The sequence below is a fragment of the Pavona decussata genome, unplaced genomic scaffold (assembly GCF_977016875.1).
Source record: "Pavona decussata unplaced genomic scaffold, jaPavDecu1.1 SCAFFOLD_28, whole genome shotgun sequence".
Taxonomy (NCBI): Eukaryota; Metazoa; Cnidaria; class Anthozoa; order Scleractinia; family Agariciidae; genus Pavona; species Pavona decussata.
In genome coordinates this window covers 3,437,501-3,650,000 of record NW_028145451.1, presented here as the reverse complement: position 1 = coordinate 3,650,000, position 212,500 = coordinate 3,437,501, and the positions used below count along the sequence as shown (strand labels likewise).

The 212,500-nt window shown below is 39.0% G+C and overlaps 11 protein-coding genes and 1 pseudogene across 27 annotated transcripts in view; 7 read left to right on the top strand and 5 right to left on the bottom strand.

Annotated features, from left to right (window-relative positions):
* Window positions 1-2,869: 2,869 nt before the first annotated feature.
* LOC146485160 (BBSome complex member BBS2-like) lies at window positions 2,870-23,180 on the bottom strand. Its single transcript, XM_085104151.1, has 18 exons — window positions 22,948-23,180; window positions 19,212-19,424; window positions 17,459-17,584; window positions 16,701-16,763; window positions 14,256-14,333; window positions 13,740-13,844; window positions 12,934-13,020; window positions 12,285-12,420; window positions 9,922-10,061; window positions 8,576-8,892; window positions 7,829-7,870; window positions 7,610-7,694; window positions 6,512-6,643; window positions 6,004-6,078; window positions 4,963-5,025; window positions 4,727-4,839; window positions 3,765-3,913; window positions 2,870-3,276 (listed from the first exon to the last, which is right to left on the bottom strand). Exons 1-18 carry the CDS (start codon window positions 23,062-23,064, stop codon window positions 3,176-3,178), a joined length of 2,142 nt encoding a protein of 713 aa, XP_084960277.1. The 5' UTR covers window positions 23,065-23,180; the 3' UTR covers window positions 2,870-3,175.
* A 730-nt stretch (window positions 23,181-23,910) lies between these two features.
* Window positions 23,911-48,642, top strand: LOC146485158 (myb-related protein A-like). 3 transcript variants are annotated; one of them, XM_085104149.1, is made up of 15 exons: window positions 23,911-24,068; window positions 25,144-25,234; window positions 28,305-28,457; window positions 29,283-29,386; window positions 30,944-31,072; window positions 31,487-31,583; window positions 31,726-31,771; window positions 32,580-32,969; window positions 34,827-34,875; window positions 35,447-35,531; window positions 36,191-36,529; window positions 37,380-37,610; window positions 43,629-43,829; window positions 45,057-45,128; window positions 45,616-48,642. In XM_085104149.1, the coding sequence occupies exons 1-15, from the start codon at window positions 24,046-24,048 to the stop codon at window positions 45,751-45,753; spliced, it is 2,148 nt and encodes a 715-aa protein (XP_084960275.1). In that variant the 5' UTR covers window positions 23,911-24,045; the 3' UTR covers window positions 45,754-48,642. The 3 variants fall into 3 exon arrangements, with proteins under 3 accessions (XP_084960275.1, XP_084960276.1, XP_084960274.1); XM_085104150.1 differs by lacking the exon at window positions 23,911-24,068 and adding an exon at window positions 24,804-24,963 and having other exon boundaries at window positions 43,629-43,757; XM_085104148.1 differs by lacking the exon at window positions 23,911-24,068 and adding an exon at window positions 24,804-24,963.
* Window positions 40,290-43,566, bottom strand: LOC146485159 (uncharacterized; annotated as a pseudogene).
* Window positions 48,643-51,474: 2,832 nt separating the features above from the next.
* On the top strand, window positions 51,475-61,924 carry LOC146485157 (farnesyl pyrophosphate synthase-like). The gene is made up of 10 exons (XM_085104147.1): window positions 51,475-51,680; window positions 53,217-53,241; window positions 54,389-54,504; window positions 55,539-55,619; window positions 56,322-56,444; window positions 57,426-57,508; window positions 57,955-58,027; window positions 59,073-59,150; window positions 59,864-59,998; window positions 60,511-61,924. Exons 1-10 carry the CDS (start codon window positions 51,549-51,551, stop codon window positions 60,709-60,711), a joined length of 1,047 nt encoding a protein of 348 aa, XP_084960273.1. The 5' UTR covers window positions 51,475-51,548; the 3' UTR covers window positions 60,712-61,924.
* A 140-nt stretch (window positions 61,925-62,064) lies between these two features.
* LOC146485156 (solute carrier family 22 member 15-like) lies at window positions 62,065-101,821 on the top strand. Of its 5 annotated transcripts, none has more exons than XM_085104144.1 (11): window positions 85,140-85,195; window positions 85,306-85,325; window positions 90,993-91,378; window positions 93,000-93,228; window positions 94,365-94,563; window positions 96,038-96,256; window positions 97,595-97,729; window positions 99,911-100,008; window positions 100,369-100,480; window positions 100,598-100,670; window positions 100,873-101,821. In XM_085104144.1, the coding sequence occupies exons 3-11, from the start codon at window positions 91,013-91,015 to the stop codon at window positions 101,095-101,097; spliced, it is 1,656 nt and encodes a 551-aa protein (XP_084960270.1). In that variant the 5' UTR covers window positions 85,140-85,195; window positions 85,306-85,325; window positions 90,993-91,012; the 3' UTR covers window positions 101,098-101,821. The 5 variants fall into 5 exon arrangements, with proteins under 5 accessions (XP_084960271.1, XP_084960272.1, XP_084960270.1 ...); XM_085104142.1 differs by adding an exon at window positions 88,386-89,944 and having other exon boundaries at window positions 85,191-85,325; XM_085104145.1 differs by lacking the exons at window positions 85,140-85,195; window positions 85,306-85,325 and adding an exon at window positions 62,065-62,297.
* Window positions 101,822-104,565: 2,744 nt separating this feature from the next.
* On the top strand, window positions 104,566-105,913 carry LOC146485155 (adenosine receptor A3-like). Its single transcript, XM_085103770.1, has one exon. It carries the CDS (start codon window positions 104,566-104,568, stop codon window positions 105,586-105,588), a length of 1,023 nt encoding a protein of 340 aa, XP_084959896.1. The 3' UTR covers window positions 105,589-105,913.
* Window positions 105,914-108,060: 2,147 nt separating this feature from the next.
* Window positions 108,061-125,138, bottom strand: LOC146485154 (uncharacterized). 7 transcript variants are annotated; one of them, XR_014863509.1, is made up of 8 exons: window positions 124,917-125,121; window positions 123,180-123,511; window positions 122,110-122,232; window positions 120,749-121,152; window positions 120,421-120,520; window positions 119,584-119,674; window positions 117,993-118,297; window positions 117,450-117,722 (listed from the first exon to the last, which is right to left on the bottom strand). XR_014863509.1 is itself a non-coding variant. In XM_085104141.1 (7 exons), exons 1-7 carry the CDS (start codon window positions 125,018-125,020, stop codon window positions 118,219-118,221), a joined length of 1,233 nt encoding a protein of 410 aa, XP_084960267.1. In that variant the 5' UTR covers window positions 125,021-125,121; the 3' UTR covers window positions 117,450-118,218. The 7 variants fall into 7 exon arrangements, 4 of the variants coding, with proteins under 4 accessions (XP_084960265.1, XP_084960263.1, XP_084960267.1 ...); XR_014863508.1 differs by having other exon boundaries at window positions 120,421-121,152; XR_014863507.1 differs by having other exon boundaries at window positions 117,450-117,732; window positions 118,003-118,297; window positions 120,421-121,152.
* A 7,571-nt stretch (window positions 125,139-132,709) lies between these two features.
* LOC146485153 (organic cation transporter protein-like) lies at window positions 132,710-140,619 on the bottom strand. The gene is made up of 9 exons (XM_085103769.1): window positions 140,335-140,619; window positions 139,844-140,072; window positions 138,826-139,024; window positions 137,388-137,600; window positions 136,269-136,403; window positions 135,617-135,714; window positions 134,535-134,646; window positions 133,928-134,000; window positions 132,710-132,883 (listed from the first exon to the last, which is right to left on the bottom strand). The coding sequence occupies exons 1-9, from the start codon at window positions 140,617-140,619 to the stop codon at window positions 132,719-132,721; spliced, it is 1,509 nt and encodes a 502-aa protein (XP_084959895.1). The 3' UTR covers window positions 132,710-132,718.
* Window positions 140,620-148,784: 8,165 nt separating this feature from the next.
* On the top strand, window positions 148,785-169,522 carry LOC146485152 (solute carrier family 22 member 15-like). Of its 4 annotated transcripts, none has more exons than XM_085104128.1 (11): window positions 148,785-149,096; window positions 151,011-151,081; window positions 156,110-156,387; window positions 157,739-157,967; window positions 158,916-159,114; window positions 160,417-160,623; window positions 163,143-163,277; window positions 164,076-164,173; window positions 165,073-165,184; window positions 166,251-166,323; window positions 167,594-169,522. In XM_085104128.1, exons 3-11 carry the CDS (start codon window positions 156,112-156,114, stop codon window positions 167,825-167,827), a joined length of 1,563 nt encoding a protein of 520 aa, XP_084960254.1. In that variant the 5' UTR covers window positions 148,785-149,096; window positions 151,011-151,081; window positions 156,110-156,111; the 3' UTR covers window positions 167,828-169,522. The 4 variants fall into 4 exon arrangements, with proteins under 4 accessions (XP_084960254.1, XP_084960255.1, XP_084960257.1 ...); XM_085104129.1 differs by having other exon boundaries at window positions 150,951-151,081; XM_085104130.1 differs by lacking the exon at window positions 148,785-149,096 and adding an exon at window positions 150,844-150,906.
* A 1,400-nt stretch (window positions 169,523-170,922) lies between these two features.
* LOC146485151 (organic cation transporter protein-like) lies at window positions 170,923-178,115 on the bottom strand. Its single transcript, XM_085104133.1, has 9 exons — window positions 177,333-178,115; window positions 176,658-176,886; window positions 175,588-175,786; window positions 174,792-174,998; window positions 173,812-173,946; window positions 173,341-173,441; window positions 172,860-172,971; window positions 171,995-172,067; window positions 170,923-171,658 (listed from the first exon to the last, which is right to left on the bottom strand). The coding sequence occupies exons 1-9, from the start codon at window positions 177,615-177,617 to the stop codon at window positions 171,470-171,472; spliced, it is 1,530 nt and encodes a 509-aa protein (XP_084960259.1). The 5' UTR covers window positions 177,618-178,115; the 3' UTR covers window positions 170,923-171,469.
* Window positions 178,116-179,298: 1,183 nt separating this feature from the next.
* On the top strand, window positions 179,299-202,642 carry LOC146485150 (uncharacterized). 2 transcript variants are annotated; one of them, XM_085104136.1, is made up of 10 exons: window positions 179,299-180,276; window positions 194,553-194,836; window positions 195,987-196,215; window positions 196,518-196,716; window positions 197,426-197,632; window positions 199,184-199,318; window positions 199,737-199,834; window positions 200,160-200,271; window positions 200,397-200,469; window positions 201,733-202,642. In XM_085104136.1, exons 2-10 carry the CDS (start codon window positions 194,555-194,557, stop codon window positions 201,916-201,918), a joined length of 1,521 nt encoding a protein of 506 aa, XP_084960262.1. In that variant the 5' UTR covers window positions 179,299-180,276; window positions 194,553-194,554; the 3' UTR covers window positions 201,919-202,642. The 2 variants fall into 2 exon arrangements, with proteins under 2 accessions (XP_084960262.1, XP_084960261.1); XM_085104135.1 differs by lacking the exon at window positions 179,299-180,276 and adding an exon at window positions 190,072-190,140.
* Window positions 202,643-205,177: 2,535 nt separating this feature from the next.
* Window positions 205,178-212,500, top strand: part of LOC146485149 (organic cation transporter protein-like) — a 12,943-nt gene continuing 5,620 nt past the window's right edge. Inside the window, exons 1-5 of the mRNA XM_085104134.1 lie at window positions 205,178-205,223; window positions 207,614-207,908; window positions 209,913-210,141; window positions 211,081-211,279; window positions 211,584-211,790. Of these exons, the coding sequence (XP_084960260.1) occupies window positions 207,624-207,908; window positions 209,913-210,141; window positions 211,081-211,279; window positions 211,584-211,790 (920 nt within the window). The 5' untranslated portion in view covers window positions 205,178-205,223; window positions 207,614-207,623. The remainder of the gene's footprint in view (window positions 205,224-207,613; window positions 207,909-209,912; window positions 210,142-211,080; window positions 211,280-211,583; window positions 211,791-212,500) is intronic.

Below are 212,500 nucleotides of genomic sequence, written 5' to 3'. Positions count from 1 at the left end.
TCGTTTTTCAGCAATTTTTTAATCTTAAAATGATTTTAAGGAATATTTTATCGCAATTTTTTATAATTAAATGATTTATTTTAAAGTAACAGTAACTACTTTCTCAACTAATAAGAAGTAAAACCACAACGAATCGTGTCTTCTCCCGCGCTTGACGCCAGTTACAAGTATTTGCTTCGAGTTCTGATTGGCTTGTTGCCGACACCGTTGACATCTGTTGTGATTCATACTTCAGTATCCATCGTCATTTCAAGGGTGTTTACAAATCATATGTTACTAGTAAACGTCCTTGAATTGACGATGGATACTAAAGTATCGAAACATGTCTTCCAAACTCAAACGACGTTGTTTTGAAATGTTTATCTTAATCGTGAATAGCCTCCCACGCAGACGTCCTTTGGGGTTCGTCACGCGTTCCTGCCTCCGTGGAGCAGTTTAAATAACTATAAACTGCAGTAAGATTGCAGATGTTTGTTTACCACGGATATGAATGTCTAATAAAACCGCGTCTTTGCAAAGCTGTTCATTGTTGTTTCTCAGTATCGAGAACTATGGCTTCAGTCAGGATTCAGCTCTCTTGCTTTGTGCCTTCAATGTCACTGTCACGCCATTGGAAAAAAATCAAAGCCACTCCATGAATAAAGTCAAGAAATTGGCATGTTATAGATGATATATAAATAAGGAATCTGTTCAAGTGTCAGGTCTGTGCGGTATTCCGTACTCTAGTTATTTGACAAAATGTTCCACGCAAATTTATAGAAATAAGTATGGTGACGCCATATTGGTGTGAGGGACACCAACATGGCGTTGTGAGGGACACCAATATGGCGGCCGGAAATAGGAAAAAAACATCCTGAGTTCACTTTTACCAGAAAAGAGGTTTAATTTCCCTTTTAAACGTTCGAATGTTTAGATAAATATTTCTCCTTAAATTTAGATTAGAATGCTGAAAATCACCCGAAGAGTCATTTTTAATTGATACGGAACAGCTCTGTCTCGGCCGTCCTCTTGATGTCACGCACGATAAAACTCGGAAATTGAAACTGTTCTATTTTCAAAAGGAAAAACGACATCGAGCTAAGAAACTGTGAAAAGACATCTTTTTAGGTAATCTTTCCTTGAATGAAGGTAAAAATTTAGTAGGCCTCCCGGTTTTGAATTCTGGAATTTGGTGACGTCACTTGAAAACCAAGAATAGATATGGTGTTCTTGGAGTTGGCCCATCTCGCATCCAGAATTTTTTTTAATTCAGAAGTCGGTAGTCGGAAATCGAAAGTCCCTTCTCGGCTTTCGTAGTTTTTAACTCGTGGATACGCGTAGCATAGGAGCGAGTTTTTGGGGACAGTGCAATATGCAAATTTCTCACTCACTCAGGTGTAGCCACTCTTCGTAATAAGTCGCAGATCGATCGTTCTAGAAGGCCCCTGCGCGTTCACCCTGCTAGGCTCGATTTCCAGCCGCTGTTCGGGAAACGAGCCCGCGCTCCTCCCCCGAAAAGGAGGGGAGGAACGAAGACCGGACTTGAGAGAGCGGCGGAAATCGAGCCTATCACCCTGCTGGCTGAACGCTGAGCGTGCCAGAGGGAGGGAGGGAGGGAGGGAGGGAGGGTGGAGGGAGGGAGCCGGGTTCTAAACCAAAGTCTACTGTATTGTGTTGTATTGTGAACGTCTTTTCCCGGTATGTATTTTTCTTGAAAATCTTCCTTTTTCGTAAAAATTTAACCAGACTTCTCTCAAACCTACAATTTGCTTACAATTGTTTCGGCTTTTGACATACATTTGTGTACAATGTCTCTTTGAGATTTCAAAGCCTTTAATAAATAACAACCTAAGCGTTGCCAAATAACTATTTACATACGTGATCCTATACGCAGACACCTGACTGCTAACAAAGTCTTTAACCATATAGATTACCTCGGGTATGAGAAACGAAGAGTAGAGAGCTTGCACAAGATAGATGACGGAAAAGAAATGCGTCTTCAGTTTATCACAAACGCTTCTGTTGATAAACTAACAATACTCCAGATTCAGGTCCTTTCTATCACGATAAAACAATATTTACAATCTCGTTAACTATTCCAATGAATGTCATATTATTTTTACCGTTGTTTCTGACCTTAAATAAATTTTTCTTCCACTTTTAACCGACTCATACATTCAAATAGCCAACTTGATGCTACGTGTCTTTGTGACTATGAGACCGTGGACAACTCCACGACAGAAATGATTTCCTCATACCAAGGTGTCGAATGCAAATTCTCGTGATCGTATGAACAGGCTCCTGAGTGAAGGATGGAGAAAGAAGGAAGCCATTTCCCTACTAACGAGAACCTGCTCACTTTCTAGGGGCGGATCTATGAATACGTAGTCTGTGGAAAAAGTACTCTCTAGACTGCAAAACAGTCAGTATTTTTTGGGTTGGTTCATCGTACAAAGGCGAACGGTATTTTTGAATGAAAAGCATGGAGCGACTGCGAGCGATGATTGAAAAGTAAGACTAGGCTCCCGCGCGAGAATCGGGCGTTTCCCCCTTTTGGCCCGTCACAAGACTAATGCCCCATTCACACCAAGGGTTAAACACGTTTAAAAGCTGTTTAGTTAAACACAGTTTAAAATTGTTTCCTTCATAAAAACTGCTTTCGGATTTTTGTCGACTACAGATTTAGCACAAACGAAACTATAAGTTAAAGTTTACTTGAATCCTATGTCAAAGTCAATGGTTCAGCTTTTTGTTAAAAATTTTCATTTTGTTAAACCTGGTTTAATTAAACATGTTTTGTTGGTGTGGATGGAGCTTAAGAGTAAGCGAAAACGCGAACGCGCGCGAAAATTGCTTCCCGAGAGGAGACGCGACTCGCGTGGGAAAGATGTTATTTTTTTTTTCTTTTTCTATTTCCTCGTGCGTCGCTTCTTCTCGCGGAGGCAATTTTTGCGCGCGTTCGCGTGTTTAGTCTCCCTCGCAGCCGTTCTTGCGTGACGAGACACAGAACGGCTGCGAGGGAGACTATCGCGTTTTTCGCTCGTCTTACAATCACTTAGAAAAATATAAGGGATTAATTGTAGTCTATCAGTCACTGAATTCCGAGTAAAAGAAAAACGACTGTTTTGCAGCACAGGAAGTCTCCAATTTCGAGCGTTAAATCGTGAGGACCCATGCATTCGTAATCAAGTGTATTTTATAGCGACCCTGCTCTGATGATCTTGAACAAGCCGTTGACATTGTTGTTCTTGATCGCTTGTCGGCAACCTGCGATGACTTGAGCCTTTGCCTTGCCAACTAAAAAATATAAAAATCAAGATATTTCATGAGACATCTTAACCCCAAATGTAAAGGCTAACCGCTAACTGCACCTAAGCTAAATTGGGCTAACCGGAGTGCTATTTAGGCTCACCGGAATGCTACTTAGGCTAAAAGGAGATCTATTTAGGCTAACCGGAGTGCTATTTAGGCTAAAAGGAGATCTATTTAGGCTAACCGGAGTGCTGTTTAGGCTAAAAGGAGATCTATTTAGGCTAACCGGAGTGCTATTTAGGCTAAAAGGAGATCTATTTAGGCTAACCGGAGTGCTGTTTAGGCTAAAAGGAGATCTATTTAGGCTAACCGGAGTGCTATTTAGGCTAAAAAGAGATCTATTTAGGCTAACCGGAGTGCTATTTAGGCTAACCCGAGTGCTATTTAGGCTAAAAGGAGATCTATTTAGGCTAACCGGAGTGCTATGTAGGTTATTTTAGTCGAAGCTCCTTAAGCAGGTTTCTGTAACCTACCTCTGAGCTTGCCAGCCCGTTGAATAGCCTGATTGACAAGTTTCAAACAGGATAGCAGTTCATTGTGATTGTTGCATCTGATCTTGTATCCATTGATAAGATCTCTGTTCAGGTCGTACAGTTCCATATAGCCTTTCCTCATATTCTTCCTGCCGAGAGAAAGTCGACCGTTTAGCTCAGTTGGGAGAGCACCGGCTCAAACCCCGGCCGGACCAACACTCAGGGTCTTTAAATAACTGAGGAGAAAGTGCTGCCTTTGTAATGACATCTGCAAACGGTTAGACTTTCTAGTCTTCTCGGATAAGGACGATAAACGGTAGGTCCCGTCTCACAACACTAGTTCCTAATAACCTGTGGGACGTTAAAGAACCCACATACTGTTCAAAAAGAGTAGGGGACGTAGTCCCCGGTGTGGTGGTCTATCGCTATCTCTGGTTTTCGTCTGTCTTTCACATTCATGCGTGGGTTGGATGGGTGGCAGTCTCCTTAGCAGCGGGAGGAGCGTTGCGTGACGGCTGCGAAGGTGCTTACCATTTACGCAAACCACCCGGATGGAAATTTTCAGCATAAATACGAAATGATTTAGCTTGTCTTCAAAGAAGATGGATAACATGCAAAGTGTATGAACATCAGCTGTAAATCCCGAAAGGAGCAATAAAAATGCATCACTTTGACCAGAAGCCCATAATTTTAGAAGAACTCCAAATAGAATGATGCGTACCATTTGATTTTCCAACGGGAATTTCCGAGTTTTCCCTGTAAATGGTACGTAAGAATCCTAGGTGGGTGGGTGAGATCAAAATATGGACTGATAGCGACTGCCAGTGACGTCTTTACACCCCACAGGAGAATTGTAAAGCGCCATGAAACTATGTGATATGTGCGGCATATAAATACATTACCATAGACGTGTTTGTACTCGTGGTCTAGTGTAACTTTGGGAAATTGATTGTTGTACTCACATGTCTCCCATTAGCCTGGCATCCTCCGCTCTTACAACCAGACTTCTGATCAAGTTGGAGTGGTCCGCCATCTCGGCTGTGAGCTTCTGCCTTACAGCGTGCAGCTCATCCACCTAAAATAACAGTAACATTACGGGTGAAATTTTATGGAAGAGGATGTGATCTAAGAAAGAACTGATAATATAAGAAAAAAAGACACATCTGCATCCCCTCAGCATCTGTGACTTTTTTTTTACCTTTAGTAACACTGCACGAAGTTCTTCCAAATGATCGGTAAATTCTGCTGTGGTCTGAAGATCCTGAAATGCAATCATTGAGAACAATCCGTGATTTGCTTCAGATGATGGGTTCAAAACCTGGCCAACTACAATTGCGGACAAAAATGTTAAGAAACATTTAGTCCACCTACAAATTCGCTACAGTGATACATAACCAACTCATCCCTCCCTCCCCCTCATCAATTTTGGTCCGCCGCTGAAAAAAAGGTTGTCGTAGTCCGGCCTTCAAAGCAACATTGAGTGAGGGGGAGGGGGGGGGGGGGGAGTGAAAGTTTGCTACTCCCCTGGCGGTGTTTTCCTTATGGGAGATTGAAATATATACGCAAAATTCACATGTTTCTAAGTTTTGTCCACGATTGTACACTAACCAGCATGCTATGTTTTAACCCGTGCTCGAACGGATTATCATCGTCTTGTGCAGCCTTGTTCCTCCTGAATGGAACGTCAACGTTAAGTCCTGAATGGTGCGATGAGAGGGGAGCACATAGGGGTTTCCTAGTGTGGTGGTCGTTTATGCATTAATAGTTGTTTAGTTGGTCTTGCTGTGGAATTAATTTCAGTTGGTGGAGCACTGCACCGGTATTACAAATGCCATGGGTTCAATTCCCGTCTAATTAAGCCCGAATTTTTGTCAGGCTATCTTTATGAACTACTCTAATTGCGTACATAACTGCAGTTGTTTCCAGTCATTTATTAATTCTTTCATTCGCAGTTCAAACATATGACATTTCATATGCATAATTGCCATTAACCCTTGATCAGACTCCAATGATTTTCGTTTCACTTGGTAAACCATTCCCGCAGGAAACGCGAAAATATTTTGCGAACGACGGAACAAGAAGTCTAGCCTTATAGCGCCTGATCGTACGTTACATTTTCATCGGTCTTGTCGCAGGCTAGTAACCTCAAAATTCTCCTTCACGATACCTAAAAGATACGTACAAAAAAGTGCAGAATTCGTACAAACCACATTTTATGAACGGCAGACTAATGGTTTACCTCAATTCCAAGGAAAGTCGCCATGGCTTGAATGATGTCACCTGCCAAATCCATGTCATCAGTCTTGATAGTCACCTAAATAAATAAAATAAATAAATTTAAGTGTCGGATTGGAATTTGGAAATGTCGGTTGTTAAGGAGAGGGAAAAACCAGAGTACCCGGTGAAAAACCTCTCGGAGCAAGGACGAGAACCAACAACAAACTCAACCCACACATGACGCCGAGTCCGGGAATCGAACCCGGGCCACATTGGTGGGAGGCGAGTACTCTCACCACTGCGCCATCCCTGATCCCTGTTCAGCACTCACACACCAAATAATTTATCATACACTTTCACGTGATGTTGGCCTCATCAGCGCACATTCTTTTGATTCATTGTAAGATCTTCCATTGCAGAAAAATTCACATGTTGAACATTACATAGCATAACATGGCCCCATGCAAATCATTCTTCCATGATCAATAGTGTATCAATCTGCACACGCCTGTATCATCACCATTGCTTACATTTCCACTTGGATCCATTTTGATTGCCAGGGGATTTCCAGTCCTGAGGGATAAAAACATCATGTCCAGCTCTGAGTCTTTGCCTTCTATCTCATCTGGGAGAAGGAAGTTCTGATTAAGCCACATCACAACCTGCAAAGAGAGACAGGGATAAACGAAAGATGCATTTTCATTTTGAAAAGCACTGATAAAGATACAACGCCAGAGGAACGGTCAAGAGCTCAACAGCTTCCTGCTGCAACCAAACAAACAGAACCACATGAAGTCAGACATCAGGACTGCACTCACAGACTAGCATAAAACCCACAACTTTTAAAAGCCGAGTTGGGGAAGGCGGAGGAGCTTTTAAAGAAGGTGACCTCCAGCCAAACAAATTCCTGTTTAAGGACCTCTCGCCTGATCTTTCACTGGACTGTGGCGACGGTAACGACAACGCTGCAAAATAATAGGTTTAACGAGCAAAAACAATCGCTCTGAACGCGCGTTTTAAATTATGGTACATTCCGTTCTCTGCAAAACAACAACGTGAAATGACCACATTCAAGGTTTTGTGAAGAACGTGACCACACGCTGTGAATTTTTCATTTTCTTTCTTAACTTGAACGCCACTCCTACCAATTTGGTTCCTGAGTAGTTCGCCGTTTCTGTATAGGGAGCTTTAGCAACGACGACGGCGACGGCAACGAAAACGTTGCTTGGAAATATTACTTCATTTTATTTGTGCTACTTGGCGATTATTTCAACCCATCTAACTTGTAAAAAAACAGCGAACTACCCAGGAACCAAATACGTTATCCACAAAACCTTGAATTTGGTCATTTCACGTTGTTGCTTTGTAGAGGACGGCAAAGAAATGTACCAAAATTCAAAACTCACGTGCAGAGCGATTGTTTTTGCTCATTAAACCTATTGTTTTGAGGCGTTGTCTTTGCCGCCGTCGTTGCCAAAGCTCCCTGTTTGAGCAACAGAGCCATGAGTACAAGCAGCAAAGCCGGGAGGGGAATGGGATCGAGACAATATCTTTGCATGAATAATACTACCAGCTTTGAAGGTAGGCCAGTAGGTACTGACTAAAGGCTGTGCGTTTGCTGGACTTACCCGGTTGATTCTTTCATTGATGTGGAAGGAGCAGTAAGATTTGGGTTCAGCATAACCTTCAGGGCATGGAATGTACAGAGTGAACCTAGAAAAATTAATCGCATTTTGAATAATATTGTGACAAACATTACTCTTTTTTACATACAGGGCTTTAGGATAAGCAAATGCCTACTTATGTTTAAAAGAAAATAAACTAAACAAACATAAGCTTCTTGTTACCTTGGAAGTTGCCTTGTGAGTTCAAACACGTGGAAGTGAGCACTGAAAAAAAAAAAGGAAATGTAATAATAAGAATGGATAGTCAAATTAAATCGATTGATAACCAAGGCCCTACCAGGGGGCTGAGTTTGTTTTTGATTGAACTGACGAATTTTCACTTGGTTAATCCCACCTCTCTTCCCCACTTTGTTCTGTAGTAGAGGATGTTGCAGTATTATTTTCTGCCAATAAATTGTAACCTTAGAAAACGTAGAAGTTAGAATTTGTTCAACATAAGAGTGTTGATTTTTATTTTCATTGGTGTAAACGTTATAAGCATGTGCACAGTGTGTTTTTCTTTTAAATTATGACAAAATGTAATTAATGCACAAGCACTAAAATTGAAAAACACTTTTTGCATTGAGCAGGTTGATTTGGTACCATTGTAGTTTGGGAGTTACAGTGGAGTTTACTCAGTGGAAAGGCATTGCTACTAAAGAGGACATGTATAAAAACTCCTTGTGCATAAGGGTGTAGCCTGCTTAGCGTAGTCAAAAAGCGCAAAACGTGCCCAACCCCAACAGAAACGCTTGCTACACAGGTTAATGAGGGTGATGTCAGTGGCTTTTTATTTTTTGCATCAAATCCACTAATAGATGCAACTCTTTCTCTAAAAGTGTGTTTCGCTCAATTTTGTGTTGTGATGTCAGTGGCTTTTTATGTTCGTATCATGTACGTTTTATATCTTAGAGCAACACTCAAACCAACCTGGATTTATTACCAACAAAAGCTTTGATGTGAAGGTCCACGGGGATATCTTTGGGGGGAAAGACTGGAACTTGCAGCGATGACTTTAAATTTTGCTGCGAAGGATGAACAACGTGGCTCTCCCCTTCGAATACCCCTTCGGCAAATATCATGACGGTGCGTATGATTGTTTCATTGGTGGTAGAGATGGAGAGCTCGACATGAGGCTGCACCTGTTCACTGCCTGGGTTGACCAAGAGGGACGTCTGCAGCTGGGTGTTGGCTGGTATGATTCCTAACTGGGACTGGTCCGCTTCCTGGCCTCCAACCCTACCAACCTGAAATCATTTAACGAATCAGTCAAACATATGCAGGGGTTTCAATCAGTAACTTTTGAAGTAGAAGTCAGAGCTACTGCCAAACTAAGCGGTGGTTTGAGACTTCTTGTCAGCATTTAAGTGAAAATTGAGACAAATTAGGCAGTGGTGTGAGTTCAAATATACAACTGTACGCTGCCGGTTGATGCCTTCTAATGAAACAACTGCATGTATTACATGAAATGAGAGAAATCTTACAATCCTATTAAAACATTGTATATACTTTGATTTAACTTTGCTATGTCAATTTTCATAGTTAAACAATCTTGGACAGAATAAGAATAGAAATTAACCCCCCCCCCCCCCCCGACAAACCCCACTCCCTCTGCACTCCCCCCAAATCAACGATGAATTCATGTGGAAACCAAAACATAGCATTTTCCAATTACTGAATTAAGGAAAGGGGTGGTCTTCATATTTCATTGGAAGTGTCCAGCATTGCAATATTGGATAGACTTAATCCCCCTCCCCTCAAATGAGCTCCTACACAAACAAAAACATCAAATTGTTTCCTCACTAAAATGAGGGGCAAAGCTATGTGGTGTTAATTTTTCATCTCAAGTGCCCAAGATTGTAGCCTCAAATGAGATCTCAGACTGTAGGAAATGTGAACACAATGACAGTAAAAAATCTTGATCTGGTCTTGGCTTTCTTTGTTCTTGGTGAACAGAATTACTGTATTTTCCTTTCCAAGGCAAGCAAGCCCACAGTCAATTTAAAATAATTTGTAGGTATACAAGTGCATGTAGACTGTACATCTAACATACACTTAAATTTAAACTATTTCCATCACATTTCATGGGTGCTAGACACTATGAAAACAAAGGCTAAACATGGAAACTGGCAACTTTGCTCCTCACAGGTTTTGTATTTTGATTTCATCACTTGGAAGGGAAATGAGAAAGCTGTCAAGAAAATGTCAAAAAATTGGCCAAAAAGCTATGGTATGTCGCACAGCTTACAAACAGAACAGTTTCTTTGAACCCTTACCCTAGCATTTTCTTCATAGTTTTTCAGTTCAAGTAGCAAATTCTGTTTCCTTTGAGCCAAGTCTCTCAGAGCATCTCGCTCGACGTCCACATCCATCAAATTCCCCTTCATCTCCGGAGATGCTGGCAGATATCCACGGACTAAAAAAATATTTAATAAATACCCAAAGTGCCATGATCACTATTAAACCAAATTAATTTACAATCCTCACTCCCTGAAAGTAGTGAATTCTTCCAGAACCAAATCAGTGATACAAAACACTCTCCTGGGCAATAAAAATGACCTTGTTTTCCATTGAAAAATGAAACAAAATGCACAACTACTTTTAAGTAGATCAGAAGTATTGAATGAACCTCAAAATTTTACTTTCAGAACATTTTAGCAGCATTTACAAGTTTATTAATATTCTGTTGTCTCCTTCTGTCTTGAAAGACAATTTGGACTGCGCCAGAAATATCAGTTCATTGTATTGGCGTTGACAGTGACTGTAAAGTACAATTCTTGAGCGGTTATCTCTGTCACAGTTGACATATTATATTATCATTGTTAACATATTGATATTATCATATCAGTTGATATTATATTATCACTGTTAATATACAGGGCTGCAAATAACTAACGGGCAGGTGCCGGTCACGTTGTCCGGTCAAACATGTTTTTGCTCGGACACTACCCGTTTTTGGCCGGTCAAATTTTAACAGTCGTAACTCTTGCGATAGTGAACCCAAATTGCACAATAATCTTTTTATAACTAAAAAACAACTAAATCCAAGTCGGTTTGGAAATAAAAAATTACAAGTTAATAGTTTTACTACTCTTTACTGCAGAAGCAGCCTCGCATTCAATACGTGGAATGGTTACGCAAGATATAACCGCAATTGTCCTTTTTACTTTTAGTATATCTGGCAAAATCACTTATAATTAAATATTACACTTCGGCAATCGCCACAACATTTCTACAACTGAACTTTAAGTAAAATGTGCAGAATATATGAAAGTTGAAGGGTTCAATCGATCTCTTAATTAATTTGAAAAAAGAAGCTAACTGAAATGTAAACATAAACAAGAAACACTTAAGTTTAACTTTAATTCTTAGGATTTCAAAATTTGGCAGCTCTGTATGTAAATTGTATTAAATGCATGACGTCTTATTCCAAGTACAATGGTTGCGCTCGCTGACTTTCTTCCATTTAGAATCCCTTTAGGACAACCTTATTCTCCCACTTTTTGTGTTATTATGCTCCATTTTTGAGTTGCATCGAGTGATGAAATCACCAGAAAGCTTAGTAACCAAGCATGTTTTCCAGGGTGTGCCGGAAGTAACGTATGGTTTGTTCCCTTTTCGCACTCTGCAACAAATGCTACGTGGAGCATTCTCGGTGTAGCGAGATTAGTCTTCGTGAGGGTGGTTTCCGATCATTCAAACAATCAATCACTTTATTTAAGAGTCAATCATGGTATCTAGCCAAAGGTAAAATCCTCTACTAATTGGAAACACTTAAAGTAAATAAAATAACGGAAGACATGATGATTTGCGATCGCGACAGGACTTGATGACATCGTGGAAATTTGCTACTGCCAGGAATTTCTCGACCACTAATTTGTCTAGTTTTATAATCGTTTTGTTTCGGAAACATAAATGTTGTCCCTCGTGATTATCAAATAGTTAAAAATTAAATTTCTCTGAACTAGTCGATAAAGGACCGGACAAGATGTTCGGCAATCCAAGGATTAATCCGGTCAACACCCAATTTTGACCGGACATTGTCCGCTGACCGGCCGTTATTTGATATAATAGGAGATGGTTGTAAATTTGCCAATATTTATCAATGATGTTGTTTACATGACTGTAAAGTGCCTTGAACATAGGATAAGAGCGCTATAGAAATATAGTTATTATTATTATTATTATTAGTTACTGCTTATGTATGCTGTTGGTAGCAAGAGTACTGAAGTTGCTCTTTCTCTTTGTCGTTCTCTTCTGTTATTTATATACATATAATTATGAACTAGTTTCCAAAACTTGAAGCAACTCGTAGCAAGTATAATGTAGTACGTAAATGGCACCAAGTCCAGGAAAATGTGTGTGAGAAACTTTTGATTAGTTATGGTTCAATACTTCTAGCTAATTGGTTAAAAAAGGGGCAGGTTTTTTAACCAGCCAGAGCATGTAGTAAAGCCAAACCGAAGCCAGTGTGATTCAATATTATTTTCAACACTCAAAAAGATGCTGCCAACCAAAGACAATTTCCCCAGGTTAGTGATAAGTTTATTTATTCATTCTTAAATTTCAATCACCACATACACGTAAGAGTGCAAATTAAACAGTCTGAGATTTGATAAAAAGTTTTCTCAACAAGTACCTTCTCCCTCCACTGAGCAACAGATGAGCTCCAGTTTGCCGTCCATACGGTAATCTCCTTCTAAGATACCAGCAACAGCCACTGAGAAGTTGTCTTTAAAGATCACCTCACCTGTTCTGTCACTTCGTGCATCAATCTGAAACAGAACAAAATTGCCAGATGACATAAACTAATAATAAATTATTTTATAATTAATTAATGCTTCTAACACACAAATGTCCCTGTGTCCTATGCCCAGTAAAGCAACTTCAAGGTACATCAACTAACATAGTTAGTGGATGCAGCAAGTCGAATGACAATATGACCAGCTCCCAGTTGGCTTGATAGCTCAGTTGGTAGAGCACTGCACCGGCATCGCAGAGGTCATAGGTTCGAATTCTGTTCAAGCCTGAATTTTTTTCAGGCTTTCTTTTCGCAACCACTTAAGTTGCATATTAAATAACGTCTGCGAGCGTCTTTCTTGTATTAATTTTAATCTTTCACCTGCAGTTCAAATACATGTTTCATATATTCATATTCATGTGTAAATTTTACTGACCATCCTCCTTACTTAATTATTTCTCTTTGAACACTAGATGGCTGCTATTAGAGCAAATATTGGATATCAACCAGATAGTTTCAAAGTTTGCAACTGATCAAGTGGAACTACCTTTCCATTGGACCAGCCTGTGATGAGCTCTGGTACTCCATCTGAGTCAAGATCAAAACTGTGAATGGAGATAGCTTGGTTTTTGGACTAAGAAGGAAACAAACAGAAATCACAACTTCATATTAAAGAGCTTTTTTCAAATTTTTAAAATTATTTTAATTCCGTTTCATTTCATATAAGATTATAATACTTACAGTAAATGTGCTAAACTTAATTAACTACAAAGACAAAAGGAAAAAAAAAAGACAAAACAAAACATGCAGAATGTTCACTAGAAGCTGTTAAGTTGTTGGTTTCATTCACACTGACTCCAGTAAGTAGTGTCCTTAAATTTACTTAAAGTAAATTATTAAAAGGTTCCCTCCAAACCTAAATATTAAGTCATCAGATCATGTTAAATGTATTAATATATATTTTTATTTTCCTCCTTCAGTCTTACTGTAGGCATGCATGTGTTTAATAAAGTTTTGTTGATTAAACTTTCTTTGTCCTTAATGATAAGTTTTGGACAGGAACCCATTTATTACTATAAATTATTATTAAGATCATTTAGCTAGCTGTTGCCATCATGATATAATGGATAGCCTCTATTAATTTTTCCAGTTTTTCATTTGTGCTATTTATTTGTTCGTGGCGTACTTGCTCTGGAAATCTGTTAAGGGTGGTTTGATGTAAAATTTTACAGGGTGTCTCTATAATCAGCCACTCAGGTCACCAGTGGCCCACTGTGGACTGCAAATAATTTTTAATACTGCTGAGTTTCTGATGGCATAGACTAACGTGAATTACCCACAGACGATGGTTACCTTTATTCTCCAGTATCTTGCTGTCCTGTCATACACCCCAACAGTTCCATTTGCGAGTGCATAACCAAATCGTGATCCATGGACTGGGCACAGAGAAGTTACAGACTGTTGAGTCAAAGAAAAATCATGTCTATATGGACTACTTTAAGTGAGTACTGTAGCCCACTTGTACAAGAAGTACACTTTATCCAGTTAACAAAGTTATTGATAGTGGCACTCGAGTGCCAATGAAAATAGTCAGAACACTTCACATTTACAACCAAAATTCCCTTAATAAACAAGTCTTGTGTGGTCTGATAAAATGTTAACTGCTGCTGGGCAAAATGTCTGTATGAGAGAGCAATTTTCATGATTGAGTATCATTTAAATTTGTGGGGTCAATAAAAGCACCCAAGTCTTTAATGGGAAGCTCTTTAATTTTAAATAATTATCAATTAACACAAAAAACATTTCATTACTGTTACACCAAACAACATCACATAGAAAATAGCCCAACTAATGTCCAGACAAACTCACTTCAGTTTCTGTCATCTCTGCAATAATTTCATCTTCTCTGAATACTCTGATGTCAAAATCTTCAGATCCAACCAGTAGCTATACATGTAAAGATTGAAACATTTTCTATTGAGTTAATCAGAATGAAAATTGATTTTGTTGGCATACTTGGTTTTGGACCACTTAATAAATTTTAGTAATAAGCACAGGCTACACTACAAATAAATAAAACCACAACATTGTGTGATAAGAATTAATGAACAGTGTGTACTGACTGTGCACAGAAGGGGGGTATATCACTTTTAATTTTTGGGGCCAAAAAACTGAGTCCTGACAATAAAAAAAATAAAATAAAACTAGAAATACGTGACTCGCAAAACCTCGCGAAGCTGGGGCTGGGTGGAGAGCCCTCTTTACTCGTATTGTAGCATCAAATGAGGAGATTAAAAGGGGCATAGGATTTTTTTTTATGAGCATGGTCTTTTCGTAGTTCCACAGGCTAGATTGCGGTTGAAAATCTATTTCTGACGCGACGCAATAGACAACGGGCGTGCAGCGCTGTCGTGTTCGATGAATTTATTTCCCACGGAAAATTATTTTACCGCGGCCACAAAATGTGTAATTTCTTCAATGCAATCTTTTACAAAAAAGATTTCTAAAAGAAAGGGAAAAGATTCTGGAGAGATAGTTCTGTATCCAGTGAATATTGATGAACATTGCAGTTGAAATTTGATCATGCACGCATATTTTTTCCGATGTATGCAAATTTTGCACCAGACGTCGCTAGACAGTCTGACGTCATTCACACTTTGTTTTTCACTGTTGCTAGGCAACAGTGCAGACACCTTCGAAGATATAAACATATATACACACATATATATATATATAAATATATTTTTCGCTCGAATTCGCGTGGCTTAGCTCCGCTCGGGCCGGCTGGGCCTGACAAATTTATTAACCTCGCTTCGCGAGGAATAAATTAAAAAATTATAAATAAAATGATAATAATAATAATAATAATAATAATAATAATAATAATAATAATAATAACTAAATGCTCCAAAGTTGCCCAGTGTTTGCATGCACTGCAGACGAGTTACTACATTTTTTTGTTTGTTCTCAGGCTAAATTGCTTAGAACTTTATGGGCGACCAATGACGGTGATTGTAAATCTACAGTTTTAATGTACTGGCTGTTTGGTGTGATGACCCCACTGTGTCCAGGGAGTAATAAAAGATAACCACTGTGATATTCTTAAGCCACTGTTACACGTTGAAACTTTTAGCTGAAACTTGTGTGCAATGGCGCTTCGAAACAAGTTTCACAAAGTGGTGTTACACGGTGAAACTTTTGTTTTTTCACCACTGCGACCGTTGCGAGCCGTTGCAGAAGTAGAAAGTGGTTCTACTTTTCATGAAACTTGTCTCGCAACGGAAGTTTGAAAAAGTTTCGCGAAACCGATCATGTTACACGGTGCAACGCCTGCTGAAACTTGTTTCACAGCGCCGTTGCACACAAGTTTCAGCTAAAAGTTTCAACGTGTAACGGCCACTTTAGTCTGTAAATGTTTGTTTATAAGCAAAGTTGTTGTAGTTATAAAAACTATAAATTTAATTTTTTAATTATGTTTTCTTTTACACAAAGACATCAACCAGTTCTATATTGCTATAGCGGTAATTGCTTGAGTTGCCAGTTAATTATTATTAAATAGTAACATAGCCATTAAAATTCTTAATGGCTATGTTGTAGTTCAAAAAAATTTTTGGTTTAAAAATTTTCAAACCCGTTTGATTTTTAATTCCCTTTGTCTCAGATTATGGTAGTGAATACTGCACAAAGGAAATTAACCTGGTTTGAAAAAATTTTAAACCAAAAAAAAAAAAAAAATTATACCAGAATAGCTATATGTACAGGTGGTTGAAATTACAGGCTAATGGTCACTTCCTAAATGGAGATATGCTCAGAAATGCACGCTAATGAGATGCACAAACTGTATGATAGACATCGCAAAGTGTCCCCTACCCTAAATTCTTACTAAGACACAAATAACTCTGGCAAACATGAAGTCATATGAAAATGACAAAAAGGTCTGTCTTATAATAAAATACCCAAATTCAGGGTTAGCTGCATTTCTGGACATAAGTGTTCCGACCTTTGTCCCTCTTTTTTCTGTTATAATTTTGAAATTTAGTTTCAAATTTAGGGTTGGTCGGTCAGTCAGTCAGTAAAAGAAACATAAATACAACAAAAACAAATAAACAATGATAGAAAAGAACAAAACTAAAGAAAACAACATACAGTGTAGAACAAAACAAGTTGAAAAACAGGAGGTGCAGAACTCAGCACCATGAGATTCTGGATACAAGACAACAGTTCTAAGGTCACAATTTAATGATGAATGATAGATCTGCGTAAACACAAGTGTACAAATGTTAACTGACAGTTCTAAAATACACAGGATTGTACCTCAAGTGATCCATCCCCGCTGAAATCACACATTGCTAAGGAGCACACATTGTCTCCTGTTACCTAAAAGGACAAAAAGATATCAACTGTAGTTAAAAAGGAATGAAGGAAGTGAGTGTATTTAAGCTGTTAAAAATAAAATTATTAATAAAAAATATGAGTTGTCTTGAGCCTCGAACTAATGCTGCAAGGTGAACTTATAATTTATTCAGATTACTTGAAAGGCATTATTTTACAAACAATTTTCAGAAACTAACCTAAAACCTTAGTTTATTCCATTTGGAAATTTCTGATCCATAACAATAACTGATGGTTATTTGTTGATTCATTTTTAACCCACATATTTTTCCAAATTGTTTAATTAATAAATTTCAAACATTTGAAGGTCTTGGGGTCCACGGAAGAAGCATATCATTCAGTGACGATGAAAATTTTGGCCTTAAAATCCAAAGTATTGTTGTTATTAGCTCTATTTTGACTTGCAAACTTAAGATAAAAGGTACCCAACCACGATACTGCTTCACATCCAGTCCATATTTTGTGCCAAAAAATGTTTATTTGGAGTAAACTGGATTTTAAGTTGCTCAAACAATCACTTATGCCTACTACTCACCCCTAATCATAGCCTTGGGGAATGATTAAAATTACGGTATATTAAACGATAACTAGAATATTGTGTCTCCTCTGATTGGTCACAGAACAATAAACATTCCAGAAATAATTCACAGTTTTCCTATTTTGACAGTAAAATGACTTACTGTCCAAAATTCATCATTTCCTTCAAAGTCAAATCCTTGAATTGAGCAGTTTCCTCCAACTATTGCCAGTGGATTCTCAAATGATCCAAGCTTGCCTGTTACTATTGCATTTGCTCCATCTGCAATCTATTGAAAAAATTGTGAATAAAAGGTGAAATTTTGTTGAAATTCCAAATAACCCCAACGTACATGTACATGTAATATCTACACACTGTGAAACTCTTCAGTAACAACTGTTCTTGATTGTAAATGCATCATCTTCAAATCAAATTAACAACTCCTATTGTACAGTCAAAATAATAATAATTTTCATTATAGTAACAAATATCCTGAGTTTGGCATTACTGGAAGTGTTTTTTCAGGCAGTTCTGAGATATACAAGTATAAAACCAAATAATAAATTATTTGAAAATGTTAAAATTGAAGAACAGCTCCCCAACAAATCTGCCAGCCAGCTGTCAATAGTAATAATTGCATGTTTGCATTGGTTTTGCTTTACTTCCCTCTGTAATTGCTTAACAAAACTTGCACCTGGCACTCTCAACCAGTGAGAAACAAAACCAAAACCAACTGATTTGGTTGCATGCGTTTTTTTGCTCTTGGTACTGGTTACATGAATTAATTTTGCTTCGAGTTCCGATTGGTTTTTTAATTGCGCTGTTTGCGTCTGTTGTGACTGGCCAGAGTTATATTTTACTTTGGTCTTGGTTTTATGACTCTCATTAATTTTGAAAACCACTCTATATATCAAAGTACCACTTTTTTTGAAATTTTACCCAACTTGATAAAGGCTGAGAAGTAAAATGGGTCCAAATTTCCCTACAAAGCATTGCAAACCTCATCAGGTCCTGTGCCTCTAATGTAATCATGACATGGCCAACAGTATTCTTCTGATGGATCTTCTTTATAATAATAATAATAATAATAATAATAATAATAATAATAATAATAATAATAATAATAATAACCTTTTCACAAAATTCCATTTGGGGATTTCATTGATGACTGCCGCTTAAACGCTAGCCAAGCGTGTCTCCGCTAATTTTAGAAAGTGAATGATGGCGTGACGTTGTAAATTAGTATTTTAGGATCTTTTTAACAACTTTTTTATTTCATCAAAATTTTAGTCTTACTATTGTTAAAAAATTGTGCTTGAAAAATAGCTCTGTTGTACTTGGAAATAGTCGCTTTTTTTTTAATCGAAATGAATTTTGAATATTGAATTGTAAATAGGTTTTAATAGCTCTTTTTTTCTACTTTTAACTTGTAAATATCAATTTTGCTTGGAATATTATAATAAAGAAAGATTTTATTTTTTTTTTATAATAATAATAATAATAATAATAATAATAATAATAATAATAATAATAATAATAATAATAATAATAATAATAATAATAATAATATTTAAACAGGAAAGCTCTCTCCCGTGGGTGATCTACAGAGAGGTCCTGAATCATCCAAAATAACATTACAGTACAGTACACAAATGACAAATATTAAAAAATACAATAGTAAACTATATAGATTAAAAGATTTAAAAAGTTTTTTTCTAAATAAATAAAACTGACATATGGTGTCAGAGTTCTTCAAGTCACTGGCCAAGGCAGGTTCCCTATTATCACCTGTTCATTTATATCATATTTTTCCCTGTTTAGAACACACAGAAGAAAACAAATAAGTTTGAATTAACTGACGTCTAATAAAATGCAATCACTATAATTCTTTGATGATTATCAGCAGAGCCACTTACATCCTTGTAGAAGAGATCAGAGTTGTTCTCCACATCATAAGCCAGGAAGTTTGTGGGTGTCCCAATGAGAAGTGTATCACACCCTGAGCTATTCAGCTGACCAGCAGCGACAGCAGACACTTGCTGGTTGATGTTCAAAATGCTGATATCATTGTGGCTTGAAATTGCTCGGCCACCCTGCAGTGCACTGGTGTGGGGGTTGTGGATGAAAACCTACATGTAGTAAACAACAGCAATCATACAGAACTTTACAGTCAAAAAATAAAGCCATACATGTCATGTACATGGCTACAAAGACCACTGATCCTTGACAAATACCATGCAACATGGCAAGCCTACTGATGGGTAGGAGGGGGGGGGGGGGGGTGACACTAAATACTGACCTTATTTCAGACTAAAGTATGCAATTTTCCATGCCTGCTTTAACAACTTTGCTTATCTTATAAGGTCAAAATAGCCACCTTAATTTATAATATAGATCTACAACCGCTTAACTCCACCATGCTTGGAGCACATAATCCAAAGGAAAGAGTCTAAGTACGACCTCCGTCATCAACATCGTGTTAGCGTACAACGTTTTGAAACTTATTACTGTACATGAAAAACTCTATTTCTCACAGAGGATGATCATTGAATGGAATCTTTTAGAACCATCCGCTGTCAGCGCCAGGGATTATGCCAAAAGGGCAAAAAAGTCTCATGCCCTCAGAAACCTGAAATTTAATGAAGGGTGACCACAAACGGCAGGGCAAAAAACTTCCGCTCGTCCGCCCGTCCGAGACGAGTACTCTCGTATCTTGGACGAGTGGATTTCCAAAAGCACTTGTCCTATGGGACGAGTAGAGTTTGCCTATAAAAAGATGTTCTTTTCTACTGAGGTCTGAGTTCCCAAGCATTTTGGACTTTGTAAACTGGCCTGAGTTTCGCGAAGTTTGGTTTCTTTTCACGGCAACTTACCCGTTTTGGCTTATGTTTTCCGAGAATATCTGGTTCTGTTGTTTCAGTAAAGACTGGGATCCACATACCATATATGGAAATGACGACCTCGTTTGGAGTAATAAAACCTTTTAATGTCTTTGCTGTCAGTCTAATAGTGTAATTTAAAAGACGTGAAACGCTCCAAGCCATTCTGCTATATAAAAGGCGCTGATGCTTTGAAAATGTCACATAACCCACCTAAAAAACGCGCGAAATAAAATCAGATCACATGCTACGTTTTCATTGTCAGTGTACAAGATGTCGGCTAATCTGCTTGACCTATGGAAAAATCGAGAGTAAGAGAAAACCTGACTCCAGCAAAGAGGAACATCCTAAGAGTGAGAAAGTGAAAAAACATGAAGAAAGTCGAATTCGAAAATTCCAACCAACATGGAAAAAAGAATTTCCCTGAGTTAAATTTGACGCGGAGAAGAATGAAATGTTCTGCATTGTGTGCCGTAAGTATCCGACAGTAGCCGATAAAGCGAGCCGGCTTTATGTCGGCATCAGTGGATCGTCCGCCACTGGTTTTCGCCGTGATTCTCTTGTGAGTCACGAGGAGAGCCATTCTCATTACTTTTGTTTTCAACGAGCTAAAAACGAAGAAAAACCAAAGCAGGCGCTGCTACAGCGAATAGGCCGTAAAATCGACGAGGAGTCAAAGGAGTCATCTTAGATCGCAGTGTTAATGCCTCGTAGATGTGCTACATTTTCTCAAGTCGTGTATAAAGAATGTGAGTGATCCCCGATGTGTCTGTATGAAATGGTGTTGTATTAAAAAGTGCAAAGAACAACATAAATTGAAATAACTGTTAAAATAAATACTCGAGATTTGGTACAAAACAGATTATACAATTTCTACGTTTTTTTATGATATTTTGTTATTCACTTTAATAATTATTTCGGACTAGTAAATTTAACTTTCGGACAACCAGAATCTGAACGTAACTCGTCCAATGGACAAGTGGAATAAAAAAAAAGTTTTTTGCCCTGAACGGGATGTCCCTGAATTGCCAGCGATTTCGTTTTTTATTAATTATTAATTAATTCTGTTTATTTCTTTTATTGTACATATTTCATCTTTTACTGACCACACTCAATTTTAATAATTTTTCAATTTCTTATTGCAAGGCCCCATAAACTATATTAGCTTTAAAACTCACCATGTTTTGACTAAAAGTTGTTGTTGTTGTTTGTACTATATCCCAGATCTTTTATACTTTACAGTTTACACCTGGGTTGATACTATGCAATACAATATCACTGCCACACAATATCACTGTAGCTGTCAAATTTGGTGCAAATTTGTAGATTGACAAAAATAATTAATGTTTCTTAACAGTTTTGTCCATGATTCTAGGTTTTATTAACATTGCTGTTACAGTCTAGTAAATTAAAGTGCTTATACACTACAGCTCCTAGAGCATGAAAACAAGCATGAAAATCAAGCATTTTCTTAGTTCTTTAATGCTACACGTGTGGACAAAACTTATTAAGAAAACTTCAAATTTACCTTAAAGAAAACACCACCTGGAGAGTACCAAACCTTCACCTCCCTTTCCTCCCTCCCTCACTCAATGTTGCTTTGAAGGCCGGATGATGCGCTAGCCTTTTATCCAAAGGCAGAGCAACATTGATGAGGGGAAGGGGAGGCTGTGCTGTTGACGTATCATTGTAGCAGTTGAATTTGGAGATTGACTAAAAGTTTCTTAATGGTTTTGTCCATGATTGTAGATCACCTTATTAATTAAGATGTAATGAACCACGATGCAAAAATTCAAACAAATTTTATTATAGCTTCTTTTCCAATGGAATCGCTTTAGGTATTGTGGATAATTTACATGAGCTAATTTGATCAATGGTTGTGTTTAGGATGATGCATCCTTTTGCTACTCAGTGCATACGTTCTGTGCAGCTCAGGATGGCCTGAGAAACACAAGTTTCTTAGGCCCTGTTTACATGGAGAAAAGTTGTCCCGAGAAAGAGGGTCACCCTCCTAGCCGAGTCAACTTCAGCAAGTGTTTATATGAGAAAAAAGTTGACCCCTTTGCCCAAGCCAACAGCGCTTGTCTCGCTTTGACAGAGTTGAACCGGCTAGGCGAGCCTAAGTGTTTACACGGAGAAATGTTGGCCCGGCTAAGAGGGTGACCCTACCATTGAAAAAGGGTGACCTGGCTAGGCAGGTCACCCTTCCAGCCGAGCCAACTTTTTATTTCTCATGTAAACGGTTCACCAAGTTTTGTAAGGAAATGTAGGAAAAGTTGGCTCGCCCTGAGGGTAGCTTGGGTAGGCGAGTGACCCTTCTACCCGGGACAACTTTTCTCCATGGATGTAAACGGGGCCTTAATGGTGGAGCCTACTAACACAGATATTTTTGCAAGGTTTTTGTCCATACAGAAAAAACAGACCTTACAAAGGATTATTAGAATCCAAAAGGCCAGGGTAACCATACATTTTTCAGAGATAATCAAGCTTCCATTTTGGAAAAAAATGGCATACATTGTTTTGTACTTTAACGGTTTTTAGAATTATTGTTGCTTAATTACCTCTGAAAATTGCGAAGTTACCCCTAATTTTCTTTTAATTTGGATTTCAATAGCCCTCGCTTAGATCTACTGGTCCCGCATATAAATTCCTCTGTATTAGGAGTCACCGTCCTTAATTCATATATATCAAAGCGAGGAACAGACTTCCAAATAAAGTAGTAAATAGCTAAAAATTAAGACTTCAATAAAGAAAAAGAGAACTTGTAACAAACCTTTCCCGCCGTCGTCCCGCCTGTCAAGCAAGGATGTTTTCCATCATACCTTCCCAACGCCACAGTTCGAGCATGTATTTTGTGGTTCAACTTGAGCGTAAAGATCGGAACGAGCATGGCGGAAAACAAGTAGTTCAAAAGAAGTAAAGGAAAGTTAGCAGATCACATTATGAAACGGCGAAAATGGAACCAGCTTTCTTTGCCTTGGAAACTAGAAATTTATTATTGCGCAGAAGACCTATTGCGCATTATTTTTATCATTCTACGCTGAGACTCGGATCTAGTGTATTATGGGCGCATAAATGTCGCGCTGTTGCGATGTAATATTATTTTTGTTTTGAATTTTATTTGGGTGTTGTTACGGCTGTGTTCTTAAAATTCGAAAGTTTTTCGCTTTAAACTTAAAATTTTGTCGTCAAAATCTTTAATTCCTATGTGGTGCCTTGTCTTGTTGTATTTTTTTGACCACATTTTCAGAAAAAGTGGCATCGGGTGCAACTTCCAAATAAATAATATTTTGATAATTCTTATTTTAATTTAATATCATGTTATCCTTCCCCGCGAATGGAAAAAAACAATTACAACCAGACTAGCTCATTATTTTGCAAATAATCTTCATATTTCTATAGCTGCACGTGTCCAATAATTGAAAGAATATACATATGAAAATCAATTAGGATTTTTTCCCCTTCTTTTTACACGGCTATGCTAGGCTGTGTTGTGCTATTTTTGAACGACAAGCTATCGCCGAAAAGTAGATTGATTATTTTAGAAATTTCCTGCAAAAGAAATAACAGATTTAAAACTTTTTTCCGTAAAAAAGAGACGAATACATTTCTCATACTTTCCGCACTGCAGTGTTGCAAATTTGCGGAGCGAAGAAGCCCCAAAGGAATTGACGTACATTTGAACTTCTCTTGACCAATCAGAACAAGGCAAGCTGTCAGTCTGAACCAATCAGAGTAGAGCAGTCGTGGCGGTCTATTTGAAGCGTGAAACACTCAAACCGCATCTCGGTTTACAACAATAAAGAAGGCCTGCGAATTTTGGTGTTCTTGCAAGGTTTTTTGCTCAGGATTTCCACGGATTTCCTCGAGAATGGCTAACGCCTTCTTCATTCGGTAAGTATATGCTGCTTTTCTTGATGTGTGCTCTTGAACTTACCTTTACTACTCTTTTGAGGTCAAAATACTGACGATCAATCACGTCGTAGTTTCCGCGCCATTTCTGAACGCAAAGAAAAAATCGAGATACGAAGACAAATGAATACACTTGTTTACTTCCAAGCAAAAATTAGCTTTCAGATTTCGTGTTGCTTTGTTGACGCACTAATTTTTTACCACCGAGCCTACGTAGACCGTTCTGATAAACAAATTCTCCGTCTTGATTGCCCTCCGATCTCAGTGTTTACTCGAGGCTCCGGCTTCTCAACTAAGTTATATCGTCTCGACTGTGGCGATTTAAGCCAAATCCGGGCAAAATAACCTTCTAATATCATTTCATTTATCTTTTTTTAAAGGAACTCTGATTCTGAGCTAAAGTTCAATGTTTTTTGCCAGCAAGGATAAAATCGTAAATTATACCAATTCAGCGAAGGGCACGAAAGTCCGATCGATTTGCTTGCGCGATCGATGTGGCCTCGCTTCGAATGTGCTCTCGCAAAGGAATTTTTGCTTAGACTAATTAAGTGTTTTAATCCTTTTTCCAAGCTTTTTCCTTCATTTTAGTTTCTGTTAGATGCATTTTCACACTTTTGTGTTGAAAGTGCGTGGAAAGGTGAAAAATAAGTTTTATATTTTATGTCTTGAAGTGAACATCCGGGCTTTACGCGTGCTGTAACACGTGCATATTCTTTTTGATTCGCGGTGCGTCTGTATAGCGTCTGAGCCTTTCTCCGGAGCGGCTTGTCTTTCTGCGCTAAATTTGACAAATTCTGATCGAGAGGCTCGGAGAATGCCTAGAAGCTCCATATGCAAGAATGTTGCTTCTTCTTAAGGCAGCGGAATCAGTAGCGCGGTACGTAAAGGTCCAAAAGAAACCTTTGCGTGTATTTGGATATTTCTTGCGGTGCGCAAATTGCGATACCCCCGATCAGGGGTCATTTTGGATGTGCAATCGCTAACCGCTTTTTGCGATGAAAACGTTGTAATTTTGGGGATTATGTAACTCATTTTTGTTCGTCTTGTTCTAATACAGCGGCTACAGTGTTCCAGTGGACGAAGAACCGTCGCAGAGGACTCATCGGCGAAAGAAGAAAGTCAACAAGGGACGCTGGACGAAAGACGAGGTTTGTATACGTAAGATTGCAAACATCGTGTAGAAAACTCGCAGATATTCTGTTTCCGGAACTTCCTCGTTTCAGAAGTATGAACCAATGCCTTTGAAAACCTTGAATTTCACATCATAAGCAGGAGAGAATTGTTTTCTTTCTCGAGTCGCTCAATTTGTTATTGCCCTAGCGCTGAATGGAAGTTGTCAGGGGTTCTTCATGCATAGCACGAATAGGCCAACGTTCGCTAATTCATTCATAACAGTTTTGTTTTGGTGACGATTGTTTTTCGTCAAATTTCTTCGTATTTGGTTGTGTCAAGAAGTTAATGTAGCGATTACTGGTTTGTTAAACAATCTAGACACGATAAAGGCGTGTTTGATGTGTTCTTATCGCTCAAAGTTCTGAACAAAGCTTCGGCTTTTGTGTAACCAAGCGTGTTGTGAGCTTCATTTTAAATCTCGAATGTCCGTTGAAAAGGATCGTATTACTGCATAAAATGTGGCTCGCTTATTCTTTGCTTTTCTTTGCGGTTATTTTTTGGCGATTGCGTTGCAGTTTTTGAACTTTATTCAGTAAACGGACGTCGAGGACTTTGCTAAGGATTTGTCGTTCTCGAAGGAAAGGCCAAATGGAGAAAATGAAAGACGTACACAATTCGTAATGAAGGCAAATTTATGTGTATGAAACGGAATAAAGCAAATGAGCTTTATGCCGAAAGCTTAACGGAGGGTGTGTTTATACTCGAATTGCTTTGCTCTTGCAGCCGAAATTAATATTTCTCTACGAACTTTGAATTTAAGCTTTTAATCGTTTCCAAGATGCACTTTCCGAAGGTGGCATCCAGTAAAGCTTCCCAACTATGTCAGGCGGAGCGGCTATTTTGCATGTGTATGCCAATATTTCTCTTTTTGTGCAATTTAAATAACCGTTGTGTCTTTGCAGCGGCGTCCATTTTGATTGCGTAGTTATGTTGAGTCGATTTCGGAGCCGTGAAGTTAAAATTTCAGTTTGCATTCAACTGATAATAGAGTTGCTAGTTGTTGTTTTGAAATACTTTTTTAGACCAAGATGTTTCGGCCAGTTGTACATATTTTTGTACTTTAGGATCTTGCAGTTAGGTACATAAATTAGCACAGAAGCTAGTGATAAAGGCATTGTGTGTTTTATTGCAAACTGATCACAATCAAATTTAATCTTGTCAATAATGTTATCCTGAAGTTTTAAGTTAGATAAAGTTGATTAACTCTTAAGTTTCATTTTTGAGTCATGTTATTAAATTTTTATACATGTTATAAAATTAGTGTTAATTTTTTCTTGGCCGTCTTAAGCATGCCTTTTCTTTTTTCCGCTTATTTACTCCTCATTTGCAAATATACATAAATAGAGCAACTGGAGGTTAAGTACAGTAATATTATTGTTATTGTCATCATCAATAAGATAGTTTGTCACCCACCTCCCCCTCCCCCGCCCCCAACCAAAAGCATCAGTCGCTATCAAGCAGATGTGGCAGTTTGTACCCGTATCAGCCATTGTGGATACTGATGCATTCCTGTTACGTTACTTTCCATATAAAGAAGAGTTAAGAAGTTTTTGGAGAACTTGACAAAATTTTTGTTACATCTGAACATTGTTGTTTTTATCCATTGTACATGCAGGGCAGGCAATTTTTTATAATAGCGTTGAATCTGTGTACATGTCAAAACTCATTCACATAGGACTGACTGGTGCAGAGGAGAAGTAACAAACGATCACTTTCCTTGGGTCTCCGACAGTCTTCTCTATTGATATTCAGCTTCTAAGATTAATATGCTATTATCTCTATGAACTCTCATCTACCAAGCTCTTACTAGTAAAAAATTAAAATTTTAAATTTGTATAGTGCATAATTCCATGTCGAGATGATCAATTACGCTTTACAGTATGGGAACACTCTCCAGATCAAATTGGAATTTGGAAATGATGGTTTTTGAGGAGAGGGGAAAACCTTATAACTATCCAGGGCAAAACCTCTCGGAGCAAGGACGAAAACCAACAACAAATTCAACCCACATTTGTTGTTGAGTCTGGGAATTGAACCTCGGCCACATTGGTGGGAGGCAATAACCCCACTATACCATCCCTGCTCCCTCTTTTTTGCTCTCTGAAGTCTACTTCACTGCAACTTCAGTGATTGTCATTATATTGCATCTATCTACTGTAAGCCTTAAGTGCAGGGAATACTACATGTACATGCAGTGTACAATCACAGGATTTTGCCCTGAGCCACTCTATTACAAGGAGTCCATGTATCAACTAGGCTTGAAAAACAGCTGATTTTGGGGAAATTTAGCCTTCACTTAGGATTTCACTAAGTGCTGGTAAACAGGGAAATTGACCAGCTGTCGACCTCGCTGTGTTTCTCAACCAAGTGTTTTTTTGTTGTAAAAAAGGTGAAGTCAGCCCCCCCTTTGTCAGTGAAGACCATTTTCCTTCTTACATGTACTTTAAATCTTAATGAAAGCCCAGTTCGCTCCTCCTCTGAATAGAGAGCTTGGCTGCATAGACTTTGTAAATTGTTAGTTTCTGTATGCAAGAGTTACATGTAAATGTGGTCTATGAATAAATAGTGGAGAGGAAATGGAGTTAAACTCAAAATCATCCATTGTTGCTTTGAAAGCCATTGGCAGAAAGCCTCTCCGCGTATTATAGAAGAGAAAAAATGAGCAGCATGGTTACAAAAGTGAAACTGTAAAACCACATATAAAGCCTCAAGCAAACTAGCTATGGCAACCTAAAAACGATGGAAGTATTGACCTCTGGAAACATGTATTCAATAGACAAGCAAACAAACTCACTAATACAACAAAAAACAAATCAATGACAAAAACATAGTATTGACTGAGAAGCAGACTTCAGTTGTCAATTACACATTGTATAGCTACAGCTCTTTTAACCTCTTTGTCAGTGAAAGGATCAAAAGATTCACAAAAAACACAAAACTTTGCCTTGGCATTCCAAAACAAAACAATGATGGTGATGATGACATGCAGTGTGTGTAAAGGACATACATGAAGATATGGTAACAAACACATCAATGTGATTGCAGGATGAAAAATTGAAAGAGCTAGTGGATGAAATTGGAACAGACAGTTGGAAGGAAGTAGCAAGTCATTTTCCTGATCGCACTGATGTTCAGTGTCTTCACAGATGGCAAAAGGTTCTCAATCCAGAGCTTGTAAAAGGGCCGTGGACAAAAGAGGTTAGTGGAACTAATAAAACCTTTTGTTAAAGAACTCTTGCACCGCTGCAAAGTGATCTCAACATTGTAATTATTATTGAAAGGCTGGAAAAGTTAATTGTAACTACCTTTTTTAAATTTTAGTTTGAGTTTGTTTTTTCCTTTTGCTCAGGTTTGCCATGTTTTTTTGTATGATGCCTACAATTTATGCTGGAAATTTAATCTAAACAGTCGAATCTATTGAAAGCAGTTAACCTTGGGACTGATCTAAGTTGTAGGGGTGACCAGCCACCGTATCGTTATTTGTAGAAAGAAGGAGGGTACAATCCAATAATCGCAATGAGTGCTCAGATCTGTACAAGACCATTTTTATGGGGCAAATCTCCTATAAAACTACCAAAATAACAATAAATATAACAACTTAGGCATCATAAGATTATGGTATTATGTGGCAATTGACACTCACCCAAGTGAGTCTTTGTTAGAAATAACAACACAATTAGTTTTTGCATCAATTGGAAACTTGGAAAAAAAAACCAAGCTCCAGATGGGATTTGAACCAACGACCACTGAGCTACAGTGTACTGGAGACTCCATGGGGAGCAAGGGTGAAATGTGGGTCTTTGACTAGAACTGCATCACAGTCACTTGTAGTTAAATCAATACAGGCCCATATGACTCGTAACTGCATCAAGCAGTCACATTAAAGCACATCAGACAGGGTTTAAGGTTAAACTTGAGTTGGTCATGCTCACAGCCCTTCAAACGACGGCTCATTTGCATTTACAGCAAAATCCCTGCTGTGCTCCACTGTAATTAGGTTTTTGAAATAATCATTATTTGCAGGAGGATGACAAAGTGGTTGAACTGGTCAGAAAATATGGTCCAAAGCGCTGGTCACTTATTGCTCAGCATCTAAAAGGAAGGATTGGTAAACAGTGCCGAGAAAGGTACGTTTCCTTTTGCTAAGATTTTACATTCATTTGTATAATCTATTAAGTCATAAGCACTGACTTGCTGAAAGACATGTTTTGTCTAGACAAGGTATGACCTTGCTTTTAAGATAACAACTGACAGAAAAAGTCTTAAAACAAAGTGTGCTTTCAATGCGCCAGAACTGGCCAACCAGACTGGCCAGTCTGTAAATCAGAAGCATCATTTTAAAGGGCAGGGATGGTGCTGCAAAATTTTGAAAAATAATCACTCCAAATTTTTTTGATTTTGTATTTTGTAATTTTTTGCTAAATACATTTAGTAGAATTGACCTACATATTAAATTACAATGGTGTGGTACTGTGTCAACTGGTGCTTTTAAAATGCATAAATCAATTCATGTAGTGATGACATAATAGGTATGATATTCAATTACACTTTTTATATTTGCCCCATTTCATATTATGAATATTAAATTTGTTGCTAGACTTTGCGATTTCAGTTTCTACTTGATAAGTCATTTTCACTCAGATGTTGAAAGCTTTCAAACAGGGTTTTGTATTATTACTCCTACAATGATAGATGTACTGCTTTGCAATGAGAAGGATGTGATTGAGAAAGAAATATTAAATCACTCCAAAAAATGGTACGCGCTATTTTGAAGAAATTTGAAGGACTAGGATGAAACGTATCCTTCTAATATTTTTGGTACACAGGGGTTTCATTAAGTTTTGAAGTGGGGGGGGGGGGGGGGCACCTATAGGAAAGTAGCTGGGCAGAAAATTACACTTGAAGTGAATTTCTTTATGTTCAGTTTGAAAGTAGGCAGGTACTGACTGTTGTGTATCCTGGTACTGGAACCCGGGTCCCACCTTCTAATGAGAACCCTGGGTACATTCCATTTACGAACTGACGGGTCTGGCTAGCTAGTTCTGACAAATGGAGAGCACCTAAAGGTCTTTGTCTTTACAGTTAAATTGGCATGTGTGTCTGTTTAGAGATCTTTGGTGAAGATTGGCATGTGGAAGATAATTTCTAGTAATAATCAAAGATTAGGGAGTGCGCTCGATGATCTCGATCCCAAGGTCTCTCTCCTTTGCCAAGTTGGTGGTGATGTCATCTGCTCCTGCAAAAAACTACTGGGGATGCCAGATGTATGCATTCGTTGATGGTCCCATACAATCTTGACTCCATGGCAGGTTCTTGGTTTGTATTTGGTTTAATAACTGACTTTGTTTCCAGTCAATTCTCAGTTACTTGAAAAGTGGAGGAAATGGAAAACTTAAAGAATGCTCATTCAACAAAATATTCAAGGTTACTAACTAAAGGTTTCAAGATAGCAAGTTGGGATAGCTTCAAGTTGAATCTGTTTCCAGTCAAATACAGTGGCTTACACTACGGGAAAAGTGCTCAAGTCCCCTTGAATTTACATTGTGTTAATTCAACAAATTGTACAAGGTCACAAGGGTTTGAAGGATGAACATTTTGCTAACAAAACATTACATATTAATAAATATTATTTATTGTAAAAGGGCAATGAGTCACTAACAGTGCCTATTTTGTTTGTTCTCCAGATGGCACAATCACTTAAACCCCCACATTAAGAAATCAGCGTGGACAGAAGATGAAGACCGTATAATTTACGAAGCTCATATCAGTATGGGTAATAAATGGGCTGAGATAGCCAAGCTCTTGCCAGGAAGGTGCGTGTGTGTTTTTTTCCTTTGATGGAAATATTATAATTCCTGAAGATCAAACAGACATAGGTGACAGTTTGGCATTGGAATACAAATTTCTCTAAATTGGCTATAATTTGACATGCATACAGACAGGGTATTGTATCAGAAACATACTTCTGTTTTTGCATTGTGTATTAAAGGCTCGAATTTGTCCAGCAAGCGTATGACTTTAGCCAAAAAACTCAGCCAACTGTCAAGTGATACTTGAAATGATTTCCTTTCTTCTCTGTTTAAATGTTCAAAGCTAAGCAAAAAGTTAGACTTATATGATAACAAGTCTGTAGGCCAAAGTTGAACACACCAGAGCTTGGAAGTGCCATCGATTATAGGATACATGGCTTGTGAGACTTGAAAAGTCACAAATCATTTTCTTCGCAGGACTGATAATTCCATCAAGAACCACTGGAACTCAACCATGAGAAGAAAGGTTGAAAGTGCAGGCTATGACCACTACAGAAAAGTCAGATACCACCTGGTAATAATATCTTGAATGCTATACTGTTGTTATTTGAGTTTGAAGCTGTCATTAAACCTTTTTTGTTTTTGGTTTTTTGCAGTCAACACTTCCCTCTTAGAATTTTTGCAATCCATTCCCATGCTTTTTTTTTTCTTTTCAGTCTGATAAACGATATGGCAAAGGAAGTTTGTACCCAGGAAAGAAAGGTACCGGTAATGATAAAAAATCAATGATGTTCAAGTTGCAGTGGCCTCTTTACATGCTCAGCCATTAGAGAACAGACTGTTATAAATTATTGTACATGGTCATCAAAACCACAAGGTGTAGACATTTGCACAATGTCAGTGTAAATGGGGCTCCTAGATCCTCTGTGGTTTAAATCTGCTCTGTGTGTTGCACCAGTGCTAGAAGTACCAGTCATTTATCTCACATTGGTGTACTGAGTGAACAGTTGAAAATGGCCTTGTGTTTTGAGATTTACCTATAATACATTGTAAAATCTGCGATGTTTGCCAATAGATTGTGTCTTGCATAAGTAATCCAAGGTGGCAGGTACCTGGAAATTTTGCAATCTGTCCGATCAAAATGAAAATTATGAAGGATACGGTCCTGCTAAGGAAGAACAATTTCTCATTTCCAGCAGTGCACTTTCTTCTCCTTAGGATTCGAACCTGCAAAGTGTGTTACCCTGCTTTCCAATACTTCACCACAGTATGGCCTTGGTCATTTTTGTCGTCATTGAACTGCTGCTCACATTTAGATCACATTCAATATTGACAGAATAGACAGAATGGCCTCTAGAAAGGAATAGCCTTGTTTTAGGTAAATGTGGGAAAAAGCATCTTTAAACTATTGCTTGTACACGATTTTCAAGACCCATTTTTTGTATTCTGGTTATTCCAAAAACCTCTGGTGAGGGATTTTAGTAATCATTGCATGTACATTAATTATGCATTATTATTCCAAGATATGGCCAACTGAACACACCCTTACACTTTTGCTTGCATTCAACAGATAAGAGACGGAGGGAAGAGACAACAAGTGATGTGTACAGTAGCCTTTATTCTTCATCAGCTGAGGATTTACCTACAATGGTTACTTCAAATCATGAGGACAGTGCTTTTCAAGGTTCCAGTCGACATAGAAGTGGTTCTGATCTGACCAGCATTAAGCCAAAACCTACTAAACAGGACACTCAGCAGTCAGCGACAGGGAAAAGTAAAGGTGATGGAAGGTCATCAGCTAGTCAGGGACTCATGTCGCCCTTTAGAACATTTATTCTCAATGAAGGGGATTCTCTTTTTGATTCTGATCCATCTGCCTGGGGCGATATCAGCTCATTTGATAAGACCTCCACAGGAAAAGCCGTGCCACTTTCAAAGTTGACATCTCCAGGCACAACAGGTGAGTTTTGGTGTATTTTCATAAGACATGTTTTACATGTAATATTGATCTTCTTGAGAGTATTAGCTTAGGTTGTAAGTTGATTTGGTCACTGTGTTTTCTCCTCTTGGCCGTTTTTTTAATATGATAATATTAACCGATTATGCTCCAGCCGTTTCCAGAGGTTTTCCAAAATTCAGCAAAATTGGCAAAGTGGTTATTTCCTACCCCATGTGCAGTAAAAATACATAACTTACAGGGCAAAAAAAACAACACCCCTTTAGTCTAAGATAGTTAAAATTACTAATTATGGAATAAAATACACTAGTTGCCAATTGAAAATTTTCCAAAAAACAAACTTGAAGGTTAAAATTTCCGAAAGTCCGTGGCCTGAATAATGATTTGAGCTCTCCGCTCGCTCGTCGCCTGGATAAAACAACAATTCGTACTCAAAGCGCAATTTATTCGCCATTATTTCTCGGATCTCCGCTGTAGAAACTGTTGAGTATTCCTTAGCAGTTCTTCTTTCGATTTACCATTTCAAAAAGGTGTGTTTTCCTTCGGAAAATGCAAGAATCGGCGACTAAAATTTTAGCCACGGGGCCCACGAGGCAACAAAAATTGAAATATGACACTGCTTTCTATAGACAAATAGCTCTTTTGTCTAGGTCCCCCTAAGACCTAAAAATACATGCGCAGTAAGTGGATTCTGATTGGTCAGTCCTTTCTGAAGACAATGAAAACAATAGGGGACAAAAAATTCCCTTCTAGGGGAGGTAGGCTCCAAAACGAAGAGTGCGTGCGGATGTGCCCAAAATCATAGCCGGTTTTGGCCGGCACAGTGCGTAATGGGTTAAGGATGGCGCCTACTAATACAGAAGTATTTTTGCGTGGTTTATGACTATGCGGGAAAAGCAGATCTTAGCAAGGGCAATGGAAACCCATAAAGGAAATTGGGGGCATTTTTTAGAGATAATTAAGCAACAATTATTCTAAAAAGCAGTAAAGTACAAAGCAATGTATGGCATTTTATTCCAAATTGAAGCTTTATTATCTCTGAAAAATGCGTAGTTACCCCCAATTTTCTTTTTGGATACTAAGAGCACTTGCTAAGTTCTCCTTTCCCCACATAGTTTCAAACCATGCAAAAATATCCCTGTATTAGTAGGCACCACCCATAGGAAACCCGAGTATCTCATGATGCGCAGAACGTATGCGCAGTAACAAAAGTAGGCACCATCCTTAATTAATATATGAGAGTGGTTATCAAGACTAAAAAGGATAGTCATTAAAATCCGGCACACAACAGTATGATGTGAACAACAACAAAAAAAAAAACATGGCATCAGTGATGGCCCTACTGCTGGCTCTGCCCAATCCCCCTCTCCTCCTCCTCCCTAAAGTACCATTGTACCATAAGACATGTATTCCATGTTGCTTCTGGAGATGAAAAGTTTGTACGTGCCGTACCACAGACCCCTGGTACTTTGTGTCACACACAGTAGCACTCTCAGTCCTTGAGTTAAGAGATTGTTGTACCTTATTACCTAATCTGTTGGCTACCCAAATTTGTGCTTCCTGGAAAATCTTAGTTAATCCCTCCACTGCCACTATTCAGGGAAGTGAGAATCTACTGTGATTGCCTTGAGTGGTGTTGCGAGCTGTCTCTCTTTTTGCGTAGTGACAAAAGGTTTATCAGCAGGTTATGCTTATAGCAACGTATTTTTGTGAAGGACTTTGCATTTGACCTCATCAAAAATGAGGTTCTGTGCAGCTCAGAAATGGCCCTCTTACTTTGAGGTCACGGCATGCAATGCACGCATACAGAGTATTGTTGCGTTGATCTGTTAGCTAAATAAATAAATCCTGTTTCCTTAGGTTACAGATTTGATGGGAATTCTATAGCAAGTCTTCAGACTGATGGAGGGTAGGTTATATGAGCCATCCCATGACATTCTATATTAAAGTCCTGGTTACCTTGTGAGATTCCCTACTCCAGAAACTATGGAGAGACTGGTACTTTTAAAGGTTATGCATTGGGATCTTTAAATTTTGGGTAGCTGGGTAGACATTGAACTGATGAATAAGTGCATTTTTTAGCTGTGGAGGAAGAATTTATTGTATTAGATGCAATGTATTTAACAAGAGTTGTGCTACCCCTAGAAAATGCCAGAAGATGCACTTTTTCATTGACCCGTTGTCCATCCAATCTATCCAAACAATCCTATAATCCCTCACTTGTGCCAGAATTCTCACCGTTTCTTGAGTGGGTAATTCTTGCATTTCTTTAGTTTAACTATGCTGGTTCAAATATGATTAATTATTGGTGCTGCGTCATGATCCTCTTCTAGGATAATTTTTCTTTTTCTTCCTTGTTGTTGTTGTTTTTTGTTTGTTTGTTTCTGTGTCTCATGGAAGGTATCAGTGTCAACTAAGGGTATTTTATGAAGCATTCTTTGTCAGTAATTAATTCTTTTCACTGTGTTTGTTCCTTTTAGGTCCCTAATTCCTATTACTTCACCAGCTATACAGACAAGATTTAGCACTCCTCCAACTATTTTAAGAAGAGGAAGAAAGAGAAAAGTATCCTTTTGATACTACGTGTGCTGCTGCTTTCTTAATGGCCATTCTGCTCTAGATATTGACCAGTGAGCTATTGTCATTATCGACCTAAACCCCAAAGAAGTGTTGGTTGCAGTGTACTTTTGATGACAAACAAAATCATCATTTTAGTTTTGCGTAAGGTATCGTTGCCTAGTTACCGGGCAAGTATATTTTACATGAAGGTTGTTTCATTTTGAAGATGTCCAGCTATGCGTTAGTCAGCCATCATGGTGGCACCATGATAATAAATTATTTTATGCGTCTTCTCCAAAAGTGTTTACTCTCTAGTACTTGGTGTCATGTTCATGTGAAGTCTGCGTGAAATGCATCTTTTTTTTTTCTTTTTTTTTTCCGGAACATTTTCACCCAGCCACGTGTTGAGGACAGGAACAAATATTCATTATAATATTGTTCATCAGACTTTGTAAGCCAAGGTTTTCTCTTAGGGCAAATTTCTTTTTGGGCTACAGTATGTGGGATGGAATCACCAGGAAAAAACACTTTTTTCAGAAGAGGTTCATTTTACCTGACTTACATGCAATCTTTGCCTTAAAAGGAAAGCTTTTGGCACTAAGAGGGAAAGCCATACTCTCTGTCATTCTTCATGTGGTTGTTTGGCCTTAACATAGTTATCTCAGTCTGGTGACTTTGACGCCAGCTCCAGTGCCAATCCAGAGACTTCGTTCAGTAGCCCAAAGGGTGCTACACCTATTAAGTCTCTGCCCTTTTCACCCTCGCAGTTTTTGAACTCGCCTGCACATTCCAGCAAACTTCAGACTTCAACACCAGCCGACAGCAAGACTCAAATAAGCATAACAAACACTACACTGAATACACCAGGTTTACTGGAAACCACCTCAACCGAGGATCCCTTCCGCACACCACGCATTAGAAGAACAATTTTGAGTGTGTCGCCACGTACTCCAACGCCATTCAAAAATGCCTTGAAGGTGCTAAACGAGACAAAGATGGCACATGTAAGTTTAGAAAGAGTATTGACTAAGTAAAACATTAGTTTTTATTAAGTGGTGGATCCAAACATTGACTGTGCAGACCTTCTCTGTGGTGCTGATTCATAACAAAAAAGTCCAGGCTAAGTTTATTCTCTGATCATCAGAGTAAATAATAATATTGATTGTAAGGCCAGATATCAAGCACGAGGAAATTAAAGTGTTTCATGTGATTTTGCAACACCAAGACGTGGATCGAAAAAAGTAGTTGCTGGCATGTTTTTTAATTAATCAACTTCAAGGTGTTTGAAAATCAGATGAAATGTTCTTTTGAATGTTTGACTGACGTTTTCAAACCATTAATAATTCTTGAAGAGACAAAATTAGAAGGATTTGTATGGAATCATCAAGGCATATCAGAGCTAATATCTCGCCCCCAAATTGCAATAAGATGCTGATTTTTGGCAAGTAGACATTTTTCATCTTGCTCTTTCTGAATATACTAACAAATGCCATAATTTCAAAAATTCAAATATTTGTGATGTCACTCTTTAGAACTCTATTTATGTGGTATTAATTTTATTATTGAGATTGTTGGTTGACTTGGCCAGAGTGTTGTACCAATGTAATGCTAGCAATTTCTTGAAAACTGCTTTACAGTGTAGCTAGTACCATCCATTTACTGGTAGAGTTGAAGACTTTGTGCATTCTTATCAATATTCTGTGGTAGCATTTTGCATGCCATACTGACAGTGTTCCTGTGTGTCTGTGTTTACACCGTAGTTATTGTTTCAATAGTAAAATGAGAATAATTATACACAATGTCATGTAGTTCAGGTGTGATATATCACTCTCTTTTGAATGATTTTTTTATCAGACCCCAGACAACTTTGAAGCAGATTTTAATGAAATCATTAAGCGGGAGGAGGAAGAAAGTGGGATGCATTTGATGTCAGGCACAGAGAAAACCCCTCGTAGAGTGCGAACTTCTTTAGAGGAAAAGTATGCCAAGTTGAGCAAGCCTGCAACAGCTGTCCCATCAGCATCAACAAACGGGATGGAAGAACAGCAAGATGCAGTTGAGGAGCATTCGCCAGTGGTAACTGTGGTAGGTGCCTTCCTTTATTCACACATCATGTCAGGTCAAGAATCTTTAGTTTCTTTCTCCAACATTTGAGGTGTGGAGGCCTTTGGTAATCCGACTATATCTGATAGCGTCCAGTTTTTCAGGAGTAAACAGACCGATGATCAAAGCTTTTTTACCAAATAATTTGTAGCCTGGTCATTGCCATAATGTGAAGTAGAATTGTGATCACTTGAACCCAAGTAACTGGAATCTCTTACTCACTCTTATTTACTGACTTACTGAACTAAATTTATCCTTGATAACCCAGGCTTTCAATACCTGAAACAGATTTTTAACTCTGTTAAAACTTGGAAAAAGTGTTCCTGACTGTTTGAATTATCCAGACTCTGCTGTATTGCAAAATGTCCTTTGTTTTCATTCCCACCCTCTGCCCATAGAAATGGGGTCACATCAGCGGGGTGATTGGATCAACAGGGTGCTGGCTTTTGTTCAGACTAACAGAAGTGGCCGTAATAACAGGGTAGTAATGTGGAGTTTCACCATTGTCTAATGCAGTTCCAGGGATTTGATTGGCCTAGCAGCCATGGTATATGAGCCATTATACTATGCCAGGGAAATAGCGACCATTAAATTCTCTTCTGATTGTTCTTGCAAAGTGAAATCAGCAAGATTGATATGAGATGATTATAGCCAACTTGGCTCCACGCACCTTGTGGGATTATTGTTGATTATAATTAACAATTATTATTACAAAATGGATGATTTTCCAGTAATCGGATACGTATGTTTTACGCAAAGTATTCTGGGATCGCCAGGGGGCAAACATTGCAAGTCGCTAGAAAGAAATGTATGGCGGAAAGTTGTTTCTTCGTCAAAAATAATGATTTTGGACAAAGAATAAGGCATTTTCGCCGTGATTTTGTGAGAAGCGGAGGTGACTAATGTTGGTGCGTCGAAATTGTAAGTTTTTGCGTGATTAATGCGATAAAATCTATCGATAAACACTCTTTCTTACGTAAGGTTGATTGTGAAATGTACTGAATCAGTGACTGAATTGTACATCAAGTAATGGTCCAGAAATAGTACAAACTTAGGTATAAATTGGAGGGGATTGACTCAATAAAGCCTTTACATTTTGTAATTACGTGTGCTGATATTTACAACGAGTATTAATTTGAACCATGCCCGGCGGTGATCATTGTGCTGTGTGGGGTTGTGACAACGATCGAAGATACCCAGAAAAACAAACAATTCTTCCTCACGTTGGTATATTGAGATTCTACTCACCGAAAAACAAGCAGGATGTTTTGTCATGGTCCAGAACTATAAACCGTGATAAATTCAAGGTGACAATGAGTACTAAGGTCTGCTCCAATCATTTTGTACAAGGATATAGGAACTCTCAGTGTCGCACACCAACCTTGTTTATGAAGGGTTATGACTGTGAGGATAAACCTCAAAGACCTGCTCCTAAGATCAGAACCACAAAAGCATCGGAGAAAAATTCAAGGAAAAGAAAGCACAGTGGCAATGATCAACTGCTTTTTCATGATGATTTATTGGGAGAAAACATTGACTTTGATACAGCCCCATTATCACCAGTTAATGAAGGCCCAGATACTAATGTTTACAAAATAGAAGTTGCTACACAGACAGAGAACAAAAGCCAAGAGGAAGAGAAGAGGGCATATTTCATCAACCAAGCAACATGTCCTAAAAACTGTTATCGATATACTGGTTTAACTAGGCCTAAACTTGATTTGGTATTTGAATTTTTAGAACCAAAGGCCACTGAAATTCATTACTGGAGGGGTAGTAAGAATACCAAAACACCACCCCGAAAAAGAAAAACAAACAAGAGTTCCACATGTGTATACAATGAGGGTGTTTTGACTAAAAGGGAGAAATTTATTCTTACCTTAGTGAGAACGAGAAAAGGTTTTGATGTTAAATTCCTGGCTGATACTTTTGGTATTTCACCAGGCCAAGTTTCTAAAATTTACAATACCTGGATAACATTCTTGTCCCAAGAACTGTCATTTTTAGTTCCTTGGCCTTCTAGATCAGAAGTGAAGAAATCTCTTCCGAAAAGGTTCAAGAGATTTAAGAATGTCAGGATAATAATTGACTGTCTCGAACTGTTTATTCAAAAACTAAAAATCCCTTCAAGCCAAAAGATCACATGGAGTAGTTACAAGCACTGGAACACTGCTAAATTGTTGGTTGGTATAACACCAACTGGTGTTATATCATTTATTCCTCCTCTATGGACAGGATCCATTAGTGACAAAGAAATTGTTAAACAAAGTGGACTGCTGAACTTGCTTGAGGAGGGGGATGCAGTTATGGCTGACAAGGGTTTCCTTATTCGGGACATCCTCGCTTTTAAAAGAGTCCACCTTGTTTCTCCAGCTTACTGTAGAGGACCACGACTGTCAGCTAAAGGAACAACCCATACTCGTCGTGTTGCATCATTGCGCACACATGTTGAAAGAAACATTCTAAAATTGAAACAATTTAGAATCCTTTCTGGGGTTATTCCTCTTTTGTTGAAGCCAATGTTAGACAAAATTGTTTTTATTTGTGCTGGCTTAACTAATTTATGTAAGAGGAGCATAAAGTAGAGATGAATACAGCAGTGTTTTTTCACTATTTGCTTTTATTGATTTTGCTGTCCTTGATCCTGATTTTATATGCCTATTAAAGGCTCTTAAAAGCTTCCAGAAGAATGGAAGGAATTATTTGTTTATAATAAAACTTATAAACTTTGGTCACAACAGTCTCCCAGAAATTAGCATTAAAATTTACTGTAACTACATGTATTCCCTTACTTGTATAAGTGACAAAGTCACAGGTGTTAAAACCTGAAACTGCCATGTAAGTCTGAACTTGAAAATAGTACAAGTGGTTCTCATCAAGGTAGAAGTTTCCATTTTCATCTTTTACCCCACCAACACTAGGTAACAGGAAAGCAGTTTTGGGGTCCAAGTCTTTTCCATTAAAAGGGCATTTGATTTCTACAACAGCAGGATTACAACATGAACATTTTCTAATGCCATCCAAGCTACCTCCGAGCCAAGAGTATTTTGCACTTATAAGAAGGCCAGGTTCTTCAAGTTCAAAAGCACTATGTTGTTTTTCACAAACTTTCGAGTAATAAAATTTTGCATTGCATTCTTCTTTTATGCCATGCTCTATGGCATCAGGATATCTTTGATTTTCATCATATTTTTTTCTTGCTATGAAATTTTTAACAGTAAGGGATACATCAGTCAGAGGATTTTTTTCTATAGTTTTTTGTCTTGTATAAAGTGCTTTAATTGATTTACCTGTTACTAATAGATGCCTCATCTCATGCCATGCTTTGCTTTTGTGCTGCTCGACAGTGGCTTTATTGATCATTTCTCTGTCACTGCTTGAAAATGTCAACACTTTTAGAAATTCCTCAGCACAATCTGTCAAGTTGTTCTCTGAAAGTTTGTCAATATTTGCCCTGATATAATTTTGAGCTTGGGACAATATGGACAGATGTGAAATATCATTTTCAGATTGCTGACAGTCATTTTCAGTGTCATCACTGTTCTTTGGAGCTGGTAAGAAATCAAGAATCCCAGAATAAGGATCAATTTTTTTTAGTTTTTTTGCAAATTCCATTTTTTCATTTTAAGTTGTTTCATCCCTATGTTTCATTGGCCTGGGATCAAAAGAGTCAATCCAAGAATCATCACGTGCAGTTACTTTTCTTTTCTTTGCAGTACGTACACTATGGGATATTTTCATCTCCAAAAGAGGGACTGGCTTGTGCTTGGGTGTGGGCTTGGGGTTCCAGTATGCAGATACAGAGGTGACAGACTTTCTTTGATTGGAAAGAAAATCATCAAGTTCAAATAGTGTTGCACCTAAGTGTCTGCATCCTTGATCAGCTCCACCCTTACATCTGCAGAATGCCGAGTACACAGATCCATTGCGATCAAGCACAAACCAGAGCCTATAATATTTTTCACCCTCTTGTGTTTTTTCTTTCTGTGTTGGTATGACCCCTGCTACAAACACAAAAAAATTGCTGCCATCAAGATCTTGCACAGTCTTAACTCCAAGGCTTTGAACATGGCCATTTAAACAAAGATTATACTCCTCAAATGAACGCCAAGAGGACAGCATAGCTTTGTCATAATCAGTTTTACTCATTATCAAGTGATTGAAAATGTCCATCAGTCCAAATGGAGGCAACTGTGAAAAGTCATTGGAAAAGGATGTCATTTGAAAAGGATCTGGAATTTTAAGTCCTGCTGGTAAAGTAAGGCGTCTAAGCAAACATTCATCAATAGAACAATTTTCAAAGTCAGGATCAGTGGGTAGGTCCATACTAGCTATCGCTTTTGCTAGCTCAATAAGTTGTGGCTTGCGGTAATTTGAAACTTGGACACCTCTAGCTGAAATGAATTCTTTGATGGCTTTTATATCCATGTTTTCAAAGTCAGGAGTGGTATGGGTCTGTTTTGAAGAAGTGGAAGTTGAAGCTGCTTGAGTTGTGGTGGTTTTAGTAGTTGGAGATGGGACTTTTGTGTTTGGAGAAGGTACTTGTGATGCTTCCATTGCAGGAGTAGTTTTAGCAGTTGGAGGTGTTTGCTTTCCATTGTTCATAGATGCTGGGGGTGGTTGTTTAAATGAGGTGTTCGAGGATTGAGATGGCTGTGTCATACAAGTGGCTTTAAAAGTTGCAGATGTTTGCTTTGTTTTGGTCACAGTTGGTGGGGTTGGCTGTTGAAGGTTGGCTTTGGTAGATGTTGGAGATCTTGGTTTGAAATAAGTAGCCTTGGATGGCCGCTGAAAAGAATTGATATTACTGAAAGCTGAAGATGTTTTTTTGGTAGCAGTATCTTTACAAGTTGACATTCCTTCTGTTTTTGTAGTGGGCTGAGTTTGGGGGGACTGTTTGACACCAGCAGCTTTAGTTGTTGATACTTTGACAGAAGGAAATGTTTTTGAACTTTGTTTAACAGCTGACGCATACGATTTTCCAACATCATCCAAATCTATTACCACTGTGGACGATTCATTCTCAGGTGGGGGAGCACTGCAACAGTTTCCTCGGGGAAGAAGGAGATTGAAGTGGTTTGCTTGGGCATAGTCATCATAGTACATCAATGTAATTGGACATTTACATCCCTTCTTTGTGTCCATAGAAGACGAAAAGTTAGTGTTCATGATAGGTTTAAAGGTGAACCATTTTTTTTCTTTAGTCGAAAATGTACAAATGGGTCTCTTCAGCAGCGTTGCACAACTAAAGATGTCCACAGTTTCTGCCCAAGTTCCATCACGTTTGCTTCCTTTCACATGTTCCTCCACTGAACTTGAAGCAAAAAGTAGTGGCTGAAAAACCTGTGGGTGTTGCTCAATAAAATTGCTGGACAACCTTCGGATTTCCCCGTGTTTTCGATCACTGGTTTCATCCCTCCACAGCGCAATAGCTCGGTAGAAACAATTTCCATCCCCTCGCACAACAATTTCTCTTCTTTGTGGGGGTAAAATTCCAGTAGCCATGATAATGTTATAACACACGTAAATAAAAAGAAAACAATCTCGACACACGTTATTACAAATGTTAAGGCTTTATTGAGTCAATCCCCTCCAATTTATACCTAAGTTTGTACTATTTCTAGACCATTACTTGATGTACAATTCAGTCACTGATTCAGTACATTTCACAATCAACCTTACGCAAGAAAGAGTGTTTATCGATAGATTTTATCGCATTAATCACGCAAAAACTTACAATTTCGACGCACCAACATTAGTCACCTCCGCTTCTCACAAAATCACGGCGAAAATGCCTTATTCTTTGTCCAAAATCAATATTTTTGACGAAGAAACAACTTTCCGCCATACATTTCTTTCTAGCGACTTGCAATGTTTGCCCCCTGGCGATCCCAGAATACTTTGCGCAAAACATACGTATCCGATTACTGGAAAATCATCCATTGCTAGGAAACATGGTCTGCACTGCTTTATAATTACTTCTGTTTCTCATTTGTTTAGGAGGACTCTGGCATTGTCCAGACAACAATGGCATCTCCATCTGAGGATTCATCCCTGATCAAACCCTCTGAGATTTTTGGCCAGAACAACCCCTTTGCTACACCCAGTACTGTGCCACCTGAAACTGCAGTAAGTGGAAATAACGTGGCACAATCCACATGCGTTGAACCTTTCGTATGTCCTAGTGCTGTGGACTTGCAGGTGACTTGTGGCTTGAGTGTTTGCTTAATAGACTTTTGTATGTCACTAAGTAACGCTTAAATGCCGTACATACTAAACTTGCTTGCTTAATTCCTTAACCTCCAAAGGGCACAACATTTAACTACGCCCTTGAAGTATTCATGTACTGTTGTTGAAGAGCAACTAAGAGCAACCGGCAGTGAAAAAAGTGACCGGGTTGGGGGAGGGTATTGCCTTGATGCATCACCAAATGCTTCAGTAGGCCCATTTCACTAAGAGGTCACATGACCCAATGAGCTGACATGTTAATGGTAATAGAAACAGAAAGGTGACATCATTGTCTTGCAGTTAAATGTACAGTTCCAGTGATACTATATCAAAATTTTTCCAACCAAAATTAATATTAATAATGTTTGAAAAAGTAACAGATTTTAATGTTTCCACTGAAAATTACTAACATTGTCATAGCTAACTATATGTAATTCCAGCTTTGTGAATTGCAATTCAGTTTTATCCTCCATACCTGCTTACTTCTCTTTCCTGTTTTTTAACCTATGTATACATATTGCCAGTGTTGTTGTTTACTGCTAACTTATCATTTGATAGCAACTTGGAACTGCAAGGTCAAAAGTATTGGCTTAAACTTGAGTATTTGTCTTCAATTATTGAAATTCCAGCAGTCGTGGCTGCTGCTGATACATGTAGACTAGTTGATTGTAAGTAGATTTTCAACTGACATTTGTTTGTTATACAGTTTGCATTCTTTCCGTTCAATGGTGAAGGCAACTGCAAACTATAGATAAGTGTAATTATCGTTTGTGAGCACTTACTGAAAGTTGCAGTAAATGACATTTTGAGAAGGCATGAGAGAGAACCATTTTTTATGCTTGACCTCTGAGTCAGTAGTACACACGATTTCAAGAAAACTACTGGTTATTATTATTATTATTATTATTATTATTATTATTCAACACTGCCCAATTATGGTCACAGTGCACTGAATATTTCAATTTGTCATCCGTAGTCAACAGATATCATGTGATATACGTAATTTTATGTGTCGGGGAGAAAAATTGCAAAATAAAGACCGTTTCCAGCTTTTCTGCAATAAAACTGTGCTTTGTTATCAATGTGTTGAATAATAAAACAATTATCCTCTGAAATACCCCTGAGTTTTGCCAACTCGTCGGCAAAGTATCATGCGATTTCGCAGGATGATTGTTAAATGATCTGCTAATTTGATTTCAGCGACACCGAAGGAAAGGACATCCTATGCGTCTTTTACGGTTTCAAGAAACTCCCCAGAAATCAACACCAAAGGTAATAACACCACCTTAAAACAACCTGAGTCTACATTGCACCCAAAGACCTATGAAAATAAGCTCCCTCAAACTCAAGAGATTACAAACCATTATCCACCCTCTTTGATAAAGGCTAAGCCCCCTACTACCCATATGTTAAAGAAACATAACTTACGTACACAAGCCCATTGGAGAGCCTTGTAATTTTGATGTACCCCTCTCCCTGGTCTCATTTCAGTGAACAGAGGAATATTGGTTTGACCGCTTCAGTGCAATAAGACAAAAATAGCGAATCACGTCATATTGGAAAAGCTGTCCGTTCAAGCCCACAATATTCTAAATTAATTTCACAAATAGAGGATCTATTAGAAACATTGACCACAAGAAACTCGTGATGTTACATAAAGCTAAAATATTGCAAAAAGGGTGCTATTCTTTGTATGCTTGTTGCCATTGCCACAGTTTCTTTTAGCAACCAACCCTCTTTTCTATTTTTATATCAACAGCTGGACTCAGCTTGGGAACAAGTGGCATGTGGAAAGACACCTGATCAACAGTTGCTTACACAGCAAGCACACCAGTTCTTTGCCAACTACAGACCTGCAGCTCGAACGCTGCACTTCAATACAACTACTGTGGCTTGATGACCTATCAAGGGTTGCCTTTATTTGGTCTCTTTGTGAGCTCACGAGCTTTCACATGTACACCTGGATGTTCTTAAAAATTTATAGATAATTTAAAATTTTCTCAATAGCGACAGCAATACAAAATCGAATTGTTGGTTGAACCAAAGCTAGCGATTTATTCTCTCAGGGATGAAGTTGAAAAAGACAGTCAATTAATGAGCAATCCAGCAGTCAAGTTGGTACACAGGGTTTGTTTTCAGTAGCGGGTGACAACTTCTTTCTCATTCTTTAAAATTCACTACTAAGGTACACCCAGAATGTGAAGAAATGAGCAGGTTTGAAGATCTTTAGAGTGATGTCGAATTTATTTCGGTCTCCTAAGTCTGCATTTCAAGCAGCCATTGCTCTAATATACACCTCTTCTTGTTTGTAACAACCTTGAGGCTGAGATTCGCCAAAAATTTAACAACGTGTCAAGAACATAGCTAGGCTGAGATTTGATAAGAAAATCTTTATTTTGTCCAAGGATCTTAAAGGGTGTTAGTTTCTAACGAAACTGTGGTGCTGCGACGGTAGGGAGTGGAAGTTACGAATGTTTGTTTTTATCAAATTTTTGTCCACTCAATATGCAAGGTTACAGTCTAGATAAAAACACATGTATAGTCCAATTTAACCCAAAATGTTCGAATATTTAGCACAAATAGTTACGTGTACCGTGTGGTTTTCTTATTATTGGTTGAAACCACTATCCTAAATGTTTTACTTAGGTAACGTCCGCGTTACTTACTGAAAACTTTGCCATGTAAGTTAAGGATGTTCAGTTCTGGCCCAACCTCAGCCAAAGAAACGGATGGTTCTTATTGTGCTTTGTGGTAAATATTTGTAGGATGACAGCCTTGTGTCAAAATTAACTGTTTGGTGTTGATTGCAAATTACTCCACTTTAATACGTAGTTGTACTAAGTTAAGGGTGTTTGCATTATATGCTTATAAGTACTTGGAGCCCATGACTAGAAGCCTCTATTTGTATTAATTCCTTGACTCAACCCTTTTCCGAGTAGATTTATTTTAAGAACTGCTTTTCCCGCCAAAAAGGTATGACGTATGACAATTGAATTGTCGTTGCTCTTCTTTGATTGGGTATCTAACTGTGAGCGTCCCAAAGGTCCACTAAAATAAATCAACTCGGGAAAGGATTGACTCCAAGGATACGTATGAGAAATAGACGCTCCAGGTCCTGTAAATACTCAATGTTTTGTTTGGTAGTCTTCTAAAAGAATCTAGTTGTTTGTCCTTTCGGTGCTAAGAGGTCTTTATGTGTAGTTCTGTAATTGTACCAAGTTATAGTGGTTTTCACCTGATAAAGGCTGCTGTCAAGATCCCAAGTCTCTCTCTGATCACCTTGTATTTTATACATAACAAGTTGAGAAAATGTGTTAGTTGATTGTGATCTACACTTTTGGGCATTAACGGGCAGTTAGAGACTTGATATGAAAAGGCCTTTACAGGATTAAGTCACTTACTTTGGTAAAATGTTTGGTTCATTGTTTTGAATCTCGTATTCACCCAGTCAGCTTTTTTTCGAAGCTTAATTCGGTTTTTGATTTAACGAACCAAAAGTCGTAAGTATGGATATTTTTAAACTTGCAGGGCAAGGAGGCCTAATATATTAGTTTGTATTAAACGAAAAAAAAGTTAAAAAGCACAATTGAGGAATCAAAGGTTTTGTTTGAAATGTGTTGAATGAAACTAGTTTTTGTTTTTCTATGTCGCGTGCTACTAGTAAATCACAATTTGGCAAGATTGGTTTTAACATTATTATTGTATAATATACTTGAATCAGAAGTACTTAGAAATATAAAATGTCTATTATATATCATAATTAACCTGTTTATTTAGGTAGTGGCCCAATATTTTTATCCCGTCAACGATAAATTTGTTGTTAGAGTAGGTCTCCTTTTTTCCCAAATATGAGTGGACAGCGAGCGGTGAATCATAAAGGTTTGTAGACGCAGGACGCAAGAATTGCCCAGAAAGTGAAAAGTTACAATGGCTCTTTGCAACTCGCAAATTTCAAGCTACTCTACTCATATTTGGGGGTGAAAGGCGAATCTAGTATCGTACCGTGTATGCCTCAAATGTGAAATTCCTGAACATTCCCTTGCAGTGCAGTTGCGCAGACCGTTCTGGGGAAACAGGCTTTTTACTTGTAGTCTTCCGATATTTGTTTTGTTTCTAGTGCAGTACAAACTTAACGTTAGTCGCTTCTGTGAATTTATTTTACCAATTTCTCCCAGACATAAGAATTCTCCTTATTAATCTCAGGTTTCTCTTTATAGTTTGTAAGGAGAATTTGAAAAACATCAAGGCATTTTCGTGTGGTCGTAATTTTCTTGATTTTAGACCTGACGGCCTATTCCAGTAACAAAAGTTAGATCATTCTTGGTAGGGAACATGCAATGGGGTTTTACTGGACAACAAAGTGTGTTTTATATAAAATCGTACATATAATTTGAAAGAGTACAATTGTAAGGAATTAGAAATCATTTAAGAATGTAGATGGTAACACTGTTTCGTATCCGTAGTATAAGTTTTAGTGTGGTGTAAAATTATTTGTCAGGTCTTCCAAGTTTAGTAGCAATAGTGCGATTCTGGAAAAACTAACACCAAGGCAGATGCGTTCAGTGCTTCTACAGACGTACATAAATTTCGTCTGTCTCCATTTCTCCAGAATCGAACTGTTGTGTTGTGTAGCCGACCTTTCAAAGTAACAAGTATTGTTATATTCAATAAATGTTTCTTTTGTTTTGTTTGTTTTTGCGATGTTCACATTGCGTAATTTTTTTACGATCACTATGTAAATAGATTTTTTTTTTTACATTGTACAGAAATAAAGTATTTCCGAGTCGTTTTGTCGTTCTATCTTGTGTAATGAAAGTACTTCTGGGCGAAACGAACGTTTATTTCGAGTGCTGCTAGCCTGCTACCAACACTTTCGAGGTAATCAAGGCCGGAAGGAATCCTTAATAGCGTATTTCCTCGAATAAGCGCCCGGGCACTTATTTAAATTTTGGCTTAATCGAGGGAGGCTCTATTAAGTTTTCCTTTCAACGAATTGTAACTTTATTTTGGCTAAATCAAACTACAACATTATCCACGTAGACATTAAGTCAATATTAAAAGAGATTAAGAATCGCGTTTATGTTTTCTTGAAATAAAGAGTACAAAGATGAGAATAGTGCAAACTAATTCTGGTCTTTGATGCTAACGCAAAACTACTCGATTTGACAGAGAAATTGAAAACAGCAAGCGGCCAAAAAAAAAAAACGCTAAACATGGCCACGTGGTCATATCTCACGTTTGCCGTAGACGTCTTTCTTAACCTCTATTGTCTTTCGTTTGTTAAACAGTTATTGGTAATCAAGTGTACCACAAGTACACACAGGTGTATCTGTATGCATGTTTATAAAATATCGATTATCTCATCCTCGTCAATGATATGCAGATCGTGGCATTCCTCTTGATCTATTAGGCCTTGAAACGGATCCCTCTTTTCTTCCAAGAGAACTTCGTGTAAAGCCTTCACTCGGTCTAATCCTGCTACACAAGGCTGATTGGGTTTTAGACAACGAATAAAATGGTCTTCACTGCCGTCAGTAGCGACCGTCAATCCGCAGTGCTTGAAGGAGTTGATTAAGAAACTATGCTCCTATACTGATTCCGCTGTAGTTGAAGCTTAAAAAGTTATAAAAGTAAAGTGGCAATAGAAACAGGTTTTCCTTGTATCCCTACTATTTAGGAAAGTGACGGTAAGGAGGGTGGGGGGGGGGGGGGGGGCGCTTGTTTGACATTAATGGCCTAGGCCAAGGCGTAGGGGGTGGGCGCTTATTCGGGGGAACTCATAAGAAAGTTGTTTTCCACCCGAAGAAAACAACTTTTGTCTACAGATTGACTAGTACGTCACCAAAACAAATTGGTCGTGAGGGCCTGGGGGAAAGCCGTACCCGCAAGTCTACAAGACAGGTTTAGAGATGATTGGCCCTCGAAATCCTGTTCAAAATTCTGGTATTCGTAAATCAAGATTTAGCAGAAAACCAAGCTTTGATTTTTGACGCAGATCATACCTGTCACGCATTTGTATTTTATGATGAGATTTGTATGTCATGGCTCAAGCCCCGAGTAGACGCGAAAAGAAAGCCTGAAAAAAGTCAGCCTTGAACGGAATTTGAATCTACAGACTTCTGCGCATGCCATACTGGTGTAGTGCTCTGCCAACTAAGCTATTAGCTCAATTTATTTATTTATTCATTTATTATTTATTTATTTATTTATTTATTTATTTATTTATTTATTTATTTATTTATTTATTTATTTATTTATTTATTTATTTGTTTATTTCTTCAGGTACAATTTGTCAGCTTATGCTGTTCTTCCCAAAGGCCTTGAAAGACGCGAGTGAATGAATGAACGCTTTAAACAATTTAATAGTTTAGACTCGAACTTTAATATTGTTATCAGTGAAAGGTGTTATTTTCAAAATGCTACTAAAGGACAACATGCAAAGACGGGGACACTTTGTTTATAACTGCAATAGCCCTTCATTAATTCTTTCACCCGCAGTTCAAATATTTGACTGTCACGTATTTTACTTCTCTTCGCCTCTACGGGTATATCACGAATTCATAAAAAGACCAACTACCAGTTGACTTGATACTTGATAGTCTGAAATGTCAGCCGTCTCCTCCCCCTAACCCACAGGGCGTCCCCTGTGGGTTAGGGGGAGGAGACGGCTGACATTTCAGACTAGATACTTGATAGCTCAATTGGTAGAGCTGTTCTAATCTCGTACCCAGATCTCCCACATTTCGACATTACCGAACCGACGACTGAGATCGGGGTACGAGATTAGAGCTGTTCCGGTTCTGATCGCTGTCTCGGCAGAGCTCATTGGTTGGAATCGCCTTCAAGCCTGGACGTTATCCAGCCTATTTGTTTTCTCTATTCCAATGTCTTCTCTGAGCTTAGCAAGGACCACTCCTACAAATAGGAGAAATTTGTAGCTGGATCCCAAGGGAGGGGACGGGGGTACTTCCTTATATGGGCTATATAGTTATGTGCGGCCCCAAAGGGTATGGTTTCCAGCCGTATTGGTCATACTAGGGTATCGATTTGAGCCATTTTGCCGCCATATTGGTAATAAATAGATTATCGATTTTTGCACTCTAGTCTTGAATTCGTTTTTTAGAAGAAGCTACTTCGTCATCATGATGTTTACGGCAACTGTGTACATGCCGCAACGGCTTGTCACGCCTTTAACATTGGTCTGAACTAGGGAAATAATTTTAAGGCAGGTCTGAAACAGGGTATGGATTTAAGGGTCAGGTCATAAATAGGGTAGGGAAAATCGTAGATTTTGGTCATAAATAGGGTAAGGGTTTTGGAAAGCGGGCCACACACCCCTACCCAATTTTCTTGGGAGTACCCCCCCCCCCCCTCCCCTGGAGCTGGATCAACAATAGTCTAACAATGGACTGAAAGATGCAACTGTTGATCGAACAGCTAGTATTTTAATAAGTTTGCCCAAGAGTTTCGATTAGACAAAACTCACATCTTCATCAGAGGTCAGAAACTGATTAGTTTGTCTAAACTAAAATATTAGGAAATTTTATTAAAATCAGCCTTCAGTCACAATGCAAAAGTCACCTGAAAAGTTGGGAATCAGGGGGAAGACTGGACTCCAGTAAGTAATCCGCAAAATGGCGCTCTCATTCCTTGGGTGAATTGCACATATCAAGTCTCATTTCCTTCGTTCCAATGGCGGAGAACGTCAAGCCATCTAATGATCGTGAGCTCTTTGATGCGTTTTTTCCTGGGCTGGTTGATGACATCGTAAAGAAGGGCGAAAATGACAAAGAAACGGCGGATGCCGTGCGACGGATGCGTGAAGTAAGTTTAAGTGTTTTAGTCTTGTTTTTAATGAAGATACGATAGCCGGGTTTTAGAAATCAAAATTTCCGGGAATTTAAGCTGAATTCCCTTGCAAACCCATAGCTGTAGTTTGATTTTAAACATTTTACTTGTAAAATTTTGAATGGAAATGCTTGGTCTCCTTTAAACATTTTCAAAGATCTGACATCTTTCAAATATCGGAGTTCATGCATGCCTAGACAGACAGCCGGCTGGTGTGACGTTTGGAATTTGAACTTTTATCGCGCGCCCAGTATTGTGTTTTTTGTTCTTGAAAGGCTGCCGACAGATTTATGCACCTACCATAGATCTAATTAAGGAAGGGGGGGTGGGGGGGGAGAGTTCCCTCGTGAAAGTGCTAATTTCCCTCTCTTGGAAGGGAGCATAGAACAATCAAAGTTAAGAAATTGCCCTTAGTAGAGAGTCAGCACTGGAATAAAATAGTGAACTAATAATAGCCTGTGGTCAGCAACATTTTCATTTCACAAGAACTGTGGTACGACACTTGACCCTTAGATCACGATGGATCATTGGCTAGAATTGCATGATAGTACCTGACCTGACAGAATCTGCCATAGTCAAGTTTTTTAGAACAGGCAGCACAAGATGAGCCCAGGAAACTTCATATACAGTGGTCTGTTTCCCCTTCATTTACAACAACAACAACAGGGCTTCTTGTTTTACAGAGGACCCTATTTTTCTCATAGGGTAAGGCAGAAGAAAACAAACCTCTCTCACTTCCTACCTATTGCTAATTATTATCAATCAAATCTTCCTATGAGGTAGTTTCCTACGCAGCCGTTCTTAGTGTCATCACAACTCCCCACAAACAGCTGGTGTAAACCAAACTTTGTGGGGAGAAGCGTTGCGTGACGACACTAAGAATGGCTGCGAGGGAGACTACCTATGAGGCCCCATGAAATGATCTGACTACCTTCCCAGGGTCCCCCCTCAGGGAATAGCCAATGATAGGTGCATTAATTAAGCTAATATGTAAATGAGATAGACCAAAACTTGTGTCTCTATTATGTAGTTGTTCAGAGTAACTTATGACTTGTCATTTGAAATCCTGAAACTGTAACTCCAGGGCAAAGGTAGGGGACGTTTGCATTGTAGGCTCTCCCAATGCTAGAAGATCCTCGGTCGATTAATCAAACAAACACCTGTCATTCCACAAAATCGAAATTCAGTAATTGAACTTGCCCAAAATTAAGTGTTCTGTGTGTTAAGTGTTATTTATTGTTGGCCATGGAACCCCAGTCATTTGTTTGATGAGATACATGAAGGTAGAAACTGTCAAGAACAACTAAAGAAATAAAGTAAAAATAAAAAAAAACCTATATTTGTAATAAATGTACAGTATGTTGATGTTAGACTGTTCTTCAATGTACGTGCACTAGATGCATAATTTAATGCACACAAATTCACCCTTGATTATACATGTACCTAATCGCCCTACAATAAAAATATTGTGTCATTAAATGACTCCATCTTCTTGCTTCTTTAAAATTTCAGGTATTGGAATATAATGTTCCAGGAGGTAGGTGAAATTGATGATTTTTTCCTTAGTTTTTTAATTTTTGAAGCAGTAAATTATTTTTAATTTGCTTTGTTGATACCCATCTGTCCTTTAAACCCTAACAGTGATCAGCATCAAATTTCTCCTTGTAATACCAATCCTTATTCAACCCCTGAGGTCATGATCACTCAAGGTGAATTTCCTTGATATTTTAATAACTTCTCCTCAGTACTTTTATAAGAAAAGTATGGGGACAAGATTTGTTTGTTCTTTGATATTAGGGGTTAAAGGGTTATTAAGGAATTATCTGACACAAAGAAAATAAAACTGGTTTAATTTTCAAACTGAAATTTAAACTCAGCGTCACAAGTCCAAAGCATCTACTCTAATGGTAAATTAAATCTGAGTGTCAGATTCCTGAGATAATTCACTACCTCAAGTTATTAAAAATACTTTAGTATTAAACACCAGAGCTTGAGAGTTTTATTTTTCTAATAATCTTAGCCAGAGACTTGGCACTTGAAACATTTGACCCAAAAAAGTGAAAAAATACTCAGTGAACTTCAATTACAAGACAGACTATCCAAAACTAAAATTATAGCTACAGTACTGGTTAAAACTAAAGTGACAGTCTCAACTCAATCCTCATGAGAATCCAGAATAAAGTCAAGAATCAAAACTTAATTTACTTGATACTCAACTTGATTCTTTTAAAATACTCAATTCTTGCCCGAATCACCAAACCGGAACATGATTGACTACATTCATACAAGCATCCTATTCAAGTTTCAAGAAAACAGCTTAATGTATTTCTGAAGGAAACAAGATTAGCAGCCATTAATGAACAATAATTGTATGCAGGGCATAGTAGACGCTAACCTTGACAAAGGCCGACGTGGGAAATTGAATGTTGTCGAAGGCAAAAGGTATTTTTTTCTGTTGGTGTGGCATGAGGTGAAAATAATTGGATTGGTTCAAAAAAGTAGCAGGTCACCACAGATTATTATAAATTGTGCCGATTTTCATCCAGTCACTCGCTTCCACTTAGCTGTGATTATAATAGTTACTGAATGTTTCATGAAGACCTCCCTAATATTGATCTCTTTACTATTAATATAAATTGAGTAATCCTCTTTTAGTAAATTACTGCTTTTGTTTTGCATATTAGGAAAAAGGAATCGTGGCCTTTCAGTGATTGGGTCATTGAGACAGCTTGTGAGCCCAGATAAATTGACTGAAGAAGATGTGAAAACTGCCATCATACTTGGATGGTGTGTGGAGTGGGTAAGCTTGTACTGAGAAAATGCATGGATTGATACCACCTTTAGGCAAAACAAATTAGGAAACCAGTCATGGTTTGGATTGTTTCTTCTCAGTTTTTTTTAGCTAAGTTAATTATTTGTGTGTACACAGGGAACCCAACAAGAACAAAATAATTTATGTATAATGCGATTTCCTGTGTTTCCAGATAATTTGTTTGACCTTTTTGAAGTGTTGGTGTAAGCGAACAAAGCTTCTTCTACTCAAATTTTTCAAAAGTTCTAAGGGCAGATCCAGGAATCTTCAGTTGGAGTGCGTTGAAATATAGTTCTCCAACTCATTAATAATTCATCAAGGGAAAACAAAGAAAATCACTACTGTGACTGACCATTGTTTGGATATGTGTTCCTAATTACCATAGAATTTAGCTAACTTTAGCCTTGAATTTCTGCAAGAATAATCATTTGAGAAGCCATATCAAACACTTGAAAGTGTGTTTCATCAGATATCTCGAAGTTGTTTAAAAAAACTCAGCTGGACCTCGTTTTTTCACCCTACATGTACTTCTCAGTGTTTGAATATCTGATGAAACACAATTTCTCATGTTTGATATATTACTTCAGATTTGAACGAGGATCCTGACTTCCCGGACTCTCCAGCTGGATCTGCCACTAAACCAAAGAATGTTTAAAGGAAATTATGAAATCTTATTCCCTGAATTGCCACACCTTTGTTGGCTTTCTCAAAATTCTTCCAGGTAACCTAGTTTCATGCTTTAAGATTAAAATAATAATAATAATAATTATGTTTAAAAGTCTTAGACACTTGTCACTTGTCTTCACAGTCATCGTTTTCTCTTCAAAAACTATTTTTTTACTTGATAATACTCCTGTAATAATTGACACTATTGGGACCTTTTTGTCATTACTCAGTCTCCTCAAACAAAACGTCAATAATGCACAAATAGACCTACAATGTACATTGTAGTATCCAAATAGACCTGGTGTTAGGCTGAGTGTAATTGGATGCACCAAATGATTTTTTTTGTTTTGTTTTAGTTACAAGCTTTTTTTCTCGTTGCTGATGACATCATGGATGAATCTTTAACGAGAAGAGGCAAACCTTGCTGGTATCTAAAGGTGAGTGGAACCTTTCCTCATGGTAATTAACAAACTTTTCCACAATGGTATGCTAATTACTGTACAACAAATGTTTTAGTCATTCTGACTTGTATAATAATTTCGAATATTGATATACCATACAGTGTATATAAAATCTGGGTTCAGGGCTTACAAAGTTCTCTTTCCGTCCTTAATTTTCAAGCTCTTTCCTCGCCACTTCGCTTGCTTACTGGCCTGTGATTAAGGTCATTTTCCCTGCTTAATTTTCAAGCTTTTTCCTCGCCACTTCGCTTGCTTACTGGCCTGTGATTACGGTCATTTTCCCTGCTTAATTTTCAAGCTCTTTCCTCGCCACTTCGCTTGCTTACTGGCCTGTGATTAAGGTCATTTTCCCTGCTTAATTTTCAAGCTTTTTTCTCACCACCCTCCATTTGGTAAGTATTTGGTTGGGTAAGTATTCTACTGACTGGGTTCAGTGTGATGGTGGCTTTGGTGGTGGCTGCTCGTAGGGTTGCTATGGACACCTCCTTCCCCGTGCCACCAACCTTTCTAGGCACTAGCTCCCAAGCTCATCTATTGTTGATGAGTTTAATCCCTGTCATCGCAAGGTGGGTCACATACATTGTATTGTACAATAAATGTTAATAATTACAAAAAACAACACATATTTAATAATTTTGTCAATTTATGTTTGCACTATCTTATGTTTAATCTCCGTAGGCAGGAGTTAACAATATTGCTGTGAATGATTTTCTTCTCATAGAAGCCACCATGTACAAACTGCTTCAGAAACATATGCATCAAAAACCATACTACGTTGATGTGCTGCATTTGTTTCATGAGGTGGGTTTTGATAGTTGAAAACTTTTATTGAATCCCCAGTTGCTTCTAATATCCACCGTACTTACTGAAAAAGACGACGGCGGCTGGTACAGTTACCATTAATTCGAAAAATTACGAAAACCACTCATAAAAATGCACAGAAAAGTTGTAAAAACTTCAAAACTAGCATGTAAAATGTCGTTAGTACAGGGACAAACGGCGCAAAAAAATATGACTTTCCATGGGCCTATTGGCTGTGTTAGGTTCACAAGGTATTGTGGTAAAATGTACAGCTGCCCTCTTTTTCTGTTTGGTGAATTGGTCTCAGACACTCTTTAAAACGGTTTGAAAATTAGCCGTCTCACACACTGTCGGATTATTTAAAATAATCAAGACTGAATAAAATTATTGTCATCAATAAAATTTTTATTGATGACAAGAGAACCCAAGATTGGTAATCTTCAACTTGTGGTTAATTGATATTTACCTGCAGCTAATACAAAAACTCTTTTATATGTTCATTATCATCATCATGATTCATCAGTTCCTCTTTGCCCGTTAAGCTGTGCATTTTTTAAGAGTGCTGGAAGTCTTGCAAGGCCTTTCTTTCTCTTGTCCTCAGGTACCTAGGTCAAATACGTGTCACCAGGTGGGGTGATGAGGGGAGCAGGATCGATCCATGGCGTAGTGTTGAAAGCACTCGCCTCCCACTAGTGTGGCTTGGGTTCGATTCCCGCACTCGGTGTCATATGTGGGTTGAGTTTGTTGTTGGTTCTTGTCCTTGCTCCGAGAGGTTTTTGCCCGGGTACTCCAGTTTTCCCCTCACCTTAAAAACCAACACTTTTGAATTCCAATTCAATCTGGAAAGTGTCCCCAATTAGTGCTCTGCTCTAAATACATTATCAATTTAATAGAGTGACTTATTGATCTATTTATTTATTTATTTATTTATTTATTATTACCTTTTTTGTTAATTAATGCTTTGTTATTCCTGTTTTACAGGTTACATATCAAACAGCAACCGGACAAACACTGGACCTTATTACCCATCCTGGAGACAATTTTGAGAATTTTACTTTAGAAAGGTGCATTTTCTTTTTCAGTGTTGTTGAATTCTGTCAGATTTGGGAAAAACTGGTCAAATTGTTTTTCTTATCAGGGATTTAAAAACTGAGAGGGTAATGTGTTAGGTCTGAAATTGGGCACAATAGAAACATGATACTTCATAGCCAGGCCCCAAAATAGTTGTTCTTTTTCTAATCGCGTGAGGGGAACAAGGGGAAAGGAAGCTTACCTTTCCCCTTTTCCCTCGCTCCCCTTGCACGTCGCACGCATTCTGATTTCCCTTCTTCCTTCCCCTTACTAGCGCCTGCCACACAGGCTATGCCTCGTGTTGTACTGTAACCAAACAGAAGCTCACTGCTTCATAAGGAGATCTTGCCAGCCACTGGCTGATACTCTACATGTAATTCCTGTCTGATGGTTCATATCCATCTTGTATTTGAGTGATTTCGTCTTGCTTTTGTTGCAGATACAAGGCGATTGTGAAATTCAAGACAGCATTTTATTCCTTTTACTTGCCAGTAGCCTTGGCAATGCATATGGTGAGATTTTTTTCTCCTCAGTCATTGGCGCTGGTTTTCTTGGAAACTTTGAAATTAAATTTCCTATTGCCCCCAAAGTGAAAGAAGTGTCCCGAGCAGTAAATTGAATCTTCAGGGTAGTCACTGTAAGTCCTGACTGTACATAGCGGGGATCATGTATGGAATTTGGAGTAATGGCTTTAGTTTAGTCATAGCATAGCGGGTAGAGGGGAGTGGTTGTGAAAGCCTGTTCAACAGGAAGACCTTAGATAACAAGGACTGGAACCAGGTTTGTGAGCCCAGCGGTTTTCACGAGAACATGGGTTTAGTGGGGGTGCCCATTCTCGCGGGCTCACAAACCTGGTTCCAGTCCTTGTTATTTAGGGTTTTTCTGTTCAACATCGCTATTGTTTAGCCCCTTTGAAGTTTGCCGAGCTTCACAACCACTCCCCATTACTAACTATAGTTCAGTACATGTTCTTCTTTTTTAACCCTTTCCCGTCCGAGGGAAATGGCGAATTTTTCTAAATCGCTAACTATGAACTGGGAGATCACATGTGATATACCATTTAAAAGGTATTTTCTGGGGTGTGCTATAAATCACACCAACAGAGATGGAGGAGGTCAGATATTAGAGTGAGAAAAGTCCAAAACGAAAGAAGAAAAACATTGAAAATTTTCCTATTTGTTGTACATACTGGGTATCCCCCTAAGCTATAGCTTAATGTACAGCTCTCAGTGCATTGCTTGTTGTAAGATATCAACTGGACCCTTAACGTACAAAGGAAAAAAATGCAAAAGTTTGAGGGGTGGTAAATCAAGTCTTATATAGGAGGGGGGCATGATTTTATGCCTTTAATTTATAGATCTTTCAAAGATCTTTTGGTTGTGCAAATTTCACTCAAATTGACCAAATACTGAGCTCATAATTACATCTTGTGCCATATGGCACTCTTGGGCGGGAAAGGGTTAAGAGTTGTGGGTTCAGCTGTCACCAGGGAGCCGGACTGTCTTGTCTGTATTGTATCTTCTCTGTTAGTGAATTGTTTGGTGTTGTTTATCGTAGGCTGGTATCAAGGACGCCCAGTCTCATGAAAATGCAAAGGAGATTCTGCTCGCTATGGGAGAGTTTTTTCAAATTCAGGTGAAGTAAGTTTGTTGTAGGTGTCCCAAAATGCTTATCAGTTTACTATTTACATCCGACCTCATCTATCATCTGCATATGTTTTCAGATGAACGTCCTCACCCACTCAGTAGGCCTGCACCTATTCTAAGCATTAGCTCTATTTTCACCAGACTCTGATAACTTGCAGCTCCATTGTTTGCTTGCTTGTTTTTTGTGTCTAGGCGCATTGTTTTGTTGTTCGTTCTTTTGTCCTTTCGACCAATAATACGTAGCCTGCAGAACAGGCCTTTTTGTTGTTTGTTTGTTTCGGTTTTTTTTTCTTTTTTTTTTCTTTTTTTGTGTTTTTCAGGCGAGCGCGGCTTGCTTCCGCTCGCCTGAGAAACAAAAAAAATAACCGTACAGTTTGCCCCCACCCACTCCTCTCTGTCACACACGCACACACACACCAACAAAAGGCAACGAAAAAAAAGGCTTACATTTCACATTATTAGTAGAGTTTCTTTTGTCATTGCTGACAGTTGTTTCAATGACCATCAGGATCCTATATTCTTTAGATGCCCCCTCCCCCCTTAAAACCATGTTTTCGTATCCCCCCCCCCCCCCCGCCTCCTCTGCCTCTGAAACAGGGAATGGTCCCTGATGCTAGTCCACAGGGTCTCATAAGGAGTCCTTCGACGGCTCGCGTCCGCATCAATTGTACGATAACATTGCACTTGCTTTGATGATCACAGGACGACTACCTGGACTGCTATGGCGACCCTGCGATCACTGGAAAAGTAGGAACAGACATCGAAGAAAAGAAATGCTCCTGGCTGGTGGTCCAGGCCTTGCAGAGAATATCGGCGGAACAGATGCAAATATTAAAGGTAGGAATTCTGTCATTCACGCGCTTGTGTGGTTTGTGGGGGAAAGGGGGGAGGGAGGGAGGGGGGAGGGGGTGGGAACTGGAGCACACGGTGGTCGTTGAAAAGCCCTTTGAACAGGGACGGTAACTACCACTCAACTCAACTCCAGTGAATCAACTGATCAATCGATCTCTCAATCTATCTAAATTAATCCATACATGATATCGTGTAGCAAACGTTTATTGACAACCGCGTCATTATATCAAAGTTTTCACACGTCGATTCACGAAGTATTTAAGGAGAACCCACAAGGTGACGTCATGGTTGTGAAGTGACGCGGTAGTGACGTCGTGGTTGGGTTGGGCCCCATCTAATTTTCTCCCGCGCTCGAAAATCGGAGGTTTCTGAACGTTCTAACCCTGAAGTGGTATTTTCCAGCTATTTCTCAGTTCATCTTGACGATAGCGGGTGGTAGTTTGGTTGAAACTCTAATTTTTCCCATTTCTTTAATTTTGTTTTTATAATTTATCCAGGACAATTATGGGGTTAAGTGTTCAGAAGCATCAGAGAAAGTCAAGGCATTGTACCGTGAACTGAACCTGAAGAAACTTTACCAAGAGTGTGAAGAGGAGAGTTACAAGAACATTCTCGAACTCATATCGCAGAAATCTGCGAATCTGCCAAAGGAAATGTTCCTAGAATTTGTAAAGAAAATCTACAAGCGAGATAAGTGAGATGAAAAAAAAAATTTATAAGGTGCCCGAACAGGAGGGGACATGTTGTGTGAACATGTCGCCACGACATGCAGCGTCAACAAAAATCTCGTGATGTACACACTGAGGGGATGTCAAGCCACATGTCCACTCGTGCTTAGCCACCTATACACAGCTAATTATCGGGACACAGCTAAATTAGATACATTGGAATGAAAGTCAGTCGCGGAGTTTAGAATTAATTTAAGTTCTCGCGCACGCGGTGCTTGGTAGCTTGATTTTATTGGTAAATTTCTAATTCGCATCAAATTGTTACGATATTGGCTGCCGTCACATCTGGGCTACTAACTATAGTTAAGACGGGGATAACTATAGTTATACCCAAGCAGGGTTCATGGATTAGTCTTAAGTTTCCAAACAAACAACCAATCAGAATGTGACAATTCTTTTCGCACGTGCGAGATGAGCATACAGCTATTTCAATTAACGTTGTCGGATTAAAATCAAGCTAAAAGACAAGACCGCAATGTTTTGTGGGATTATTTTTTATGAATAATTTCATCAAAATCATCCCTGCACTCGCAGGTCATTGTACTGCTAATTACAACCTATTGTTAACTACAGGCATGACTGATTTTGATGAATTTATTCATAAAAATCCCACGTAATCTTTCGGTCTTGTCTTTTAGCTTTATACTTTGAACCGACAACGTTAATTGAAATAGCTGTATATAAAAATGCAACATAAAAACCAAGCGTGAAGCGAGGGGAAAACCAAAAACAACAAACAAAAAATTTACATACAACAAGGTAGCAACACGTGTAGCCTTCAAGCTTTTGTGCAGCCGTCCCTCTATTTGCTGCGATTAATTCTCGACCTTCCTCGCAGGATTCTTTTCCTGAAACTTATTTCGCATTTTTCTCCGACGGTTTGCCGCTCGGAAAAAATAAATAAGAAGAAAAACTAGACACACTACGTCGGTCAACCATGTTGACATTTCACGAATCAACAATAAGGGCCGTCACGAACCTCTTTTAATTCTGACGTCATCCATAGGCCTATTAGAACTAACTGTAGTTAACTGCGTGGTGTGACCGCAAAGCCGACTGAAAGCACTAACTACAGTTAGGTATGACGTCACGTAACTTGACACTAACTTAAGTTAAACTTTAGTTACGTCGTAGATGTGACAGCAGCCATTGTAAGGTAGTCAATAAATCGTTCTTAACCATGTGCAGTGAAACAGCTAGTTTCTACAGTTGTTACATTACTAGCGCATGGTATTCACTTGTTGCAATGAAATAGATGTTATGTAGACGATGAAATTCTCGGATAAAAAAAAAAATTCCGAGCCCGCTCCCAGCAGGAACCAAACCCGCGATCTTCCAGTTAAACCACTGAGCTATGGGTGACTCATGTGCATGGTGAGCAGGTCACAGGCTTGGTGTTTCAAGTCTCAGGACTCGCGTCCCGGTCAAAACTTGTTCAGCGTCATTTCAAAGGTAGTGCGACGGAAGAATTTGGTTGCGACAGCGTTATACTTTGTGCCGTGTCTTGATTTAACAGAAAAGCTGACATTCCGGCGGTGGTTTTACTGCAGTTCAAGGTATGCTTTAATACGTCATTTTCGGTTGTATAGTAAGGGTATAGAACGGTAAATGCGAGACTTTGCGAGTGTGCGAGACCCTTGTTTAAACATCCGAGACCGAGACTGCATTCTTTCCATAATAGCTCATTTTACAGTTGTGTGCTTAGTGATCTGGCCTTGTGACCCGGGTGGGGGATACTCCGGATTTCAAGTGACCGGGATGATCAAATGGGGGCAAAAATCAAAAACAAAAAAAAAATCCCTAGGGCTTCCAACAAAACCCAAAAAAATTCCTGGATCAAAAATTAACCCCAGAAGAATCCCATGCCGAATTTCCGAGCCTTAAAATTTTTTAGAAAGCGTTAAATGATATAACACGAAAAATTAAAACATTACAAATTGAATGTTTGTGTTTTTTTATTCATCATACCATCAGAAGGTATCTTTTCCGCATCTGGTGGTCATTCTAACAACACTCGAGAAACCCAAGAACATCTTCTCTTTCAACAATAACATTATGCAGAATGACAACGCGGCCGGGATACGCGGGCAAAACCACGAATCTTCAGATTGTTTTGAATACCCCCCAAAAAATCCCTACTTAAATCAAGCCGCCCAAAAAATACTTGCCAAATTTTCCTACCCGAAAAAATCCCGGAATCGAAAATTTCAAACGATCATCCCCGTCACTTGAATCCGAGGTCTTTGTCCAATTTTTCATCGTGCAGTTTTGCTTTGCTGCGAAAATGTGCCCTTGTTTGTCCGCTACTCACCAAAACAGGTAGCAAAACTTTGTTCACCAGTCGCTCTGGACTTTAGACTGATCACACGCGCCGGCGCGGTCACACCACTCGACCTGACTTGACCTGTTCGCTTTTCAACTAAGGAGTACCAAACTTGGTCAAATGATTGATCTTAACGTGTTCTTTCATACGGTGGTGTAAAGTTATCAATAAGATTAAATTTGCAAGTTGAATTGATGCAATCCTCTGTTCAACTACGAAATAGCCAATGGAAGGTATATACGAGACATTGAAAGATTGTCTAAGCTCACCCATGCAGGACTGATTTAAAATTTGTTTAAACTGGGGGCTGGTCATATTGTGAGTTCGTAATATACCCGTGAAGGATGAATAAATGAATGTAAATATATGAAACATATTTTTAACTGCGGATTATTACGAACTCACAAAATGACTGTACGTTTTCAGGGTACAGACCCACGGCAAAATGGAATCTTTTTGTTTTATACAATAAACAAAATTTTTACGCGGAATGCCCGTGTCTAGGTTTGGGTCAGGTATCTTTTTTTTTTTTTCTTCGTCGTATCCACAAATCGGCACATTAATTTATGCATTAAAATATGTCCTCCTCTAGTAGGGATGTATGTATTTTTCTGATTGTCTTCAACAGAAGCAGGCCAATCAAAATCTATTATTCGGGCACATATCACGAGAGAGGGGACCCACTCATCCCTTCCTGTGTGACGTCAAATCATTATTTGATTTATTCATTAAACCTTGATTAAATTCTGCCCTCTCCCAGAAGGGATTTATTGTTCTGATTGTCTTGAACAAAAACAGCCCAATCAAAATCTATTGTCGACGCGTATATCACGAGGGAGGGGACCCACTTATCTCTACCTGTGTGACGTCAAAGCAAGTCATCATTTCGAGAAGTTGTTTTTGTCCACAAGTATAAATTTAAGACTCTGATCTGCCGTTTTCAGAGAGAAATTAACACAAACCTTTTTCAAGCGGTAAATCGAAATAACTTCTAGTTAGTACTCGACAGTTGAAACGGTGGAAATTGAGAGAGTTCACAGCGAAGAAATTCCGCTTTCAAAAACAGATCGAATAATCAACGCGAAGGATTAGAGCTAGAGGAGGTCAGACCAGTTCAGCGGGGTCATGACGTTATTGCAGAGTTATTTCTGGTATGATTCCTAGTAACACAACGATAAGTATCACGCAATATGTCTGAATAAAACCATTCAGACAATTATTTTAATTGCCAAGGGAGGATAGTTTTTAAATATCTGCGAAACATACAGTGGGGTATAATTGGGGCCACATTAAGCATTCCGTGTGAATGCCATTTGCCGGGCATCTTGTTGACCCTATTTCGTGAGCGAGCATCACGTAGACTAAGCCGAGTAAAAAACTTTCAAGCAAACTTTTAGACTACTACACACAATTGTGACACTCTAAATTAAAATAAAATCCGAAAGAATTTCACTTGCATTATTTTCAAAACGAACGGCTATTTGTGACCCCAAAATATTACGGCATGTCAGACGCTTCGCTCTGATTTGTGACCGATTACTCGCCATTACCGGATTTTTATCGGCGACATATTTGGACAAATATTTCCTTCCTTTTTACAACACAACAAAGTTCTTGCTTTTGTTTTTTAACCTGGTTGAGGTCACTTACAACGGTCTTTGTCCAATTTTTCATCGTGCAGTTTTGCTTTGCTGCGAAGATGTGCCCTTGTTTGTCCGCTACTCACCAAAACGGGTAGCAAAACTTTGTTCACCAGTCGCTCTGGACTTTAGACTGATCACACGCGCCGGCGCGGTCACACCACTCGACTTGACTTGACTTGTTCGCTTTTCAACTAAAGAGTGCCAAACTTGGTCAAATGATTGATCTTAACGTGTTCTTTCATACGGTGGTGAAAAGGTATCAATAAGATAAAATTTGCAAGTTGAATTGATGCAATCCTCTGCTCAACAACGAAATAGCCACTGGTAGGCACGAGACATTGAAAGATTGTCTAAGCTCACCCATGCAGGACTGATTTAACATTTATTTCACGCGCGTTGGATGTGAGTTGATAGATAACAAACGAGGCTTAGCGCCGAGTTGATTACAATCATCTTATATCCAACAAGCGTGAGTGGGATAATTGTTTTATTAAAAACAATCAAGAAATATTGCCAGATCTTGCTGATTTCGCTTTGCAAGAACAACCAGAAAAAACAATTTAGTGGTCGTTATTTCTCGGGCATGGTATAATGGCTCATATACCATGGCCGCTAAGCCAATCAATTCCCTGGAATTTCATTATACAATGATCCAGTTTCAGTTTAATAACAAGGGATAGACAGTGCCCGATCTTAACGGTAAATGTTCGCAAATGTTCCTTCAAATACATGGTCGAAATACTTAAAATTGACCTCTTTTTCAAATACAAAGTGGAACTCGGAAATGATGCTGCTGATGATTATTCCAAAGGAATAGATCACCATGTGTTCGAGGAATTTGCCATCTTTTTCACAGAAGGTGCATGCAAAGAGGTGAATCTTGAATCGACCACTTCAAATCAGAACAGCTGAAATTCTCGTTTTTTCCACTAAGAGGAAACGGTAAAAAAAATTTATTTTTCTTTGATAATCGTCAAGTTCGGGATACTTATTTTTGTCTGTTTTTAAGTAGTAGAATAAGTTTCCTTTTTGGTTTTAAGTCCCTTTGAAAGTATTTTTAATGTAATCTCAAACAAATCAACTTCGGTTTCATTTTAAAATAACGATGCAATGACTGAATATTTTCAGGGACGATTCTCTCTCCTCCGCAGAGGCTATAAAAAGGAGCGAAAAGTCGGAAACAGTTGTCGTTATTTCACTCTCTACAGCCCCTTATTTGTCTCCGCTCGAGCGCGAAACAGGCCTCAGCGGAGGAGAGAGGTTGTGAGGGTCATGTCAACTATTCACTAGTGGTATATGCCTTATCACGGTTTCCGACGCCATTTTGACGAGTAGCTAGACAAACACGTCTTGAAATAACAGTGTTTGTATGGAAATCCGATGCCAGATAATTTTCATAAAACATCGCTTCTGAAAAATTCATGAATTGAAAACTTTTGGCACTGGGAAAAGGATTGTAAGAAAAAAAATTGGAGGGATGTTACTGTGCCAGAAAGCGTGCAGTCATGTTTTGAACTTTCCATACATTTCCCTGTATTTTTTCCCGCGAACTATTTTTAGTAGCAGTTCATGGCTGGTTCGCTATACAGAGAAATGTGTGGAAAGTTCTACTGTCTAAGGGTGCGTTTTTTGCGACAATGGCCAAGACTCAGGTTCACTCTCCCTTTAGCGCATAAACTGACGTGTCTTAATTCTCTTTATAGGCTTCATGCACACAATAACGCATACGCTGATTCAGACCAAACTGGCTGAAAAACTATACTACGCGGAAAAGGAAGACGTTTCTATGTTGTATTCTGTTTATTTAAGGCGCTTTTTTAGTGTTGGCCATGCTATTAATCAGTTTCGGGCTAACGAGAGCCAGAATTTCTTTCTTCACAACTCACGCGACTGTTAAACCAAAAATGACACATTCGAACTAAACCCACGCAAATGCCATATGGAAAACCAGGAATCCGGAATTTTTCAGAGTCTGTTTTTTCATTTTAGTAATTTTTTTAATACTCCGAATATTTTAAAACTTCCGAAGATTATCCAAAAGTCTGTGTTTATTTTTCCTTCAAATTAAGTGATTTTTTTTATTCGAAGTGATGAAATCGGCACCGATGATACGCCGTATTTTTTGGTTTTGTTTTCATTCAAGCGATTTTTTTTATTCAAAATGATTGGTCGGCACCGAAGAGACTCCGAAGATTTTACGAATATTTCCGAAGATACTACGATGAGTTTACGAACACACTCATTGATAGGCATTCAAACAGGAAATTCCGGTATGAAAAGGGTCCTGGCCTGGTCAATCTCACCTTCAGTTGTCCACCATCAGAACGTTAACAACTTGCCAACGACAAGCGTCAATTCTTTACGACCCTTACAGCTCGCGTAAATTAAGGCATGGGCCCAAAATTGTTCTCTCAAAAAGTGTGGGGGCTGTCTATCTCTTAACACTTTTAATGTAGGCAGATGAAACTTTGACAGATACATACATTATTGATTTGCGGTAATTTGAAACTTTTAAATTATGCAAATTAGGTCACGTGACTTCCATCGGCTGAAAAAGCTTTATCTTAAAATGGCAACACTTTTTCTTGCGTCCTTAATTTTTTTATTATTTTAATAATGTTAAGGGCGTTTTATATATCACTTCTGTGCTTGGCCTTCTGAAGATTTTTCTAAGCAAAGGCCTAACGTAGGGGGATAATTGTCTTGGGGGACTGGGTACCAATCGAAAAATCCGTGTATTTTAAAAATTATTTAAAAATTCAAAAGGGGCCAAGCACAGTTTTGTAGATGCATCTATTGCAAGTTGTCTTGTACCAATCAGGTTAAATATCCCACAACGAAAAGTGTTGTCATTTTTGCTTTCATCATTTTAAGTAAATTGTGGCCGTGCAAAGTCACGTGACAACATTTACATAATTAAAAAACACCAAGTTGACCCAATTTGTCAATATATGTATCTGGCAAAGTTTCAACCTTTTACTGCCAAAGTGTTCTGAGATAGACCACCCCCCTTCACTTTTTAAGTGATTAATTGGGGGCCCATGCCTTAATTTACCTGAGAGATAAAATCGGCTTACTTTTCAGAATAAACCCTGTTAACCGAATTAGAAAGCGAGGTCTTATATTTTTGTGATGTATAATGAAATTTTGAGGCCTACTTTTTCAGACAACGCTTGACTCACCAGCTTACTACAACTGATCGGCCTCTAAATTAGCATTTTACACCCACAAAGGGGTGAAAAGAAGGAGGGACTTGCCGGTTTATAGAGGAACTTCTTGATGCCCGGGCTTCAATTATCTTACAAACGAATGGATTATAATATTATATGTAGTTATTCGGTGACTAGGTGTGTAGTATCGCTATACGTTTTTACAAGCCCTCAGGGCGAGTCGTGATATAAACAGCGAGAGAAATTATACAGCGATACAATACACCAAAACAGAACAATAAGCTATTTATTACCCAACTTTTAAAATTGCTTATTCTAGATTTTAGCTAGTTTTTAATTACTTAAATCAGTTATCACTTTTAATATTTATTTATGTACAGTTTTTTAACTTTTATTTCTTGATTCTGATTGCAAATGGTCACTGAAAAACCCCCATGGGGAGTGTCAATAAAGCATTGTAATGTTAGGTGATTGCCTGTGAGTACCCCCCTAAGTAACTGTTGTAAGTCATGTGACCGATGGTGCAGACAATTTACTCGGTTGAGTTGTCAGAACTGTGTATATCGTAGACCTGTGATTAAAAGGTTTTAACGCCGTGTTTACAGTGGAATTGTGGCGTCAAATTGGTGGCAGCGGTGAAAAAAAAACCGAACTTAAAAGTAATCTGTGGTCAATGGAAAAGTTTTGATGGTTTGTGCGACCGAATTTTTTTTTTTTTCGATTTTTTGCTTGTGTGTTGATTGCAATGACGGACGACTTGTTCGACGCCAACTAAGGCCCTGTTTACAAGCAGGTAGGGTAACCCTAATGCTAGGGTTACTCTAGCGTTCCCACATTTCTTCTCTTTTTCATTGACGTGTTTACAAGGCAGCTAGGGTTCCCCTAGCGCCAGGGTAGCCCTAGCTGCCTTGTAAATGCTCTGCTAGGGATAACTCGCCTACCCGGGACAACTTTTTATTCGTTTCCAGACCCTTTTAACGTTGATAACAAACGGTCATCATGACAGACTGCTTACACCGTGGGGCTAGCCGCGGGGCTAAATGGAAATAAACTTTGCCAGAAACCAAAAATATTTCGAATGCAAGGTCGGCGAGTCCTCTCGTATTTCGTTCTTCCACACCCAAGCATGATGATGAGTCAAATCAAACATCCGGACTAGACAAAACTAATGACTCACAATCTGGCGAAAACTATCAAGTGATCATGATTCAGATTTGATCCAGAAAAAGGGAAAAGAGAAGAAAAAGACAAAATAAGTTTGGTCCGATGACAAGGTAGAAGAGATGCTCAAGTTTGTGTGAGAGTACAAATCGACCTGTGACTTTCATATTCGTGGAATAATTCTCCTTTTTGCATGTCGCATTCGAGCAAGTACTTTATTGTATTCCATAGCCGCGTTTATTAAACATGGCAACCTTCTGTCGCTTTCTAGAACTGAGTAAGTAACACAGCAAAACTCCATGGCACTGATAAGCAGCTATAACTGGCAGCAACGACAGTAGAATCGAAGTAACTGCCAGAACTTTTCGCTTGTCGGCCATTTTTTGTTTTTTTTTTGCAATGCGCGAGGGTTATTAAGTCGTCCCGGGTGGTAGGGTAACCCTACCTGTGAAATTTTGATTGTAAACCCGGGCTATCTTTGACCCGCCTGCTAGGATAACCCTAGCACTAGGGTTACCCTCCCTGCTTGTAAACAGGGCCTAGCCCTTTCAAACAGAGCGAACCCGTTTATACCAGCAACTGATTCATCCCTGGATTCATCAGTAAATTTTAAAAGTCCACCTCGCCGAATTCACTCTACAAACCCGTTCGCCTGATTTATTTAAAGCTCAGTTGGAAATGTTACGTAATGCATTCAAATGCAACAACAACGTCATGAGACTCAGCAAGTCGCTCTCCAACAAATGGTTCAACAGATACAGAAGCTCAGCCAGTCAATGTCTCTGAACACGCCTGGAAGCCAACAACGCTCACCAGCTTCACGGTATTCCAGTCGATGCTGGTACTGCAAAGTCTCTGGAACAAGCCGATTTGGGTTCGGGAAACGCCAGCAGGGTGTCGCCCACGGGCCAGGGGGATGCCAGAATGAGAGTAATGTTGGCCACACATCAAGACCTAATGTGAACAATGCTCTTCCACAGTAATTGTCAGAGCAAGACATGATTTGTCCTGATATGCTCATGGGCAGGTCACAAGTTAACAATAACTTAAGAGGCCTTTATTTGCCAGGCTTTATTGGGGGAACCCTTGTTATGTGGTTGATAGACTGACTGGTGCTGCTTGTTCAATTTTGTCATTTAAGATTTATGATTCCTTACCTGCTAGTGTCAAGTTCAGTTTGAGTTCAGCTAACCGTGCAAATGCTCTTGCTGATGGTCAGTAAGCAAAAACACGTGGTGTGGGTCATGTTGTAGTGCGCCTGGGTACTAAAGATATTCAAATACTGTGGTTGTGGCTGAGACTGAGGGTGAGGGCATTCTGGGTATGGACTTTCTGTCACAAGCTGATTCGCATATTGACATTGTGAAAAACCAAGCGTCGATTAATGAAGAAGTGTTCGATTGTTCTGATTTCAAGAACCAGCCTTTTAGTTCCAGATGTGTGGTGCGACGATCAACAACTATTGAACCTAACACAGGTGATTGTCCCAGTTACTATTCAAAAGCGTTGTACCAACTTCGGCATGCGATTGATGGAGCCTTGTCTCAACTCACATTTGCAGCAAAAGGGCTCTGGTGGATGTTAAAGAGGACAGAGTGGTTCCTTTGCGTGTTTTCAATGTTTCTGACAAAGTTTGCAACTTGGCTGCCGAGACTGTGGTTGCTCTATCTAAGCCGGCTGTTGATGTCACTTCACTGAAGCTTTATGAGGAGAACCATGAGCGTGTTGTGGGCCAAGCTCGAGTAACAAGACAGCATGTATCAGAGAGTCCTTCCAAGAACTTCTTGGAAGGAGCACTGAGTACTTGACTGACAGTGAGACTGAGAGACTGCAGGAGTTACTGTGCAATTACCAACGTGTTCTCTATTTCTGCGGGGACTTGGGCAGCACACATATGGTCTAGCACAGAATTGAAACAGGCATTGCCCCCCCCCCCCCCCCCACCTCTCCATGGAAACGTGATGAATCAAACGAAAAGTAACCGATCTCTTGAAATAGTGGAAGGTGAAAGAAACGTCAAGTCCTTGGCCCTCCCTAGTTGTGCTGGTGACTAACACGTATGGTAGTCAGAGGATGTATGTTGATTATCGCCAATTGAATGAAGCAACAGTGAAGGATGCCTTCCCTTTGTCACGAGTTAACGATTCACTCCCTGCTCTAGGTGGCTCAAGATGGTTTTTCACGTTGGATCTTGCCTGTAGTTACTGGCAAGTAGCAATGGATGCATCTACCCAGAAAAAAGCAGCATTTGTAACTCCAAGCGGCTTGCATGAATGGAATGTAATGCCATTCGGACTTTTTAATATACCAAGTACTTTTGAAAGTTTGATGGAGTTTAAATAATAAATAAGACCGTTTATTAAAATACACTTTGCATTCCGAAGACTGAATTGCGTGTACAAATAATTAAATTGTAGGAAACTGAAGACATAATATATACAAATAAGTAAAAAAATATATAGAAAAAATTCGTAAGTACAGGTAACTTATAATAAAGAAGAAAGCTAACATATCAAATACATAGAACTATGCAAGAGGAAAAAGGATATGAAAAAAACTATATACCACTACAAATGACTAATAATAAAAGAGTTCTTGTAACGATTGGTCTTGCACACTGGATTTATAAAACGATTATTGCTCCTAAGCTTGTGGGATGAAAGCGCAGGTGGAGGCAGCAAATTTGAGAGTTTGTGGTTTCTTGATGAAGATATAGAGTTTAAAAGATTGTTCGAAAGTAAGTCACGTCGGGCGCGTTTGTCTTTAGAGGTCTTCATTGGAAAATCTGCTTGATTTACCATGGTGATGTGATTGTCATGGGACGCACATTCGAGGGAGTTACCTGACTTGAGGGACTTACCTGTGCAGGACTAAAACTTAAGCCGAAGAAGTGTTTTCTCCTCCAGAAACGGGTTTCGTACCTTGTCACAGAAGAAGGCATCACTGCAGATCCTGGAAAGGTAGAACAAGTTCGCGCATGGCCCATTCCAGAAAACAGCACGGAGGTCAAAAGCTTCCTTAGACTTGCTTCTTATTACCGCCGTTTCATCCCCGTTTTTTCAACCATAGTTCAGCCACTGTACAAGCTTACAGAGGGAAAGACAGAGTTTGTTTGAACAGGGCAATGTCAGCTGGCTTTCGACAGCCTGAAGGGTTTACTTATGTCCGGTAGAGTCCTGGCCTATCTAGCCTGAGAGGGGTAGTTTACGCTAGACACCGATGCATCTGACCATGGAGTTGGTGCTGTGTTTTCACAGCTTCAGGACGGGATGGAAAAACCTATTGCGTTTGCAAGTCGAACTTTGTTAAAGTCCGAAAGGAACTATTGCGTCACTCGGCGTGAGCTTCTGGCCATTGTCGAGTTTGTTAAGCAGCACCGGCATTACCTGCAAGGTGCATGATTCTGCATTCGAACTGATCATGCACCCTTGCGCTCCGTCCTTAAGGCAAAGATCCAGAAGGACAGCTAGCGCGTTAGATTGAATTCTTAAGTCATTTGGACTTTGAGATCCAGTATCGTCCAGACCAACGACACCAGAATGCAGATGCACTTTCCCGTCGACCGTGTGATGACCGTCGTAAGTGGTGTAAGGGTTGAAAATCTCAGAAACAAGTGTCGTCTGTGCATGTTGTCAGATGAGATGCAAGTCCCTAATCAGGACAATGAGAAACCTACCAGCCGTGAAGGTCCTGTTGGTGATCGTTGTGCCACGGTGAAGTTAAAACCAATGTGAACTTCCGCCTTCTTGAGGGAACAACAGGAAATAGATTCTGATCTCAAAATCATTATTGCATGGAAGAAAGCCAGGATAGAAAATAGTTGTGGGAGGATGTATCACCTCAGAGCCCTGCTGTAAAGACCTTGTGGTCACGGTTAGAAACGGTTTACTTTGTCGCAAATGGGAAAATCACATGGCAGATCAGTCAATTGACGAGATTCTTCTCCCGAACAGTCTTCGACAGACTGCTTTTCAAGTTCACCATAGTCACACGACTGCAAGCCATCGTGGTGTACGGACGACCTTATGTGCTCTTCCGTCTCGTTATTATTGGCCAGGACTTACATCGGCAGTTTACAGATTGGTCGCCTGTTGCCATGTTTGTGGATCAAAGAAAATGTGGGAAAAGAAACGTCGTGCACCTTTAAGAGTGGCCGACTGAGAATATCGAGAACTCGCGGTCAAAACTGAAATGTCGGATTTCCTCATATTTTGTCAGAAGAATCCCTTTAGAGAACTATTTACGAAAATAACAATAAAACTTTCCAAAGATTTTTCGTTTTCGAGAATTCCGGCATAATGTGAAATGCCGTGATCGCGTCGCGGCCGGCGTTAAATTTTGACGAGATTTGGTGCATTTTCAAATCGCTCGGGAAGGAAGACGGCTTAGCGTATTAAAACGATCTTTTGAAGTTAAGTTAGGCATCCTTCTAAGAATACGGTCTTATGAAAATATTGCTGGAGGATGCTTATTAACATGCAGTTTTCAAAGTCCGAAGAATCCTATTTTCAGCATGTTTGTTGACACTTGAAATTGTGGAAACTTTGCGGACAAAATTTTTTTCCTGGTACATCGAAATTTACAATGAAAGTTACACTAAAGAAAAGCTCTATTCTTGTGCTGCAACATATAAAAAATTCAGCTTGGGTAATTTAAAAGCCAACCCTTGACGGAATAAGACACATAGGGAATTTTTGACATATTTTTTCAAAAAATTCCAGTGGTCACGCAAGGGTAAGATGACGTGTTTCAATAAATTATTGTTTGTGTGTTATTTTTACCGGAGAATTATAAACTTCTTGTTCCAAAACTAAATCTAATGATCTTGTAAGTTTTGTATTGTTTTATATACCTTAAATAAAATAAGTCTAACTAAGGAGTGAGAAGTAACGCCAAATTTGAAAAGGTCAAAGTGTCATGTCACCTTTCTGCTCGTCCAGATCTCAACCAATCTTTTTCATTGCCACATGGTGCATCTAGAACCAAGTATTTATGATATATCTTACTAAATAAGAACTTGTTTCAATAATAAAGCTAATTACAGGTGTTAAAATCACTTTTGGGTTTGTGGAGCACGTTTCCTAGATCACAGCCTGTCAACAACATGCCGACTGTTGAACTCCTCGCATGTGAACAATTGAAAATGAGGAAATATTTCGAGGCAAAATCTTGTCCTGGTACATCGAAACTTACTATTACAGGTATGCTTGAGGTACGATCTGTATTTTACTGCAACATGTAAGAAATCTAGTTTGGGTATAACATTTATAGTCAAGTGTTAACAAATTTAACATAAGGGAATTTTTTTGTGTATTTTCTTCAAAATATTGCAGTGGTCACGCAAGTACAAGTAAATACATTTGAAATGCATTTAGTTTGTATAATATATTTTCCCGAGAGAATGGCAAAGTTATCGCTACAATACAAAATGTAATACTCTAAACTACGGAAGCCGATAACGGTCACGAGTTGTCGCTTCCAAGTTGTCGCTTCCAAATTGTCGCTTCCAAGTTGTCGCTTCTATTCCTGGAGGGATACCCTTCTATTACAATGTGAGAGAGGGGGGTGGGGGTGTCAGAAAAAATTGAGAACTAAAAGAGGTTTGTTACACTTTGTTAGTTTGCTAGTTTTTTTAAATATCCCCCCCCCCCCCCCCGTAATATATTTTTCCAAGTTGTCGCTTCCGAGTTGTCGCTTCCTAGTTGTCGCTTCCTAGTTGTCGCTTCCAAGTTGTCGCTTCCGAGTTGTCGCTTCCGAGTTGTCGCTTCCAAGTTGTCGCTTCCGAGTTGTCGCTTCCGAGTTGTCGCTTCCAAGTTGTCGCTTCCGAGTTGCCAAGGGAGCTTGGGAACCAGTCGGTGGCTGTTGCTTTCGCCGCCGCCATCTCATCCTGGCGGTGTTTTTTGCTTGCAAACTCACATTGCTTGCTAAAAAAGAACAAGCTGTAGAAGAACAAAACCAAATCGCCAACGGTGGACATTGTAAAACTGTCAACTCTAGCAGCCAATTTAGAGCAATAGCTCAACAATCTGGATTTGTTTGACAAGCCTTTCTCGTTCAGACTGCCAATACGGCGAGCCTATGTTTTATCTCTCAGCTGAAGCTTAATTTTTTGTTGTTCAAGGCGGCGTTAGTAAGGCAGAAAGGCTGCGTTAAGGCGGCGGTAAGGCAGAAATAAAACCTTGCTCGGCTTTTTGCTTAACCGCCTGAATGTCTTTTTTAAATTGTTCGTCTGGCAGGATGTTTGCCCGCACGTTGTATTAACCGGAGTGACTTGGGACACGTCTTCTTGTCCAAGTGTTTCTTTAGTTTTCTTACGGATTCCTCCGTTTTTCTGATTATGGCCTCCGTTTAGGATGTGACTTCTGCTTCAGATTTTCGTTTTCGTTTGGCATCGCTCTCTTTTTCTTCTTCTACAGCTTGTTCTTTTTCAGCAAGCAATGTGAGTTTGCAAGCAAAAAACACCGCCAGGATGAGATGGCGGCTGCGAAAGGAACAGCCACCGACTAGTTCCCAAGCTCTCTTGCCAACTCGGAAGCGACAATTTGGAAGCGACAACTTGGAAGCGACAAGTTGGAAGCGACAACTCGGAAGCGACAACTTGGGAGCGCCAACTAGGAAGCGACAACTTGGAAGCGACAACTCGGAAGCGACCACTTTGAAGCGACAAGTTGGAAGCGACAACTCGGAAGCGACAACTTGGAAGCGACAACTAGGAAGCGACAACTAGGAAGCGACAAGTTGGAAAAATATATTACAGGGGGGGGGGGGGGGAATTTTTAAATAAACAAGCAAACTAACAAAGTGTAACAAACCTCTTTTAGATTCTTAAATTTTTCCTGACACCCCCACCCCCATCTCTCACGTTGTAATAGAATGATATCCCTCCAGGAATAGAAGCGACAACTTGGAAGCGACAACTTGGAAGCGACAACTCGGAAGCGACAACTCGTGACCCTTATCGGCTTCTGTACTACAGTTTTTCGTTGCTGAATATTCCTATACAAAGAATTATTAACACTTAGAGTGAGTGATGACTAATGCCACAGCAAAATTCGTAAAGGCCGATTGCCGTGGCATGTTTTCCGATAACGCAACGTCAGAATGATCGGCAAATTTCATTATTGTACTTCACGCAACTAGTACGTTTTTCACTAAACGGAAGAGTGATAATTTGCTCAGTTCTTAAATAAAGCTGTACGAAACAGCGACATTTTCTACCTCACAGTCGATAGCTAGGGTTAATGACATGTTTACGGCGTTTTTATAACTACAGTGTAGTATCCGAGTTGTATTTACCTGCCGCTTCGATACCGCTGATATGAGATAAAATTTTATTTTGCCCAGTGCTTTGGCATATTTTCGAGTAGAGGGTTTCATCTACACGTGGTATTGCTCACTGAAGACGAAACTTCCATCAAAAACGTTGCGGTATTTTCGTGTAGTCTGTTTGTCTGTCTGCCTATCAAATAAACGACCTTTATCGTAGCTGATTAAACGGCATTTTCTGAGTCTTTTTGAATATTTTCTTCCATAGTAAAGAAAATAACATTGATTTAAAGCTGGTTACAACGTATTCAACTTAAACATATGTAAATTTGCTGAAAATAATCCCTAGATCCTAGGCGCTTGCTTTTTCCAACCGGTCCTCAAACAATCTTGAGTGAAAATGACATTTAAAAAATAGGACAATGAATGTAGTTAATGCGGGGAGAAGAGGAAGCGGGGAAACTATTGTTTTATCTAAGAGGCGGATACCATGTGGTATAGAGGCTGCCTCGTCCCCAGGCGCTGAGCAAAAAAATAAAAGGAGCGCAAGGGTTAATAGGAAGGAAGCGAAACGCGGAGCGCGTCTCCCTTCTTCAATGCATCAGTCCCACAACGCCACGCGCACCGCGCTAAATCAATCCCACAACACCACACGAACAGCATGCGATCAAGGAGCGACGCCTGGGGACGAGGCAGGTATAGAGACACAACACCCTGGTCTTAGGGGTGGACCATTAGAAATCAAGGGAGAGGGGGGGGGGGGGGTTAAGAATTTTTCAGTGGATGAACTTTTTTTTGAGTCCGATTAGTCTGCATGAATTTTTTTTTCGACGTGGAAGCTCTGCACGATTTTTTTTTCGACAGAACTTCTTTTAATATTAAAGGCATGCAAAGCTCCGCACAGTTTAGTTACAGTACCGCTCAAGTTAACAGTCTCTTTAATTGGAGTCTCGATTTTCTCGAAATTCGAGTATCGGAATTATCGAGAAAGAAATGAGCTACTAAATGTATCGCACCTCATGACTCGAGAGACGTTTTTTCACTTGTCAAGAAAACTTTGCTTCGTCGTGTTGGTCGATACCGTTCTCTACAGTTGAACGCAAAGGCGAACTTGAAAAGCGTGAGAAGTTCGAAGGCAATATAGTAAAATTGTTTTATATTTCTTCTACATTTGAAATATGGTTCTCCATAAATGAGCAGGAGATCAGATGTAATCTGTTGCATTGTCACTTCTAAAAACATTAATGCATGTAAAATGCGTTAAAATGATAGAAGGGCAGGTTATATTCTTGATATGTACAGTAAAACTACTTGACGTTGTGTTTTGATATCGTACTTTCGTTCAGTTTACTTGCAGAAATTTCTTTTTTGTCAATTTTCTTTGCAGGAATTTTTTTTTGGGAATTGTCCCCCCCCCCCCCCCCCCACCCCCTCCCGTGATTTCTAATGGTCCGCCCCTTAGAGGAAAGGTGACTGATAAAACGTAAACAAAAAAAGAGAAAGTAATATGAAGAAACCGCAATGGTCTCAGCAATCATTCTATCGCTGTGGCTACTTTAATTTGAACGAATTTTGAATCTCCTTCAGTACACACATACCCTTGCACGTAAAAGGTATTCAACAATAATCCAAAGTATTTCCGCACTACAGATGTCATTTAATAGTAACTGCAGGTTTCTCATGCTCACAAAAAAAGCAAAGCAACGTAACATGCCGTACCTCTAAGGCCTTTATTCGATTCACCGATGATGATGATGATGATGATGATGATGATGATGATGATGATGATGATAATGGAGATGGTGATGATGATGATGATGATGATAATGATGATGATGGTTTTAGGGCTTATCCAGGCATATCTGGGTTTCGCGAGCGCGAAGACAAGGAACGCTTGCGGAATGCTGGTCACGCAGATTTTCTCCCTCTCGACCCCTTCCGACTGAACTAGACGTCTAAACTAGATGTCTACGGTCTTCGTTGGCTGTAGCCTCCCACGCAGTCGTTTTGTGGGGACTCGGGGAGGAGGAAATACGAGTCCCCTAAAAACGACTGCGTGAGAGGCTACCGCCAACGAAAACCGTGGACATCTCGACGGCGTGGGCAGATGGTCAGATTGTTATTTGACTCATGCTTTCAGAATATCAAATACCATCAATGTACTAAAGACTTTTGTTCTTGGGTCATCGTAGCTTGATCAGGAATATCACCGCTGTTTGTATTCCATCAATGTAAAGTCAGTAAACTTAACTTCATATGTTCAAGCAACAACATCAGATGATCGATAACTTTACTAACATGTGCGCACGAGGATAAGTTACATTTCACTGTCAGTTTTGTCGTCAGCTAACACCTTCCTGGCTTTGGGACCTGGATGACTGGAGATATCTTTTTGGCATTCACCCAAAGAAACGCAGGCTGCTGTAATAGTACGAACCGTGACCGCAAACGGACTCGTCGTCTATCAGGGACGAAAATGAGCACGGAGCCATAAATGCAACCGAAAATATATAGAAACTGCAAAATATGACATCGCGGAAGAAGAAATACAGTTTCTAGTATCGAGCAAACCACTCCAAACCAAGAACGTACATTGTTATTTATAACCATTTGCGTCATTGTTTATAAATAGCAAGTTTAAAATAGGTATGTACACAGTGATCCGTGAGTGATGGCCATAATATGCAAACAACCTTGGTTATTTTCTGGTGCTCTTCTATCCGGATCTGACTGAGAAGGGTGGGCTATTGCTCGCATCAATGGGAATGGTTCATTAAATGCCTATTTTGCAGGTATTGGAACGGTAAGTGCTCATTCAAATATATTATAGCCGCGTAGCTGTTGAAGATAACTATTATGGCCAGCCTTGTACTAAAGTGAAACCATGATTTTTTCTACCGGCTCTGATATCTCAGTTCTGTTTATGATATATAGTCTAGGACCTGCAAATTGGAAAAACAGATACCTTGTTCTTCAGCTTTTAGAATTCTCGTCTTCTCTTATCCAGCTCAATGTAGTGCCTGTCACGACATTTTATTGACAGTGAAGATGAGATGCATCTTTGACAAACCTAGGATTTATAAAAACTGCAACTTTTGCGCAACTTTTCTGAACCAAAGGCGTTTTTCTCGCAAGTCGATTAGTAATTTAATGAAACATTATCGTCTGTGGTGGGTTTCAGGTACACTTTGATATGAAATATTTATTGATTTTGTTTCGTATCCGTCGCATTCTTGACGCTGGCGTACCGAGGAAAGCGTGACATAACACCTGAACGTTTCATTTTTTCGTTTGCGATCGGTGATCATCTACTAGGAATGAAAATAATGTTTATAGGGATGAACCCATTAATACATGAGATTTTGTTTCCGAATAACAGCTTAGTTTTATTCCACCAGAAATGAAACATAAACAATAAATTTATTTTAAATTTATTAACTTGTCCTTGCGTGACCACTGGCATTTTTGAAAAAAATATAATAAAATTCCCTATGTGTTTACTTCCGTCAACGCTTGGATTTTAAATTCCCCAAGCTGGATTTTTTATATATTGCAGTACATGAATAGAGCTTTCCTGAAGTATAACTGACTTGCTACAAATTTCGATGTACCAGGACACGATATTTGTCTGCAAAGTTTCCACAATTTCCAGTGTTAACGAAAATACTGAAAATAGGAATATTCGGGCTTTGAAAACTGCATGTAAATAAGAATCCTCCAGCAATATTTTCATAAGACCGTATTTTTAGAAGGAATTCTAACTTAACTTCAAAAGATGGTTTACATACGCTAAGCCGTCTTCCTTCCCGAGGGATTTGAAAATGCACCAAATCTCGCCAAAATTTAACGCCGGCCGCGACGCGATCACGGCATTTCACATTATGCCGGAATTTTCGAAAACGAAAAATCTTTGGAAAGTTTTATTGTTATTTTCGTAAATAGTTCTCTAAAGGGATTCTTCTGACAAAATATGAGGAAATCCGAAATTTCAGTTTTGACCGCGAGTTCTCGAGTTGAGCTTGTTGGAACAGAGTCGACAATGAGAGGAGAAGAGGATGATGCTAACCCGAGAACTCAGAATGCTGATGGCATTGGGGTTCAGAACAGTGATCAGCCTGATGATGTGAGGGTACCCGAACCTCACAAAGAGTTGTCTACTTCTGGTGCGGACGACCCAGAGGATGTTGACCATCAAACAGAAGATTTGACTGTGCAAGTCGTACCCGAGGCAGATTCCAGTGCTCACGGGAGACCTTCAAGGCAGTGGAAGCCACCGAGTTGGTACGGAACTTAGGTGGCTGGTTATTCTGATTGCTCCAATGACGTTAACATTAAATGCTCAAGGACTGGTGGAAACTAAGGAAAGGTGTCATAAGAACTGTGGACTTGAAATCTTCGTGGACATTATGGAACAGTCTAGGCAATTAGACAAGTTTATACAATTTTTAAATGTTGTCATTGCCTGAGAACTGCATGTGGGCATTTCTTATGTTAATAAAAAGTCCTTACAGACTGTCACTCTTTTACATGAAATTCAAGATGTTTTCAGATTTCTTACTTGCACTTGGAAGTCATTTGCGTAGTGGACCAGCACTGGGGCAGTGCTCATAAAAGGGGGGAGTAGTGTAGCGTTAGGTGATTGCCTGTGGGTATCCCCCCTAAGTAGCTATTGTAAGTCACGTGACCGATGGTGCAAGAGCCAGTGCTCGGTTGAGTTGTCAGAACTGTGTATCTCGTAGACCTGTGATTAAAAGGTTTTAACGCCGTGTTTACAGTGGAATTATGGCGTTAGAGTATTGTATTGTATTGTATAATAAGGACGACAAATGTGGAACGGTATGGGCGTGCTCCTGGAGGCCCTTCGTTTACTATACAATGAACCCGCCAACCGGTTTTTACGGGACAAATTACTAACTAGCATCCGAACTAATAATCGGAAGGTCTTGGGTTCGACTCCTGATAGGAGCACTCGGATTTCGTTTTTCCCAGTATGCCTGTGTCAGTTTGAATAAAACATCAATCTCAAATCACTACAATGCAAGAAACACTTTTAAGCGCCAACATTTTTTTGCCGTTCCAGCAGCGATCAGATGTAATACATTTTCGTGCACTGTAAATCTAGCAAGTCTTCACAAATGACTATAAAGCCGTCGAAGAAGATGCAGTCTCGATGAAATATGCCGAAAGTTGATCAAAGATTTGTATTCGACCATTGAATACAGTGACAGTTTGTGCGTTATTCATCGGACATTACAAACAGAACTCAAACTTATGCGGCGAGCGACCAGAGAATCATTCTAAAATGGCCTTTGGACCTGTCTTTCACAATATATTATAAAGTAACAACTTCAAAGTTTACCGCTGTGGGTCAAATATTTGCATTTTTAAGGACTTTGGAAAGCTCTCGCGTCACGTTTAATCATTTGCCCAAATAAATTTTCACAGGAAGCTATACACCATCCTTCTAACATTCAACCACCAGAAGCTTAATCTATTTGAAGGTTTCACACATGGTGAAAATTAATTTTATTCACGAAGTACTTTTACTGCAGTGATTTGTATGCCTTCGAAATTAAATTATTTCGTATACACAGAACAACGTAATATTCCCCCAAATCATTCCAACAGATAGTTAGATATTGTTAGAAAAATATTTGAGTGTTTTGAAGGCGGTAGAATGATTTATGGATTTTCGTTATTTGCATTTGTCTTTGAAATGAAAGGATATTTCACCGAAAAAACTATACAAAGATTTTAGTTACATCCAAAGCTATCTGCCAAAAAATGAAAGAAATCGAATTTTCCACCCTTGTCGCGAAATTTACAATTTGCTTTTTTTTTACGGACAGGCGCTCGTAATAACAAGTTGCGGTCCGTTGAAAGGCACACATCAATTTTCTTGCTTTTTTCTGTGGGGAACACTCTGGTCTGATTCATTCCATCGTTCTCATTTTGGTATAATTTGCAAGAGCCCAGCCCACTGCATCGGCTGATTGTCAAAAACACTTTTGGTCGTGAAAATTGGTGAAGTCACTATCGGCAAAGGGCACAAAAATCTTGGTCCTTCATTGGCGGTAAAAGGCGGTACAGGAGCGAATGAAATTAAGCTTGTAAACTGCGTGCCCCAACTGAGGGTGTGGTAGGGGAGGAGGGAGATCTCCTGATCACTGTAGAGTCAGTGTTAAATTCTCCAATTCGAAATGTAGGTCTCTAGTAATTTGAAATTGAGCCATATTCTATTGAGATGTCTTTTTCCAAGGATTAGAAATGTCACTTGTTTTTCACTGGTTTAAAGTGGTCCAAGCGAAAAAAACGAGGCTTCCCTCTATTTTCATTGTCTGGATAGCTACCGTCTTTCTCGGCCTTTCGCCTCGCTTACGTCACCGAAACGAATTGATCGTGAGGGCCTGGGAGAAAGCCGTGCAGGAACAAGGCAAAGTTATACCGTTGCAGTGCTCTACTAACTGAGCTATAAAACCAACTAGGAGCTGGTCATTTTGTGAATTCGTAATATACTCGTAGATATAAATATGTGGATTCAAAAAAATCATGATTTTCTCTTGAAGTGTTTCATACCTGCTTTCTTTTCATATATTCTTTTCTTCTTTTCTTTTTATTTATTTTTTTCCTGCGTTTTGTTTCCTGCCGATGGGTTCTGCTTTTACAGTCTTTACTCGGCAAGAGCGTACCAAATGGATTCTGTGTAGGTGTTATCTAATGATGCTCCATTAACATCTTTATTACTTGGTTGATTATTACAATGATCATTATCATTATAATTACTATTATTCATTATCATTAACATTACTATTATTCATTATTATTATTATTGTTATTATTACGAAGTACGATATTTCTAAGATGACGATGTGTAATTTCGTCCCTTTTGATCTAGGTAGGTAGCTTTTTGTCAAAAGTTTTTTTAGAGTTTTGCATTAAATTGATTGTATTTTAGTGCTTGTAAAATAAGTATTCAATTTTTTAATCAATGTGTTATTATCATTATTATTATTATTATTATATTTTTCTACTCTTAACTTGTAAATAACAATTTGCTTGGAATATATTATTAAAGAGATTATTATTATAAAAGGAATTGTAATAAAATAATAAAAATAATATTAATAATAATAATAATAATAAAAATAGTAATAATAATAATAATAATAATAATAATAATAATAATAATAATAATAGCAATACCAATAAAGGTCTTTATTATATTCATTATTATTATTATTATTATTATTATTATTATTAAAACTTCATGACATTTGGTTTTTTCTTTTTCTTTACAAAAACATTGTTGCTTGAAAATATTATCTTTTTTTAATTGAAGTGAAATGTGAATAGGTTTTTAATAGCTCTTTTTTATATACTTTTAACTTGTAAATAGCACTTTGTGTGGAATATTTTAATAAAGAATTTTTTAATATTTTTTTAATAATAATAATAATAATAATAATAATAATAATAATAATTATTATTATTATTATTATTATCATCATCATCATCATCATCATCATCATCATCATCATTATCATCATCTCATCTGCTCTGTTGAAAACCACCAGACCACCAAGAAGTCTTTTAACTATAGCTTTACCAAAACTTGTATTTAAATTTGTATTTAATTTTGTGAAGAGTTTAATAATATTTTCAATGTTTAAAAAAAATTATTATTATTATTATTATTATTATTATTATTATTATTATTATTATTATTATTATTATGCCAAAAACGATAAAAACAAGGAGAATAGTCATTTCCCAGCTTGAGGTCAAAAGCAGTAAAATAAGGCATGATTTAATGTAAACAATTTATTGTTACCTGGGGAAACTCAATACTTGCTCAGAAGGTTAGTTTCCCAAGAGACAGTCCAAAACAGAACACTTGCTCGTACCAAATTTATACCAGGAGAAAACAACTTGACGTTTGATCAGCGCTAGATCAGTACAAAACATAAGCAGACTGAAAAAACGTTGAACTTTTAAATATTTTTTATGCCATTATATAGAAAATTCACACTAATATTGTATCGCTTCCCAACATCAACGATAAATATTAAAACTTAAGGAAACAATAAAATAACACAAGTGTGTGGCTGCATGAAAGAAAAAGAGGTTTTAATTGCTCGTGTTTTTATAAATTAACAATTTTCACCTTAAAATGTTTCTCGAAATCTTCAGTTATTAGAAATTTCTGAAAGCGTACTATTAAAGAAACACACTTCCAATTTTTCCATATATCTTTATCGTATACGATAGGTGGCTTTCAAATGCAAGAAAGCATTCATTTAAAAAAAAAGTTATATCTCGCATATTTACAAACACCTCGCAAGTTCGGAAACTTGTCGTTAGCTCTCTTTGAGAGATCCTTGACCCGGCTTCCGTACACGATTGCGACTCAATATCAAGGAATGACAACAGCCTTGAGTGTATGCAATAGGCCTTATCACGGTTTTCGACGCCATTTTGACGTGGAGGCAAACGGGCGTGAAATAACAGTGTTTGTATGGAAATGCGATGTCAAATAATTTTGATAAAAAATCGCCTCTGAAAAATTCATGAATTGGAAACTTTTGGCACTAGGAAAAGGATTTTGAGAAAAAAAAATTGAGGGATGTAACTGTGCCAGAAAGCGTCCAGTCTTGTTTTGAACTTTCCATGCATTTGTCTGTATAGCGAACTAGCCTTGAACTGCTCTAAAAATAGCTTGCGGGAAAATTAAACACCCTTTCATATTTTGGTATTGTTTTTTTTTTTTGCCTTTTGTTATATTCCTTTTACGTTTTTAACGTCATATTGTAATCATTTATAATTATTATCACAATATGCTATCTGTTTGTATGCAGTGCAGTGACCTTCATGCTTGGGCAAGCCGAGGGGAGGTAAAAGAATTTCACGAATTTAATTTGAATGCACTCAACCTTAAACCGCGTTGAAATAGTTCTTTGATCTGCAAGAGCACTCATTCATCCTTTGCTTAATCTGCATTTAGGTTCCCTTGCTGTAGATAAGGTGAGTGCTTTGAGGGTTTTTTGTTTTTCATATATCTACTGCCATTTAAGCGACGAGGACGGTCTCATGTGTCGTAGCATACCGTAGCACTCCTTGTTGCTTTCCTTTAAATCATCGCCACCGAGACTTCATTTTGTTATATCTATTCGCACTTAGAAGTGAGTTGTTCGGGCGTTGGCCGCTATGAAATTATCTAAGGTCTTCTCGGAGATGGTTCAATCCTCTCCTTTATAACTGACTACGGCGCGCCCGGCAGTGGTTTGAACGATTTTAACCATGATATAGTTTTCGAGCAAAAAAAAAAAAAAAAAAAAAAGACACACATTGCAAGTTTAAACAAACACCCTTGAACTCATTCTTTATCTCAGTCTCAGAGCTTCTCCGAAAGAACTGCACCGATTACCGGCGTCCCGTGTTGAACAGATGGGTTATTATCTAAAACTATGTCGTCTATTCCTGTTGGAAAACTGCAAAGTGAACAGTTGAAGCGAAGGTTGTGTGGCGATATTGATTGCGCCATTGTAATGTATTCGCTTACTAATTGGTAGTGTAGAACGAGGGAATGTTTAGGTGTTTGTACATTTCATGTATAATAAGTCACAGGGTCATTTATGTGTACAGTGTTGTCAGAGCAGCTGTGCATGTTACGAGAGATTTCGCGGTTCAATTTAGTTTCCGAAATTATATTTAAGAACCAGCCTTGACAGGCGCGCTTCAATGACTTTGCATTTGGACCAGAATACATAATCAGGTAGTTGTTAATAGCTTTGAGGTTTTGAAATGAATATTTAATCAACTCATGCAGCATGTGGCGCAAGAAGTGAACATTCTCCATCGCATTATAAACAACCATAGTGGTTTGTGTTTCATCGCTCGATGTCTTACTTGTTTTTTTCCCTTTCGCCGATTCATATTAAGCTGTTTATCCACAGGTGCCACAAGCTCTATGAGAGATATAGACCGTGACCTTTGCGTGAGAGTTGTAATTTGAGCGTAACGATTCCTACATCAATTTAAAAATGCCAACGAGTTTTCAATTTAAAAAAATCTCTACCTGAACTCCCTTGTCTGTTGTTCTTTCCCCTATGTGGTTTTGGGAGCGATTCAGAACGATTCCAGTGAGTTTTAGTTCCATTGCTTTTTATTGATGGTTTGCACGTAACCGCCCTCTGGGAGTTAACTTCCATTTTTATGCAAACCGTTTGTGAACAAATTTTCTTTTGTTTTGTGCACCAACATGGCGGCAATAGAGAGAAAAGCAATGGAACTAAAACTCACTGTAATCGCGCGAAATCACTCCATGTATAGAGATATGTAGAGGGATATAAAGGGAAATGTAGAAATCGTGCGAAATCGCGCCAAAAACTCGTTGACATTTTTAAATTGACGTAGGAATCGTTTTTTTCCCCCACAGTCTATATCTTTCATAGAGCTTGCGGTACCTGTGGTTTGTCTTATGTAATTTTCGCTTATAGTCGTTCGCTAACATTACAAACCAGTTAGGGTTTTCAAACAAAAGCTCTTTATAAAACGAGAATACGGACGGTACGGTCGGATGCGGACGCCGGGGGGAGCCATGGCGGATGGCGGATTAACGAGTTTGATTAAAAAAAAATAAGATGTTGATACTTATAAATTTATTGGTTAATTGTCACCTTCCAAGAAATATTTTGTCTATTTTTTTTTTTAATTTACCGTAAAAGCTTTATTAAGCTCCCCTCTCCATTTACCCTCCATTCACCCCCCCCCCCCCCTTCCCTTCTCTACTTAGCCCTCCGTTTGAATGTAGATTTCGATAATAAGCTCCCCCCTCTCTAAGAAGCCCCCCTAGCGACATGATATTTTGGAGTTAGTCCCTCTTATTCCCTATTTTCCCTTTTCCAAAATCTTCTTCATGCGGCCCAGTTGGTTTGTTTTTTATCAAATATACACTCAAATATATAAAAATGTTGACTGCACTTTTACAGTTTCGCTGCCGTTTTTCGCGTTTTGTACAAAAACTATAAGACGAGACCGATGTTTTAAGATATAGGAAACACCTCCCCCCCCCCCCCCCACACCCACACCTCTTCTCTTTAATAAGCCCCCATTAAACGCTAGAGAATGTTTCTTCTCGTTTTTCAACCTAATCAGTCTGCAGTTGAACGTCCACCTTCCGTCCATAAAACATGGTCACCTTCATTAACGGGTTGTCAGATTGACGGGAAAAGGTTTTGGTAGGCGACATAGATTAGAAAGCGTGGTTATAGTTCGAACAGATACAAGGTTTAGAGAATTATTTTAAGATATCCAAAGATTTCCCTACGTAGAATTTGCGGACATGTCATTTTAATTTCCTCCCAGGAAATCTGCACACAAGCGACGTTTCCTTTCAAGTTTTGATTTAGAGCAGAGCCGGTCGCTAATTCTTGGTCTTGAACAATCGTGACGAATTAAAGACTTCTTTTTTGCTTGTGGCCTCTCGCTGAAACGAACGTGAACTTCTCGTGCTTCAAAAACGTCACTTTTTTCTCTGGGAAAATTTTATGGGTTCCATATTTGGACGTTTGTGGTCACGAAAAAGTTACGTTACGCAAAGATGTCGAATAACCAAACTTTCTAATCTATAATGCTTATCAAGAGCTCATACAGTACTTTTCGCATTAATCTGATTATCCCGTAAATGTTCATGAATGTGAACATGTTTCTTCCTCGTTTTACAGAGTCACATACATTGTACTTTGTTCAATCACGCAAGTCCTTAACCTTTGTCCTGAAATGTTACGACTCAGCAGTTCTTTCGTTTGATGTACTTTCTTTTCTGCAAGCAAAGTTCAAAACTCTTTGCTATAGATCTAGTCCGGAAAATTACTCTCCTAACAATTAAGCGCACGTAAAAGTAAAATATTCTGGAGTAACGTTTTCTGTTTTGTGCTCGTGGTATTGCGCCATCAAACCTTGCAAAGCAAAAGAAAACTTGTACTTTACTTTTTGTAATCTGTAGCTATATAAGCACAAGCCTTGCAATTGTAAATCGATTATGTTAGTGACGTTCCTGGTTACGTGGTTATGTTCCTGCAGGTTATATTCTCACTGTTAAATAAACCTATGCTGGAGTGAAGACTGTGTATTCCCTGCTGTTCGACGAGCCAGTCCAGTTGGCTAGATTCCGTGTACCTAGGGGTTGTGACGAGCACTGTCCCGTTAGCGAGCAAGTTTCTCTCGAGCTGATTTCCCCCCGCTGCCATTGTAAAGTCGCCAAAAAGTCCGTTGAAGCCTAATTCGTCCCTGTTGTGCGCTCAAGCACGAGAAATCTATCGGCACACAAAGTTCATCTGAAGATGTTTTCGCCAAATAAATTTAAAGTTTAACGTTACATGGTGTCAGAAATGGTTCCACTCGATGGCTTTTCTACACTCTCTGCCGGCACCGCACTCTCTGGAAATCAATGACTCCAAGTTCAGCACGCTCCACGGCGAGGCCAAGTTGCACTTAGCGCGAAGATCAAAGAAACGTTGCGAAACGCCGGGGTCATTGCAATAGTGTCAAGGCCAACGCCCTGGATCTCATCAATGTTAGCCATACCCAAGAAGAATGGAAAGATCAGAATTTGCCTAGACCCGAAGGATCTGAACAAAGCTATTCTCCGGGAGAACTATCATATGCCAACCATAGAGGACATTGCGACCCGTTTCCATGGTGCCAAAGTGTTTTCAGTCCTCGATACAAGAAACGGGTTTTGGCATGTCACATTAGACGAGGAGACATCGTACTGACTACGATGTTCAGAACGCGGTGTCTAGCTAGCAGTGGAGAAACTTCAGCTGTGCTTGGAAAAAATTCCCCAGATTGGTCATTACGCTACAAAGTCTGGTTCGAAAATTCACCCTGAGAGAGTGTGGGCTGTTCTTGAGATGCCACGCCCTAATGATGTAAAGGGTCTACTGCGTTTTAACGGAACTGTTCCGTACCTGGCTGAAGTTCTGCCCTGCGTATCTGACATGGCCCATCCATTTCGTCAGCTGACCAGTAAAGATGTGGATTGGGTCCAGAAGAGAGCATGGTGTGATATAAAGACTGCCATTACACAAGCCCCATTTCTACGTTTTTGTAGCTTACAAGATGAGGGCACCCTCCAGTCCGACGCTTCAAAAGCGGTTTGGGGGGCCGCCTTGCTTCAAATTCAACAGCCAGTGAGTTTCACATCAAGATCCCTTACAGAGGTAGAGTGCAGGGTTTGCACAAATAGAGAAGGAGCTCATAGCCATAGTGTTTGCTTGCGAGAGGTTCGACAAGTACATCTTCGGGCGTGATGTTGTACATGTGGAAACTGATCAAACCTCTGGAAGAAATTTTTAAGAAGAGTCTCCGTGAGGCACCGGCAAGACTTCAGCGAATGCTCTTACGTCTTCAGGGCCACAACCTCGACGTCAGGTGCAAGAAGGGTCCCCCCATGCTCATCGCCGATACGCTGTACCGAGCGCACCTGGAGGAATCGTTGCCTTCTGAGAAGGTGAAGTCCCTGGAACTTGTAGATCATACTGAAAACGTACGTGTGTCCCCTTCTCGTCTGGCCTGCATTGAACAAGAATGCATTCAAGATCCAGTCTGTTCCCGCCTTCGACAAGCTATCCTTCAAGGTTGGCCTTGTGATATTCGCGACTGTGACCCTCTCTTTAGTCGTGTGACTAAAGATCTATGTTAAACAAATCTCAATGACTTTAACATTTGTTCCCTTTTCTTTTTCATGTGTTGTAAGGGTTATAAGTAAAGGTTTAGGCATACACAAGCAAGTGAAAATAAACAATAAAAATGAACAACGTTTCGGTGTCGTCATGACGCCATTATCAAGTTCGGAGTTATTGAAATAAAGTTAATGTCAGAAATAGTTCACCAAAACTGACATAATATCTGAATATGTCATTTCACGCAAATAATTTTACCTGAATTGAGTCCGATTGAACATTGAGAGATGGCGTTAACTCTCTAATTAGCAACATTTCGTAAACTAAACAATCGTTTATTCATGCACTTCTTAAGGACAGAAAAATATCTCTCAAGGTCTTTTTAGCCTGCGTCACAGACGGACTATAACCCCCGGTAATATTACCGGGGGTTATAGTCCGTCTGTGACGCAGGCTAGGTCTTTTGGGATATTACGGTGTTTGTTAAGAAGATGCTTTTAAGGGTTGTAAGGGAAAATGTGTCAATATTCATCATCCACGTATGTGCATTATTGTCCACGTTTGTTTGATTATCTTTTGTTGAAAGGGAAGATGTAGCGATATCTATTGTGCCATTGTAATGTATTCGCTTATTAATTAGTAGTGTAGCACGTACAGATCTTAACTTGCATGTGTATAAGCCACAGAGTAATTTATGTGTACTCCGTCTTGTCAGAGCAACGTTCATCTGAAGATATTTTGCGCCAAATAAATTTAAAGTTTAACGTTACAACTTGGCTTTCAGGTTATGACTGCGGTAGAGTAGAGTAGCCTAGACTATGTAGTGAATTGGAGCTCGAGCGGAGTGAAGTGAAATTGCAATTGGAGTGGAGTGAAGCAATGTAGGAACGAAAAGTAAAATTAATTGCAATTATTAAATTTTGATCTACATAAGTTTTTACAGCCTCAGATCTATCAAACCTCGGAGCCATCAATCAGTGATTCTTTTATTCCATCTTCATAGCTGAGTGGTTTGATATAGAGATGGCTCTGAACGCGGACCAAGTCTTTGAGAAGATCGGTAGCTTTGGGCGTTACCAGCTCATGATCCTGATCATCTTTAACATCCTCGAGTGGTTTTGGTTTGGGTGGCCCGTCTTGCTAATGACGTTTATTGCCGCAGAACCAAAATGGCGTTGTGTCGGTAACCAGGGAAACTACATCAACAGTAGTATCGGTATGAACAGTACTGGCGGTATCAACGGTAGCGTCAGTATTAACAGCAGCAGCAGAATCTTGTGTCTGCTAGATGAAGCCATGGGACCTGGGCACAAAAACTACAGCTTCCGGTGTAATATTCCTAGAGACTCATGGGAATTCGTGGATGACTTCACTTCCGTTGTGACACAGGTAAGTCCCGGAACTGGTGCAGTCAATTGGAGGATAGGCCAGTGGTGGAGGGGGGAGGGGAGGGGGAGAGGCTGTAGGCCTAAGGGGAGTTTCACAGGGCGAAAATAAACAGCAGTAACAATAAACAACCAAACGAATAAAGCGCAGAAATCAGTAGATCTCAATTGTTATTATGTAATAATAGATAAACAAAAATAGGGCTTTTTTTTCCTTGTGGTTACCCGAACTATCCTCCCCATTACGCAAAGAGTTACGGATAATTTAACTTCTGAATTCACTGCACCAAAAAAATTCATAGGGCAGCGCAAAACACACTTGCTACAAATGTACCTTTTTCACATTTCAGCTTCAAAATTCAGTGCAATCCATTGATTCACGTTTAGCGTTCTATACTGACGAATGTAAGACTTTCTCTAGAACCCTCGGAACCTTGTGTCAAAGCTCTCTAAATCACTCAGAGGTCTGGAGACGACAATGGCCGAGACTCAGGTTCACTCTCCCCTTAGTGCATAAACTGACGAGTCCTGACGAGTCTTCTCTTCAGGCTTCATGCGCACAATAACGCATACGTTAATTCAGACCAAACTGGCTAAAAAAACTATACTACGCGGCAAAGGAAGACGTTTCTATGTCATTTGCGGTTACTTTATTTGATGCACTTTTTGAGTTTTGGCCATGCTATTAATTTCGGGGTAACGAGGGTCGTAATTTCTTTCTTCACAACTTTCACGCGACTATTAAACACATTATGACACATTCTAACTAAACCCGCCACGCAAATGCCATTCTTTTTGGGGCAATGCAAAATGGGAATCAAACAAAGGATTAACGCATTCTACCCGGGACCCTCACACACGTTTGGAGGGTCTTAAAAGCGATGGCAATGTTCCAATTGAAAAAAAATGTGATATTGTCTGTTAAGTTGAGGTATTGTTTAAGTCAGTGACACAGGCATACTGAATGATAAAATCCAAGTTCCATCATCAGGGGTCCAACTTATGACCTTCCGATTACTATTTCGGACGCTCTACCACTGAACAACAGGAGACTTGTGGAAACTAAGGCCATTAAACTACAATCATGGACAAAAGTTGTTGAGACACATGTCATTGAGACACACAGTTACCAACCTTTTTTCCTTAGTGTAAATTATCCTCTCTTCCCTCGTTAAGGTAACTTCCCCTTCCACCTTTTTTAATGTTAGAAACAAATAAACACTCAGGAAGCGTTTTCTAACATTGTTTAGGTGGGGGGGGGGGGGGGGGAGGGGTGACTACAGATGAAAAAGGTGTTTTTATTCAAATGCAAAATACCATTGTTAGTTCGAAAGTGTTAGTTTTAGTAAATTGTCTCAACACTTTAATTTGTCCATGATTGTAGGTTCATGTGACAAACATCCTGCACACTGGTAAGCTAAGATTTGAAGTCGATGAGTGGCACATGGTGATGTTGAAAAAGATGTGACGTTACTTTTTTTAGTCTGCCGAATAAATAATAGAAGTGTTTTATTCTGTTAGTGACAAAGACAATCGGAGTTCTCCCTACAGGAGTCGAACCTTTGACGATGGGATGGCAATTGTAGATAGGAACATCACTTTTTGTTTTTATTTTTGTTTCGCAGTTTGACCTGGTGTGCGATAAAGCCATATATGGAACTATTTCCTCTTCTCTTTTATTTGTTGGTTGGATCCTTGGAGCACTCGTTGGTGGAGTACTGGCCGATAAGTTTGGAAGGAAAATCATGGTGTTTTTATTTGGATTCATGATTGCGCTCTTCAGTCTTTTGTCAGCTTTTCCAAACACGTACTGGCTGTTTGCAGTGTTCAGGTTTATTGTCGGGGTTGCTATAGGTATGTATAGTACAGATAGTGTATCGTATGGCATACTGTTTGCATTCAACTGCATGACTGTTATCATTGTCGAGTCCAATCATACCCGGGAGGAGGAGGAGGGGACGGGGCGGGGGGAGAGACATGCCATGAAAGCGAGGCTAAGTGCAAGTTTTTGTGATGAAAATTAGTTTTCATTCATATGACAACAAAACTAATTTTCATATGAAAAGTTCTGCACTTAGCCTCGCTTTTATAGTGAGGTTAACATCAACTTGGGAATGGCCTATTCGAATTCTTTTGAAGCCCGAATACTTGTCAGGCTTTCTTTTCAAAGCTGGATAAGTGGTTTAGATAACTGCGATGATGATGAATCAATCAATCAATCAATCAATCAATCAATCAATCAATCAATCAATCAATCAATCAACCAACCAATCAATCAATCAATCAATCAATCAATCAATCAATCAATCAATCAATCAACAAATCAATCAATCAATCAATCAATCAATCAATCAATGAATCACTCACTCAATCAATCAATCAATCAATCAACAAATCAATCAATCAATCAATCAGTCAGTCAGTCAATCAATCAATCACTCACTCAACCAATCAATCAATCAATCAACCAATCAATCAATCAATCAAATTTGTTTAATGAGGTTAACACTTAACAGTCTGTTACGACTGACAACACTGTGGCCTTCAGATTCCGGATCGAATTGGAATTTGCAGAAGTTGCTTGTGAGAAGAGGGGAAAACCGGAACACCCAGAAGAAAGCCTCTCAAGAATTGAATCTGGGCCAAATTGGTTGGAGGCGAGTGCTCTCACCACTGCGTCGTCCGTCCCTGCGCCCCATGTATGAATTTCATATATTTCACTTTTAAAAGACAAAATAAATACATTAGTTGAAGATAAAAGAAAGCATAACCAAGAAGGACAGAGTACAAATCCACTAGGTTTTACGCAGCTGCAGTGAAGTGTGGTGCTTGAAAATAAAAACATCTTCACAATGTGGAACAACTAATCATATGTAACTGAAGTAAAACTGCCCGTCGAGAATTTCTTGCCAATTCTTTCAGATTCGGCTCTAAAGTTCCATCTTAGCCTCGTATAGTTCCTTTCATCTCAATCCGCTGTTTTGTTTCAGGCAGTGGAGGAATGTCCTGCTTTGTGCTACTCGCTGAACTTGTGGGTCCTAAACACCGAAGCTTTATGGGAACTTCTCTCTGGTACTGCTGGACGTTGTCCCTCATCGCTTTGGCGGGGGTTGCGTATCTTGTCAGGGACTGGAGAACGCTGTGCATAGTAACTGGTGCACCGGCCATTGCAGTGGTTGTTTTCTGGTTGTAAGTATCAAAGCTGTCATTGTATCCATAGTTTATCTTGTACTTAAAGAGACTATGTCAGCTGAGGTACATGCGCAGTAGAGTACGGTTGAGACTTATTTGCATACAACGGGTCGAGGGATTTTTGCTTTATGCCATTGCAAAAGCTTTCAAAAATATCGCAACAAACAGCTTCTGTATACATACGTAATTTCTAAAGAACGTTTGTAAATAAAATATTCAGCTAAACTTTCGAATATGAACTCTCCGACGATACTTGAAACAGGTTAGGCCAACGATTTCGAAGTGTTTCTCATCATCGCGCGCATGCGCCTAGGATGACATAGTCCCTTTAATTAAATTAAAAAACAAAACAAAAACAAAACTAGAAATTTGGTTTAGAGCGATTTTCAGTTGACTGTCGTAAAAACAAAACCAGAGTAACTACTGTGGCCAATCAGAACAGACGCGAACAATACAATAAACTAATCACAATTCCGGCGCAGGTTACATGTATTTTCTTTGGCAAAGAAAATACATGTAACCTGCGCCAACGCGGGAAAACACGTGTGGAAGCACGATTGCCTCTCGTTGGCTGTGAATGTGGCGGGAGTTTTCCTAACCAATCACAGAGCGTGTTCTCAGAAAAACCCAAAGGAAACGCAAATCACTTTACAATGGTTTAGACACTCAGTTGATAACCAATTAAACTGCACTAATTTCACAAACGCTCCAACTTTTTCACAAACCAAAAAGTAATAATTAACAATTATTCACCGAAGTACAGTAGAGGTGAATAGTGATGGATATTTCGCGGCTCGGTAAATATCCAACACTATTCACCGACACTGAGGTGAACAATTGTTTTAGTACATACCACACAAGCTAAATAACTAGCGGACCAAAAAATTCCTTCATTTTTGACGGTATACCGACAAATGGTGGAAAATTTTAAAATCTCGCGCGCCGTGCGGTATGCCCGGGGTAAGCGATTTCTTAATGTAGAAAGTTCCGTCTCGCTTTCTTGCGAACAAATAAAACTTTTAAAGGCACTTGTTTAGAATCTAAGGTTTCATTTCTTCAATTGTTGTGTGAAATTCGTCTTGGTGTTCAGTTGAAACTATGCTGCAAAAACATTAGATGTTTCATTGTTTACATTGTAATTATAGTGCTCGGCAGTTTTCGTAAACAAGGCATTGTATTTTCATTTTTCGCCTTGGAATATCAGGTTGGAAAGATTAAATAATTTACCATTTAATATCATCAAACTACACTTCGTTACCATTTTTGTATTTTTTGTAGCAGCTGCCTCGTTTATCAAAAATAATTTTTTTTAAGCGCCGGAGGCGAAACGGGAAGCCATCTTGTTTCTCTTCGACTGCTCGGAGGTGAATAGTATTTGGCTAATCACCTCCAAGCTACCGAATCAGCGCGCGCAAAAGACACTATTTACTTGTGTGGTATATACTAATTTAAGTAATTTCGCGCCCTACAGTCTCACCCCAGAGTCTCTACGCTGGTTGCTTGTGAAAGGAAAGATGGAGGAGGCAGAGAATCTTTACAGGAAAATTGCTCGAGTGAATCGCAAAGAGTTGCCCGAGGAACCACTGGAGATAGATACTAACACAAACAAGGAAACGAGGCTCGGGGATGTTCGAGATTTGTTCAAAAGTCGAAGCCTGACTAGGACAACGTTGATATCTTGGTTTTGCTGGTAAGTGAATAGTAAGGAGTGTGCTTACTTTTGTTAATGCTCATACGTTCTGCGCTCCTCGAGATACTCGGGTTTCCTTTGGGTGGTGTCTGCTAATAGAGTTATTTTTGCGCGGTTTAAAACTTTGCGGAGAGAGCAAAACTTAGCAAGTGCTCTTGGTATCCAAAAAGAAAAGCTGGGGTAACCATACATTTTTCAGAGATAACAAAGCTTCAATTTGGAGAAAAACGCCATTCATTGCTTTGTATTTTACTGCTTTTTAGAATACTTTTCGCTTAATTATCTCTAAAAAATGCATGGTTACCCTTAACTTTCTCATGGATTTCAATAGCTCTTGGTAAGATCTACTTTTCCCGCATAGTCATAAACCGCGTAAGAATACTTTTGTATTAGTAGGCACCTTCCTTATATGATTGGCTCTAATTCAATATCATTATCTAATATGAATAATTATTGTACTAGTGATTGAGAATTTTAATTTATACTTAATATTGAGCCGGAAGTCACAAAAATGGCCTTTTTACTTTTCTTAAGGTGCTTTTTCCATCTGTATCATTGGTTTTTCGTTACCTAGCTACCGTGACAAAAGGGTTGTTTACCATTTAATCAGAAAAACCGGTTGGTCGACAGGTGTGGTAAATGGAAAGCATCAAAACCCGAATGGGAATTTCCATACGGGATTTGCTGTTCCATATACAGTGGCAGCATTTTGCAGAGTAAAGCCTGGAACTAGTAGCTGTGATGTGATTCAATATGGCGGACGAAATCGTTCTGTTGTACGAAACTGTTGTATAAAAGTCATGTTACTTACCAAACTGGGACGCCGAACCAATAGAGGCACACTCATGACTCACCAGCAACGACATTGCTGAAGCAAGCAATCCACAAACTCCGCACTGAAAGATTTGTGAATCTTGCGAAGCAGCCATGTTTGTTATTTGAGCGGGAAAGCGAGCTGAGTAGCCAAGCGATCCAAACCGAAAGGCCTGGAACTGGTCAGAAAGAGCGAATGGAACGCACAATTTCCGTTCGGAAATTCTGTTTGGGGATTTTGGTCTACCTTTCAAGAAATCCCGTTTTCCCCAGAAAATTTCCTTTGGAAATCCCAAATTAGTCTTCCCATTTACATTCCAACCGAAATTTCCGGTAAACAACCTAGGTGAATTGTGATCAATTTCCAAGTGTTCTAAAGCAAATTGTGTTCACTTCAGAATGACTAATTGACTCAATATAAGTCATATAATAGTAAAGAAAATTATTGATTGATTGAATGACTGGTCAGTTGATCGATTGAGCAATTATGTAATTAATACTGTTTTTCTTTTTTGGTGAATGAAGGTTCGTCAATGCTATGGTGTACTACGGCGTGTCTCTTAGCGCGCCCACCATTGGTGGAAACCTGTACCTCAATTTCTTTCTTTCTAGCCTCGTCGAGCTTCCCGCTATCCCAGTGGGCGTGTGGATCTACAACAGGTAGGAGAAAATATCTGCAAAACTATCTTGAAGGGGAAGTATTATGGGGTTTTTGATATCTTTTTGTTAAAATTATCAAATAAGACCTTCAATCAGCTGCCAAATAGTTCTAGAATGACGAGGGGAAAGAAATCAACTCAATTTTGAAAGGAACAACTCGTGATCTGTTCTAGCGCATTTTGGAAACAAAAATGCGAGAACTTGAAAAACATTAGGCTAACATTTTTCAAGTTTCAATCCATACCAATCTACGCTGTCTCTGGCCAGAGGCACTGATCGACAGTTTTATTGCACTTGGGTGATAATTTATAACAAACTTGACAATTATTTCGTTGTTTCTGCCGACAGACAAACATTTTTGGGTTTTAAAATGACATCAAATTTGCGTGACACTTCCCCTTTAAATCCTGATTTGTAAAGAGAAGAGTTTGATCACCAATCCTAACAGTACGCACGACGTGCATATAGAATACCTTTCAATGAGCTTTCTAAAAAGATTGTTTCTGGTATTAGCGCTATTAAATGCATTAGGTATTCGGTCCCATATAAGACTTTACTTTCCATTTACAATTCATTAGTCCAACCTCATCTCGATTACTGCAGTTCGGTGTGGGGATCCTGTTCTAAGAGTCTTTCTCAAAAGTTGCAAAAATTACAAAATCGCGCAGCACGCGTCTCAGCATTTTCAACTTACGATCGTAGTACCGGATGAATTGTTGCGGATGGTAAACTGGGTTAAACTGGACCGTCAACGCCTTGTCAATAAATCAATAATGATGTACAAGATTGTAAATAATATGGCTCCGGAATATCTTAGTTCACGCTTTGTCTTCCGTTCTGATACTTTAATTTATAACGTAAGAGATAGTGATGGTACGCTTGCTATCCCACAGCCCCGCACTAAGTAATGTAAAAGAAGTCTGTCTTACAGCGGAGTTGTACTGTGGAATAGTCTGCCCTTGAATATTCGACAGTCGCTGTCTCTTAATAAATTTAAATCTATGCTGAAGAATTGTGATTTTGACAGTAGTCTTATATAAATTTTATTTTGTTTTTATACACGGCTTCCACGAAAACAGGTTTTTATCATTTCTCTTCTTGTAGTAGCTATTTACAACATTAATTTAGTTGGGCAGTGTTAGAAAGTCAAAAGGAATTATTTTTATTAGAACGTTTTTTTAGTAGTTTCAATTAAGGGTTTACGTTTAAAGGTATTTCTCGGTTAGAGTGTTCTTTGTTTAAGGTCATTCAAGTTTTATTCAAGTTTGAGCTTGTAGAGGCATTTCCTTAACGTTTGAGTTGTGCTGTCTTCTGAAAGGGTTTGTCGAGTTTAGGTGTGGTATTTTTAAGTAGGCATGCTTGAGGATTTTAGCTGACCTTGGATTTTATTGGCCCTGTGATTCTTGTTTGGGTTTATTGTCTAACTTTGTACTTTTGTTATGGGTTTACATTGGTGGTCCTCCACTTGTTATTGTCAAGCGTGTAGGTATGTTTTCGCACATTGATTTAAGCAGTTGAGTGTGAAACTACAGCTCTCTTGGTCAGCACACCCAAACATGTCTACAATTATAGTATATAGAGAGGTTCGCAAATAACATTAGGTGTCAGTTGAAAGTCAGAGCTGTGCTAAGCTGCCACCAGAGGAATAAAGATTTGTTCAAAGAAGACTCCCGGTTCCTCCGTTGCAGTTGTAAGCGGGTTGCTATTCTACAGTAGTTAGACTTTTAAATTAAATATTGTATAGTCCTGAAGGAAACACCGTGTCTAAATAAAGATTTTACCTTTACCTTTACCTTACGTAAGTCAAATACGGAACTCAGTGGCCTTACCCGCCAGCTCGGTGGTTGGGTCACCCGACTGGTGCACAGGGGCTCTTGGGTTCCAATTTGTCAAGCTGAGCGCATTTTTTTTTTTAATTTAAATGCTCGCGTGGTAAATTCTAATTTGTTTTTGCGGTACCCTTTTAAATGGATAAACCGTTGTCAGTCATCACTGATCCCACTCTGCACATAAAAGTGTCCGTTTTGTTTTTATCGCTCCAAAAGACAATATCTTTCGTATTTGTTTTCACCTTTGATAGGTAAAAACGTACGAATTAGGAATAAATATTACTTCAATTCATAGTGAAATTAGTGTGGAAGATCGTAACAATACCCTTCACTTTTCGATACTTAATGGCAGGTTCGGACGAAAGAAAGGAGTTATTGTTCCCATGCTGTTAGCCGCTGTTGGTGCCGCAGGCTCAGTGTTGTTGACGACTGACGATGAATCGAAGAAAGGTAACAGAAATGTTTTGTGTATTCAACGACTTCCAAATATCTTTTTCAGCCTAAAAATACCAAATGAGCTTTGATGCCCCCGACCACTTTCCAAGGGTTAAATCGACCAATGGATGGTACATTTTCATCCAAATATTGTAAAACCACTTTCTTAAAAGCTAACACATTGCACCTAGCGTAGTGCCATTTAAGTCCCCCGGAATAACGACCTTTTCCGGTCGGAAGGACATTTGTGCTCCAATTGTTGGAACCAAAACATCTTAATTCCACAAGAGCTGAAGGAGCCAAAATAACACTGACTTTAAAATGATGTCAGTGCTGACTACTGTTATATAATTATATTTCGCATTTTGTTTTCAGGATTTCTTGCTGGTAACATCTTCCTGTCGATGGTCTGGGCTAAATTCTGGATCATGATCTCCTTTGATGGAGTGTACATTTATTCATCCGAGTTATTCCCAACAGTAGTCAGGTACAAGCGAATTAAAAAAAATAATAATCTATGCAACATTATGCTACAGACTCTCCTGTCACATTTTATAAACTTATTTTGCTTTTTAAGCTGTCATTTTTCTTACAACTTTTCCAGGAATGTTGGTATGAGCACGTCTACAAGCTGTGCTAGGATTGGTTCGTTTCTCTCTCCTTACATCGTTTTCCTGGTAAGAAACGCCGCACTTTTACCTAATTTTCGCGGCTGCATGACTGTTTGTGAAGTAAACGTTACGCTGTTAGTCATTATATCATGATCCAAATCAGTTTAGGAGCAATTATATCCAAACTAAATAGTCATTTGCGAATTTTGTCTTGGCCTAGCTAACCTTCATAAAGGCTAATACATGTATTGTGATTCTGTTTCCATAGCAACGTGTGCATCCTCTTCTTCCGTATGGAATCTTTGGAATCATGTCCCTGTTTGCCGCGCTCCTTTGTATTTTGCTGCCTGAGACCCGCTTCAAACCGACACTGGAAAATATTGATCAGGCCATGGGTAACAATAACAGTGGAGACGGGGAGAAAGAGGATGACACTGCAGGAAATGAAGAAAAGAAGGCGCTTGTCAACGATGAGGCTGCCTCAAAAGTGTAAAACTAGTTTATGGAAGCAAGTAGCTGGTTTTGTAGTTAGGAATGTCCCTGTAATAGATTAGCATTGATAGGCCTTTAAATAGGAAATTCCGATATAAAAAGGGCCTGGCCTGGCCATCCTCACCTTCAGTTGTCAATCAACCATCAACGTAAACAACGGACAAACAACATCCTTTCTTTTTGTACGACCTTTACTGGTTAAATTGGCTTAGTTTTCATAATAAACCCTGTTAACCGAATTAGAAAACGAGGTCTTATATTTCTGTCATGTATTATGAAATTTTGAGGCATAACTTTTCGGAGGACGCTTGACTCACCAGTTTGCTACAACTGAACGGCTTCTAAATTAGTATTTCACACCCCAAAGGGGTGAAAAGAAGGAGGGACTAGCCCTTTTATAGCGGAATTTCTTGATGGCCGGGGTTTCAATTATTTTACAAACAAATGGATAACATATGTAGTTATTCGATGACTGGGTGTGTAGTATCGCTGTACGTTTTACAAGCCCTTTGGGCCAATCGGGATATAAACAGCGAGTAATCTGCTTGCACTTGTTGCAATGGGAATAAGCAAACTTTTGAGCATTAACATAAAAAATGTAAGCAAGAAAGCAAATCGTATTGCCTTATAAATTCTGAAGTAGACAATTTGCTTCTTTAGTTCTTAGCGAAACTGGAGTTAGTTCGTTGTTTCGTAAGGGAAATAAAGCATTTAGCGAACGGTAATATCTTTCGTCACTCATTTATGTTGCGCCGCCACTGTTATACTTGGCTAATGCTCCATTCACACCAAGGCTTAAACACGTTCAAAAGCTGTTTAGTTGAACGCAGTCTAACATTGTTTCTTTCATAAAAGGTGCTTTCGGATCAGTTTTTGTCGACTGCTGATTTAGCACAAATGAAAGCATAAGTTAGAGTTTACTTGAATCCAATGTGAAAGCCAATGGTTCAGCTTTCTGTTGCCAAATTTCATTTTGTTAAACCTGGTTTAATTAAACAAGTTTTGTTGGTGTGAATGGAGCTTTAAAGTGTTTTTACATTGCAAGTTAACTTGTGCTGTAAAAATGACTTGAAACACCGGTTCAGGCTTTCGAACAACCGTCTCCTGAGCGATAAACCACGTAAAGCCGAAATGTATCCGTTTAAACAACAACCGACAACAGCGAAAGAAAAAACACTGTACGAACAATGCCCTGAGACACTCCCACGTGCTTTTGCACGAAAGGAAATACGATATTTCCAGAAAATCTATATGGAATGAACTGTTCTTCCTTCAATTTCATTCTTGCAGCCACATCATTAGCAATGGCCATGGCACGGTCTTTGCAAAGACAGGTACTAGGGCTTGATGGATTTTGTCACAAACGTTCCAAACCCACCTAATTAATGAATTTGTTGATAATTCTTTTATGACATTTTACAACCAAGATTTTACATCTTTTTCACTTAAATACACGTATATAGAACAGGCGCTGCTAAAATGGGAAAAGAGAAATTGTACAAAAAAAAAAGAAAGAAAGAAAGAAAGACAGACAGACAGAAAGAAAGAAAGAAAGAAAGAAAGAAAGAAAGAAAGAAAGAAAGAAAGAAAGAAAGAAAGAAAGAAAGAAAGAAAGAAAGAAAGAAAGAAAGAAAGAGAGAAAGAAAGAAAGATTTAAAAGAGCAGGGAGGAGCGAAGAGACAGCTTGGGGTCAGATTTGTCAGCAAGCAAAAATAAGCGTATAAAGGGGTAAAGGGGTCCATTTATTCAATTCAAGTTCATTTAGGTTGGCTGTTGTCGCTATTTAAAAATTCTTAGAGTTTTCAAGTGTATTCAGAACACCAATTGGAAATTATTGAAAGACAGTTCAAAATTTTGAAAAATCTCCAGGTCACATTACAGTTGCCATGACAGCAGAGTATCAAATAGAGATGCTCGATAATACCCCCTTCAACAAAACCAGAGTGCTTTAAAGCTGACTTAATTGTTATTTCTGAAAATTCCCTGGTGAGATTTGCTCAAACGGCAAACGATAACCCGCATTAATGACCGATAACATAGACACAGGAGCACATATATTTCGCCAGAATTGAGTAGCTTTAACTTGGTACAGAAGAATTTTCATGTTAGAACTTTCTTTTTTCTCAATGAATTCTTCAAGCAGAGTATCATTACCCCTATCGCTTTGGTGACCCATCGTTGCGTCCTCCTGCAGCGCTTTTGTTGGCCGGGTTTGGAGATGATAGGCCATCTGAACACCGTAGTCCTTGGGCCAACGTCCAACGCAGTTACATCTGAAGCATCGGGTGACATTAAGAGAAAACAAGAGGACAGGAGGGAAACTAGGGGCGTTCGCTGGGATATGTGTATTTCACTTAATTTATTTTTAGACATCGTCTGAACGGAAGTCGGTTTCCCGAGTAGTCCGCAAACGGTCAGTGTAACGTCACCGGAAGTCATCGGATGGTGCCAACGTCGCATTGTGTAATGGCGGCTGTTGAATATTCAGTATGGCTTTCCTAAGTGGCATTTACAGGAGTATAGATATGTTTGCGGACGTCTCGGGAAACAGACCCGTTTTCACGACGTCTTAAAATAGCTCAAGTTGAAATTCACACATCGCAAGGGCTATACTGGTTGTCTCCTTCTCTGTCCCCTTATTTTCTCTTGGTGGCTTTTAAAGACTACAGCCCGGTCTGGGAAAGAAAAAAATAATAATAAAAATAAACAGAAGTAAACATTCAAGCCAACAGAATTCTGCACGGGTGAGTGGGCGGGGTTTCAATAGAATTCACCACATACCAGTAAAAAATGCATTGCATGATGGATTCTGTCACGTGTTTTGGTCTAACAGCAACCTTATGAGTCCAATAATGAATGGGACAGGCGTCCGTTCAAGGTCAAGGCAGGTTGAGGAAGACCTCAATTTGTAAACAAAAAAGTTTATGGTTAGGTCGGTTAGCAACGGTGAAGAAAAAATTATCGGAGAATTCTAACAACAATTATAATAATATTCAGGACAACTAGATCATTAAATTGTTTGATAGAGTCCTTCGGAACTAAGTTTTTGACCGAAACGTTTTCTTGAAGTTAACTGAATCTTGTACGTCGAAAGTAATACTTTATTGCTAATGATAATCCAAAATTATTCACTGAAGGTCGACACGAATCATCTTATTTAATTCTCCCTGCGTCTGTTAATGCGAATTCGCGTCTTTCGAGAGTGTTAACAGGCCAAGTTAAAAAAAAAAGTTAAAAGTTTTTAAAAAAAAGCACGAAATCTTTCCACGTTTCGTTAAAAAATGGTAGCTTTGAGGCTGGAATACCAACAGGAACTTATCGCTGTTGAAAAAATAATTTTTTTCGTGTCTTGTGCAGAGATCATAAATTCGTAATGCAACATATCTTAATAATTGACAGCTTGATACCACGGTAAAGAAGGGTTTCTCCCCGCTCTTTGGATTTTCTTACATCGTTATATAACTTTAAGATGGACAACGATACAAATAACAAGCCTTCGATACAGAATACGTCTTTGTTAATGGCAGCCACAGTTAGCCGGACAGATGGCGTAATTTGGTGCAGTGCATTTGCAGTAGTATCCTCCGTTGTCATTGTTGGAAACGTACTCGCCCTCGTCGTCTTTGCGTTGAACAAAAAGCTCCGCAAGAAGAGCTTTCTCTTAGTTATAAACATGGCTTTCGCGGATTTAATGCTAGGAGCTCTGTCTCTGCCACTTTTTATTTATCAGCTCGGTGGAAACTTTGAGCTTTGGACACTGAACTGGAATTTCTCTTTGGAAATGTTCTACCGCATTGCGGACACCGTTTGCGCTCAATCTTCAATAATCACGGCTGCTTTTATCGCTGGAGAGAGGTTCTACGCAACGGGATGGCCGCTTAAGCATCGATCCGTGGCTAGGAGACGAACTTACTACACTCTAAGTGTTTTGGTCTGGATTTTTTCCGGTGTCGTTTCAGCCGCAATTATTGGCTCCTTTTATACGTCCATTCAAGTCGGTATTTTCATTTGGGTGTCATACGCTTGTACCTTGACGATTATTATAAGTGGCTGCTACATCGGTATTTGGAAGAAGTTTAAGGAAGGAAGAAAACTACTGCGAATTCCGAATGGAGTAATGACGAAGAAAGAGCAATCAACAAAGACCCTGTTGATTATCACTTTTGTTGTTTTAGTGTCGTGGCTCCCGTTAATTGTAACCAACACTATTTTAGTTTACATTCCAGTGAACTCCAACATAGTATTCTTTGTGAATCTGCTAAATTTTAGCAACTCTTTTGCAAATCCTGTTCTCTATTCCTTAAGAATCCCTGAATTTAGAAGAGCATTGTTTTCCACGGCTAGGAAGATAGGATTCAAGCCATCTGTGTCTCGTCTTGCGGCTGCATCCACGGCAGTCCAGCTGCGGGTTATCTTTAAACGTGAACTTGACTTAAGAGCTTTTCTTAAGGCGAAAGAAAACAAGGAAGAAGTGGAAGAGACTGAAAACTGACACAGAAGTAAGAGTCTGATTCAGTGACCAAGGGCACCTAACCTTTTATTTCGGTTTGATATCCTTTTTGAATGTGTTAGTCTCCTCAGAATTTGGATTTGGTCGTTTAGAAAATATACAGTTTTCTTCGGCAAAGTTCGCAACACTGGAAAACTAAGGGTCAGTTATTAAAATTACAGTTTAGACGGTGTTTAACAAAACCACGTTCTAAGTTATTTTCAGTTTTGCCAACAGTCATATCCAAACATTGTCTGCTGCTGACGGTAACAAGAGGGCTGGCATCCACTAGAAAACTATTTATCTATGTAAAATAAACCACTTATAAACAAATTTGGAGGCCCACTGATTGTCTTAAGCCGCAGCCTAGGTTAGACTCTGTTTAAAAATCTGGCCCTAAGCCAGCCTAAGTCTTTAGTTTTACAAGAGGAAACCTTGTTATTTAAATGCGGAAAAAGGTTAGCTAGCATTTTCGTAAAAGCCAACACTGAGCTGAGGGAACTTTCTGCTGCTTAATATTCAGCTAAAGCATCCTAACAGATATAATATTAGCTTACTTTAAAAGAACAAAAGACGATCAAGGAAAACAGGAGGCAACGTTTTAAATATTTTGCTTAATACTTCTCTTTGGGTGCCCGTGAGTAATGCATAATTGAAGTTTTATAACATTCGCAGAGTTCATCGACATCAAACTCTACATTATAGCAATAGCTTATTGGCAAGGGGGCCAACAGGTGACACAAATATACCGGTAGTTTGCGGTTCAACAGCGACTTGATGAACCATTCAGTTCCAAAAGGGGGCAGCAACAAGCTAAACACATCTTTATTACGGGAATTTGATGTGAAATTCAGTTACTAAACTTTTGTAAGGCATGATTTCTGTCTAAAAATTTCAGATTCCTGGTCACACAGTACGGAAATAAATTTTCATAATTCACATGCTAAGCAACGGTGTATAATACACAGGGGAGCATTCATGCAATTGTGCGGTCACCCAACATGCATAGGCATCGTTGGACTCCAAATATCCTGAACAACGATTAGTTGGAGCCGTGGTAAGGAAAAGAAAGAAGAGAAAAAGGAAAAAGAAAACGAACTGTATCCATTCGGACGCCCTTGCTTTTTTTTAATCATTTCAGTTATTAAAAATTAACTGAGACGACACTTTCTCAGCAAAGGAAAAAAATTCTGTTTTTTTTTTCTGAGAACCCCCCCCCCCCCCCCCCAAAAAAAAAAAAAAAATAAAATAAAATAAAATAAACAAAGCCGATTTGGTGGCTCTGACGTCAGGTGGAAGGTTATTCCACAACAATGTCTCTACTGTGGCAGAAACCGCGTTTAAAAAATTCAGCACGAGTTTGAGGGAGTCAGAGCTTATTTGTTCTCCTTGTCCCAGAGACCATACCCTGTGCTGAATGGTTTAAACACGCCCTGCAGGTCATCCTGAGTTTGTTTGTTGTTAGTTTTCTCGACCTTCAAATGCGAGCTTCATTCTCGAATCGCGTTCTTTACTTAGAACATCTAAGGAAACTTATGAACTTCTCACAGCCTAATCATTTAACTTTTTATTAATTTCGATATCCCCAAAGGAGCCTATAGATTTGCTGGCGGAAAATAGTTTTTTTTTTCAACTATAATTGTAATATTTATTTTAGTTTTTGAAATCAAACGAAACGTTATATGTAAGCATTTCTTGTACTATGAATTGGTTGAAAGCCAATGTCAGGATCTTTCTGCTAGCTTTTTTATGGGACAGAAACATTTCCTATTTGAAGGCAAGATTGCAAACTACTTCTGAATAAAAATTACCCACCTAAACTCCTTTACGTAGCTATTTCTATCGTGTTATATTATTCTTTGGAGCCGTAGGCTGTTGCTGTTGTAAAAGCCGAATTGAAAGAAAACCAGCTTGACGAGGCATTGGGTTGTTGAATCCTTTGGATTGGAGACATACTATTTGTTTAATTTTCCTTTCTATTCAAAGGAGCCATATTTTGTTCAGAACAACCTAATCACCTAGATTGCCACTTTTCTGTTTTGTCCGAGCCGATTCGATTCTAAACAATTTCAGTGACCACTAGCTTACACCATTAGTCAAAAGCAAAGGCAGACTGTACTGTCCATAGTACTAAGTCCCGCAGAATCAGCTCGCTTCTGTCCCTTGTTCCAGAACTGATTATTTCTACACTGCGGGAAACAAGAAAAATGTATCAATACAGTGCATCAATTGCAGTATGGATTGCAAGTCAATAGTATACAGTGAATCATGGACCCTAAACTTACTACTGAACGTTTTAAAATAAGGTCGGTAGATTTAAAGGCCGACATGGTCACTATATGTGCGAACGTTTCAGGCATTGCCCTTCTTCAGGGGACTCCGTCAGTTGTGCGTTTGCTCATTGTTTAGTCACGACAATAAATGTTGGTAATTTGAAATGGTCACCAGATAATCCACAAGGCGATAGCTGCATACCTTCGTAATCACAATCGTCTTTACAACTTCAGAGCTTTTCTGGTTGGGGCAAGTAGTCATCCTCATCCTCATCCTCATCCTCATCCTCATTCTCATTCTCATTCTCAATCTCATTCTCATTCTCATCCTCATCCTCATCCCCATCCTCATCCTTGTCCCCGTTAGCAGTAATCGATGATGCCGTGGACTGTGTAAATAATGAGAAGCACCGGTCACAAGGATCAGTAAACAATGCCGCAGAAGGGACTGTGCGTTGTTTGGCAAATGTGACCGCATGAGATAGACGCTTGTTGCTAGACGTCACCGTTTGGGAAGTGAAGTCCCACGAGGAGGTCGCTTCGATTGAAAGGCTTCCCGAAAATTGCATCAGTGTGTCGGTAGGTTCCGAACAAGTAGGCACTACTGTTTCTGTTGTTATCTCTGTTGTAGTGACCGTCTTGGTTGATATGAATGCTGACGCCTGCACTGTCTTGGCAGGTATAACCGTAGAATATACTGTTTTGGTAGACATCTCTGGTGTTAACATGATTGTTTCAGTTGACGTCACTGTAGAGGACAGAGATTTATCGCATACGACTGCACAAGAAACAGAATTTGTGGCTTCAGAAAATATAGTTTTTGTCGTGACCGTTGGAATACAAATAGCCTCAGAAGCTGTGGCAATCGTTGATGATTGCATCGATCCTCTTGTGAAGATTTCTTCTGTCGAGGATGTGGTTATCGGTGTCTCTATTGATGAAGCAATACTTGACGATGGTGAGGCACCTGGAACATTAGGACACTTAAGTACGCCGACATCATTGGTATTATTACATTCAGGATCTGCAACACAAAACGGGAAATCAATCTCGAACGAGCCTCTTCTCGCTATTTTAAATTGAGGTGCGATGTAAAATAACTCCTGTAAGAGCAGTTCGTGTAACCATAACATATAAAATACTTTTGAGATATTAGGTAAGTAGGCCTTCTCCAAACTACCGAGAAGCTTTACTTAACAAAAAAAGTCGTTGAGAATCGGATTCTCTCATTAAATGTAAACTTACAAGGTATAAATTAAAGGGAGCCTGAGATTGGCAATCATCAGACAACTGATCTGATCTTCTTCATTGAACTGTGTGCTCTTATTTCACTCACACTAAAACTACAGGGTTATACTTGCCTGGCTGAGCTAGAGTGGAATCAACCTTAAGAAGACATACCTTGGAAGGCAAAGTTAACAGAAGGAAATTCCTTACCCTAAATGCTCATTAGTTGGGTCTGTTCTTCCAAGTACAACTGGTGCTATAAATTAAATTCAGTCTTGCTTCCAAGCTACTATCGGTAACTACCAACTACTTAAATTTAATACACGATACGCCTAAATTCAGTTTATGCTGTGTTGAAATCATGTTTGTGTTTTAACGTCAGAGAGTACAAGGTGGTACTTTCAAAAGATCCGGAAAGCGAAAACAAATCAACAAGCCAATAGCTAACAAACAACCGGTTTGTTTATATCACTTAAATAAATAAATAAATAAATAAATAAATAAATAAATAAATAAACAAACAAACAAATAAATAATCAATTTCCACCGAATGACATGTCCTCTTTGGCCATTACCTTCATTAGTTGGACCCCTTGGATTGCAGACGTATACTTCAATTTTCATGTAGATCTTATTAACGCTGTCCTCGCAGTGGCCACCGCTTGTGCTGTTGAGGTTCGATTCTGTTCCATCAGAGGTTGCTGTCAATAAATTATACGGATTTTCATCGATTAACATCCACGAAAACTCAACTTGAAATGAAAGGAATGAAGTCCGCTGGGCGCGTGTGAGAGACTGCAGAACCTAAATCTATTTATTTTCTCACAGTTTTCAGAGTTTTATAAAGAGAAAGAAGAACTTATAAACTTAAGGTAAGTTACATGTCTGTATGAGCCTCCTTCACTGCTTCGTTTCAGTCTCTGGATCGTTTACGATTCCTGACTTTGCTTTTAGAACTATTTATTGGAAAACGCAACATACCACACGAAAATACTGGTCAAGAACATTGAATTCATTTGAATGGCTTAGAAGTAATTTCTTTAATTTCTCATTCATGTCTACACAATTAATATAGTTTTAAAGCATGCGTTTCAGTCGCTCTTACCTCATTATAGGAAATTAACAATGCGCGTTGACAACGCGAAGAAAATTTACGTTACACTAAATTAACGCGAATTTTTCGATAAGCATCTTGCTTTATTTACTGCGATTTTCATAATTCTGCAAACTCTGAATGCCAAACTGCGTTTTGGCTTCCGTCAATAAAACCTTCCGAGACAAGTGCACGGATGTTTCTAAGTTCTTTTAAAGCCAAAAATTTGGTTTTGAAGCCTAACTAGACCCTATCAATTCAAAAGATAGTGACTCTGAAGAGCCAATAGAGGAGTCATGAACTAATAAGGTTTTGTAATGAAATAAAGGTACTTTAAAATAACAATGTTGCAAAATAGCGTGCATTAAAGGGGAACTCCGGGGTAAAAATGAAGTTACTTTGGATGTTTGGCCTTGGAACCATGTTTCAATTTTTGATAATTTTATTTACGAACAGTTTCTTGCAGCTCAGATAATTAACCTGAAAGACGACCAAAAATTGCAAATAGAGCGCCGCCATCTTGAAAATAGATTGCATGCTCAGAGGTTGGTCAGCGTACCATTTTGTGACGTCAGATCGTCAAACGTAATTCGATATTTGCGCGTCTTCCACTTTTGTTCAGTATTTTCCATCGCCAAGATTTACAGTTTATCCTTCCAAAATCGCTGCTGTAAAGTCTGTTTCTGGGTCGGACTCTGATAATCTCGACGAGGAACAAGCTTTTCCATAAAGCCTTACCAATATGAACCGGGAGTGAACTCGGAAGATGCGAACAACAACCCTGAAGGCGGTTCAGGCGATGAGTCGATGGGAAGCGACAAAGAAGCAAACCCTCGACTGCAAAATTCATACTGGTATGTAGTGTGTAGGCTCTTGGTTTATTGTAATATCTCCACAGGCATTGACTTGCCGATTCAGGACAGAAATAAAGTTGTATTAACACAACTGTGGCATTCAATCATCTTTGTTTACGCATTTTCTTTTCTGAGCGTCATCGATCCAAATTCAGTTCGACTTCACAAAATAGCAAACACGCGGAATAAATTTGTTTGCAATCAGGTTATAGGGAAATTCGTTCGTGAGGCTGTACAAGCTTCTCTAGCCGCTTGGATGTTCTATCGATTTCACTGCTTTACAGGCCGGTGTAGTTCTGTTTATTTTAAAACTTCCACCAGCACAAAGGAAAATATAAATTTATAAGTCTCTAGCATACGATCAGGATTTTCTTACTCAGTCAGGGCATCAATTCGGACTTTGCTACTGTGGAATACTTTAAAAATAGAAGAAGACTTGTTTTGCAATAGTTGCTATGTTTCGTTGTTATTTCAATTCAATGTCATTACGTTTCTCTGCAATTCAATATAAATCGCTCGTATGTTGTTTACATAAGTTATGTAGTGAGAATGATATTTCAGAGCTTATGTGGTGTGCATGTGAGAATTACCAGATAATGGAAAGAGTGGAGGCTTGCAAATGTTGCCAATAAATCGAGCAAGTAAAAAGTAAACTGACTCACAGAGGCTGTTACTTGTGGCGAATGCAATGAAGAACCCACATGCATTACCCAGCACCCTGGGTTTCATCCAGTATGTAGTAATAGATGGGTTCTGCAGACAGCGTGGTTTCAGTATAAACAGCAAAATAAAGATCCTTATGAAGGGCCAGAACACAAACTTTTCAGACACATTGCTTACAGGCAGTTGGCCAGATGGTGCTGGGGAATTTTAGGAAAAGAAATTAGGGTTGTCCTGCCATCCTGTGCGGTTATGTGTATTAGGAGGTTCTATCCTCCACCTGGGCCATAGGAAGAGTTTGCATTTGAAGGCTTCCGTTATGCGGACGAATGATCAAACACCGAAACGTTTTGAAAATGAAATATATTAGTACATGTTCAGTTAATCTGTTATAAAAAGATTTGGTACTAATTTTCATGTTGCTATTATGACAGATCCTTGAGAAGTTTGGTGTTCAAAACCACCACCTCTAATGCTAAGTGAAATTGAAGTATCGCCATTAAAAATGCAATGTTATTTCGTTACGAACTAGAGTAAACTACAATTGTAATCAGTTAAATACTCAATATTTTATTTTAGTTAATATCAGTAATAGCTGCAAGGAATAAGTACACTTAGACTAGAGAATGATTACAACGTCAGTAATGTTTTCTCCTGGCAAACGCGATAAGCGGTTGCAATGAGCGACGGCTGTTTTCGCAGGCTACGATTTGCTTTGAGGTCGTACGATATTTTTGTAAACAAATAAATATTATATCGGACTGATTCCCGCGCGCGATGGAAAAGTCCGCCTGTAAATCGGAATTGTAAATACTATCTAAATTCGACAGGTATATAAAGTGAAATCAAAGTAAATTATAGCAAAAGCTGAAAGAGTAAAGCGCTCACTTCTTGATGGCGTTCACGTTCAAGGCGACGTTACTCGATAATCGTGGCCTCTTCGTTTGCGGGCCATAACAAAACCGGGACGGTATAGCATCGTCCGTCAAGTCTACCTTTGGCTTTCCCCCCATTAACTGTTACCGGAGGTCGGTAACTAAACAGCTCGGCTCGAAATGGTCGCTGCAAACATAGCTGTGTTCGAGGGGAGGCATATTTTCCGCCTTATTCGTTCCAGCCATGCATTCGTACGGTGGTCCAGTGGGATACTGGGGTAAGTGACCTTGTCTCCGGCCTTCTTTGTATTCTCTGAATGATTCTTACAACCAGGTACACAACAGCTCACCATCTTAGTTGAAATCGATTAGCTTGTCAAAGGGCGAAATTCGAAATAGCGAGAGCAAAACGATTTTTTAACAGTTCTAGCTGCGTATTTATAGATTTCCATAAACCCGCGAAAATGCTTTGACGATTCTACGTCATAACTTACTGCTGACCACTGTAACGCGGCCCATTTTCTCCAAGATGGCGGCGTTCCATTCGCATTTTTTGGTCGTCTTTCAGGTAAAATATCTGAGCTGTAAGAAACTATTAGTGAATAAAATTATCAAAAATTGAAACATGGTTCCAAGGCCAAACATCCAAAATAACTTCATTTTTACCCCGGAGTTCCCCTTTAAATTTACGTCGACATTAATTAAAATACATAAAATTAACGCGAATTTTGTAAAATCGCGTTAATAAAGTGCATTGTTAATTTCCTACAATAAGGTAGTCTTGTATTTAGTGTTTTTGGATTTCAGATCTGCGCTTGCAAAACTTCTCAATTTCGACTTCATCTTTGCTCGCAGCTTTCTCGGCTGGACTCAAATTTGCCAACGTTTGCTCATTCTCTTTACCTGCTTCCACGTTCAGGGCTACTGGTTCTTCCATTTAGTATTATCAACAGGAACAAGCTATTTTTTTCTTTTTTCTTTTTTTGTTTGTAACTTTTTGAGGACAAATGTTACAATAAGATCGGTCTAGGTACCAGTCTAGATGCGAAAATCTAGACTGCGGTCAATATCGATTTTAGCCAATCACGTTCTTGAATTTGATATTTTCCAGTCCTTTTGAGACAGGGCCACATAATAAAGAGATTTAAAGCCAGTGTGAGCATCACCTAGCATGGCTCAAGTTTTAAATCTGGGAGAGAACAGGTAAATCAAGTCATCTTCTGGGTAGTTTTGATGTAATATATCAAAGACGAGGAAGAGTGTTTCATCAGAAATCCAAACACTGAGAAGTAGGTTGAAAAAACGAGGCGCAGCCGAGTTTTTTTAAACGACTTCGAGGTGTTTGGATATCTGATGAAACCCACTTTCGAGTGTTTGATATGGCTTCTCAAATGATCAATAATTCTTGGAGAAATTCAAGGCTAAAGTTGGCAAAATTTTATGGTAATTAGGATCACATATCCAAACCACGGTCACGGTAGCGATTTTCTTTGTTTTCTCTTGATGAATTATTAATGAGTTTGAGAAGAACTAATCAACACTTACCAATAAAGTAATATGATCGTCCCCCTTCAAACATCAGCCCATCGGGGTCTGCTGTAAACCGTGCAAATTGGACACTAATGTAGTTTAACAACGCTGGAGTATTGCAGGTTAACAAACGTTTTCTGTTCGGATCCAGTGATACATCACAGTTGTCAAAGGCTGTCTTGTTATACAACAACCAAAGGTTTTCATACATGTTCGCCGGTTGAATCCCCACTGAACTTTTCTGTAGCACAGTAGCAGTATTTGGACAAACAAAAATCGCCGTTGATTGCAGTTCCACTTTAAGTTTCCTTGGTCCTGATCCGCAAGTCTCTCCGTCGGCAATAAATCTGAGAATTGTAGTGATAATTTGATAATTTGGTTTTGAGTTCCTTCCAAGCACATCACGAAATTAATGATATTAATGATTTTGATATCAATCGCAATTACTCTGGCATTTCTATGCTATCATTCTTGCATTTAAGTATTAGGAGTATCAGAAACAAATTTGGTGCACTCATTGGTTTATTAATTCTCAGTTATTGCTTTAACTGAAACATGGCTTAATGAAAGCGATTGTGATAATTTTTAATTCCCTGGATACAATTTGATCAGGATAAATATGAAGTGCATTTAAAATGCGTTTCCATTGACTATATCAGATCTCATTAAAAACAATATGTTGTCGTTATGTACCTGCAACATTCAATATATACAATCACTAGTGGACAGGTATGTCAATCCTGGAAACTGGAAACGCATTGCGTACATATTTTTATAATGGGAGCCATATTTTTTTCCTTTTAAAATTACTGGGTATACATCTCTGTAGACCTCAGAATGGAAAGACATATCCTTAAGGAATGATCACCGAAATAGAAGATATAGAGGTCTTAATTACAACGTAAATCCATTTCGCATTCGGATTTGAAAGAATCTAAATTCTGCTCAAATATTGAAACCAAACCTAGGACTTCAAAAGTTTTTCTCAAGAATTTCTCAAGACCTGGGAAAACGCCACAGTACGATATCTTTTGATTTGTTTCAAATGTTGATATCCTTTTTAACAGCAGTAAAAGTGACCTGATCATTCTTTAACCTCTGTAATTTGCTTCGCAAAGCTGTCCGATCACTTTGAACAGAGACCAGAAGCGTCTGCAAAAATTATATACGTATTTGCCCGTACATAATAAAATCGTAAGTTTTTTGTTACTTCAAAAAGCATTTTTATTGCTTATTTGAGTAAATGTTTGGCTGGTGAAGCTTTATGATCGATTATTCTGTTTGATGGTAATTTTAGAAAAGCAGTATTCGACGATAGTCTTGCGATAAATCCACTGACAATTTAGCTCGGATATTGGATTACTGAATTAATTAGTCGTCTTGCTATGCTATCGGAGGATCAGAACGAAACTATAGGAAAAAACTGTTACTTACAAAGGATTCTGAGGAAACCAGTGTATAGACGGGTAAATATAGGTGCCAGAGATGACGAAGGAACCAAGTACAAAAACTAAGACAGCCTTGTCAAACATGTTCGTATGTATTCCCTCAATGCAACCAGTATTAGAGAGGCTTAAACCTTCCGTCTGATATGATTTGATAATGAACGTGCATAAGAAAATATCAAGTTTGAAATTTACCAAAAAGAATACGTCATCTACAAATATAGCCATCCGCTCGTATCCAGGGAAGAATGTCATGCGCGGTCATTGCCGGCATATTGAATCAACAGGGCCACCCGATTCTCTAAACAGTTTAAATTTCCAGCTTATATGTCGAATTTTTTAAAATCTCGTCAAGTACTGCAAACGGTAAAATAGGCCAAAAACAAGTTGTCGGATTTAATTATTATGGCCAATCAGAGAAATTTGGCCCAATTCCTCCAGGCTATTTCTGTCAAATTGGTTGGTTTTCGTGGTACTCATTCTAGCCAGCTCATTTGCATTACATGTAAACCTTGATATTTCGTCTAAGACCTTGTAGTCCATTCCTGTTGTGGAAATAAAGGGGCCAAGAGTCAACTAATTGCAACTTAAGATATTTCAACGGCTTTAGACTCAGAAACGTATCCTTAAAAGTTCCAAAACATCCAACCAGGGGAAGTTGCTAAAATAGCGAGAATTACTTTGAAGCTTCGAGACTCGTTTTACAGCATCATGGAAACGAGGCTGAATGAAGGCTCTTATTGTAACAAGCGTTTAGTCGGCCTCTGTAATCATACGTAGCAATCACATACTGTAATTTGAGGGCCCGTCACTGTGACCGTTCTGTAATAGCAACGTTATAACGTTTTGCATGGGAGAAAAAAGTTTCCTATTTGAAGGTAAAATTAGGAATCGAATGATATTTTTAATAAAAATTACCCACGTGACCACCTTTACATAGTTGTTTGTCTCATGTCCTTTTTGATTCAATTCGACGCGATCCAAGGTCCGGAAGTGCCAGGCGAGAGCAGGCGTCATGAAAATCGGAACTTTTGTTCACGACATCGATTTGATTTCAGTAACATCGATCGATTCCTACAATTTAATTGCCACAAAAGAAGACAGGACCAATTATCTAATTTGGTTTTGGCTTCGTCATTCTGTTCCTTTCTTTTCACAGTTAAAAAAAACCTTTTTCAGGTTACTCAGAGCGATTGGTTCTAACAATAATTTTGAAGTAACTAAAAGGGACTATTATTCCAAGATGATAACTACAAAAGCACAGCGACTCAATTGTAAAAAGAAACTCAATTCAATCTGTTAGAACTGACCAGACTTGACACAATTATACTGACTTTTCCACATTCCGTTGAATTTGACCCATGCCTGAAGTTTTTTAAAATTAATGTAAGGTCAGAAATTTAATATTATAAACTAGCACGAAATTACGCAAAATAGGATTCAGTGAAGGTGATAAGTGCACGTTCTGTAAACGTTATCCAGAATCGATGCATCACGTCTTCTTTCACAAATGATTATTCAAAATTATTCTGGAGACAATTTGAATCATATTTATACTGCCTGACGAATTCTTCTATAGAGCGTAGCCTGCAAGATGCTGTAATTGGTGTTATAGCTCTCAATGCCGTTTACAAAACTATTTATTGATTGATGCGAAATTGTAGGTATGGGATTGCAGAAGGAACAAAGTTACTCGAAATATAAATAGCTTTAAATCGAAAGTTAGGATAAAATATCAAATAGAAAAATATCTTTGTTTGAAAAATAACGAGATGGATTTATTTGATGACAAATGGTTGACTGTAGTTTCCCCATTTAAGGTAAATTAAAATGGTCGTCTTTTGTATCAAAGGTTACGTCTCGTTTATTTGTTCGCTCGGCTTATTCTTTCTTGTTTTTCGCTATTGTTTGTTTTTGTTTTTTCATTAGCAGGATTCATTTTTATTTACAAGCGTAAATTCTAGAAATAGATAAAGCTTACTTCTACAACTATTAACCTAGTTACATACATGCTTTATTTTCTCATTTTACATTCGTTTAACATTGTCTTTCAGTTCTAAATGCGCACGGTACACATTTGCGTCGGAATAAACTTGTTTGCACGATAATTGTTGAGGCGGGATAAGCCAAGCGATGAAGGGGACAGAAAACTGGAAGGGAGAGTTTCTCGGTTATATCGTGTAAGAATGACTATTGTTTGGGTAGAAAAATATTTGCTTCTGCTTCTGCTAAGCTATTGTTTGTTATCCTACTTAATATTACATGCTTCATATTTCGATGAAGTCTGTATATTGTTAAAACAAAAAGCGATGCCATTAAGTTTCAGTTCCACTATTTTTGCTCTTAAATATATCATCATACATCATATGGGCTGGTTACGTGCAGACAAGCATTTGTTATATTACAGTATTCCCTGGAGCTGTGGGTTGCTGCTGTTGTAAAAACCGAATTGATAGAAACGTCAGCTTGACGAGACATTGGATTGTTGAATCCCTTTGAGACAAACCATTTGTCTAATACTCCTTTCGATTCAGAGGAGCCACCTCTTTGCTCAGAGCAACCCATCACCTTGATTGGCACTTTTCTGTTTTGTCCGAGCCGATTCTAAACAATTCAATTGAACACTAGCTTATATCATAAGGCCCAAAGAAAGGCTAGATTGGACGCTCCACATTACTAAGTCCCCAAGGATCCGTTCATTTCTGTCTCACTTTGCGGTGCAACTTTGTTCGAATATCGGCCAAGAAAAGTCTTCCTACAAGGAAACAAGAAAAATGTATCAATACCGTGCATTAATTGCAGTATGCATTGCATAATCACTACGGTGAATTATCGACCCTAAACTTACTACTGAACGTTTTAAAATAACATCGTTAAATTTAAATGCCGAAATGTTTAATATGTGTGCGAACGTTTCAGGCATTGCCCTTCTTCAGGGGTCTCCGTCATTTGTGAGTTTGCTTGTTGTTTAGACGACGACAAGAAAAGTTGGTACTTTGAAACACGACGACGCCCGTTAACCTGAGAAAAACATCCATGTCACTCACTTTCTCTCCCTGTTACCGTCGCACAACTTGACTCCGAGAAACTGTTCGTCTCGGGAAAGTACAAGTGTATTCAAGTGCTCTGTGACCTGGACACCAGGTCAGGCCTTCTCAATACTCCCGAAGCGTTCGACAAATCATTCCGACAGAAAGAATATCAAATTTTATCCCATGCCATAGATAATACAACCAATCAGAAAGCTAGAAACCCGGTGCGTATTCTGCGGTACGCAAGGGGTAGTCAGTTTGACGAAAAAAAAAACCGGCGTTCCACGCGGCCTACAAATTTTTCCCGCCAAAAGATCGACCAGTACCTATTTATATTTTTAATTTTTTTTTTTATCAAAATTGTGTTCTTTCAAGAAACGTTGCCAATCCGTTGAATAGTTTTTGCTGTTAAAGCATTAACGAGTGACGTTTTGTGTTAATTTAATGAGTGGCATGGGACAAATTAGTTATGCAATGCTTTCTCATGGAACACCGTGACTGGTGACTTGATATTTCTCTGCGTACACACCCGCCTAAGGGCTCGTGTGTATACAAAGAACAATCAAGTCACTCGTGGGATATTTCACGGTAAACCACCCGAAAGCATTACATGACTAGTATGGAGTTACTGCGGGATTGGCAAATGAAGGCTTCCTTTATACAATAATGAAACATTTGCCAACTAAAAACGTAGAGGCAGAAGAAATGTGCTGACCATTTAATTCACGTTTTTGCATTCTTTCTTTTGAAAAAGAAATCACAGAATAACGAATAATTAAAATGAAGGTCATAAAAATAATTAACTCCTCGCGTGCACAGTTGTAAAACTTCAGGTCATCTGCTCTCATGGTTTTTACCAGTCTCTTCCGCTTTCAAAAAAGAATTAACGAAATCTTTACCAAAAAATGTAGTACTGACTCGACTTTTCACTTCATAGAAATTATAGATTGGAGTATGCTTAAAGAAGTCTGAAATATTATGTAGTTTCATTCTTAACTAATAAACTTACCTGTATTTGATGCGGCAAACTAATCGAAAAATGATTATCAAACTTATACAGAACAGTACAAGCAAGACAACTGCAGCAGTCATCCACATTTCTGAAGAAGTAAAAAGAGTTGACTCTTAAACAAATTATCCTCACTTCCCTCTCATACAAATTTGATTTTCATGACATGTTATTTTCTTCACAATTAATGTAGCTAGAGTAAATGCTATTCACGTGATTAGAGGAGTTTCAAACGCTTCGTAATCAGTAAACTAAAAGACAAAACACTGGCCACGTTATTAGCCAATTATGTCTGACACTTTTAGCTGCGTTTGCACCAGATATATTATGATTTGTTCATTACGTCACGTTTGCTGTGATTGATGAGAGTAATTACTTTGGTTTTGCATTGAAAATCACTCTGATACATGGCAGTTTTCAGTGAGGAGGTATGCATGTTATTGGGGAGGCAATATGAAATTTTCAACTGATTAGGCAAATATACCTTTACAACAGCTAGTCACGTGACTATCGTTCCGCAAACATGAAAATTTTCCATTTTGGAGGAATGATTTTTAATTATTAAGTAGTATACTTAGAATAAGGGAATTAGCTAGCATGTAAATTGTCTGGAATATTTATCATAACTGGGGATTTCTACGGCTGTTTGCTCTTTCTCGTAAATTTTCTAGTTTCCAAACTGCCACGAAATCTCTCCCTTGTGGTTTACTGGTTAATTTATGGTTCATTTTCTAACGTACTCCATTTGCATAAGGCCTTTTGGGAAATGGTGACCAAATAATCCATCAGGTGTTAATTAGCTGCATGGATTAAGTTTTACTTTGATACGTTGCTTACTTTCTTTATTAGAATCTTCTTTATCGTTGGAAAGCTTGTCTTGTTTGGGAGCCTGTTGTGAACCATTGTCTTCGTTAGCATTTACCGATGATGTCGTGGACTGCGGAGACAATGAAAAGCACCGGTCACAAGGATCAGTAAACAATACTGTAGAAGAGACAGTTTTGGAAAATGCGACAGCATCAGACGGACGCCTGTTTGTAGATGTTACCGCAGAAGATACAGTTTGGGAAGAGAAGTCCGACGGGGGCGTCGCTTCAATTGAAAGGCTTCCCGAAAGTGTGTCGGTAGGTACGGTCGCAGTAGGCACTAATGTTTCTGTTGTTACCTCTGTTGTAGTGACCGTCGTGGCTGATATGGATTCCGACGCCTGCACTGTCTTGGCAGGTATAACCGTAGAATATACTGTTTTGGTAGACATCTCTGGTGTTAACATGATTGTTTCAGTTGACGTCACTGTAGAGGACAGAGATTTATCGCATACGTCTGCACAAGAAACAGATTTCGTGACTTCAGAAGATATAGTTTTTGTTGTGACCGTCGGGATACAACTAGCCTCAGAGGCTGTGATTATCGTTGATGATTGTATCGATCCCGTTGTGGAGATTTCTTCCGTCGAGGATGTGGTTATCGGTCTCTCTATTGGTGAAGCAATACTTGACGATGGCGAGGCACCTGGTACATTGGGACACTTAAGTTTGCCCACATCATTTGTATTATTACATTCAGGATCTGCAACACAAACCAAAAATCATTCCCTTGGACTCAGCCTCTTGTCGGTAATTAAAAAAGTGGTTCGTGCAATGAAAAGAACCGCCTCTGAAAGAGCAGGTCATGTGACCATAAAACATAGAATACCACTGGAGATTCTAAGGAAGTAGCCCTTCTCGAAACTACCAAGATCCTACTTCACTTGCACAATATTGTCGAAAATCGAGAAGGATTCTCTCACTAAATGTGTTGAGCACTTGATCTGAGTGTGAACATAGAGGTATAAACGGGAGTCTACGATGAGCAATTGTCAGACAACTGATCCTCTTTATTGTACTGTCATGATCAGCTCGTAGTTCACTAACACTAAAACTCAGGGCAGGGTTAAACTTGTTGATAATGTTGTTAAAACTGCGTGGCGTCTTGTTCAGGTGATACGAAAGGTTTTGGTATTCTTTGACGCTATTAAGTTTGGTTTGTGTCCACCGACGTTTCGGCAGTGCTGCATGTCTTCTTCAGGGTGGCATGCTGACTTTCAACAGCGTTAAAGAATACCAAAACCTTTTGTATCACCTTAACATGCAATGACGGAAGGAATTTCTTACCCTACCATGTTCCTTGCCTCAAGAGTCTGTTCTTCCAAGTACAACTGGAGCTATAAACTCAGCCTTGCTTCGTAATTTCTCTTGAACTACCAACTACTAACTAAATACACGATACATGCACTTAGATTTATGTTGTGCTGTAATCATATTTGTGGTTTAAACTCAGAGAGAACCAGCTGGTCAGACTTTCAAAGCTAAGATTCGGAAAGCGAAAACACATCAACAAGCCAAAAACTAACAAACAACCAATTAGGTTTGTTTATGTCACTAATATGTTTTTAATATTATCTGTTTATTTGAATTGAATGAATAAATAAATAAATAAACGAATCATCAGTTTCTTCTGAATGACAAGTCTTCTTTGGCCAATTACCTTTATAAGTTAGATTTGAATTGCAGACGTATACTTCAATTTTCATGTAGATCTTATTAACGCTGTCCTCGCAGTGGCCTCCCTTTGTGCTGTTGAGGTTCGATTCTGTTCCATCAGAGGTTGCTGTCAATAAATTATACGGATTTTCATCGATTAATATCCACGAAAACACAACTTGAAGTGAAAGGAATGAAGTTCGCTGGGAGCGTGTGAGAGAATACGGAACCTAAATCTATTTACCAATGATTGCGTATTTTTTCCTCCTTTAACCATTATTGTCATTTCTTGGTTCTGGGTGTTCGGTTAGATAAAGAAAGCAATAACAAAAACAACAACAAAACAAATAAGGAAGCGAGGAAGAGTCTTAAATTATGCCAGGTTAACAAACTACATGTGCTGACTGGCTAATTGTGTGTTTGATCGCTGCACAATCAAATGTTAAAGTACTCATGCTGCACGGTTTATTTTCGCACAGTTTTCCGAGTCTTATATAGAGAACGAAGAACTTGTAAACTTCAGGTAAATTAGATAAATGTATGGGCCTTCTTCACTGTTAGTTTCAATCTCTGGATCGTTTATGATTTCTAGCTTTGCTTCGAAAACGATGTATTGGAAAACAGAACAGATCACACGAAAGTACTGGTCAAGAATATTCATTTGAATGGGCCAGAAGTGAGCACCTTCCTATGCAGCCCAGTAAACAGCAGCATAGGTGACTTATGCAAGAACTGTCCGAGACAATTTATTTCAATACTCGCGCTTTTTCGGAATCAATACTCAGAAGTGAGCTCTGCCTTATGCAGCATACAGTACTGCTCACTAGTTTTCGCTTGGGTAGTGACAGCCTAGGATGTCGTCCACCAGCTTAAAAGTCAGGAGTTCAATAAACAGCACCACAACGAAGTACTGCTCGAGAGCATTCAGTATCTGAATGGTCACTTTGAGTTTTAAGGTTTCTTACTGACAGGCTTAATAAGCATCACCTTAAGCACGGCTCAAGTTTTAGCTCTAGGAGAGAACAGGTAAATCAATTCATTTTTCCTCAGTCGGTAGTTTTGATGAACACTTACCAATAAAATAATATGACTGTCCCCCTTTAAACCTCAGCCCATCGGGGTCTGCTGTATGCAGTGCAAATTGGACACTAATGTAGCTTAACAACCGTGGAGTATTGCAGCCTAACAAACGCTTTCTGTTCGGATCATGTGATACATCACAGTTGTCAAAGGCTGTCTTGTTATACAACAACCAAAGGTTTTCATACATGTTCGCCGGTTGAATCCCCACTGACATTTTCTGTAGCACAGTAGCAGTGTTTGGACAAATAAAAATAGCTGTAGATTGCAGTTCTACTTTAAGTTGCCTTGGTCCTGATCCGCAAGTCTCTCCATCGGCAATAAATCTGAAAAGTGTAGTGCAATACCGATTTAATGATAGTAACCCGTCCTTAACGAAAGCAATATAATACAACTTGTATTATTTTGTTTTCTTTGTTTTTAGCGGCAATCGGCTGAAAAACAATATCACAGTCATAAGCAACCTTGAAACTTAAACAAGCCATAACCAAAATTTCATTGAACTTGGCTAGTCGGTAGCTTATTTAGCAAAAATTCTGGCTTTGGTCGTACTCTGTGTTTGCATCATTATGGAGTGCGTGAATAGACAGGTCCCAAAACATGCCCAAGGGAAAATGGCTGGTCAACACATTAACAGGAAATATGATCTGTTTCAATCTTCAGGTTCATGGAAGCGAGTGGCATTCAACTAAGAACCGCACTATTTTAAACTTTGTGCTCGAAACAGATGAAATTAAAGGGGTCTTGTGTTATGTTAAGTCATATGTTTAACATATAGGTAATTCAAATAAATATCTTAACTCTGCTCTATTTATACTTTGCTATTGATTTTGTCTGTGTGTATTGTGAGGAGCTCATTATTTAAAAGCCTTGTGGTTTCTCATGGACTTCCTCGACACATATATTTTATCTTTATTAACTTGTAATTCACATTAACAGCCGAGTGGCAAAATAAACATTAACAATTTCTCCGCGAGACAGTCGACAAACTGCTTGGCTACCCACCTGCTATTTTCAAACGAAAACATCCATTGTTTCAAAAGCCGCGATATCATTTTGCATTTTCATATCTCGTACGCAGGCCAATACAAATTTGCATGTGCAAGATGTCACAGTAAATTATTCTTGAATGAACAACACGCAAAAAAGACCTTTCTTCAATAAAAATTGCCCTTCCTCTGCTCACAAACTACGATGAAAACTGAATACATATTGTACAACTGAACAAATTCAACTTGATAGTTCTCTTAATTACGTTCGTGCCTCCAGGCGCACAAACCGATCTGTAAACTTTCATTTCGCTTTTGAGCAATATCTGCCTCTTGAAATTGACAATTTTCTTACGATTGACGTGTAATTTCAAGCACTGCCGATGGATTTGCTACTCAATTGCATAATATCAAAAACTGAAATTATAAAAACGTGAACTGAGTCAGTTACCAGGGTACAGAACATAACACTTCCTTAGAAACTGCAGCCAAGCAGTTTCGTTTTTGTCTTAGCCCAAACACTAGTTTAGTTTGAAATTAAATCACACAAATAGCTCGTAACCGTCAGTAAACTTCGCTGGAAATAGTATGTTTCAAAAAGGGACTGTTCGATAATGGTCTTGCGATGAATCCACCGACAATTGCAAAATAACTCGAACATCGGATTACTGAATTAGTACGCCATCTTGCTATGATGCTCGGAAGATCTGTACTAAACTCAAAGGAACAAACTGTTACTTACAAAGGATTCTGAGGAAACCATTGTATAGACGGATAAATATAGGTCCCAGTGGTGCAGCCTAAGATGACGAAAAAACCAAGGACAAAAATTAAGACAGCGTTCATTATTAAGGAGCGATATCATTTATCCCATGGCGGTTGTCAAGCACGTCCGTATGTATTTTGTCAATGCAGCGGTCTGATATAGTTTGACAATGCATACGGAAGTGCCATGCGCTTTTGAAATTCACTAAAAGGAATACGTAAGTAATTTACATAGCCATCTGCTCGTGTCCAAGGAACAAGGTTACGCGTGGTCAGTTCCGGCATATTGAATCCCAGGACCACTCCATTCAGTCTGAGCAGCCGTCGAACTTTGGGGACTCGCAGTTACCCGCTTATGGGGGAAAATCTCGTTAAATACGCCAAACGATAAAATAACCAAAAAAAAAAAAAAAAATTTGACGAATTTTCAAAAGGAACCTTTATGGCGAGTAAGATAAATTTTGGCGATTTGGCGCGCAACATTTCATCAAAGTGACCAAAATGGAAGAACCAACGGGTTTATACAAGTTATCTCAAGACATACAAGGCTGGGAGGGCTAAACAGCGGTGTAGGCGGTATCTATTTTGTTGTTCACACTCTATCAGAAACGTGACTTTTATTGTATAACTTATGTATAAATAAGTTTCCCACGTAATCTTGTTTCAAACATCCTGATGAAGTCTGTTAAGTTATCAGACGAAACCCGTCGGAGAATAAACCTTGAGTATAATTTAACAAGATTTCGTTGCTGCAAGATTTGTAGTGCCCACTGATACCTTGTAGAAAAAATTGAACTACGGTGGAAACGGAACATATTCAGCGGGATCGCTCCCGAACGGCACAAAAATCGATCCGAAATCGGCGTTTTGTATGAGAAAGAAAGCCCTATCCGATATGTTTTTGGTGCCGCATAAGAGCTACAATCTTGGACAGATTAAGGGGCTGATTACATGGCGAATTTCAGCCCGGGCTGAAATTTCATCCCGGTAGGCGGGCTGGAATTTTGTTGCAATTACATGGCGAATTTTAGCCCGGGCTGCCAGCCCTAGCCGCCATCTTGTTTCATTGAAAACAAATCATTGCGCATGCTCACGTCACTTTTCTACCCAAGTGACCTCGCTTTTCAGCCCGGGCTGAAAATTTCATTCTGATTACATGAGATTTTTAAGCCCGTTTGCCCGGGCTGAAATTTCCAGCCCGGTTTCAAAAAACGGGCTGGAAATTTCAGCCCGGTCTGAAACTTTCTTCAAGTAATCGCAAACGTCGTTTTAAGAAGATTTGTTAAAGAAACCGAGCTGAAATCTCAGCCCTCCTAATCAGCCCGGGCCGAAATTCGCCATGTAATCGGCCCCTAAAATGAGAAATTAAACCCCCCCCCCCCAGAATCAATGATGAATGCGCGCGCAAAGCAAAACGCGCCATTTTTCCATCATTGAAATGAGGGGGGGGGGGGGGGGTGGGGAAGGGGTGGTCTTAATTTTTCATTTGATCTGACCAAGATTCAATCTTGGGAGACTGGAACGAGCATGGCTGCCGAATAGTCGTGTCTTGCAAGGCTCCGCGGCCTTTTTTTAATTTTTGAGCGTAGCCTTTTAATGGAAAAGACAAATATGTCATCAAAGCGCACTACATCTGAGAGAAGTAGTACGAGTTCCACAGAATCGAGTTCACCGAAAGATAAACGTTCCAAAACTAAGAAAAGCGACCTTGGAAGGAGTGAAATTGAAGTCGCTGAGATTGAAGAAGAAACGGTTCGCGATATAACAAACACACCGGATAACCAGGACATTAAACCAGTACTGGATATGATTCTAAAGAAACTAGAGAAACTGGATGCCATTGGGCTATCTTTGAGGGACATTTCTTCTAGACTTGCCAGGACAGAAACGACTGTGGAGAAATTGGAAAGTGAGACACGCATGATGGATTCGAAGATTGACACAATGGACGCTGGGCTCACTAATTTAAATGACGAAGTATCCGCGCTGCGAGGTAAACTCACGGAAAAGGAAAAGCAGATCAACGAGCTACACATGAAGCATCTCTATCTTGAATCGTACAGTCGGCGTGAAAACCTGAAGTTCTTTGGCATTCCAGAGAAAGAAGTCAACGCTGTAGAAGGCGGTGAAGCACTTGACACAAGGACGGTCCTAAACCATTTTTTGGAAACAGCGCTCGGCTTCCATGACCCAAGTAACACTATAGAGATCCAGCGCGTACACCGAGTCGGTAAGTCCATCAATGGTAAACCCAGGCCAATTCTTGCACGCTTTTTGCGGTTCCAAGATCGAGAAAGAATTCTCAGCCAAGGCTTCAAACTAAAAGACACTGAATATATGATACTTCAAGATTTTCCACAAGAAATAATCGAGAAGAGGCGCAAGAAGATGCCAAAGCTCAAAGAAGCCAAGGAGAAAGGGCTAAGGGTATCCTTTGGTAAATCAGAACCCGACAAGCTAATAATTAACGGAAAGGTTGTTTCATAAACTTTGAACTGTTTATTGTTTGAATATTATGCTATTTAGAATTATTCTTTAGATAAGCTGCGTTTCAGTTTACTCTATTATAATACTATAATAAGGTGCAGTGGAGCCTTTGCCGGCCTTGCTGATTAAGCGGCCAAGACTGGTCAGGCTTTCTTATTCGATACGAGTTCCACTCTCAAGGGCAGCACTCGGGATATTTTTCCTTGTTGCCCTCTTAAATTTAAATTTAAATTTTGTTTCCTTGTGCAATTCTTTACGTATGTATTTGTTTCTGTTTGCGTTTTTCTCTCTTGTTTTCGCAGTGTGTTTTGACAGTGCATGTTAATTGTAATCTTTTAATTTTCCTTGGCTGTACCTATAATACTGTTTGTATGTTTGTTTTACTTTGCATATATACATATGTGTTATCACTCATCAAATATAAATGTAAAAAAATAAATACTTAAATGAAAGGAATGTTAACATGACGTAGAATTGAAATAAAGTTGAGTATTAAAAAAAAAAAAGATTCAATCTTGGAAGATTAAAATGAGAAATTAAACCCCCCTCCCCCCAAAATCAAGTATGAATTTCGCGCGTGAAGCAAAACGCTCCATTTTTCCATCATTGAAATGGGGGGGGGGGGGGAGGGGGGAGGGGTGGTCTTAATTTTTCATTTGATCTGTCCAAGATTGTAGCCTTGGAGAATGTACTGTGAACTGCATGTACCAGGTTTCATGATTTCGTTACACCTTTGGCTGCGCTTTCAGGTCCCAGATTGGCCGCACCAGTCATCTCCGGACCCACAGTTCCCTGTTTTTCAATCTGAAATTGAAGTCATGGTCATCCTCGACTCCGAAGGACGAACATCACCACACACGAATAACTCGCGGATATAATTTTTCCTTTTTTTTCTGCTTTTTGTTCTCTCTTGAAAATACTTTATATTTCACTGGTTTAAACCAAACACCCACACGGCTTCGTGGTTCTCATCATCGTCAGTGTTCATGTGCTATGGAGTAAATTAGAGGCCCACAGGAGCGATTCCCTGGAAGACAAAGGGCTTTACAATTTAGGAACATAGTTCACTCGAAAAAAAAAAAAAACCTTTAAAATCGATTCATCTACGTTGTCAACCAAGTTAATAGTTGATACTTAACAATCAATCAACATGTGCGCGTTGGATACGTTCCTCGTTGGCTATTCATCATCTCATTGCACCTATAGTTGGCTATAATCGTCTCATACCCAACAACTGTGAGTGCAATATTGAAAGATAAGAAAGCCCGAAAGACGATTTAATGGCCAATATTTCTCAGACATGGTATAATGACTGATATCCCAAAACCACTACGCCAATCAAAGCCGTGGAATTGCATTATCCAGTGACCCAGTTTTGATATTATCACATACACTCTTCGTTTCATTAGATGTTGCAACATTCAATTTTTCAGCGATGTAGCTTTTTATTATAACATATAGTAATAACAATTTGTTACTAATATTGCGCAAATGTCCATGTAAAATATGATCGTGCACGGACATAACATCCCTAAAATCTAAAACGTGTATGCTAGTGTAAAAAAGGAAAATCATCTTAACTAAGCAAATCAAAAGCTACTTTGAAATAACATATCTTTAAAAGACCCTTAAAAGTTTTTAGTTTATTCTAGTATAATCTTATCTTATTTAAAATGCCCTTGGCCCGCAGGAACAGGCTCGCGCTGTTCCGGCGTACTTTTCTTTCATTTTCTTTTCTTTCTTTTTTTTCACCTTGTATTCACAGTATTCTCCCTGGCGATACTAATAAAACAAAACTGTCTTCATTCCGAATGGTAGACTTAAAGAGCATGCAATCCCTTTTATATGTTTAAGGATAATAAGGCGAACGAACCGCGCGTCGCGTGGCGTTTAATTCTCGCGGAAGGCAATTTTCGCGCGCTTTACTATATCCTAAGAAAGCTAAAGGACTGCTCTCATAGTCAACGTACGATCTCCGAGTGTCTTTTTTGTTTTACTCTTGCTGTTTAAAACAAACGTTTGTGAGCCACGGACGGCAACAGGAAGTCGGATGTTTCCCTTCAGTTTGGCCTGGTTTTGCTCCTTACCAGTCTCCACTTATGTCCAGAAATGCACCTAACCTTGAATTTGGGTACTTCATATAAAACAGGCCGTTTTGTCGTTTTCATATGACTGCTTACCAAAGCTCTTGTTGATGACTGTGGCTCAAACGTTACAAACGCAATGGCAAGAAAAAGCTTCAAAAAGGGAAAAAAAAAAGAAGTCAATTTCCGGTTGCCGTCCGCCAGCTCAAAAACGTCTGTGCTTACTTTCCCTATAGTCGCATCGTTTACGTTGAACCGTAGACTATAAAAGGATTGTCAATTACAGTAACTGAATTACAGATACCTTGGTGCTGTGTTACTCTTATGACAGACTACACATTCGAGTCTGACCATCTATTCACATTGTATTGAACCATAACTTTTCTGTGTTACTGTTTATTAACCCGTAGGTTGATTTTTGACCAAGTAGGTTAGTTCCTCTTAAAACGGACAAGACAGGTACAAATCGAACTTTTGCTTATGACTTCCGTCCAACTCATTAAGGACGGTGCCTACTTTTGCTACTGCGCATACGTTCTGCGCATCTCGAGATACTCAGGTTTCCTATGGGTAGTGCCATCCTCGTTCCCAGAGCCTACGATCTTTTGGTCAGCGGCTGGATCGTAAGCCCTGGTAACAGCCGTTACCGGATGTCGTGAATTTCACGACATCCGGTAGCGCACGCTCAGTGTGAGAAATTACCACTGCGCTTGTTCAGTATCATTATTATTATTGCTCATTATTGCTCAGTATTATTATTGCTCAGTATTGGGAAGTAAAGACAATTGCGCAGATGCGTAGCATTTTTCACCTCATAGCGCAACAGGTTTTCGACAGCCAATGAAAAAAAAAAAGATATTTTTGGATGGACCCAGAGCCACTTGTTCATTAATTAAAAAAAAATTCGTTGGGGCTCTAGGGACGAGAATGTGGGTAGTGCCTACTAACACAGGGATATTTTTGCGCAGTTTAAAACTATGCGGAGAAAGCAGAACTTAGCAATTGCTCTTGGTATTCAAAAAGAAAATTGGGAGTAACCATGCATTTTTCAGTGATAATAAAGCTTCAACTTGGAAAACAACTCCATACATTGCTTTGTCAGTTGACGGCTTTTTAGAGTAATTGTTCCTTAATTATCTCTAAAAATGCCCCGCTACCTTTAATTTTCTGTCTGGATTCCAGTAGCCCGTACTAAAATCTACTTTTTCCGCATATTCATAAACTGTGAAAAAATACTTCTGTATTAGAAGGCATCATCCTTAATACAACCGGGCAACGGCCTGCTTGATGCAATGGGTTAGAGCGATGTAGAGAGTTACTGAAACAGGATTAATTAAAACAAAACGATAGCGATTTCAAAATACGCTCGATGTTCTGAAGCACTACGGTCAGGCCCCGAAACGGCCACCATAACCCGAAGTTTTCACTTAAAATAAACACATGAGCGGAAGCTCTAAGAAGAAAGCCAGGTACCACCCCTTAGGATTAGAACGAGAGCTTGTTTTCATTTAATATTTTATTTTGGAGAAATTATCTCATGTATTCCGGGTCTAATGTAAATTCCGAGAACCGATTGCCTTCAGTTAATAAATTGATGTTCCGTGGCTCAAGTATTCTATTTTGCAATTTGTTATTTTAATTCACATCGACAATAACTAGATAAAAATGTCCTCTCTTTAGAGTTTTCAGATCTTGTGCTTTGGCAAATTCGTCAGTGCGTACGGCTACGCAATCAAAAAGATGACGTCACCGTCAGATATCACGTAATACCAAAAAATAATCATTAGCGGAATTGAAGGTTTCAAGAAATTTGGGCATTTTGCGGGAAACGAATTTTTTCAAGATGTAGCGAACGCACCGTAACAGTTCCATCAACTGTAATTCACACAACATCGTAACCAATGGTTTCTAGAACAGAAACAAATACTTGCACTGAAGCTAACGATTGATTGCCAGAACAATGAGAGCGAAAGGCAATAAAACAAGAATACGAAAGACAATCGGCGAAAGGACAGCATGAACGTATCTGACAGTATGGATAACAACAAGAGAAACTGATTTGGCGCGAATGAAATATTTAGATAGTTCCACGAGGGGACTGACACTAAGCTCCTACGAGAGTGTACCGCTGAAACATTGCCGCCGATGTTGCAACACAAGAGAAGCTAAAGACATTTTCAATAAATTACAGAACATTTTTTTTGGACTGAGCCTTCGACTGATTATCTAACACCGAGACCGGAACTTGGCGAGGTTGGTTCTGGGCGAACCCGCGACCGAACCCCCATATAAATAATATTTATAATGTTTGTAATATTATTTTACTCTACCAGAAACTCGGTCGAAACCTGAAAAGTATCATTTAAGCTAACGCTAAGCGAAAGCGAAAGATGACATTGATTGCATTAGTTTTATCTCTAGACTTCCACAAAATTGCAAATATAGGAATTGAGCGGAGATGTAACAGTTGAATTGTAAAACTTGGTTCACACTTGTGACATAAGTATAAGCATAAACATAAGCATAAACATAAGAATGTTCACACTTGTGACATAAACATAAGAAAGGCGACATACGCAGGCACATTGGGCTTCAGACTTTGATCGCGGGGGAATGGGGCGAGTTGTAGTTGCAAAATGGCGGACGACGACATCGACATCTTCCCAGGAGACAGACATCTGGCGACATCTTGCCACGCTAGGTTTTTTTTCTTGTTGTCTTTAAAATCAGGTGATGCCTTGTCGTATAAACAAGGATAAATGCGAACAGCTTCGGCTAATTTTTCCGAAAAATCTGTAGAAGACGCCATCTTGGAACTGCAGATCAGCCGGCAGAGATTGGGCACTATTTTCAATTATATTTCTGCTGATATCAAACACTGCTGCCTCGCTATGCTTATGCTTATGCTTATGTCGGACCGGTTCACACTTGTGATAACGTGACATAAGCATAAGCATAAGCATAAGAAAAAGAAAAAGTTTCCTTTTTCTTATGCTTATGCTTATGTCACACCGGTTCACACTACACATTCTTATGCTTATGCTTATGTTTATGCTTATGCTTATGTCACAAGTGTGAATAAAGCTTAAGTTACAATCCTGGACAAAAGAATAACATTCAACACGGGTCCTCCGGAAGCCCTTAGTAGATTACCACCCCCCCCCCCCCCCCCCCCATCTTGAGAAATAACGGGCTTCACTTTAAGTAGTTAAGCACTTGTTGCCTCATACGTCTGAACTAATTCTTCTCCACCCTCGTTGACAGTTTCGAGCGTTGGTTGATTCTTCGTCTCAGGAAGAGTCATGCACAGTATTCCAGCAACCAGTGCATTTATTCCCATGATGGCAAATGGCAGCAAGCGATGAACTCGATTCTGTAATAAAACATCACACGATGCACAACGATAAATAACACTATTGAATAATTGACAAATCATAAGATAAGTGGCTATTCAGTTTCCTCTCAGACTCTCTTTGACCTTGTGTTGTGTTGTATTGTATTGTATTAAACACTGGATCATTGTATAGTGCAATTCTAGGGATTTGATTGGCTTAGCGGCCATGGTATATGAGCCATTACACCTGTATGATGCCCAAGGAAAAGCGACCACTAAGGAGGCCCGAAAGGGTTTTTAGCCGCGTGCGCGCGCATATCCCACCAACGCCACAACTAAGATCAAAATATCTATCAAAAGTCGCAAGCGATGAACACCGGAAGTGGAAATATGGTGTAAAATCGTCCGAACGGAAAATAACAGCTGCTGCAAACATTTGTTTTTATCTCGAAATTTTGCGCGGTGACCTATCTTGATTTTATGCATGCATGCAATATTAAGTATGACACTTCAAATAGAAACGTTTGGAAGAAACTTATCTAGTAGAACTTTCTGTAGGTGAAAAAATGCCTTTTATGAAATAAGTCAAATTCTACCGGATACATTTTCGTCATATTGTCAGAGGAGTTAAATAATGTAGGGTGCTTTCCAACAAAGCAACAAAAAGTCGCCGACTTAGTTTTTTAAACAATTTGCAAACTCTGGAATTTAGGGATCCTTTTGTGGAGGTAACCTGTTCCAATGGTAACTGCGATGACGTCAGAACTAGCATAAAAGTATTGCTTAACAACTGTGTTTATAGTTTGTCCTGCATGATCAGATAACTTTTTTTGTAATTTTTCATCATTTCACAAACACTACAGCAATGAACGAGCCTCCTTAAATTGTCTTCTGGTTGTTCTTGCAAAGCGAAATCAGCAGGATCTAGCAAACACTTCATGATTGTTTTAATAAAACAATTATTCCACTCACGATTGTTGGATATGAGATGATTATAGCCAACTACTATCTGTCATCTCCTGTACAACTCCTGCTCGTGGAATAATCGTTTCGTATCGCATCGTATTGTATATTGTTACTTACTGTATACACTAGGAAAGGAGAACAGAGCGATCCAATACAGGATGCAGCTGTTGATGACCCTACTGCAATGTTTCTGTGATCAAGAGATTGAAGAATCAAGAACATTACTTCCAGCTGTCTAGGAATTGCGAATATTTTGGTTGGTGTGCATTTAGCTACCCCTGACAAGCTCAGACAGTAACTGCCTCTAGTTCGCTGGAAGTTTACACAAATGAAGAATCTAAACAGTTGGCTACTTTAATAGAAATTCATACTAAGTTTTCGAGGTTCAGAAAAACCCTGTACTTAAACATGGGATATGAAATGATTCCAATCATCAATTGATTCAAATTGACTTACTTTTCTCGTTATGGAGTACGCTCCACTTTTGGGAGGGGGTGTAATAATTCCAATTGAAAATGACCCTAACGTCAGGAGTCCTATAAACTCTTTGAACACGGGAACAAACCAGTGAATGTTTGGGGCACTTAAAACATGATTTGTAGTCCCTCCATTCAATATGGTTAAACCAAAATAGTCGTATTTTAGACACGTGGCAGTCATAACAAAATCAAGCCTCGTAAATAACGTCTTCACGTAAGACTTAGGGCATAGAAACATAAATTACCTTATGGTAGTTGGGAATAATTCCGCGGTGTAAAGGTATAATCCGTCAAAGGATATCGTAATAAAGAACTTGGCTAAAATCATGGACATTATTATTTTGCCAGCTAGCACACCTAAACAAACAAAATATAAAACACAAGCCATTGAATAACTGGAATCAGAAGGAAGTTTTGAATATGTGCCAGCATGTAATTTAGAGAATAGGACCTTTGCTTAAGGCACCGTTTCGTGGGATTGAACTGAAAAAGAAAACATTTACGAACTACTATATTACACAGTGTACATTTTTTGTAGAAGTTTTTTCATAAACGTTTTACATTGATGACTCCAGCCTCCAACATTTTTTCCAGTTTCTATAAGCATATATCTCTGAGCTGATTTTTCAGAAGGTGGCTACAGAAATTAAGCGCATTTTGAGACTTTCTACGCTAAAGGAATATGCTAGTTATTAACAAGACTTCAGTTAGGTTCATCACAAGAAAGTAAGGTCAGAGAATACTATGGAAGAGATGGAAGAGAAAAGACGGGATTTTCCTTGGAATTAGACATGACATTGACATCTGCAGAAACGAAACATGACCTGTGATCTGACAAAACAAGTGTGACATTTGGCAATTATTAACGGCGCCAACGCATCTTAAATCTCACCCAAACCCCGGCCTTTTAGCGTTCAAGTCTAGCTTTCTACAACAGAATCGGATTAATCAAAGCAAGACAGCGTTTCAAATTGATTTTTCATCTTCATTCTAGATTCATGCTGCAACGCGAATCACGCCGATCGAACATCTGGAAATTTTTTATGGCACTTTCGAGCGGAAATCCAACGCAAAATGCCACTTCAGGAGTAATCGATTATTACTGAATGAATATCTGAACTAGAAAAGTTAAGAAAACTGTAATTTCTGTAGCCACCTTCTGGAAATCAGCTCAGATATATCTGTCTCTATATGCTACTGTAAATAGGCAGAGGTTTATTGTGGTATTTTATCTTTTGCTGTCGAGCTAATTTTGCGCCCAGTATATATTGAATAATCAGTCACCAATAAACGAAAACATTAGTATCACTGCATTGTGTAGTCCTACCTTTGCTAGTGTTGTCTTCACTTGCAATAAGTACTGATCCAAATGTTGAAAATGCCGCCAAGATTAAGCAGGCAACGATGCCTTTCTTTCGACCAAACCTAGAATAGGTAAAATAGCTGTTCACTTTCTAGTTCAACAGTCTGACTGTGTTTTATTTTCAATACACAGAAAATGTAAAATGCACGGCATTCAACTCTTTGCACCTTATTGAATAAAACTAAAGTATACGGGTTGTTCATGGTTTCTTAATTTCTACAGTTCTAATTCGATCTAGTACCCGAGAGCAATAGTTTTCTTTCTTAAGAAAGAACGTCGTTCTTGTAAAATCGTTAAACAATGGATATTGTCAGGAGCCATGATCAGAAATAACGAGATACCATTTTGACTTAGGACATGGGTTTGCGTGGACCCCACGCTTACGGTCTCCATCCCTGGTTATGGCTCCTGGTATTGTATTATGCTCAATTAAAATTTTTTTGTTCAGAAAGGATTGTTTGATCAGCAGGGATTTGCTAAAGCAGAGGCATATTAAAAACCAGGAAAGATTTATTGCTGCTCGACGTTTCGGGGTAATTGTGACTCCATTATCAATAGACTAGTTAAATAGTATGAAAATAAGGAAAGGTACTCTCTAAGGCATCACTTTACAAACCTGTTAAACACCCAAACGCCTGCAGGTATAGCTGGAATCTCGATCAAGCTTGTAAGGAAAAAGTTTAAATAAAAATTTCCCCCAACAGTGGGTGCGCTTAGGAAAACACTATAATATACCAGCGCATTGACAAACCTGCAAATAAATATTTAAACAAGGTTAAAACTGAAGTTACAACACAGAAAAACGGCTTCAAATTTCTCAGCTTTTCCGGGAGTTACCTCCATTCCGACAGAACTTAGATTCTCTAGTTGCATTCTTATTCATCCTATAATTCTGGCTTTTGTTATGTATTGTATCTTCATTGTCTTTAAGGCCTTTCTATTATTTCCTCCCAATTAGCCATCGGGAAGATGATTTAGCCCTATCTAGATTCCCTGAAAGGTCAGGACTTTTTCAGAATTTAACTGGGAAAAATTTGGTCGCTTGGTGTTGATTGACTTTGATCTTACCTATTTTTCACAGGCAGTTTTTTCAGAAAATAGAAAATCGCTCATTAAAATGAAGAGAAATCACTTTTATTCCCGTTACTTTTACGTTTTTAGCACATATCAGTGTTCCTTTATTGGTTCTGATTACTTTTCGTTCAATTTTGGCATTTTTTGGAAGTTTTAGGAAAATCCAGTAATCCGAGATGGCGGATCCAAAATGGCCGTCAATTAGCAATCATGACCTAATTATCACGTATTTATGACGTCACCGCTTCCAGTTGAGGACCTTAAAGGGACATCCTTGGGTATACTCTCTATCCTTCAAGTCTCAGAGTCATAGCTTTTATACTTGGAATCCCGCTTCCCGCCCAGGGCCCAAAAGACAAAAAAAAGGGTCAACAACTATTTATTTGGGTCTGTATGTCTCGTTCTCAGGGGCGTCTTATTCTCCTTTGTCGAACGTAGAGCGCAGGGTGTTCTGGGACTGTTCTCTGTCCCTTCCACAAAATTCGTTGGCGCCTGGAGACGATTAAGTGATTGGATAAAGCTGAAATCCAAGAGTTTTGAGCTCCCTTGTTTTGCCATTTGTTGGATTGTTTTTTCAATTTTCCATGAGGAAATAATACAATAATTTGTAGATCTATGCTTTGGTAATCTAAGGAAAAGTTAAACAAAAAATATAGCTCACCAAGTATACCAAGATAAAATTGCTTTCTGTACCATCTTGCGTGTTGAAAATAAGTCGCGCACGTCCCCTAATCTTTGATCATCGTCTGGAAGTGTTAGCTCAAGATCCTTCGGCATGGTCTTTTGGTTCACTGATGCCATTCTTCTGAAAATGTCCTTAGCTTGTTCGATTTTTCCTTTGACCATCAACCAACGCACCGACTCAGGTGTCAAACTAAACATAAAATAAATAAATAAATAAATAAATAAATAAATAAATAAATAAATAAATAAATAAATAAATCACTTCCCGAATGAGTATCTTGTATAAGTGAATGACATTGTTACCGTTTCTGCTTTCCACAAAGAAAAGCCCATGACTCTTACACATGTACAACATCATAACCTTAACATTGAGCCTCCTTCTTTTCCCAATTCTATGTTAATGTTTATTTAAGAGGTTCTCTTTAGGGACTGGGTAAAAAGTATAGGGTGGGGTGGGCCCGAGCATTTGGACATGTGGTGGATAAAAGGCACATGGCCCTCCCCCTCCAATGGCACAAAACCGACTGACCCACCCCTAAACGAAGGTTGAAAATTGCATGAGCTACCCCCTATTAAAAGTAGATTTTTTTTATTTGAATGTAATCCAAGGAAACCACATTTTTGTACGACAAAATCATAAACATCCGGCCTCCGGCCTCGCTTTGTGAGGAATTAAGTCTGGCGAAGAACAGTTGACGGTACATCGCTATCACTGTCACTCCATGCCAACTGTTAGAAACCAGTTTGCGAGGGGGATATTGTCATCATAAGAGGTATTACTCCCATCTTCTTCCAGAACATAGTCTTCACTTGCTTCTAAGCTGCTGACGCTCAATTCAGATCTACTTGTATCTTTGCCAGACGATACACTGCCTATAGCTGCTGACAACTAAATGTGAGTTGACACCAAGCCAAGGTTGTTTTCTTTTTGTTAATTTCGTTTCGGTAGTCAGCTTGTGACTTTCGATATACAATTAAATATAGAAACTCTTTGCTTTCTCAGCAAATCCTCATAGAGGAGTTTCCACCACTCAACATCCTTATAAGTCAGTAATACTCTTTCTGCCTGCGTTCTCCCTTCTTCCTCTTTCTCTCTTAGTACATGTATTTCACTATCTTGATCTACCGCATACTTCTCAGAGAAAGCTAGAACGCTTTCTTTTTCAAGTGAAAATTTAACCTGCAGGTTGGCAGATAAATGTCTGCCTATTCCTCTTAAAAATAGAATGTCTCACCCCTGTTGGGTAGCTGAAAACTGCACGACCCACCCTTACCAAGGGCTCAAAAACTGATGACCCACCTCCTCAATGCTCCGGGCCCACCCCACCCTAAACTTTTTTACCAGTCCCTTGCAGAAATAATTGCTTAATTTTCCGTTGTCTTCAGAAGAACATTCCGATGTATTTAACACTTACAACCAGCCAATCAATGCAGGAAATGCAGGAACTGCCGTGGCAATACTCAGCATTCGCCAGTCTCTAATAAGATAACCCAGACCAGCCAGCGCCATTAGGAATATGCTCCAACAGTACCACAAAGACATTCCCATCATACTGCGGTGTCGTACACCCACAAATTCTGACACGATAACAAATATCGCCACGTTTGTTCCACCTGAAAAAAAAAACAAAAAAAAAAACAACAAGAACAAAAATGAAAGCCTCCCGTCTACATCTAAACAGGGCCTAAAGTCATTTAGAAAATGAAATGGAAGCTTGAGCAACGACGACGGCGGGCACAACGAGAACGCTACAGAACCGTTTGAGAAAAACAATCGCTCTACACGTGCGTTTTAAATCAGTCTGGTTCATTTCTTTGCCGCTCTCTGCAAAACAACATCGTGAAATGATAAGATTCAAGCTTTGAGGGAGAACGTGAGCACCAGACGATAATTATTTATTTTATTTCGCAGTTGCTACCATTTTAGTTCCTGGATAGTTCGCATTGTAAAATTTGAACGATTACGAATATTTAGCCAACGTAGATAAAATAGCATGAATTTATATGTCAAAGTTACTCGTTGACGTTTAATCGTCGTCGTTGCTTAGGGACCTTAAGCAGAAGCGACGACGACGCTGACGAAAACGGAACTTAAAACATTACCTTCGCGTCTTCTGAATAAATTCACGATGATTTATACTCTCTCAGTTGTGTAATGCGGCCGAATTATCGAGTGGCTAACGTCGTATGCGTAGGGTAGCCTTTGAAGTTCAGAAAGAGAAAGATAAATTAATCATCATGTGTTCACGTTCTCCATAAAACCTTAAATTTGGTCATTTCACGATCTTGTTCTGCAGAGGACGGCAAAGAAATGTACCAAAGTTTATAATGCACGTGCAGAGCCAGTGTTTTGCTAATTAAAACTATTGTTTTCTGACGTTCTCATTGACGTCGTCGTCGTCGTCTCTGCTTACGGTCCCTAACAAGTCTTACCGACTCCAAGGCCGACGATGACCTTGCAAATAACAAAAAGCCAAAAGACTTTTGAAAACGCTGACACCAAACTAAAGAGAGCGATTACAAATCCGGAGATGAAAATGGTAGGTTTGCGTCCAAACTTGTCTGTGAAGGGACCAATGATTATGGCTCCAACTAAGAAACCACCAAACACAGAGGACATTGGTAGAGTGCCATAAATCGATTTGCTGCATACGAGATCAAACTGCAAAACAAGATTGATCTCACGATTAAAGACGATATTTTGGAGGGAAGGTTATTTTTTATTTATTTATTTTTTTACATGAGAAATGTAAAGACGAACCGCTTGGGCCGGGAGAACCTGCACCATTAAAAACGTTCTATTCTGAATTTCCATCGTTTTTCACCCAAATTGTAATCGTTATACATTTTTTAGATTTACGTCCATCTTCATCAGCTGGCCCAGGGACTGGTGAGAATTAAAACAACCATGTCAGTTTCCTTACCTCTGTAACAATGGTTGTCATGTCATCCACAAAATACCACTCGCTCCGTGAGATATTACATCGGTGATCATAATTATCATCCCCAGGACTGAAGGCTTTGTCAAACGCACATACTGAGCTATTCTGTGCACATTTCCATGGGGGCTCTGCTGTTATGATATTTGTAACCATTACGGCCCATCCAAACAACAGACCCGCCAGCAAGTTAAACAGAATAAGGAGACGCTTCTGGAACAAGCCAAAACTGCCAACTTCCTCCAACACCTCATCAGCGGTAAGAGCCATCTTCTAGAATTATGAAATATTGAGTATACATAGACATTAAGACAATTAAAAACCCCAAAGCCATTTTTTGAGTGTGTAGGCACGGTGGATTCGTTACTTAAAAACATGTCAGACTTTCGTTTGGAATGTAGTTCATTCAAAAGAAGGCTGAATGGTTTCTGGAGGGAAACATTACCTTATTAGTTTACAGTAATTTCAAATAACGTTGTCGGTTCAAAGCATGAAGCTAAAAGACAAGACCGAAAGTTTACGTGGGATTTTTATGAATAAATTTATCAAAATCAGTCATGCCTGGAGAAAACAATAGGTTGTAATTAGCAGTACAATGACCTGCACGTGCAGGGATGATTTTGATGAAATTATTCATAAAAAATAATCCCATAAAACATTGCGGTCTTGTCTTTTAGCTTTATTTGGATCCGACAACGTTAATTGAAATAGCTGTATATCTTCAATCAATTAAGCAAAAGCTGACCAAGTAGCAGAGGCAACTGACAGATAACTCGCCAGCCAAAAAGGTTTGATGCATTAAAAGGAAATGTTTTGTCTGTAGTAGTACTGAAAACTGCACAGAAGACTCACGTTTCGGTGAATACCTTCATCTCAATATTTGTGTTTGTCTCTGGGAACACAAAACTGATGAAATAAATGTCCGACTATGAATGACATCTATTTACGTTGGTCAAAATACCTCGTCAATTCAGCCGAAAAAACGAACTTTTCGATTTACAGTGTAACTCCGCCAGCGATGCAGCAACACCTGTAGTCCCTTTAGAAACTAACCCCATTTTCCATTTATTTTTATACAATGAACAGTGTGAACCTGGTGTGAACCTTGCGTTATGATTGGTGTAGCGTCGTTTAGAGTGGTCAGAGTAGAGACGCACTAATGACGTCATTGAGAGGTGTGACCAGCGCACAGGATCAGAGTCTAGAGTCCAGCAGAGTGGCTGGTCAGCGGACTAGACAGGCACAGTAAAATTTCGCAGGGGAGTAAAACTGTCCGATGAAAAAATCCGACAACGACCGGTGCAAGTGATCTCAACCAGGTTTAAAAAGCTAGACCTTTGTTAATTGCTGTGAAAGGGAAGGGAATAATTGTCCAAATATCTCGCCGATAGAAATCCGGTAATGGCGGGCAGTAGACCACAAATCGCAGGGAAGCGACTGGCACTTTTTTGGGGGTCAGAAATTCCTTCTGGAAAAAAGGTTAGTTTTGAAGATATTGTTTGTAGAATTATTTCGGATTATAGTCTAATTTTGAGGGCGGCAATTCCATGTGTGCAGAAGTCTAGAAATTTGCTTCAACTTGTTTTACTCGGCTCAGTCAACGTGATGCTCGCTTACGAAATGTGGTCAAATATATTGGTTATTGTATGAAACAAATAGATTTCATTTTTGCCGTGGGTATCTACTCTGATAAAACACAGAGAAGTCAAAGCGTCAGCTCGTAGCGTATTTCTTTGTTCTCGCCAAGTTTTGATGTTATCTGTGCCTCAGTCAGGCAAAATGAAATCTATTTATCAATTCTCGCAGTTTTCAATACTATAGACATTAAAATTTTGTTGTTATTGTGACTAATTTTATAAAAACCTCGCATCACATTATATCGGGTTTGAACAAAGCAAATGTTTTGAACTTTGCTTTTTCGGTCGTTGAACTGAACGGTGCTGTCGATCTGCTCAGTTATCAGAATCTTCACGCCTTTATATATACTTAATCAGTAAGAGATGGGCCCTGCCTTCAACAATTGACCAATACTATCGCCAGCAGCAGAAATGAATCGAATATGAACTACGGGCGAGTGAGCCTAAAAATTCGAATTTCAAATAGGGTTTCGAGACATACGCCGTACAATAGACGCAAATGTATAAAATCGAAAGTTACTTTTCCGAAGTAAATCTTCGTTGAAATAGCGCAAAACACTCGATTAAAACAGCCCTACAGACGGTTGTAACTAAAAGCTAGGTTCATTGGGGCGTGGTTTGGGCTAAGTGTACGGTAATGAAAGCGTTTTCATTTCATTTCAATTGACAGCTGTTTTACAGAATTTACAAATGCGTCCGGCCAAATTCATTCCTTTTTAATTCCTGCGGAATTTTCGCGCAGTGTATACCTCTCTAGTAACTAGTAAATAGTAGAAGGTCTACGAAAGCATTTTTGTCTCTGTGAATTCATGCACACGCATTTGGTTATCTAAGATAAATTAAGACTTTCAATATGCTAAATGAATCTCAACGTTCAAAATGTTTAAGTCGCGCCTCACGGCAGCGGGATTTTCGCATACGGTGTATTTAAAAAATACTTTTATTATAGTTAGTAAATGGTAGTATCAAGTAAAAATAAATAGTATACCGTCTTGTAAGTACGTTCTTCTATAATTAAAAACGTTCCAAAAAATTCTTTGCAATACGCGACCAATAATTTTTCTCTGTCAGACCCGTCACGGACTTGGGTTCACTTCTGGTATCGTTCACTACGCCACTTTCCAACCCAATCTCCGGGTTTCAGGGTGAAAGAAAAAAGTTATCTCTCACGTCCCAGATTGTGTTCAACCTCAAAATCAATTTTTCTTCTCCCAGTAACTTTGTTTTTATTCAGGCTGAGTTACGGAGGGGGGGGGGGGGGGGAAGCAGTAGAACTGTGGTTATTAAGTTTGGGAAGGAAACTTCAAATATTCTGTGAACATGATGATTTGCGCGATAAAGAAAAGTTGCTTCGAACGAACCAAGTCCAATTTTAACGAACAAACCACCATAGCCAAATTTGCGCTATGTAAGGTATCGAACGCACTCCTATAATCTGTGATTAATACTAGTACGGGTATCACGCCCTACAGATCCTAATACCGTACAACGGCAAGTGAAACCGTTTCTGAAAGAAACGGAAGCAACACTGATTTTAAACACCTAAATAAATCAGAAATTGAACCACTTTCACTGACATCATAGAAAACTTGCTTCCTGGGACGCGTTAAGATAAAGACTAGATAAGAAAGATGAGAAGCACACCCCAAAAACTTCGCATCACATTATATCGAAACAAAGGAAATGTTTTGAACTTTTCTTTTTCGGTCGTTGAACTGAACGGTGCTGCCGATCTGCTTAGTTATCAAAATCTTTACGCCTTTATATAATTACCTAATCAGTAAGAGATGGACCCCTACCATTAACATTAGGGAGCTCAAGCAACGACGACGACGAAGACAACAGCAACGCCACAAAACAATAGGTTTAAGGAGCAAAAACAATCGCTCTGTACGTGCGTTTTACATTTTGGTACATTTCTTTGCCGTCCTCTGCAAAACAACAACGTGAAATGACCAAATTCTAGGTTTTTTGGAGAACGTGAGCAAACGACGGAGAATTTTCATTTTCTTTCTTAACTTGAACGCTACTCCTACCAATTTGGTTCCTGGATAGCCGGAGTCGCCGTTTCTCTATTAGTTGAGCGAGTTAAAATAATGGAGAAGTAGCACAAATGAAACAAAGTTATATTTTGAGGTGACGTTTTTGTTGCCGTTGCCGTCGTCGCTGCTTAAGCTCCCTAATTGATCAAGGGCATCACCAGCAGCAGAAATTAATCGAATATGAACTGCGGCGAGCCTAAAAATCATGAATTTCAAATAGGGTTAGGTCAGTTTCGAGACATATGCCGTACAATAGACGCAAAATGTATAAAGTTGAAACTTACTTTTCCGAAGTAAATCTACGTTGAAATAGCGCAAAATACTCGATTGAAACAGCGAACTGACACCTAGGTTGGGACGTGATTTGGGCTGTGTAAAGTGTAGGAAAGCGTTTTCATTTCATTTCTAGACTGACAGCTGTCAAGGTGCAATCTTTGTGTGCATCGTTCACTTACCTTGAGTTACCAGAGGCGAGGACGCTTTTATCGAGTTCCTGGCCACAAGTGAACAAAAAAGCACACTGAAAACACGCAAACACTTCTATTTTACCAGCGATCCTGTTACACCTGTGTATTTTTCAAGCCAGGACCCTGCGAACATGACATTCGTCAACCCGAAAACCCGTTTCCGAGCAAGTGCCTTTAGTGTCAAGAATTCACAGCCAGCACTATTTTACATGACGAGTAGATATTTTGCATTTCAGCTTTGTTGAGCACTTCTGAGTGTTTAATATTTACAACCCTTGAGTTTACAAAATTTGAATAGGAAATTTACAATGGCAGAAACAAAGCAACACTTATCCATAAATATGCCTTTTTGCCTTTTTCTGTTAAATAACGTCGATCACCGTTTCTTCAATTCGACACTGTTTGTTTTCGACTTTATTCAGAAAAACTTGCCCCCAAATCACTGAAGTTCACGTTTATTGAGCGATTCAATCCCACTTTTTTTACACACAAAAATTAAGATGTTAATTTATTTAAAAGAAAAGTAAGAATTGCATTATCACCGGTATTTCAGTATTTTGAAAGTTACATATCTGAGCTGATTTTCAAAAAGGTGGCTACAGAAATTGAGCACATTTTGAGACTTTCTAAGCTGAAGGAATATGCTAGTCATTAACAATACTCCAGTTACGGTTCATCACAAGAAAGCCGGTAAGGTCAGGAAATACTATGAAAGAGAAAAGAGGGGCTTTTCTTTGGAATTAGACGTGACATTGACACCTGAGTGAAATGAGACATGACCTGTGATCCGACTAAACAAGTGTGACACTTGGTAATTATTTACGGCGCCAACGCATCTTATATCTCAACCAAAACCCGGTCTTTAAGCGCTCAAGACTAGCCTTCCACAAAAGAATCGGCTTAATCGGGGCAAGACAGCGTTTTAAATTGATTTTCCGTGTTAATTATAAATTCAAGACGTAATGAGAATCACGCCGAACGAACATCTGGAAATTATTTATGACATTGAGTCCGGAAATCCAACCAAAATCGCACTTCTCGACTAATCGATGACTAGCCTAACAACGCTACAGTTATAACGGCGAAAAATAATAGAATAGCTTTTCAAACTTACGCTTCTTGAAGATAAAATCCTTGCCCATTCTTGCTAGTGTTTTCCATATCAGCTTAAGTCCCGGATGTTGAAATCAACATTTGAAAAGGGAAGGGTTAGCGCCCTTTTCCACCACAAAAATATACTAAAATTTCACGTTGCCCGAATAGAACTCATCCCTAACACCTACTTTTTAAAGCCAAAGACTGTCACCTCCTCAAGCAAAGCCCACAATATACAAGCCTTTAATAGTCTAAGCCCGAGTAAATGAAAATTACCCGTTTAGGTTAAAAGAGGACTACTGGTAGCAAGCATCTTAGACGAGGCAGGAACTGCACTCGTAAGGCTTCTTCCCTCACGAGAGAGAGAAATATTTTGTTTTTATAAATATTTGCTAATGACTCTTGTAATCTTTTTACTTACTGATGTGAAATTCAATAGGAAACGCTAAAATAAATAAATAAATAAATAAATAAATATCTTAAGAAAAGTTAACAAAAACGTCAATTTCTGTAGCCACCTTCTGGAAAATCAGCTCAGATATGTTGACAGGGAATAACTTCCAGACAATACCGTACAATCTTTTTAACTCGAACCTCGGTTAAATCGATCGAGTTTCACTGTTTTAACTTACTCAGTCAGTAATTTAATCCAAATAACCCGACCTTCGGCTCACTCGAACCTGTCTGCGTTTTCCCTGAAAGTGTTAATTAACCCAGTTTAACAAACTTCTGTGTAAACTCGCTCAAAAAATGACAACTCCTACCTATGGGAATGAACAATATGCCTGTGCTTTGTTCACATAAGAAGACAAGTATTGCCGTGGCTGATGGATAAATAATTGCTATTCGACTAGAAACAACTGAAGGATTAGCACAATACGTTTGAGCTGTCTTTCCTCTACTAAAATTATAGGCCAGGCTTTTATTGGGAAAGATTTCCGCACATCCCCATACATTAATAAACAATTTAATGTATTGGACTATGCAGCAATCTTTCTTTTTATTGTGTTGAATAAACCAGAAATTCGTTAGCAAAAGTGGAGTTCAGGGAGGGGGTTATCGAGAATTTACCATTTATGGAAATTTGTTGTTACACGATGCAATAAACCAATGTAGCAAAATTCTACATAACAATAGGCTTTAATAACTCAAAATCTTGCATTAGAAGTTCAGTAAATTGATAAGCGAAGTTAAGATGTTATAGCAAAATTTAAATAAACGATAAACTTTCTGAAAAATGGCAACAGCAAACATCTAACGTAACACATACTGTGACAAGTATGTACGCAGAGAGCAGTTGCATCTCCTGTGAAAAGCAGCTAAGTTGACACATCATTCTTCGGTATCGTTGCTGGGGCGAACGGCAGCGTTTGCTTCGTAGAAAACACACCACTACACAGCTTTCTGGTGTTCTGATAAGTAGTTTCAATCATATTTGCTAGCGATTGTTCGAGTAAATCAACACAACTTCACTTGTCTTGGGGAAAGCATCGAGAAAACATCGATGAAATCTGGAAGCACAGTGCACGGGATCAGAGCCCTGAGCCTGCAATCTTTTCACTCCAAAGCATGAGCTAATTACCATACCACAAACGGTCTACACGAGATCGAGGCAATTTGATCCACACCAAGATGGCGTCCAAACCCTGAAATCGCATGGCATACAGAGCGATACCTGAAACGCATGTTTACAAATATTCATGATCATTTCCCTAAGCAAAATGGACTTCCACAAAAGGTGCAAATATTGGAATCGATGTAACACTTGAATTCTAAGTTACATCCTGGAAAAAAGAATAACATTCAAATAAAAGCTATTGGGCCCTACTTATGTCATTCTGAGAGTTATATAAAGTTAGCATCTTCATTTCCTGTCATCTTACCGTCTATGTTGTCTTTGATACCACCCCTGCTTCTCTCTGATTTAACAGATTCTGATGCGCCACTATTTTAAGATTTTTAGTACTTAGTCCCAGTAGGGAACTAAGGAGTTTTTTGAAAATATACCGGCAAATGCTCCACGGCATACATGAAGGGACAAACGAGCTGGGGACAAACGAGCAGGGACAAACGAGCTGTCTAAACGACCCGCGGGACAGTTTCGGCTCGCATTCATCAAGTCTCATGCTGACTGTAAGTCTTATTTCTTAGTACTACACTAGTGACCGTTCATTCTGTGGATTTATGATATCAATTTTGTCCTCCTTCGACGTAACTTATCATTGAAAGGAAGTGACAGTGCTTTGAGGTGGAAATTACGAGGCCACCGAATGCCCCAGGGAGGGGGTAAATATGAAAAAAAAAAAAAAAAAAAAAAAAAAAAAAAAAAAAAAGAATGCCCCACTAATGCCCAAGAGGGGGGGGGGGGGGAGTGGATAGGCACTGCATGCTGGAATTGACTGATGCATAACAGGAAGCTTCACTGAAACAATAGTTTCCAAGGCAACAACAGATGGAATTCTGAATTAGTCAAAATTTATATAAGAATGACATTAATCAGGTTTAACAAAGGTCATGAAATTCTTCTGGAACGTGTCACATCAACGTATAATTGGCAAAATAACAAGTTCCAATGACAATTTGCCTTTCTTTTGGGAAACATGAAATTTCCTGCCAAGGACCAAACAAACAATTAAAAAGCAAAACAATTTTTTTAAAAAGAAAAATAAAGCGGATTAATTGCTCTTTCTTTCTTTCTTTTTTTTTTTCGACTTGCGGTTCTAACCGGATGCCAGCCAGTACTATATGACAAAGAAAAAACAGACACAGAGAGCATCAATCAAGAGTGGATTTCAATGCTGCTATTGGTTACATGAGTGCATATAAAAGCGAAAACCATGTTACGAGAGGCTCCATATTTCATGATGTTACTCTCAAAAGTCATCCATCGCGTTTGGGACTGCTATGAACTGAGAGCACACGAATTAGAAGCGAGACAAAAGCAGTATACAATAGGGTTTTCAAGCTCCTGTCCTGCCATAAAAATCACAAGTATTTTTTCCGTTTCGATTTAGTTGTTAGACCAGTAGAGACTTTATTGTAATTTATTTATATTTTTTTATCCTGATCGCATCGTCATGCAGCGCTCTTTTCAAGTTTATTTAGTTTATTTAGTATAACCTTTGACTTACAAAAAAAGCAAAACGAAGTAAAACAAAACTAAACAATTCATGCCCCAAGGTCAATGCAAGCAAAAATGTCTACTTGATATCAAGTTGCTTAAATAATCTAAACAAAAAGAGGATTTTGGCTTAAAACTGAAAACTTGTAATCGGTCGAATTGGTGCCGATTTCAATATTAGACATGCTTTGTTGTCATAATATATCCAAGTCGTAATACTTTAGGGCATTCCGTTTTGAATCGTGTCCAACTCCTCTCATTCTGTCCAAACACATCTGCTACTTGTCGTTTCAAACTGTTCAAATTAAGTCTAAAACTTAAGGTGCTTGGAATCTCGGTCTGATACATTGCACTGGGAAGTAAGGGTGCGAGAACTACCGTACAGGTATGTGTTAATTAGTCGGTAACTTTAATTACACGTTAACTCAAGGTTGAGACCACACTTAGGCTTTTACTGACGGTTAATGCTTTTACTGTGGTTTGTTTTACGTCTCGAATGTCACCGTTCACGCACAGCGGGTTTCATGGTCGATCTTTTACTGGCTGATCCAAGTCGAATCAAGTCAGGTTCATCTCACACTTTTAGAAGCGATTTACAAAACAAGTAGGGAGGTATTCCAAGTATTAAACGTTAGGATATAGTTATACTGACGAAATATTTGTTAATTGTGCACATTGGCCAGAGTAGCACAGATTTATCTGATATCATCTCAAATGCTGAACGCTTGAGACCGGATTTGACTTGTATCAGTCGCTGTAAAAATCGGGCTACGTGATACTACATTGCTACCGTACGATCACACGATCCTCGAAACCGAGGAACGTGACGCGAACGTGACAAAGTTTGTCGTTCTGATAAATGGTATGGGTGGTTGGTAATATTCACAAACTTCGCCGGTAATATTTTTGTATGTAAGAACGTGTTTTCGAGTGGCGGTGTTTGGTGCGTCAGGAGCTTCTGGGTGCAGTTATCAGTGGACAAAATTAAAAGTCTACGGTGTTGTCTAGCTGGGGGACATGTTACATGCAGCAATGTGTCGATAAAACAGTAGTAAGCAATGATTTGCGACTTGAAACCGTAAGGGGAATAATTTAATCCCTTTGTTTTGGTGGCAAAGATAACCACTTGACTATGTTTGTACTTTATTTGCCTTTCGCTGTGTTCAGTTTCTCAGTACTGTTGCGTTAGCATCAAAGGTGATACTTATTTCGCACTAAATATGTCGGGTTTTGTAACCACGAAGTGCATCTAAAATAATGATGAATTTCGACGACAAAGGGGATTTGTGCGAATACGTTTCCACCCAAATACCCCTATTTAATTTCCTGGGCTTTCTGTGACAGACGTGTCAGCTTTTTCACTGGTAACACGATCTAGGCACACTGATCGCGTGTGAAATCCAACACAATTATTTTTGCTAAAATTAAATTCCCTAGAAGAGATCTCAATTAATTTACGTTTATTTTCACTGAAAAACCATTTTCCTTTTGTAGAATAGGTACAGTAACCTCCATAGGTTTCTCCGACACATCACTACCATCATCAAACACAATTGCAACAGATTTTGCTGATGACGCACAATCGTGAACATTGCACTTGTGAAACGTGCCAAACTACACGATTTTATATAAAAAATGTATAAATTAATGATTTTAAACAATCAGAAAAATCACTACATTTACCACAAGTGGTACGAAAGTGGAGCAACTGTTTCCATTTTGCTTTGTTGACAATCTGTCCATTTGGTATCTTTCCTGAATTTCAATCATGTTATTTACAGCGGTTACCAATAACACGCGACCTGCGGCATTCAAAAGAGTCGGATAAAGTTGCGTTTTGGTGGACGTCAATCAAACAAAAGCCGTTGAAATTATTTTGAATTCTGACAAGACATCAAATATGAACCATACGTTTTATTCCGTTAGACTTAAAAGTATCCATAAATTTCGCCCATATTTGCGAGCAACTCTTTAAAGCAAAGTTTCAAGCTATTTTTCTTGACCAATGTAACGTGAAGAATGTAAAAATAAAGCTTTTAATAAACCTTTATATAAAAGTATCAAGAAATTTAGGGAGCAACTTATTGGATTTTTGGCAATTTTTTTAGGAACTTTTTGGCATTCCAGTGAGCCACTTTCCAGCATTTTACGAGCACAATCGGGACAGACCTATCAGGGCTTATCAGGGCTCAAGGGTAAAGAAAAGCAATTCCGCTTCATTTACATTTACAAATATTAGTCTCATTACAGTAAAGGCGTATTCTTGCAAGTTCTGCTTCGCCGGTTTCTCATTGTGTAGGGCGGTTGATCTTGTGCAAGCAGCAACCAGAGTTTAGAACACGAGCAAGAGGTGGACAAGCAGAGAACAAGGTCAGCATTCTTTCTTTATCGTTATTAGGGCCTCTTCATATGATCCCGGTTACCGGGATGGCTCGGTAAGCGGGATGAATTTTGCAGTCCGTTCATATGGGAAATTTCATCCCGGTTACCGAGATGAAAAGTGGTGACGCGGTCAATCGAGCGTGACATTTACCGAACAAGCCCGGCAAGAATTTTTTATTTTTATCGGTTCTACAAACCTCAAAACTATAATATCTTTATCTCTACTACGAAAAGGAATTATTTTGAACTAGAACATCTCAGAAATGAGCTGTAATAATCAAATTTATCCGTTCTAAGACGCGAATGTTTGGTTATAGACTTCATCCCGGTAACCGGGATACCGTGTTCATATGAGAAAATTTTCGTCCCGGACTCCCGAGATCTCGGTCGCTGAAACCGAGATCTCGGTAACCGGGTTGGCCCGCCTTCTCATATGAACACATCGAATTTTTTACAGAAGAAATAGGAATGAGGTGAGATCTAGGTAAGCGGGCTAGCCCGGTCAACCGGGATCATATGAAGAGCCCCTTACTCAACTTCTTTGCCACGCTTGGTGTGCCAGTTTATAAGCTACTATATATACACACTAAATCAGTGCCTAAACGTCTTGCTGTACATAGCTAGTATGATAGCGGCAATAGGGAGCTTAAGCAACGACGACGGCAACGGCAACGAAAACGTCACCTGAAAATATATCTATATTTCATTTGCGCTACTTCGCGATTATTTCAACCCGCTCAACTTTTACAAAAGTGGCGGACTATCCAGGAACCAAATTGGTAGGAGTGGCGTACAAGTTAAGAAAGAAAATGAAAAATTCACCGTCATGCGTTGACGTTCTCCACAAAACCTTTCAAAATGTGATCATTTCACGTTGTTGTTTTTGCAGAGGACGGCAAAGAAATATACCAAAATGTAAAACGTGCAGAGCGATTGTTTTTGCTCATTAAACCTATTGTTTTGCGGCGTTGTCGTTGCTGTCGCCGTCGTTGTTATAAGTCGACAATATGGATGCTGGAGCTGATTAGTCGACTGATTTAAAAACAGTTCAGCGACCGGTGGTGATACCATTTTGTTTTTAGTTCACTCGTTGATACTCGTGAAAAACTGAAGCGATACATCGATACTAAGCACCAAGTATAGCTGCCCTTGAGTTTCCATAACGGGTTTATTTACTCCGATATGTTGAGAAAAGTAATTTATTTAATGTCAATATCTCTGAGGGTGCTTGCGCAAGACAAAACAAACTCTCCTCTGCTTTTGTGAACACTGATGTGGCGTCCCGAATAACACTTCATGTCATTGCATTGGTTTTATAATTCGAGATTTCATAAACCATGGTTCCCAAAATTTTCAGTTGTAGCCAAAAATTTGCACATGAAAAGCAATATTCAAACAGTCGAAGCGCTTCAGTGGACAAGCAACTGAATTGAATTTCATACTGCTCAAACCTTTCACTGCATTCATTCTCTGCTGCATATTTTAGGCCCCAGTTTGAAAGTTCAACTTATTTTGTAGTTTTGTTGTTGTTTTTTTTCTGTTTTGTGGTCGCATAGTTATTGCACTGCCCCAATCACTGAACGGGTCGTGTGCAGTTCATGCAAGTGGGAGGAATGCTTATAATGTCGAATTTGAATAGCTCCAAACACTGCAGTGACTTAATCAATGACTTTATTAACTAAACAACCAAAATTTTGGAGGTTGGTGGACAAGTAAACGTACGGTAAATTAAATGTGTGATTATAAAAGCGGTGAGGGTAGAAGGCGGAAAGAGTTTGCGGAATGGTATGTGGAATGGCGTGCGGAATGGCATAATTATACGAAATACGATTTACGCAGGGAATAAATTAACTGAAGAGCGCATCCTGTTTTCGCGCCAATTTTATAAGAGCAGCAGTTTTTTCGATGTTGCGGACTATTAAACAACCAAACAATAGATCGAGGATTAGAAAATATACGCCTGGTATAGAACATGTCTGATCGCTGGTTAGGAAGTGACAGTGAAGAAATCGATGAAGTTTCGCATTCAAGGAACTAAGAATAAATTAAATTTCTAGTTGACAAAAAGAACGTGGCAGCGAGTAGCCTAGACAAAAAGCAACACCAGACAGGAGAAATAACATCAGTCCAAGGCCAAAACTATTATGTGAGAAATTTTAGATTTAAACTCGGTCATTTTATCAGACTCTTTGACGGTTACAATTTGTACAACTCATGGGAAAAATATGTTCTACTTTTTCTCACCTTACATTTTCGTCGAGCGACGAGTTCGCAAGTCACTGTTGAGCTGCTGAGCTAGCTACCTCGCTATTTAATACGGCGATTCAGGAAGCTATAGTTCAGTTACGCGTTATCGAACTAAACATATCCGTCTTTAATTAAGGTCTTTCAGTGCCAGACGTCCCAACCTAAAATGAGATTTAAAAGCGAAAAAGCCCTGGAGAAAAAAAGCAGATGACAAGTATGGTGTCTAATTATCGACACTGGTTGTGTGAAAGGTTGTGAAACTATTCTTATCACAAATGCATTTTGGTCAAATTGTTGTTCATTTTCCCGCTCATGATAAATGAATCATCGAGCATACAGGGTAAAAGAATTGATCTTTTACCGAGGGTTTAAAAAAAAAGAAAAAAATGTTTATTATTTGCCCTCGGTAAAGGATCAATCTTTGTCCTGAGAAGACTTCACGCTGCCACGTTATTTTTGTCAACCGAAGTCGCATGGAGTAAAATGAACATGAAATTTAATTTACTACGGGTTTATTCATAGTTCCTTGAATTCGAAAATTATAAACAGTTTTCATCGCTTTCTTTACCCTCACCTCTTCCAAATCAACAATCAGACGATCAAATCCTCGAATTGTTGTTAATATTTGGCAAGAGTCCGCAGCATCAAAAAAGCTGCTGCTCTTATAAAATTGGCGCGAAAACAGGATGCGCTCTTCAGTTAATTTATTCCCCGCGTAAATCGTATTTCGCATAATCATGCCATTCCGCACGCCATTCCACATACCATTCCGCAAACTCATTCCGCCTTTTACCCTCACCGTTACAAAAGTGCTATGCCCGAGTAGCGATTCGAAATGACTAAAATTAGACTAATTATGCAACACAGCAATTTAAAACATGTGAGGCTGATGGTTGTTATTAAATTTGAATAAAGGCACCCGATAAAGAGAACTAAACTTAGCTTGCTTGATTCCAAATGGCTTATTGGAGAATGGCAAATTGAACGTCACCGGAAACGAAGCAGTGGAGCCTTGCATTGAAGCACTGTTGAAAATTCAAAAAATTTCACGCATAATTAATATAATTTCTCAGAGACAGCGCTTAAGGGTCTCTTTCTCCAGAAATAATGAAACTGGGCCAACCAAAACTGACAAACCAACAAATCAAGTTTTTAAAAGATTGTTACTAAACTGACTTCTGGCGTTTTGCGGCGTCACTGATATGTCATTTTGTGATTTTACCGTTGTAACTACAGTCGAACCTGTATATAACGGCCACCCTCGGGACTTGAGGAACTGGCCGCTTAATACAGGTGGCCGCTTAATACAGGATCACTAAAAATACTCACTGGGCGTTGTCTAATGTCAAATTTAATGGTGTATCATACAAAAACATTTCATGCAAGGAAACAATAGGACAATCAACACTCTTTCAAGAGATCAATACGTTAAACAAAGTTCAGTGCCAACTTGTAACTTAATGGTATAATATACGTAACATTGTGTAAAAGCACTGTGCAATAAATTGTCTTCTACTCTTGTGCGGTGTACAGTACTGTATTTCTAACTCACTTACTTACGTGACTTGCAGCTCACAACAAAATGTTTCATTCCGTCATTTCATAGTTGTTACGATCGAAGTGGAGTTATAACGGAAATGTTGCTAATTAAAAGTAAAAAAATGTATAATAAAATTCCTCAAGTTAAAATAGGAATAGGGTAAGAATTACAGCGACTTAAACAAGTGGGACACGTGCGTTTGGCGCCTCGGAATTTGAAACTTTTGTTTGTAGAGCAAGTCGTTGACTGTCGATGCCGCCAGCGACAATTCCTGTTATCCATGGTACTGTGCATATGACTTAGTTTCAAGGGCGGCCGCCTAATACAGGTAAAAATAACAAAGAAAGACAAACATGGGACTGCTACAGGGTGGCCGCGGCCGCTTAATAGAGGTGGCCGCCTAATACAGGTAACAAATACAGCGTTTGTATGCGCGAAAAATTGGGATTTTAAAAACTGGCCGCTTAATAGAGGGTGGCCGCTTAATACAGGGCCGTTATATACAGGTTCGACTGTATTATTAACATCGTTCAGGTTGAAAAACGTTAGGTCGGAATTGCGTGGTATAAACAAACAAACAAACAAATAAATTAACTAATTAATAATAATAATAATCATAATAATAATAATAATAATAATAATAATAATAACATTATTATTACATTATTATTAATATTAATATTATAATTATCAATTAAGATTTGGTAATGCAGAGACATGCAAAAATTAACGATAAAAACCGACGTTTCGGTGTCTTCATAACGCCACTGTCAAGGAGAAATACAGACTCGCCTTGTTTTATCGTTAATTTTTGCATGTCTCAATATTATAATTAATAATGTTATTGATATAAATAATATTAATATAATATTATTATTGTAGATCATACCTTTTCGCGCGAAAAGCATGAAACTGACCCAATTAAAGAAGAGCAATGACAACGAAATTGTCATAAATAAATACGTTTCGAGGGAAAAGCAATCTAATTGCGAAAGCGTTGGCTTGAGAAGTTAATGCAATTAGAGTCTCCTAGGCATAGGCTCTTAATCTTGCATACAATATTTCGCTGTCCAGTTTCCTAAACCCGTATAGACTCCCTGGCAGACGCCCTTTTGGCTCGTCACGCAATCTTTGATGGATTGCGTGACGAGCCAAAAGAGCGTTGCGAGGGAGGCTTATACCCGTAACGTTGCTTGGAGTTTATTCTTTTCTCTACGGTTCTGATTCAGAAATGGCTCTCTCAGTTGACGACGTTTTCGATCAAATCGGAAGTTTTGGTAAATACCAGAAGCTGCTGTTACTAGGCTGCAACATATTGGTGTTCTTCTGGTTTGGCTTCCCTGTGCTGATCATGACCTTTATTACGGCTGATCCAGGCTGGAAGTGTGTGCGCAACAGCAGTGTTTGTCGTTTTAACGAATCCATGCCAGCATCGAGGTCTGAGCGGTGTGACATGCCAAGAAGCGAATGGGAGTATACTGATGACTTGACTTCTGTGGTGACAGAGGTAAGTTGAACGGTGGTTTTAACAACGACCTATATACGGTACCGATACCTTTAAGGAAAGCGGTCAGAACAAGTTTGTTCGAAGCGGCCCAACCTTGTCTGGGGTAGCGGGGTTGGTTACCACCTATCTCATGAACATTACCGACAAACAGTTTTATTGTCTTTAAAATTTGAGTTGGCACAGAAATATTGGGCTAGCTTGAGTCAGCATTGCTTTAGATAAACAAAACGCAGGTGAGGTTTGAACCTTATCAGTGTCATTTTTTACTGCTGAATAGAAGGGTGGCTATGTCATAAATACATCATCTTTTGAGGTTGAGGAAGAGGGTGCAGGCAGAGAACACCATCTATTTTGTGCTTTGGTGTTTCCTGTTAGAGTATAGTAGTTTTAACCACTTCCCTTTGAAAGCTGATCTAAAGAATGGCACGGGAGGAGGGGGATAGAAACAGGGAGAATTCGCGCACATATATAGCATACGGGAAATGAAGGGACGAGACGCAGCTACAAGTCTATTGCAGAGCTTGCTTGTTTTGTTTTTGATTGGTTAAAAAACTTAATTTTAGTGACACCCATGAACGAATAAAAGAAAGTAATAAAATGGTTTTATTTCTATTTAATAAGATTCTTGAACGCTATGCTCCGTTTAATAGATTTACCGGGTGACTCATTTGCATCTTTTCAGACTGAATCAGTTCAATAACCTAAGATCGCAAAGAAGTGTAGAGTTCCTGAATCTATTACACTGAAGACGCAATATAAGCGATTTCCATTAATATTTAGTTCTACGTATTTGTTTTAATTGTTTCGTAAGTCTTCTGAAGTGCCTTTTGACATGCTTTTCAAGTAAATTTTAGGGCTTTCTTTTGTTGTTGCTTTAGCTTGGCTACATAGACGATTTTTGTAATACTGCGATAATTAGTGGGCCAAGTGTCGAAAATAAAAATACATTTTATTCACTGCTCGGGAGGTCCGTATTCGGAAAAACTGTGGCTGAGGTCTTGAATACGCGGCCGAGGGCCGTACTCAAGACGGAGGACACAGTTTTCCCCAATACAGACCGACTAAGGCCGGTAAATAACATTTTTTTATCATTTTTCCACAAGAAAACAAGGCCCAGGTTTGCAACCAATCCTCAACATTGCGCGCATGATTTACAGAATTCCCCCCGCTTGCGCACTGAGAAAAAAGTAAAGCTTATTATTAGTAATAATTGTTATTCATGTATACAGGAATCATTAAGTTATTAAATTTAATTATGAATCGTTGTGGTATCGAACACACGAGATTTTACAACGAATTGTTATAGCTTTTTATTTGGATATGGCACGTATTATATTGTTTTAAATTTTAGTTCGATCTTGTCTGTGACACGGCCATATACGCCTACATTGCTTCGTCCATGATTTTTGTGGGATTCCTTCTCGGTGGATTAGCTGTTGGTCCTTTTGCAGACAAGCTGGGCAGGAGATTGACAATCTACTTGTTCGGGTTCATCATTGGCCTGTTCAGTTTGCTCACCGCCTTCCCACACGCCTATTGGCTGTTTGCTGTGTTCAGATTTTTAATTGGATTTGGCGTTGGTAGGGTTTAACTGCATAGACTCCATGCAAAAATTGCTGAGATTTTAATATTCTTCTGTTTGCATTCAAATTAACCTTACTAGCCTCGTAAAAGAATATTTCACTTAAACGAGGCTAGTAGGGCTAATTTGAATGTAGCCATTTTTGCATAGGGTCTGTAAACACAAACTAATCTGTTTATTCCTTTTATTTTTTTATTTTAATCAAGTAATACTTGAACAGATTGCGTCTTAAATGCACGTAGATAGCCTAGCAAGGCATGTGAGATGTAATGTATTATTTCGAAAAAAAAAAAGAAAGAAAAAGAAACTTTAATTTGGGTGTTTCATATCTGTAAGTTGCATTATTTATTCAAAGTAATTAAAGAATGCTAAAAGGAATAACACTCTTGAATTGGTAAGTTTAACCTTATCAATATTGGGCCATTTTTGGTCCCCTGGGGTCGGGGGTGGTTTCCACCCTCACTCTCAGTTTCTATGAAGGAAATTTGAAAGATAAATAGGACATTAATTAAAAGATGTTTCCTTTATTGTTCACAAAGGAAGCTGAAGATATCACATGACATAGTAATTACCGCATGATGTTCCAATGGCGGCCATCTCGGATTTCCTGATTCTTCGAAAATTGTAGAGAACCGCTTAAATTGGCCAAAAAGTCACCAAGTTCAATATAAAAACACTAAAATGGTCTTAAATCATAAAATTAGTTAAATTTCTTTAGTTGAAATAAGATAATCCAAAATCACAAGATATAAGCAAATTCTATTAACATTGACGTGTTGCACCAAATTCTCCCCAAATAAATTTCAAGAAGAGTTGCTAGATTGGTGGCAATTTCTTGCACATATATGTCAATTCAAGGTCCAGTGCATTTATAGTTTTTTGCCTTCATTTCTCCTACCATTCGTAAACGGATGAATTTCACCAATTATCGATCATTTCATTTCAGGTGGCGCTAGTATTGGGATTTACGTGCTTGCTACCGAAATGGTTGGTGTTCGCCATCGTAGCTTGATTGGTGTTTCCCTGTGGTACTGCTGGACTTTGTCTCTGCTCGTCTTGGATTTACTTGCCTATTTCATCCGTGATTGGAGGAAACTGGCCATTACTTGTGGCGTTCCTGCGATCCCAGTTGTTATTGGATGGTTGTAAGTAGCTTTATCAAAAGGCTGAAAATATTTATAAAATGCTAGTGATGTAGCCTGTTTGAATTCTTGTTTTTGAGAGGACTGACTATCCATAAGTTATCCTTGCTTTATTAATTTTAAATAATAGCAAGGACAAAACACCTTATAAGCGAGCAAGAGAGACAAAAATCAACTAACAAGACTCTATACACTTTATTCACACTTTACCCTTGTTTAATTAGCTTTTAATTATTAGAAAGGAAAAAATAATTACCTTAAGTGATCGAGAGAGAAAATATGGACTGACGAGATTGCCCACACTTTACTTTTACTTTGCTCTTCGGCTTAGTTATCTTTCAAAAAATAGAAAGGACAAATCACCTTAAGCGATCGACCCCGAGATATATAAACGTTTTGTTAGGTCTGTGATTAGCTCTGGCGAACTTGGATTAACGCTCAAAACGTCAGCTCTTGAGTCTCTTTACAGTGTTCAAATTACTTGATCAGCTAAGTTGAGAGTTGCCACTCTTCCACCAATGCAGCACCTACCACGGCTTCTTTAGAAACTACATGTAATCCCTCTTATATTTTCTTCGGTCTGTTGAATTCTCGTCTGATACTGTCTGATAGGTAGTTACAAAGATTCAATAGGCCTTATCACGGTTTTCGACGCCATTTTGACGGGTAGGCAAACAGGCTTAAAATAACAGTGTTTGTATGGAAATCCGATGTCAAATAATTTTCATAAAACATCGCTTCTGAAAAATTCATGAATTGGAAACTTTTGGCTCTAGGAAAAGGATTTTAAGAAAAAAATTGGAGGGATGTAGCTGTGACAGAAAGCGTCCAGTCGTGTTTTGAACTTTCCATACATTTCCCTGACTTTTTAACCTGTCAATTGAAATCTAGCAGAGAGGAATCCCCTATGCTAAAAGGTGACATCTAACTTTCTAAACAACCTATCTAGGATACAATTGTATCAACATAAAATCGAATCAGAAACTACTAATAATAACATACTACTATAAAACTCTAATGATAATAAACAAAATATAAAAAGAGCTGTATAAAGATCGTGAGTGGGAGAAATGAAAATAATGAATTACATGGATAGTAATCCACACTACACCCATCCAAGATGTTACTTAAATCAAGTTTGCGTATCCGGGTCTTAAACTGCTTAAGACCGGCAGCCGATCTTTCTTTGCTTGATATCTTGTTCCAGACTCTTGGGCCCAGGTATCGAATTGAATGATTTCCGTGTCCAACAGTATTAAAACTAGAGTTGGATAAAAATCTTTTGCCGTAAATCATTATTTTTAGCATAACAAGGGAGTCTCCTCGATGGCTGGTGTTAAGAGGAAAGATGGAAGAAGCCGAGGTTATTTTCAAACGTATCGCTGAGGTCAATGGCAAGGACATGCCCAAGGAACCAATTCAGCAAGAGCCAGAAGTCAGAATGGGAGACTTACGGGACCTCTTCTCTTCAAAGAAGATGGCCCATAAGGCGTTGCTGTCGTGGTATATCTGGTGAGTACTTGCGCATTAATTTGATTATGGAGAACATGGATATCGTAAGCAGAAAGATTTTTTGGATCGTTTTTCTTAACCCTTTTCATCCCAACAACACATATATGTGACGAAAACACCGTTCTTGCTTCTATGAATTGCTCCTTGTTTAACTTAAGCTACAACGTCATGATAATGTGTGAATGACACCAGCTGATGTATATTTCCATCATCAAACCCAGCAAACCGACTACGCCTCCCGATTTTCGCTGCATATCACCGTTCGTTTGGCAACAAAGTCCTAAATGCCAATTGTTCGGCCAAATAATAACATCAAAAATTACACTTATTTATCGTCAATTTTTAATCCAAATAATTTGTTCAAAAATGAAAAGTCTATATTTACAGCAAACCTCAAGGTCAGACCTTGGTATCTGACTGGAAGTTTTCCTCTCAACGCTTTCCGGAGGGCTATACTTCAGCCATTTTATCAGACCCAGTCTTGCGTATCTCACGTTGCCTCGTTTACGCCTGAAGAGAATTCTGGGTAATTTAGCCATAGCGCGTGGGTAGAACTACTGCTCCTTCCATTTCATAGTTTTTTTTATAAGTGTCGAGCCACCCAGTACCACCAGCAAAATTTCGAATCCATTGAATATTTTACTACTCCAAACTCACCCAAATTGCCTTGGCAGGTCCTGGAATCCATCCACAAAACGGCCAGAGAGGCAACTTCACTCGTGGGCCTCCATGTCTGCTACGCAGCATGTTTGGCGACTCAGCATGAAATCACCTCTCACCTCTGTTTTCTTTCAGAGGATTGCCTCTACCCACATTCCAGCTTAATGATGCCAGAATGGGGTTTCTGCAGAGGAAAATGGCTCGAAAAACACTCATAAAGCGATGATTTTACCAGATTCGTGCTCGTGCACTCGCTTGAAACAAACAACAACCGTCACTTGCATCACGTGACAATTTAGCCTGAGCCCACAGTTTCTTAAGACCGTAGATATTTTTATTTCATCTCCATTTATGGAGAAATTAAGTGGCTCAGACTATTTATTGCCAAAAAGTCATTGAAAAAAATACCACACACCCGGTATTTAAAGGGTTAAGGGAACAATTAAAATCACGTGACCTGGACATTTGACACCTTCAAGAAACAGCAATTGCTAACCTTTTCTCCAACTCAGGGTTATTTTTGGTATTGCAAAATTAGTGTCATTGCTTTGGCCTTTGGGTCAGTTCTTTGAGTTAGGTTTAGTTTTGGGTCAGAGTTGGGGTTTGGGTGTCGACTAATCACGTGACAAACCTTCTCATCACACTGCAACACCCTAGAGTAACTAGGCATACGGTGGTGTGTTTGTTAAGCGAAAAAGAGTTTGCCCCGAAAGGTTAATCTCAAAACTGACCACCCCCCTGACTTGCACTTTGGGCTTTGTTTTGAAATGGAGCTCTTGAAGGCTTGTACCAACTACTTTCTCAAACTAAGTCCTTATTCTTTGCTTAGACTAACACAAAACTTTCTAGTGTTACTAATACCAAAAGCTACCACCAGGTTTCGGAGTCTACGATATCAAAATGTAAAATACGATAGAAAAAGAAAATTTCATTAACACCCGTTTTCATCTCTCAAACTGACCTTGGACATTTACTTAAATTTCGAGGGAAAAAAAAGGGAAAAAAACCCAGAATAGTTCAAGACTCGAACTAGAGGCGTTTGCTCTATTTTTTCCATCCTTAACCACTACACTAACAAGAAGTAGCTGCCGAGGAAAGCAATTTTTATAGATTTGTATTTAGTTACCCATCACAACAAACCAAAGTTAACCGTTTTCGAATCAGGGCTTAACCTTAAATACTGAAAATCGGTGCTAAGCCCTCAAATGATGTTCCTTGCCTAGCTCAGGAGCTCTTTTCACTCAGTTCTCTGCCTAATAAATGGGCTTCTGTTCTTGTGTCATCCGGTCACACCTGTTACCGATATGGCTTGTGTTCGAATCGTTGCAATTGACGCTGCATGATACTTAGTAGGTTGACTTCCGTGGTACCCTGTTTGTCAGCCATTAATGTTACCCTCGTTAAACGAGGGATTTGCTGAAGCAAAGACATGCAAAGATTACAGAGAGATTTAAGGCTCTAGCCTATTTAAATATCCGCGTTTACAAACTGATTTTTTTCTCTTGATAATGGAGTCAAGATGACTCCGAAACGTCGAGCCTTAAATCTATCTGTAATTTTTGCTCGTTAAATGAAGTCAGTCTATTTTATGTTATGTTATTTTATCATTTTCAGTTAGTTTCGTTTTGTTTGTTTGTTTGTTTGTTTGTTTTGCCACTTCCGTTCCCTCCTGGGAAGGTTCCCATCAGCTTTATTCCTCAGGTTTCAAGTTTTAAAGGTCTTGGCACGCGTGATTAAATGCCAAGCTTTTGGTTACAGTTTCCATGTTGTTGTTGTGATGAAAGCCGAGAGCACTTTACAGACTTATACAGAAATATACATATATTATTTTGTGCGTTTATGAGTGTCATGTATTTTAGGTTCGTCTGTGGCATGGTGTACTACGGTGTCTACCTCAGCACACCAAATGTCGGTGGAAATCTCTACTTGAACTTTTTCCTGACAAGTTTCATCGAAATATTTTGCATTCCAATCGTTATCTGGACATCAGACAGGTACTAAACAAAGCTACTTTTCCGTTTTTTGTGTGTGAAACCATTTTCATCTATGAACTGTTTTTTTCTTTTACAACGATCAAGATTGGTTGTGCACTCTGTTGATAGGTAGTTCTGTAAATACGGTCGTTTGACAACAAGTAACGTGTATTTGATTTTAATTAATTCATTTTAAAAATTAAATCGAAGACTACCACATTTTGAATTGCTTACTGTTAATGTAATGCAAGGGCGGACCTTGTGGGAATTTCAAAGTACTTTTAACTCGGCTTCATGTGGTCTTACCGCTGAATTTTCCCGAACTTCTTCTGGTGTTAGCACGTACGCCATCTTTATTTTTCCTAAAATGCCACTTAAAGGACTATGTCACCCCAGGCGCATGCGCGCGTTTATGAGAAGTACTTTGAAATCGTTGGCCCTACTTTTTTAAATACCATCGGAGAGTTCAGGAAGCTGTTTGAAATTTTTGAAAGCTTTTGCAATGGCGGAAAAGTAAAATTCCGCGACGAGTTGTATATATAAATAAGCCTCAACTGAACTCTACTGCTCATGTGCCTAGGCCGACGCAGTCCCTTTAATTAAACTGAAACCTGAAACCTAATGAGATGTATGCAACTGCTCCCTAGAGATTCAGATAACAATGGCGTGGCGGCCATGTTGGTGCATAATAACAAAGAAAGCTAATGAGTTTCCTTTTGTTGATGGCACGCCAAAACTCCAACATGGCGGCGATGACGTCACGTGAGCATACATAGTCCTATATTAGATATCAAACATTTGTTGTATTTCAATTTTTAGGTTTGGTCGAAAAAAGATCATCGTGGGAAGTCTGATTCTTGCTGCCATATCTTCTGTCGGAGCTGTACTGTTTACAACTGAAGACAATTCGGACAAAGGTTGGACTAGACCTTTTTACTCTATTTTAATTATTTAGAGAAACACACGTGTATTCAGATATTTTAAATCATGATTTCGCTCCTGGACTTGCTAGGAAGCTTCCTGACCCTCAGTTCACTCGATTAGTACACACGAGATTTACCAAACGCTTGAGACATTAGAGAGATTTACAATCGCGTTTACGGCTGAAACGGTAAACGTGTGATTCGCCTTTATGTTTTCTCTAAAAAAACGAGTTTACATATATGAGAATAGTGTAAATTCTGGCCTTTCACACTAACGCCAAACTTCTCAATTCCGTGTAGAAACGGAAAACAACGCGCGAAAAATGTAGGACAAACCTGGTCACGAGGTTATTTGTTCTGTTTGTGATTTGTCGTAAACGTAATTCTAAATTTCTCTGATTATTTTGCGATTTGTTCAACTTCCATTAGTGTAGATCCCGTTGACCTGGGAATATGTTTGGCATAGTCCCTGTTGAATATGCTGATCGCAAAGATGGTCATGATAGCCATGTTCAGTATGGGCCCACTTTATTTCCAGAGTTCAAAGAATCGCGTATTGATTAATTGTATATCAGACGACAACGCTCAAATATAAAATTAAACGAGTCCGCATAAATGTAAAATTGACAGAAACTGAACCACTAGAACTACAGGCCTGAATCGAAAAACACTGAAGAACTCAAGAATCAACTACAAAATTCATACATGTATACAAACGTGCTTTAAACCATATTTTCATATCAATTTCCCTATATTCCGGACGGTTATCACTATGTTTTGCAGGCACGCAGAGAGCATTAATTTTGGTCTAATTATTAATTACTTGTGAATGATTTGATGATTTTTTCCCTTTTCGTTAATTACTGAGATCTTATCTTTCTGTTGCTTTATAGGAATGCTGGCCGGTAAAATAATCTTCTCGATGGTTTTTGCCAAGGTCTTCATAACCATCACGTTTGATTTGGTATATGTGTACTCCGCAGAATTGTTCCCCACTGTCATAAGGTAATAAGACTGATAAATCTCCACCAATAGGACATTTTCATGATGGCGTCAATAGGCCATTTCCGAGTTGCTTTGAACCTCATTATGAATGCGAGGCTAAGTGCAAAGTTTTTGTTATGAAAATTAGTTTTCATTCATATGCAAAGAAAACTAATTTTCATATGAAAAGTTTTGCACTTAGCCTCGCTTTTATAGTGAGGTTCACAGCAACTCGGAAATGGCCTATTGACTACAACTACCAGAATTAATTTCTTTTTCCGTTCAAATTCAATTTTTTTGTAATCCCAGTGGAGAGGAAAAAACAATATTATAGCACTAATTAGCATGAGAGAACAGAAAGCTGAAGTATTCTGGTAGTTGTACTTATTTCGTCAAATGACGGCGCCATAACGAAACATCCTATAGGATGATTGCATTGCCGCCGTGTTGGTGCCAAAACAAAAGAAAATGTTTTCACACAGTTTGCATAAAAATGGAAGTTAACTCCCAGAGGAGAAAACTTTTATTAAGTTCCTGACCACCAACATGGCCGCCATCACGATGACGTCACGTGCAATCAACCTATTGAAATGATCATGCTATCCCTTCTTTCATGAAAAGCAACAACTTCCCTATAAATTAGCTCTACGTCCAATCAATTACTAAGTATATATAAAACACGAAGAAGACTGTTTCATCCAATTTCCAAACACCGTGAAGTGAGTTGAGAAAACGAGGCGCAGCCGTGTTTTGCAACCATTACTTCAAGGGAAAGTAAAAGTTCACCAAATTTTATGATAATTGCTGAAGATCACACTTCTAGTGATTTCCTTTGTTTTCTCCTCGAGAATTATGTAAAGTACCCATGGTAAAATGTGAAAAATACGACAAATATACAAAACGTATTCAAGAATGTCTCAGACATTTACACTCTTACAACTCAAGACCAGGCGCTGCTGGTAACCTTTACATCATGCGCCCGAGGTTTGAAATACGACAAACAACAACAATATCTTTCAAACTTTGTATGCATAGTAACAGAGTAAACTTCGTTGTGAGTCCTCATCTGTAATTGATTTTTTATTAGGAACGTTGGAATGGGAACCTCAACCGCATCAGCCAGGGTGGGAGCATTTTGTTCTCCTTATATTGTTTACTTGGTAAGTCGAGGTGACTACTGATCACAATTCGTAGATCCTATCAGTTAGTCTTACGATACTGTACTTTTTAGTTAGCATTAGCTATAGAATGTGCTCTCTTTTCGACTTAACATGGTAAGGCTATTCATCCCCCGGCCTCTCTCTCTCTCTCTCTCTCTCTCTCTCTCTCTCTCTCTCTCTCTCTCTCTCTCTCTCTCTCTCTCTCTCTCTCTCTCTCTCTCTCTCTCTCTATCTCTCTGATTTTGAAGGAGTTGCGCCCTTATACTTTAACCAGTAACCAAACGGCCGAGGGAGGAGGGGGGGGGGGGGGGGGGGGGCTGAATGTGTCCGCAGCGACTTTTAACCTGAACAACCTTTTCAAAACTTTGAGCCGGAAAAAATTTGATGTGGTCTGTTAGTGTTCATAGACTTCGAAATTACATGGCAACTAATTTTTGACAGGCAATTTTCTCAGAAAATAGAAAATCCCTTCTTAAAATTAAGAAAAAATCACTTTTCTTCTCGTAATTTTTATGGGTTTCAACTCATGATAGTGTTCTTGTATTAGTTTTGATTACTCTTAGTTCAATTTCGGCGCTTTTCTGAAGTTTTTGGAAATTAAATCCAGAAATCCAAGATGGCGGATTCAAGTTGGTCGCCATTCGGCAATCATGAGCTTATTACCACGTGATATGACGTCATCACCTCGCGTTGCGGCCTTCAAAGCAGACATCTTCAGTCAACGTTCTATCTATCCTACAAGTCTCATTGTCATAGCTTTCATACTTGGAAAGCTATGGAGGGGGAACACAATCAGCCCCCCTCCCCCGGTCCCAGAAGATAAAAAAACGGTCCAGGTAGGGTTAATAGAGACTTCAGATTCTAGTATGAGTACGAAATATGACTTCAAGTTTTAAGCAAACTACTAAGAAGAGATATATCCGAGGAAGCTTCGTTTTACTCTTTGTGAGCGACGAATAATGACAGCTAAGCCCTCTCGTGATTCCCAAAAGACGAGATCACAACGTTTCGAGGACTTTTTTTTTTGCCACTACGCCGTTCTTACAAAAGCTCGTAGTAAAGTGACGACGGCTACCTCGTTTTCCCGCCAAAATGACACCAGTTCACTCGCGCACGTTTTTTGTTTATTGACAAAACTCGTAGTCGTACTCGTCCTCGTACAAGAATCTAAAGGTTTCTAATTTGCCTCCTCAAGACGCATACCCGTGCCTATTAGCTTACTCTTTCCCTTCAGACTTTGTTAATTCACAGCGTGTTTGTTTATCTTTAGAACTATTATCATCGTCTATTGCCTTATGCTGTTATGGGAGCCAATGCCTTATTGTGCGGTCTGCTTTGCTTGACGCTGCCCGAGACCGCAAATCAACCGACTCTTGAAACCATCAATGGGCATACGTTGGCTCTCAAAGCTGGCGAAGAAGAAAAGGAAGACTACAACCAGAATGTGGGAGACGAAGAGAAAGCTGCTTTGGTGCATGAATCTTGCCACGTTAGCTCTGTGTGAATAGAGTGATTTAGAATTGCGTTTACGGTAAACGGCAAACCGCAGACGTTCGCTGTTTTCACTGAGTTTCTCGATAAGATTGAGCAGTTTTGCTTTAGCATCAAAGGCCAGAATTGTCTTGTACTATTCTTATCAACGTACTGACGTTTGCCGTTTGCCGTTTGCCGTAAACGCGATTCCGCCTGAATCTCTCTAATGTCGATGATCTTATAGCATTGAATTTTTGCAAGCATTTGATATAATCAATCGCGATTAGATGTGTATTTGCTAAAAACATTTAAAAATTGATGGCTTGTAGTGGTTTCTGACTCCATAATAGCAAGTCAGGAATAGCACTGTTTAAACCATTATTCTTTGCTGAATAAAGTGGGAAGCGTTTTAAGGTAATAGAGAGATTCAGAATTATGTTCATGGCAAACAGCAAACGACAGAAATGACCACGTGACCATGTTTATTATACATTTGTCGCTCGCTGTTTTCAGTTTCTTGGTAATGTTGAGTAGTTCAGCTTGCCATAGCATCAAAGGTCAACTTCGTTGCACCATTCTCATCTATGTACTCATTTTTCCAAGACAATGAAACATGAACGCGAAACTCATGTATGCCGTTCGCCGTAAGTGTGATTCTAAAACTTTTGAAGTCAGTATCTAAACGGGTATTACCGCACATCATGAAAAGGATTAAAACTTGCGTTTTGATTGGTCTAGAGGAGTTTATGATTAAAGTACAGACGTATGAATTACACCATAAGCCCCAGAAATTAAAGTTCTCGTATACGTAGCCTTCGTCTGTAAAATTTTGTTTAATTATGGTGATAGATTGTAAGCCAATCAAAAGCCTCGTTAGCCTTTCATTAGGCGTCCTTCTTGTTATAGATCATAAATGATCATGAAGTAATATTAAAAAATCAATCTCTACGCAAATCATCAATACGACGATGTTACAAAACACTTCTTATTTTTTGGGGATACCTGATATCAAAACAACATTAGTATGAAACAAATAGGTTCCATTTGGCCGCGCGTGCACTAAGTCAGGTAACGCAAGAAGGACGTCAAAACATTGTGAGAGCGTCAGTCACGCAACTCGCCTGCGGCTCGTATCGTACTTCTTTGTTGTTGCCATGTTCCGATGTCCTCTGTGCATTATCAGCTCAGAGTACACGCGCACGACTTAACAGAATCTATTTGTTAAATAGTCGGTTAATAAGCCAAATGTTTTCAGATATTTCAATTAACGTTGTCGGATTTAAAACATGACTCCAGCTCACGCAACGAGACCGAAAGGTAGTGTGGGTAGCCGCAGATCTTGTAATTTGGCTGCAGTTCGTGGTTGTCAGTGCCATAGGATAGGTTAAAATACCATAAACATTGCCTTAGTTTGTGATTTATTATCTGTGTGGATACGCCATACGGTAGATTATTAATCTGAAAAAAGTACCCACATCTCTTTGCGATCATGTGCGGATCGATCGGGTTGTAGATCCGACAACGTAAATTGAAATAGCTGTATACCCTGGATAAGATCTGCACGGGCTTGAAACTGACAGTAATGACGTCCTTGTAGTAAAACATCAAGGGATAGTGTATTTTGTAATAACAAACAAAGATAAGTAACTCCTGTTTAGTAAAGTAATAGGTATTTATCTACTTTTTGTAATAGTGTTATAATGCTGATAGCAATAAATATAATTAAATGAGTTGTTTGTTGTTGTTTTCTTTAATTATTAGAAGGAATGATAAAAATATGGGTAGTATTAATAAGGGTGGCAAATAGCTGGTGTTTCGAAACGTAAAAGTAAAAACACTCAGAATTTTTTTGCGACAAATTTTCATGATTTCGTTGTGTCTGTTGTCTAAATGATTCCGTCTGTCGTGGAGTTTGCATGGCATGTCCCCAAGCCAATTAGGGAACAGAAGGAGCGACGGACGGCAACACCAAGGAAAACGTAAATCGAAAATATAAATTTAGATTATTTGAGCTACTTCGTATATCTTTTAAATCGTTTGACTTGTACAACGTGAGCGAGCAATCCACGAACGTTTGCTCACGTTCTCCTCAAACCGGACCTTGAATGAGGTTATTCCAAGTTGGTGTTTTGCAAAGGAAGGCAAAGAAATGTACCAAAACATACAACGCATGCGCAGAGAGATTGTTTCTCCTAATCTCTTTTCCTCATTGATTGCTTTTGCTCATTACTGATTGCTTTTGTTTCTGAGTATTCAATAATTTCATTTATAACTTCCTCCACACAGTATTCTTCCTCTGCACACTGAAAACAACTGAGGAATTGAGAAATCGCGAGACTAGCGTTCCCCTTTTGACGTCATATCCTACTATCCCCAGTCTCCCGTCTTGCGCGGAATTGCACCCAAACGGATGTGAAATTTGACACTTTTATTACGCGTCAAACGCGAAGAAAAATTGATAACGAATTTTTTTTACGATTTTTATACGAGAACAATATAAAGTTTTAATCAAGCAAATAAAAAGATTCTTTGATATACCGCTCAAGTTCATATTTTTATTCCCCTTTAAAGGTAAATGGACCATGCAGCCACGCGATTAAACATAGCTATACCTCTCTCTATACCACTTCAGGTTAGTCACTGCAAATTGCATAAAATCTGATGAAGTAGCCTCGGATCGCCAAACGTCGTTTAAAATCGTCTTAATTTTTCAGCGAATTTATATGAACTTTGGTTCATAGAGTAGGTCACTACGTATACAACTTAAAGTCCATTATTATATATGTCTTGGAGGTGGAGAAACACACACGCTGATTGACTGGATATTAATACGCTACTGGAAGGTTTAAACCGTGTAAATGATATACGACTACCTTTAAACACGCGAAATGGATGGTTCAGAAAATTCTATTTAAGTAGAAAAGTTTGTTCTGGTAACTTAATGAAATTCCTCACGGTACAGGAGTTGTCTGTATATATGTAAAAAAAACTGTTGTTCCACCCCAAATATAATTTGTTACATGCTTTATAGTACCGCCGTATACACTCGATTGAAGAATGCAAAGTAAGAATGGCCTATAACTATACGATGCGATCAGCCTGATGGAATTATGGGGTGATCTGTTTAGGCTAAATGTAAACCACAAACTACTTACCCTAACAATAAAAAACGTCTGTATAAACACTTTAACTCCTCAGCGGAGAAACTTTTTTTTAAAAGTGTTTCCAGTACGACCGCCATTATGACAAATGAAAACCCCCATAACCAAACTACACTGTATGTTGATTATGGAAAATGTGGAAAAAAGCTGGGTATTGAGTTTGTCAGATCATAGGCATAGGACTACAAAGTAAAAGAACAATGAAGACCCAATGGGAGGTACACCCGTGATTTTCCGCATGCCGCTCGTATTCTCCGGCTTACCACGAAGCTACTGGAAGACTCGATATTGCTGGTCGTTATAACACTCTGCGCGACGACTTTCACATAGAAACGTAAGGAATGATCCGTATTGCCACCGGTTTCGTTGTGGTACACTGGTAAGACCATTTGTCCAGTGTGCGGAATGTCATGGGATGGACTCATTTAGGAACTAAGAATTGTCAGTACTTGCATTCTACTCTCATGATACTCTTAATACAGCTTAGTTGTTACTTTTGTCTTCTTTAATTTTTACAAGCGGCTCTCCTCCGGCATCACTTCCTTAACCAACATTTCCTTTGCATGTTCTTTCTGTTCGCTTTCCTCAAAAGTTTCCACAGTTGGCTTGTTGCGTGTTTCCGGTAACGTCATACACAGCAGCGCAGCGATGAAGGCGTTTATTCCCATGATGCCAAACGGGAGCAGAAGATGTACGCGTTTCTGTGGGTACAGAAAAATATATTTTAGCTTATTTTTCTATTATTACACCGTCTCAGTTGCAGACCAAGAACTTGAATTTATTTATGTGGAAGAACCATCGCCGAGTCCTTAATTCATAATTTTAAGTGATCATTTGACCGCTATTGACAAATGAATGTTTGATTTTTATGGATAGTTTCAGCCAACTTCATGTCCGCATTTGTCAAATTATTTAGCAAATAAGAAACGAAGTGACTTTTTTTCTTCCAAAGCTGGAAAGATGCCATTTTCTTCAACAATTATTTTTAGTTTTAAAGCTTGTCGATACTTTCGAAATATGCGCAAAACCAAACTTACCGAGAACACGATGTAGGGAGAAAGAAAGGCTCCCACACGGGCGGCTGAAGTGGATGTTCCCATTCCAATATTTCTGTGGTGAAAAAAATGAAACTGGTTAATCTTAGTGCATTACTGAATTAATTCAAACAATGCCTAAGAAACATTCTTATTAACCCTAAGGCCTATTGTTATTGTGGAGTAAAGTTTTCCCAAGTAGAAAGGTCACAGCCCTATTCCCATTCTTCTCTTCTTCCACACCCCGAACAACTTGATACACGCTATTTGCAACCGTATTTCAGTGGTATCCTTTTACAAAGTAACCGCTAGGTCAAGACAATAGAAACAGCTTATTGGGACTTAGTAAAGGGTGAAAGCGACCGCTTAATAGAGGTGACCGTTTAGTAGAGGCCAAAAAATTAAGGGACGTAAATTTTCGGACTTTGACAATTGGCCACTTAATGCGTTTTTAAGAACCTGTTTATTATATTATTATTATTATTATTATTATTATTATTATTATTATCATTATTATTACTATTATTATTATTATTATTATTATTATTACTATTATTATTATTATTATTATTATTATTATTGTTGTATCAGGGACTTTACCAATGCAAACGAACAAATTGAGCAAAATGTGCCAAAAGTATGAGCAAATCAGTAATATGCAAATTCATAGCATCCCCTTCTCTACTACATATTAATCCATGAGGTGTCCCACAGCAGCCTTTCATTATTTGAAAATTGAGGCTTTTATCTGGATAGGCCATCAGTTCACACGTGAACAAAAGAAAGAGGCTTATTGTTCATTATTCAGTCACATAAAAGTTGCTGTGCTGTAAAAAGCACAGTAAGGGAATGTATGAACGCCACATACCTGATAACCGTGGGAAAAAGTTCAGCGGAATAAACGTAAAACCCGTCGAAAGCAAAGACGATAAAAAACTTGGCGATGCACAGCGCAAATATGATTCTTCCAACCAGTATGCCTGAGAAGATAGACAAGCAATGCTCTTTAGCGTTTTCTTCATGTTTTTGAGTTCTAAAAGTCTGTTGTTAAGACAATCACAGTACAGGACTACAAGCTGTCCCTCCCCTCGCTTAGTTAAAGTTGAAAAGGAAAACACGTGCGCATGTGCGTAATCGCTTCGCATGGGGTGATTCTGTGCGGCAAGCGAGGGAGATCAAAAGAAGGACTGCAGGGTTAATTATGAGGGCCAAAAAAGTGGGCCCCCTTTGTAGAGGTTTAAGGGAGCTTTTTTCACAAAACGAGGCAAAATGTATTCCAGCTTCTCATCAGAACGTTAATATATACTAGAAGGGAGGGGTTTAGGGAGTTTATTGGTAAGTTGGCTTACCTACGCTTTCACCATTATCAAATAAATCGAGCACTACAGAGCCAAAGGCACCAAAAGCAGAGAAGAAAAGACCACAGCAAATGGTTTTCTTGCGACCGAATCTAAGTGAGAGGAAAAAGAAGACTCGTTTATCAGTGATGTTAAATCAAGAAACCAGATTCCTGACTCAGAACAAACATTGCACTAATTTTAATTTTTTCGTAGTCAGATTCCCAGCCATAATAGATTTAAAATCAAAATATCGTTTTGAAGTACTGCGTAGCGTCTCCAATTTGTCTCAAAGTGCTAGAGCCGCCAACATGACGTAAGCCTAAAAACAGAAAGGACAGGGAGAAATTGGGACTACCTAATAACCTTCTTGGCATAAATGCGTCAGGTTTAAGTATGGCAGTTACGAGCTGCTTGGAGCTCATGAACAGAGAGAGCGGTTTGTGGGTGGATGTACCATTAACACCGTAACCCGTGACATACCTGTTACAACCCCAGGCAAGTGCAGGGTAAGCCACAAGAGCAATAGTGCTTGTTATGAAGAAATTGAGGTACATATTACCGCCAACCGTGGGAGAGCTGAAAGACACTCCGTAATACACCATCCCATTGACGAACCTGTTACGGTAAGAAGCGTTAGATGGAAAAACTGTTGTTTGAAGTTACATATAAAATTGGTATTCAGTTGGAATATGTATGGAGCTTTCAAAAGGAGCGTTGCTATATGTCTATACCTTTAAAACACAACTACTTTCCTCTGTTAGTTAATCTGTCAATACACAGTATTTTCCAGCTAAATGTGATTTAATCTTTAAACTTAGTTTTTGTTTTTTTTGTTGTATATGTTTGTCTTCAGTACCCGACCCCAATAAAAATTTATGTTATCACTAGCAAAGGATGTTTTTCCAGCTTCTAATAAGCCTATTATGGTTATTCTGGACAGCCATATACTCATTTTTATTTTATTTATCCTAATTTTGTAACATAATTCTTTAATTTCGGTTGTTGTTGTTGGTACTACTCCTCTGTCCAAGGGTGCAGTGCAGATCATTTTGTTAGGTTTCTAGGTTTCTCTACATCCAGGGGTGTTGACTGGAAAAGTTTGATTGCAGAGACAACGTGATCACCCATAGATCCAACACAGACATTGGCCTCCAACCACAAACCCGATGGAAAATCCGAAGCACTAACTACCACACTATGTTACTGAGATGAAGTTCGTATAAATTGTCGTCTGACCTTAAAAAAAAGTGCACTCGACGATACACTGTTTGACATTTATTAGTTTAAAAATCGTGTCCGAGCACAAAATCATGTCTAAGAGATATTTTGGGATATACGAGCATTCCTTCCCTCCTTATTTCTTTCTTGCTTTTTTTGTTTCTTTCCTTCTCCCCCCCCCCCCCCCTCCCTTCCTTCTTTCGTCAAGCATGCTTAGTGACACGGATTGCTTGATAACTTACCAGCAATACCATGACACAAGTGTCTTGTGCGCCATACTGCGTGACTTGAACAAGTCACGCAAGTCACCAAGCCGCTGTTTTTCACAGTCCTTTAGCGGTTCTTGAGGAATCGGTTTTTTGTTGACTTTGGCGACTTTGTGAAGAATTTCTTCCGCTTTGTCAGTATTTCCCTTCACCAGAAACCAACGGACTGACTCCGGAGAAAAGCTAGAAAAAATGCATGAAGGAAGTAAAGAAGTAGCGTGTTGGCTTTGAAAACGTAGGGGACTTAGTTCTTACTAGACTGGGTGTTAACGGAAAAGATGCGGCTTTTGAACCGATTTGGATCATAGGGTACAGTAGGGTACAGATTTAAACTATTTTGGTCAGATTGTCTGAAAACAGGTATGGATTCTATGAATCAGGTCTGAAAATGGGTATAAAGTTTAGAGGCCAGGGCTGAGTTGCTCGAAGCATGGTTAGCGCTAACCATCGGTTAAGAGGTATTAAAACCTATAGGTTGTCATGGTATTTAACCAGGGTTAGCGCTAACCATGCTTCGAGCAACTGGGCCCAGGTCTGAAAAAGCGTACCGAAAAATTACATAATGGGGTCAGGGTTTGAAAAAGTGAGCTGCACACCCCACCAACCATTCCGTGGAGTACCTCCCCACCCACCCCACCCCTTTCCCGAGCTGCAGAGTTACTGGAAATTCGTGCGGGGCAGAGGAATAGTGAGTTTACCATTGGTGCATCTTAAGTAGCTGAAATAGAGCTGCCGAATTCAGTATTAAATTACAACAAGACTGAATACTCACAACCACCCAAGAACAAACGGAATCGCTGGTGCTCCCATTATTATAGAAAGCTTTCTCCAGTCCCGGACAAGATAAGCCAGCCCAGCCAGCGACATGCTGGACAGATTGAAAGAATACCAAATGGAACACCCCGCGGTGCTTCGGTGGCGAATTCCAACAAGCTCGGTTAAGAGAACGTATGCAGCGATGCTGTAACCACCTGATACAGAAAAAATCAGATAGTAAAAAAGAAGAGTCTTCGCAACCTCGTCCCCAGGGTATTTCATTTCCCCACCCCAGAGGGAGCACTCCCCCTAGGGGGGGGGGGACGGGGTGAACGACCCTGGGAACGAGGTTGGAGTCTTCATAGTTTGATACAATATGGCTGTGTTGATAAAATATGGCTGGCAAAAATTAACAGAAACTGAACTGAAAAAAAAAAAAAAAAGAAGGACCAAAGGATGAAGGACCAAACCAAAATCAATATTTAGAAGTTTAGAGATTTAAAAATGATAATGAAAAAAGTGTTTGTTTGTTTATGCATTAAAGGATGGTGCTACGCATATGTTCTGCGCATCTCGAGACTATCCGAGAAACCCTGATTTTTTTAGGATTTCAACCGCCTACTAATTCAAAGGTAGCTTTGCCCTTTGTCCCATTCTTCTCGCGGCTTCGCCTTTCGTTTTCGCGGTTCTGCCGCGTGCCACCAAACCCCAAACCGCCAGCTACGCAGACTAGGTGACAGTCGACCTGGTTAGAAAAAATCTTCACTGAACATTAACACAGATTTTTATAAATCAAGGCGATTTTCTCGTGTTCCCAATCGTTTTTTGGCTAGTTAATGGTGACGTCAAAATACCAAGTCCTCGGTATAACGAGCGATATTTTCCAGCCCGGCCTTTTAAAATGTATGGAACAGAACCTCGCCGTAACGAGCCATCGATAGAACGAACCAATTGCCCTAGTCCCCTGGCACTTCGTCAAATCGTGGTTCCACTGTATCGATATCGAAAGAAATGCCAAGCGGTAATTAAATATATCAAAAAGGTATCTGAAACACCAGAGTGGGTACACCTTGCTTACGTACCCACCTATCCCAAATCCAATCAGGCATCGGAATAAGGCAAAGAGCCAGAAAGCCTTTGGGAAAGCCGCCAACAGGCTGAAGACCGACACGATGACGCCGGATATGTACATGGTAATTTTCCTGCCAAACTTGTCACTGAATGGACCGACAGCAATTCCACCCAGAAAGAAGCCGACAAAAATCATGGATGATCCAATGGTGCCATAGAGAGCTCGGTCACACACCAGGTCAAACTGTGAGTTCAAGACAAATAATAGAGAAGAAAAAAGTGGAAAAACAGCAACAACAACAAAAATTGAGCAGTATTGAAAGTCATGTTGTCCGGTCATGGTTCTAGCCTTTCAAGCTAGATAGTCTGTGCCTTTCCCTTACGTTTTCACTCGTGGCTTCAATTATCAGTCACATCCCACTAGCGACGATAATTTTTTAACCGTGCTTTCCCATGGTGCTGTTTATTACGCAGCTCAAGATGGTTAATTATAAAATAACTTTACCAGTCCGGTGGATGGAATCGAGTCAGGTTGCATTACTGGTAAAAACCATTGAGAAGTGCTTTCCTGTGGTGCGGGTTCTTTGCAAAAGCAAGGCTTAGACGAATGACGCAAACTGACCAGTGCCTTCAACCTTGATACTTTGCAGTGAAAGGGTTAATTCACTAATAATAATTAATTAATCTTACGTCAGTCACAACCGATGTGAAATCATCAACGAACTCCCATTGATCTCTAGGGATGTCGCATCTCAAACTGTAGTTGTCGTGTCGAGGCCTCATGGTGCCGTTTAACGGACACACGCTGCTGTTAGAAACACACTTCCAGGCCGGCTCGGCAGTGATGAAGGCCACTATCATGACAGGCCAGCCAAACCAGAAGAATATCAAGCCATTCAGAAAGATTAGAAGCAGGATCTGATAGCGACCAAAGCTACCAATCTTATCCAAGTACTGATCTGTGGTAAGGGCCATCTAAGAGCAAAGTCGACTGGCAGATTACATGTAAATGTTTGATCTAGTAACAGCAAACTCAGTAACTACGGCAGTCAAACAGTGCCAGTAGTCAGACCTAACACTAGGTGGAGGGAACGGTGGGGTGGGGTGGGGGCTCTTAAAATGACGGGGTGACTGTCAGGCATGAAGGCATGACATGATTCAAATTAATTCTCAACACTGAGGGGTACCAAATAAGTTGTCCGACTAATATTTAGGATCGATTTCCGCCGTCTCCCGGGTCCGGTCTGTGATCCTCCCCGAAGGGGGGATGAGTGCGGGCTCATTTTCCCGAACAGCGGCTGGTAATCGAACCTAACTAATATTCCCTATTTCCGAACAAGAGAATCTCATATTTTGAGTTGTCCTGGTTTGCCGACATGATCCACCATTCCCAGCCTGCGTCATCCAATCCTTAAGGTCACCCTATACCTTCGGAGGTGTCTTGCGTTTAAGCGATGTAGCGCGTCCAGTTTAAACTGTAGATACCTAAACCTCTATATCAAACTATACCAAGAATTTTGAAATAAAATAAATTGTCGAATTTTTCACGACCTCGAAATGCGAGCGTCCGAATCACCTTTTTAAAGCTACAAGTCAAAGTGAATTTTGTTTTTTGCTAATTTAATTTGCTCCTCAGTTTCGGAACCCAAAGCGCTAAAAAACATGTCTGCGTTTTGCCATATTCAATCGCAGTGAAAAGTTATAGAGCATTTTCGAAATAGGATGAAAAAAAATGTGGAGTAATCGTACAAAAATCGCTCTCGGAGAAAAAACATTTCTAAGGAAAAAATTCGCAGACACGTGTTTGTTGTTTATATGTTAAACTAGCTACTGTCCAAATTTGAAGGCAAACGAACAAATAATTCCTTTTGAGTTTTAGCTCTTTAAAGTGGCTCCTCCAAGTGAAAACAAATTCATTCGAGAAAACAGCGCTAAAAATTCGGCAATTCATTTCATTTCAAAATTCTTGGTTTAGTTGGATAGCCAGCTCTAGAAGCTTTAATTTGATATAAGGGTTCAGGTATCTACAGTTTAAACCGGACGCGCTACATCGCTTGGACGCAAGACTCCTCTGAAGACACGTCTGAAGGTACCGGGTAACCTTAATCCACATCTTTTCAATAGTTAATAGATCACTCTACGAGTGTTATTCGAGTGTAAGCTTTGAGTACGCATTTTAGCTTTTTTAGTACAGTGGAACCTCTCCTTACGGACACCTCTATAATACGAACACCTCTCTATTACGGACAGTTCACTTGGTCCCTGAGAGACCGAAATCCATGTAAGGCCTACCTCTCTAAAACGGGCACCTCTATAATGGGGACACTTATCCCTGTCCCCTTGGTGTTCGTAATAAAGAGGTTAAGTTTCGACTGTATATTAACTCGTTCCGTCAACTAAACATCGAGCAGGACATTTCTCTTTACATTTTCATCGAGTAAGAATGTTTTCTTGACTCTTTCTAAGTGCAACGAACTGTCTATATTGTGGAACAATCTGACTTTTTTGTGGAACGATCTGACCATGGAACGATCTGACCGTACCGTTCACTCTAGCCTCCCACGCAGACGTTCTTAGGGGTTTGTCACGCGTTCCTGCGGGCAGGAATGCGTGACAATGCGTCCTGCGTGGCAGGCTACGTTCACTCAAGTGTTCATTGCTGAACGAGCGTCCGTCTCCCTGACAACATACCGATACAAAACTATCCGTATACAAGTCTTTGATGCTTGATTGATGTTTACCTTATATACACAAAAAATATCCGAGATAATGAGCTGTTTTAATTAGTTCACTCTCAGTGCAGCCTGATGGATGTAAATAGGACTGAAACTATATAGTAATAAACTAGAGATTGACTTCATTTCAACTGAGATGCCTCAATAACATTTCCGCCCAGTCGCGAGGATTAATTACATCAGCTTAATTAATGTGTAAGTTTTCCGACTCAAACTCTTTTCATGCTCGCCGTTTTGGGAAGCGGATTAGTATCAGTACGACAGTTGACAGTAGTGGTACATCATGTAATTATTAAAACCGGGTGTGATGAACGGAAAGTTACAGCTACACTGCACTAGACTTGGCTCAAGTCGCCTTCTTACGTGTTGAACTCAGAGTGACCGACGAACGACGGGAAACTAAATAAAAGACCACTCAGTTTAGTGCACTAATTTCGCGTCACCGGAGCATGTCCAATGCTTGCAAATTGGGCGCTGTTCATTCAGCAGAGTAAACAATACTGGCTGAGCTGTGACTGTTTGGGTCCGAGTCAAAACTTCGCTTGACTGTTAATTCCACCTTCGCTTTTTGAGTTCTCTTGTTTGTTTTTGGTGATTTCAGAAGAATTGTTGTGAATACTGTGTGATTGCAACGCTGAAATATAGCCCTCGGAAGCGTTTTGATGGTCCTTTGCATACTTAACGTCGGCCCGTCATTATCTGTCGTGAATATTTGGCCTCTAATAGACTTCTAATGTTTCAGTATTGTGTACGTATTGCTTACGTGTAAGTCCGTGTGGAACGTTTTTGATAAGTGAAGTTCAGCAGTCACATTTGACTCGAGTTTGTTCGTAGCACGAGTCAAGTTTGAGTCAAGAGTCCTGACTGCGAGTCGTTCACGAGTCACTTGTTCAAGTCAGGTTAGGTTTCTTCTATTTTCTTTTTCCTCTCTCATTTCGTTAAAGCGGCTTTGTTCTTGTATTAGTCTTTTATTCCTAGGAAATTCATGAACGTTCGACTTAAAAAGTTCATATGATACCGTAGACTTCATGCAATGTCGACCATACGCAAACTCAAGACAAGACAGCAGCATAAGACAGCCAGCACTCACACCACAACAACACCGGTGCATGAATAGAGTCGGAAAATGTATATATAACAGATATAAGCTTGCCCGGTCGTGTGACGAGTTGAATTCGGTTTGCAATATCGCGGTGAGATCATCGCAACTTCACCTACAGCAGCTGTACATGTGATCGTATTTCGCTCTTGCATTCAAAGTTGAACGTACAGTGTCTCAAACAAGCTTATGATTACAGATCAGTTACTAACCTTAAAGCTTGTACCTTCCGATCTTGTGACCGTCCGCTATTTGAAACGGTTCAAGAGTGAAACGAGGCTTACCGATCGTGGAACAGTGGAACACGGACTTGGGTCCGTGGAGTCACAGGGGAATAAATTATACGTCATACCAATTTATGCTAATAGCATAGGCAGGTCATTGAAAGTGGAAGCAACCCCCTACCATTAAATTTAAATTTTTTGTTCTTTTTTCGGGGGTGGGAGTCGAGGGGTGCATTCTTGGATTTCTGGATTTCCTCAAAAGTTCAGGAAAGCGCCAAAATTGAACGAAAAATAATGAAAACCACTGTAGGAACACTTACATGAGCTAACACCATAAAAGTTATAGTAAGGAAAGTACCTTTTCTATATTTTACAAAAGAATCTTCCTTTTTTCTGAAAAAAAGTGCCTGTCAAAAATTGGTTGCCATGGTAACATTAAAGTGGATGAACATTAAAATTAATGTTCATTCACTTTAATGTCCATGTCAAACTTTTGCAAGATAAATTTCTGAAAAATTCGTGTCCCGAAGTTTCATAGTGTCTGCAAAAACAGCGAACTATTCAGGTTAAAAGTTGCCGTGGCAGAATTACCCCCCCCCCCCCACCCCTTCCAGATTAAACAATTTTTCAATGCGATTGGAAAACTTCACTCGATCAATTGTTTGTTTGTTTGTTTGTTTTACGTACTGGTGGTGGTTAGACTGTCAGATTTGAAATTGCATGGGAGAAAATCATCAATTCTACCTCCAGGAGTCAATTTAAAACCAAAACTAATGTAACATTCTGGACTCAAGAGCGTTTTTCTTCGAAAATGGTATTTCTTACTCTTGGAATGACATGCCGAAAGAGCCGTTATATTTCCCGCTTTGGAACAAGTACTTGTTAGCCTTTTACAGAAATTCGTTACATTCGACGTGTTCACGGCCGCCACATCACATCTCAGGATCTGTAAACTAACCTTGAACTTGTCGCTTAGTCCACACTGTATATCACTCCGAAAGACAAGTCAAGTCCATCTTATGCCGTTACAAACTCACGCAAAATATGCGCAAAATTCAAGCTTGTTTTATTAAAGATTTATTCACTGATACAAAGCATAAAATTACATGGTAATAATAATGCATAAATAACAAACAAACAAAACTTGCAAGAGCTTAAATCTACGTCACACTAAATCCAAGCTAGGTAAGAGGGTGGGGAGGGTTTGGATGGAGGGGCCTGGTCCACTGCGGTCTCGGTAGGCAACATTCAGGCTGGTTCATTCCAAATCCTCCAAACCTTCATTCTCCACCGGCTGAACAATGTTTTAATCATGATACGGTGTTGCCCCATCGGAGCTGCACATTGTGTGATCTTAATGTCCAATCACCCAGCAAGACTAACAGGTGATACTGAAGAGTTTTCTCCATCTGTAACAAATTAGATTTGTTTGCATGACTTACCGTACACACGCAATTCCAAGAATTTTTCAAGTTGTTGTCATCTAATACACTCATTATGTTTCGCCTTAATTGAGTCTGGCAGAACGCTGGAGATTAATAACTTCAGGTGACCTGCCCGTCTTTAGTTTCGTGATATCTTTTGTTTCATGTCAGGCCAAGGTCTAGCCTCCCACGCAGACGTTCTTAGGGGTTCGTCACGCGTTCCTGCCCCACGTGGGGCAGGAACGCGTGACGAACCCCTAAGAACGTCTGCGTGGGAGGCTAGCCAAGGTCGAGGATCAGGCAGGGCAGATTTATTTATGATCGAGTCTTTGTTTGGTTAAACGCCCTATTTGCCGACGGGGCAACGGGCGCAAATGAACTCGGTCGGGGCCATAACTGATCACGAAGAAACTTTGCTCACAGGGCAGGCTTTTGGGTTGAATGTAATGAGAGAAATTGTACCAATTGTACCATATGTTACTCGAAGAAAAACAACTTTCTGTGATAATTTCTGTTGGATCTCAAAGCGTGTTGGATTTTGCAATTCTTATTTTAAAATGACAGCACCGAGTAGAACAGTGACCTCTTCTCACCAAATGAGCTCACATAGTATATTAGATTACATGATAAGGTTAAAGCCCCTGATCAGACCACGGGAATTTGACGCTCGAATGTTCTGCACACCATTGAGCGGCAGAGTTTGACAGCTTTGCTGCTTTGTCACGTGCATCATTTGACTTAACTTGTAAATAATTCCTCTTGAATTGAGCTGTGAATCAACACCATCGGGTATGTATCCAACCTTGCCCCTTTGAATATATTATAGAAGCTCCGTAATGCTAGATTCGCTAAGCAAGATGCAAACCGGGGGAGGGGGATACTCGCCTATGACAAGCCAGTTACTTTAGGTGTATGCAGTGCCAAACCATTTTTGGTCTGAAGGTCTGAAAACGGGTATGGATTCTAGAAGCAAAGTCTGCCTAGTGATGTAACAAGAATAAGCTGTGCTTAACGTCTGCCTTGAATGCAGGAAAACCGAGTTGGAGACCTCGCCAGTGAACTATATTTTCACATAGTACGTTATATCTTGATTTTTGTGTATACTTACTTTGTTTCTATCATATAACATATCATTACAGTGATTCTATGTGAAAATATAGCTGACTCACTTACTAGTACGAATGTTCCTTGCTGTCGGTTTTCCCCATCAACAAGATGCCCTTAATGGCATTTTCGCGGGATGCTTAATGTGGCCTCATTTATTCCCATTGTATGCTTCGCAGATTTTTAAAACTATCCTAGCTAATCACAAAGATAGCGTGATGTTGTTTCTGTGTTCCCTTGTGTTACACTACTTATCGTTTTACCGGAAATTGCATGACTACACACATGGCCTGACTGACGTTTTCTACTCTGGTTATGTAATTTCAATAAAAGTGTAAGATTACAAATTGTTCTCGTTTCACCAAAAAAAAAAAAAAGAAAGAAAAACGGGCAAAAAGCTTTCCTGAATGAAAACTTTTAGTAAAAATGACAATCAAACCTTTAATCTTTTTGTGAAGTGGATTTCCAGTAGCGTTTAAGCATCAATTCGACAAACTCACAAAGTGATGTGATGTGTGTTTTAGTCTATCAATGACCTTTCCTCCGCGCCGTTGTGTTTCTACAACTGTCAAACAAAGCATGATTCCTTCGCCAAGAACTCTCCCGTTTGCACCATTTTAACTGTCGCGTGCTTCTTAGAAGTTATTCTTTCGATTTACTGCTTCAAAAGGGTTAATTTTCTTTTTGAATTAATAACCTGTTTTCCATGTGATAACGCTGAAGAAACAGGCTATCAAAATGCTATCCCTTGGCATGCCAGTCAAACCCTCATCCTATAAAACTTAGGCACGCACAAGAAATAATTTTGGATTGTGTGAGTGGCCGGTTGTTGAGCGCTCAAATGTAATAAATGTCCCTAAATGTAATAGAGGTCCTAAGAGTAATAACTTTCGGCCTAAAATGTAATAAAAATTCCTAAGTGTAATAACGTTTGGCCTTAAATGTAATAAAGGTCATTGACTGAGTCCCATCACGGTTTGACCTCATCATGTGTGTTTAATGATTGAATAGTGATGGCGTCATCAGTCAGGCAAATGGCCAAAATTCCCCTTCCCTTTGCTAATTTTCGCTTGAATTTATTTTGTCAATGTCTTATGGCAGCAGCATACAACTTAAAACGATCTTGCTTCATCGTGCTCAAATAATGGAAAGTCAACGCGAATTTTCGAAAATTTAGCGTTAATTTCCGCGTACCTTTGAAGCTTTTGCAAATAGTGTTTGTGTTTAAACTGTCAGATTTTTTAAGTTGAATTAGATTGTAGCGTTTGGAAGCTCATTTTCGCAGACTATTCTGTGACTCATTTATCAAAAATAGTACTGAAGCTTATATGGAAAATCTCTAATAAACTGTTTTACTAACTTTCTCACTTTGATTTTGTAGCAGGGATATCACTTTTAAGGACTTCTCATGATTCGCCTAATTTCCGCCGCGATTTTCCAGGCCTATAAAATTACATTCTCAAATTCCGCAAGCGATTTTTCTATGACCTTACGAACCCTGCTTTGAAGAAAACTAGAGAAATGATGTCAAAAGCACTTTTTTGATGTAAAAATTTTAGCCACAAATAGAAAGACTCGACAGAAACAATTAAAGGCATACATAAAGCAGACTTCACCTCAAGCTAACAGGCCATTGGAGGCTTTTTTTTTACAGTTTCGCCACTGTTCAAAGGTTAAAGAAGATGCAAGCGCGTTACAGTTTACACCCGGGTTCCCGTGTGACATTTTTCGCATCTATTTGTTGTGTACTCAAAGAGATCAGAAGGTGAAACATCTAAATTAAAAAGGCCTTAGTTAAAATTTACTACTTCTTTTGTTACTGCCTAACTAGTGTTGCTGTTCAGACCCCTGTAGAATAGAACGACCTGCAGATTAAAATGGCATATGTGACACTTGATGTAAGTAAGGCTTTGGGTTCTGGGTATTCAAGGTAAAATGTAATCGGGATCCCCTAGACACATTTTGGCCTTCTTGCTTTTGTATAATAATTGCAGTTAAATCTTACATATTTATCACTGTGATTTCATGTGGAGCAGAACATACATTACATTCGAGACCTTTATTACATTTGAGGCCTCAACACGGTGCCTCATTCGTCGCATGTGCTAGCGGATGAATTAAAGTTTCTAATTTGTAGTAATTAGTGCTTGTCAGGACATAACGCAACCAAGGAAATTCAGTACAAATGTTGTTGATGTTTTTGATGAAGTAAGTAGAGCATGAGTCCGGTTGAAGTGTGACTACTGGGATAATGGTACACGTGTTCAGGTACCGTCGCTTATCATTAAGAAGATTAGGTCTCTGGATTGACCTACTGGCTCGCAATACACTCTTTTTTTTTTTATATAAGAACCATTTTTTTTATAAGAACTTTCAGGCTGAAATTATCCAAAATTTGAAGAACATACTAAGAACATCGTCTTAATTTTGCTAATTTGTTTTTTTGTGAGTCACGTATTTCTAGTTTATTTATTTATTTTGAACCCACTATACATGAACGTTTTCTGCTTATTCGCTGCACAATCTGGTAACTTTGAGCACTTTCCGTAACACCTTGTTCGGCGGCATTAAAGCAAGCCGCACAAACTATCCATGTGAAAAGCTACTTGATACGGCATCACAGCAAACAATGCACTTTGATAGGTTTCCTGGTCAGCTTCGCATTGATTTATTGCAGGCTCAAATCGAAAAAAAAAATAAGAACGTCCAGTCTCACCCCCAAAATTAGACGTTCTTATAAAATAAATAGAGAATAATACATGGGCGCGCGGAGATATATATGGAATTTATCTTCGAGTGTTCAAATCGATATCGAACGAGTGAGCGCAGCGAACGAGTGAGACTGATCGAATGTGAACACGAGAAGATAAATTCCATATCTCCCAGCGCCCATGTATTATTCTGTTTATTATATAAACAAGAATCAGCCATTCCATTAACCAAAACCATGCCATATAGTCGAGAACCCGATAAATGTATTTCAGTGAAAACTCGGAGCTCTACAAAGTACAGTAAAAAAATAAACACAAATATTAAAAATGTCCGGTATCTTGTTCAAAATATAAAAGACAAGATAAATGGTTAAAATGTTCTCAAACTATCAAATATCAATGGATATACAAATATCGTATTTTTACATGTGAAAATATCACACCCCTCTGTAACTGACCCACGGGAATCTTTATCCCCACCGGGTTTTCGAAAAAACCGTCACTGGGTTGGCCAATTTTCTACTGGGTCGGGTTATTTTTGACTGGGATATTTAATAGGTTTATTGCACAGGTCAAAAAAAGGTCATCAAACTCATCGTAAACATGCAATGATGTCTTGATATCTGTTCCTTCTGCCTCTTCTTTGCCTACGATCTTGATATACCACGGTTTCTTGTGCCTCGTGATCACTTTCTGAAGGTTCACCATCTTGTGCGCCCGCCGTGGATCTTTCCTTGTACATGTCTTCATTTGATTCATCTGATTGCAATGCTCGCTTGATGGAATCTTCAAATTGCCCTGCTATCTCCAGAATTTCGCCGTATGTTTCTGTTGACATCAAGAATTTAGTTTCCGTCACTGTGACAGTCTCCTCCAAGAACAAGGTCACTACCCTGTCGTTTCCATCCGCAATACATCCGCATATACCATGGACGCATTCTTCCAGTTGGGATCTAGGGAAAAGCAAATGTTGTCATCATCTCGTGCAGTTTCAACAAGAAAGTCCCCGCGGACTCTGGATCGGGGACCAAGACTTCGCAGAGATACGTTATGGGTGACTCTCAACAGATTAAAAGGCAACCCATCAGTTCCACGAAAGGCCACCACCTCTCCCACTTCGAAAGCGTTACTGTTGACCTAACTAGAAACATCATCCTGATCATGCATGACGGCTACAGCGACTGCGTCTTTTTGTGGAGTCATTGAGGTATTAATTATGGAATCCCGTAAGGGTGTTGCATGTAAGGGACGCCTGGTTGTATGCTGGCCAATGATGGTCGGTGGTGTTCCACACTTCCTCTTCTGGAAATCTCTTAAATTTTTCATGGGTCTGGACTTGGTAGCCATGTGAATACCCCTAAGCTTCGCCTTTTGGTAATTAGTCAAGTTTCCTTTACATCCAAGCATGCTCACATACACCCGTCAAAACGCCATCGTCCCAATGTACAACTGCTTTCTTAACAAAGCTGGGTCAATGTCCTTACCATTTTCCAAGTTCGTTTTTGCTTTCCTTAAGTCTTCAGTAGTAAAGCAATGTTCATGTCTCTGTTGGAACATTGCCCACATTGCTTCCGAAGTGGTCTCGCTTTTGTCAGGGCCTACAGTAGCATATGTTTAAGTTGGAGGACACCTCATCTCTTGTTCTCCTGACTCTGACGTTTTGACACATGGTGTACCTGAAGTAACAACAGGGATTACGAAGTGGAAAGCCTCAGTGGCCACACGTTTGGAAAAGTTATCATGTCCAGCACATTTTTAACATTTTGCTGTGGAACATTTGATATTGTTGATGGGCCTGGGAAGAAAACAAACTTGTTCTTGTAGATCCAGGTGATCGTAAGGCAGCATTGGCAGCACTCGAGACGGTTTCAACTGTACAATCTTAGCGACTCTTCAGAAAATAGACAAATAATTCCCACGTGGCTGAGCTCAAATTAACTTTGCAGTCGCTGTGATTACAATAAAGCTGTGCATTCGTTCGAGAAGCAGAGCAAGCATTTAAGACTCTCTTCTTGAATAAAGCAAAAACACTGACTTTAAAGAAAACAAAAAGGGACTGTAGCTGTCGCTATTGTCTTTTCTGACACCTCACCTCTCACCTATCCACTTTGTACCATGTGGCACATAAGGCCTCAACAAGGCCAACCAGCTCTGTCAGCCGCTGCGATTTGTACCTCACTCCAATTCTTCCATATAGCCTTTTCCCTTTCCCTCTCCGCCGTCTGTTAGATGATAAAAATCAGTTGACAATGATGAAAAATATTTACAACGCAATTATTTGGGGTTAAAATAGTTAAAGGAATTTTATTTGGTGTTTGGACTTATTATAGCCAGCAGGTTTTAAGAACACCCATATTGGTAGCTTATTATTATTAAGAAAAACCTACATTGACATGAGGTTGCTTTCGGACTTTTATGCAGCTCAGAGGAGCAGGAAAACAACAACAATAATAATAATAATAATAATAATAATAATAATAATAACAACAACAACAACTTTATTGAATAAATAATAGCATTACATTTAACGACTTTAGAAAACGCAGGTAGCTATGGAGTCGGGCTCAAGGAAAGGAAGAAAAAGGAGAAGGAGAAGAAATACAAAAGCACTGATTCTAAGACCGGTTGGCATAGTACTTGGCATAGTACATATGTATATTTTTATTTAAATGGAATACGGCAGAGTGGTGATATGTTGTTAATATTTTAAATAACTCCAGTATGCATTAATCTTCAGTTTAAAGGATTTTGAGAAGTATTCTCTTGAATTCGGATTTAAATTGGGTTTTGCTAAGTACTTTTAAAGTCAATGGCAGACTGTTTTAATAAAAACGTGACCTTCAGACCTGAAATGAAAAGAATATCAATTAGCCGTAATGAAATTGACACATGCACTTTATAATCGTCACTCACTAGTTGACAAAATCAAATCTCTTTCAGGGACACCCAACGAGAACATACTTAAATCAACATACTTAAAATTTTGTCTCCTGTGTTTTCAGATCATTTGTGTGCCCCTTAAACGGATATTATAAACCTTATTCCAACATGCCTTCCATTTTAATATTCTTTTGTTTGCATTCAAATTAACCTTTCTTGCCTCGCTCAAGAGAATGTGCCCCTTAAACGGGTATTATAAACCTTATTCCAAAATGGCTTCCATAATTTTGTTATTCTTTTCTTTGCATTCAAATTAGCCCTCCTTGCCTCGCTCAAGTGAACATATCAGGAAAATTAATAAGCAAAGATAACGGCCACGGGACGTCAATTGAAAATATAACTTCATTTTATTTGAACGTCCATTTGTGCTACTTCGCGAATATTTCAACTCTTCAACTTGTACAAAAACGGCGAACTACCCAGGAAACAAATTGGTAGGCGTGGCGTTCGAGTTAGAAGGTGATTTGAAAATTCAACGTCGTGTGTTCACTTTCTCCGCAAAACCTTGAATTTGGTGATTTCGCGTTGTTGTTTTGTAGAGTACGGCAAAGAAAGGCACCAGAATTTAAAATGCACGTACAGAGCGATTGTTTTTCCTCGTTAAACCTATTGTTTTGCGGCGTTGTCGTTGTCGCGGTCGTCATTACATAAGGTCCCTATTCTTTTGATTGTTGAGCTCAAGAACGAGGTAAAAAGGGCTAATTTAAATACCAACAAAAGAATATTAAAATGGTGGCCGATTCTGAAGTAACCTTGTGCGGGAGCTTATGACTCCTGCCTTGCGTAAGCTAATAACTTATGGCACGAGTAAACCAGCATCTCCATTAGACTGACAAGTTGAGTCAATGGACCTACTTAGTCTCGTCATTAAAAAAGCGTTGTACCATCGCCACGACGGCAAGGCCAGTCAGATGATTTGGTATTATATCTTTTTTTCTCCCAGCCTTTTTATTTTATTAGTTCACGCCGATGAATAGCGAGTATTTTTAAATACAGTTGACATTTGACTGATCACTTGCGTGTTTTTGCACTGTAGTGGTTGAAGAACAGATTTCGCTGGCCAAGAAAGCCCTTTGATCTGAAATGTCGTGATACTATTTACAAAAGACCTATTGTAATACTCCTATTAGGGTAATTTTGTGCATATATTAGAAAAAAGTAGACAATAGGCTATTGTACCGTATCACGGAAACCCAAGCAACAGGCACTCGAAGCATCCATACCTACAACAAGCTAACAACCAGTTCAGCCCCCGGACAAGGTGAGTGCTGGACATTTATTTCAATGAAAATGGAATTGTTCACACTTACTCCACGACTGCGTAGTTTACTGACGGTAAATAACACTCGATTCTGGCTAGGCCTGTTCCAAACGTCGTGCTTGCCGAACCGTTAAATCACGGCAGTGGTGTCAACGTCGAATTTAATTCAGTCGCGCCAAATTCTAAAATATAGAAATGCGTAGAACGAGCAAATTAACTCAAAATACATTAAAATAATTTATGAATTTAGTTCGGCACGGCAATAGCATGCCCTTTGAAACCAAATCGCGCTAGGGGCGGCGGCACGATAGGGCCTACCGTCTTAATAGTCGTGCCAAACTTAATTCAGCTGCTGAACTTAATGCCTTTCAAACGTCGTATTACTGCCGTGTTTAAGTCGAATTAAATTCTTGAATTTAGTTCGGCACGGCAGTAGCGCGACCTTTGGAACAGCCCAGACGACCGGTATTTTGCAGTCAATCCACGTCATGCGTGAACGATATTTTTGAAATTTGAATGGAGTTTTGAAATTTGCATGTCAGTTTCCGGTAGAAATTTGACGGTACAAAGCTATGAATGTTTCTTTACATTACAGCATTTTAAAGTGCCCCTGGGACGAAAATTTCATTTTCCATCTTTTTGCATTTTGGTGTAGAATATGACCTTCTTACTCATGTTACCAAATCTCAATCCTTTACGGCGATTGGAAGTATTTTTGTTTAGCTTTTTACACGGAATGCCTCGGAGGGCAGGCCGTGTCTAGGTTTCGGTTGGGTATCTTTTTTTTTTCATCGTCGTAGTCAGAAATCGCCACATCAATTTATAAAGCAAATAATCTAAAAAAGGAGCAAGGCTGATTGCACGGTCAGGGAAGTATATTTTCCAATATTTCGAAAGGCACGGCCCTTCTTCTTCAGGGTATGTTTGTCTCAAACATACCCTGAAGAAGAAGGGCCGTGCCTTTCGAAATATTGGAAAATATACTTCCCTGACCGTGCAATCAGCCTTGCTCCTTTTTTAGATTATTTGCTTTACAATTTATTTGCTAATTAGATCCTTCACTACAGGATCCGGTACTTTTATTTTGTCACGGTGGTCCTTGCAAACACAGTTTATCACTGGTTTTTACTGAACATTAATTTATGCATTAAAATATGTCCTCCCCTAGTCGGGATGTATTGTTCTGATTGTCTTCAACAAAAGCAAGCCAATCAAAATCTATTATTCGGGCACATTTCACGAGAGAGGGGACCCACTCATCCCTTCCTGTGTGACGTCAAATCATTATTTGATTTATTCATTAAACCTTGACTAAATTCTACCCTCTCCCAGGAGGTATTTATTGTTCTGGTTGTCTTGAACAAAAACAGCCCAATCAAAATCTTTTATCGGCGCGTATATCACGAGGGAGGGGACCCACTTATCTCTACCTGTGTGACGTCAAAGCAAGTCATCATTAAAATGAAATTTTCGTCCCAGGGGCACTTTAAGTATTTCAAGAATAACAATTGTTTCCCAAGTTGTAAATGGTTTGAACCCAGGAGTCATGTCATAAGTCCGTAAATTATGATCATCCGGGTGAGTGTAGTCCTGAGAAGGACTGTTTGTGGTGACTTTGACTGACGTTTCGACAACCTGAGCGGAAGTCATCTTCAGAGTCAAGTGAATTGTGGAACGTCAGTAGGTGGTATATACGTCTCTGGTTGTTAACCTGATTGGTCAACGAAGTCCAGATGTTATTGGTCGTTTGTCAGTAAGCCGTGATGTAACTGGCTGTGAAGACTGTAAAAAGTGATTGGTGCGTTTCGATCCGTCTTTTGTTAGTCAAAAAAGTCCGTGGGTCTATTGTTAGTAAAATGTCTATTGTTTGTCTGTTTCGTTGTTTTTGTCAATAAGTCGTTTGTATGGTGCAGGTAGTTGTAGGCAACGGTTGAGTGGCGTTTGTTCTAAGTTAGTAAACCAGCTTTCCAGAGTGAGTCGTTGATAGTAATTTGTACTGTAGGTAATGCACTTGGCAGAGTCCCAGTCGATTCTGTGGTTCGTTTGTAAATGGTGCTCAGCAATGTGATTGTTGATATCACCATTTCTAGTTGCTCGTTTGTGTTCAGTCAGTCGCACGTTTAAATTTCTGCCGGTTTCACCAATATAAGTGGCCTGGCAGTCGCAGCATTTGCTCTTGTAAACTGCTCCCTGTCTGCGGTTCGGTTCGTCTTTGTCCTTTACCTTCGTCAGTAGTTGTCGTAAAGAAGTTATAGGTTTGTGAGCTACACGGATATTGTAGGGTTGCAGAATCCGTGCGATAGTCTCTTACGTAAGGTATAGTCACAGTAGTTACGGGAGTCGCATCGTTGTTTGTGACGTTAGGTTCAGTGTTCTTGTAAGTGTTACGTCTAACAAAGTCCTTGTTATAGTTGTTCTTGTTGAAAACGTTGTCTAAGTAGTTGTTTTCGTCTGCGAGTCTGTCAGGTGAGTCACAAACCAGTTGTGCTCCCCTTGTTAAGGTCTGTATAGTCGTTGCTTTGTGAGAAGTTGGGTTGTAGGATGACTGGTCCAGTAGTCTGTCAGTATGTATTGGTTTCCTGTAAACCGTAGTACTTAGTTTGTTGTCATTGTTGTTACGGGTAACTAAGCAGTCTAGAAAAGGTATTTTACCATTTTCTTCGATCTCCTTAGTAAACTGTATGTCAACGTTCTGTCTGTTAAGGTGTTCGTGAAAATCGTCGATTTCGTCTTTGTGTACTGCTGTAACGTACCGTAACCATAGCGGTAGTGTCCGTTTGTAGGTTGCTAGGGCTTGTTCCTCGATGTTCTGCATGACAATTTCTGCTACAACAACAGAAACTGGTGAGCCCATAGCTGTTCTGTGTAACTGTTTGTAGTGCTTTCCGTTGTACTGGAAGTACGTGGACGTTAAGCAGAGGTTCAGTAAGTCCATTAAGTCATCTGTAGGCAGTGGCAGTTTTGTCGTGGAGTTCTCGATGGCGGTAGCAGTACAGTCTAGAGCCAATTGAAGTGGAATACTGGTGAACTTGTGACGTATCCGAGGCGAACAGCCAGGGAAAGACTGCGCATGCGTTTGTTTTATTTTTCAAAATGGCGGACTTTACGGGTCTATATAAGATGTTGCAAACAGCGGCAAATTAGGGAGCTTTAATACGGAGCTTAGCAACGACGATGGCAACGGCAACCAAAACGTCACCTGAAAATATATCTTTATTTCATTTGTGCTACTTCGCAATTATTTCAACTCGCTCAACTTTGACAAAAATGGCGAACTATCCAGGAACCAAATTGGTAGGAGTGACGTTTTTAAGTTAAGAAAGAAAATGAAAAATTCACCGTAGTGCGTTCACGTTCTCCACAAAACCTTGAATGTGGTCATTTCACGTTGTTGTTTTGCAGAGGACGACAAAGAAATGTACAAATATGTAAAACGCACGTGCAGAGCGATTGTTTTTGCTCATTAAACCTATTGTTCTGCGGCGTTGTCGTTGCCGTCGCCAGTTAAGCTCCCTAAATTATGGTTTCAAAACCCTTATGAATGCATGCGTAATTGTAGATCGACTGTTGCCATCTTTGCAAACTCCTGAAATTGTAATGCATGAACCACTTGCGATCGATTTTAGCTCTTGCGACCTTTTTCTGACGGAGCTTTAGCATGTAAACAACTGCGAGTGAAATATGAAAGTTCTCTTAACTTCTTCTTCAACCGAATAATGTATCGAAAATTAAAAACCGGTGAAGACTTTAATTCTCTTGAAGTATGATATAAAAATGAAGAAAAACAAAATCCCTAACGTAGTCTCCTGTGAAAAGTATAAAGTTTAAACTTAAAAGAAGGCTTACCTTCGTGTTTCTCCTTCGAAGGTGTTGTTAAACTGCCAAATTGCTGGGCCACACTCTCTATAGTTCGCTTTCTAAAAACGTAGTAAATAACCAGTTGAAAATAGAGAGCCTTTCATTACAGCATGATGATTTCAACGAACCATTTGCGTCGAAAATGAGTTCGAACTTACCACTTCTTCCAATTTTTCCGCCATGGCGCGAACCGCTCAACGTAAAATTTCGCGCCAGAAAAAAATTGAGCCATTTGTCTCAATTTTTTATTTTTGTCTAGGCCTCGCGTTTTCGCTCGGACCACGTGACCCGAAACGGATTGACCGAGATGAAAAACAGAGAGAGACCTAGGAACTAGGCGAATTCGCTTCGTTATTTTCTTGCCCCATTACAAGTCAGGTGACGGTACTCTAGGGAGTAGTCTATTTTAGAATTGGTCATATTCACGCTAGCATGCATTCTTTACTTCCAAAAAGACAAACGATCGATTCTTCTGAGAATATTATGTGGTTTGTAATGGGAATTAGCGTAATATTATAGAGTGAGTAAGGTCTTTTTTTTTTTAATCCTTTCAGACATGAAGCTAACAACCGACGAGGTCTTGGAGAGGATTGGTAGCTTTGGTCGTTACCAAATCGGCCTCGCTGCATTTGTCAATTTTGGTTATGCTGTATGGTGGTGTTTTCCTGTGATTGCAGTGGTCTTCATTGCGTCGGAGCCCGGATGGAGGTGTCTGAACAATGAGACGTGCCCATTTACTGATGTTATCAAAATAGGTGGCGACAATTACAAACACAGATGCGATATTTCCAGGGAAGATTGGGAATTCGTGGATGACTTCACTTCAGTGGTGACCGAGGTAAACTTCTATGCCTTGTGATACAAAACCCAGGTCACATTCATTTCACAGCTGATGCTGTGCTGCTGATATCTTTAAGCACAAAATTAGAGTGCCTCCCGAGTCCAAAAAACAATCTAAAACATCCCGTCAAGAAGTTTTGAGAGCTAGCTTTTTCTCTAGCTTTTGAGACTGCTAGTTTTGAGCTAGCTAGCTTGTGTCGGTATATATCGGTAGATAAATAGATGGATAGATACTTTATGAGGCACAGAATTCATAAAGTTAACACTTATTTACAATGAAACTGTTAGTCTAAAGTCAATCTATGCAAATTAATTAAAAATGTCACAAATCAAAACAAACAGCTGGGTCGGTCTCAGTAGCATTTTCTCTTGTGACTTGTTACTTGCGAGAGTATTAAAATACTCTCTTGATAAAACAAATAGAATTTAAAAAAAGGGAATTTCAGTCAGCTTCCACAGAGTGGATCTTTCAGCCACAGTTTCTAGGTCGAATTGGAATTTGGGAATGTTGGTTTTTGTGGAGGGAGGAAAACCGTAGTACCTGGAGGAAAACCTTCGGAGCAGGGACGAGAACTAACAATAAACTCAACTCACATACGGCATCTGAACATTGGGAATCGAACCCGGGCCACATTAGTGGTACGCGAGTGCTAAAAACATAAAAATTACTGTAAGAAAACTGTAAATTATCTTGATTTTAAAAATGAGATTTTATGTAAAAACGGCCTGTCAAAAAATTGGTTGCTAAAGTAACAACAAAGCCAATGTACGCTAAGCGACCACATCAATATTATTCCAGACAAATTCTCATGGTGTTTGCGCAAATATAAGGAAAGGTTACATTCAAAGTCGCCGCGTCTCCGTGCTTTCATCTGTTTCTCGGTGTTTGGAACCTCTGATGGATCGGAGCACTCGCCCTCGTTTTGGACAGATTAGTTCAAAAGTTTTTTTGGTCATTAGACCCACGCGATTGCCAAATAAGTTTTAGGCACATTTCATAGCCAGCCAATCAGCAAGTCCTTTGTCCCTCGCATGCTTTGTAGAACAGGCTAGGCGCATGCGTATACTCACCGAGAAAACCAGACGGTACAATTATACCTGCAGTAATTAAATACACTTCACACCACCAATCTTTTATTTTTCCACAGTTTGACCTTGTGTGCGAACGTGGTTCACTAGGATTTGTGTCAACATCTGTGATCTTCGCCGGCTTTTTTGTTGGCAGTCTCGTTGTTAGTCCCATCTCTGACAAGTTTGGCCGGAAGCTCCCTCTTTTCGTCTGTGGATTTCTGTGTAGCCTCCTTCATTTTGTCTCGGCGTTTGTTAATCACTTCTGGCTGTTTGCTTTCTTCCGTTCTATGGTTGGTTTCATGATTGGTAAGTCACTATTCATTTTTATCACAACGTTCTCTTGCAAACTTAACTTCATCCGTAGAGCAGGCTCCGATAGGCAGAGTGTGGCATCAGCTATTTCATAAGTGTGCTAAGCTTCCTCAAATTCGTGTCAAATTCGTGTCATACCATACCATACGATGCAGTGCAGTACGACCCAATCCGATACGATGCGATACGGTAAAATACAGAGCAATACAATACGATACTATAAGATAAATCCGATGCGACACAATACGATACGATATGATACAATACCGTTTTGTTTGTCACCCCTTTTGTTTTAGGTGCTTACAGCATCCCACTTTTCGTGTTGGGAACAGAGTTCTCTGGAATACGCCATAGAAGCACTGTGGGTGGACTAGCGTTTTCAGTTTACTTTATTTTTCAAACGATTCTGGCGGGAATCGCCTACAACATCAGGAATTGGAGACATGTTACCATGGTGACTGGAGCTCCTGGGATGGTTTACGCTCTATGCTGGTTGTGAGTTAATTTACACAAATTCATTTTATCGAAACAAAAACACTTGATATCGGACCTTACCTCTCTGTTTCTATCGCCGACTGCCGTGTCAGCGGTTATACTAGAATTAGAACACAATTCTCTCGCGGATCAGACTACAAATCACGTGTTCGTAAGATCTGCCATGTTGAATGTTGTAGTCTTTTCTCAATACAAGGTCCCTGGCAGTTTCCTTTTTATTATTATTTTTTCAAATACACACACACACATACACTTTATTCATACACGGTGTCGAAATTAGACAACAACCATTAGGTATTTTACAATATCTTTCAAAATTTCCGCTCGCTGATTGGCCCGTAGCTATTGTTTATAAGGGTACAGACAATAGAAATGACGTCAAATGCTACGCGCGCGCTTTCTCAAAGAAAAATAAAGCCAAATACATTCGTACTTTTTCCATGTTATTGTAAAAAACAAATCGACGGCAGTTCTCGGTGGTCTGTACTCTTATAGACCATAAAAACTTGGCAGTGAAGCCATTCGCTTGAGGGTCGTGGTTCCTGCACTTGAGTTTCGCACATTTGGTGACATCATTTTATGGTTTCAGTATATGAGTATAGACTATAGAATACTGCCGTCGATTTGTTAAATGGCGCTATATCAAATTCATTCTTATCATAACGAATAGTTTTTAATACTGCTCAACATTTTTGTTGTTATTTCACAGTTTCATTCCAGAGTCGGCGCGTTGGCTTTTAAAGAATGGTCGATTGTCCGATGCGAGGAAAATTTTCAGTAATGTTGCCAGGATTAACGGAAACGAAATGCCTCAAGATGAACTAGAACTCCCCAAAGAGGAAAGACTTGGCGATTTTCGCGACCTGTTTTCATCTCCCACAATGGTTCGAAAGACCTTCGGCTCCTGGTTCATTTGGTAAGTATACCACACCAGGGCATTTTGTGATTTCAAATAATAATCGATAAACCTTTGCTGGTGTTGGGCAATCTTCAAAAGTCGTTTTGGTAGGCTCTAAGTATTTATATTGCTTGGATAAGGCGGTAGTATTGAAAGAAATTGTGTGAGTGGAAACGAATGTGTGGTTTTATCAACAGAGTTGATAAGGTACTCTGGCCTCTGTAACAGATTCAAGCGCTGATTTGGAAATCAGCACTCTTAATTCCCACGAAATCAATGAAGACTTTTGATTCGACTAATTTATTCTTGTTTTCCACGTTAACATGCCAACACCAATAGCGTAGCTCCACTGCTCACTATATAAACAACATACAACCCACAATTCTTTAATTGGCTCTGACGAAGGGCTAAAGCTCTGTTGATAAAATGAAACATTCATTTATTTTGCTTATTAAGTGCTACCTTCATTTGGAACGTGCCACTAAGTTTTCGTTAGAGGAACGGCCATCGCAATTACATTCGCAATTCATATATATGAATTTTCTTTTATATCACCTTAGTTAGTAAGAGTTGTTGCTATTAATTACTGGCGGCCTCTACCGGATAACCATCTGTTTCTTGTAATTGTTGGTGGAAATGTTGTTGATGATAACGATGACAATGATAATGATGAAGATGAGAATAAAGATGGTGATGATGATAATAATGACGATGATCACGACCATGAAGGAGGCGATGGCAATAATGATGATAATGATAGTGATAATAATGATGATGATGATGATGATGATGATGATGATGATGATGATGATGAGGAGGAGGAGGAGGAGGAGGAGGAGGAATATGGTAGATGGTATTCATTATTTACTTGTTATTATTATTTATTTTAGTACTGTTATTGTAATGATCTAAGGCAAATAGCATTTTTATTGTAATATCTATTGTAAATATTAGTTTTTCTCGGATTGTAAAGCGCCTTTGATCATTCTAATGTTAAAGGGCGCTATATAAGTTAATAAATTATTATAAATTATTATTATGGTAGATGTATGTAGAACAGGGGCTAGAGATGGTATACGCGGGAAAGATCTCAGGTTAGTAATACCGTTAGCAGTGTTAGTTAGTGTTAAGGTCGGGACACAATAGTGGACATGTGGCGGTAACGTATTACAGGTACAGTTTCCCTCGTGCAGCGTCCCCTTTTTATGAAAAAAAGGAACGTTTCGAGAACGAAACTTTTTGCTACCAACTGCATAAAATTCAGCTAGTTTGAATTTGTACGTCATGAAGCTGGGACAAAGTGATTCGATTTTCATTTGTGCACTGCTTTGCCCCCTACAAAATAGAAATGAACCCATTAAAACACGTTATTCATTATACGTTGTGCTTTCATGCGTTCTATAACGTGTCTCCTATGTAATATGCACGCCTGTCCCTGCCTGATGTCCCTTCTACATTATCCCTAGTGTGTCCCAACGTTAACACTTTGATGATAATGATGATGATGATGATGATGATGATGATGACGATGATAATAATGATGATGATGATTTTTCTCTTGTACGATAGGTTCGCAGTTTCGTTCATCAGTTGGGGAGTGTCCTTCAGTGCACCGTTCCTGGGTGGAAATATCTACGTAAATGTGGTGCTTACGGCCGTTGCCGCCTTGCCGGCCTATCCTATTAGTGCTGTTTTAGCATTAAGGTAAATAGCGTATTCACCGGCGTTTAACTACCGTGTATGGCCTAGTTGGTAAGGTCCAACTGACTATTGGTTTGATATAGTGGATCAGTTGTCAAATATTAATTTCCGCGCAGCAACTATCAGCCGATTGTTCCTCAGCAGAAACACTCTGTCGTTTAAACACTCAGAAATCCAAGATGTTGGATCCAAGATGGCCGCCGTTGACACAGAAGGCGAACAAAGGCCCGAACTAGATATAGATAAAGGAGAAATATGTACTCTATCACTTGAGAAGTACCCTTTGTACCGTTAGAAACTTCCCTTGATGGCTTTCAAAATAAAATAAGTGCTCCGGATGGCAAATTGAACCTTTCTACATTCCTCTACATTAAACTCGAAATGCTCACATTGACTGGTTCATATTTGTTTATTCAAACAGATTTAGTCGCCGAAAAATACTCCTGATGTCGTTTATTTTGTCTGCTTTGTCAGCCATTGGTGCACTTCTAGTGTCTGATAAAGCTGAACACGACAAAGGTAAAACTAAATTAAAAAAAAAAAAAAACGTTTGTTATCCAAACACGGAGTGGCTGTTGTCATTACTTAGCTTAAGAGGTTAGTATTTCAAAAGTTCAGTTACGAGTAGTTTTACACCTGTACGATATTAAGGGCTTTCTTGTTATTATTGTTTATTTGTTTGTTTGATGATGATGACGATGATGATGATGACAATGATGATGATGACGATGATAATGATGATGATAATGATGATGATGACGATGATGATGATGATGATGATGATGATGATGATGATGATGATGATAATCATGATGATGTTGATTAAATAGTCTGTTTGTGTTAGGTTTCCTGGCCGCGAAAATCATCCTGTCTACGTTCGGCGCTAAATTCTTCAGTAACATTGGATTTTCGTTGGTGTATATTTACTCAGCAGAGCTGTTTCCAACAACCTTAAGGTAAAATGTAACGCGTGTCGCTGTTTCCTTATCTTTTGGTTTTGGTAACGCCATATGTTATTTGACATCATCAGTTGTCAGTTGTTTTTGTTTTTGTTGTTGATGTTTTTTTGTTACTTAACAAGGAGTGTTGGAATGGGTACATCAACAGCCTCCGCCCGAGTAAGCGCCTTCGCCTCAGCCTACGCACCGCTGTTGGTAAGTGCCCTCTGTTTCGATCAGTTGAACAGTGAGTTTAGTGCTTAAATAACTACAAGGCTGATCTGACTGCGTAGGAAACTTAACACGACAGCGACATGATAGAGACCAAACCGAGAATCAAAAAATGTAACTGTGAACAGCTTTTTTCTAGCTGTTTGGTTCTCGTCAACACACCATGCTTATGAAGGACTGCTCAGTATCTTAAGTAGAAGAATATTGGAACAAAGGCTACATAAAATACTTTATACAGTTGATGAACTTGTGAATCACAGCGCAAACACGGAAAGTCTGAAGGAGTTGATATCACCAAGGGAAACAACATAGAAGAGAGGACATTCTAACAATGCCACGCTACGTTACCTTGGTTGAACTTAAGTCCTGGCGTTGTCAGGTGGCCAGGCTTTGGAATAGCTTACCAAGTGCAATTGATGCGTTAAACGATTGCAAAAAAAATTTAGGAAATATTTAAAGAACGAGTCAATATCTCAAACAAAGTAGGATCTTGAGAATATCTACTTGCTTTCTTACCCTGTAAATAATGTTTTGCTATATAGTTTTATCAGTTTTTTTGCCTTTGCCGTCTGATTAGTGTTTTTTCATTTATTTTTTTTATTTATTTATTTATTTATTTATTTATTTAACCGTGGCATACCTGTAATCTAGGTGGTGAAGGTTCACGTATGTTTCCCACGTTAAATAAAGTATCTTATCTTATTATGTGCCAAATCGTTACGTTGATACAGGAGCCCATGATTAGGAGCCTGTATCTGTAGATTCCTTCAGCCAACCGAGCAGATCTATTTTTTGAACTGTCTTCCCGCGAAAACGTATGCTGTATGACAAAAGGGAGCTTTAGAAACGACGAGGGCAACGGCAACGAAAACGAGAGTCACCCGAAAATATATCTTTATTTCTTTTGTGCTACTTCGCGATTACAAAAATGGCGAACTATTTAGGAACCAAATTGGTAGGAGTGGAGTACAAGTCAAGAAAGAAAATGAAAAATTCACCGTCGTGCGTTCCCGTTCTCCACAAAACCTTAAATGTGGTCATTTCATGTTGTTGTTTTGCAGAGGACGGCAAAGGAATGTACCAAAATGTAAAACGCACGGGCAGAGCGATTGTTTTTGTGTTTTGTGGCGTTGTCGTTGCCGTTGCCGTCGTCGCTCTCTAATGAGTCTCTTGGTCATGGGCTTGTGGTTCATATAATTAAGTGTTACATGACGAGGCTAAAAACCCAAATTTTGTTTTTCTTAACAGCTGACCGTTAATCGTTTTCTGCCATTTGGGATAATGGCCGGGCTCGCTGTGGCCGCTGCGGTCGTAAGCATGACCTTACCAGAGACTTACGACCAACCTACGATTGAAAATTTGGCTCCAGCAGACGAAGCTGATCGGAATAAGAATGAAAAGGATGGTGAGGGCGAGGAAAGCACTCTGATTTGAGCAAAACGAGACGTCAGTGCACTGAAAGCACCGCTGGAATAAGATACGGTTCAAGAGTTAAAGAAGACTTATATGCATTGCAGGGATGCTATATCAAAGTATAATCAGAATCGGCGAAAGTGGGTTTTACATTTGTTAATCGGTTATTAGTATTGATCGCTCATTATGTATACTTTATGATGTGAAGTAGGTAGCTGTCTTCGTTAACACATTGTAGATAGTAGAATTGATCGATCGTTATGTATATTTCATAATGTAAAGTAGTTATTTGTCCCCAATTAGCGTACATTCTAGTACGCTAGATGCTACTACACATTAATTATAAAAGCCCTTTCTCTAAAAAGTATACAGCAGGTTCTAGTTTCTAAATAGTGAAAACCCCGTGATAACCAGACTTTAAGGATCTAAAATGGTCGTGAGCATGTTTCATTCTAACCACTTCCTTTACTTTCGTTTTTTGTTTTCTTGTTTTCTTTTCGTTTCTTCTTTTCAAGTTTTAGACAAAACGGTGAATATGATGCTGTTTCTTGTTATTTCTATATATATTATTATAATACAAAAAGTAACACAAAAAAGAAAAACAATTTTCCTGCGCTAGGTGGAAACCGACAGCTCGGCTATCTCAGATAGTACTCGGCGACTGAGATGGCACACATCAAGGTTGCAGCTTACTGAGTTGTTGCGTTTGTTTTGGTGTTGGTAAGATCTAATAAAATACATAGTCTGAAAAGGTTTTATTTCTCGTTGATCGCCTCTTGAAACTGACAGTGTTGTCCTCTGACTGCATAGCAAGGCTTAGGGCAAAGCTTTAGACATAAACAAACAAAACTAAGTTTTATATGAAAAGTTTTGTACTTAGCCTCGCTTTCATAGTGAGGTTCACAGCAACTCGAAAATAGCCTATTTCAGACAAGAAGCTCTTTTCACATATCAACTTTCATAACATTGCGGTTACCCCTTTCACATACATACCATGTTATGTCATTAAGTTTGTCGAAAACGTAACTAATTAACGCATCAATCGAGTCTTGAGAAGCGCGGAAAACAAATTGAAAAACAAGTCAGTAAGAAACTTGACATTGCCAGCAGGTTTTAAGAACACCCATATTAGTAGCTTATTATTAAGAAAAACCTTCATTGACATGAGGTTGCTTTCAAACTTTTCATGCAGCTCAGAGGAACAGGAAAACAATAACAATAACAACAACAACAACAACTCTATTAAATAAATAATAACATTACATTTAAGGACTTGAGAACACGCAGGCAGCTATAAAGCTATTCAAGGCGGGTTCAAGGATAGTAAGAAAAAAGAAAAAAGAAGAAGAAATACAAAAGCACTGATTCTAAGACGGGCTAGACGGACTCCAGTGTTTCCCATAGTACTTATGTATATTTTTTATTTAAATGGAATACGGCATAGTGGTGATTTGTTGTTAATATTTTAACTTCGGTATGCATTGTTTAATTTGGGGGACTTCAATATAATCATCTTCAGTTTCAAGGATTTTGAGAAGTACTCTCTTTAATTCGGATTTAAATTGGGTTTTGCTAAGTACTTTTCAATGGCAGACTGTTCCGATAAAAACGTGACCTTCAGCCGTAATAAAATTGACAAATACACCTTAGGTAATCGTCACTCACTAGTTGATAAAATCAAATCTCTTTCAGGGACACCCAACGAGAGCAGAGTTGAAGCAACATACTTAAAATGTCGTCTCCTGTGCTTTCAGATCTTTTTTGTGCCCTTTAAACGGGCATTATAAACCTTATTCCAAAATGGCTTCCATTTTAATAATAAAAGAAGCAGAGACCGATACAACGTAGAATTGCCTTTTAAAGGTTACTATATTTCGGCTGGCCAAACCAGCCTTCTTCAGGTACAATGAGAATTTGCATTGGGACATACGCTTATAAAACAAATATTTGCGCAATAGCGGAACTACGTAAAACTAAAGTGATTGACAGTATAAAATATGAAGCAAATGAAATAATAATAATTATAATAATAATAATAATAATAATAATAATAATAATAATAATAATAATAATAATAATAATAATAATAATTATAAAAGGAAAAAAGCTAGTAAATTTCTTCGCGAATACAAAGTGAGGCCATGTGGAAGAAGTGTTCTCCGTAAAACAAAAGTGATTGACAGTATAAAATATGAAGCAAATGAAAGAATAATAATAATAATAAAAAATAAAAAATAATAAAAGGAAAAAAGCCAGTAAATTTTTGAGGCCATTTTAATATTCTTTTGTTTACATTCAACTTGGTCCTCCTTGCCTCGCTCAAGGCAACATACAAGGAAACTGAATAAGCAAAGATAACGGCCACGAGAACGAAAACGTCACTCGAAAATATAACTTCATTTTATTTGTGCGTCCACTTGTGCTACTTCGTGAATATTTCAACTCTTCAACTTGTACAAAAACGGCGAACTACCCAAGAAACAAATTGGTAGGCGTGGCGTTCGAGTTAAGAAGACGATTTAAATTCACCGTTGTACGTATGCTCACTTTCTCCGCAAAACCTTGAATTTGGTGATTTCACGTTGTTGTTTTGTAGAGTACGGCAAAGAAATTCACCAGAATTTCAAATGCACGTACAGAGCGATTGTTTTTCCTCGTTAAACCTATTGTTTTGCGGCGTTGTCGTTGTGACGGTGGTCATTGCATAAGGTCCCTATTCTTTTGACTGTTGAACTCAAGAACGAGGTAAAATGGGCTACAAAAAATTTGAATATCAACAAAAGAATATTGAAATGGTGGCCGATTCTGAAGTAACCTTGCGTAAGCTAATAACTTATGGCACGAGTAAACCAGCATCTCCATTAGAAACAAGTTGAGTCAATGGACCTACTTAGTCTCGTCATTCAAGAACGATCGCTACGACGGCAAGGCCAGTCAAATTATTTCGTATTATATCTTTTTTTCTCCCAGCCTTTTTATTTTACTAGTTCACGCCAATGAGTAGGGAGTATTTGTAAATACAGTTGACATTTGGCTGATCACTTTTTTTTGTGTGCATTTGCAAAAGCACTGTAGCGGTTGATGTACAGATCTGTTTGCTGTTCAGTGGATTTCGCAGGCATGTGGTAGCAAGTCAAGAATGCCCTTTGATCTGAAATGTCGTAATATTATTTGGGTATTTACAAAAGAGCTATTGTAATACTCTTATTAGCGTAATTTTGTGCATATATTAGAAAGAAGTAGACAATAGGCTATTGTACCATATGAAACCTAAGCAAAAGCATCCAAACCTACAACAAGCTAACAACTTTCAGCCCCCGGACAAGGTAAGCGCTGGACATTTATTTCAATCAAAATGGAATTGTTTAAACTTACTCCACGAGTACGTAGTTTCCTGACGGTAAACAACGCTCGATTCTGAGGGCCTGTTCCAAACGTCTTGCTACTGCCGTGTCGAACTTAAATCAATTTGACCAGGCAGCGGGTACGCCTATTAGCACGGCAATGGTTTCAAACGTCGAATCTAAATTCAGTCGCCCCAAATTCTAAAATATAGAAATGCGTAGAACGAGCAAATTAACCCAAAATGTATTAAAATAATTTATGAATTTAGTTCGGCACGGCAATAGCGTGCCGTTTGAAACCAAGCTGCGCTACTGCAGTGCGGTACGACAGGGCCTGCCGTGACTGCTTGAAACCAAGTCGCGCTTCTGCACTGCGGCACGACAGGGCCTGCCGTGCTAAATAGTCGTGCCGAGCTTAATTCAGCTGCCGAACTAAATGGTTTCAAAATTCTTGAATTTAGTTCGGCACGGCTGTAGCGCGACGTTTGGAACATGCTCCACAGACGACTGGTATTTTGCAATTTTGAAATTTGAATAGAGTTTTGAAATTTACATGTCAGTTTCACGTAGAAATTTCCCTAGTTTATTGACGGTATAAAGCTATGAATTTTTCTTTACATTACAGCATTAAGTACTTCAAGAATAACAATTGTTTCCCAAGTATTTTGAATCTTTTTTTCAGTAAATGAAGACTTCCAGAGAATTGTTCAACATTCCATTCACACGTCGGACATTACTAAGAGAAAATTCGAATGTTCATTTCATTCTCGGACTTTATACTGGTCACGCGTGACGTGGATTGACTGTAACAAATCACCAGTTGAAATGGACCGAAATGAAAGTACACCATGCTATGCCGTTAGTCAAAAGGCCCCTAATTTTAAAAAAGAACGGGTGCTATGCAAATCTAACTGTCAAAACCGTGTCACTCCACAGGCGGATCACCCTCTGTTTGTGTGGTGTAATGACTGTTTGCAATTTGAGACTTTATATTCTCGCGACACAATCGGTTGAAATTTTTACTGAGTAGCGATATTTAAAGTCGCCTTTTAACCTTTATGTTGAAATAAAGTTTGAAGGAAATGTTGATTGAGTCGCGCGTGTTTTTTTTTTGTTTTTTTTTTTTTTGCCATTCCGAGCTGTAGAAACCCTTTTTTGGCGCGTTTATTGTTTTACAGTGTTTCTCGCTACCGGCCTTCGGCCGGCAACACTGTAAAAATTTCAACCGATTGTGTCGCGAGAATATAAAGTCTCAAATTGCAAAACAGTCATTACACCACACAAACAGAGGGTGGTGGGCCTGTGGTCACTTGTTTCAAAAGGCCGACCACCCTCTGTTTGTGTGGTGTAATGACTGTTTGCAACTTGAGACTTTATATTGTCGCGTGACTATAACGTCTCAAGTTGCAAACAGTCATTCGCACCACACAAACAGAGGGTGGTCTGCCTGTGGTATCGCGTTCCCAACTCAAGTCCTTCGGGGAAGTATCGGGTTAGAGTTTGCAGTGATTAACCACACACTTCGAATATATGATTTTACAAGTGATTTAATCTTTCCACAATTCTTGGCATGCGGTGAGAACTGAAATTACATTGATTCGTATTAATAGCTACAGTACAATGGACCAAAATCTTACAATAAAGCAAACAATTGCAATAAAGATCTGGACTTACGTTATAATCCCTATTGAAAGGGTCATGAAACAACAACCGAAATATCTGTCAATGTCATATATGCGTTATTGTCACGTACTGTCACGTATTGCATTACTTTAGTATGATAATTTTCCCAGTTAAGTATCTGCTGACATGTTGACAGAAATACGACTCGATTCGGCGGATTCAGTATAGTAGGGCATCGAAGTAAGTGGAGTCTTAGTACTAGTAGAAGATACCGTGTTTGGAGATATTTCGTGGAGATTTTGAGTTTTTTCGGAGCCCTTTTTGTCGTCTTTTCATTTCTACGGAGCTGGGGACGTTCCATTTTATAAATCAATCAATCAATCAATCAATCAATCAATCAATAAATAAGCCCTTTGCCGTAGTGTCAGCCCTGCAATCAGTTTGGTTCATTTACACGTAAAGTGACGTCTGGCACGTGCATTTCTACTACAAGAGATCCGGCAACGGAATGTATTCAGAACAGTTTATTTTCTGTATTTTGCGTCTTGTTGTCCCCTGCATCCAAAAGTTTCGGACATGCATACCCCCCCCCCCCCACCCCCCTAACAGGGCCTCCTTATATAAAAGAAAAGCGTGTATATAAACAATGTATACGGAATGTTTTCCTACCTTCCGAAGTTCCGTCTTGAACACTTAAAATTCACGCACGTGTACCAAAATGATAGAATTTCAATCTCTTAACGTTGCAGAATTCCAGCAATGAAGAAGTTAACTACTGACCAGGTTTTGGAGGAGATTGGCAGCTTTGGCCGTTACCAGATCGTGCTCAACATATTTTTCAATTTCTGTTATGCATTCTGGTGGGCCGTTCCTGTAATGGGCGCAGTTTTTACTGCTGGGGAACCCGGCTGGAGGTGCAAAAATAATGCGACGTGCCCGTATAACGAACCCATCCATCTCGGAGACGACAGATATGCCTATAGATGCGGAATTCCCAGGGAAGATTGGGAATTCGAAGATGACTTCACATCGATTGTCACCGAGGTATTATGTATTGTACGTAACGTTTAAAAAACGAGCAGGAGTGTTTCATCGGGTTTAAAACCACTCAGCTGCGCCTCGTGGTTTTAGACCCGATAAAACACGTGCTGCGAATTTCTTGAACGGCTTCAAAAACATTCATGGAAAAGCACAATAGAGTTCATAACAATTATTGTTTTGTGAACGTTAGAAATTAGTATACGAGAAAAACACTGCGTACTAATGAGGAGTGTTTTATCAGCTGATTAAACACTGCATACTAATAAGGAGGAGGCTTATCAATATTAAGTCACTGCACGTGATGTACTATCGACCATTTGATAGGTCAATGGACTTATGAATTATTAATGAGTTTTTGAAGTTAGATAAAATGGTCACTAAATGACTTCTAAAGTACAAGGTGTTTATGACAGAATTTTTTTCATTTGCTTATTCAAATCCTCACATTGTCATTGTATGATATAAAAGTTGAAAAAAGTAACAACTATCAATTTTCCTTGCTCGTGTTTGCAGTTTGAGGCGTGAAAACGTGAAGTTTCACTTCCGCTGGTATGGGGCAATCAGTAGCGGTGACGTCAAGATCTGTTTCTCTATATTACTCAGTTGTTTAGCTGTGAGCATTCAACATTCCTAATAGTCTTAATTTCGTCCACACAGCTTTTAATTTCTTCCTCCACACATGAAAAACAACTGAGGAATAGACTGAAACCGCGAAACTAACGATTCCGTATCGGTGACGTCACAGCCCTAATGCCTCAGTCTCCCGTCTTGCGCGGTATTGCATTCTAACCGAAAGTCAAATTTCACGTTTTTATTCGTCTTATACCCGTGAACGATTGATAGTGAGAATGTTCTTCGATTTTCATAGTTAACAATATTGAAGAACCAGTTGGAAAAGGGGTGTAAGTGATGATTTGGGCTCCGGGTAACAAGTCCGACCACCTAGCCACTTGGCGAAGCTGCCTCAGGCTCGTCTTTTTGGGGACCCCTTCCCTTTCCTACCTAATCACATCCTCCGCATAGGCCTTGTCAAAGCCTTGGCGTCGAAACTTCGAGGATATAAACTAAACTGTTCATCGAGCTCCACCTGATTGCCGGCTTTCATTGTCACGCCATTGCCGTGTACGTGAAAAAAAAATTGAAACCATTCCATGAATGAAGTCAAGAAATTGACATGTCATAGATGATAAGTAAATAAGAAACCTGTCCAAGTGTCAGGTCTGTGCGTTATTCCGTACTCGAGTTATTTGACAAAATGTTTCACACAAATTTATAGAGCTCAGTATGGAGACGCCCTGTTGGTGTCCCTCTGAGGAACACCAGCATGGCGGTCGGAAATAGGAAAAAAATCTGGAGTTTACTTTTGCCAGAAAAGAGGTTTGTTTTCCCTCGTGAATTTCCGAATGTTAAGATAAATATTTCTCCTCAAACTTAAACTGTTTAGAATGCTGAAAATCACTTGAAGAGGTATTTTTAAGATACGGAACAGCTCTGTCACGGCCGTCCTCTTGATGTCACGCACGATGAAAACTCGGAAATTGAAACTCTTCTCAGTTCAAAAGGAAGTACGACATCGAGCTAAGAAATTGTGAAAAGACATATTTTTAGGTAATCTTTCAGTGAATGAAGGAAAAAATTTTGTAGGCCTCACAGTTTTGAATTCTAGAATTTGGTGACGACACGTGAAACCCAAGAATATGAAACGATGACGTCACATGAGGTGGGAATTATGTCATGATTTGTAAATTACGGCTATCGTATCTTCAAAGCAAACGTCCGGATATTTAAATAGTGAAGTTAAGACATGTATAATTGGCTGTTCGGAAAGTCCCAAAACTGCGTTCTAACGCCTTTTCTGTAAGCACGTGCGGCAAAAGTATCAATATTAAATAATAATAGCAAGAGAAATAATAACAGAAAGAGCAACCAAGGTTCTAAGGGCCATTTATTGTTATAGCTGTCATTACATTGACCTTTTCCTATTCCCATTTATAACTTCTTTTACAGTTTGACCTGGTGTGTGAACGTGGCTCGCTGGGATTTGTCTCGACATCTGTCATCTTCGCTGGGTTTTTTATTGGCAGTATTTCAATCAGTACCATCTCGGACAAGTTTGGCCGGAAGCTTCCTCTGTTCACGTGTGGATTCTTTTGTTGCCTTTTCCATTTCGTCTCAGCCTTTTCCCCTGTTTTCTGGGTGTTTGCCCTTTTTCGAGCCATCGTTGGCTTCATGATTGGTAAGTGAACACTGTTTTGTCTTTTTCATCCATTTTACTAAGGTTATCAGTTATAAGTTCCGTAGAAAAGTCTCTAAATTTTTCTTTGGCGGAGAACGTGGCGAAACAATATCAGATGCCAATAATATAACTGGCAAAAACATTCCTAGAGGACCGTTTACATAGGCGATGCAAATGTTTGGGGGGTAAATTTTTACCTTGTACGAAAAGTGAGGGGGGTAAAATTTTAAGACATACAAAAGGTACCAACTAAATGTATTTAGCAATTATTCTTCTCATCAGTCATAGAGTTGGTAAAATTGACTAGAAGACGAATAGAGATGGTAGGCTTCTTCAAAATCTATATATCCACATCCATACATGAAATGCTCCTGTACTGCTCTCAAACCCCGTGCTGCTTTGACCTTCTGTGTACCTTCTTTTGACGAGTGAAGAATAGACTCCAGCAATAACAAAACATCGTTATTATCAAGACATCGAAGAGATGATCAATGTACTTAGAAGTTAATTAGTTACCTTAATTACCTTACGCCGGGGGGGGGGGGTAAAATTTTCAAACTGTCATTGCAGTGGGGGGTAAAACTTTTGTTTGGAAGATTTTTTGGGGGGATAAAATTGTCATACACTCGATTGTTCAAAGTCCGATTAAGCTAATCTAGCTGGTGAACGTGAACTTTGATTCAAGTTTAATTACTAATCAATGAAGACTTTTCAAAAAGGTTTTTGTTCCTCAGTTTTGACTTAAACTTTTCGTAGCCGGTAGCTTAAAATTAGCTTTTAGAAACACTTTTAATGAGCAAGGTGAAAACCTCACTATTATCTTTAATGGGGGTTTAGTTTTAATTGACTTTCAAACAACCGGATCCATGGCTATAGGACGAACAAATTAGAGCTCCAGATATGACCGATTGACTTGTTTGGGTGTATTCTTTCTTCCAGGTGCTTACAGCATACCGATGTTCGTGCTGTTAACCGAGTTTTGCGGTATCCGCCACAGAGGCATGGCCGGCGGTATGGTGTGGGTCGGCTTCTTATTACAGTCCATTGCATTGGCAGGATTTGCATACGCCATTAGAGATTGGAGGAACTTTACCATGGTCACTGGAGCTCCTGCAATTTTGCTTGTGTCTGGATGGTTGTAAGTTAACACGATCTTCTTTGTTTGTATCTGATGAAAGTGGTAAGCCTGGTTTTTACTAGCGACGCAAGCACAAGCCCAAGCATAAGAAGGCTTACTTCATCGGGAAAACACCCCCGACGCAAGCAAAAGCACAAGGACGAGGATCAAAATATTTTCCTTTTCTTGTGCTTGTGTTTGTATTTGCGCCCTCCCGCGTCGCTAGTGAAAACCAGGCTTAACTCGTGGTGAGTTCGTTGGTGAATTTTTAATGATTGGTAATTATTTTGTAAAACATTCTCCGTTTCTGCTTATTTCCCTTTAGCTTTATCCCAGAATCAGTTCGCTGGCTTCTGAAAAAAGGCCGCACGTTCGAGGCAAGAAATATTTTAATTAAAATTGCACGACTAAATGGTAAAGAAATGCCTGAAGAAGAGTTGCAATTACCCAAAGAAGAAAAGCTGGGTGACTTTCGTGACTTGTTTTCCACTCGAAAAATGGCCCACAAGACTCTTGGATCCTGGTTGATGTGGTATGGTGCACTAAGTTTACAGTTGTATAAACTCTTCGGTGAGGGTGGCCATCATAATTCTTGAAATGTATTGCAAAACACTCCCTTGAATGTCGTGCACACAGTCGTAACAATTTACACCTTTTGTACACTTAAAGCAGTCCTCAGTCTCCTCACATTTCTTAAACAGGAAGTTCCGGTATAAAAGTGCCTGGCCTGGGGTCTGGTTATTCTCATCTTCAGTTGTCAATCAACCATCAGAGCGTAAACAATTGACAAACAACATGTCTTTTTCTACGGCCATTACCTATAAGCCCAGGCCTATAAAATTGGCTTAGTTTTCAGAATAAACCCTATTAATCAGAACTTGATATCTTCTATGAGGTCTAATATTGTTATGATGATATTATAAAATTTTGAGGCATATTTTTTTTTTCGGAGGACGCTTGAGTCAACAACTTGCCACTATTAAACTGCCTCTAAATTTACATATCACGTCCACAAAGGTGTGAAATGAAGAAGGGGCTCTTGCCCTTTTATGGGGGAACTTCTTGTTTAAGAAAAGTTCCAAATTAGCGAAAACACTTATTAAGTGAGCGCGAAAATTGCCTCGCGTTAGGCAATTTTTGAGTACTCCTGCGTGGTTCGGGAGAGTTAATTAATGTTTAAAAATATTTGTAGTTTATCTGCCATCTTAGTATTGGAGCTACACAGATATCGAGAGGTGAGAC

What these genes read in the sequence shown, in the direction of transcription:
- LOC146485160 (XM_085104151.1), bottom strand. Translation starts at nt 23,064, where the DNA reads ATGCTCGTTCCGATCTTTACGCTCAAGTTGAACCACAAAATACATGCT. An exon ending in GAAATGATGAATTTTGGACA is followed by an intron (nt 16,764 to 17,458) that starts GTAAGTCATTTT and finishes TTGTCCTTTTAG; the next exon opens with GTAACAGGAGACAATGTGTG. An exon ending in CAAGATACTGGAGAATAAAG is followed by an intron (nt 13,021 to 13,739) that starts GTAACCATCGTC and finishes TTTCCTTCTTAG; the next exon opens with TCCAAAAACCAAGCTATCTC.
- LOC146485158 (XM_085104148.1), top strand. Translation starts at nt 24,926, where the DNA reads ATGTTGCTTCTTCTTAAGGCAGCGGAATCAGTAGCGCG. An exon ending in GGTAAACAGTGCCGAGAAAG is followed by an intron (nt 29,387 to 30,943) that starts GTACGTTTCCTT and finishes TTTGTTCTCCAG; the next exon opens with ATGGCACAATCACTTAAACC. An exon ending in CCCAGAAATCAACACCAAAG is followed by an intron (nt 45,129 to 45,615) that starts GTAATAACACCA and finishes TTATATCAACAG; the next exon opens with CTGGACTCAGCTTGGGAACA.
- LOC146485157 (XM_085104147.1), top strand. Translation starts at nt 51,549, where the DNA reads ATGGCGGAGAACGTCAAGCCATCTAATGATCGTGAGCTCTTTGATGCG. An exon ending in CCGTGCGACGGATGCGTGAA is followed by an intron (nt 51,681 to 53,216) that starts GTAAGTTTAAGT and finishes TTAAAATTTCAG; the next exon opens with GTATTGGAATATAATGTTCC. An exon ending in GGAATATAATGTTCCAGGAG is followed by an intron (nt 53,242 to 54,388) that starts GTAGGTGAAATT and finishes TTTGCATATTAG; the next exon opens with GAAAAAGGAATCGTGGCCTT.
- LOC146485156 (XM_085104142.1), top strand. Translation starts at nt 89,617, where the DNA reads ATGTTGTACATGTGGAAACTGATCAAACCTCTGGAAGAAATTTTTAAG. An exon ending in TCACTTCCGTTGTGACACAG is followed by an intron (nt 91,379 to 92,999) that starts GTAAGTCCCGGA and finishes TTTGTTTCGCAG; the next exon opens with TTTGACCTGGTGTGCGATAA. An exon ending in TGACGATGAATCGAAGAAAG is followed by an intron (nt 100,009 to 100,368) that starts GTAACAGAAATG and finishes TTTTGTTTTCAG; the next exon opens with GATTTCTTGCTGGTAACATC.
- LOC146485155 (XM_085103770.1), top strand. Translation starts at nt 104,566, where the DNA reads ATGGACAACGATACAAATAACAAGCCTTCGATACAGAATACGTCTTTG.
- LOC146485154 (XM_085104137.1), bottom strand. Translation starts at nt 115,797, where the DNA reads ATGACATTCTTCCCTGGATACGAGCGGATGGCTATATTTGTAGATGAC. An exon ending in ACGATCATATTACTTTATTG is followed by an intron (nt 109,787 to 114,112) that starts GTAAGTGTTGAT and finishes ATTTATTGACAG; the next exon opens with CAACCTCTGATGGAACAGAA. An exon ending in AAGGGGTCCAACTAATGAAG is followed by an intron (nt 108,883 to 109,660) that starts GTAATGGCCAAA and finishes TTTGTGTTGCAG; the next exon opens with ATCCTGAATGTAATAATACC.
- LOC146485153 (XM_085103769.1), bottom strand. Translation starts at nt 140,619, where the DNA reads ATGGCTCTTACCGCTGATGAGGTGTTGGAGGAAGTTGGCAGTTTTGGC. An exon ending in TGACAACCATTGTTACAGAG is followed by an intron (nt 140,073 to 140,334) that starts GTAAGGAAACTG and finishes CTTGTTTTGCAG; the next exon opens with TTTGATCTCGTATGCAGCAA. An exon ending in TGAAGACAACACTAGCAAAG is followed by an intron (nt 134,647 to 135,616) that starts GTAGGACTACAC and finishes TTGTTTGTTTAG; the next exon opens with GTGTGCTAGCTGGCAAAATA.
- LOC146485152 (XM_085104131.1), top strand. Translation starts at nt 156,112, where the DNA reads ATGGCTCTCTCAGTTGACGACGTTTTCGATCAAATCGGAAGTTTTGGT. An exon ending in TTGCTGTCGTGGTATATCTG is followed by an intron (nt 160,624 to 163,142) that starts GTGAGTACTTGC and finishes CATGTATTTTAG; the next exon opens with GTTCGTCTGTGGCATGGTGT. An exon ending in TTGTTCCCCACTGTCATAAG is followed by an intron (nt 165,185 to 166,250) that starts GTAATAAGACTG and finishes ATTTTTTATTAG; the next exon opens with GAACGTTGGAATGGGAACCT.
- LOC146485151 (XM_085104133.1), bottom strand. Translation starts at nt 177,617, where the DNA reads ATGGCCCTTACCACAGATCAGTACTTGGATAAGATTGGTAGCTTTGGT. An exon ending in CCTGATTGGATTTGGGATAG is followed by an intron (nt 175,787 to 176,657) that starts GTGGGTACGTAA and finishes TTTCTGTATCAG; the next exon opens with GTGGTTACAGCATCGCTGCA. An exon ending in TGATAATGGTGAAAGCGTAG is followed by an intron (nt 172,972 to 173,340) that starts GTAAGCCAACTT and finishes CTATCTTCTCAG; the next exon opens with GCATACTGGTTGGAAGAATC.
- LOC146485150 (XM_085104136.1), top strand. Translation starts at nt 194,555, where the DNA reads ATGAAGCTAACAACCGACGAGGTCTTGGAGAGGATTGGTAGCTTTGGT. An exon ending in TATGGTTGGTTTCATGATTG is followed by an intron (nt 196,216 to 196,517) that starts GTAAGTCACTAT and finishes CTTTTGTTTTAG; the next exon opens with GTGCTTACAGCATCCCACTT. An exon ending in TAAAGCTGAACACGACAAAG is followed by an intron (nt 199,835 to 200,159) that starts GTAAAACTAAAT and finishes TGTTTGTGTTAG; the next exon opens with GTTTCCTGGCCGCGAAAATC.